Below are 206,161 nucleotides of genomic sequence, written 5' to 3'. Positions count from 1 at the left end.
GTTGTCAATTTCAGTGAATACAATTTCAATGGTGCTCCTTGTTCAAAAGCAGTCTAACAAAGCAGCAGAGAGTCGGGATTCTAAGAAAAGAAGCAATGAGCAGAGGTTGAAGCCACAACCCAAAGATGGGACCGTCCTCACGGTGGGAACTCTGTGGAAGGACAAGCAATACTTACAGGGCATGAACTAATCTTAAAAGGGAAATTGGCTCTCCTGCTTCCTTGGTTCTTCTAAGTGGCTCAGAGGAATGTGATTGTGTTGGAGGAGAAAAATACAATTCGCTCCAAGTTTCTACCACTTCCCAAAGTATGTCTGACATTCACTGATAACTCTGGAGCACTGGTTGGTGGGTTTTCAAGGCAGTCAGCGAAGGAAAGGGCCTGTTGAATGTCAGAGATGATGATGCAACTGTAAAGGCAAGGGTCACTTGATGGGGATAAAGTCGCATTCCACCAATTGAAATGTGGATATCAGACACCGTAAATGATGAGGAGGGGCGTTGACTGCCACAGCAACGGCCCTCAGCATACTGTAAGAAGACAAACAGGATGACTCACAGTTATGCTATTGTTAGGCTTGCATCTTTTACAGTTTGACATCATTTTTGTGGCTCAACTAATTTTCACTAAAAATTACTCCAGAGTTCAACAACATATACAGTGCCATCCTTCAGTGCTTCAACAATCAACAACAACATTTTGAAATCTGCTTTGTCAGCAAATCAATAAAGGAGTTCTAACATCTCTGACATTTTCTAACCAGTCAGTTGATCTTCCTACACACAGGATACATGTTTGGAAGTGTGGCTGTGCTGGTTTGCTAATTTTGTTGTGTTATTCCCAGGGGGAGTCGGGTGGAGGCTGACACTGCCTTTGAATTCAATAATATAAAGTGAAAGCTATTTGATTGATTTTTATTTTAGAATTGAAACCGTGGCACAACAAAACACTGTACAGTTGTGTTTGTATACCAATTACTTGACAACATTCTTTGTGATTCCTGGACCTTTTTTTTCCAGTATAGAAATGTTTTTGTATCGTATGGAAGTCAAATAGAGGAAGTGGTAAAGGATTTTGAGGGTGAACGTGTGGCAGGTCAGGGCATGTCAACATGATTCCTGGCCAAATAGCTGAACGATAGGGGAGATAGCTGTGTCTAAGTGAGTTTTTCTTATTTAAACATAAAAGAGTTAAGAATAGAAAATAGAAAATAAAGCATGTAAATAGCTGAAGCATCTGATAGGGCAGCACAGCAACGTGAAAAAAAACACAATGCTGGAAATGAGCCATCCACTGCCAGTGAAGCAAGCACTCTGGCCAAACAGAAACTACATTTCAGAGTGGACAAGAACTTAAAGAGCTTGTTGTTGGGTAAGTTATATCGTGGAGCAGCTGTTATTTAAACGTTTTTGAGTGTCACAACCACCCCATAATGACTTTGACTATGACTTTGCTGTCATAATTTGAGCCGTTTGGTCCAGTAAAATGTTGAAAAGTCTAGGAGAGTCGCACTGTTATTTTATCGCCATTCAAGTTAGCTAGGCATTAAACTAGTAGCTTGACAGCTTGGTTAGCGGAGGTCTCAAGTTTACCCATGGGCCTCACAAAACGGAATATCTGGGTGAAACTCAGCAGTTTTCATAGGAATGAACAGAACTCCACCTCCAATGCTGTGTGTAGATTTAATACAATGTCCTTGGGAGAGAGCCCTGGTATTAAAATGGCAAAATCTTAACAAATGAAAAAGGTAAGAGCTGCTAGCTGGATCATTCATACTCTTAGCAACCAGGTTTTCAGCAAACATTTTAAGTATGTAGGTTGTTGGCTATGTTGTTGTTGCTGTTTCCTGTAGGAGGGTTTTGAAAACAGAAATACAGAGACCATAGAAGGGAGGATAATGCTGCCTGAAATAACCCAATACTTGTTGCTTTCACAGCCTGCATAGCTGCCTCATTAGCTGCGAAATGCTCCTTTTTTCATAAACTGTGTGTGTCCGTAATTTGTTGATTAGCAGGAATGGTATAGTCAGATTTAGTTTTTCTTTTCTTCTGTTTGCTGCCATAGAAGACACATTGAGAGTTGTTAAAGTGTAAACGTTGGATTAAGCTAGGGCATGCTAACTTTGTGTGGTCTCATTTTTGTATATAGACTTGAGAGCCTCATAAATATCGTCATCCAACTTTTGGCAAATTAAACAAATGACAGTATTATACAAAGTGTCAAACTATCCCTTTAACCAAGACTGTAATCCTTCCTAACCAAGTGCTGTGAGTGCCTGAACATAACTTTAACAAATGTTCATTATTATTTCTCTTCTTTCTATTTTCTATGAGACACAAGAAGAAGAACCATTATTGTTAGAATACAATTGACTGTTTTGACACATGCAATCATTTCTTGCGTACACACAGGTCAATTATTGGGGAACATAATGACAGGAAAATAACTGTCTTCAGTTAAGAAACTAATCATCTCTGAAATGAGAAAAATAACTTAAATAGGAATAAGAAACCTCCTCTATAGTTTCTCTGACTGTTTTTTCATTTATCAAAGCTGAGTGGGCGTGTCATGTGGGCTCGGACACAGGTGGCTTTTAACTGTCCAAGTGATGAGATGAGATAAGAGGACATGAACTTGTTTCATCACAGGGAAAAACAGCAGTTGCAACATCAAAGATTCATACAGTAGAAATGCAGTGCGGCTTCAAGAGGGGTTTGTGAGTAGATTTAAAGCTCTGATAGACGGTTTGAAGGTTACAAGTCAGTCAGTTTCATGTGACACCTGCTAAGAGGGAGAAAAAAACGGTAGAGGATCCATCTACTGCTGCAAACCCTGATTCTTTGTTTCCAGAGACCCTCTGTAATTGTAGTTGTTCAGTAAGAAAGGCTCTGCACCACAGGCTGTTGTTTCACTTCCCCCAACTTCACGTTTTGTCTTTATCTCACAGAGCTGCATAACTGATACGTCACAACCGCACAGTTTCACCATAGGTATCGTTACAGTTTCAGTCATGGACAGTTATTTACATGGAAATAACTGGTGTACACACAACTTAGAACCACACATGCATCACATGCACACCACCCACACAGGCAGTGTCTCACACACATATACACAATCACAATCAATAGAACAACTCCAAAACAGGAAATGTTTAATGTGTGTGCTTGTGTGTGTGTGTGTGTGTGTGTGTACGTGTGTGGGTGGGTTGGTGGGTGTGTGTGTGTGATAAATGGTCTAAAGACAGATGCAGTAGCTTCAATATTGCAAGGCAGCTGCATGAGCAGTGAAGAAGAATAACTGCAAGAAACATTTTACATTCCATTTGTTTGGCTCTTGAGCATGCTCAGCTGTTTTTTATCCACTAACATGACTGATTTCTTTCATCCTGGATTGCACATGGAAAATAATAGCAGCAGTAGTCATTCACTTCCCAGTCTGTCCAGCCTACTCATCTGAGCTCCATTCATCTACATGAACACATCCCCCACAATGTGTGAATCAAAGAGTTCACAAAAATCAGTCAGGGACGCTCTCCAGAACCATTGGTAACATTTGCGCACACTTCATAGTGGAGCACACTCACGGCTGGGAAGTGGCTGACAACTCAATTACTGAAAAGAGTGGATTAGTTTTTTTTGCACTGTGGCCTTGACATCAAGCTTTTCATTCCTCCATCAGCTGGCAGTCATTTCTGGAAAGTCATACACATGGAGGATTATTGAATAGGCCTCAGACAAGGTGAGTTCATCTAAAACCATCTTCTAACTATTGAGTTCAGAGTTAACACTAAGATAGAAATAATGAAAAATGTGTTTTTCTGGCAGCAGAAAGAAGAAAAGAACAGGGCCATGTCATCATATCTGCGGCCATATGTCTTGGCCAGTTAACTGATCATCATCTGATGGTTCAATAAGTAATGATTAGCAGGGATAATTATAAATGAATAAAAAAATAAATAATAAGATCAACCACTAGGGTTCAAAGAGCCATGCCGCATGGCATGGACAAAGAAAGACTACAAAGAAAATGGTTGATCAATGGGGACTACGCTACGGCCGATGAGGGTTGGACTCAGATCCAAAATGGTGGATCACCAATTGTTTCTTTGATGGGGAGAAACAAAGAAACAATAGTGGTGCTCACACCATTAGTTGACTGATATCACATGTAGTTGGGTTGTGTCCAGGCTGATGATGTGTGGGAGTGACGTGATGCCAGGTTAGAGAAGATGGTTAGCTGCATGCAAAGACCGTGAGTCTGTGTGAAGCATAATTCAGCTAACATCAAATTTGTTGTGTAGCAAAGCAAAGTATCAATAACCTGACCTGAGATCACAAAAACACCCAAACATTGAACATACATATAGATTGAACGCAAGTGCATTAAATCAACCAGAGTGAAACAGTCCTGTACTTAATCGTGCTATGCTATGCTGTGTTCTAACTAGGCCCAGTTCAATGATACTAGTCTTCGTAGAAAAGGTGCTTGTGGTTCCTTAGCTGATGAGCTAAGCAGAAGAACGCTGTAATCCTATGTTGAACAGTGCTGTCCTCTATGTCTGATGAAATAAGGTGGATGAAGGAAACTGGTCTCTCCTTTCCTTTGCAGGGGTAACGAGCGGGAAAGGAGTGTTCCCCAGATTGTTGAGTTAGCGGCAAGCTTTGTGTCACAGCTGCTGGTTCTAACTGAGCTGTGGTACTAGCAGGACCTCACGTCATTGCTGCGGGGAACGGTTCTGTGGGCCTGCTGGAACTGCAGCTATGGGCAGATAGCAGATAGCCCCATGGGGAAAGAGAGTGAACAAAAGAAGGAGCTGGAGTTTTGACTGCATGGTTGTCACCATGACCAATAGTAACTCAAGGCTGTGTCTCTTGGCAGTCTTTGCACCTAGATGTGATGGGAATTCTGGAGTCCATTTTGAAATCCACAATGAACAACTTCATCTGTGGATCCCACCAGAGCTGTGGTCAGAAGGCCATTGTTGCCTGTCATAGCAGCAACCTAAAAAACAACAGGTGGACAAAGGGGCCGTCAAGTTGAATAATTAGACCTTTTGGGTTTGGTTGGCCTAGGGCTTACCTGAAGCAGTAGAGAGGTACATGGAGGTCAGAAGGGCTGCAGCCTCAGAGGTTGCTGAAGTTAAAACCGGGGTGTGGGAGGATTCTATGGAAATAGACTTTCAGTCTGCCTCAAGGAAGTTCTGAAGAAAACTTGTCCATATCCCTGGCAGAGGTTACTGTGCTCCTCAGCAGCAAGCTGCCAGGGTTGGATGAGCTTCACCCTTAGATGCTGAAGGTTCTGGACATTGTCAGGCTGTCTTGATGACACACATCTTTAGTGTCATGTGGGGGTCAGGGACAATACCTTTGTAGTGGCATACCAGGGTGGTAGTCCCCATCTTCAAGAAGGCCCAGTAGAGGGTATGCTCTAATTATCAGAGTATCACACTGCTCGGCCTTTCTAGGAAAGCTTATCTAAGTGTACTGGAAAGGAAATTGGATCGATAGACAGACCTTGGATTTGTAAGGAACAATGCAGATTCCAGTGTGGTTGTGAAACAGCAGACCAACTCTCCACTCTTGTGGGTTTGCTTTAGGTTCATGGGGATTTGCCCATCCAGTCTACATGTGTTTTGTGGACTTTAGAAGGCCGACCATTTCCCCCAGAGTACTGTGAGGGGGACGGTGGGAGAATGGTGAACTGGGCCCATGGCTACTGGCTTCCCCGTCCATATATAACCAAAGTGAGAGCTGTGTCTGTGTACTCAGCACTAAGTATGTTTCTGGTGGGTGTTTTACTCCACCAGAGTTGTCCATCCCAGTACAAGTTGTGATATTTATGGACAGGATCTCATGTCATGGTGAGGAGAGTGTCCAGTTTTAAAACCTCAGGATTAAGTCTCTGCTTTTTGCAGATAAAGTGGTTCTACTTGCTTCTTCAGTCTTCAGTCTTCTGCCTCTAGAGGCACTGGAGCAGTTTGCAGCAGAGTATTAGAGAAGTATCTTGGGGTTCTGCTCACAAGTGACATAAAGATAGATTTGACACAGACTAGCAATTTGGTGCAGTGTCAGCAATACTGCAGGCATTGTACTAGAGCACTGGTGTGAAGACGGAGCTGATCTGGAAGGCAAACTCTCAGTTTGCTAGTCCATCTACGATCCAACCATCACCTTTGGCCTGAAAAAATTAGATTGCAGATACAAGCAGCAAAAATTAATGTCCTCCATCGGGTGGCTGAGCTCAGCCATAGAGGTAATGTGAGGAGCTTGGATATCCGTGGAGAGCTACTGCTCCCTTGGGTCAAAAGGAGCCAGCTGAAGTATCTCATTAGGATGTCTCCTTGATTCCTTTGGAGGTTTTCCAGGCCCAACTGACTGGGAGGATACAGGCAGGCCCAGAAACCGCTGGATGGATTATACACAGATCTGCCACAACATTAAAATCACTGGCAAGTGATGTGAGTGACATTGATCTTCTCGTAGCAATGCATAGTTTAGCTGAGAAATCTTAGGGGGTGTACTTGGTCCGCAACAGTGTTTGGGTGGCATCAACATCGATGGACCTAACAGCAACAGAACTCTAACAAGGCTAACAACTTTAAAAGTCTTCATAGAAAGAAAAAAATAATCCCCTTTGTGAGGACATGAGGGTTGTTTAGTCAGTCAGTTTCTCTGTGTCCAGCTCATTTTGCTTTTTTCTGTGCCTTTTCTGGTGGTTGAACTGCCCTAATGTATGGAGCCAATCCAAATACAACACAGCCAGCCAGTAATGGGATTTATATTTGGAATATTGAGCAGCCTGGACTTCTCTAGGGAAGAGAGGCATTATCCCCTCTGAGTCCACATTATAATAACTGTTTTCTGATACATAGAGAAAGAAATCTATTTGATTGACAAAAAGCCAGTGTAATAATTATTCTATATTCTTAATGAAATAATTTGCCAATATTGCTCAGAAACACCCACAGCTGTGGATCTTGAAATAAAGTCAACATTAGAGGACATTTACATTCAGATAAAACATTTTTTTTAATTCATTCATTTATTAACAGGCTCTGTCAGAGCCAAATGACGGAGCAATCTGCTGCTCTAGTATCAAACGTTTTCCTCGCCTGTTGCGTACACACATACACAAGTTTGACACTTTGACAGAAAAGGGGAGAATGTGAATCACTTGAAGTCAATTTATTGATCGTCTTCACCTTATGTGGGACATGACATTTGCTAGCCTAATCTTAACATGACATATCACTTCCTGTCATCAGGCCGTCAATGCAGCAGCTTGCTGGCTGCTCTGGTTCACCTCTCATGAAGAAGACACGCTGTGTTGCAGAGTTGCTGCAAGATAGCTGGACTGACAGTGAGATATCAGGCTGGCAGTTGCAGACAGTGCTGATGTAAATACACCAGGATATCATGACAGTAAATCCTCACATTAGTATTTTGTTTGGTCTCAACATTTTTGCCCGTGTTTCTGCTTTGTAGACAGAAAATGCCACTGAAAAAGACTTAGCTAACTATCAACAGCCTAGCCTAGCTGCTAGGCTGTTGTTAGTTAGCTAACTACCCACACAATGCAAGCCTCCTAGCCTAACATTAACACCCATTCTACTATGGAAAAGTGTTATTAAGGTGTTGGTGTAGTGAACGTAGGCTAGTAGCTAACTGACTGTGGGTTCTGTAATGCTATCTGTGTCCCATCTAGTCATTCAACCAGTGTTAGCAATTACAAGGGTTAAACTAGTGAGTAACTGGCTAGTAACTATGAATCACTGCTAACAGGAAAAACAGCAGCATGAAGCTACAAATGTAGAGCAGGCTGATGATGAATCAGGACAGAGTTTCAGGTGAGGTGTTGACCATGTCGATTAGCAATTTTGTTTGGAATAAAGATGACATGAGCATTGCAGTTCTTTGTATTAGGATGCCTTGCAGTGGTGACCTATGAATCTCATCATCATGCTTGTTATTTTGAAAATAAATGTTGGATTTGCATAATTAAAGGTGTCAAGATGTTATTCTCCAAATGTTACTCAAATGCTCTTTCTTATAAGTTTGATATGTATAATGGATATAAAGATGACATTTTATTCATTGATGCATTATTTTGAAATGCATTTAGGAAACTCAGAATTCCAGTACAGATGTAGTGCAGGTTGAGGATGTCCCTACCAAAAGCTGAGAACAAATTTACACCATTGCAATCTACATACTGTATTCTTATCTAAATTTCATATTTATTCTAGATAAACTACTAAACAAGAATTATTCTTTAAAGCTGCCTTTAAATTAATCTGGTGAAAGCTTGCTACATTGATACATACTTAACAAATCAATAGAGCCGAAACCCAGTGCTGGTTACACGTAATCAATCTTAAAATATCACTTTTTCAACAGATAGGATCAATAGCTGTAGCAGTTACATTTGATAAATGTACTTAATTATTCACCAACCTCTTTACAGCCTTCTCCAGCCCCAAGGGCCTTCACATCATCCCTAACTCCTTCTCTTGATGGGAGGATAGTGTCACCATACGCGATTCTAAAACTGTATGGAAGAAAACCAATCCAACTGTAAGGTCAGCATCTGGCTGCTGTAGGCTGCTGATGGCTCAGCTGGTGAAAGCAGCCAAAATACAGATGACAGGAATTCAAAATAATCCTTAAAACTTCACTGCTTGTCACATCTTGCACTCTCCATCTCTGCTGTCCGTTTCAAGTCTGTTGATAAACAGCATCTTTAGATCAGCAATTCCAGAAAAAACATGATGAGGTAGTGTTGTACATTTTGTTATAAAGGCACAAAGTCTGCAGACAAAGGACATCAGGGTGGATGGGTCAACAAAATGCCTGACTTTAACACGGGAGTCCTGTGTTTGCCAGTGTTGCTCTCCTCTACCCATGACTACAGTTGATACCTACTGTAACCTTAAACAACTGCTTATCAATATAGGCCCTCTGATCTGAAAAAAGTAGTCATTTAAACCCAACAATGATATTTCTCTCTCTTTTAGCTGAGTTGTTTTTGTGCCTAAACCAACCTGAATTCTAATCCCAACAGATCTTAACATGCTTCTATGTTTCATTCCAGAGTGCGGATAACGTATGTCATTCAAGACTTGATGAGATCAACAAAGAAATTGTAAATGATTCCTCTATAATTTCTGATGCTTTCAGTCAGCATTGTCTCCTCTGTATGCAGCTCAAAAGCTTCTGATTTTCCTTGCTCTTGTATTACATTGAATAATTTTAAATATGGGAGCTCCTGCTCCTTTTGAAGAATCTGCCCACGGTTTTTATGTGGTTTAAGCTCTGATAGTGATGCTGGGAGCATGTATTAATGCATTTGTGTTGATTTGTTTAGTGTACTTTGTTTTATGAATATTTGTGTTTAGGAGCCCTCCTCATATATTTTTTCGACTGGGAACGAAATGGTAGTACATTTTCTAATGTATTCTACTGCTCTTACCCAGTCGGGAAAGAAAATCATTTTTATCTCTCCCTTATTTGACATGTCCATATTAATTTATTCAACGGCTCAGTTATAATAATTAAAGTTTTATCTGACAACATTTTTCACATTTGGTTGCTCTTAAAAATCTTCTGGTGGAAGAAATATAGATTTCCATTTCAGTATTGCCTAAAAATTGTGAACCTTTTCTATGATAAATCTAAAATTAATCCACCTTAAGAACTCAGTTGAAATATAGATGGAGGATGTAAACTCAGATCATTAAGCCAAACACATTCCCACAAACAGATCAAAGACATGACTGGTGTGTCTTGAGGCTTGCTTTAGAGATGCTAGATCTATACTGATGACTTTATGCTCTTTGATGGGACTGATTGGTTGGTGTTGATGAATTAATGCTAAAACTGATTACTCACATTTGGAAAAATGTTTGTATGCAAAACTGTTGAATGGTTTATCATTTGCCCTATTACAATACTTATACATGTAATATTTAAGACCTTATTTAAAAAAAACCTAAAGGCTTTATTCAATAATAAAAACAGGCCAAGTAAAAGAGAATGTATGTGGTTTATATACATGTGCAGGTGAAACAATTTAGTGACTCCCCATGCTCATTATGTCTTAATCTGGAGCACACAGTCTCTTGAAATCATCCCAGATGGCCGACTCATGTGGGTGGATGTGGGAGCTGGGATGCAGAGGAGGCGGTGAAGGACACTAATATCAAGGATGGCTTTGATCCTACGAGGTAAATCCCTCTCTGATGTCACTGAGCCACTCAACTTTGCACATGCTGACTGTTGATGAAAAAACAAAAGCCCCATTACACATGTCATGATGGAGTGAAGACAGAGCAGAGGTAGAAATTTTGTAATATATTCAAATCAAGAAACCATGCATATTAAGTGTACTGCAAGGAGCTTTAAACTGCTTATGAAACAGTCTCAGTTTAATACTGATCCCTCTGTATGACCTACATAAGCAAACAGGACCATCAGAGAGAAGATTGGCTATTCCTTTGTAGTTATTCTTAATGCTTGCCACTGAGTTGGATTCCAAAAATGAAAACTATGTTTTATGGTGAATTGAGTATATCTCATAGCCTAAAGACAGAAGCTGCTCTGTAGTCTCTGTATTGTCAGATGGCAGCAGAGCAGTTGACTATTAACATAACATTTTTTGTTTACCTTGCAACTGAGATATTGCTGTTGGCATATGATTATGAAGACATCACATTACTATAGTGTTGATAACATTCTCAACAAATGACTAGAAGAGAGCAAAACAATCTGTTAATGGTATTAATTGTAACAAAGGTAATCGAGGGCAGTACAAAGTTAAATTTGTTTCAGCATTGCATTATTAGAATTGTTAAAGCCACATTACAGTATGTTTACTATTCCCCCCTTAAATAACAGCTTTAAAAAAATTTGAATGTAATCTCTGTCTCAGACACTACGGCCTCCCTTTCACTCGTGTCTGCACAGTGTAACCTAAGTGAGAGGATAGGATCTCTGTGCTTTACAGCAGCACACACTGCACCAACTAGTATTGATATTTTACAGTTGGTCAAATGGATATGCATGTTGGTCATAACAAAAACCCACAAAAAGTTTTGTCACCTCAGTGTGCAGTTACACTCAGTACTAATGAACATTTCAACATCTTTCATCTCATTCTTTTGGTCAGCCACTTTTGTAGTTTTATGTACTCACATTGCTTTAAGCAGCATTGGTTTGAGACACAGCAGGCAGTTGTGTTCAGTGAAAAACCCTGTTAACCCGCTGTCCAGTACCTGACTTAGCAATAGCACACAGACACATTTTGAGACTAGCTGATGAACATAGCATCTAAAGAGCCACATATATTAAACATGCTTTATAGACTGGCTTTCCCATCATTGTTAGGCTTCATCTGTCTGATTGTGGATCTCTATTTGTGTTGTCTTTGTATGTTTGCTGGTTTTGCATGCACTTTGACTAAGTTTTGTATTGCATGACCCTGTGCTTAGTATGTACCTTTGTAATCTAGATTATTGTTGATGTAAAGTACTGTGTAATTTGTGTATAGAAAAGTGCTATACTGTTTAAATGAAGTTTTACTTACTTACTAAGTATACATATATTTCCCTCAGGAGTTAGTAGAAACTGAAATGAGTGAATATTGGACATACATCAGCCAACCAGAAATACAACTTCAAATGACAATACTGTTGCTCTGTGTATGCACGATGTGTAAATAAACAACTGTTTGTCTTCAGGTTTGCCATATCAACCCTGTACAGTTACTGTTAAAAATGCATGTAATGTTTAATTTTCCCAACACCCAACATGAAGGGGTTACTTGTGCAGCAACAAGGACATGATCCCTCACTGGCCTCCCATCCATAATTGGAATGCACAACCAAGCTGACATCACCAATACAATGAAATCGAATCCCAGGTTTCGCTATGGTGGGCTAACACTACCACCATCACGACCATCTGTGGGCCCATTCCTTTTCTGCTTTAGTTCACAATCTTTTTTACTCCTTTTTCATAAAAAGATAGCTGTTGAGTTTCCCGTGAGGGATAATCTCACTTGTGTTTGTTCAGCATGGTATGAAATTTGCACAACTCTTCACCTTACTGACGTAGTCTTATTCCGCCGACCTCAGCTTCCTATGCAACCTCTGAATTATTCAAAGGTTCACTTCAATTATTTAATCTTTAATTCAAAAGAAAATGCATAAATTGGATGTGAAATATTTAAATGCATTAGACCTCCAGAGATGCTGCTGCTTGAATGTGCAACACATACAGTAATGCCCCAGCTACTCTAAAGTTTGATACTATATTAATAAGCTGTTGTGATTTTTCTCTTTGATTTAAACACAACTTTTGAATGTATTAATTTATTAAAGCTTAACTTATCAATATTTCTATATTAAAAAAGAATTTGTTAATGAAACATGTAGTTCTTTTTTTATTAAACTTTGTATCATTTAAAAAACATTTCTCACACATTACTGAAATGCTGTTTTAAGGCCTTTCATAAGATTTGGAATAAATGATTGTGGTGAGCCTGACAATTCAGACAGATATGTTGGTCACTCCTGAGTGAACGGCAGCAGTATAGATTCAGTCACCTCAAATCACTACACCAAACTGAAGACCTGCTACCTGAGAGGTGTTTTTCATCAGTGTCTCAGCTGTAAAACTCACCTCTCCTCACCTCACCTCCTCAGAATGTGTGAGAGCAGAAGCTGCACGTTCTCTTTAATGTGAAAAGGGAGTGAGATGAGCAGATGCAAGCAATCAACAGCAGAGATTTGCTCTTCATCTGTGACATTAGCAGACTAACAACAGCAGCAGACTGCAGGGTGGCACAGAGGCCACTGCTCCCAAATGGAAATGTCACAAAGACATTTGTGCTCACAGAAATTTGACATTCAAATCAGTCATTTGCCATTTTTCCCAACAATGATCCCATGTGTACTGTACAGACACCCGCAATCACATAGGGATACACGCTATTATACTTAAACTGAACTTAAGCACAGTCTTAACTAGAATATGGTAAAGTATGGAGAGTATGGTTGAGCGAGACAGTGAGCAGAAAGTTAGCAGTGAGTTTACCAGTAAATGTGCAGTGTAGATTACAGTTGGTCAGTGAATACAGGCTGCAGCTATACACAACCATATATGTTGTTTCATAACTGCTATGATAAGTAAAGGCACATTGATTACAATCTTCCACTGTCCTGCTAGCTAATCATTTGTAATTTACCACGACATTATGGAGGATCAAAGAAAAGGAAAAGGGCATTTTATGGACACTGAAATAAGAATGCTAGTCCAGCTGTATACCCACAAGAAAACATTGTCAGCCAAGTGGTCCAGTGTAATAAGAGACTCCCTTAAAAAATAAATTACAGGAAACTTGATAAACTAAAACACTATCTATGACGAACTCTAATTATTTATCCCCTCTTGTAAATTTGCCAAATGTAATTAGGTAAGTCATTAGCTAAATCCTTTCTCTGTGTAATAACACATTGTGTCAGTTTGTCCCAGTGTGTTGCACTACCAGTGTGTCGGCTACTCTGTGACTAGACAGATTATATGCCTTTTTCACAGCTGATCAGCCGCACAGATGAGTTCACTGCACCGCCTAAATTTTGACTTTATACCTGCTCCTGACTGGGTATAAGATTATCATCCTGTCAGAGCGAGAAGAAGGCTTAATCTAAGGTGGAGCAACCAACGTAACTGTCAGGTCGGACTTATAACGCCAGGTTATGATCGACTTAGCTTGAGAGCAGACACAAGTCTTGTTGATGCAACTACAGCAATTACCAAATGGATTGCCATGAAATGTTGTACCAACCTTCCTGGTCCCCAGAGGATGTGGGGCAAAGTGGCAAATAGTGGACACAGGTCTACATATGACTTGTTTACTTTCTTAACGTTGAACGAAAAGTAATTCTTCATTGTAAGGTTGGATCAACATGTGTGTAATTATTGTTGAATTTTGCTACTTTGATATTTAAATTTTGAAGAGTATCTAAGATTTGATGATGAACTGAACATCTCTGATGCATTATTAATGCTATCTGTACCAACTCACATGTTTCTAGAGATACACCCGATAATAATGTTTATGTTTATGAGTTTATGAACATCATTTAAATTGAACAGTCTTTCTAAATGTTTTAGTAAGCTTGAAATTTCTAGAATTAAACCAATTCATTTAACCTATTATGTGTTACCAATTTGCCCTCCATTGGAGTTATTTCTCTACATTACTGTACATCTTTTACGATATCCAACTATTCAAAAATCATAATTATAGTCATGATCTTGCTGTGCCCTTTCTTTGACATCTCTTAGTTTAATCAAGATAGATCACATTTTCCAACATCAGAAATAAGAAATGAGACTGATGCCAACCCAAACATTACTGATACATCCCGTTCCTCATGTGAGAAGCAGACACACTAAGTCGTGAGAGGAAAAACAGAAGGCTGAAAGGGCAATTAGTGAATTAGTCAATCCCCAGCTGAATGGTCATCTGATTACTTTGGCCCTTAAGTCTTATGTGATCATCCTGGATCATTTTCCTTCATTTCCGCTGCTGGTCATGGATGTATTCCAGCTGCGGGGAGTAAACACACTGATGTACTGTTCTCCACCAGCCAAAAGCTGTGCTCCTAATGTGGTTAGCATGCTTTAGTGTACAAGCCCCACTGTGGAGGTCTAGCTGACCAATTACATGAGGGATGGCAACCATTACAGAAAAAACCTAAAACTGAAGTGTTGAGAAAAGAAATAAACAGAGACATTGAGGCTTTGTGTGTCATATTATAACTTACGCCATTGCTGATAGGTGCTGAAAGAGGACAAACTGCTAAATCTGCTGTTTATTTTACACTGATGATGCAACAAGCAGTGGTTCTTCCTGCTTCTTAGTGGAAACACTGCTCGCTTTCATTGAGAAATGCCTCTCTGCTACTCCTCTGCTGATGAGGCACATATAGTTCAATCAGAAAGATTTCAAGCAGGCCTGAAATTATTTCCTGAGGAACTTGAGTGATTTGAGTAATACAAATGATCAATTCCAATTATCTGCTTATGATTTAAAGCTTCATTTCGTCATGGATCTATTTTTGAGCAGATGAGTGAATGGACAATCTTCATGGTCGCACAATGAGCCTATGCTGGCCCTGCCTCCATAACTGCCTCCTGTGTATGTGTTATTGAAAACATATATACATGTCAAAGACTAACAAAGTGACCAGGCTTATTGTTTTAACTTCCTCTCAGTAAAACAATACATATTTTGAATACTTCCTCTTCTACTTACTTTGCATATTTTGGCTGCATTTTATATCTGATGATTTTTGATTTGCTTTAAAAGAGAGAGAGAGAGAAGGCACAGTCAGGTCTGTGACGCCTCAACCCATGAGCTGCACATTTTAGGGTATAGTCAATGCAATTTGAACAAATAAAACAATCAATAAATCAATGAATGAGCAACACAACCATGTTTCTTTCTATCTTTTATGTTCAGTATTCACAGACTTTTATTTCTCCTAATAAAAATAATAAAGAAAAATATTAGTGATATTTTTCCTTCTCTTTCTCATTCGGAGAAAAAATATTCCAACTAAGCTTTTTACATGGCAAATGAAAAACTAATATTCCACTCATTTTCCTCTTTTACTTGCAGCAGTGCAACCTCTGATTAACATAATTACACACATCCTGTTAAGGCACTATGGAGGAATTTACTTTTCCCTCCTCTACCATCCTTCCCGTATGATGTGTATGTAGCATCAGTGACAACATGGTTAGATATGGGGAATAAGTTACTACTGAGCACAAACTGTCACAAACTATGAATGTTGTATAAGATAAGATTAATGTTAGATGAAGTGAATACCTGTCTGGCTGAAGTATAATGTGAGTGGACCACAAGTGCATCAGTACAAGAGGGTGCAAATGCTGTTTGACGAAAAAAGGCAGCACTTTGTGAAACCATGTTACCCTGACGGAAGCATTCGGCCAGTAAAGTTCAAGGGCTCCTATTTCATCTGAGTGTTGGTTGCTCACACACATAGGCTACATACTGTTCTCAATATTATTAGTAATTCTTGATCAAAATAGACAGAACGAACTCAGACTCACGGTCATTTTGGCACTCTGTCTGTGGCCGACGTTGTTATTACACCACTGGTTGGGGATCTTTCCAAATTAGTAGGTGCTAACAGTCCTGACTTACATCCTGAGGAGGCTTTTAAGTTTTGTTATTGCGTTATACAATCCCTAAAAAGAAAGAAATATTTGGAACAACACATTTTTTTAATGGATCAATGATCTACTCCTGTCTTGGAATTATTCAACTACTAATTGGTCGACTGTTTTAAGTCCTTGAGGGCTATTAATAGTGTAGTTCATTATGTTACTCGCTTTTTCAGTATTTGTGGCATTCATGTTCTCGGTTGTATTGTAACTAGTGCAGTGCTGGTTCAGAACATGCTGTTGGGCACAGATTACCTGGCACTGTGATGGGTTTACAGATCCAGGCTTAAGCCTCCTGAGATGCTCACAGACTCATCAGGGCCGCCCTCATTACATCAAACATGTTTGATATGTTTACCATTTGAAATCTGGGTACGTTACTACATTCTGAGCCGGACCACAATAAGTGATGAGACAGGCATCCCAGAGCAGCTGACAGTGCTGCCAAGTCCCGGTAAACATTTAATCGTAAGCTAGCATGCTGCTGTTGACAGAAACTTAAAATCTCACCTTGCGTTCTTACCAATGAATAATAAACCTGTGTTGACCATGTCTTCCCACTGATCCAGACTCATTCAATCTTCTGCTTTTGTTTTCTTCCAACTGTGGGTTAAAGTAGTCAGAAAAAGCACAACACCAAAACCGATGCAAGCAACATCCTCAGGATCACACTGACCAATACATAGTGTAATCTATAGATTTCAACCTGGAAAAATAAAACCACTGTCAGCTGTGTAAAACAGTGTTAAGTTTAACAATGCTCTTAATTTCTTTTTACAAATACATCAACAGTAACTAACAGCAGAAACATTCTGGTGGAGCTTGAATTGATTACTAGAAGTTGAAAGTAGAAAATATGCATTTATTATTTTTCCAACTTTCCTCTAATCTTTGCCTTTTTTTTGTAAATTACCTGCTACTTTTACTGACACAAAATGAGTTTTAAATGATTGTTTTTTAAAAACTAGAAAACAAAACCACTCTAGTTGAAATGAAAACTGCTGAGGAGTTGCAAGTTGGCATTAGTTTAAAGGCGCCTCCGATACCTGCATATGAATGCAGAAACTGGAGGCAAGAGACAAGATTTTGATATTGGAAGCATTTGGTTTGCAGGTAAACAGTCTCTGTGGAGAGCAAAACAGGCTGATTGAACATGGCAAAAAGCAATCTTGGATCTGTCTATCTATTATTAGTTGTTTTGTTTTTTTTATTTTATTATTATTTTTTTTAGATCTGTTAATAAATATGGGCCAAAATGACATGGAAGAGTATGTCTACTAGCTGTCACCCCCAGAGGGTAATTTGTTATGGGACAGTAGCAGATGGGTTTTGAGATTGAGGTGTCACAAACCAAAAAGGTTGAAAATTATTGTCTTAAACCGTGACCAGTTCCAGCTCTTCCATCCACCTGATAATCAGCACAGAACCCATCGATCAGCCATGTCATTTACGAGACAAAGCTTTGAAAGTCTCATAAAGGATTGCACATTGTTCAATATATAAAAATGTTATTGTCCTGCACGTCGCAGTGACGTGAACACCTGCTGGAATCAGTCATATAATGATTTGAAAAGTGTCTGAAATAAACTCACAGGCGCAGCAGACAATGGGAGTGCTTGGAGAGAATTTGGGCTCCCTGTAAAGATAATAATTGGGTTCCTGTTATTGGTTTCCTCCAACTGAATCAGGCGCACCATAGTGTGCGGCCTACACACCATAGGAATGGGAAGACTTGTCAGCGGCTGCCAAGTCTTCTTCCAGGATCGCTGTGTCTCAGCAGTTTTTAATTAAAACGCTGCATTTGTGCCACCTACCCCAGCTGCCTGGGAGAGAAAATACAAGAGAATAAATTACTGCATCCATCCCTGCTGGCTAAGCTCTACCATTTCACAGCATTTCATTAGGACTGATAAGCCACTTCTGAAACATCTGGGGGCTTGTTTACTGTTATTGACTAAAAACCTTGATGAGATGCTAATTTAAAGAGAGGACAATGGATGCAAACAGTTCTAAATATAGAGGAGCTATTATTTTAACTGCTAGAAGAGGTTGGATCAAATGGAAATGTACCTCCTCAGACTGATCATTCAACCAGATAAAGAAAACCTATTTCTTCAAATAAATCTTTTCCTATTCTGTGACATGCACAACACATTCTCCATGATTCCTCCATCATATTTAGTTCTGAAACCATTTCTTGATGTCACACACATACAGTAACCACTTCTGGTGTTTAACGGTCCTAACACCAGTGCAGCTTGTGTTCACACGCAGACTGACAGGAAGTTCTGTCATTTGCTCAAGTACATGCAGTATGTTATATTCATCTGCCTGATAACAGAGTGAGATACTGAAACCTTTGGGTTTCTACCCACCGTGTTACTTACAGGCTGCCGTGAGGTAGCCTACGAGTAGCTCCAACTTAAATACATTTCATGATGTAGAGGTCGAAATTCAACACACTGACAGTATTTTCAAAGGGATGTCAAGAGTTACACGTCACCTATCACTTAACATGTTTTCTGACGCTGTTAACGCGTCATTCACTCAAGTAATGCCATAACCACAGGAGTGCAACATGTTCAAGTTCAATTAGGATTCTTTGAGAAACACACAACACGCACATTTTACATTTCTTTATTTTCATGAATATACTTCAAAACAAATCGACAAGGTAGCAGACACAAATGCTGGTCAACAGCCATGTTAAGCTCAGTGAGGTTCTACTGACGCACTGTGAGGCCTTAAAGTCCAGTCCATTTATTTATACAGCCCAATGTCACAGATCACAGAGGGCTATAACAATCTGTAACATATACAACCCTCTATACTTGATTCACACTTGATTCAGATGTGGAAAAACTTCCCTGTTAAACCTTAAACAGGGAGAAATGGTAGAAACACCATGTGAAGCAACAGAGGAGGGATCCCTCTCCCTGTGTACAGTGTTATAATACCAATGCACAGTTTTGAACAACAAACAACCATGTATCGTATTGTTATGTCCAGTATTGACAGACTTTTTCAAGCACATAAAGAATTTAGTAAATCATCAAGCCCTGGCTCCTCCCCACCTTCACAAATTTGGCCAATCACGGTCTGAAGTGGGTATGAATATCTGATAATCCTAGTGCTGGATGAGGGTTTAAGGAGCTGTGGGACTGTCTGATTGGTACTTTTGACTGTATACTGGCATCTTAACTTCTGGGGGGGTCAGGGATCCTCCATAAGGGCCTACAAGGAAATTTTGTGGGGTCTTGAACTGATTAACAGAAGTTGAAAGTAAAATATGTATATTTCTGTTGCACATATTTTGCCCTTTTCTTGTTAATTGCCACATTACTGACAGAAAGTATGCTTAAACTCTTCTGTTTCTCTCTACTTGACACCATTGTAAATGAGAGCCAGCCCTCAATGATTTTCAAGTTTAAATAAATGAATAAAACCAACTATTGAACTCTGTCAGACATTTTGAAATGTTTGAAATCATGGGGACGTTTCCTTCATGAATGCAGGAAGGAAAAGTTCAGTGCAGCATCAGCGAGATCACGGTAACCATTATACCATGGTTATCAGTCATACAGGTCACGGCTGAGGTGAATGGTAGCTCAAGAGAATACTTCTCTGGCTGACATACAATGAGAGTGGACCACAAGTACATCAGTACAAGAGGGTGCACAAGCTGTTTGAGGAATAAAGCAGCACTTTGTTAAATCATGTTATCTTGACAGAAGCATTTGACCAGTGAACTGCAGTGTGGACCACACAGGGGCTTCACAATCTGTGCAGTTTACTATTCTTAATTCACAGCAGATTCAGATAAGGACAGACTCCCCCAACAGACAGTCACAGACTGATATTTAACAATGTTTTACAATGTTGGGAAAGACCAACATTTTAAAATTGCAGTATGGACAAGTAGGATGAAAATCAGACATTGCAAAATTGGCTAAATCATTACTTCAGTGTGCTTACATGCTCTCAATGAACGGTCTAAAATACTGAAGTTTAGCAGGCATAATGTTTACCATACTCAGTATTTCAGTATAGCGTGGTAGTACATTATGCTAACATTTGCAAATTGGCACTAAATTTGATATGATGATGGCACTAGATGAACAGTCATGGAATTGCAATTCATCCTGAGGAAGACTAGATATCTGGACCAAGTTTAGAGGCAATTTAACTCTGCAATTTATTTCAGTCACTGGACTGACTGTGCCATGCCTAATGCCTCATCGCTAACAGCTGCTAACAGGGCTTCACACTAAGAGCACAAGTATGAAAGGGTAAAAGATGAAAGCCAGTATTCACAATGGAGAGAGCTATAGTAGTGTAATACAGCACACTGACCTCTGCGGGATTTAAGGATTGATTGGATGTTAAACAATTTGGCTGAAGAGAGTATGAAACTGTTCCATATGCTCCTGCTGAAGAGTTTAACAACAAGGTACTAAGATTAAAAAAAAAATAATATTGTGATTATTTCTCTTGAGATCAACAATAATAGCATGATATAACATCTTACCTAGCTGCTATGGAGGATTATGTGTTGCTCTTTATTCTGTGTCCAAAACTATGAGATTAAAAAGTCACCATTATCTCATCGTAATGTCTTTCCCTCTCATAATTAAGGTTTTTATCCCAATATGTTTTTATTAGCCCACAATTATGACTGTTATGTCATTTTTTATCTCAACTGGGGGGCACAGGCTTCCATAACTCGAAAGACAATACGGAGTTATATTATATTCATATTTGAATACAAATCTAAATTTGCTGCAGTCCATGTTATGATATTTTTTCCCCCTGCAATGGAAAATGGATATTATATAACATATTGTAAGGAAGTCAGAAATTCCAGTATGGTGACAACGCTACTGTAAAATAATTGGTATCTTGCAAAGCTAAGACAGCAGCTCTACTAGAATTAAAGGACACAAACTGTTGCAAAGAAACCATTGAAAAATAAAGTATTCTAAAATAAGATTTATTCAACAAATATCAAAAAGAAATTTGTTCAACATAATGTATCTCATTCTGTGTCTCTTATTCACATTCACGTTCACACATGCACACGAGTCACTGAATGTCATGGAAACAGAATGGTGACCAGGTCAGAGGCTATACAAGGCCTGCACATCTTTCTAATTTCCCCTTTATACTTGGATTCTGGCACGAGTTGACCTGTTGACCTGTGGCAAACCAACCTTTGGAAAGATAACTCTCTCTCGGAGAGCCGATCCCAGCTGACATGTGGTGACGGCAGCTTCATCACAGAAAATTTAGAGTAACCAATTAACCTGCAAGTTTTTCATTCTTTATTTAAATCATCCATCTCTTTTAAACCATTGAAAGCTTCATCAGTACAGAAATAAGCGTAACTTTATACATTTATCGGCAAATTGTAGGAAAATGGAAAATGACAGGGCTGAATTCCAGAAGATGATAAAAAGGTTTTCTACATGTGCACCAGGGAGACGATGGAACTGTCAGCTCTGAGCGACGTCAGGGCGCACAGGTGTACTGTTGACCCTGAGATAGTTTGATTTGACTGTTGAAGATTTAGTTATGGTATCAGGAAACATTCAGCCTTTCTAGCTTCAGAGTTTATCAAATTAAATGAGCTTATCCTATTCCTCAAACACACCATCAGATCAGTGTCATTAAGAAGGTGAGTGAAGGAGATGGAGTGAGCGATGTCTGTCTGTTACTGGACCTTCAGTCTGAACTGTTGTTTTCACTCATCACACAGCTTGCACTGGACATGTTGGTATTGTGGCAGCCTTTAAAAGAAGTAACTAGTAACGTTTTTTTTATTTATTGGGAGGTTGTAACTTGTAGAGCTATTTGTCCTGCAGGTGTATGGGACTGCGCACTGTGTCCAGCATGCCCCACCTCTCCCCTGCATTCAGCTCTACACTGAGGGAAAGTTATGATATTATAAACTAATAGTTTTGTGTGCACAGAGGTTAGTGTGGCTGGTCGTACACCCACATGGTTCACTGTGCGTAATGACACGTGTTGTGCAGTGCACGTCTGGAAGTTTTATGATGACATTGTTCCTGTGACGTTACCTTATTTCCTCTGTTGACCAGTTTTTTTCTTTTTTTTACATTATTATGTAAAATATGTGCTCTTGTTTTAATAGCATTATTTACACTAGTGGCCTTTTTATTTTAACCAGCACTGCAAGTTTTGATGTATTCTTTGATCCATTGATGTTTCTGTCAGTGTTGTTGGAGGTTTGTGTCCATCAGTTATGTGTGTAAATACACCTGTAAACCAGGCTTTTGTGACATTTTCAGTCATGTTTTGTTTCTAAATTTTTAACTCAATCTCTTCGGCTGTATCTGTGAGCACAGTTGGGTTTTTTTTTATAGTTAAAATTTCAACGATAATGATTAACCCTCTCCCAAGGTAAACAACTTAACAGATACAAGTTGTGCAACGGTTCATCGTTGCATAACCTGGTTCTCATTCTGTTCAGAATTACAGAGGGAAAACTGCACAATGTTTGACTATTTGACTACTATTATAAGAGTGTTTTGTGTGTTGGTGGCTTAGTGATATGCGTATAACAGTCTTAGTATGTGGCTAGATCATCTTTTTCATAACTTTGTACTTTAAATACTTAATGTTGTGAGAAATGTTTAAAATATGGTTAACTTTTTCACCCTCAGGAGGTGTAGACGGCATCTCTAAGATCGTCTGGATGGTTGCCAGCAATGAAGAAGATCTCTATATCTTTATCTCCTCTGATGAGGAAGAGGTAGGTGAGGTTGAGGTAGGTATCGTAAATGAAGGTGTAGTCATCTACCCACTCCCCCCGGATGTTAGGGATGAGTTTGATGATGCAATTGATCTAATGATGGTGTTAGACTACAAGAACGATACAGATGATGAGGATGTTGGGGAGTCACCGATGACTTTTCAGACTGGTCTTTGGACTGGTCTGATGAGGACAGCGAAGATTCTGGCTATGACTCCATGTCTGAGGATGAAGAGGACAGTGAAGACAGTGATGAGGTATGAATTGAACTGAATTGAACTGTATAACAATATTTATTTTTTCTTTAAGTGAATGAACAAGCTGTTCTCAGAGGAAAATAAGGTCCCCAGGACACTGTTTGAAGCTAGAAAGGTGGCAGGGTCCGCCACCTATAAACACAGTGAAAGAGTATGAAATTGTCGATGCTATATAAAGGCTATGTCGTAGGCAACTGGGCTTGGTTCCGAGAACCAACTCTTGGATTGGTAGGTGAAACATCTTTGTCCTTTGAGATCAGTTTGTTAATTCAGTTTGTTTAGGCAGAAAAAAAACAGTCATCAGTAGAGATCTTTCTCTACTGATTCAAATTTCTTCCCCAAATCTACAGAGTGCTCCTTTCAATGAAAGAATAGTTTAACGTTTTGGGGGTTGTGTTTCAATACCACTCTCACATCTGTCTGTTAAAGTCGACAACAGTTTTTGAAATTGAAATACAGGCAGCATTTACTCCCTGCAAGGACACACTATCAAAACACTTTTTTTGCTATTAACAGGCTCTTGTTGTCATTCGAGGTGACTAACATCCTAACATCTCTTCACACTGGACCAAAAACCCTCTAACAGCTACCAACATCTGTGCTTCCTCTGCTTCGGCTGTGATTGGACAATGACACCCTGGTGGACAGGCTAGTTTTGGTCATTTTGAGGCAGTCTCTGTTCAAGAAGAACTCAAACTCGATCTGTCACCGCTGAGTTTAAAAGATAGACTAGAGAAAACGATATAAAGAAGGAAACTCTAACATTATCACTGGGCTTCATGTCAGTGCTGATCATTGCCAGCTGTCTCTGTACGATCAGTACTGTGTATGTGCAACTTGCAAGAGAGGTGGGAAAGAAGCAGGATGTCTCAATCCTAAGCTACATTCATTATAGTGTGTAATACAAGAAAAAGACAACAGAAAAGCAAACTCATCTCCTGGAAATGTGAAATATACATGCTGATTTTTGTGTAAAAATGGTAAAACAGGGTCATTTGTCAGTCCACACCCCTCCATGAGAGCTTGTCCTCTGACATCCATCACTACATAGCATGGCCTTGTCTTTTTTTCCGCAGGCAGTCAAACAGAGCACACAGGAGCTGTGTTACCCTCTTGTTCCTTCTCCGTCAGATTAGAGAGAGCTTGCATTGACCTCCCCTTCTCCTCAGGAACCTGACAATAATGTGCTGTGTGTGTGTGTGTGTGTGTGTGTGTGTGTGTGTGAGAGAGAGAGAGAGAGAGAGAGAGAGAGAGAGAGAGAGAGAGATTATATAATTGTCTTGATATAGATATAGTTTAACAGCAGTGGCCCCATGTCTCTTGTCTAGAATCAAATTTAACTGATCCTCTCACCTTTGTTAGACCTACATTAACATTTTGTTGACAGAATCCAGTGAGTTCAGTGTATGAAAGTGTGTGAGCAACTGAACACTGTAAGACACCCCTCATTCATCTTCCTGTGGACATTATATAAACACAGCAGGCTCCTCTTTGGTTCATCTGACTCATTTGGCCTGACTGAGCACATCATTACACCCAGTAAATCAATTTCACATACATTCAAACATGAAGAGTGCACCAGATACATCTCAAAGACAAGGTGACAGAAAGCAGACCCCTTCTGCTCCAACCTTTCAGCTCAGTTGTGATGAGACTGTCTACATACTGAAGAACACTTATCTTGAAATACTGATGTTAGAAAATAGGATGGAAAGAAGAATAGTGAGCCAACAAAAAACTGAAAGAGATTCATTCATATTGTTGAGACAAAAAGATGGCGTCAAAACAAACGAACTAACAGCTGTAACCTGTTTACCTTTAGGATAACTGGGTTTAGAAAATGGAGGCATGCACAGATGGATGGATGTGATTTTCCAATATCTGCTCTCAAGCCAGCCAAACATAACTCCAAAAACTATTTTTAAAGTTACATTTTAAAGATTTTAGCAATAGAATGTTTAAAAATGGCAAGACCTTTGTTAAATATATTTTGAGGTTGTTTAATTCTATTATCAAAATAATACAAACAATGTTCAAACCCAGAGAAAACCAGTTTATTCAAGGTTACAGTGTGTTTCAGTTGCTTGCCTGTCACTATAACTTACAGGAATTCCAGGAATCGGAAAATTAGGAACATTTGTGCCTGAGTCATCAGCTACATATTCATCACCGGTGTTGGTTCTTATAACGGTGTGCTTAATGCCAGTAAAGCAACCTTTCTAGATTACTTTACCGTACATTGGCTGTAAGCTAGTGTGCAAAGGCAAGTGTGTGCGCATCAGGGTTTTTGACACATGTCCATCGCTGAACTCAGCACTCACCAGAGACTCTACTGTAGTTCTCGCTCTTCTCATCCCCCACATTACAGACCATAAACACACAGCAACAGAAAGTCACCACCACAGATCACTGCTGCAGCCAGGTTAATATATAGGAATGAAGATAAAACCACTTTTAATCTGAAGTGTAAGCATCTGTGAATCAGAGCAGATTGACTGCGGATGTTTATTCCTCCAGAGGGTCTGGTTCTGCACCCTCCTTTTCCTTCAGAGCTGGCCAGCCCTGAGCAGCTGAGCAAAAGCTCTGCCCGGCCCTGCTAACACAACACATGACAATGTCTTTTGTTTTGTTTTGACTGAGGGACACAGCAGAAAATACCTATGTGATCAGCTCTTAAAGGAAATATCTCACTCTTTAAACCTTTCAACTAAGTTGAGCAGCTAGTGTCTGTGTCAGCTTGCTGTTTGGTGCTGGGTAGGTAATGCACAGTGTGACTTTAGCTTTTTTCCTGAAAACCATTGCCTGCAACAGCTGAAAACATCAACATAAGAGTGAACTGAGAGTAAAAATTGTGGCAGAGCAGCTAAATAATCTGAAACTCACTGTGAAACAAGAAGCTGAATGAGTGTTGTAGATTGGGATAATGATTCTCTACAGATTCAGTTTGTTACCAGACAGCTCTTTCATAGTGTATTACAGCAGTGCTATACATACTATATGGAAAACATTGCTGTTTCTGACTGGATCTGTAGCTTTGGAGCTTTCCATGGAGATTTATGTTGTCAGCTCATGTCTCATTCATATTCTTCCTAGTAAAACACCAACAAAGCCACAGATTCCGCACTGAACCACAAATTGTGATCGTACATCCAGTTAGTCAGACTTACTTGTAACTGGCTTGAGGTGTAATCAGGAAGTATTAGTGTAATTGAAAACACATTTGTGGGTGTCCCTTTATTAGCAAAGTACGGGAACTAGTAGCGATAGCTATCAAATAAATTGTGGAATTAAAAAGTACCTTCTGAAATTTAGTGAGGTAAAAGTATGAAGTTCCATTACTTGGAATAAGTATAGTCACTATAGTCCCTAGAGATTTTTCAGGATCCATTTTCCTTTTGAATTATCAATTTTTCAGTGGAAGTTGTTCATCGGTTTAAGAATGACTCAAAGCATAATGGCACCAAAAGAACGAAGGTCAGTCTTGATATTTCTGAATTACCTGCCTTTGTGTACTAAAATCCATATTTAGAAGGACAGTGATGAACTGAGTGGCTGGAGCAAAACTAGAAAACACTGGTATTAACCTGTATTACAAGAGGCACATCTGCTGAACCCCTCAGGCATTGGTTAAGACGGAACCTAGCATAAAAAAAAACAGGACTTTTTCTCACAAGATAGAAAATCGCCGGCATGTATCAAAGACCTACTGCTTCTTTTCAGGTTTGACTGCAGTCCCAGGGTCTGATGTTTATCTGCCTCTTCAAGTGCCTCCTCAGCTCAAACACAGAGCGATCTCACTGAGATCTCAATTAATGTGACGCAACCCGGCTCTCTAAACAAACCGCACTGTGCTGCTTTGGAGCAAAATTTGGTTTATGTTTCCAAGAATAGATTTGGTAAAGACCATGTAATACAAATCTGGTGACGTTTAAGAGAAGGGCAGATGCCTGGGGGTGGGGGGAGATGAAAGGTTGAAGAAAGGAAAACACTCCAGTTTATCCCAGATATGTCCATTTTCCGTTCTGCGCAGGCTATCAATAGAATTCGCTTTGGGAACCTCTGATTCCATGATGGGCTTGTTTTACTGTTGTGTCTCCATGCCAATTTCCCTTCAAAGAGAATACTGCAGCAAGTTAATTTCTAAAAATAAACACACTGAACCAGAAGGACTGGCAGGGCAGCCAAGACTTTGCGGTTCAACCCTCATTTCCTGAGGATTGTCCCGTGTCGTGGCCCCAGAGTCTTCCAGTTGGATTCAGCTGTGGCCAGGATCAGAAATCAGTCTCTACTGCCACCATCTAGATATTTCTGTCTCACCACCCAAAAGCTCAATTACTGAAAATCAAGTATGGCATTTAATGTATTAATTTAACTTTTAGATTATACCAAGTTAAACCTTTTGTATTTTGACCATATAAATATAGTTTCAAAGACTTCTCTCAGCTGCCACATTACTCAATAAAAAAAAGCTAATTTAAACCTTATTAATATTTGTTCAATAAGCCATAAACACATCATTGACATGTTGTCATTATGTTTCTGAACAAGGTCACAATGTGATGATGTCATGTAGCTGGCCATGTGATGAATGTAACACTGTGTCCTAACCGCATGAGTTGCCAAAAAACTGGCCACGAGTGACGCCTGAGAAAAGTATCTAGCACTTTAGCTGCTAAACACTCTGCTACGTTTTGTCTTTTTGTTGTTCAGTGCTGAACAGGCAGGTATTGGAGTGGCTTTATCAGACCTTTTTCCACAGTAAATGAGACCGATGAGAGCAGTGAGAGTGAACTAAAACAATAAGCTGAAAGTCACTTCATAGAGGGGATTTAGAGCTGGGTGATACTTCTTTTTTATTCCTTTCACATTAAACAGAGTCAGCTGATCCATTGCTAATATAAAACTACAACACCAGAATCAGTGAAAGGACATTTGTTGTTCTTAATTGTAGCTACAGTCCAGAACATGTTGTTGCCCACATATAATGATGATGTTACCTTCCTGTCACTGTGGCATTTTCATTTCCTTGTACCATTCATACCAAGTGTTGAAGGGTTAGAGGGGGAGTAAGTTGGGGCTGGGGGTGTTATGCAATGCAAGACATGACAGGGTTAGATGATGAGTCTGTTATGGCAACCCAAGGAGGAAACAGTGGCAGTTCTGCAGCATACGACTGTTAACATTCCCATCCACCATTACTACTGTACAGGCTGAGGCTTGAGTTCACTGCTTGGTCAGGTCAAAAAAAACGCGTGCTTCAGCCTGTACCTCATGTAAATTTAAAATTTTCTCCACATAGCAGTTTTCACTTAATTTAATGGTGTGTCCATGTGGCTGAGTCTCATCCTGCAAACAGAAATCACACTGGATACATAAAAGACAGGTGAAAGCAGTTCATACTGCCTCGAATGTTTGTCTGAATGTTAAACCTGTCAGTTTTTCGACCGAGCTTTGGGAGCCTTCTCTCTGCGTGTGTGAAGCAAACAGAAGGTGTTTTACTGCCATCCGCTCGTCTCTTCATTAGAATGCAGCACCAGCCTGCAGCTGCATGCAGAGCCGAGAGAGAGGAATGATGAAACCAGAGCTAAAAATAGCTGCCTCCCAGGATCCCCCCTCATACGGCATTGTAAACACTCAGAAAGCCAGCGACAGGCAGCCTAGGCCTGTGTGTGTGTGTGTGTGTGTGTGCATACATGGTTTAGGAGCTAGTGTGTGTGTTGGACACATTGCAGTCCTTTTCTCCCTCCCCTCGTCAGTCATAAACCAGTGTTTGGTTTGGCAAGCATGCATCATCGAGCTGCTGTACAATTAAAGCCATCTGTGGGGTTTTTGCTTGAACTAGTCTGGGGAACGTTACTGCCTCACAGCTCTGCAGCAAACACTAAAAATGTGCCTTGATAAATCAAAGTCACTCCATATTCACAAGTGCAGATTGTCATAAGGGGGGGAAATCTGCATTATGCAAGTATGACAACAGGGAGCATGTTGTTCAGGGACCGTCACCTTTATCACAAGGTTTGTTATTTCATGACAGAGTGCCAACTTTTTACACACTAAAAGCAAACAGTGTCACAGTCTGTACACATATTCAGTAAGGTTAGTTTCCTGTTCATCTCAGAGTCGGGCAGCATCATAAAAATAAGATCTTATTAAACTGAATCAGATGCTCCAAACTGACTCTGTAGGAGATTTAATGATTTGATCCCATGGAAAAAAAAAGACATCAGCAGACAGAATCATGTCATCCAAGTTAAAGCCAACGAGCAATTAAGGTTCAATCCAGACACCAGGATTGCAAATTAAATCAGGAAAAATGCAAACAACCTTAAATCCCCACACAACAACAAATCCATGTGACTGAAGAGGACGACATGTGCTGCACAGGCTGGAGATGACAGAGAAGCGCCTGGGGACATGCACTGTATCTTTGGGCCAGATGAGCTTTAAACAACCTGAACCAAGAGTACTACAGAGCAGCTTCACTACGTTCAACTGACTGAATGAAAGGCTAGTTTGACTGCATGCTGATTTAGTGTATGAATACCTACCCCATCCCTACCCTTATAGCATGAAATGCTATGAGTGGTAGAGGCAAGGGGTGTATTGGCATTGGTCCGAAGACTATAGAATGATCCCATTTCAAAGGTCCAAGTCAAGATACAAGGTAATTTATTCATCATTGAACAACACAGGTTTGTAATATGGATGTTTAACTTCATTACACAAATTACAGAACATGTTTACTGTTTATACACAAATATACACATAGTGCCTCTTGATCAGCGTTGTAGTGAAAGTAGACAGCAGCAATAAGACTGTAATGATAATATGGTCAGATCAAAAGTCTGAAATCTGGGAAACACTCTATTAACCATAGTTAAGTGAGCACCAAGCATCAGCGTTATAAACACAGAGTCCAGCTCTCATTGTCCAGCTGTAGTCCCGTGCTCTGTCGGCTCAGACCGCCATCCGCCGTGTGCAACAGATTGATGTGAGACATAGAAAGGTCTCTGTAAAGATGTGGGCACAACAGCCTCTGATTTCCCATTGTTCCCATGTGTCCATTTCCCTTTCCTGCAGCTGGATATGAGACAGGAGCAGTGTTTAAACCAAGGTGGATTAGCATGGCTCTTATTCCAGCTCTCTTGCTCCCTGGGGTGGTCCAGTCAGGATGGTTGAAAGATGCTGTGGGCCATGATGGTCAAAAGATAGAGGTCAAAAAATACCAGATGTAGCATAATTTTGAGAAGCTACCGACTGCTGCACTTCACTTAATTTGCCTGATAACTAGATATCTAAGGTCTGTGTGGCTTTGTACAGACTGTTTGACTAATCTCACTGCAATGTGCAAGATGAACTAGATTACAGTTTTTGAACCTTTGAAACAAGATTTAGTAAGGTTATGATGTTGTTGGTCGATATACATTAATTTAATATATGGTATAATCAACTGATCAAATCAACTGTAAAAGCACAAAACAGTCCAGTCGGCAGGATACAATGTTGGCAGTTAACATTTATGCAAACTAATTTTATGTTCACTTTTGTATGTGTCATAGACTGCGGAGCCAGAGACATTGGGACGAATACCGTCTACGTCTGTGGCAACCAAAACAGGATCTTTTTCTAACCCTAACCAAAGGTTTTTTGTGCCTAGACCTCACCAGAAAATAAGCACAGTGTTTTCACAAAATAAAATTAAAATATGAAAAGAAGAAATGCAACATTTCAACAAATTTGTGGTTGGCAGACACTATTGCAAAAGCAACTCCTATAAACATTGCGTATGTCTTTAAGAACATGTGTCTCGTCCACTGTTAAACAGGCAATAAAAACTATTTATGTGGCAGTCTGTCATTAAAGATAAACATGAAGTCAGTAACAGAGCTACTGTCCAAAAACATATTAATATCACTTGCAGGCAGTCGTCCTCTCTACACTTACATAGTAACCTTAAACATGTGTCTCGCTTTCCAAAAAGATGCTTTCTTTTTGAGCAGCACTGCATGTCTGTGTGATAATACAGCCTTCATGTTCTCAGATCCAGGACGGATCAGAGATCATAGAGAAACTGAGGGAGATGGGTTTCCATGGCAATACGGTTTCTTTTTCCTTCTCCCCAGCTCAGCCTCCCCTATAAACCTTTAGCACAAAGGTGTGTATGCACAGACGAGTGCAGAAGAGTGAATGAATGCAGAAATGGGTTACAGCAAGTCTGCAAAGATCCATATTCACTGTGAATGTGGTGAATTAAGCATGAATCATCTATTGACTGTTGCGGCACTACCTGCTGGTTCTCCATACTGGCCTGCCTAATACTACTCTGTGTCTGACAATTATCTTGTGTCTTGTGTTTTATATATATTGCTACAACTAATTAAATTCCTTTAAGTTCCTATCTGCGATGGAATTCATTCAAACTTAAACAGGAGAATAATTTTTTACTCTCTTCTGATGTTTTACAGAATGATCTAGATTATCAGACAATACCGGAGACGTACAGACAGCTGCGTCTGACTGATGCTGCTCCAACAGTGATCTGCACATCAACCAGCTTGTTCAGTCTGTTTGGTTGTATAAAGCCTTATCCCAGTTTCAGACTCTGTGTACAATTCTGCCATCTTGTGGTTTCAAGTGAAACTTGTAAGTGTGAATCTCATGAGATACAGATGATTTTGAGGGCAAAACATCAGGCAACAGAACATTAACTTCACTCAAAAACCCTGTTAATATACTGTAATTATTGGGATATTTTGCCTTTATTATGGCCAGTGTACTAACTAGTAATTATAGTCATAGTATGTTTTCTGGTCCTTTGGAAGAGCTTTATATTTCTTGTGACAACAGGATAATATTACAAATGGTAATAAGTACTATAAAGTGTATATAGTAACATATCTAACAGTATACTGCACTCTTGTTATGACGTCTCAGATCTGGTTAATTTGTGTTCCAGCACAGTGGGTTGCTTTTCCTGCTGAGACCTTAGGTCCAAATTAAGGTCCCAGCAGGTCCGTATGTGTGCGAGGTGCTCGCTGTGAAGGGTGTGAGCTAAGGTGCCTGTGTCTGTCTGAGTGGCAGGTGTGTGAATATTGGCTAACTGAGGGTGTGATGGGCAGGGAGCCACATCACAGGGACACGACCTCTCTGCAAGGGGTCTCCTCAGAGGACAAGAGGGTGTCAAGAGACCGAAAGCAAATTTATCTTGTCCGGCTGTAGCAGTATGTCACTTTGGACCGGAGGCTTTAATGTTGACTTAGAGACTTCCTGGATCTGATGGTGCTGTTTTAGCTTCAACTTTTGGTGTGAGTTTTGCTTCTGTTTCAATATCTAACAGGCCACATTCACTGGAAACATTTTAAAATGTCAGTGGGAAAGCACAGGTCTAATTTTAGAAATTTTTGAAGGCTTCACCAGTCTGCAAACCATAAAATCAATAATGTATGTGAACTTTTTTCATGTGTATGCAAATGGCTTTGTTTCTGTTGGGCTCATATGGAACAACACAAAGGTTGCAGTACAGGTTTGTACTGTTAGTGATAAGTGTAGTGGCTGTTTAATCACACACTGTTCATACTAACAATGATGTCAAATTGAGTTTGTAAAGTGTGACATAGCATGTGAATGTGTATGTAAAAAAACATTTCCTGATATATACACCATTTGCATACATTTAGGATACACCGTCAGTTTACAGAAGAAACTCATCCACCCCTGAATGCATTGTTTTATCGTTGTTCTATCTACTGATGTTACCTATGAACTAAAAAAAAGGCTGACAGTTGGAGTTTTCTATATTTTCAGAACAGCAACTGATTTATTTTGATTAACTATGATGCAGGCCAGCTGATAAAATTGTGTACTTGAACTAGATGTTTGAAGTTGAAATGATTTTGACTAAATGATATACTGTTGGGCAGTTTTATCTACAGCAATGCCTCCATCATCATGGCTGTCCTGTCAGAACCAAGTATCTCTTTAAAGTAAACTCTTCATGGTGTCAGAATATCAGCCTGTTGTCAGCTCTGTGACCATGCATTTTCAAGAAAATCCTATATGGTTGTAAGGCAGGGGTCTGAAACTGCCGGCCCTTGGGCCTCTTAAGGAAAGAAAGATTTTCACAGTTAAAACCATATTTGCATGCAGATGTATACATATAGATATGTCAGAAGTGCTGCCAGGTGTCTGGCAATAATTAAAGTACAACTGTAACTCATTAGTTAGTTCAGTGTGAGGATTTAAGTTATTTAATGAGAGTATGGAGGAAAAAGGATTTGCACCAGCTGTTAAAAACTGATCATAATAGAATGTAAAAAAAACTGCTGTTTTCTGTATAATTATGTTAATAATGGAAACAAAAATGAAAATTTCAGGAATGTAGCACTTTATTGAACACAGTAGTGGCCATCCTATGAGATGACAAAAACAACAGTGGCCCCTTAGAAAATTTGCTATAAGGAACACTTCATCCTGCAGTTTATTACACACGTTCAACCTCATCACATCTGGAGATTCATTGTTTTCACTTGACAGGAAGGGTATGAAAAATTGTAATCTGAAAAGTATCTACAGGAGTAACTAAAGCTCTACAATGACTGTGGTGTTGTAAAAAGTACAATTTGTTACTGCCACAGCGGGCAGCAGCACCAACATGCATTTGGTACAAACTTCATAAGAAAACATACAGAGCCAGAGAAAATCCTCTTCCTCCGCCTCTTCATACTCACCTCCTCAGCTCAGCAGTATGCTGTACTGCTTCCTACTAAGATATACTGACAGTAGCTATTAGGATCGCACTGTCCATCTTTGATCTTAGCAGTTATTTCACCTGATTTTTGTATCCTTTTGTTTTCATTTGCTCTAAAATATTATGGGAAATATCAAGTTAATGGGGCACATAACGTTGATTTGACACAAGGAATGTATGGAGGTAATGTGATAGAAACAGTATGCAGCAAAGATGTATAACTTATGTATACCTCAGCTGGTAATGACATAAATGTCATCAGGCAGCATGTTGGTAGGCTGTGTGATCTCAGCACAGCCAGTCTGAGAGGAACTTACCATTTTCAGCATGTAGGCTGCTAGCTTGGAGGTTTCTTGTTGTTTTCCTGTAGGGACATGAATAAAAACAGTCGCACTCAGATAGCAGGCATCCAGTGGCAGGTTGATAACAACAGCCTGCATATGCTTGTAGAGGTCTGGTGGAGTATGCTGGCAGCTTAACCACAACTGAAGTTTGAACTGCTGATGTTTTATGATTTTACTCAAGAAATCTCTTCTCTGTGCCTCTCTTTGTAGAGACACACATGCAGAGACTACAACACTGTCAACAAACACTAATGTAAAAATTTTTTTTGTCTGCGAGGAGATGATCGAGGATGTTTTCAGAGCATCATTTGGCCACATTCAATAGATCCAAAGAGAAATAATATGTAATGTAAACACAGGCTGAGTTTTAGTGGATAATAGCTTTACAGCCTCAGGTGAGCTTCTCTGACCACATACAGAGTTCCTACATTCATATTAGCATGTCATTCTAGTGCAGATCAAAGACTTTTACATGCAGCTTTAGTGCTGCTCATGGTTGCTGTCATCCTGAATCAGCTTCAGGTAAAACTGTGTGCTTCAAACAGGCCCGGGTGTCATTTCGCAGCCTTTCATCGGCTGCTAGCGGTGGATCAGCAATCATCATTTATTGAGCAATCCATTACGAGTATTACTGGGAGACATTTTTCTTAGGAAATCATGTACATCATGATGGGTTTTACTCATCATAATAACACTGCAGGACTAAGCTGTTCCAGCAGCAATGTTTCTTCAGCTTTAGCTGTCTGAGTGGTTTTGTTCAAATTTAAAAATATTTATCTTAATCTATTTATAACTCTACAGAAAATGTTGTTCTTGTATTTGACTTTGTTCCTGCCCATCAGCCTTGTCACTATGTTCCTGTCTCTCCTCCCTCTCACTCTATTACATCCATCTCCCTTCTCCCATCCATCCATTGTTGCCATACAAGGTAACTTGGCCAGAAACTACATTCCTGGGATTAACATATTTCCTTTTCGGCTGCTCAGACAAATCATATCCACACAAGTTAAAAATAACTGAGCTGGAGAAATGTGGGACTCAGGGGAAGACGTCCTGCAGCCGAAATGTTTTAGGACTGCAACATTCAAAGAAGTTTTTGTCAGTGCAGATTATAAAGATTCATACATATCTGGACATGTCAGTGACACAGTTGGTACTATGGATTGAAAGGCAATACATTAGCTAATTCCTACCAGCATGCATTAAGAAATCTGGTTTTGGATTATAAAAATACTTTTAATGATTAGAAAACCTTAAAGGAATAGAATTGTAGTCTTTATCTTTCGTTTTGTAGTCCCCAAAACATTTCAGGTGCTTCACAGCAAAACGGAGTTGCAGCATTTTAGTTTCACATAATTTTGTGAACTCATTATTGAATTTCTGAAATGTTTTTCTCACAGACAGATTATTATTCAAATCAGGGTATTGTTTATGTCTTAAAAAACATGTCTGGAGTTTAGTTGAGTTTATTTCCAAGTGGACAACTTTGCAGCTTCATGTGATGGTTCAACATCTCCAAATAAGCACGAAGCTGCTGCCATAACTGCTGCACCTGTGAAAATGTCTCTCATGAACTTGCTGCAGGGTTATTCTCCTACTGAGACGTTAGAGTGATAGTTAGGTCCAACATTGATGTTGGATGATAGAGTCTAGCTTAAAGCAGTCGGTGGGGTTGATGCCAGAGTTCCTTGCAGGCCTCGAAATAAAGTATAGACCCTGCTTTGTGCATGAGGAGAAATGATGTTGCTAAAGTATAACTGCTTGCTGTTACTATAGATGATTTACATTAAGTGAACTTTTGGTCCAAATGATGGAAAAGCCCCAGACCGATGTACACAAACTATTTTGACTGCAGCTGCAAGCATCATCCACAGGAGGGCGCACACTGGCTCACAGTGAAAAGAGGCCCTTCTGACACCACCCCACTTTCTCTCTCCTGTCACCCAGCGACAACACCAGGGTTTGTGGTAAACAAAGAGGCTTTAGAAGTGAATAACTGCAGCTGGGAGAACGTTCTGGCTGGACTCCCTTTGTGTTGTTGGGGTCACAGCGTTTTTCCACTGAGCTGAGCATCAGCACTAACAGCAGCTGGCATGCTGCAGGCTCTTACTGGCAAATCCCACTGAGTCATCAGCAAGCTGCACCTCTTTGTCCGCAGGTTTAGCTGAGCTCTGTGACCTCTGCTGTGCACTCCTGTCAGCTCTGTGTCATAGGACCACCTATACCCACAGTCGGGCACAGTGGAGCAGGACACATTCAGAATGTAGACTGGGCAGAGGAGGGCCGACGAATGCACAGTATACAGTGTGTTCATGCACCTCAGAGTGATACCTCAGTATTCAAATCACAAAAGTATTCAACACATCATTACTCCAATGCAACTAATCTAATGCTGAGACCTTTTTATTTTGTGACCTTTTATAACTGTGTTTGCAGTCATAATCTGTTAAGAATGAACTTCTACACAGTCTTAACTTGATTAGTGCATGTTTTTCCAGATTAGTAAACTGTTATCATTCAGGAACCACAGAACTCTTACTCATTTTGGAACCAAAAAAGATATTACTTTTATTTTATTATGTAGATGGAATATTACATAATGGCATATTATTTTATTTATATATATATATATATTCCCAAAACATGTATTGTGCCGGTCAAATAAACTGGCTGCCATAAGTCATACTACCAGTCAGCTGACCCTGTCAGAGTATTATATTATATATTTTATCCAGTTGGAGAAACTTTATAAAATCTCTAATCCACTGAATATGTGACGGTGGTGATTCTTGCCTCCACATCTAATCAGACGTCAGCTACGAGACAAGTGAAAATCACTAAATTAACTTGTTTGAATAAAGATCATTCCCCACTGACAGCACCAACAAATGATGATTTGAGGTATTATTGTCATTGTATTTAATAAAGCTGAAGTGACGGACACTGTGCAGGATTTTTGCAACGAGCTTCATCTTCAGACAATTAGTCTCATATTCTCAAACGACAGCAAGCAGTATCAAACAGCATGAACATTACTGCTCAAGAATAATTGAGGTTGTATCAGGTCTTGAGCAGGTTTGAAGAAAAGAGTTGTGCTTTCCATGTTTTGTGTGTCAGAGTGGAGCTTGGTATGTCACTCCAATCAGTAAAATCAGCATCTCTGCAGGGACAGAAATGTGAGCTTGATGCATTCTTTTAATCAACGAATTGAATAGAAGAGCAATGTGCAGAAATGTTATTTTGTTACAGCCATGCCATTTTTATAGATATTAGTAATACTTATTACATAAAACTTATTCACAAGCTCAAGGTGTATAATCATGAAAACTGTATCTGAGGTCTGTGTCTGTGCTGGGGGTGAACAGTGCTTCAGTTGTGAATCAACATGTTTAATTGAGGTCACTAGTTCATAAGTCCAAAAACCGACATGTTCAGTTACCCTCTTAAAGGAGAACTTCGGTCGATTTAAACATGCAGCTTCATTGCTCAAGCTACCCTTGACTTGCCAGTACCGAAGACGCGAACAAATTTGGTCCAACCATTACAGAGCTCCGTGAACGGAGACTTAGCATTGAACGCTAACAGTATGGGGTCAGAACTTTGCACTGTGTTTTAAGCGTCTTAACATGCTCCACATCTCACACCAAAAGTTATGCAACATCAGCAGACACCTTACAACACAGCACTGTAGCGTGTATGACTCAAACTGAATAAAAAAATAGTTAAAATAGTGTGTTTGTGCAAGGAGCTACTTACCTGTTTGTTGACATCCGTGTGTTCCGGTAGCTAGACCAAACTAGCATATCCATCGAGTGTGCACTTAACAGGCTTAACAGGCTATTGTAAGGCTCATGGCTCATGACAGGCTGTAACATGGACATGTACATTATGAACATAAACACGAAAATGCTGGATTACATTTCCGTCTCCGCCAGTGAGGGAGTAAGTGCACGCTCGACGGATTGACTAGTTTGGTCTAGCTACCGGAAGACACGGATGTCAACAAACAGGTAAGTAGCTCCTTGCACAAACACACTGTTTTAACTACTTTTTTATTCAGTTTGAGTCTTACACGCTACAGTGCTGTGTGCTAAGGTGTCTGCTGATGTTGCATAACTTTTGGTGTGAGATGTGGAGCATGTTAAGACGCTTAAAACACAGTGTAAAGTTCTGACCCCGTTCACGGAGCTCTGTAATGGTTGGACCAAATTTGTTCGTGTCTTCGGTACTGGCAAGTCAAGGGTAGCTTGAGCAATGAAGCTACATGTTTAAATCGACCGAAGTTCTCCTTTAAAGGAATCTGTTACCGCTTTTATTGCATATTAGGGTAGTCTTAGTGTTGCTTTATTTCATTACTGACCAAGGCAAAATCATCTCTTCCTACATGAAAGCTGCTCTTTGTTTCACCAGAAAGCCTCTGGTTAATGCCGAGTTGAGAGCCTGATCTCTACAATGTGCTTTTACCTCTGCTTGTTGTCAGGTAAGTTTGTTTGGTGCCGTTCACTTTGTGCCACTGGGAGGGAGGAGGTCATGTGGCCCAGCTCAGTCACGCTCCGGATCTCACATTCTTCACATAAACGTTATTTTTGTATTCTTCTATGTAATATTTTGTCATATAATCTGTATGCTGTGTGAACACGTGTCATCATTACAGGTCTGTTTGTCCTGGGAGAGAGATGTCTCCACTGTGGCTCCATCTTTTTCCTTGATTCTGGTGTTTGTCGGGGACTTTTGCTGGGGTCTGAGTACAGAAGGTGTCATACAAAGTACACATTTTCAAAGGCCACCACGGCACATACTGCTGTTCACATCATGTTATAAGCATACAGTGTGACTTCAACTGACCATTTTTGACATGTTTCCTTTGAGGAACCTTTAAAAGCCTTTTGTCACACAGTAGTTTTAGAAGAAAAAGTAATTCCAATCTGAAGTGTAATTATTTTGAGGAATGTTCTTTATCATGCAGGCCATTGACCATTACTCTGGAACAAACAGACAGATATTCAAAAGTAGACAAGATATCATGGATGAAATCTCTAAACCTGTACCCAGAAAACAACAGATCTCAGTAAGCAACATAGCTGTGTCTGTGTCTGATTTTTGCAGTTTAGTGTGGTTTTACAAAAGTCAAAAGGCTTCAGCTTTGGATATGTGAATGTTCAGTCTATTGAAAGTTATCGAACTAGGAGAACTTCAGACTTTATGTTGAATAAATCAGAATTTCTTCAAATATACAAAACACAACATGGATGAGCACACTGAGCACAATCCTTTTTTATTAAATTTCCAAACAACAGTCAAACATGAACCGAAAGAGAGACAGTCTAATAGCTCGGGACGTGGCGGAAAGAGCCCACATTGGGGTTGACAGCTGCCCACTCTGTGAAGCGACGGTACTCTCCTCTTTCCAGCAGGTACTGGCGCCCGCGGTAGTTGGGGAGCTCATAGAAGACCCAGGCACCCTCAGGCACCTGGGCAGAGTGAACCTCTCGGAGACTCCAGCGGTCGGGCAGGTTGCTCAGATCTTCAGTGCACTCCAACATCTGACCGCCAAAGTCAGGACGCTCGAACACACGAACCCTGGACACACTAGAAGGCTACAAGACAGGGAGCAGGAGGTCTGTTAATCCCTGCACAAGGAGCGACCCTTCAGCTAAGACAACAAACATCTGAGAAAATATATAATATACTTTGTATATGTTTGGTAATTTGTGGATTTTTTTTTTTTTTTTTTCTGTTGCAACTGAAAACTTTATTTTGATTTAATATTACATTTTGAACCACCCCCCTCATATTGCATGTGGCGGGTGGTGGGGTAGGCAGTTGGACCCACAGTACAAAGAAAATACCATGTTCACATCATGGTGAACACAAGCACTCACATGATCTGACAATTGCATGAATGCAGAGTTGCACATGTGAGAGAGAAACAAATGTAACATCACATAATACTATATCTATTACGTTTGAGTTTATTTACTTTGAACTAGGCACTTTGGCTGGCATCCATGCTGAAGCTGAATATATCACAATTTCCAAAGATTGACCTGAATTTTGTTTGCCGGGGTTTACATCCTGAGTGTGGTTAAATCTAGCCAGCAGAAACACTTTGGTTCAGATAAAGGGAAGTCACCAGTTTCATTTAAATGTTAATAAAGTCACAGACATTCAATATTTTACCCAGAAAATAAGAAATTGTGTATGCATGTGTGGTTAAAAAGTACCTAGAAATAATTTTTTGAGTCAAATTTGAAATATTGAATTAAAATATGTCTTTGGTAAAAGTGAAAATCATCCATCTAAAATAGTTCTTGACTAGAGCTCCTAAAATACTGTCCTGAAGCAGCATGCAATCTGCAAATTAAGTACAACCTGAAGTTACCGAATAAATGTAGTTGAGTAAAAAGTACAATATTTACCTTCAAAAGTTTGTGAAATGGAATTTTTAAGCAGCAGAAAATGGAAATGATCAATTAAAGTACAAGTACCACAATACTTATATACAGTATTTTAGTAAATGTACTTAGTTACATTCCATCACTGTATTTACCTAACCTGAAGCAAGTGTTGCCTGAAGATAAACACAAAAACAAAAACTAAAAATGTTATTGTTGATAGGTGGATATTGTTAGAAAACACATATTACGTTCACAATCGGTGTTTTGTCACTTGTTAAATTCTTGAATTAACACAGTTTCCCGATTATATTAATACAAACTCAATCGGGTACACACTATGTTTCCAAACAAATGTATTTGCGGTTGCTAATTCGCAGCACATTATGTGAATTTCCATGAGACAGGCTTGAAATATCAATGTTAAACACACTGGTGAAGTTGGAAAGACCAATCTGAATCTGAAAATAGTCAGACACTGACAAAATGGATGCCAGAGTTATTTATAGTTAGATTCGCCAACATATTGTTTAATTCCAGTAAATCTTACATGCTATCATTTAAGGCTTCTCACATGTTTTCTGAAGGAACTCACGTTTCGTATGATCCTGCAGGACCTGATGCTGTCGTTGTAGCCCATCCAGCGCTGGTAATCAGGATACTCCCCCCGGGTCAATATGTACTGATAGCCCATGTAGTTGGGCCTCTCATACAGCACCCATGTCCCGCTCTCCACACGAATAGAGTTGCAGCGGCTGAAGTGGGTGTTGAGCTCGGGACAGTCACTTTGACACTCATAATAGCGACCTTGGAAGTTTTTGTCTTCATAGAACACGATCTGGAAGAGGACAGCGGGTGTTCAGTTGATGTCCTCAACTGATATAGTGTATTGTTTTTATCTACCACAGCTCTGAGCACAGACAAGAAAAGTATGGCATCCAAAATTCACCTTATTGCTGGGTAAAAATCGGCGAACGTACTTCCAAATTGCATCAAAATGCAACACAGCTAACATTAACATGCAAATTGGATTTAAAGTAGAGTGAAAATCAATTCTCCAGCACTTGTAGTAAAGAGAATAACTTTAAAGCTGCTCGGTTGAGGTAGAGGGTAAAGTTATCATTCCACTCCAAGTGTCGCTGAAGTTAAGACCTCTTCTAACAAACCAAATAATGAAGACATGTTGGTCACAAGCATGTGCCTACCTTTCCCACCTGGTCCATGTTTGGGCCTCACACTAACTTTTGATAACTGTTTGTTAATCCCAACTTTTTACATAGACAATATTGCCCTCAGGCCTGCTCCAGATTTATATAGGCAGTGTATGTGGGCACAGTGAAATGCACTGCCAGGGCCATCATTGTCATTTTAATTGCCTCAGCATTTATATATGCACAATAGCTGATGCTGCGATTGTTTTAAAAATGCTTGGCTTTATACAGTGTTTACTCACTATTGCGACGGCTGACCTTTGGATCTGTCAAAGCCTGATTCCAGAAGCAATTTATTGATCCTATTAAACTGTCTCCTCTGCAGCTGGTACTGAGGCTGATGTGGTGAAGTTGGCTTGTGGCCACATAGTGTTGAGGTACAGTCTGTGGTGCAGGCTACAGGTGTATTCAGACTGTCACGCTCCACCCTCTGGCCACATCCACACCAGAGCACACAGTCAGCTGACTGCTGTCAGACGAGCTCTGAAAGAACTGGTGGATAAAGGCTCATTCTATTCTGTTCATATCAAAGGCTAAACATATTTACAACCACCAAACTGCATGACTCATTACTGCAATGACTAGAAGCTGCCCTAGCCGACTGAAAGTTAAAGTAGAGATGAAATTGGAATGTGTTTTTTTTGTACTATGATTTTTGGTTCAGAGGATTAATCAATTAATTGAGAGAATAACTGTCAGACTTGTGAACAATAAAGATAATCCCAAATTGCAGCCCTATGCACAAGTCTCAGCAGTGCTCTGGCTGTGGCAGAAATCTTTTTCTCTTCGAGGAACAAAGCTGATACTTACTGATGGGCCAAGGGCCAAAAGCAAAAGACTCTTTTTTGGTTAAGATGCAAGCCAAGTTTGGCTCCACTTTGGCCAGCCGTATTTTATCTGTAATACTATAACAAATCTTTATTAAGCCTTTTATGAGCAATTGTTCCCATTTTAGGAGAACATGAATGAATGAGTTTAGCAAAGCAGTGATGTCGAGTGGTTTATTGTTTGTGTTGAGGCAGAAATCTTAAATCTTAAAATATTTGAAATGCTCCTCAGGATATGCATGCAGTTCAACAGTGTTACAAACACTGAAAGAGTTTCAACAAAAGTAAGTGTTAACAGTGCATACAGCAAGTATGATATACTGTACTCTACCTGTATTTTCAAAATAAATAATTCGTTACATTTTATCATTCATTTCTCTTCACATCATATGGTTCAATGGTTGAATTAGACTTCACACAGGCAGAATCAACATTGGCATTAAAGGAGTTTATTGTATTATAACACAATAAACGTCAGTCAGAGGAGTATTGGTAATCCCCTCTATCCAGCACATAGTAGTGCCCACTGTAGTTGGGTTCCTCGAAGAAAACCCAGGAGCCCCCGAGGATCTTGCAGGACATGACCTTCTGGCTGGGCCATTCCTCTTGGGTGGACATCATGACTTCTGTCAACTCCATAGACTTTCCTTGAAACCCTGCATAGGCAAACAACTTCAGCTTGTACGGTCCTTTGGTCTGAAACCAAACCAACATGTTCAGTTTGATGCATCAGGAATACAGTGTATGTGTTTTCTTGTATTTTTTTGATGGGTGACTTTTATATTAATAATAATAATAATAATACATTTTATTTATACAGCGCTTTTACAGCTCTCAAAGACGCTTTACATGAAAGACTTTGCAGGATTCGAATAGGAAATTGAAGCCTAACCAAAAGTCTTTGAACACGGATGGACCAAGAAGCGTCTAACGGACCGTATGGTTCTTAAACTCATACAGAACCCACAGGCCAAGTTCTACCTTGAAAGATTTGCATCCGCGTTGCAGGGCATCTGCCTGGCCAGTGCATTCGTATGACTTTCCCTGGAAGTCCTCTTCCTCGTAGAAGTAATCTGGAAAGAGTAATACTATAAAATAATAGCTAATTTGTGTTTTTTGTACCCAATGTGGAGACTTAGCTCTCCTATGAGGACATATTTATCCATTATCCATTTGTGGCCCTTAAAACACTAGACTCTTTAACCAGTGCAGTACTTTTTATACATGCAAAATGAATGGTAAGCCTGGTATTAAACTGTAATCACTGATTATTGTCACTGAATTGCCTTTACAAACACAGTGGTTGGTAAGTGGTTGGTTGTCAAGTATCTTATCCTCAGTCATTGACGTATACAAGTTTCTGTTGTGTGTGACTTCTTAAAGGTTTAAACGTGATTTTTGGTCTGAAATTACTATATTGTGAAGTCTTCCTACATTTCAAATCAGTTGTAGACATATGTGGCTCACTACCTGGCAATAACTTAGTGTTGAATGTTTATAGTTATCAGTTGCACTTGTCACGTTGTTTTGGGTTTTGTTATAGAAGACCAGTATCTGCTAATGCTTGGCAGGATTTCACACCAGTCGTTCTTGAGATGTAACATCTTGTTTTTAATGTATGCCTCTGTAAAGCACTTTAAATAGCCCTGTGTCTGAATGTTGTGAAATAAATAACCTTGACTTGCCTTGGAAAGACACTAGAGGACAAACTTGTAAGTCATTGAGGTGTCAGGTAACTCATTAAAAACAATACAGACAGCTCTGTTTTAATTAAGGAAGACCTTTATTCATTTGTGTGCAACACAGGGTTCTGGGGAGACAGACGTTCAAATGGAAAAAGCAGGTGAAGGATAAAGCCCTTCTCGAATCTTAACCTTCTGGAACTCTGAACTTCCTGAGGGGTTGAGGAACTACCTTAACATTCTGGATCTTCAGTGGCATTAAGACCCTGTAGCTCTGAACTTTTGAAATAATTTCAACTTGGTTCTGAAGACTGATTTTCTTTAGATTCAAGAACTTTGGTGACCTTAGCATTAAATGACTCTTTTAGAGAATGCACAACCCTGCATGGCCGCTGCTGTTCTAGAGCTCTTTGATCATGCGGAAAGACCCCACAGCAGGGGAGGTGGCGCCCCAGTCTGTATAGTTGGGGTACTCGCCACGTTCCAGGAAGTACTGGTGTCCTTGGTAGTTGGGCTGCTCGTAGAGGACCCATGCACCATCCATCACCACACAGGAGTGGAACTCCTGGAACTTGAGGGCGTCGTAAACCGATGGGCAATCCTCAAAACACTCTGCCACTTGTCCTCCGAAATCCTGCTTGTCGTAGAATCTGATCTTCCAGGACTTTCCATATACCTTGAAGGAGATTGAGATTAAAGTTGATGAAATTTATGACATTTTGCATTCAAGTTATTTTTGTGCCCTCATTTCTTTTGAGTTCACATCTACAAGTGGGTTTGTTGGCAGTTTTCCTAGCTTCCCTCAATAACTGATGTGCATCCTCCTGCCAAATCATGAGCCTTTTATCTCTCCTTTTTGTCTGTTGGCCTTTGACTGATTACTGCTTGGTTGGTGCACTCTGTGGTATTTCACAGGAGCTGGGCACTCTCCTGCAAAAATTAACCCACAAATATAAAACAAATAATGTTGTGCCCCAGATTAAAGCACTACCCATACGTTACATTACAACATTATGTATATGTTTGTCTTAATCTATAGCTTGATGTAGTAAGCTTATCCCAGTTTGATTGAAACTGGTGCAATCTCAATAGTATAATGAAGCAAATGAGACAACCTTTACTAAAGGATGACTTTAATACTTTATCTTTTGGTTATTCTAATAAGCATCGATTGAGCTTACATTTTTGATAGAGCGACATGACTTGATGCTATCATTGAATCCATTCCACTTTTGGTGATCAGGGTAGTCCCCGGGGCTCAGGATATACTGGTAGCCAGTGAAATTGGGACGCTCATACAGCACCCAGCAGCCACTTTCCACCTTAATGGAGTTGCAGCGGCTGAAGAAAGTGCGCAGGTCAGCGCAGTCAGCGCTGCACTCATAGCATTGGCCTTGGAAGTTCTTATCCTCGAAGAAAACAATCTGGATGGAAGAAAACAAGGGCACATCCTGGTAAAATATCTTCACTACTTTGTAACAAATACAAAAACAACATATTGTTGAGCCCTGTGGTCATTTAAATAACAACAAACTAGATAGAGACAGTTAACATGCACTAGATCCACTGCCCAAACAATCTTGTAACCCTTTGGAAAATGGCATTTGCTCCTTACCTTCCCCATTGTTACTGATATTGCTTGCCTCCCACCCAGCAGCAGCTGTGTTGAGGTTTATATCGAAATGCAGAATGTGCAGACGAGGGAAAGCTATTGTCATATAAATTAGCCTGATTTGCATATCAGCAAAATGGTTTGGTCAAGTTTGATTTCCCTTTGTCCACATGTGATGGCCTCATATCAAAGAATTGCCAAAACTGACATATGAAAAATATAAAAGCCAACAGCCATACTTATTGATAATCTTGTGTATTGTTTATACTGGGTTCAGACCAACTGAAGGATATTTGTTTGTTACTTCATCTCTATCAGCAACTATTTTTGAGGTAGAGGAAATTATATGGTGACTTGTCTTCATTTTGGTATTTTTCAAGATGAGATTAAAGAATATCCTCACGCTGGTGAGGGGCAACATGGCCAATGGTTGGAACCTTGGATCCTTGAACATTTAATACTCAAACATGTTGTTCTTGATACCAATGCACCATTGTTCTATGTTATGCGGTAGAACCTTTAGTCAAGATATTACAGACAGAACTTAAACAACAAAGTGTGTATGACTGAACTTAAATTGTCTTTTTAGCTCTTCCATCTCTCTTGGAAATTTTAAAGCTATGCCACATTGGGGAGGACACCCTAGGGTCTTAATGAAATAAGGAATTACATTGAACATAATGAAAATCTAAGCTGCAGTGCCACACCCTCAGAGATGCACTCCCAGAAGATAGGCGGGAAAGTACAGTTGGAACTAATAACTTTAATCATGACAGCCATAATTAATCTTATTACATAAAACTGTGTTTGTCATGTCTAAAAGTCTGCACTGAGAAAAGTCTGTTTGAGAAAAAATCCTAATTTACTCATGCTTATCTGAACCCAGGATGTTGTGGTTTAATGGTATGAATCCATAATCTTTTCTCAATGGTGCTACAACTGTATCTGTGTTCTTATTTAATTAGATCCAGTTAACTATGACTGGTTTGGGTCCAGTTATGTAACTATCTCAAAAGGAAGGTTTTACAGTAATGGCACTTGACAAAGAGTTTCGTTACAGCACAGTGATATTCTGTGTAAGTGTAATAATATAGCTTTTCATACAATACAAAGCTGATCTTCGTATTGTGCTATATAAAACAGCCCCATGGAGGTCTATATCAAGATGACAACACTGCTGGCGAGCAACACACAGCCCAACATCACTACTGCTTCAACCAAAGACTGATGCTGACCTTCCTGTCAGATCCTTCAAACTAGACATTTAAAATAAAAGCTAAAGCCTGTTTAAATGAACTCATACATAATGTGCAAAGAAATGAGTGCTCTTCACTGAAAACACTTTTACATGTCACAGTAAGAAGTTAATGATTCTGGGTCCTGGTATTGTTCATGCTGCCTCACTGTGGCACTTTCATGACTTACAGGGTCACTTGAATTGAAAGAGCCATTGTTTTTACTGTTAATTATAATGACTTTGACTTTCTTACTATGACAGTCAAAATGTCTGAGTTGAAAAAAGCCTGTTGTAACAATACTGATCAAAGTAAAAGACATATCAGCCCTACCACACCTTCAGTCAAAATGTATTTAGTCACACCAGTCTTTGGAAGCTGTTTCAAATTTTGTGAGCAAAAGATGCTCAATCACTCAAAATGTATAATTTGATCATTTAGATACACATAGTGACACTTTTTGCTTTTTAGATAATTGAGTGAGTGAAACAGATTTCCATTATCAAACCAGGGCACCATGGTGAATGTTGTAGACCTTAGTGTAACAGGTCATCTAGAACAACACTGATCTCTGTGGTTCATGCCCTAATGGCATTCAAATAAACAAATACATTTATCACTAAGATAAAACAATATGATTCTGGGCATCTAGATGATTTGAGAGTGTGAATGTCAGATAAATAAAGAATTGACTATGTGGAGTAAAAGTAACAAAATGGCAGAAAGACATTTTAAATATGTGATCCCAGTTCTTAAGAAATCCATGGTCTGAATACGTAACACATTCAAGCAAAGCATGACAAAACTCAGGACATTCAAATTGTGGTCAAATTCAGCTTTTTCTTGTTGCTCTCATTTTCCCCAGTCTGAGGAAAGTCAAAACTGCAGCTCAGTTCTTCTCCCTCCTCTCCTGCCTTGTGTCTTCCATCCATTTCCCCTGCCTTTGTTCTGGATCATGATGGCACAAATGAAATTAACAGCGATCGCAGAGCTGCTTATTCATCAGCTTCCAGATAATTTGAATAACAAAACCCTGTTACAGTGCGTATAAAGTATAAAAGCCGCCTGGCAGCCACAGGTTTTTGGACAGATTCCCACAAACACAGATCATCAAACATGGGCAAGGTATGTAGAGAGCAGGCCAGACAACACGTGCTTTCCTGTAGAGGAGAAACTCAGGACAAAATATAGAGGGAATCCAAGTTTATAAGGCTATTTTAAAATGAACAAATTGATGTGTGTTCTAAACGTACTGTGTTTACTTTTATGTCCTACAGATCATCTTCTACGAGGACAGGAACTTCCAGGGTCGCTCCTATGAGTGCATGAGCGACTGCTCTGACATGTCCTCCTACCTGAGCAGGTGTGCTTCCTGCAGGGTGGAGAGCGGCTGCTTCATGGTCTACGACCGTCCCAACTACATGGGAAACCAGTACTTCCTGAGAAGAGGAGAGTACTCTGACTACAATTCTTTCGGCATGAGTGACTCTATCCGATCCTGCCGTTTAATTCCCCCGGTATGCAAAGACTTTGAAAAGATGTAAATGATTATAAATAGGAACCTACATCTGTGTAACCTTTAATGTCTAATTAGTATGTCTAATATCGATTCAAAATAGTCAAATCTTATTCCTGTTTTACTTGACTAATTCTCTGCTGTGCTGTTTAAATGCGAGTTTGAAAGTGAGTATCTATTGAGAAAGGCTGTAAATACTTATATCAGCAGAATCGCACACTGTAATTTTTACAATATTAACAGCAGCAAAATTGCAATCTCAATTCTTTTGTGTCCTATGCTGACTTGTCTTTCTCTGTGCATTCACCAACAGCACAGAGGCTCCTACAGGATGAGGATGTTTGAGAGAGAGAACTTCCAGGGCCAGAGTCACGAGCTGATGGAGGACTGCGACAACATCCAGGACCGCTACCGTATGTCCGACTGCCAGTCCTGCAACGTGATGGACGGCCACTGGCTGATGTACGAGCAGCCCCACTTCAGAGGCAGGATGATGTACCTGAGGCCCGGAGAGTACAGGAGCATGAGAGATATGGGATACAGTGGCATGAGGCTCAGCTCTGCCAGGCGTATAGTGGATTCCTGTTGAAGCAGAGTAAAAGAAATGTGTTGTCAAATCAAATAAAAGAGGAATCAAACATCACATTGTTGTCATGTTATGTTATATCTAACAGAAGATGTCAACAGGTATGGATAGATAAATAAGGGAAAGGCACATGATGTAGTTATATACAGATAATGTAAAATGAGGTTGTACACACACCACATGTTGACATCCTATCACAGTTTCACTGGATGAAAATGTTTTTGCTGTGGATCTGCATCATCTTCCTCTGCAATCATAAAGCTAAAGGATTACCCTACACCCTTTGACAGGTGCAAGTTAGTTATTGTTATTATCCTCTGTAATAACTGTAAGAACATCATGTTGAGTCAGCTGTCAGCTGAAACAATCGAGTTTTATCAGACAAACACCAAGTACATTTTGCAGACTCAGCTGATTTCTATACTAAACTGTGGAGCCACACTTAAAGGGGACCTCCACCAATTTTAAATCATCAAGTTTACTACTGAGTCTGATCAAACAGGTGTGTGCTGTCTTCTGTGGCACAGACGACTGTTGTGACGTGCAAGAAAATTATCCCTAATGATGTCATCAGGACATCAAGGGTCAGGAGTCAAACTTCAGTGGTCAGGTCTTGTGTGACCCAGCCTTTTTGAAGATGGACCCATATTACGAAATAAAAGCCAGGACTACTCAGCCTCTGCTTCAACTTCTCTGTAACTCTTTATAACAGCCTTCATTTAAAAAAGGTACATTTATAGTTAATCAAGCACTAGCTAACAGTTATTTCACTGTTAACAATGAAACGATGAAATGCTTTAAAACCATTTATTCAACAATTGTAAAGGTTTAAAAATGTCAGCAGCAATTTTAAAAAGGCCATTCAAATAATGACCTACACAGTATTTACTAAACATGTACAAAGTGTTAACATCAGTTGCAGCTTTATATAAAACATTAATTAATTCATTGTTTTCACTGTTATCTACATATATATATATATACACATATATACATATATATATTTCCTTTGAGTCCCCCACCTTTAAAAAAAAAACACAATATTAATTTGCTGGACAACACCTCTGAAATGGGTTTTCAATATCTGCAATAACAATTTCACTCTATTCTAATGTTAACTTAAGTAACTTAAGTTGAGACTATTCCTATTTTTTTTTCATTTTGTGTTTAATAGATTTTGATAATATATGTATCATACAGCTGGACTGACGGACAGCCATACTATTTTAGAAAAGGAAGCTCAAGTCCAGCACTTACACTTAAGATTTAAACATTTCAATTGGAACATTCATAATACATGCTGATTCTTTGAGAATATTAGTTTCAATGGTGACAGATAAAACATAGTGTGTACTTAACAAAAGTCCATATTTTACTAATGTATCATTTAAAAAACAGTAACAGAACAGTGATCAAGAAAGTTTTCAGATCCTTTACATAAGAATGGTTTAAAAATGAAGTGATAATGATCAAGTATGATTAGAAAAAATGTAAAGTTACAAGGTGCTTCACAGCTGAAGAAAATACAGTGCTACATAAAATACAAAACTTGTCCTATTAGGTGTTACACTATTTCACATCATTATTGTGTGTCACGCTATCATACATAAGTATTGGATGATCAAAACCGATGCGTTAATAAGCAAGTATTATTTCACTGTTGTAGCTTCTCAAGGTGGAACCAATTTCAACTGTTTTGTCAACTGATTGACAATGCATTCTTCCAAAAAAGGGGTTAAAGTGTTAAACCAGGACTTTTGCTATTGTTAGTTTTATTATCGTCCAGCGTCTTATTTTATATTGAAAAGTATGAAACAAAATGAAATATTATTTTGTCAGTTACACTCTCTACAATGACATGAAGGCCACCTTAAGACATAAAAACATAACTGCATGTATTCAGATGGTGGACCAATGATGTGAGTGTAACAAAGTGCTTGTCATCACAGACATAACACTGACAGCACAAAGGGTCCCAGCTGATACGTATGATGCTGTCACCCACCTGTACCCCATAGGAGAGCACTTGGCACTGCACCAGATGCATACAGTCTGGAATAATAACCATTTACACACTGATTTAACAAACATTATAGCCCTGAATGCTATGCTGCTGAGTAAGATTTTTAAAACAATGGCTCCATAGATCATTTAGCTATCGTGATGGGTATAAAAGTGACAGAGTTTGGCTAGGCAACCATCAGTGCAATCAGGGACAGGACTGAACATCAAAATGGGCAGAGTAAGAGACCATTTTCATTTTGTATTTAGGTTGAAAAATACATATAAATGTATAAACATATATATCTAAACAGTATTTTGGATCATGTGCTATTTAATAAGAAAGATTTATTTCTTTGAAATGCTTTATTTCCTGTCAGATCATTTTCTACGAAGACAAGAACTTCCAGGGTCGCTCCTATGAGACCAGCAGCGACTGTGCTGAGCTGACCTCCTACCTGAGCCGCTGCAACTCCTGCAGGGTGGAGAGCGGCTGCTTCATGGTCTATGAACGTCCAAACTACATGGGTCACCAGATGCTGGCGAGGAGGGGAGAGTACCCTGACAACCAGCGCCTGATGGGAATGAGCATGAGTGACTGCATTCGTTCCTGTCGCATGATCCCCATGGTATGAAGTTTAGATTTGACTCATGATTGTAAGGTTGAAGATACAAACACATTCATTAATCATAAATTCTCATGCACAGCACAGAAGAAGCCAGTATTGATTATGTAATCTTCTGATTTTTCACATCATTTTACAGCACAGGGGTCCATTCAGGATGAGGATCTACGAAAAGGAGAACTTTGGAGGTCAGATGAATGAGCTGATGGATGACTGCGACAACGTTCAAGATCGCTATCGTATGTCTGACTGCCAGTCTGCTAACGTGATGGACGGCCACTGGCTGATGTACGAGCAGCCCCAATACAGAGGCAGGATGATGTACCTGAGGCCCGGAGAGTACAGGAGCATGAGAGACATGGGAATGGGTCCAATGGACATGAGGATTGGATCCATCCGTCGTATCATGGACTCCTGTTAGGCTCAAGACTTGAAAGTGTAATCAATTGAATATTAATAAAGAATTTATCAATTCATCATTCCTTTTGAGTTTCAGAACATCAATCAGTGAGCCAGGAGGAAACTTCTGTACAATGAATTATCAGCATCCAACTGTTTCAGTTTGTCAAAGGACATTTTGGACCGTAGTGAATGCTGCTATTTTGATGCCTGTGTCCCAAAGCCAGATCAAGACTTCCTCTACATATGAAATATGCCATGTCATATATGATGCACTTGACATTAAAATAAATGAAGCTGGATGAAACTGCTATCCCTGAGATTGTGCATGATTTTCCTGAAGCTTCCTGAAATTACAGCAATACTGCAAAACTGTCTCAAATAAGATATGCTAATGTAAGTATGAAAGTCTAAGTCCAGTAACAATTGTAGGCCCATTTCACAGGACACATTACTGATATATCAAAGCAGAAAAAGTGTAGATGGGAGTAACTATGATGATGCTAATGAAAGGCTACAAGGCTGACTTTAGTATTGTGCTTGTTATCTCACTGAGTCACTACAGTTAATAAAGAATGGGAGAGTGGTAATTTTGTACAGTTTATCACAAAGTATGTTCACTCTCTGAATGGCCAGTATGAACAGCTGACAGCAACAAGCAAAAATTGCTTCAACATACAAATGAGCATGTTAATATTTTTAAGCCATAGATAAACATGTGGACTAGTTATCCTATGCTGTGCTCTAATAGCCTCTTATGAGCATTCCACTTGACTCCTGCGATGCAAATCACAAAAAAATAACCAAAATAGGTTGAATGAACCAAACTGATATTAGTGAATTGGACTATTGTATAGATACATACTAAATAATATAATATAAAATGTCCTCTAAGTCTACAAAAACACGAGTGAGGAGGCAGTCTGTGCACTTTTTGGTACTGGGGTCTTTTTAACACATTCTCATACCAAAATGACTGAATAAGTCAATTTGCAAGTGACTTCTAAAATGTATCACGGTTCCGACCTTGACCCACAGTTCAGTTAGCTTTTTGGTTTAGGCACAAAAAGTACTTGGTTAGGTTAAGGAAAACATTGTGGTTTGACTTAAAATAACTTACTATGTACTTCTTATGTAACATATGCATATACTGACAATATGTACCAAGTTTTTTGTATGTATCTATATATATAGCCCAATTTACGAATGTCATTTTGGTTAATTTAACCTATTCTGGTAAAAAAAAAAAAAAAATGTGTGTTTTGCATCACAGGAGTCAAGTGGAATGTTCATAATAGAACAGTATAGGAAAACTAGTCCACATTTTTGTGAATGTCCTGAAAACGTATTAACATTCAACTAATTCAACTCATTTGTATGTTGAAACTGCTTTCTGTTGTTGTTTTCATTCACCCTTTTCAACCACAAACTTCAAACTACAGTAAAATACTGTTAAATATCAACAAAATCTTCCTTTATTTACTGTAATTTATCTACATTAGTTACTTAAAATAACCAAATGTTGATATTGCTTTCAGACAAACAGCGGCCTACTGGGAGAATGTCCTGTGCTTGTTTTAACCATCCGTCCAACCTTGACCTCCTCCCTGTGTAGACTTTAGTTCTTACACTACATAGTGTGACTTCGTCCTTTGCTGCCATAAAATTTGCCACTAGAGAACGCTATCTAACAAGAAAGGTAATTATGTTGTCAACCTATATTTTCACATTTTACGCATACTAGTGCTGAGGAGGTTAATTCACTTGATAAGACGATGCTGAGTTTTTTAAGAATTAAAAAAAAAAACTTCATAGCAGCAATCCGACTATATCAATAAGCTTTATTGTGACACTGAAGAAGGCACATTCAGGGCAGGCACTGCAATAAAGGGTTGTAAATAAAAGGTTGTGTAGTTATCGATAAGGATCCAAATATGACTACCATTGTGTTTTGGAGCATCATTTTGTAGGCAACATGAAAAGGAACTACCCATTTCAAAAGGGAGGAAAAGTTCAAGTTAAGTGAGATAATTTTCATTTGTGTCAAGACCTTTGTACACAATGACTAATGGCACATTCAATCCAAACATATAGAATTACTTTATTTCTATCCAATTTCCAAGTTCAAAACCCAGTCCAAGGCATGAGTGTCAAAAAACATCTCTCAGTAACTCCCCCAATATCAACATTTGACTTATAATTACAGCTCAAAGCTACAATGACAACATACATAACTGGAAAATGTGCCTAAATCTTTATTTGAAAGGAATAGCCAGCAGCTCATGTTAAAAAAAAAAAAACAACAGAGACAAAAAAAATTAACCAAGGGCAAGTTGTTCATACAAGCACCCATACATCATATCCAAGTTCTGTAGTCCCAACTGGTGGCCTAATTTGCTTTTGTTCAGGTGAATGAAGCTAACTGCACTGGTCAAGATGATTAATAATAACAATTATTATTATTATTATTATTATTATTATTATTATTATTATTATTATTATTATTATTATTATCACTATCATTATTATTATCGTTAACATTATAATTATTGTTGTTATTGTTGTTGTTATCATTACTATTACTATTATTATTATTATATTATTATTATTGTCAGGTTTGAAGTTGGTAAAACACAAAGACTAATTAAACTCACAAGCTAACAAATAAAAAAAAACGCTATATCCATATTCCCTTGTAAAATGACTAATATTACAATATTATAATATATTTTCACACCTATCATATATATCATATATAAATGATAAATAAAGAGCCACTGTGGCATGGCTGCATTCATCTTGGAATTTGCATGTATCCATGTATATTGTTAAAGTTACTTCATCATTAGCCAGAGGATGATGTAACATCCAACACTCAGCTGATTCCTTTCCTTATATTTTTATATAAATGGATGCTAATACTAAAATATTTCTAGCCATTTAGTAAGTGAAATGTCCATCACACTGTGGAAGATACAGAGGGCTATCATATTGGAAGCTTCTCTTTTTTTTCTTTATGTCGGACAACAATACTGCCTGTATACAGTACATGCATTTCAACTACAGTGGTATAGTGCTGGATAATAACCCTTTAGTGCCCTGACTGCTCAGTAGGCTTCTATGGCATGTTGCTGGGTCAGGGATTTGCACAATAGAAGCCCTACATACTTTTTTCACATTGAGCAAGTATAAAAGTAACGGTTACCACCGACAGAAACACACAGCAGCCACAGCTCAGTCCTGAGGAACAACCAAACAACCATGACCATGGGCAGGGTAGGTAGTAGGAATAATCCACCCAGAAACAAATCATATATAAATGAATAAATAGATAAACAAATAAATTGATAAATAGATAGATAAATAAATAAATAAATGAACAAATTAATCCAGTTCAACTTTAAATTTATAACAAATTAATTGGCATCAGATATTCATTAAAATGTGTCCTAGAGTTCACTGTAAATGATACTATGAGGCATTGTTGTGCTTTCAGATTATCTTCTACGAGGACAGGAACTTCCAGGGTCGCCACTATGAGACCAGCAGCGATTGCCCTGAGCTGACCTCCTACCTGAGCAGGTGCCACTCCTGCAGGGTGGAGAGCGGCTGCTTCATGGTCTACGACCGTTCCAACTACATGGGAAACCAGTATTTCATGAGGAGGGGCGAGTACGCTGACTACATGAGCATGATGGGAATGTCAGACTGCATCAGGTCTTGCCGTATGATCCCCATGGTACAGCAGGATATTCATTCTTTAGGCAAAGTTTCCTATAGATATCTTTGAACCATCATCTGATCCTTTTTGATGTTCTTATTTCTTTACAGCACAGGGGATCCTACAGGATGAAGATCTATGAGAGGGAGAACTTCGGTGGTCAGAGTCACGAGCTGATGGACGACTGCGACAACATCCAGGACCGCTACCGTATGTCTGACTGCATGTCCTGCAACGTGATGGACGGTCACTGGCTGATGTACGAGCAGCCCCAGTACAGAGGCAGGATGATGTACCTGAGGCCTGGAGAGTACAGGAGCTTCAGGGACATGGGCATGAGTGGCAGCAGGTTCATGAGCATGAAGCGTATCAGGGATTCCTGCAACTAAATCTTTCAATAAAATCCACTAATTAAAGAAACTCACTCTTCTATTTTGACTTTTTCTTGCACTGGTTGTTTTGAGGCCTGGACTGCACAGGAGCAGATGTCAACAGGGATGAGATGGGCAATGGAAATGACCATGAAGCACCTCCCTGTATGTAGTAGACTTCCATGCAGTGGAAGAAGAACTGCAAAATAGAAAATAAATATGGTAATATCTACAAAGGCAAACTTGGCAAATAATGTGATGGCATTTTAATGACTATATGGTATGATTTGGTTTTGGTAATGTTAGATTTGCAAACAAGTCAGCTCTCAAAGAAGAATGAGTTTGCATCCTTGATTTGCATACAAGAGTAAATCCAAAATCATGATTTTCATTTAGTAGTCAAATCTAGCAGCCCAGCTCAAAGGACACAGCCAGTAGTAACTGCTCTGCAGGATAGGCGACTCGGACCGAAAGCCTAAAAGGTACATTTGCGAAGGCTATATTGTAGGCTTAAGTTTATGTGATGGTCTCATTTAAAAGACTTGTTTTAAAAGCTTGTGAAACATTGAACTCTTTGCTCACACACATTTCACTTACATTCATGCTCATACAAGATAAACTACATTGCCTTAAAGAACCAGTCTTTTCATTATATGTGGTTAAACAATATAATTACCACACAGATTACAAATGTCTATGACGCACACACTATAGTGTACATTATTTCCAGAAACTGTGCAGACTGCAAATTGTAAATCATCGCATTTGTTGTTGCTTACAATCATTAAGTGTCTTGGTCAAATTCATTGGTTTACATATATGTGTGATTTGTAGAACACATGTACAGTTATTTCTTCTCATTTATCTAACTGCTTTATACTTGTTCCCCTTGACTCTTAACTTTTGGCCTCTGAAACAAAGGTAGGGATAAGTTTTGCTTAGAATAATGTGACCAGTAGTTTTGTATAAAGTTTAAGTTCATCATGTTTCAAATAATTAGAAAACAAACGTACAAGTAGCTTCATTAAAAACTCAGACTTCATGCCGCCAAAGCCCTCTTCTGGCCGACTAGAAGAAAGTGGTCTTTTATGAGGTGATCCTTAAAGAGACGGGAGCCTAAACAGTTTGTTTGGAGAGATGATAAAGGTCACCTTAAAGGGCCATTATAATGTATATGTATAATAATGTGTTATAATAAATATACTAAACCAATCTAGTTCAAGAATAAACTCATAAAAAAAAATGAACTGCAAACCTTGTGTTAATGTTTATGTTTAACTTGATGAAAGATGATTCAATAAATAAAAGGCAGAAAATAAGCCTAAAGTGAAAGATACACAAATCGCTCTACGATTAGTGTGAATATTGATTTCATAAACAATTAGCAATAGGAGGAAAATGGATTAGTTGGCTCGCTGTTCAGTTAAATTACCCCGTCTACAGTAGGGGTATAGAATTAGTCACTCGTCATGTGGCTATACTAATAATTTGAGTTCAGCTCTAATATCGTCACCAAAACTAAAGCTTTATTGTGCCTCTCTTAAGATATTCATAAACGTTTCTGTGGACCTATATACAGAGGGGGGTCCTATGGGAATGTGTAGGGTGTACACATCTACCAAATCTCATCTTCACATTGTGCAGGCGTGCACATTAAACAAACTGAGTGGAGTGTTCGACTGCTGTCAGGAAGCAGGTTTGACACAGAGTTGAAAAAAATATATACACATATCCCATACGGGCATTGCAAACTAGCTAAGGCCATGAAATAAATTAAAGAAATTGCCATGCTAAATATCTGACTGACTAACAAGCACAGTCGCCAATGTGCACCAGGGAGAAGAATAACTCCAGTTTGGATTGTTAAATAGACCATCTACTGCATTTATATGATATAGATAAAGGGTGCATTGGACATGGAGGGAGAATAGTGAGGATGTTGCATATGAATGAAGAAGCATAATTTCAGTTGTCTGGCTGAATTGCCTTAACATACACTCAAAAAGGGATGGGTGCTTCAGAGATGTTACTGTGACTAGACGCATACAAAATTAAAACATCCAATATTTCCATCTTGAAATCTGTTCATGATATTCTTTTAATGTCATGTGAGGGGCATAACATCTTAAACATTGTATCTTTACTTGCAAAAAAATCCTCTTAAACCCATTAGTATAACCATGACACTCCATATTAATAGTTTGTATTTGTTTTTTTGTTGATGATGTTTTTTTGTTTTTTAACAAATTTCCATCACTAACATCATCTCAAAGGCAGTGTGTATTATGAGTTGATAGTGGATATTACCACACTTCAGAAGTCACTTTTGCAATACCATTGTGGTCTTGTTTGAAAAGCCCTGTGTTCAATGAATATTTAGCTTTGCTCAAATGTAAGCTCACTGGCTGCTATTGTTTTAGGGAAATAACAAAGTAAGATCAAGATTTAATTGAAGTAATGTAACTGTGGCTTTTTACTAGCCTATTCATATAATTTATAGTTGTATATTGTGCAGCTTCCAGAAACCATTTTTTGACCATTCATAAAATTCTCATGGAATACCATGCCATTTTTGACTAACATAAAGGAAAATTCTGTTCAGAGGTTGTGACCCTATTGGTATATGGGTAAGCAACTAAAAACTGTATAGGCTTCTATAGTAGGTTGCTGGGTCAGGACTTTGAACAATAGAGGGCCACACAGGCTTTGTTTGATCAGGTATAAATGCACCTTGTTCAGACAAGCAGAGTATCAGTTCAAATCAGTTCTCTGAGAGTTCTGCGAAACCACCACATTCAACATGGGCAAGGTAGGACACAGTCAAAATGTTTGAATCATTAATTAGTTTAAAAATATGTAAGAGGATAGTGTAATTTCTTTAATTAAAATATTTTTTAATACTTTTTTCAGATCATCTTCTACGAAGACAGGAACTTCCAGGGTCGTTCCTATGAGTGCATGAGCGACTGCTCTGACATGTCCTCCTACCTGAGCAGGTGTCAGTCCTGCAGGGTGGAGAGCGGCTGCTTCATGGTCTACGACCGTTCCAACTACATGGGAAACCAGTATTTCATGAAGAGGGGCGAGTACGCTGACTATATGAACATGATGGGAATGAGTGGTATCAGGTCTTGCCGTATGATCCCCATGGTAAGTATAAAACACACCTAAAAAATCCAATTTGGGGAAGTAATACACTTTTTTAACTCTGGAAACACAAATTTTTTTTTCTTTTCTCTCTTATATAGCACAGAGGCCAGTTCAGGATGAGGATCTACGAGAGGGAGAACTTCAGTGGTCAGATGCATGAGCTGATGGAGGACTGCGACAACATCCAGGACCGCTATCGTATGTCTGACTGCCAGTCCTGCCAAGTTATGGACGGCCACTGGCTGATGTACGAGCAGCCCCACTTCAGAGGCAGGATGATGTACATGAGGCCCGGAGAGTACAGGAGCTTCAGGGAGATGGGCATGAGTGGCACCAGGTTCATGAGCATGAAGCGCATCATGGACATGTGCTAATTGTACAATTCAACTTCATTAAATAATATGAATTCCTAAATTCTGGCGTTGTTCTGTTTCTTTTGTTTTGTATAATCTGTTAGAAATGCAGATTCTAACACATTACATTAAAGTTTTAAAGATGCACTATGTAGTTTTTAGGGACAAATTTTAATCGAAGAGAAAGATCTTCATTGACTGATTTGTTTCTGCCTAAACAAACTAAATAAACAAAGTCTCTTTGTTTTGAAGACTGAGTAAACTGAATTAACAAACTAACCTTAAAGGGCAACACAGTTTATAATGTTTAACTTTGTTTATATGTGGCGGACCCCGCCACCTTTCTAGCTTCAAATAGTGCTCTGGGATCTTATTTTCCTCTGAGAACAGCTTCTTTATTCAGCTATGGAAACTAATATTACTACCTTGTTAAGATAATAAATATTGAAAGTCTTATTTTGAATTTCTTCTCCAAAACTACATAGTGCCCCTTCATTTGAAAGATAATAACTAGGGCTGTCAATCGTTTAAAATATTTAATCACAATTAATCGTATGATTGTGCCTAGTTAACTCACAATTAATAGCAAATTAATAGCACATTTTTAATCCATTCTAAATGTACCTTTACGGATATTTTTTAGGTTTTTAATAGTCTTACCAACATGGGAGTGGACAACTATGCCTGCTTTATGCAAATGTACACTATATTAATAATGATAATAATAATAACAATAATAATAATGCATTTTATTCGAGGCGCCTTTCAGAGCACTCAAGGACACCGCACATAACAACAACAGTACGACAAAAGCCAAAAATATTCACTCACCCACCCAAATAATTGAAATCAGGTGTTCCAATCGGTTCCATGGCCACAGGTGAATAAAAGCAAGCACAGAGGCATGCAGAATGTTTCTATAAACATTTGTGAAGGAATGGGTCTCTCTCAGGGGCTGAGTGAATTCCAGTGTGGTACTGTGATAGGATGTCACCTTTGAAACAAGTCCAGTTGTGAAATTTCTTCACTCCTAAATATTCCACAGTCAACTGTCAGTGGTATTATAACAAAGTGGAAGCGATTGGGAATGACAGCAACCCAGCCACGAAGTGGTAGGCCATGTAAATTGACGGCGCGGGGTCAGCAGATGCTGAGGCGCATAGTGCGCAGAGGTCGCCAACTTTCTGCAGAGTCAGTCGCTACAAACTTCATGTGGCCTTCAGATTAGCTCAAGAACAGTGCGTAGAAAGCTTCATGGAATGGGTTTCCATGGCCGAGCAACTGCATCAAAGACAAACATCAGCAAGTACAATGCAAAGCGTTGGTTGCAGTGGTGTAAAGCACGCTGCCACTGGACTCTAGAGCAGTGGAGACGCGTTCTCTGGAGTGATGAATCACGCTTCTCCATCTGGCAATCTGATGGACGAGTCTGGGTATGGCGGATGCCAGGGGGACAGTACTTGTCTGACTGCATTGTGCCAAGTGTGAAGTTTGGTGGAGGGGGATTATGGTGTAGGGTTGTTTTTCAGGAGCTGGGCTTGGCCCCTCATTTCCAGTGAAAGGAACTCTGAATGCTTCAGCATACTAAGAGATGTTGGACAATTGTTTGGACAAGTGTTTGCGAGATCTCCCCACCATCACAATTAGTGAAGTACATCTCTGCTCCAAGGAGTAAGCGCGAAAGGGCTTCAAGATCTATCTGTCCAGTTTTATCGACAACTATAAAGGTAAATCATAATCGCAAAAACAGTGACGCTAGCTAATTATTCTAGCTCACATGAGTTGTAGTTGCTTGCCACCTTTGACAACTTGACAGAATATCTAATCGACTGTACGATGTTCAATTGATGTACAATTACGTTTTACATATAATTTAATAATGTCCAATCCCACAGTTCCAACAAAGATCCAGCAGGGAGAGTGAGCGTCAGGGCTACCTCGTCGATGAGGAAACATGAAAAACCTCATGACCTCAGAGTAGGGAGGAAAAAGAGTTTAATGTTAATCTATCGGTTCAAGTCAGGTTGTTTCTGGGGGTTTTATGTGGCTAGAGTTGGTAACGTGAATTCAGAATTTATAAACGCTAAAGGGATACCCGTTAAGACAACCTACCAGTTGCTCAACAAATAACATGAACCTACAATTAGCTTTCATGGAAACCCCAGGAACTGTTCGTGACTGCTTTTGTTCTTTAGAGCATAAGGTTAGACATGGTACATTGGTCAGTAGTAGGTAAGTGCTGATATTGTACCTTGAATCTGTGTTAATAAATAACCTGTTCATATCGTTCACTGTTCACTGTTTTATGTTGTTACAATAAACAATTATTATTATAATTAAGTCAAAAACAATAATGAAGAGAGTAGAGAGACAGGCTTCAAGGTGTGTCAATTACAGTACCTAAAATAGAGCAGAACTAGATTTTAATTCTCTCTTCAGTTGATTACCTGACAGCTATTTTCATACCTATTTTTTGCCTGATTAGCCTGCTCTCATCTTTCTCGTTTTCATTGTTGTTGTAGTGACTTAAATAAGAAATTAAAGTTATTCTTTTCATGTGTAGATTGCCTTTGAGAATTACTCACCAGTGGAGATAGCAGAGGCAGTGTGTTCCTGTGTGGCTGGAACAGCGCTATTCAACCACAATGTTGCTTTGCTTTTCCAGTCAGCACACTACTCCACTCTCAAGCTGGCCGCGGTGCCCCCTGTCCTTCGCTGCACAGAGACAGAGCAGCGTTGGCACAAGCCAAGAACCATGGTAAGTATTTGTTTGGATCCAAAACACAAGCTAATGCTATTTCCATTGCTGGTAATCCATCAATGAAATTTTTATTCATTTAATAGTTCTTTTGTGTACTTAATAGGGTGTGAAACCAGGCAGAGTGGGTGATATGGTGTTCCTCTCCACAAAGCCCAAAGCCAGACAATACACTGTAGCTGACGGTGTAAGGTGATATCTGTTGTCCTATGTAATAGTATAGCCTTGCGTAATTCATAACTGTTCAGTGGTTTCTCTGTGTAATTTTTTCATCTTTCATTAGTGAAATATTAATTTCAAAGGAGAAACTGTTACAAGGCAGTGCGGGGGGACCTGCCAGATCCAAATGTCCTGAAAGTGGCGGAGGTCTACAAGGACTTCACGGCAGACGTTACTCCACTCTTCACAACCATTGCAATAAGTGGGGATGTGCCACTTGTGGACTCCTCTCTTTGAGTGGTACATGAAGGGAGTCCCATCTCGTACCAGCATGCATTGCCAGTGAGTGAGGTTGTAATGCACCACCCAGATGCCCCCCCTCCACCACTTCTGCCATTAGATGGCTACAGGCTGGATCCATCCACCTGCCAGTTTGTGTGTAGCCATCAGCAACAACTACATCTGCAATCAATAGCAACATCATTTGATATGGCGTGGAAAATAGAGGTGGCCACCAGAAAGCAGAGCGAAAGTGTGGAGTGGCACAGGGTCCGGAGCCTAAGGATCACTTCCTCCCGGTTCAAGGAAATATGCCACGTGAGAGGGCAGAGCTCAGCATAAAACCTGGCTGTAAGAATGAGGAGTTTCTCAGACGGCACTGATGTAGAGGGGATTGGCACTGGAACCAGTTGCCATTCAGGAGTACTGCAGGATGAAAAATGTCAACTGCTGGCCATGTTGGTTCGTGATCCACCCGGATGCCCCCTGGTTGGGGTCTTCTCCTGATGGCATAATTTTTGACCCAGCTGAGAGTCCACCGTTTGGACTCATTGAAGTTAATGTCCCAACGCCAAAAGCTATGTAGACTGTAGCTATCTAAAAATGCAGAGTGGCACATTAAAGTTAAAAATTAGCCATAGCTGCTATTGGCAGGTGGAGGGTCAGCTGTTGGTCACTGGGATGGAGTGGTGCGATTTTGTCGTCTTTGCAAATGATGACATTCTTGTGCAGGCAGCGCATTTACAGGGAGGCTGAGGTGGATGCAATTATTAGGGAGAAGGGAGATTTTTCATTTTTTCATTTTTACATGGGCTAATACCTCAGTAATCTTACTCTCAATCAGTTCAGTTTCTTAAAAAGTTCTTAAATTAGTTATGGTGTCGTTCTTGTTGTATTGTTCTTTTTTATAAATCTATACAAAACATGTGAATGTATTTCTCATCTCGATCTCTACGAGTGTAGAAGTTTTGTTCATTTTTACAAATCTCTACAAAACATGTTAATGTATTTCATCTCTGAGTGTAGAAGTTTTATTGTTCATTTTACAAATCTATACAAAACATGTGAATGTATTTCTCATCTAAATCTCTACGAGTGTAGAAGTTTTGTTCATTTTTACAAATCTATACAAAATGTAGATGTACATGTGATGCAACTGAGAGCCCACCGTGTTATTCTTGTTGTATTGTTAACTTTTACTAATCTATACAAAACATGTGAATGCATTTCTCATTAAAGGGAGAAAGAGAAAGTCAGCTGTTCTTCATGTGACATCGTGGAGATAAGCTTTCATTTATTTCATTTCTAATATTTATTATACATCTAGATGTACATTTGACACAACTGAGAGACCACCTTTTGGACTGATTGAAATGTGGAGTGCCTTAATTAAAAGCATAAAATGTGTGCCAGCCGTGTAACTTCAGTGCTCTGTCAGGCTACCATAGATGTAAAAGATTATTACTTTTGGCTTGTTAATAATTTTTCCACCTCAGGAGTTCAGCACAACACTGGAAATTATGTAATTAGATTATATTGTACATAATATACACTTATTAAATTGGATATTTTCATTTTATTTCTTTGGTGTGTTTTTCTCAATAAAAAATGATGGTATTGTGTACATGATGTTTGAAATGAACAAGACAACATATAGAATGATTTTGAAAAAGGAAAAATATTTAATTAATCGAGCCCGTGCCTTGTGTACCAGTGGTACAGATAGATTGTATAGATTCGTAAACATGAACAATAACAGTGAACAGTCAATATCAGTTCAAACTTTGTACATATTGTATGAACAATAACACATGAACCAATCATTCAAGAACTGATTGTAAACCGATTTAAAACTCCAGACCATGTAATTTTTGTGTTGCCCATGCCTTCACCAGTGGTCAGTTCTGGTAATTCACCAAGAGGCAAGCAACCGTGAACAGCTGGTCAATACTCATACCACATATGGACAGAGGTATAACCTTCTCAAACAGTTTGTTTTCCTTCACTCTTCTTATACACCTCTCAACATGGACTCTTAGGCGGGCAATGGACTGTGTGTGGTTGACATCCTCTTTGGCCATCTGGGTGTTCTTCACAAGGAAGGTAGGTCGGTAAACCTTTCCGGGAAAGAGGTTGTCCACAAGAAAGCCCTTGTCCACCATAATTGCCATCTGTGGTGTGAGGAATTTGGTGATTCGCGATCTCTTGAAAATCTTATTGTCACTCATTGACCCAGCTTACAATGATGAGACAAAGGTGATGGGACCGTGGGGTGCAATGCCAATCAAGGCTTTGAAGGTGGTGTGAGAATTGTACATTGAGAAGACTTCGCTCTGCAGAAGGAGAGAGAAAGGTGCCTACAAAAAAGCTCTGTGCAATCAAGCACCACTTGTGTGTCAGGAAATGAGGCGAATTCTGGTGGTAGGTTGGCTTTCACAACTTCTTGTGGAATCCACAGGCGGATGGAACTCAGCAGATGATACAAGAAGTGTGTCCATGAAGTAATTAATCTGCTGACTGTGGTGCGATAAATGAGAAACCGGTTGGCCAGGTCCCTCATAGGTAGGCCCACAGAGAGGTACATCAGGAACGGCAACAACTCATCTATGGGCGCAAGTTTTGCAGCTTTTATAGAAGTTGTGCTACTAGATGCAGCATTGGTAGAGGTGATCCGTACCATCTGTGTTGTCACAGCAGGCTCCACCAGTTGCCAAAAGGCCAGAAAGTGCACATATGATGAGAATCTGAAATGAAACAATAGGACATTCAGTAGTTAGAATATACATTGCTGACACGCAGTCACATAGGCTATGTCATTGTGTCATAATGGTAGGTTACATTCTTGAAGTGAGCACACACACCAGGACTAAACATTGTTTACATCACACACACACACATACACACACACACAGAAAGAAAGGCGAGAGGGTGAGAGAGGATACTATCCTGATCATACACCAACCTCGTGTAAAAATGAATATCATAATCGGATCCAGTGAGACGCTGAAGTCCAAACCCAGACTGCAGTTGCATTGTTTCAAGCTGATGTTGGAGCTCCTCTATCTTTCTTTTCAGTTCTGGGTTTTCGGTCACGAGTTCATGAGCCACAACTGCAGTTTGGGGTGTCGCACAGTAGTCGTGGTCGACTTGCATGTCGGGAACACAGTCCTCCTGATCAGACACCTGCAACATATACATATGCAAGTCAAGGCATTTGAGCGAATACTTTTGGCAATACAGTGTATGTTTATCATTTTTGCAACAGTCCAAAACAAGCCAAGTACTGTCCAGAATATTCTCCAGAACACATGGGCATACTGACCTAATTCTAACATTCCTTAGAAATACTAATACAAAAACAATGTATTTAATTTTGTAATGCTTTAAATTAAGATCCTTAATAAGGATAAGTTCTTAATAACACCCTTACAAGCCGCTATACAATACTTATATTGTGCTGGTACACAGGTAGAGGCAGGGGGGATTAGTAGCAGTTAATGACTAATTGTAATTGTTAAAATAACAATATAAAATATTAATATAAAATTCAAATTTGCCTGCCAAGCACTAAATAATCAGCTATAATTGCTTGAGACACTCAGGGATTTCATGGTGCATTCAGGTGCACATTTGAAACTCTGGTGCATATATGCATATATCTATATCTATTGCTCATCCAGAAAGGTAAAAGACAGTGGACCAGGTAAATCAGAGTTACATTTGAACTTCTGAATGTTCCCATTTAAAAACTGCTGCAGAGAAGATGCATTCCTCAGCATCACGTTAGGCGGGGGGAAAAATGTGAGGAAGAGTGGCATGGAGTGGCAGTTACACTCTGACATCATGGCTACTCCACCAAAACTCAGGTGAGTTCAGGCTCATCTCAGCCAATGGGAAATGAAAGTTTGAATTTGGGTAAATACCACAATTTACTGGACTGCTGGGGTTTGAGGACACTTTTTTTGTATACAGGCTTTTTGATGCATGGTGGCCACATAGTAGGCTTTTGGTTTTACATGCAGCCCGCTCTCTTGTTTGGCGCCTAAGCTACATCAGACCCGAGAAGATGAAGACTCCAGGGCTCTACTCTGCATGTGTGGAAATGCAATCTCACAAAATTGAAGCTTATTTTATAATTTTCTTTCACATGCGGAGCTACACTGTGCTGCAGTACAGCATGACACTCACACTAGCCCCATTGACACTGCCGTTTGCATGCGTAGATCCTGTGCTAATTCTCCGCACCCTCCTCTGTGTGAAAGTTTCAGATGCGGAGAAGGGGGAAATTTTGCTCCGGCGCTGATCCGCCTCTGGAGGTAGTATCAGGGCCACATTATTGGTGAGCCATCCCAGTGTGAACGGACAATCCGGAGGCGCGGAGCAGGGGCGCGGAGCAGGGTCGCGTCGCTCTGACTAGTCTGATAACTGCACAGGTCCTTCACTCAACTAAATACAGAGAAATGTCCCACAAAGCAACGTTACAGAACCGAACAAAAGTAACGTAGTAACTGTAACTGTCTTTGGCAACTTATATGAGGGAAAAAAATACCACAGCTGTATGTGGAGAAGCGTCCATCCTCCTGTCTGTCCTACTGACTCTTCCTCACATTTCTGCCCGAAAAACAGCGTTTGTCACCGGCAAAAACTTTAACTCACCAAGTGTTTGTGATGAAAATAAATCACCACGACCGTCTGCCCTCCCGACCGAGACTTCAGGGAATATTCCCCCAGAAAATGGCCTCCGTCCCCGCCAGTGAGGGAGTCAGACAGCATCCTGTTTGATGATAGTGATTATGTAATAATGTAATTTAGCGCAAAAACTTAACTTTGTCACTTTCCAGGATGTTTGGTGGGTCAGGATCTCAATTACACATTATAACAGCATCCATATGATTATAAACAGTCTGCGGGTTTAGATTAACAGGGGGGACACCTGGGAAACACCGACGTCATCAACATGACGTGTAACGTCACGCCTCTTTAGGAGCCGCAGCGCCGGCTTTCTGTATGAAACACGGCAGAACAGCGGAGATGCTTCGCTCTGTGTGAATCACCATCGGCGGAGAATTGGCGAACCACCGCTCCGGAGATAATGCAGAGACACTGTGTAAAAAGGGCTACTGATGTAGCCTGGGGTCATCACTCTTAGTTAACAGAGCTAGTAAGGTACATTCATCTGAGCATTTCAGAAGAAACTGGTTGGAGACACTGGTAGTACAGTCTGCACTGTACAATGTAAATGAGGAGAGAGTATCATTGGTGACATGATCACCAAACTGCCTTTAACCCTGTTGATTACTGCGGCTACGGACATTTGCAGTAGGGGTGTGAGGCACAGAAGAAGCACGTTCTCCCATTTCTCAATGGGCATCAGGTTCTGATGAGATGGGCATTACAACAATGGAGGCATATACATCAACCATCGGGGGGTTTGCATTCTCATCAGTTACATGCGCTGGCACGCAGACTGATACTGTGGAGCAGCAGGCGTCTTTTGTCTCTGACAAAGCACACAACACACACGTAGCTGATGCTTTGAAACTGGGGGTAGATCTGCAATCCAGGGGCGCACTGTTATACAGGGATTGGACTCTGCACCCAGCCATTGTAGGACAAATGTTGATGCCCTATGGCCGAGCTGTGGTAGACACAATCGCATCAAGAGAAAATGCACACTGATGCTGTTGTTCTCAATGCACGATCCAGACGCACCTCTCAACATGGGTGCGTTTCGCCACCCATCCTCCTGCACATATTTCCTCCCATGGCACCGCCACACACTGATCCTGACAGCTCTGCACAGGCCAGCAATGTACTGGCTGGCGGAGATTTATCAACTTTGGTGTGGAGAACTATGACAACTATGACACAGGGACATGCTGTCTGAAGGACAATGTTTCACCCACACCTGGAATTGCAGGATTTGATTGACAAACACCATGTATTCTGCACAGTTAAGGTGTACCTGGCTGCTATTGCTGCATGACAATGCCCCTGAAAAAGCCCCTGAAAAAATTTTAAGGTAAAATGGCTAGTTAGCTACACCTTTGTGCCATGTGTCTTACTTTGCACTCAGATTATCCACCATTCAACTAGCAAAAGGAAGTTGGACACACATCAAACACACTTGCACCATGCGCCTTACATTATGCTCCATAGATCATTTAAACAGGGCCAGCTGTGTTAGTCCATGGCTTGCCTATTTACATCGACACTGAGGAGTCTTGTAAAACTGACTAACTTTTTGTATCATGAGCTAATCCCCTAATGGGCAAGCCTATTATGAAGCAATGGTTCTCTCACTGGATTGCTCTGGCCTATACTGTACATGCCAGGGTTTGCAAGCACAGGTGGGCCTGCAAGTGCTTTCTGCTTGTGACCTGGCTACATCCTGGGCCAGATTTAAAGGGGTCTCCATCCAGGACATTTGTGCAGTTGCAAGCTGGTCTTCACCCCTTACGTGTAATGGGTTTGGTTTGGACCCAATAGCAGCACAAAGACAGGCAGGTATCGTTGGTAACAAACTTTATTAGCACATGTGCTGGACACAATGGCAGTAGGCCAAACAGTCTGATTTCTGGGTGCTGGCCTTTAACAGTCTCTGGTGGGGATTGGATATTAGGTTCAGCTGAACCAAACCAGGACACTGGTCACAGTCACACAATCACAGAACTGCAGGAAGTCACAGAGGAGACAGGAGTAACACTCACTCTGTAGAACTGAATCAGGTAATCACCGGATAGCCAAGGGAGCAGACAGGCAGAACCCAGAAAGGGACAGGTGAGGATCGTGGTCGGGGACGGAAGGCTGAAGTGATTTCCAGGAGATCAGGATAGTCAGAGGCAAGCGGGATTGGAACTGGGAGATCAGGCAGAGAAGCGCTGGAGAGTCTGGTGCAATCATTGAGAACAATCTGGCAATGAGTGAGTGTGGAGCTGGGGCTTAAATGCAGCCAGAGCAGAGCAGAGAGCACAGGTGAGTGGAGTTGACTTGATGAGTGTGGTGTGTCTGATGGGCAGATTGAAGCAGGCAGGTGCAGAGTGGTGAGGCAGAGATGAACTGTGACACTGGTTTTATAAAATGGACTTCTCTGCTCTGAGCATGACCCATTGGGTGGGAAAGAATACTTCCTTTTGAGTGATGGTGGTTGCTTGTAATAACCTTGTTTGTCAATAGTGGAGTCCCTATATCACATAGTGTGACACTGAAACAAATGGTATGAATTTGAACTTTATGTTACTTGCATGTGTCTTACCAGGCAGCCCTTCCTGAGAGGAACTTATTTTGAATGGTGCGCTGCATCATAGCACAAACTACTTATGAGTAGATGGATCTGTCTGACATGGACGTCATGATCACCCACCAGTCAGGATTGGTATAATGTAGAGCTGGTTTGGGAAAACATGTGATGGAGTAATTGTTGCGGGGTGTCGAAGCAGGAGGACCCAAAAGCGGAAGACTGAGTGAATGAACACAGGCGTTTTTTAACAAAAGGAGCAAAATGGTCAACAGAAGATGTCCGCAGCTGCAAAACGGCAGGCGGCAGGCGACAGGTGTAACTGAGGGAGTCCGCGGCGGGTGGCGGCTGGAGTCGAGCTGAAACAAAGGGTGTCCGCGTTGGCTGGCGGCTGGAGGCTGGAGGCGAGCTCGTGGCAGGCAGGGCAGCGAGGCACCAAGCTGACGAGGAGGACAAAAACAGGGTCAGGGCAAAATTCTCTTTAGATATGATATGTTACCAGGACGCAGAAAACGCTGGCGACAAGCTCTACCGATGAGACGGAATTATCTGGCACCGGAGTCGAGTCAGAGCTGGCTTCTTATGGAGCGGGTGATTAGGTGAAGATGGAAACCAGGTGTGCCTCGCTGCGCTTGCCTCAGTGGGTCAGCCCCGCCTCCTGCTGCTCTCCATACTGAAAATAAAACAAAGAAAAAAGGACGGTGCACACAATCATATGTCCCCGAATAAATCGGGGCAGCCCGAGCCATGACAGTAATACCAGTTTAATACACCATCAAAATATTAACTGATCTATGTTCAAATGCAAAGACGACAATTTAAGGATGTAAATTGCTGCCAACAAGTTTTGTTTTTTGTTTTTCAATTTGCACAGAACATAACAATCAAAGACACAATTATCACAAAAGTTGTGACTTGAGTTATATAATAACAATAATAATGAATGGAGGCACTGCCTTTCTTAGTTACTAAACACACGTACATGAGGAGCACCACTCTTCTGATTGTCGAGCATGACTTTCACACTTGGAAGATGGCATGAATTTGTAAAACCATTGACATGTGGTTAAACGTGGATCAGACCCAATCCCCAGCCTCTGCGATTTGCAGATCATATTGTTTAAAATTGTAATCTGAGGAATCAATCAGCCCTAGTGTAATGAGATAAATGCTTCTGAGGAAAACACAGGGATGCTCATTCCATAGTGAGACATCTCACTCATGCTACTCTGAGAACTGGAGGTGCTATAGTTAGGATACATACAATGATTATGTTCAGAAGAACAAACACTAATAAAAATTTTTACATATTTTCCGGATTAATAATCCTAGAGTAAGGCTTGCTGTATTGTAGTCTGTCCTGGTGTTTTTTTTTCTCTTCTAGACAAGGATAGTTCTGCCTTAATGAAGTTGTAAACACTGACACCTGCTTTGGTACAAGGGTGAAATTTGCAGGGTTTCAGACCAAGTTTTGTGTGTGTGTGTGTGAGAGTGAGTGAGTGAGAAAGAATGAACGAAAGAAAGAAAGAAACTTGAGCAGGACCAATTAGGCTTAGGCAAATTAGACTTTGGGAAACTCTCCACCTGGTTGAAAAGGCCCAACAATGACTATTCTTCCTCAACTGAAACTAGCCTCACTGCTAAGTGCACTACTGTGTGATATGACAGCTGCACAGACGGCAAGCAAAAAGACCTGCATGATGTGGTGAAGCCGGCCCAGAGCATCTTCAGGATGGAGCTCCCAAACCTGGACACTATCTATGACAGTCAATTGCAAAAGAAGACTAGTGAAATTATCAAGGACACACCTTGCTTGAACTGCTGCCATCTGACAAATGATTCGGAACATTAAGGTCCCACACCAGTAGATGGAACAGTGTCTTTCCTAAAGCTGTGGCCTCAAACCGCAAAACCTTTTAAAGGAACTGTAAGCCTTCTAGTGTGACTAGAAGATGTAGACTGGGCATAAAAATCCCGGCTCACCAGGACCTTAGGGAGGACCACCGGGAGGTGTCGGCCTGGGAGCTGACGGAGGACCCATGGGAGGTGTCAGCCTGTCTTCTTGGTTTAGACAGGAGGTTAGCTGACTGGCTATTACCAAGCCTGGCAAGAGGCTAATGGACAGGTGATTGCCAACAATAAGGTAGCCAATGCAATGCACTTCCGCACCTTCAGTTTCTTAGCCCCTGAAAAAAGTATTGCTATGTCCAATACCTACCCCAGCGCAGGTCAATTAACCAATTCTTTCTTGCGTTCAAGAAGGATCTGAAGATTCAGAAGATCTTTTTTTTTCCTCTTGCATTTTTATAGCGCTTTTCTGACCGCTCAAAGTGCTTTACAATACTTGCCACATTCACCCATTCATACACTGAGGCTGCCATGCTGCTCATCAGGAGCAATTTGGGGTTCAGCATCTTCGGATACTTCGACAAGCTGAAGGGAATCGCGATTCGAACCAGTGACCTTACATTTCCTAGGCGACCCGCTCTACCTACTGAGCTAGAGCCGCCCCTATCTTGTCCTGCTCAAAAGCAAAGACTGAGTCCACAACGCTTCGTAAAAACTCTACTGGGCCCATATTGTGGTCAGTTCGCTCTGTTACAGTTTTAAACCCAAAAGCAGACACACAGGAGGCAAGATAAGGGAGAACAAAAAGCAAGCTTTATTTTGCCAAAGCTGTGCGCCAATAAACATAAAATAAAAAAATCAGATATACCAAAATCAGAAAACCAAAATGGAGTCACCAGGACTAAAACAGAAACTAGGGCTAAAACAAAGTACAACAAAAAAGGCAACTTAAGGCAACTACTTAATCGATCATAAATGGCATTCGCTTGGACGAATATATACAAAAGGGCGGCTGTTTATATAACTTGGTGACCCGCCAAGTAAAGTCTAAGTGGGGTAATCAATGGCTAACCCTAACCCTAACCCTGTAAGAGAAGGACCAACAAAACAAAGCTGGAATGACAGGCCTTTGACTACAGTGATTGGAGTGTTTCAATGGCTACTGCTTTAGACCTGCATAAACTCACTGACACTGACTACTTACAACAACTTATGTGAGGATATTTGTGGCAACTAAATCCCTCTCTACAAACAACAACAATAACCCTTGTTTTACAGTTAAACTACCGTATTGACCCGAATATAGGACGACCCTGATTATAAGACGACCCCTCTTTTCAAGACTAATCTTCAGAAAAAGACTCTGATAACCAAAATTAGTTTCTCAATAACAAACTCACATACCCTCCTGTCAATCTCTTGGAAGCGGAACTTCCAAGAGATTAGAGGACCACGATAAGCTTTTCTCTTACTGTTAGCGTTTTCAGTCGATCTTTTTGAACCCGCCATCTTCAGACGTTACACTCCGTAACTCCATATTTCTTGGCTGGCTGACAGTTGTTTGGCGCCTCCGCTGCAATGATCACCATTATCTTAAAATTATCATCATAGCTCCGCCTCAGATGTCTGTTAACTTGCCCCACTTTTGATCCACTTTGCTCTGTAAAATCACAGCGTCTCTCCATTTTTCATCTCCTGTCACTTCTTCTCCGCTTTGATTGACAGATAACCCCAGCCACAGTGTCAGTGACGTCTCTACAATAAGCTGGCGCCCTCTGCTGTTGTGGTCGTTGTTGGGTTTAAATCTGTTAAGAAATGAGACACGGACACGGAGATTGTCTTTCTAGGCAAAGGGGAAGAGCAGAAGTCAGCACACAAAGTCTGGGCTTCCGAGTTCCCATGAGCTGCTCTCCCCAAGCATCTTTTATTCACCTACAATAGGGCGTAAGCGTATATGATTGGCTCTTTGACAGTACATATGAGTCATACAGTTGTTATGCATGATGGAGAAGTACACAAACACACTTTCGGACCTACGGCCTTCAGCATATATCCTTCACACAAACATTCTTATGATGTCCACCAAATGTTATTCACACAAGATGCCATTCGAGGCCTTGTGGTCCCGCCGGAGGGTGAGTGTGTTTCTTCGCAGTACTTTTCCAGGAGCTCGGTACACTTCCACAAACATATAAAGGAAGACAAGCAGGTTATATCAATGCAATGCAAGAAACTGATAATATAAGCATAATTTTTCCAACATTTCCCTCCTGTTTATCAGTTTTATTGCTCGTACTTTTAGTTCGTCAGGTTATTATCTCTTGTCGCCATTTTCGATAATACCTTCATTGGAAAAAGACGAGGCGTAAAACATTTTTACACTCGGGAATCAGCATAAGGTTGAGGATTAACAAACTCATACCTTTGGGATAATAATTGCATTTGCACAAAACTTTGTTGAACCATTTTCTCAAACATCGATCGTGTACAGGGTATCACACAAGAGATAAAACAGAGGAACAACAGCATGACTACGAACACGGGTACCAATGCCTTTAGGAGAACCTGCCACCAGGTGCTGTTAAAGAATCCAGTCATCCAGTCCGGGAGTGGGTCGGCACCGGGGGTTTGCTCCAGCACATAGCTTTGGAGATCGGTCAGGTTTTGCAGAGCTTGGTAGATATCTCCTCCATCCGTCATGCCGTCAGGGATGTAGGTACAACATGTTTGTCCAATAACTGCACACACTCCTCCTTGTGATCCTGTTAGCAAGTCCAGAACAATCCGATTCTGCATCACCTTGCTCTGTCATCCTAATAGGACAGGGATCAGTTGTTTTCTTCACTGGGGTTTGAGACGGCCCTGCCGCTGTATAGCAGAGCCCCCTTTGTAGCCCAGACTTCCCCACTATCCAGTTGAGACAGAGGTAGGCTGCAGTTTGCAGTGGCTGAGGTGGATCCAAGTTGTCCTTTCTGCAATCTTTACTGCTGTTGGTGTTGTTAGCAGGACCTGGTACGGACCCTCCAACCGTGGGCTGGACCAACATTTTTCTTTTGATGATTTTGAAGAATATGTAGTCCCCTGGCCTCACTTTCTGGCTGTCCTGTGGAGGGGGAAGAGAATCAGAGGGCAGTAAATTTGTTTTGGAAACATCTTTTTGGTCCAACAGTTTTCTCATGTGCTCTGCCAATGTTGTCTCTTCTTCAGATACCTCAAGGTCTTTTGAGAAAGCAGGGAGTCTAAATGCCCTACCATGAACTATCTCAAATGGGGTTAACCCTTTATCGATCGGAGTGATTCTCATGTACAATTTCACTAGATCTAAGCAGTCAGGCCATGGTCTCTTTGTTTCTTCCATGCATTTCTTTAACCGAGATTTGACAGTCCCATTTGTTCTGTCTACCAGACCTGCACTTTGAGGGTGGTAGGCACAATGATTTTTTAGATTTATTTGTAAGTGTTTTGCAACTTGACTTACAACTTCGTTTACAAAATGTGCACCATTATCACTGTACAATACTTCGGGGATCCCATACTGTGGCACAATTGTTTTGCACAATGCTTTTGCTACTGTCAGTGAGTCTGCAGCTTTTGAAGGTATTATTTCAACCCATTTTGAATATGCATCAACTAGTATTAAACAGTATTTGTATGGCCCGCTTCTGTTTAGTTCTATGAAATCCATGTGCATAGTTTGAAAAGGTTCAGTTGGTTCTGGGAATTTCCCTCGTTTTGGTCTTACATTGCCCTGTGGGTTGTGTTTTATGCAAATTACACATGATCTGCAAAAGTTTTTTGAGTAGGAATTCTGTCATCCCTCCTGTTGAGACATGGCAAGGCCCATGACTCAAAATGGCGGCAGCTTTGTACAAGTTTTTAGGGAGAATAGGTTTGTTAGCCTGTGTATACAGTCCTGTTTTGTCTGTTTCAGCGCCTTGTTTGACCCAATACTGTTTTTCATTATCAGGAGCAGAGGTCTGCATATCACGGAGGACATCGAGGGTGATAAGAGGGTGTATTGCCTCTGTTGAGTATGTGTCAGAATTGCCAAAACATCCCGAGGACAGGCTTCCCTGTTGAGGTTATCACCCCCCTTCGTTTCCACTGTGTGACAATCTGGGCTGTCATTGAGGAAAGCATCACAGTCTTCGTCATCATAGAAAAATGTGTTCGCTCCTTTTCCTCCCTTCCCTTTCTTATTCTTGGAGTCTAAGTGTTTGGTTGCATGGCGGACCCACTGCATAGTTGTAGGAACATCCGCGGTGTCAAATTCAATGAAATGTTTGCAGACCCAGCTTGCAACATCTGGGTGCAAACCATGCATAATAGCATGTTTGAGTTGTTGTTGGTATGTATCAGTTTTATTTTCATTGAATGCTATACCACTATTAGCACGAAACACAGTTTCCATTCGAGCCCTAAAATCCTCAGGATCCTCGTCTGTTTTCTGTTTTATGGCAGCTATGCGAGAGTAGTTCGCGGCGCGCGCAAAAGTGGCCTTCACTCTAGCTGCTATTGCATCGAGAGCGTCTTTATATTCTCCCGCCAGCATTCCATCGGCTGGATATGCAAACACTGTCCCTACACCATTTCTCCCTGTGTAATTACCCTTTACTCTCCCCCATTTCATTTTCAACAATGATTGCATAGCTTCCCCTGCTTCCTGTCCATTCAAGCGGTATGAGTCTATCAATTTGTCCTCTGGTGGAGGAATGCCGGCTACAGCATTCGCAGCCTCCGCGAGGGTCCAAGGACGAAAAACGTACAGGATTGGAGGCTGATCCTCACCCCCCGCCTGAGGATTGGCAACTTGGATCTGGGGAAACACTTCTTCGGCTATCACATTTGAAGATTTTTTCTCTGGTGGTTTACTTTTTTGATTTCTGACAGTCAGGCTGGAACTTCCAGCCGGGCTGTTCGTGGGGGTGTATCTGTTGGGTAAGTGGAGGAGGTCTGTTGGTCACAAAGTGTGACTAGGGCCCCCCCTATCGCTACTTTTTCCAGTTTTAGGAGATGGCACCTTTGGGTACAGAGGCGGACGGTTGGACAAATGGGAGGGCTTAGCTGCAGGTGCTGGTTTCGGCTCTGGAACTGGCTTTGGAACTGGCCCTGGAACTGGCTCTGGAATGTTTTGTTCGACAGGCGCATTAGCTAATGGCACGTATGGGGAGGGGAAGGTTCAGGTGCTTGCCTGCAGTTTGTCTCATTGTCTTCTTTGCACAAAAAAAGAATTTGGCTTTTCTTAGCTTCCTTTTTCACTTCTTTTTGCTTCTTAAGGTTATCCTGTTTGGCTTTAGACTGTGTTAACCATCCTTGCGCTATGCGGAGTTCGTCAGCTCTTTTGTCATGCTTTTTCCCTCGCTTGGTGATGAGACTAGTCTCCAAGCGGGATATTAAATCCTCTATTTCTCTTACTTTTAGGCGGCCTGTAAATCCATACTTCTTTTTCCATTTATCTAGATACTTGACACTTTGAGGATTCCATTGCTTCATATACTTTTTATCACCTGTACTGTCTTCATCTACAGTTTTACGAGTATTCTTCCCACCCATTGTATGCAAAGTTTCGTTTCAGTGATCATTATTTTTAATGCTTTTCCCTAGTCTGCATTGTGTTTTTTATGCGTTCTCTTCTACTTCAACAGGCCATAGATGTTCGTTAGCACTGATAAGGTTTCAGTCTATGCTGCTGCTTCAAAGAGAAATACTACTTAAACTGATTTTAATTTTGTTTCTATTTTACTTTACCTAGGAATTTGCAATATCCTGTTTCTAAATGTAGGGTGTTTTTACTCACAAGAGAAGGTGATATGATTTTTCCTCAGTTCTCCGGTCCCGTCTCCTTAGTTTCAAAGTCCGGATCCCGTCAATCCAACGCTGTTCAGTTGGAGGGGACGCCTCCTTCAGGCCACCTGTTGTGGTCCTGCCCGTCGACGGGCTTCGGTGTGTCGTCCTCCTTCTGGCAGAGCTGGGTATATTGGGATCCGGGTCACAGCAACAAGAAATGTTGGGTTTAAATCTGTTAAGAAATGAGACACGGACACGGAGATTGTCTTTCTAGGCAAAGGGGAAGAGCAGAAGTCAGCACACAAAGTCTGGGCTTCTGAGTTCCCATGAGCTGCTCTCCCCAAGCATCTTTTATTCACCTACAATAGGGCGTTAGCGTATATGATTGGCTCTTCACACTTTCGGACCTACGGCCTTCAGCATATATCCTTCACACAAACATTCTTATGATGTCCACCAAATGTTATTCACACAAGATGCCATTCGAGGCCTTGTGGTCCCGCCGGAGGGTGAGTGTGTTTCTTCGCAGTACTTTTCCAGGAGCTCGGTACACTTCCACAAACATATAAAGGAAGACAAGCAGGTTATATCAATGCAATGCAAGAAACTGATAATATAAGCATAATTTTTCCAACAGTCGTGTAGCAACCCAGACAACTATCAGCATGTGTCAACGGTTAGACCCCGATTATAAGACCACCCAACTTTTACACATAATTTTCATCGAAAAAAACCTTGTCCTATATTCGGGTCAATACGGTACTTACTGCAGGGCAAGTAAGACTCCCACAGGAGTAGAGAAATCATCTTGTACAACAAGGCTAGACACACACTGACAAAGGTGATCAGAGTCGCTACACTAAAAAGTAAAAGAAAACAGCTTACAACATGCCTCAGTGTGGAAGAGGCCTGCCAAACTAACCATTCCTTTATGCTTTGGAGCACATTCAACTCACCAACAACTTAAATGTATCCTGCTGTTTGATAAGCCCTCACCGGTTCCAACATCAAACAACCATTTGCCATCCCCTCACCTATGGAGAGAGCTATGTCTCTCAGAAATTTAACCAGCTTAATTATTCAGTGAGTTATCTTAAGAGAGAAGTGATTGCACTACACATTTTTGGTGAGTAAATGACAAATAGGCACTAAAAGGTTTGAGGTTTTGGCCCCGCAGATCACTTCAGCTAGCAGCCGCTATGTACCACCACTATGAGCACTTGCTCCTGCCAATGAAAACTTCAGGGTTTTATTCTGAGGAGCAAAACAGACAGTCTTTGTGAAAGACTTAGATTATTTATTTAACCAGAAAGAGCTGTTATATCTCTCTCTTTACAGCCACCAGACTAAGTTCATTCATTTAGCAAAGAACACAAGAGTTTGTGGTTTACCTCAGCCTCGAGCTGTTAATGTATTTGTGTCATTGTGTGACTTGGTTTAGATCTGACCTAAACCTTTAGACCATGAAAGATACTCGTAAAAAAAGGTGGGTTAAGTTGTTGTTATTTGGCAGATGGATGGTTACAGTAGTTTAATCCCTATTGGTACCTCTGTTATTAGACTAAGATTTGACTGAAAAAAAACAATATCTGTTTTTACAAATATTTAGAATGTGAAGTCTATGTTTTATCACAGAAACTAGTGGACACTGTGGCTCAGGCTCTATAGACTGCAATAGTAAGGCCAGCCGATACTTCTTCAAACCGCTTGAAACAGGCCATCACATGTCCCCAATCAAAAACGTATAAGAGTGAAGAATGCGATGATGGCATCTCAGCTGGCAAAATGAGCCTGCCCTCTAAAAGCAGGACAAATAGTCTTGTACTAATTCTATTGAGAGTGGCTTTGGCCTGGTGTAGGCTAATAAAAGTGAATGTGACAACTGTGAAAACATAGTTCTTTGCTAATGTTAACCTGTGTTATGTTGACATCTGATTTATGTCTTTAATAACAATTTATAACTTTTTATAACACCGTGAAAGTGTTTTATAAAGTGTTTCGAGTTATTCAGTTATCACGACTTAAAGTTCTCAAGCATCACACCTGACCTCATGCATAATTCAATTTTAAATTCATATAATATTAAACATTGTACACATTTCCTCCTGGACATCCTGACTTCCCCTTTTCTTTCTTTTTGCTGCACCGAGCTGGTGGGTCGGGCTGCCCAGCACACCACCTGGCACACTCGGGCATAAAGTTGAACCAGGTTGCTCTGAATCCCGTGACGAGCACAATAAAAACTACATTCTGTCTGAAAGGCCCAAAAGGTGGTAATAGGTGCGACTGACAGATTACAAAAAGTGGTTAAGAAACACATCAGAGCTAAAATCTTGGAATGAGACTTGGTTGTTTTTTCTCCAGAAAGTTACATAGTGTTGCTTCAAGCTTTCTGGGACCTACTGTCTGGCAGGAAACAAGGTGGATGTACAATTAATGAACATGTAAATACTCTAAATCATATAGTGACAATAACCCTCCTCTTCCACAATAGACTGTTTATATTGCACATGTCTTGAATATGTATCATCATGCACTGTTATTACCCTAATGTGAACAGATATGTACATAATCATCCACTCCATATACATATATTGATTTAATATCTTATCTTACCTAATAGACTTTTATTTATATTGTTGGCCATTAGCAGTTTTACAGTTTTTTTACATACTTGTATACTCTAACATTTTGTACTTTTATTTGTTCAGCTGTTATTGTGCTTCTGAGTAGTGTATCTATTCTTACATAACTACACTGAGAGCAATTTAAAAGGTGGAATCAGATTTTTGAGTTTTGAGTTTGACATTGTGTAAAGAGTGCCAGGTGACTGCTCTCAACAGAGACCAAGACAGATGGTCAACTATTTTCCACCATTCCTGACTGACCTGAGTCCTTGGTAGGACTGAACCATTCAATGTTTCCCAGAGGGGTGTGATTTGGCAGATATCCTGGTTGATTTGGCAAAAAAACAATGGACAAAAACAACATAATTTATTTTTGTAATTCCAAATGGTTAAATAGTATATTACTGGGCCATAAACATTTCCTCAGATAATTCATTCACCTTTCATATTTCCATGCAGAATTTTTGAGGGCCCCTGTGAGCCCAAACCCCTTGTAATCATCCTCACTCTCCCTCCCTTTATGGCGCCCCTGCAGATGTGCATTATATACTGGCATGTCAGACTGTCGTGGTCACACAAAAGGATGCTTATGTCTGTGATTGTTAGCTTACCAAGTAGGTTAAAAATCAATTGTTTTTTTAAATGTGTAGAAGAGACTATTGTTTGTTACTCTGTATTGTAAGTTCAAAGAATGCCCATTGTTTTGACTTACCTATAGAAATATCAATTCTAAAGTCTTCTAGGGGATCCCGTTACATGCAAATGTGACAAATGCCCCTCAGCACTCTATAGGCCTCTATACCATGTTGCTGGGTCAGGGGTTTAAACAATGGAAGTCACAGATTCTTTGGGTTTGGTCAGGTATAAAAGTAACAGTTAAAACAGGACCACCATCAGTTTACCAGCAACACAGTTCTCTGAAGAACTTACACAGCCACCATGACCATGGGCAAGGTAAAGACACTCATCTCACCAGCTGTTTTTGATTGATTTACAATTATATCAATATTTTTTTTTTTGCTTAAATCCATATTCCTTATATTGTGTCTTTTTTCAGATCATTTTCTACGAGGAGAGGAACTTCCAGGGTCGTTCCTATGAGTGCATGAGCGACTGCTCTGACATGTCCTCCTACCTGAACAGGTGCCACTCCTGCAGGGTGGAGAGCGGCTGCTTCATGGTCTACGACCGTCCCAACTACATGGGAAACCAGTATTTCATGAGGAGGGGCGAGTACGCTGACTATATGAGCATGATGGGAATGAGAGACTGCATCAGGTCTTGCCGTATGATCCCCATGGTAGGTATAAAAATGCCTCCATCAAACTATGGTCCTATTACAGATTACAACCCCCACAAAACCTGATATAAATGCATTAATTTGATTTGATTTTCTCCCCAAAAAATAGCACAGAGGCCAGTTCAGGATGAGAATCTACGAGAGGGAGAACTTCGGTGGTCAGATGCATGAGCTGATGGAGGACTGCGACAACATCATGGACCGCTATCGTATGTCTGACTGCATGTCCTGCAACGTGATGGACGGCCACTGGCTGATGTACGAGCAGCCCCATTTCAGAGGCAGGATGATGTACATGAGGCCCGGAGAGTACAGGAGCTTCAGGGAGATGGGCATGAGTGGCACCAGGTTCATGAGCATGAAGCGCATCATGGACATGTAAATACACTTGTGTAGAATGTCTAAATAAGCCAAAATAATAAACTTTTTTGACAAAATTTTGCTACCTGTTTATTACCATCATTAATGTAATTTAGTACAGAATTGGGAAGCCATTTACAGTGATTTATTTAGCACATCATCTATATACTTGGCATTTATTGATATATTTTCACATCTGACATTTTTTTTAGATATTAATTATTAAATAGATGATAGAGCATTTTAGCTTTGCAAATTACAAATACCTGAGTACAAGGTTAACAAAAGTAGTAACCATCCTTTGGACACGTTTTGGGTTTAGGTTAGTTAAGGTTTTAGGTGTTTGAAGTCTGACCCTACTTTTACTTTTAGAAGTACAATTTACATTAAATGAATTTTGAAGATGAAAGAATTTTCTGAATGGGGTCGTTTATCTTTTAATGACAGTAGGGGTAGAATTACATCACAAGCGATTTGCCAAAACCTTCAACACAAGCGCAATACTCAAGCTCAAGTGTGGCACAGCAAATGTTTTTAGTACATTTGGAATTTCTTTGATTTACTTAGGCAGTAAATTGACCTAACAAATTCATACAAAATTCAACCAATGGTATATTATTTTGTAGTGTAAGCTAGATTCAGAAAATCTTTAATAAACCATTTAAAACATGACTATGTGATATTACCACAGACTAAAGACCTTCCTAGTTATAGCCATGTTTTGTTCTTTTGCAAGATCATGGACAACTACTTGTCAGATTGCTAAGAGATTTAGTAGGAATACTCATGATCCCGAAAGGATGAGTCTAGGGACGTCAATAGTTAACGATGATCAGATAACTGCAGTGAATATTTTTGACTGATTATGCATGTCGGTTGATTTGCTAACAGACACGTGGTGAGAAACGGGGGATGAACCAACGCGCAGCCTAATGTAAGACTATTTAATTTGAGAATATTAGATCCGACAATGCCACTTAGAAGAATTTCACACATAGAAATTAAGTATTCAGCTTTACTACTTTTAGTACTGATCATATATTTTTAACATATCCTTAGAAACATAATATGTTTTCCATTAAACCAAAAAATGCAAAATACGCACACCACTAGCCCTTTTTAGATAGAAAAGGCAGCACATTTACTCCAAGGTATCGGCGGCAATGTGCCGGTCTGTCTTTTTAAAATGGAGGCGTAATATTCCTCCTTTTCCAAAAGCTGCCTCTTGGGTAGGCGTAAACATGTGACGTGACGTGAAGCATTATGTTGGACTGTGAACTGTGACAGCGAATTTGTCTTCAAAATGAGAGCTTTACATTGCACCCCATTGGAGTTTATAACTGGGTTCTTATGGGGGGGCTTTTAATTTGTAAGTAGCGACCGTTCGCCTGCCGCTACAGCAACAAGCAGACAACGAAGACAGCCACAGAGACCGGGGAGACGCTAGCATCACCTGGATCTCAGCGGCTCTCCAGTTGCTCATCTTAATGTCTGCAGATGAAGTGATGGACTGACTGCTGTGATCAGCTGTTTTCTGGTTTTAAAACTCCCCGGCTGTGGGTCGCACAACAGTGCAGGTCATTGACACCTCCACCCATCTCACACAGGGGCTGGCACATTGACGCCTCGGTTTTAGATAGCAGGCGAGGCTGAAATAAGTGTACCCTCCGAGGCGGCGAAATCGGCGGACCTAAACAGACCCCCAATTTCCCGGCCTCTGTCTAAAACCGCGGACCTAGCCACCAAAAGGACGGGCAAATTGGTGGCTTGCTGTCCTGTCTAAAAATGGCTACTGATATTGTTGCAGTATAACTGAAGCACGCAGTTTAAAAGATAACTAATGGATGTTTTAGTCTATAGAATTGTAGTGCATGCAACCAAGGGGCTCAATGAAACAAAGCCCACCAGGAGATTCACAGCAAAGACAAGACAGCAATCCACAGATGAAGTTGTTCATTGTGGATTTCAAATCAGACTCTGAGCTGAACACCAGAATTCTCCAGTCTTCACACCTAGGTGCAAAGACTGCCAATAGACCCAGCTTTGAACTACTAATGGTCAAGGTGAGAGACAGCCCACTTACCAGATAGTCAAAAGTCCTTCCTTTGTTCTGGTTATTGTTAGTTTGCTTTGCAACACAGCCAATTCGAGGTTAGTTGAATTATGCTTAACACAGACTCAGGGTCTTTACAAGCAACTAACCATCTTCTATAACCTGGCATCACATCGCACGCACACACACTCCTTCGGCCTGGACCATATCACACCTACGTTTGTTATAAGGGAGCAAATGGTATGAAAATCTTTGTATAGTATATGTTAGTTAGATTGTGTGTTTTCATCTTTGTGGTAAATAAAAGACTTTTGAACCTTCATGCTGTCGATTTAATATTGCACAAGAATGAATGTTGACAACCTCTGCCCTGTCAAGGACCCCCACGATTACAAGCTGTTATTGTAATTTTGGTTATAGTTGCCGATCTTATCCCTCCATACTTACCATCACAAGAGAATAGGGTTGAAAAGAAACACAACGTTTAAGCAACTGCTGAAACGCCGAGCAGTAGGCCATGCCAACACACGGAAGCCAGGCTCCTGGAAGAAGAAAGAAACGCACATCTGAGCAGCAGGTCCCAGCCCATATATAGGGCTGAGTAGTGTCGCCCAGTCATTAAGGTGAGCAGTGCTCCTACACCTAGCAATAGTTTAACAGGGGGAAAGCAGATTACTTAATCTGCCACACACACTATCTGCAAATGTCCTAGTTAGAGCAGTCAGAGGTAAAAAGGGAAGCACACTAAAATGAATTCAGTTTGGGAACATCTCTACAAAAAAGGCATCAAAGTAAAGTATGTAATAGTAAAAATGTAGTAATCTAGTAGTACTAGCAATATGTTTTGTCACATTAACACAAAGCATATTGCTAACTGCACACTAACTGGAGAAAAAGAGCAGGATATGCTAGTATGTTATGCCATTGAAACTGTGAAATGTATGCTAAACATACTATAAAGCACTTTGAGAAGAAGGATGAGCTAAAATGCAAGTTAAAGTGAAACTCTCGCCAAAATGCAACCTAGGCTTTTTTGTGGATTTATATGAGTCAAACCTTCGTGTAAAAGCATAATTACGACGAAAGAGGCACTTTTAAGATTTGCCGTATTTTCGTTTTCCGGTCAAACTCATTTTCAATTGAGTGCTGGAGCACTTTTTCGCTAGCATCAAAATCGATATTTTTAAAACACTAAGAAGGCTCGACACAACGTGAAATTTTGCTCGTAGTATCACCAGGGTCTCTACACATGAACACAAGCATTGTGAACATTGTTTGTGTACACAGAGTTTACTAAAAAGTTAGCAGATGCTAGCCGCCGTCCTGCCATCTGAGAAGTATCGATTTCCGAATGTGACTTAACATGGAGGAGAGTTAAGGTGCCACACCAAACTTAAAAATGGAGTGTGAGATGGCAATGCTTGTCCAGCCCACATTCTATTTTCCCCTTTACTCATGAACAAGATACTTCGACTCCTTCACTTGGGGCAGGAGCTCTCCTGTGAAAAATGCATAATATAATCATATCTAGAAAATCTGCCTGAATGTTTTAGAGGATTTTAAAGGATTGGAGAGTTTAACTCATAATAAAAAATACTCTCGGCCAATTGATCCTAATTAAGACTGGGATGATTGCGTGCGTTCACCACCTGAATCATGGATAACCCATTACAACTAGATGCTTTGGCAAACCAGGCCTGAGAAAAAGTGCGTTTGAAGAAACACATGAATGGCTGCTTCATTGTTATAGATTGCCACGAGCACTGCTTATGGATTTGTGTAATAACCTGAGGTCAAGTATTCAGGACACTAAGAGTTTTGGCAACAGGATAATCATAGAGAGCTAGGAGACAGTTCAGGCATTTTACAGTCCTCTTTGAGCCATGCGCTTTCAATTGTAAGGTACTGAAAGTGATAATATCATTCATGCTACAGTACATATTGTTCCTGTACACTGCCAACCAGCAGGTAGAGATTAAGAACACATTTTTAGCTGTAGCTAGATTGCTGAATATCATTGTTTCTGTAAGCTGCACGTACATATGGATCAAACCAGCCTCTCCAGATCCATTTCTATTCATCAACCGAAAGCTGTATCACTCTTTTAACATCCAAATCATATCAGATGCAAACTGCCATCTTCTGAATACTGTGGCCCATTGGGCAGGGGGAGCATATGACCGTGCTTCAGAATAGCTCCGTCGGGCATCTGGCACAAGGAGCTGGGTGGCTGATTGGTAAATGTTATATATTATTTATATATTATATATAGTATTCCAGAATGTCTACCTGTTCCTTTAACATCCAATTATCTTACTTCAGTGGTTCTCATACTAGGGGGTGGGCCTCACTGATGATTGTGGGACTTAAGAAGTAATAGATGAATAAATATGACCTATGGATAATGATGTCCCGATCAGGTTTTTTTTCCCGATCCCGATCTGAGTCCTTTAATATTTAGTAAATGCAGATACGGAGTCCCAATACGATACTTGGCCTTAACTATAATTTTCCTGGATAATACAGTTGCCTTAAGAAAAAAAGTACCTGCATCCTTACGTTGTCATGTAAAATGACGAGGACGCGTTGCTTGTCTATTTCACACACGTTCAGCATCTCCTCGATTGCCTGTTTTACATGCTCTGCTGTTTGAGACCCACAAAACTAGTGCACATACCGGCACGTAATCAAAAGTGGAGTCAATGTAATGTAATGCAGAAATGGCAGAAAACCCTGATCCTCTACCACAGAGATGAGCTGGTTATCCAGAGTGATTAATGTAATTACCTATAATAATATTTTATTGTACCAAATCTGTAGTATTAAATGCAGCTCTCTTGTTACCCCCTCGCAAAATGGTCATATTGCAGATGTTACATGTCGCTGCTGGACTGCTTTCGCTTTCTACTTTAAGTTATTTCCACACTGCAGACATTTTATCCACAGGTTTGCCAGAGTAACGTTACATGCGCGTCTGAGTTTTGCCACAAAGAGTTGTGCTCTGATGTAAGAAAAAAAAAAAAGAAAACGGCCTTGGGTCCACGTTCAAACAATTGCCAATCCCTGATCAGCGGGAAAATGCCCATATCAGCCCCGATCCCGATCCTGCAGATCAGAGGGGGACATCCCTACATAAAGAAGGAGAAAAGTTTTCTGATGATGATGCTATCATGGAGACAATTTCACCAAGAATTAATCTTGGATCTTTTAACTTTGAACAACTTCTTAAAGGGGGTATAACAGAAAGGTAAGAGAAAGGGTTATTTCCATTATGTGTTAGCATCGAACTAACTAACTAGGACTGAGTGCTTGCTGGCCATAGAAAGCATCAAAGAAAGCATGCTGTATTATATCCTTGTATGCAGTTCACATACTGTTGGTTTCATACCAAGGTTTCAGACGTCCAAATAAACATACTGTTTAGTAAACAAAAAGCAAGGTGTTAAGGAATTTCATGAGTGTTGGGGAGACTGATCGATTTAATGTGAGTCGCTGCTCAGTTGTACTGATGTGCCCTTAGAAGTATCGATTCCGGTACCCAACCCTAACCATTATGCAGTCATAAACTGTTTCAACAAGCTAGTTTCCTCTTGAAGACTAATCAGTATTTACAGTATTAATTCCAAAAGTTGTGATGAAATATTTGTTCTGCCTTTTAAAGTTTATTAATGTTTAATGTTGTATGTAACATTCATTACACCAAAGCTCAGATTAAATAACATCAAACTAGACATAGTAGTATACATGCTATAGACAGATTTATTGAAATCTTTATTTCTGACCATTTTTTTGTTTTTTTTAAAGACCAAAACACCAACAAAAGTATAGTGCATAACCATACAGGCCAGACACAGTTTTTAACAGTCACATGGTTCTATTCACATGTTTGAAACACTGTTGGGGATGCTTTCTATAATGAGAGAAAAGGCCTTTTTAAAAGACTGCGAGGTACCTAGTCCCTGAAAAAATTAGCATTACCTCTGCATTCTATAGGCTTCAATAGTAAGTTGCTGAATAAGGGTTCTCTGAGGGGGGGCCACTGATTCTTTATGTTTGGTCAGGTATAAAAGGAAAGGGTTAAACCCCAGGTATTCAGGCAGTTCAGGAGCAAGAGCAACAACCCATCTGCAGCCAACATGAGCAACACCAGCATGAACATGAGGGGCAAAGTACTTCTCTTTTTTTAATAAGCAAAAATTACTGTTTAGAAAATGAGATCAATACATTCACCTTGCTAATGTATTTCTAACCATTACAATTCCCTTTTTTCAGATCATCTTCTACGAGGAGAAGAACTTCCAGGGTCGTTCCTATGAGTGCATGAGCGACTGCTCTGACATGTCCTCCTACCTGAACAGGTGCCACTCCTGCAGGGTGGAGAGTGGCTGCTTCATGGTCTACGACCGTTCCAACTACATGGGAAACCAGTATTTCATGAGGAGGGGCGAGTACGCTGACTACATGAGCATGATGGGAATGAGAGAATGCATCAGGTCTTGCCGTATGATCCCCATGGTAGGTATAGAAATGCATACTATAGTTCTATCACAGGTGTCAAAAATTCATATTGAGACATTCCTTTGTTTTCGTCTTCATCAAAAAATAGCACAGAGGCCAGTTCAGGATGAGAATCTACGAGAGGGAGAACTTCGGTGGTCAGATGCATGAGCTGATGGAGGACTGCGACAACATCATGGACCGCTATCGTATGTCTGACTGCATGTCCTGCAACGTGATGGACGGCCACTGGCTGATGTACGAGCAGCCCCACTTCAGAGGCAGGATGATGTACATGAGGCCCGGAGAGTACAGGAGCTTCAGGGAGATGGGCATGAGCGGCACCAGGTTCATGAGCATGAGGCGCATCATGGACATGTGCTAGACTTCTTCAGTAAATACCACCAAATAAAGTGATTACTGCGCTACTTGTTGAGTTTTGTCAAATTTATTACACAGCTATCAGTCAAATATTATACTTTTTTGTAAAATATTTTATTATGCAGCAAGAACATTGTAAAATGTTTTTAAATCTGATGAGAAATTTGGCTCTACATTTTACACTCGAAACCAACAGACAAATCCCTTACAATTGATGTCCAAATAAGGACTCATATTCTCGGTATTTAACAATGTGTTAACATTATGGGGTACCAACAATTGAATTTTCAAAACTAAATTAAACTTTCAAGCCAAGATAAAACCTATATTTAGTGTTTCACATGTTTATATATACCAACAAGGACAATTCAAAACGTTCAAAACAGAGCTCGACGCACTGCAGCTTAAGAAAACCCATGCAAAGCAACACAAACAAATAAGAAAACCTCCTTATCAATTTGACAATACATGTACAGCAGGCCTATTCAACTAGTGGCCCCTTGATCCAGTCCTTCTATGGCCAGCAAGAAACACACTGACTTACTCACTCATAACAATGTTTGGTAGCTTAGCAAAGGAAACATTAGAGCCTGTTTCTGTGAACTCCACCAGGAGGTTGTGTCTTTCCTTCACACATACACAAACGGGCAACAAACTTCTTGAAGCGCATGTGCTTTTTGGACACTTGAAAGTCTATTGCTGATTTGGCTGAGAGGTTTGTGAAGAAACATAATGACAAAAAGTTGCTCTGTGCATTCATGAGCACAGCACCCAGGGAACACATAACACCTGTCATAACAGACTTCATGACAAAACTGACTGATAACTTCACTGAGAGATTTCCACTAAGGGACTGAAGTTTGCTCTCCATGAAACCTGAGGCATACTTCTGTGTAAAAACAAAAAAGGTTATGTCTTGGATTGATGAGAGCCTCTTTCAGATGAAAATGGTTGATGTGCAGTCTGCATTTGACAGAAGTCTGGTAAGTTTTCTGTAGTAGTAAGTAAGTAACTAAGTAAGTAAGGCCTCTTAGTGAGAATGCAAAGTCTACAGATCTGTTTTGTTATGCAGCAGGTTCACATTTTGTTTGTTTTAAGACTTTTGGAGTTTTTACCTTTAACAAACATGGACATGAACCTGCAATAAGCAGTCTGCTCAAGTCTGCTTGTTTTTAATAGTATCACGAGTAGGTCATTCATCTAGCTTTTTTCCTGTGTTAATCTTGCATTTGCATTTATTGATATGACGCACTTTATTTATGCTTGGACATGTTGAAGTCTGTTGTTGTTTAGTTTAGTATTTATATTCCCACCATGGAATTGTTTTTTATATTTCATTGTCATGATTCTGGTTTTTCATTTGTGGTTACCTGTTTTATTTTGAAATGTTGATCTCACGGTATGTGTGTTACTTTTCATTTCCTCCTATTGTGTGATTTTCCCTCCTGTTTTCTTGCTGTCCTCACCAGTTTGTTTTCCCTCCACACCTGCTCTGAATCTCCTTAGCCATACCCTTCTGTGTGAGTGGCCCTCAAATCCACAGTGATTTTTCATTTGACCCTGGATACTGAAGTTGAATAGCCCTGGTGTACAGCATTCAGAAAGCACAATGCAAATAAAGAGATGTGCTGCAAACACAGAAAACAAAGTATAATAGAAACACATTACATAGCACAGACAATAGAAAGCTATTCCCGGACGACGCTATGGAGTGATGGACACTGCTTGGACATGCTTGTTGTTGCCATTAATGATGTTGATGATTAATGTTGCTTGACATTTGTGTATGTTGTTAGTCTGCAGCTCTAAAAACAATTATACAACCACCACTGAATCCAAGTTGATCCCTCCCAAAATCCACAAAGAAGGGTAGGTGGATGTGCCCTTTTGCTAACTTATTGGCTGGTCAAATATTAGCTAGAAAGCTAACTCTACTTCTAAGCGCTGTATTGTTGGCAGCTGGGCATATTTCAGTTTCTTGAAGATGTTTCACCTCTCATCCAAGAGGCTTCTTCAGCTCTTACTTACTACAGGGGAGTTGCAGGCTTTTGAACTCTGTATGGGAGTTTCCTTACAGAGCCAACCAGTCTTCATGTGGGTTGCTAGGGCTAAGTGAGTCCCAGTTGTGAATGGTTGTTAAAGTGTCAAGAGAACTCAGTATTGCACTGTAGATGGGTGATGAGCAATATTGTAGGCCACCTCCTCTGTTCAAAGATGGTTGTTCCAGTTTGACATAAATGGATTATTTTACTCCTCTAGAAAGATTAAGCCTTAAGTTAACATTAAATTTAGGCTATGTAAGACTTGGCTTCAAATACATTATGCATTTAATTGACAGCAATACTCAAAAAACTTGAATTGCGAAGGAAGTCCACTATGATCACAGTCCACTGACTACAGCCAATAGGTCTGTCACTTGCTTTGATTTGATGTCCTCTACATTGATTTTACATACATTTGGCTTTAGTGGTGCACCTTAACTTGTAACGGTAGGCAAAAACGTGTAAAACAGTTTGAAGACATATTGTTCATATAAGAGACAGTTGAGACACTGATTCTGAGATATATAACAGGTTAAATGGTTGGAGGTGAAACTTTAGTGCAGCTGTGCCCTTCCCTTTGCTGTATGAAGTACCTCGTTACAAAACCATAAATTTGAATTGTGTGTATATTTCATTACTTTGCTGACTGTTTTTACAACTGTGCAACAATCCTATCCACTGGAGATCTACTAATGCTTATGCATCATGGTCATTGTCACATTAGAAACAATCCACTTCTACTGTTAGCTGCATTGAAACTAGTATCCCCACACTCCATTGTTGTTCATTTAGGAGGCTTGTCATTGAGCCCACTTACATGACCACAATAATCCGATATCTGGGAATACTCAGGTTATGTAAGAACATACAACATCAGTTAAACTGCAAATTGACCTTTTAGCTGATTACATAGAAAAATACTTAAACAAATACAGTGTGCTGCCTCAAAAACAATATAAATCAATTAACAGTGGAAAATGCTAAAATTGTCACAAACTTCTAAGTATCAATTATCCTCTTATATGTAGGCTATATGTGTAGCGTCAGCATAGGCGATACACATTCAGTGCCAGTACAGTAAGCAAACAGATCTACACATACATTGAAGCCACACAAAAAATTAAAAGCCAAATAAATTTGGTTTAGATTGTACCCCTATGCTTAGACTACTGCTCAAGTTGGCAAAATTGTCAGAAAAAAAAACTACCTCATTGTGAGTAATTAAAAACAACAGGATATCATTGCTCAAATTAATTATGCTCACATCGGCGTCGATTTAAGATACCAAACCACACTGAGCCCCATTCTGAGTTATACATCGCCCTAAAGGCCAGATTCCACCAGATACATATCGATCTGGTTCCGCTCCACCAAAGCTCCGCCGCGGCAGCGGAGCTGATAGGTATCATTCTAGTCTATGTGTTAACTTCCACTGGCTCCACAGCATTGTGTATCCACTCCGTTCAAGTTCCTCAGCAATTCAGCCGAATTCAGCACAGAGCAGACAGGAAGTCACACACTGAAATAACAACATAACATCTGGTTAATTTTTTTTAAATTAAACACTCTGTATTGAAGCCACCTCAAAAAAATCTATAAAAAGAGACATATACAAGCACTTCCTCTAATCCTGCAGTAGGGAACACTTATCGCTTGACCACCTCGATCTTGAGGAGCCGGTGGGGGTTGCCGGACGACGGAGGATGGAGCAATGTGCCAGAACCAGAATGCATCCAGTGGAATCTTAGAGTGAGTGACTCAAATGCAGGGCTGCAGTAACTTGTGTATTTACTTATGTAGTGATTTAAATATTGAAAGGTTTCAAACCCTGTATAAACCACTAACAAAACATGGAAGGGGCATCGGACAAGAAACCCAAACAGAGTTGCAATTCCTATCAACCCTTAATGACCAATGGTAGCCCCTTAAGGCTGTAAAGTTGAATATATTTCAACGTTCAAAAGCTGCTAAAAAAGATACGACCAGCAGCGTAGGAGAGGACTGGGCGCGACGTACCATAGTAAAAAACAGGGTTTTTGCTAGCGACAGGTTTCTAGTGCCACTTCTCTGTGTCATTGATCTCTAAGCAAGCACATTTTTGTTCTTGACGCCCAATGTCTGTTTTGCAAACATTCTGCCTTTTTTTATGCAGCCGCTCCAAGCAGTTCCAGTTGAAAAATCTCTCAACTTTTCAGAAAAGCACTGGTGTCTGGCCTAGGCGATAATATTCACCATATTTTTGTCTACTTCGGATCATCTCATGCACCCACGACCTCCTTGCTCTGCTATCCCGAGCAAATAAAAAACAAACAGCTGGTAAATCGCAAAGGGGCAGTGTCGCTGAATGGATGTGAACACAGGCCCTTATGCAACATCTCTTAAGGACGACTTGAAATCACTGAGCTTGAAACTCTGTTTCATGAACTGCTAAAAGCAAATGATAACTACAGATAATAAGTGACTTAAAACTGTTGAACCTGACATGCCAGATGGTTTGTTTTACATCTGATTAAAAGCAGAAGAGCTCCAGCTGTGCCAGTTGCTAAATCAAACTCTTACCAAAGCCAGTTAAGGGATGAGAACGAAAAAACAACCTTTCCATCAAGAAAAGCCTTCAGTGCTGTTCTTCGCTCTCCTTTTTTTATTCAAATTTTCATTATTTCATAATTTTATTTAAGGGGGTCCTAGTAAAAAAACATATACATACTTCAATTTTCAAAAAACACATTATTTTTATGCAGAGTAAGATTGTGTGATCACAAATAACACTGCTACAGCTGGTAACCATAGCTGCGGTACAGCCGTATATATTTTATATTATATATGAATATATATATTTAGATAACGCCTGTTACATAACATGCACATAAGTTACTGAAGCTTAACTCCAAACCAGGCAGTGCAGTAGCAGTGTTTCGTGTGGGAGAGAGTAACTCTCTTTGGCCTGGAGTTTGGGCTTGTTCTGTTGGCATACCTTTCAAATGCCCAAAAATGCGTCATAACACAATAAAGAAAAGGACACATATGTTCAATCAAGTCTATAGTTCGAAGCCTATCAAGTTCGATTTGCAAGATTACACAACTGTTCAGCTGCCTCACAAGGCAAACAACAGTTAACAGTTTAAACACATTCATTTCAATTCTGGTTTAAAGATTAATTCTGCAATTACATGCCAGTGTTTTGTTCCAGATGGCAATATTTAAGCATTGTCAACTTGCTTTTACTTTAGCTCTGTCTGCATCTGTTTTTTTTATGTTAATCTTTATCACATATTGTCTATACTGTATTTCCTTTGAGTTTAATATGCTGCTTTTTTGAGTTATTCCTTCCCTTATCATAAAATCTACTCAGATCAGTTTAAACTGTTTGTACGCCCGTGTGTTAATTAAAGGCAACCATGAAGTACAGACATTTTCATACTATTTTTTGTATTTTCTATTTCAAACGATGATCGGGGGGGGGGCTTTTTGCTTTTTGTTAACTGTTCAAAAGGGTTACATTTCTGAAGTCTTCGAGGGCCCAGTCATGTGACTATATGACGCTGTTACAGAGGCCTGCACAGTGCTCTATACCATGTTGCTGTGTCAGGGGTTTAAATGAGGCCCCACTGACTCTGTAGGGTTGGGTGGGGTATAAGAGCAAGGGTTAAACCTAACAGGACAGCAGTGCAGCAGTAGCATCAGCAGCAGCAGCAGCTCAATTACAAGTATGACCACCACTGATATGAGCATGGGCAAGGTAAACTTGTATTTTTACATACAAATTACAAATATTTTTACTGTTATTTACACAAAATATCAAGTTAAGTTATGTGCATGATTCCACTATCAATTTACCTATCCCTTGTTTTTCAGATCATCTTCTACGAGGACAGGAACTTCCAGGGTCGTTCCTATGAATGCATGAGCGACTGCTCTGACATGTCCTCCTACCTGAGCAGGTGCCACTCCTGCAGGGTGGAGAGCGGCTGCTTCATGGTCTATGATCGTCCCAACTATATGGGAAACCAGTATTTCATGAGGAGGGGCGAGTATGCTGACTACATGAGCATGATGGGAATGAGCAGTGGTATCAGATCTTGCCGTATGATCCCCATGGTAGGTATAAAAAAATATGTGTCATCCTATGGTTCTGTTGTGCTTGATTTCCCCCACAAAATCAGGTATTAAGATAATAATTTGCTTTAATTTTTTTCTGAAATATAGCACAGAGGCCAGTTCAGGATGAGAATCTATGAGAGGGAGAACTTTGGTGGTCAGATGCATGAGCTGATGGAGGACTGCGACAACATCATGGACCGCTATCGTATGTCTGACTGCATGTCCTGCAACGTGATGGACGGCCACTGGCTGATGTACGAGCAGCCCCACTTCAGAGGCAGGATGATGTACCTGAGGCCCGGAGAGTACAGGAGCTTCAGGGAGATGGGCATGAGTGGCAGCAGGTTCATGAGCATGAGGCGCATCATGGACATGTGCTAGACTTCTTCATTTTGAAATAAAAAATTTAAGATAAAAACTTACTCCTGTGACTATTTTTCCTGTATTTCAAGTTTACAAAAAATGACTTCATCTATACATTGAATAAACTTTGTGGACTAATGAGGGTCAAAATATAAAGAGGGTGAAATTGATGAGCATTAAGGACCGTTTGATCATATGTCTCATCAGAATGTTTAATTTCTGCAATGACATGGTTACCCACTGTCCTTGACCATTGGCAAGCTCCCTTTAGTAGACTCTCTGTGTCTGTATGTTCAGATAATGATGATCCTTGAAGAGATTCCAGACTTCCTTAATAATAACAATGACATAAGAGACAACATTGACCAAGAGTTAGACACACATTATCTGGTGCCCTCCTGTCAGATGACATGATTATATGAGAATCTCTATGACTTAAGTTTTATACTTACTGTATAAAACTGAGTGAATGTAAAGTTACTTTAAGCTTTTGGTGAGAATGTATCCGTGTATACAATCTTACTTGTGAGATTCTTAATGAGGTGCCACCATTTCTTGTGGATATTTATGACCTCATCTAAAGTAGCAGTTGTCAGACCTGAACCAGTTAGAGTGAGGCTGTATTTTTCAATACAATACTATACAAGATACAATTATACAATACAATAAACAATATTATTCAATATTCCCTATTACTTTTACTCCCTATTGTTACTTAATTGTTATGATATTATATTCATAAATCTGATTGTTACTGAAAACTCCAAGACAGCATCATAAAATACAACTAATGCAATAATAACAATGTTTACATGCTGTAAATAGCATGAATAATATCCAGTTAACCATTAACAAGTTTGAGCCCCCATTTGAAATTAAAACAATCATTTTAGATATACAGTTTACTATTTGCTGTATATGTTTTGTTGTTGTTGTTGTTCTGTCTAAATCTTGACTAAAAATTTGGAGTTAAAACAAATAATGATTAAAAAAAAATTATAAAACAAAAAAATTCTAAAACAAATAGTGAATGTTGTCACAAAGCAAATATTTTTCTTCACTATAGTATTCATTTACACCTTTAAACCAATACAAGCATAATTGTATGAGTGCTTGAAATCATTAACCTCCATTGTGACCTGTGGCACATCGTTGTTCAATAGAGATTGCAGTGTCAGTCCAGCGATATAAATTGAGATAACAGAAGAAATTTACTGAACTGTTGATTCACACTATGCCTTAAAAATGATTGACACATGTTCTTTCTATCTTATTTTTTATGGTATGTTACCTTTTGAGTTGAATCATCTTGATAATATTCAAAATAACTCAAAATGTGAATGATAGATAAAGAAGCCATTTGATCTAGAACGATACAGCTTGTGAGAGGATGCATAATAACCCTTTCCCATCAGCATTCATGAACAGAGGGACGAACATTGCATGCTCATGCTGACTCATGGCTTCCATACAACAGTTCCATCAATTGTTTGGATGTCATGTTAGGTATAAAAAAGGCCCAAGTCCAGGGCAGGATTGCTATAGCATCACTAAATCTATCAGCCACCATGCACGGCAAGGTAAGTTTATCACAGATACTTTGCTATACTTGTTCCCCAATGTTGCCTGCTTGCATTCAGCTCTTATCATTGCTTCATTATATTTTTATGTTGCATTGAGCAGAGAAAGCTTTCATGCATAATGATACACATAATGATATCTGTTTACTTGTTGGGATTAGTAACTATCTATGATGATACTAAACTTTGACTTTTCTGTTGGATTCTAGATCATCTTCTACGAGGACAGGAACTTCCAGGGTCGCTCCTATGAGACCAGCAGCGACTGTGCAGACATGTCCTCCCACCTGAGCAGGTGCCACTCCTGCAAGGTGGAGAGTGGCTGCTTCATGGTTTACGACCGTCCCAACTACATGGGTCAGCAATACCTCCTTAAGAGAGGGGAGTATTCTGACTATCAGCGCATGATGGGTTTCGGTGACTGCATCAGGTCCTGTCGCATGATCCCCATGGTATGAAATTCAGATTTCAAGAGATACAAAGTATTCAAGTTTTGATCAAAATGGCTAATCACATTATATTTAAATGGTCCGTTAACAGCACAAAGGGTCCTATAGAGTTAGGATCTACGAGAGGGAGAACTTCGGTGGTCAGATGCATGAGCTGATGGACGACTGTGACAACTTCCAGGACCGTTACCACATGTCTGATTGCCAGTCCTGCAACGTGATGGACGGCCACTGGCTGATGTACGAGCAGCCCCACTACAGAGGCAGGATGATGTACCTGAGGCCCGGAGAGTACAGGAGCTTCAGAGGCCTTGGATATGATGGAATGAGATACAGCTCTATCAGACGCATTACCGACTCCTGTTAACTTCACAAACAAATTTGTTCTTAAATAAAACTGGCCTCAAAAATAAAAGAAAGTTCATATCTTATATGGCATATTGGTAATCTATTTATTTGATTCATTATGTTTGTGTTTGTATAATTTGAATGCAAAATTGAATTTTTAAAAAATGAAAAGAGTATAGTGTTGTTGCTTCTTGATCGGTTCCATTATCCTCTGCATTGGTACTGAAAAAGAGAGACCTCAAATGTTGTCATTAACGACCTCATAATTTCGCTGGGGGGGACTCTTGGTTACCCATAAATATTCCCTCATAATATAGAATGGGGAAATGTCTGTAATCCTCATGAGGATTAAAGTAAACGTGTAGTTACAAAGAAATGCATTATGATAAAGGTTGTATTTGTCGATTAAAAGAAAAACATGTTGTAACAGTAGTAAAATAGGTAAGGCTGATGTGGTTGTTACAGGTTTTAAAAATAAATACAGATATTTTAAAGGTCAGCTTTGAGTATACAAGCAGTAAGTTGGAGGTATGGAATTATTTTTCACATAAAATATTGCATACGGTATAGGTATAAAGGTATAAATAATTCAACAACTGCAGGCTAAGCAAATCACATTTTTTAATTATCTAAAGCATTTTAACATTGGCTGGTTCAGTTGTTAAAGGCACAATCCATGAGTGGTGTGGAGCATACATTTCACCCCAACATTAGAGACCATATAGACATATGGACTCAGGTTTGTATGTAAACCATCTAGACTCCATTTAATAGGTGCCTTATATGGACTGGGCTTTAACATGATGGCAATATTCAAGAAGCCTAAACATTAAATGCAGTATTGTTCACAGCACTTGTGTTTAGATATTATCGTTACCATTAGCACATTTGAGACGTACCAAGAGAATTAAAACTGTATACTCTTCCAGAAAGAACTAATTGCTGTGGAGTGGAAAGAATTAACTTAAGGCTCATTCTTTATTGCAAAAAACATGAAAGAAAATGTTTAGTGAGTCAGATAAATAACCAGAGTTTACACCAAATGCATATAGTAAAGAATTATTGAATTGCCATTATTTGCCATTTTTTTTGATCAAGCGGTTTAAAGGTCCTATTTGTAAGAATATGTGATTTCTGAATCTCATTCCCAACTCATTAAATATTGATTGTTTGGGTTAGGGTAAGAGACTTAGAGATTTTAGGTCGGGTCGGCCACCATCCCAAAGCATCAGTTTTTGGTGAGTTGGAAATGAGATTCAAAAATCTAATTTCCTGACAAATGGGACCTTTAAGCGATACAAGAATAATTATCAATCAATCAATACCTTTATTTGTCCCCAGTGGGCACTTATTTTACCTTGTTGTATCTACACAATTTCTTCAATATGCCCAAAATGCATTCAATTCTAAAGAAGGACTTTATTTATTACACATGCACAAACAGGACCTATACTCATGCATTCGTGGAGAGGTATCAGCCAGGGGGCTTCCCCCATATGAGGCTCCATGTGCAATTAAGGGTTTGGTGCCTTGCTTAAGGGTATCTCAGCAGTAAACCTGGGTTGAACTGGCACCTCTCCAGCTATCAGTCCACTCTCTGTTTAAACTGGTCTTGAACCAGCAACCCTTTCATCCTCAAACTAAGTCTCAGAAGACAGAGGAGAAAAACCCGAAGTGGAAAGTGGGTATTGGTAACAGGCAACACTATTTGATTGCCTCTTGATCTTAATATAGGTTTAAAGCTGCTTTCAGTATTTTATGACACTAGGGGGCAGAAACAATTTCAAAGAAACATAGCCTGGATTACAACAAATCTGTCATACATCATCATGTCCATCTCAGTATGCAGCAACACTATATATTGTAGAACAACTTAGAAAGGGTTATATTAAATATTTGCCACATAACCATCTCAATTATGGTGTACCGATTCACACCTTAAAAACCCATAGAATTGAAGGTGCTACATTACTGTAGAGAAGGAAAAGTAACCTCCAACCGCCTCAAACACATTTTCAAATGCATTTGTGTCAGTTTTACTTTTGGTGATAAAAGGCTGTTCTGGCTTCACAGTTATTGAACTGCTTTACAATCAAATTCTACCAATTTCATCAAAAGTGAGCTGAAATCAGGTGGTTACTAATAAAGACTTGCTAATTAGATGCTCATAAAGGGTAAAATTCAGAAGTACATACCTATACATACTGTCTTTATTGGTACAGTTAGAAGTGTGAGTAAATACAGTTTATTAATAAAGTGTTTTTCAACTATAAAACAGAATGACTAATTGAATGAGATCAATTATATACCAGCTCTGAAAAGACTAATTAAAGATTTTTTTCTTGTTTTCTCCTCATGATGATATGCAGCTGCTTGTGTTTTTTGTTTTTGCCAATAAACATTATGTTCTGATATGTTTGTATGTTATGATATTTGTGCTGTTCTGACATGTTTTAGTAGTATGACGTATTATCATATCAATAAAGTACTCTATCCTTACATGTAGAAGTTTGTTTCTGCTTAAAATACAATTAGGTTTTGTTTTTTAAACTATTTGTATGAATAAAAGCATATTGCAAATTATTTAAAAATTGTTTTAAGATTAAATCATAGAAGACTTTAGAAACGAGGCCTTTGGTCTTGTACTGTACAGCACAGTATTCCAAACCATGAAATTCACTGTAAACAATGATGAGGCTGATTAAAACAGATACAAAAAAATGCTGAAATATACACATAAGACTTAACGTTTTACTAATTTAAACATCAGATTAGAGGTAACATATTTAATAAGCCGTTCAACATAAAGGTATGTTTGTGACACAGTCTCTATTATTCAGCAGCAAAGACAATACAAAGCGGGGCCTCTTCTCACAAATGCAACCACCGCAAATCATGTTCTGTTGAAGGTCACTTTGAATTGAACAGTACACGGGGGGCCTCTGCTCCATGTTGCGCTGTCAGGAATTTGAACAATAGGGTCATGTATCCTTTGGGTGCCAGGTCAGGTATAAAAGCAGCAGGGGTACATCAAGACACTTGTGCAGTCATTTTGAGCCAAAACCGTCTAAACTGTAGCCATGACCATGGGCAAGGTGTGTACAGCTGTAGCTTTTGATTCCATGCAGTCAAATATTGTCTAATTAATAATAGTTAGTCTAACATGAGAAAAAATATTATAAAATATGATATTATAATATTATAAAATATAAAATGAATTTGTACTTTATACAATCTATAGTACACTGTGGTGTCATCCTAATGGCTTCTTTTTTTTTTAGATCATCTTCTACGAGGACAGGAACTTCCAGGGTCGTTCCTATGAGACCAGCAACGACTGCGCTGACATGTCCTCCTACCTGAGCAGGTGCCACTCCTGCAGGGTGGAGAGCGGCTGCTTCATGGTCTATGACCGCACTAACTACATGGGAAACCAGTTCTTTGTCAGGAGGGGAGAGTACTCTGACTACCAGCGTATGGGCATGAGTGATTGCATCAGGTCCTGTCGCATGATCCCCATGGTACTATAACTCACTATTTCCTGTTCTTTTAAAATTACATTTTCTATGTATGAAAAATATTGAACCTGGTGGAATAACGGTATTTGAAAAAGGATTTCAATGGCTCATTTTCACTTATTTCAATTTACAGCACAGAGGCCAGTTCAGGATGAGAATCTATGAGAGGGAGAACTTTGGTGGTCAAATGCACGAGCTGATGGACGACTGTGACAACATGATGGACCGCTACCGTATGAACGAATGCCAGTCCTGCAACGTGATGGACGGCCACTGGCTGATGTACGAGCAGCCCCAATACAGAGGCAGGATGATGTACCTGAGGCCTGGAGAATACAGGAGCTTCAGGGAGATGGGCATGAGTGGCACCAGGTTCATGAGCATGAGGCGCATCATGGATTCCTGTTATTAAAGCACAAATGTATTAAGGCAAGATTTTAAATAAAACCTTGTGATTGTCTTTTAAATGAATTCCTCTGGTACTTATTACTAAATAGCCTTAAACACACAAAAAAATTCAACCTACTATCAAGGTAAAGAGGTTGCATAGATGGTAGATTTATGCACTAAAAAAGGTTATTAGGTTAAGCAACATGGATACAAACTGTTCTGTGTCATTACTTGCTCCAAATCTGAAAAGCCTACATACTGTTTATGTTTATCAATAACAGATACGGTATAAGTTTGATAACTGACTTCAAACTATACGTTGAAGAAGACTGACAACACGATTCTCCTTTGCACATGGTGGCCGCTTGAAATTAAATCAGTCAGGAGGTCAGTAAGTAACAAACATTTAAGGCACACTTTGTAATTACAATATAACATGTATGTTTGGAAGATAAAAGTATAGCATACATTTTTTATTAGGTTAACAAATTTAGCCTATTTTTTTATACAAGTGGTTCCAAACAAAGTGTAATATCCCAAGCAACAATGTTAGTCCTCTCACAAGGCACACAGCAAGCCTTACTGTACCATAGTAAGTCACATAAAGTGAGTGCAAAAATATTTATTTTGAATAACTGGAAAAAAAGAAAAAAATCATAGAGAATAACACCTGCTTACTTAAGCACGTCATATATCCTTATATTTATAAGCACTTGGTGTTGACTATATTATTATATATATGTAGTGTACAAAGTAATTCATAACATTGATTCACACTTGTTAAGAGGCTAAATATTTTCAGCATTGATTCTTGGTTTTTTACAACAAGATATTTAGTTTGTTACTCTGGCACGTAAAAACATATTAATCTTTTGTCATTTGGAACCAGTACTAGAACTTTAAAAAGGCTGATATTACAATGTTTGAATTCCAGTTGAGTGTGAAAGAGCCACGCACAGCCATCAGCCATGTTTGCATTGTGACTCATAATGGGAAAGGTACAGCAATTTGTTTTTGTAGTTCACCAGCATTTAGAAAATAAGATGGCAATTTTTGTGGAAATCACAAGACTTTTATGAACCATTAATTGACCATGAATCTGAATGAATAATTTAACATTCAACGTAAGGCCTAACCACAAATTAAAGTTATGTAACAATGAAAATTTAGGACAACAGGGAAAAAAATAATATTTAAACAGAATACAGTCCGACACCTAGACATAAATTCATCATGACGCATGAGACATGTAGATTATGATACAAAATTAGATAAATTAGTCATGACCAGTCAAACCAGGATGAATTTCATTGTTATGACATCAAGGAAATCGAAATATGATATTAAGTGATTTAAATACGTGCAATTTGAATTTTCGGAGCCCCTAGACTCCGCTTTACCAGCTGGACTGCTTGCTTCCCCTGCTCTAGTTCAGTTGCTACAGGGCATAGCCTACATCCCTAGTGTCAATGTTGGTTTCACCAATGTGTTGCTCTACTCCCGCACCATCGTAGGCACATTGGATGGGGTTAATGTTGTAAGCCTTCCCACAGGAGTGGTGTAGCCACTGTGGGGTCCCAAGTTTCTCATCAGTTTCTCATGCTATGCAGGATCAGACAGAGGCCATTGACCTGTCTCAATCTCCTGTTGAGGAGCAGGGTCAGGTGAGGTCCCTTCTTACTCAGTATACCCCAGTCTTTTCTGCTTATGATAGGGAAAGAAAGAATGATGGCAGTCTGCTCATGTGTGAAGACTGCCGGCAAATTAACAACAAAACACGGAAAGATGCATTTCCTCTGCCACATAACAAGCTTAGCAGATGACAATTGACTAAGTGGGTTGTTATCCATGTAGACCACACACCAAGACATGGAACAAGACACATATCAAGGACTCCCTGGGTGCACTGACAGGTGCATGCAGTTTTCCACGATGGACCTAGCCTATGGGTACAACTGCATTCTGCACTCCATTTGGGTTATTTGACTAGAACCACATGCCCTTTGGGCTTTGTAACGCCCCAAGCATCTTCTAGAAATTGATGCAACGAATATTCGGTGACCAACAATGTCACATCATTGCTTCTCAATGTTGATTACATTGTGGATTTCTCCTCCACAGTAGAACAACATCTTGAGAAGTTGGAGGTGGTGCTGGGTCGCTTTCGACAGGAAAGACCAAATTTGCATTTTTCAGGCGAGAGGTGTGCTACTTGGGCCATGTGATATCGGACAAGGGGGTTTCCACTGATCCAAGTAAGGTAGAAGTGGTAGCCAACTGGCAGCCTCCCACTACCATCTCCGAGCTGCGGTCTTTCCTGGAGTTCGCCAACAATTATCGTCAATTTGTAAAGGGCTTTGCCAAGTTGGCGGCCCCTCTACATAGGCTGGTGGCAGAGCTGGGAGGCACAGGTCCTAAAAGAGGGCAGTGTTGGGTGCCATTGGGAACTGGCGGAGGAGTTCCATAACAGTTTTTTAGGCACTGAAGACTGAGCTAACCACTGAACCAGCACTCGCTTGCGCTGACTTCTTACAACCCTTTGTTCTTGAGGTGGATGCAAGTTATGGTGGCCTTCGGGTGGTGCTTTCGCAGGTGTAAGGAGGTAAGGTCAGTCGAGGTCTGAGGCCCACAGAGTGCAATATGCAGAACTACAGTTTGATGAAGTTGAAGTTAGTGGGCACTCAAGTGGGCCATGACAGAGAAACGGAGACACTTTGACATGCAGCTAGGGGGAGCTGGGATTCGAACCACCAAACCTCCAATTATTAGACAACCCTCTCTACCTCCTGAGCTACAGCCACCCTGGAGATTTGACTGCCATGGTCCCCAACACTTCCCAAACCCTTACAGTAAGTCTTGCAGTTGTGTAGGGCTGAAGCAACCCAACCTACCATCACAGTCCTGCCTCATCATGCATCTTTCAACATGACTAATCTCCAACAGACTGATCCCGCTATCCAGGAAGTGTTGGTGTTTTGGAGTGGGAAGCGGCGTCCCAACCTGGAGGAGCGACACAAGTCTCTCGATCAGCATTGGCTTTACTCCAACAGTGGGACAGCCTGGTTGAGAGGAGTGGATTCCTCTATCGCCAGGTTTTTCGCCCTGATGGTGCTGAGCCAGTGCTCCAGCTGCTGTTGCCGGATGCCTTAAAGGAGGAGGTGCTGACTCAGGCTCGCCAGGAGCATGGCCATCAAAGTGGAGAGAGAACACTGGAGCTACTGCAGCCACGGTGTTACTGGCCAGGTTTGTCCTCTTAGGTGGCGCAGTGGTGCCAGGCCTGTGAGTGGTGCCAAGTGGCCAAGGATACCCAACCGGCTGCTCGTAGGTTAAGGGGACATTTGTTTGCTTCCTGACCTAATGAGATTACAACATTGATTACACCATGTTGGAACCTGCCAATACTGGACTGGCAATGTCCTGGTGATGATGGATGTCTTCACACTGGTTGTTCCCACACGCAATCAATGTGCCTCTACTGTGGCATAGGTTTTGGTGGTAGAGTGGTTTTACAGGTTTGGTGTTCCAGCTCGTATACACTCAGACCAGGGCTGCAATTTCAAGAGTGTTCTAATCCAGCAGCTTTGTGGCCTTGACGACATTGAGGCATATCGTACAACCCTGTACCATCCAGCAGGCAATGGCCAATGTGAACGCTTCAATAGGACCCCTCCAACTTGTTGCGCAACTTGAGTTCCTGCTTTCCACAGGTACTCTATTGTTTTAACACTACTACCCATTAGGCCACTGGTGAGTCACCCTTTTTCCTGACGTTCAGCCAGGAACCCCGGCGACCAGTTGATTTCCTGCTGGGTAGAGTTCAATAGCCTTTTGGCAGATGTTGACGAGTGGATTCAGGAGCACCAGACCCAACTATGGATTGCCTCTGGAGGGGCTAGGGAGCAGTTGAAAACTGAAAAGAAGAACCATGACAGCATGTTCACGATGCACCACTGAAGGAGCATAAGTTGGTATTGCTGCGTGATTTCCATGGCAGAGGACATCATAAAATCCAAGATCTCAGGAGCTCTGTGGCATTCCAAGTCCTGAATGCACCTCAGGAGGGTGGATAGGTATAGGTAATGCTAGGCAAGTCAGTCGTACCCTGTTAAAGGCCATGGTCAGAAAGGACTCCCCAGATGGTGCCTCCACCAATAATCCACTCCTCGTCAATGAGCCACCCTCAGAGAACGACTTGTTATGTGACGGTGATTTGTTGGTCCTCTGGCGCGATCAGCATTCAAATGTCTACCATCTTCTCAGGTCTGTGGGGGAAGTAGCACATGAGGCCACAAGCTCTCTTGGCCCTGTATATATTGCAGTTTCTGCCTGCTTTCGGTTTTGGAACTAGCCCAGGTACTCTATGTCTTGACTGGCTCATCAGGTCAACAATGCAAGATGGAGGAGTAGATTGTAGCTGAACGGAGCTGCAGTATATTTTGCTCCAGTTTACGTGGTCCCATATGTTTTGCTCTCAAATGCTCAGTGATCGACAGCCAATCAGTGTATGCAAGCATATTATTAATGCAGGTAGCGGTCCTCTTGGGGCACTTATGTGGGTCTTAAAGTGCACGCTAGCCACCTGCCTACTAGCCTAGCCTCACCGGCTGGCCTCGTGTCGGATCCAGGGCTTGCTAGTCACTAGCCTAGGACTGTTGACACCCTCGACAGTCCCAAGTGCCTCCCCCAAAAAAGCTATATCCCTGATCACATCCTGGCTCCTTGACATCCGCCTCCCTGGCCTGCTGTTCTTTGCTGCCCAAGGGCTCGTCTTCGCTGCTGCCCCGCACCCCAGAGCCTGCCTGCCCATCACCACAGCTCCAGCGGGCCCCCTCCTATGCTGCCGGCCTCCTGCTAGGCCTCCAGAGGGCCCCTGCCTTCACCTCCGACCTCCAGGTCCTCGCCTTTTCTCAAAATTGTGACAATAAAATGCAATATAAAAGATTCCTTGCATTGGAAAAACATTTGTTGAATATGTGTTTTACTATACCTATTGCTCCTGCTGCTGCTGCAGCTGATTCTGTTGACAATGCTAATGATAGGGTGGCAATAGTGGAAACAATAATTTGTGTTTCAGTCGCTGTCTTACACAGTTTTAACAAGGCACATCGTTTGAAATGAACAAAATGAGTATGAAAAACTGGTGTATTCAAAACATCTACAGAGCAAAGTAAGGTTTGAGCACATGCACAGTGTATCACTTTCTGGTGTCACTAAATTTGAGGATTCATTGAAGAAAAGATGATGCCTTTCCAACACACATCAACCGCAATATCACACAGTTTTACCAAACACTCAACAACCCCCAGCCCCAGACTGTCTGGTTATACCTGCCCAACTGGCGATATTATTTGATGGAAAATCAGACATGGTTCTGGGGGTACATATGTATGTCCTTCATTTTATGAAATGTTTGAGTCACCCCATAACATAATTGTAAACACAGATGCAAAGTCTGTTTTACAATCGAGTGTCTTACCCATCCAAGCGATACCATGGAAAGCAGTGCAGGTAAAGGCATATGCAAATCTCGATTTTGTTCTGATCAACACAAATTAAATAAGAAACAACATAATTTGATACCATGTGATACACTAGTACTTTGAGACATGTGGCAGATCCTATAGAAAATGGGAAAAGGGTGTTCAGTTGTTCTGTGCCCACACTGCGGTGAAGAGAGACGGGGAGGAGATGTGTTCGGTAGGAACACATAAGATGTGTTCAAAAAAGGAAGGTAATAAGCTGGAGGCAGATAAAAATGTGTACCAACAAGGCGGTGAGGAGCTGCAACAAGCTTCTTCTAAACTCATTGTGGGGTAGATTTAGCATTAGGAATAATGTTCAATGATCATTATGATGTGCAGTTTTGTTTCATCTCAGATGATGTGGCAATAGTGCAGTGGTGTCATGCTGACAGCAGCTCTCTAGTGAAAGATTTAAGCATCTTCATAGTAGCCATGACAACAGCGGACTCATGCTCTGTGATGTGATAAATTCCAACAATGTGTTACTTGGTTTTTACTGGAGATTACAGCATCCATTTAGTTTGCTGGTATTTTGTCAAGAGCATTCTGAAAAAATGCATGTTTAATAACATGTTTATATACCAAATATTTTTCATAGGCCTTTAATGATGCCACCAGCTCAGCCGACGGATATATTCGTATTGATTATAAAGCCAAGGCGCTGGATTACTTAAAGGGACATTCTGGTGTAAATTTAATCCATGGTCTAAATCACCGTGAAACTGTGTTAGACTCCCGTGGAGATCAGATGCCCCGGACTATGTGCTGAGACCCTATTTGTACTGTTGCTGAAGTTTGGTGCTGTTCTGAGCATTTTTTGTCGCTTTTTGGTGGCGGTTTATATTTGGACCCATTTACTGCAATGTATTCTTGTCGTGCGGTCGTTTCTGAGGTTGATAAAACTCCGTAAATTAGCGGTCTGCTAACTTGATCTCTCGAGAGGGAGTCTAACACAGTTTCACGGTGATTTAGACCATGGATTAAATTGACACCGGAATATCCCTTTAAGACTCAGAACCACTTCGCGATCAGATCATCTGGTTGTATACATTTCTAAAAAATAGAAGGTGTAACAATGTCACTGCATATGCAGAAGAGTCTGGTTCTGTTGGAGCTGTTATTTAAATTGAAGCCAAGTGTGCGAAGGGTTATTTTAGGCAACGCAAGGGCAGACTTTGTTTATGCGCTCTGTGAAATAGCTTTCAATGTAGTGCACGGCAACATCCCATTGTTCTTATGTTCTTTAATAGCTACAGAAGTCCAAATCATGAGCAAATTTTGGTGTAATTTAAAATGAGTATTTCTCTAAACCATTGAAAGATCTACAAATCATTATTTTCATATGATCAATGGGACAAAAGACTTTGTGTAATGTGAAGGTTTCTAATGACTTTGAGGTTGTTTGACCACAGCTAATCCATTAATTCCGTAGCGATTCATTGAAACACAATACCATTGTAATATTTACATGCACAGACTATTCCAATGCATTATATTATGCTTTTTATGTATTATTCAGTCATTTGCTAAGTTTTTACATAACCTATACATTAGGTCCTAAAGTATAGGTTTTTCTGAGATGTCTGCAACTTTTGGCCCGGAGGAAAACCTTCTTGTAGTCTTGAACACTAAGAATGACAACATATTTTTGGCACCAAGGTATGTCCTGTCTGATTTCCTGTCAGGATGTTGATTTTGATGGGTTGTGTAAATCTTAAAACTCTGTAATTTTTAAATTAGCCTTCTGTAAATTATATTACATTGACAGTATTTTCTGTTTTTCTTTCATTTCAGATTTACTCACTGGCCACCATCAAGGACCACAACACAATACATGTCACATGGAACAGCCTTGCCCATACGTAGACGTGAGGTGGGGAAGAGGATGAATTGGACGGGGATAAATGAGAAAAAATCTTTCAGCCAGATGGCATCAAAGACTCTGCTCTGTCCCAGTAATTCTAATAAAAACAATTTGAAGTCACACTGCGTTTTGTATAAGCCTTTTAGTGGCTTGCCCCCTAGTGGTCTGCAAATAGATTTGGTAAAATATCACATTTACAATTCAGTGTTTCTTAAACTGTCTGTGACTTTGAATGACTCCAAAGCCTCATAGTGAGTACAACAGATGTGTTGTTTTTAATGTTAAATGAACTCATATGTAAAATCAATCACTGGTTTTTAAATTGGCTGTTTTGTTGTGTTGTCAGACTTCATGTAGTCTTGCTGACCGTTTTGTGACTTTTTTAGCAACATGTGCTTGCATAACATATGTTCGTTGGTATTATGATTTGTTTCAGAAACAGTCAGCGCAGTGGGTTTTATGAGACTGAAATGTTCTGGTTTGGAACCAGACATTGCTTCACTGATGTCTCAGAAAATCACCCCAGTAATAACTTTCCCAGTAATATTTTCATGTCTGTAAACATCATTTAAAGTTAGGATCCCAGCATCTTGAAATGTGTACCTAAAGTTAGAATGAAAAAGAAAATAAATAGATTTTGATTATATTTAGGCTCCCATTTCATTTTTTCCAGTAATACATTTCAAAGTACTTGCATTTTTGTAATAACCTCTATTGAGTAAGTGAAAGTTTCATAGCTGACTGCTGTGTAGTTTTATTTAACATGAGCCTCACTGATAGGCTCCGCTAGAATGACAGGGTGGCTTAAAGGATAGGATAGGCTCTGATTTTTTCATGTGGTGACTGAATTGGGTCATTATAAATAAAGCCAGACTTATAATAAGTATTTTGGCATTTATAAAGAAAAGGAAATGTTTATTCTGTGATCATTTATTTCGGTTTCTGACAGGTGAGCCATTTTGAACAAGGGACCTGGAAAGGGACTAGACCAAATAAGCCACTTAATTAACAAACCCAAATCAAATTCAGGCCAGATCAGATCTGGCCTGATGGACGATTGTTGAGATGTTTTCTGAGCAGATACGAGTCGGGTGTGAGCTACAGCCAGTCTGGATCCATGATCCTTATCTGTTCCGGATCCGTCTTGTTGTGCAAGTGGACTCCGATCTGGATCCATTCTGAGCATCCATTCCTGACCATGAGCTATCTGGGCTGCATCACAGCAGCCAACTCCAAAGTGCTCCTAGCTGGCCTCCTTATGGACGTAATACAAAATTATTGCCTGTAAAGACCTCCTGATAACCTAATAGACAACAGTCTTTGCCAATTCATTTTTAAAAAGCAATGTCCAATGGGGAAACTCCCAACGCTCAGCCAGCAGCACCAATATGTAACTTTGTCACTCAGGCAGTAGGTAAGGCAGTTAGTCACTGACCACCACGGTTATAAAGCTGAACTTGCAGTCAAACCAACAAGTAATCATATAAGAAGACAACCTAGTTAAACTGCTGGCTGATTTCAACCTGCATGACTACCTGAACTGTGGATGCTGTTAGATCTCTGCAATAACTTTGGTGGGTACAAACTTATGATAACAGAGATAATGGCCAAACCTCCAAATACAAGAAACAAAAAAAATTAAGATCCCAGTTGCATTAAACTGCAGTTATATTTTTTAAGAATAAAGATATTTTTCATGTGAACAAGCCATGAATAGGATGAGAAATTATCATCACATTAAATTTAGTCATGTTTATATGGCCTGTTATTAAGTTCAGGTTTAATAGCAGCTATAAATCCTGACTTAGTGATGGAATTCAGTTAGATAGTTAGTTATGTGAACAAGTAGGGACAAACCATACAAAAGAAGCAAGAGCTGTAGAAATACGGTTATGAATTACACATCATTTTTATTCACTTAAGTCAGAAAGAGAAGTCTAGCACATATCAGTGATGCGCCTCATGCTCATGAACCTGGTGCCACTCATGCCCATCTCCCTGAAGCTCCTGTACTCTCCGGGCCTCAGGTACATCATCCTGCCTCTGTATTGGGGCTGCTCGTACATCAGCCAGTGGCCGTCCATCACGTTGCAGGACATGCAGTCGTTCATACGGTAGCGCTCCATGATGTTGTCGCAGTCGTCCATCAGCTCATTCATCTGACCGCCGAAGTTCTCCCTCTCATAGATCCTCATCCTGAACTGGCCTCTGTGCTGTAATAGAGAACAGGAAAAATGTAAGTATGGCCATTACCACATGTTCTAAAATTAAGACTTAAGCAAAAATCAAATCTCTTACGAAGGGGATCATTCTGCAGGATCTGATGTTGTCGAACATCATTCCCATGCTCATCATGCGCTGCATGTCATGGTACTCTCCCCTCCTCAAGAAGAACTGCATGCCCATGAAGTTGGGACGTTCATAGACCATGAAGCAGCCGCTCTCCACCCTGCAGGACTGGCACCTGCTCAGGTAGGAGGACATGTCGGAGCAGTCGCTCATGCACTCATAGGAGCGACCCTGGAAATTCCTCTCCTCGTAGAAGATGATCTGAAACAGAGAACAGAGGGAAGATCTGGGTGTAAGAATCAAGCTGTGATCATATCAGTGCCAAGAATAACACTGTGACTGAATTTGCAGTGTGAATTTTTTATTTATTTTTTTTCAATATGTGAAAATATAAGTAAACATCCCATTACCTTGCCCATGATGGTAGTTTAGGTTGTTCCCAGTGGATGGTTCAACTTGCTCTGCCTATTGCATCGCTCCAGCGCCTTTTTATACAAAATCCCAGGGACCACGATGTGTTGTTATTCAAATGTGCAAAGCTGATGAATTAGCAGTATGACTTTTGCTGAACGGGGCCTATAAATGCATGACAATGGTTCTCTATCCATACATTTCTGGCAGCGGTCATCTGCATTGTCTATTATAAGCATAAGCTTTGTGTGTTTCATTCCCAGTCAGAAGGTTCTCCACATATGGCCCGATCACCACTGATGGAAAGAAAATGACATCAGGCCACATCTCTTACAATTACATGAGAAACCCAGAAGTAGTAAAAATATTTAGTTGGCATAAAGAATTAAACATACTGACTTTGTGTTTTTGTATTTTCACAAGTTTCCCCCCACTGATAACAAATCCTGTTTTGTAAAGAAAAGAATGTAGTTTAATGTGATCTAATGTAAATGAAGTGCAATGTGTACATGTAATTATTTTACTTGTGTTGTTATGTAACCTACATTGGAAGTTATAATCTCTAAAGATTTGTGAGTAACACTAAGGCATGTTGCTAATTTAGAATAAGTTTAATATTTTATTTGTTGTTGTTTTTTCTAGTCCCTAATAAATAAATGAGCAAAACAGCAATGCTTTTGCATGGTAGGAGTTAAGCAACTAGGATGTGATGAAGCAGCTCAATTTTAATCTATTTAAATTATAGATTCAATGTCTTTCTTGCAAACAAAATGAATTAGGAATTTTAAAACATGGACCATCCAGGTTGTCCGTATGAGCAGAGGAATTTATTCAAATGATGAAAACTGATATTAACTTTATATTATATAGTATGGATGAATTGATTAAAAAACATGTCATTTTAATTTTTTAATGGTCAGTAATCATTTGATTGAGCACTGTTCAATGTGTCAAAAGTCAAACCTTAAAAAAAAGGTGTTATAGGCCGGGGTATCAACTTCAGAAGGCTCCAGTTGATACACAAGTGCATCTCTGCACCTTTGTTTTCTGTTTTTTGCACATTTTCAACTTGCAGAGTTCAAATAAGTGTAGAGTATGCCACTTAAATTGTATCAATAAAAATAAAATGTGCCAAAGTATAGTGGAGAAACAGAATAAATCATGACATACATGAAACAAACAAAAAAAATGCAGCAAACAGTCAGATCTGTGTGAAGTGAAAAGGAGACTGTAACTGTTCTCAAATGAATACATTCTCTCTCTATTACTTCATACAGTGGTGGTCTCGTGCTGTCTGCAGGGCAGGGGCAAAATTCATGGAAAGAGCTGCAAGGAGTGCAAAAATTCTGTGTTCATTTATATGTTGATATAGTTCCAGTAAAAATGTTTTAAGGTAGTTAAACACTGACAAATTATTGTTCTTGTACAGTTTTATTACCTGTATTATCATTCCTACAAAATATCCTTAAATAAATAATCTTATTTATATTATTGATCCTATCCTACCCTAAAAATGTCCTAAATAGATAAAATGATGCTGTCCTATCATGTACTAAACAAGTAGGACATGGACAATTTGTTGTTATTATCATTATTATTATTATTATTATTATTATTATTATTATTATTATTATATATTAAAAATAATAGGAATAATATTATTATTTTTCTTGAAATGTGTTTGAAATTAGCAGTAAATTTGGATTGAACCTTGGCTAGCAAATTTTATCTATCTTTTTTCCTATTTTTCACTACTAAACTCTGCCATTTTGACACTCAAAATTACACGTGTAACTGGAAGACCAACGTTTGTTGAGCAGGTTAGCAGAAAAAATTAAAACAGGAATGCAAATATTGAATGATCAACATTTGTTGTATCAATAATACTCCCTGTGGATCCCACCGCCTGCAAAGAAAAGCATTGGGGCAGGGTGCTTTGCTAGCTGGTTGGGAGCTTGGCATTCTGGCTCCTGGCATTACAGACCCGGCAAGGAAAAATGTCACCTTTCTTGCAGTGAAGGAGTTGGTGCAGGAGGTGGAGCGATACCAACTAGATATAATTGGTTGGGCTAAATGGTTGTCCATTGTTAAAAGCATCCAGTTGGTGTTGGGATACTCACAAGCCCCCAGCTGAGCGTTGAAAAACCTGGAAGGTTAGTGAGTGTGCTTTGTTACTGGACTGTGCATGTCATGGACTTGCCATGTCTTGGTACCAGAATACCAAAGATCAAAGATCAGACCTTGTAGTCAAATCATCAGACCATTGTCTGGAGCACAATTGTCAACGGGTGATGAAATGGATGAGATGTCATGGTAGGCTGTCGAACAAACATGGTAAACACAAATGTTAAGCGAAGGTGAACTGGGGGCTTCTGGCGAAGGCCATAGGTCTCTAACTCCCACATCTAGAGCAGTCATATGCATCCATGTGGCCCCCGAATCCAGGCATGGCAAGGTTCGCCAAGATCAGGGATCTGGGGCTGTGCTCTTCATTCTGCTCCTTGGTCTTGAACTTTCTGAGTGGCAGACCACAGGTGGTGAAGATCTAAAATCTTCCTGTGTCCTGCGTCCTGAGCCCCCTGCTCTACTCCCTGTACCACCATGATTTTACAGCCACACATAGCACCAACACCATTGTGAAATTCGCAGATGACACATCACTAAAGATCTACGGGACCCTGGTGGAGAAGGTGAGCAGCTATAGGTACCTCAGAGTTCATATCTATGAGGCCTTAACATGGACAACACAAATCAACTCACTGATGATGAAGGCTAGGCAGCGCCTGTATCACCTCAGACGTCTGAAGAAATTTAAGATCTCTACAGGGCTGCAGAAAACCTTCTTCTCTGCCAATATCCAGTCTGTCATCTCTGGAAGCTACTTGAACTGTTTGTTAAGCTGCCTTCTGGCAAGCACCTACGCAGTGCCATGGCCAGGGCTGGGCGTCTGAGGAGGAACTTCTTCCCTCTGGCCATTCGGACAATAAACTCTCAATAAACAACATAACACACACTCAGCACACACCATATATCACACATACACACCCTGCTACTTTGCACTCAGTCGTCTTCTTCTTTTTCTGTAAATACTTTTGTCATTGTCTCTTATTTATATCTAATTCTTGTTTAGAATTAAAAACTTTTTTTTTTGTCTGTAATTTTATTGTCTTTTTCAGTTCAATTTCTTTTTCTTTTGTTAGATATTTTTTAGGTGCAATAAGTGACGAATGTGAAGACACATATGTATAACATGGCACAAGACAAGACAGCCCAGCCCAGTCCCCAAGTCCCCACAGCCCCTCTGGGGCCAGAGAAAACCCACAGTATGAAAGTGTGGATGGTACAACAACAAAAACAAATAATAATAATAAGTAAATAGAATAAAAATAATAGTAATAATCAAGTAGAAAAAAAATAAGAAAAAAAATAATAATAATAATAAATAAAAAAGAAAAATAATAAGGATAATAACAGTGATAGTAATACATCAAAAGGGAAAGGAAGGTGGAAAAGAGAAAAGAGAAATGTATAATATAATTAAAAAATATATACACTACATACATGCAAACATACAAACACTCACATATACTGTGTACTAAGAAACTGTGTACTAAGAAATTTTTTTTTTAAGTAAGCAAAATGATAGAAAAAAAAGGAGCAGAGCAGTTATCATAGGGAGAATTATATAATATATAGCTGATAGTTGATTGATAGTAACAGAGATGGTAAAAAACAGATAATAACTAAAGTATCACATATATACAAACATACATATACCCTCCCAGCACACACTCACACAGACACAGAGACACACATCCCCTCCCCACTCACCCTTATTCGTTCTTATTTATATTTTATCTATTTATTTTGGTTTTAGACTTTATTTTATATCTATTGGTTATGCTGTTTATTGTTAATGAGCTTGTGGGGATGTGTGTGGGTTCCATTCCAGGGAGGGAAACAATTTCAGTTTTGGAAAGTGATAAAAGGATTCTGGTTTCGTTGAAGGCTGATATATTGTTCTTGTATGAGGCTGCCATTTTTTTCTATTCAGATGATTCATTGAGAAGGATTATGCAGTGGTTGATGTGAAGTGATTGCTTTGATTCCCAGTTTAGAAGGACTGTTTTCTCGGCGATAGTTAGAGATATGCGCAGCAGGTGTCTCTATTTGGTTGGGATGTCGGTTTGTGTGGTGTCTCCGAGCAGGTAGAGACGAAGGGGTTGAAGGGCTTCTGCAACCCAATATGCTAGAAAGTGTCATTGTGACTGTTGTCCAAAAGGAGTGAACTGGTTGGCATGTCCAGGTGGCGTGGAAGTAATCATCAGTGTAACCCAGCATGCACTCAGTTTATTTTCGTATCTAAATTTTACTTTTGGGTTGACTTATTTTTTTTGCACAGTTGACAGAGTGGTTGCAACTTCATTTAACTGCTGCTGTATTTGTATAATTGCATGTGATAAATAAACCTTTGAATCTTAAATTTTCAGTCTTCAATGCCTACACCGTAGAGGAGGCTGGTGGGAGCTGTGGTCAGAGGCTCTTAGCAGCAACTGGAAACCTGTTGATAGACACCAGCGGGGAAGGAGGCTACAAAGCTAAAGAAGGAGGCTTTCAGGCTTCATTGGACCAGGGGTCTCCTGAAGTAGCAGACAGTACGTGGGGCCAGAATGCAGAAAGGCTGCAGGTTTGTTAGCCACTAAAGTGAAAACCTAGGTGTTGGAGGAGTTCTGGGAGGCTATTGAGAATGACTTTTGTTTGGCCTCAAGGAAGTTCTTTCAAATCATTTGGTGATTCCTGAAAGAAAGCAGGGCTTGGCTCAAGCTATGTTTAGCCAAGGAGCCAGACCCAGAAGGGGTATATTGTTTAGCAGAAGAAAGAACACTTTGAGTAGGTCCTGAACCCAACCAACACATCCTCTGTGGAGGAAGGCAGGGGAGTTTTCATATTTTTGGAAGAGGTCATTGTGGTAGTTAAAAGCCACTGTGGACATCATGGTCTGTCTTGACTGACACACCTTTTTTAGTGTTGCTTGGAGGTTAGGAACAGTACCTGTGGAGTTGCAGACCATGGGGGAGATTTTTTTTTATATAAAGGGGTACTGGTTGCACTCAGCATTCCCAGGAAAAGGTTTTTTTCAGAAGGCTCAGATTGTCGGACCTCCAATTCAGGAGGGTCAATGCAAATTCTGTCCTGAATTTGCATCGACCCTCGATGCAAATTCAGTGAAACAAGTTTTTCAGTGGGTGTCGGACTCCCCCACACCCTCCAATCCTATTGGAAAATGTCCAAATGGTCAACCCCAAAACTGCATCTCTGTTTTTTTGGTATGCAAAGTGGTTCCTTTCGCTTCATTTTACAACTCTATCGTGTTGAATGTAAAGTGGCCTGGGATGGAAGTCAGCACCTCCAAGTCTAAGGCTATGGTTCTCTGCTCTAAAATGATGGAGTTTGAGTATCTTCGGATCTTATTCATCGGTGATTTTTAAACAGAGAATGAGATGGACAGGTGGACTGGTGCAGCATCGGTAGTAATGCAAGCATTGTATGGGACTGTTGAGATGAGGAGGAAGCTGAGCCAGCTTCACTAGTCAATATACATGCCATCCCTCATCTATACTCATACCTTTATCAACAGAAAGAAGGAGATTGTGGGTAAAAGAGGCAGAATTGAGTTTGTTCTCTGGGGTGGCTGAGCTAAGCCTGAGAGATGGCTTAGTCGTGCAGTGGGGGCTTACAAACACAGTCTTCTTACTGATATAGGAGTGAGCTCAGTTGGTTCAGTCATGAATAGGATGCCTCCTGGCACCTTCCCTTTTAGGTTTTTCAGGCTGGTTTTACAGGGATAACACCCATGGTAGATCCAGAACTTGCTGGTGGAATCATATATTTCATCTGGCCTGTGAAAACTTTGGGATCCCCCAGGAGCAGCTGAAATATGTTGCTCGGGAGAGGGACGTCTGTAATACTATGCTTAACCTGCTGTCTCTGGCATAATGGAAATAAACAGTTTTCCAGCACACACTTCGTGGTTCAGGTTTCAGGGCAATTGTCCACTGATCACAGGGTTGATGGTTTGATCCCCAGCTCCCTCTGTCCACATGTTGAAGTGTCTTTGGTCAAGAGGCTAATCCCCCCCAGTGTGTCAATGTGTGACTGTATGAATGTGAAGGGGAAACAAAACATTTAAAGCGCTTTAGATCAAAGCTCTATAAAAAATGCAATACATTTACCAATTTTTTTTTAGACATGATTTAAAATGTTTCACCTATTCAGCAAAGATATTTCATATATTTGGAGAATAGATTCACAGAAATACTGGGGACAGGAAGTTAATTTTGAGAGAATTTCTGAACATTTTTGAAAAGTTTTGATTTCTATTATTCAGTTCTATTTAACACAATTGTTATATACACTAGTTAAAGTATTAAGAATATATTGTGGCACTGTTACCAGTGCTCCCTTGAAATTAAAAGTTTCTCTTGATTTGGCAAAAAATAGATTAAGAATAGAGTTATGTGCCAACAACTCTAGATTGACCTGCATGAAGGAGATTAATCGAATCATTTCAAATAGACAGCCCAAGCTTAATGTTATAACTGTTCCGTGTGTGTGTGTGTGTGTTTGAGAGCAGAAGAGTTGTGGTAATGGTGAAATGTAGGTTTCTCTTGATTTGGCATATGACTTGTACTTTGAGGAAAAAACTAATTTTGAGGAATTTAATAAGTAGGCCAAAATCTGTTTAATTACTGTTAAATTGTGGCGTACATCATTTTAGCTATGGGAAAATGTGGTATTTTTATGTTAGGATTTATAGTTATATATATTGGATTATTACATGGTGATTATAAACAACAGTTAAAATAAGTGAGTTACAGAAATTAGAGATAAAGGAAAAGATTTAAAAGGTGTTGCCCACTTGATTGATAATATTTGCTGGATTGGCTGTAGTTCTGTTATGGCTACTTGCCCCTTGTGCTGACTACATGTAGAAAGTAAATACTATTAAAAAAAAGGTCATTTTTTTTCCTCTTGTTCACAGTAAGTAAGTACAAGATCTGCAAACCACACAGTTAAAGTGTTGGCAGCCCTTTATTGTCTTAATAATGCTCCTTTGCTCACATAGCTAGATGTCTTTCATATCCGATCTTAGACAAATCAATGAAAAAAACAAATTCACAAAGAAGGTTAAAAATTCAACATCTTTAATAAACAAAGTGTTTGATATTTACAGCAAGGTTTCGCTTAATGGCTAAAATTCGGTGACCCTCCTGAAGGACCCGACAATGGCGCAGGTGGCGCACCAGTCACGGTACCTTCTGTACTCCCCAGTTCTCAGGAAGTACTGTCTGCCTCGGTAGTTGGGGTACTCATAGAAGATCCAGTAGCCGTTCATAACATTACAGGAGTAGACATGGCGGTGATGGAAACGGTCAGACACACAGGGACAGTCATCCATGAACTCCATCATGTGGCCACTGAAGTCAGGCTTTTCATAGATGCGCAATCTGTAGGATCCTCGATACTGTTGGACCAAAAACAAAGTTTAATCACATAATATGTCTTCTCTAACCACAAGACTGTGACAAATAAAGCTTTCTAAATCCTTTATCTATATTGTATTACATTTTGAAATGAACAGACTTCAAAGAGCTTTCCTAAAATTTTGAACTTGCGATCTGTATTGGCTTTTCTATTTTTTACAAAAACATCCCACTTACCACTGGGATCATCCGGCACGAACGGATACAGCTACTAAAGCCCATCCACCTCTGGTAGTCAGGATACTCTCCCCTTCTCATGAAGTACTGGTGGCCCATGAAGTTGGGTCGTTCATAGATCATGAAGCAGCCACTCTCCACCCTGATGGAGTTGCAGCGGCTGAAGTACGAGTGAAGGTCTGTGCAGTCATTGCTGCACTCATAGCTCCGACCCTGGAAGTTTTTGTCCTCGTAAAAGATAATCTGGTGGAAAATAAAAGTACGAAATGACAAACTGTTGTGTAAACTTTGCCTAATGTTTCAGCAAAAAGAAAAGAAAAAGCATTCAGCCCTGTGTTCAACATTAAAATAGACAGAGCATTTTGGAAAACTTTGTAGCAATTCACATTTAATCTGGGGAGAGAGGAAAAACAGTACTTACCTTGCCCATGGTCTCCGTTGGAGAGATTCCCCATGTTTTCAGGGCTTTTTATACTACCTCTTGACAAACAAAGTATTGTTATTCAAATTCTCTCATAGTTATAATTGAAGGCTACTGGCACATGTTTACCTTTTTGTTGGAGCACAACATTGGGTCAGAAATATGGATTTGTATTTGAAAAAAAGGATAAATAATTAACTGGTTTGGTGTTTTGACTTGCATGGACAAAGGAAAAGACTAGTATGGTATCCACACATCCAGTGGACAAAGGCTGAAGAACAATATGGAACAGCCCTTTCGCATTAAATATGTTGCGTAACAGAGCAGTAGGCCATTCTCTCTCCCTAATGCTCTACCTGAGCAACCCCACTGTATGCAAATAAGTAAGTGTATACTGTGCCGTCGCTCTGTATGCTCCACTGGACATAAAGACTTTATTAGGAATTTGTACATCATTATTTGTACCCGCAGTTTGTTTTCTCAGCTGTATTTGTGTGGGATGCAACCTTTACTTCATTTACTAACTCCACATTTACTTTCAAGTTCGGGTGTGGTTCAGTATTGTGTTTAACCACTTGTCTCAACTTTATGGACTACAATTCCCTTGATGTATCACAGCTATGTTTGACTTTTTAGAGACTTTTATTTGTCTTCATTTTTGGTCCAACTACAGTTAATAATGACTATTACTGTAAGACTATTACTTTGTTCGTCACAGGTCGGGTGTATGTTTTCAGTTTAATTGCATAAAATGACCTGTCCTGTAAAGTACTTTCCATGGTATCATACTAACCAGTGATAGTTTTATTTGATTGTTGGGACTACAGAGGATATGTTGCAACCTTCCTTTCGCTTCATCCTCTCTATCAACATAACCTTAAATGTAGTGCTATTTTTATCTTAAAATGTAAACTTATATAAATGTCTAAATTTTATCGAGTAATAATGTTACTAATGGTCACATCAACATTTGATATAATTTAGTTATATGAAGTAATTGTAATTATAGTGATTTTGTAATGAATGCAGGATGCTTAAAATAAAATAAAAACTTAGATTTTTGTGGGAACCCTTTTTCAGCCCAAAGAATAATATAATTGGATCATTTTTCCCTCATATTTAATTTGCTAAATTTTAAGAGAGAATGTGTATGATTCTCATAATCAACAAAGTGTAATTTAAAACATATCAGTAGGGTGATAGGTTTATGTTAGTCATACAAATAAAATCTTGATTTTTTTATTTATTTTTGATTTGGTATTACTATTATTTTTACTTGGAGCTGAAACTGTTTTCCCACTGAGCATTTACAAATATGTGCTTATATTATTTGTAACATATTTGAGACAGTGCCTGTGTCCTGCTTTGATCAGTAGTAAAGGATCATCCTGATCTTTTACTTTTGATCTCATATTCTGTCATTTACTGTTGTGTCTGTCCAGAATCACTGCATTTGTGACATTCAGGTCACCTTTTCATGTTTCCTGTCCCACACAATCTGTGTTGCTGTACTCTCTATGCAGTGTTCTGTAATCATATAGATCAATTCTGCCAGCAGACACCAGTTAATCCGACTGGGGGCACATAGTGGGAAAGGGCATTTCTGGCATTGTTCAGTATGGTATGCCTGAACATAGAGGAGATTAAACCAGAGGGGACAAGCTAACCAGAAGCTGTGGTAGATACATTGAGTAGCCCACAGATGCTTGACAGTAGATGTTTTCCCTACTGTAACAACTGGAAGGATAAATTTGCGCTCATAAATTCTAGAAGTATTTCATAGTAGTTATTCTTTCTAGAGAACTGGGTGCCAATTGTGAGGTAAAAAAAACACACAGCTGGCAGATAAACAGAATAAAACAATGTTTTATTAAGCAGTAAAAGTTTATTTGGAAAACAGACAGTTAAACTCAAGGAAAGATGCATTTCATCAAAGCTTGACTTCAGTTGAAGTCAGTGATTCTTCTGAGGGAACCGACTCTCGGGCTGACGCCTCCCCAGTCGCTGTATCTCCTGTACTCTCCAGGCCTCAGATAGTACGCTCTGCCCTTGTAGTTGGGTTGGTCATACAGCAGCCAGTGGCCATCCACCACATTACAGGAGTTGAAGTCAGACATGTTGAGACGGTCCTGGACATTTGGACAGTCGTCCTCCAGCTCATGCATCTGGCCGGTCATGTCGGAGCGTTCGTAAAGCCTCACTCTATAGGAGCCTTGGTGCTGGAACAGGATGAAAAACTATGTTACTATGTCCAGTACAATAATACATCTCATTGATATACAAATATATCTCAGTTAACTTTTAAGCGTCACCACAGTCAAAAATTACTGACAAAAAACAATCATTTAGCACAACATAAAAATGCTACATTGGTCAATGTGGACCATTAAACAAAAGCTTAGTATTTACGACCTACCTGGGGGATCATACGGCAAGATCTAACACAGTCATTCATTCCAATCATACGTTGGTTATCAGAGTACTCTCCTCTTTTTAGGTAGTACTGGTTGCCCATGTAGTTTGGCCTTTCATAGATCATGAAGCAGCCACTCTCCACCTTGATGGAGTTACATCTGTTGAAGTAGGAGTGAAGGTCGGCACAGTCGCCACTGCACTCATGAAAGTGCCCTTGAAAGTTTCTGTCTTCGTAAAAAATGATCTGCAAAAGCAATGGTTAAACACACAAAAGGAAAGTTTCCATTTTTTACAGGGTTTTGGAGGTGTAGTAGAGCAGAGACAAAAAAAACTAATAAAAAAAAAATACAGGTGTTTAGAAAATGTGGGTAAATCCATAACATTAAATTTTCTTTACCTTTCCCATGGTTATGTTGGCATCAGACTGCATTACCGGTCAATACTGTCCCTGAGCCAAGCCACTGTGCTTTATAAAAAAAAAGAAAGAAAGGACTGCTGTGTGATTGCACAGCATAAAGTATTGTCATTCAAATATATCCCTCGCTGTGATGATGGATGAGGGGCGTGGGGGGATCTGTTTATGTAAAGATGACTCTTGGTGTGTGATGAGTTATTGTTCTTTCGTCCATGTTCATCACAATTTAGTACGAGAAAATGCCACTGTACAATAGACGATGGAGTGTTTACCGCACAGCATCAGCAAGATTAAATTGATATTTAATAGGGCTGACACATGATCATGTGTACAATCTATCAGGGAAAAATATATTGATTCCTTTTTTTATTTGGAGTTGAAATTGGCCAACATGATTTCTTGGCTAAAACAAGATTTTACTACTTACACACCTCTCACTCATCATGGATAAGACATAATCATTGAAATTTTACAATAGCTTACTTATATGATAAGTCCTACGGGGCTACAGTATTGACAATTCATGCTGTGTTTTCACATGTCTGAGGTCCTTGTCATAACTGAATGGACTATGAAGACTCCATTTTGCAATTGCTTTATTACGATGGAGAGTGTTTGATCAAGAACAGGTCCAAAAACGCTTTACTGTTGTTGTGTGTGTTCTTGATAGATGGTGAGTCCATTCTTCAGATCCCTCCTAACATCAGCGATTCAACCTGATATAATATATCCAAACTTTTGTGGTACACTAGGATTTTGTCTTCATCCTCAAAGTAAAATTTGTGAGGCTCAGTCTTTGTCACTGAGCCTCACAACAGTATTTTGTACTTTATATTGTCTGACATTGAAGACTTTCCAAAACCTCCACGCAGGATCCCTCAGAACAGATCAATCGTCCACAATGCGTCTGATGGAGCCGACCCTTGCGTTCCTGCCACCCCACTCACTGAACCTCTTGTACTCTCCCGGCCTTATCAGGTACATCCTGCCCCGGTAGTTTGGTTGCTCATAGAAGAGCCAGTTGCCATTGGTCACATTGCAGGAGAAGATGTCACTGATGTGGAAGCAGTCCATGACATTGGGGCAATCATCCACCAGTTCCATGACCTGACCTCCGAACTCGATACGCTCATACAGCCGCATGTTGAACAACCCAGGCTCCTGATTTTAAATGAGAGGGGAATCATTAGTAAAGCACAGAGAAACAGATCCATGGTTTATACATTTTTATGATAATACATTTTTCCTCTGTGGTAATTACAATGTGGCTGTAATGATTTCCTTTGCTATATTATATAAACTGTTTCATCAATGATAAATCATTGAAAGATATTTTGCATATTTTAGTCATTTATAAATAAGACTGCCTACAATACATACTGTCGCAATAATTTTATAATATGAAATGTATACACCCAAGTTTGAGCAATATAGTTTTTTAAAGCTGATACAATACAAGTTGGATGTCAGATGTAGGCTCACAACTTTTGTCCAAACTGAAACACCATTGGATGAATTATATATTGTACAGACATTCATAGTCCCCAGATGGTGAATCCAAGCTTCAGAGTAAGGAGATGCATTATAGAGACTGAGACCTTTGTATAAGGAGGAAGATGAAGATGGACGGTTGAGTTAAACAGGCACAGGACTTTCATTCAGGAGAGCGATGTTATTGTCCAGTAAGAAACCAGAAGTGACAAAGTTTTACAGGCTAGACCTAACCAAACTGCAACTGCATGATGAAAGTCATGTATCATTGATATGCTGTCATGTTGTTTTAGAAAATGATGAAATATGTTGTCATGTGAGACACTGACAATGTGTCCATCAAGTCAATTAGGTATGAGGATGTGTTGGTGTTAAAGAGCTGAATTGTTAATTTTAGCATGCTAACACACTAAATTAAGATGGTGCAACATCAGCATGTTAGCATTGTCACTGCACGCATATCAGAATGCTGACGTTAGCCTTCAGCTCAAATCACTGCTGTGCCTAAGCCATTACCATAGCTGTAGACTTTATAGTTGTTAGGCCAACGTTACAAAAGCAACACATAATAGATCTTGAAATTTGAAAATACTTTTTTATGTCAGTTTGTTTTTCCTTAATAATTATAGTCTTAACTTTAAAAAAAAAAAAACATTTAGACCAACATCAGACACTAAAACTCTAACCAGCTTCTTACAGTAAAATGATCATTAAATTTTTTTAAACTCAATCATGAAAAGGATGATTTGTTAAGGTCAGAGAAGGGAATCTCCATCAAATCAATGGTATCTGCATGCTAACCTACTAAATTAAGCTAACTAATTTAAAGCTCAAATCACTTTTGTGTCTAAGTACAGTTTCACATAACCATTAGCATAGCTGTAAACTTTGTAATTGTTAGACTGAAATTACAATCTTCAAATTTTACTTTTTTCATGCCAAATAACACGCTTTTAGTTTCCAATTTCAAACAATTTTATTCTTAAAAGTGCAGTATGTAAGAATTTACATTTAAAATAAATACAAATTATTGACAGAATGGGAAGACATAGCTGATTTGAAGTTATGTCAAAGACTTCTATTGGTGAATGATATATCCTACTGGGTGTTTCAGGTCTTGCAACATCATACACCCTCACCCAAGCGACCCAGCCAGGGTTTATCAGGGGCCAACTTGTGTCCAAGCAGCATTAGTCAACACACCACCCCTCAGCCCACACCCACAGCCACCTGCAGACCCTCTCTTCTACTTCTGTTGCAATCCTGATGACTTTTTTCTTTGTTTGCCTGCTCATGCCAATCCAGGTGTAGGCTCTGTAGAGAGAGCAGCCAGCAAAGCCTCTGCAGCCTACTTCTGTTGGGTGGTAGTATGCTCGTCAGCTCTGTTTCCAGCATTCTTTTAAGAGCCCATGGCAATTGGCATTCTTCCTTTCAAATGCCTCCTCCATTCAGTCTTCCCAGGGAATTGCCAGTTCTATTAGGGCAAGTTGTTTAGTGGCTTCTGAAAAAATTATGATGTCTGTTGGCAAAGATGTCACCGCGATGTGTGCCAGGAACTTCAGTTGCCTGGCCAGGTCAACTATGAACTGCCACTGCTATGGTAACTAGACTTTCAGAGAGTCTGCGTTTTGGTTTAAGTTGCTCTCCTTCCATGTGTTTTCTGGGGGGCAGTGGTGACTGTCACTTATTGTGTCTAAGGAGAGACTCTTAGTTACTGCCTTCAGCACCAGGTCATGTTGCCAACAGTAGTGATCATCCCCCAGAGCCTTCGTGCAGCTACACAGGATGTGCTCAAGTGCTCCTCTCCCAGAGCAGAGGGCAGGAAGGTGTCTTAGCTCCGCCCCAGACCTGGAGGTTTGCCAGGCTGTGAAGGGTGTCATACACAGCTTGGATCAGGAACTTTATACGCAGGGGTTCTGCAAAGCTTTCACTCCACCGCACTCTACCATCCCATTCCTGCCCCCGCGGTCTCATACCTGTCATTCTGCTTATTCGTTTTTCATCTACTGTTGCTCTCACTTCCTCCTAAACAAGTTGACTAATTTCCTTGCCCTGGGCCTTGTTGTACTGAAGTGATGGAGGGCTTCCAATGCCTACTCTTCCCTTCACCACTGCCCCCACCACTGCCTTGTGCCTCAGCTTTGCTTCTGCCATCCACAGCTCCTGAGTGGCACGCCATTTCCTGCCAGTACGGAGTCTTTTGGGTCTTTTGAGTCTGTGTACTGTAGTGCCTCTCCAGTCCAGAGGACCTTGAACCCTTGCATGGTGTTGAATGGAAGCTGTGGGATGTTACTCCTCCTTGTACAGAGCTGCGAAGCTTAGGCTGCGTGGTAAGCTGAACCACCTGTGAATGTGAAAGCTGATCTCCCTCTCCATTGCCTCTACCAAAGTGATAGGTACATCATAAACCAGCAGATGCCAGAGAATGTGGGGAAGGATGCCATGTTAGTAAACCCAGGACTTGAATTTTCCTGGCAGTCCCATCTTATCCACTCTGCTGATCCAGATCTCTAGCTCCTTGATGAATTTCTGGATGGCCTGTGAACTGTATTTGGTTGGCTTGAAACTCATTTGCGCCCACTTGATAAGCCGCTCCAGTCTTTGAAGTATGCACCTGCTGCCTGGTACAGAGGAAGTAGTAACAGTGAGGTCATCCATATAGGCTCTGATGGGGAGCAGCTATACGCCTCTGAACTCAGCCTCTTTTTCAACCATGTTCATGGCTGAAATATACTGCAATTTCCCAAATGAAGAATCGTTGTAAGGTTGAATTGTTAAGGTCAGAGAAGGGAATTTCTATCAAATAACCGTAGCGACATGCTAACACACTAATTTAAGATGGTGAACATAACTGTTACCATCAGCATATTAGCATTGTCAGTATGCTGACAGTAGCCTTTTGCTCAAATCAGTGTTGTGCCGAAATACACTCTAGAGCCATAAGCATGGCTCTAGACTTTGTAGTTGTAAGACTAAATTTACATAGCTACACAATACAGTGGTTTACTAATGAGTCCTTAAACCTGGAAATCAGCATTTTGGTCTTCCGGTTCTCTCGTTTCAAAGTCAATGGGTTTCTTGGAATTAATTGACTGAAAAAAAATCTGTGGTTCCTACAGGCTTAAGATATTTACACATTTTGTTCTTCAACATCAAATACATGATTAAATGTCCCAGAACAAAATTATAAAGCATTTATGTCTTGAAAATAACAGTTGCTAGCAAGTGGCTAAATTTGACAACAGAAGATATCACAGATGTTAAATGTCATCACAGCGAGCACAGAGACTCATCTACTCGCTAGTCCGTCTTTACAGGCCAACTTTAATTACAAACTATTCTAACTCTAACTTTATAACTTGTACATTGATCAGTTTACAGAAACGGTGCATAGTAATTGTGTGGTGAGCTGCTAAGTGATGGTGACATTTAAGTTATTTGTCCGCATTGAAGTCTGTTTAGCCTAACATTAGCTTTTTACTGATTGATATAATTTACACTTCCAATTTCATAAAAGTGGTGTTTATCTGTGAAGATTATCTTGCTGAACAAAATGCGTAAGTAGGCTATCACAAACTTATTTGCCACAGAGCTCATTTTTTCATCTGAAATCCAATTAAAGAATCCCATCCCATTTTTGACTAGGGGACCAGGGCAATGGCAAAAATACATCATTCCTATATCACTCAGTTGTGACATGATCATATCAACGTCCAAGAGGCTGTTTGCTAAAAAAATATAGGCCTATACCGCAGTCTGTAACTCAACTAATGTATCTGTATAGTCCTGTTTTGTGTACGGGTTCTTGGCTTTGCCCAGAAATAATAGCTCACCGTGGATATGAGGTGACAGGAGCTGACAGAGTCGTTGACCCCCATCCAGTAATGGTAGTCAGGATAGTCTCCTCTCTTCAGGTAGTACTGGTTGCCATTGAAGTAGGGTTTTTCATAGATCATGAAGCTGCCACTTTCCACCTGAATGGAGTGGCAGTGTTTGATGTGGCACATCAGGTCTGCACAGGAATCGCTGCTCTCAAAATGGCACCCAGAGAAGTTCTTGTCCTCGTAGAAAATGATCTAGATGTGGATATCATAATGATTTTGTTTCAAATTAGATTTTTCCTTTATATATATACATATATATATAATATATATATATGTATATATGTATATATACATATATATATATATATATATATATATATATATATATATATATATATATATACAGAGAAAGCGAGATCTGCTGCAAAACCTGATCAACACAAACAAATACATATGGTATATTTTTAATTTTTCTGCTTAATTAAACCTTATCTGGTTATTTTTGAGTTTTAATTTAATCAATCCAGAAAACAGTAATCACTGGAAAAGTTGATAAAGAATTCAAAAGAAAAACCTGGAGGCCCGTTTGCACATATCAGCATGATATGTGCCCCCTCCCCACCCCCCTGCCCTCCTGGGAGAGTGTGCTAGGAGCCATTATGTTTACCTTCCCCATGTTGGCCGCTTTGCCTGCTCCGTGCCTTGCCCTGTTTGATTCATCCAGCTCTTTGAAGACTCCCACCTGTCACATATATAGTGAATGTGAAATGCAGACTCTGCATGTGTCATTCATATTGTAATAGTCAGGAATCTTTGGCATTTTAGGCACTGTGTTATCCTGAAGAGATGTTTAGGAGTTATGTTTGTCAGGTGAGAGCTGACAGGTTGTATGGAGTTGGTGTGGTGTTGTGGCCAGAGGTTTTTGTATGATACAGTCCTGCACTCTTTGTCGTCACTGAATGGGTGGCGTTTGTGTTCTGCTCCTGAAATGAGGCGATGGTTTTTTATTTTCTGGATTATTCTTACGGATGATTTCTGGTGTCACTGGAGTTCTTGGTATGGATGTTTGGGTTTTTTCACCTCTTTAGCTTTGAGAATAGGCTAACATTGTTTATTTCTTTTCTAATTGTGACATTAAAACTGTTTCCAAGGTTTAGATTTACATTACAGTGTTAATGTCACATTACTACTTTGTTCCTTTTTGTCTGGTTTTAGAAATAATTTATTGTAAAGGGATATAATTCCAGATAAAAATGCTATAGCAAAATAAGTCTTTTAACAATGACTATCCCCTGTGTAGATATGATATTTTCAAATTTGAATTCTAATATTAATCTACTGTTCAGTACAGCTGGGTATAAATTAGTATTTCTGACTCCTTTTTCTCAGCATGTTAGTTTCACCTTGTATTATTTAGCATTAAAACTGTCTCCTGCTGACCTCTGGTGGAGGGGTTAATTTCAGTCCAAATAGATACTCATACATGATCACTACACACTGCTTGAATTGTGAAAAACGGTTTGCTTAAATCTCTAATTTTAGGAACAATGATTCTTACTGAAAGACACTCACAATTTATTATTTGTTAAAAATAATACTAAAACATATCTTAAGGTTGGTCATATCAATCATATCACATGGGGTCTATAGGCAGGTGGAGTGAAAATTCTATTTCAAAAATTTTCAGGAGACATTTAACGATTTCTCATCATCAAAATATATCTTGACGAAGATGGTGTGATCAAAAGCTCAGAAACGACTCCTACAGGAAACTGAAAGGTCTAAGGATATGCAGTTTATGTCAATGAAAAATACAATGAGAGAGAGGGACAGGCAGCTCTAAAATAGATAACGCTGAAGTCTCAGTGTAGTAACTGTCAGTGCTTGCAATATTTTATTCAAACCTCTCATGAGAGTGAGGACATCGGGCCATGACCCCATCACATCCTCATGGGGAAACATGCCCTCCAAACGCAGAGAGCAAGAACAAAAATGAATACACTTGAGCACTGACGCCATTTTATTCAGCGTGTGAAACAAGGCAAAGAACAGACATTTTACAAGAACCATTCTTCTGTCTTTAGAGATCCATGAGTCGCCTGATGGAGCCGACCCTGGAGTTGTTTCCCCTCCAATCACTGAAACTCTTGTACTGACCGGGCGTCAGATAGTAGTGACGTCCCCTGTAGTTGGGCTGCTCGTATAGGAGCCAGTGGCCGTCCATCACGTTGCAGGAGTTGAAGTTGGAGAGACGGAAACGTTCCATAAGGTTGGGGCAGTCATCTGTCAGCTCCATCATCTCACCTCCCATGTCGAAATGCTCATACAGCCTCAACCTGAAGCTGCCACTATGCTGCAGAGGGCAGGAAGATCAAAGGTCATATCTCATCAAAAGTCAAATTGTGTTAGACGATGAAGCCATCCCATTTTTCACATGTTGTTCATAATTATGAATTTAAATGTCAGAGAGAATTAATCCTTATTAAATGTCCAGGGTGGAGGATTTAGGATGATATATCTGCAGAAATGGGATATATTCATAGTTATGTTTTTGTCATAATTTCCATAGAATGAGCCTTTTATATATAACACCTCCTCTACGGAGTCTGCCATTTTGCACTGCCATGTTCAAACAATGTGCAACTTCACCACTAGATGACATAAATACTACAAACTGGTCCTTCAAAGCATTTTTTTTTTTTAAGCAATAGTTCGACATTTTGGAAAATATGCTTTTTTACTGTGTTTGGTTTAGAAGAATGATACAGCACATGTGTATTGTAAAGATAAAGCTGCCATGAGCAGCTAGTTAGCTTAGCTTAGCATAAAGACTAGAAACAGGGAAGAATAGCTAGCCTGGCTCCATCCAAAGGTAACAAAATCTCTCTTCAAGCACCTTTAACGTCTTCACTGCCTGCCTGCCAACTGGTCCCAACATTCGAAAAATCTGGCACATATTCCCTCATAAAAAGCAGAATTTTACTTTTGTTTTTACATTTGGGTTTGTTAACAAATTAGATACAAAAGACATAACGTGTTAATTAAGGATTGCTGAGCGATGATAAGCCAACCACCTGCTCGCAGTTGTTTTGTTTTTACAGAGCAAATATGATCACTAAACTACTAAATTGAATAAGTGTGTTTTCTAAGATATGAATCCTCTTTAAGGTCATTTCTTCAAATCTGAGAATACAAATTGCACTAAATTAAACTGCACTTAAAGCCAACTCTTGACACCTGGAAAGAAACTAAATCAGTAAAGACAAAGGTGTTTGGTTAAGGAGTAATGTTACAAAAAGAATGTTCCATTTTGGGGAGAGGCGGCTTAAATATTACATAAATGAAGTGGTGAATCCCTTTTATTATCGATACAAGAGCAGATGAGGAGAAGAAGCAACTAATACGACTTGACCTTTGTCTGTCACAAAGCTTGAAGGCAACACGCGACACAATTAAGAGGTTCACTAATGCGATGTGACATCATTTGAATCATTTGAAGAAAAACACAGGCAATCCAGTCACTCCAAATATAAATTAAGGTATCAAACAAGGAAGGAAATAACGAATAGCTTTTATTGTAGCGGCTAAATCATTAGAAGGCCAGTCAGAGATTATTGATATGATCATTATAATTATAGTTTATTAATAATTCGATGTGTTTCTTTTTAATATGTGATATCTATCTTTCCATCTCATATTTGAAATGCCTGAATTCCTCTGGACTGGACTCTTTTTCCTTTTTGAGCACCCAACACAATTTTTATCTGCACTGTGTTACATAGAGCAGGGGTTCCCAACCACTGGGACATGGACCGGTACCAGGTCTTGGGTCGTTCAGTGAAAACCCAGTAGAAACTAAGGGGGCTGATGAAACTGCCATTCATGTACTGCATTGTGTTTTGGTTATTTTCAGAGAAAAACACAACACATCAACAAGGCAAATCATTTTCACTTGACAATTAAATGTTTCGAGCAGATTTACTTCACACAGAACAGGCTTAGGGCTCACACTGATGGTGAGTTATGTTTTGATTTTTTGTGTATTGTACATTAGTTTGGACTGCATTTTGATTTTACTACGCACACGCACACACACACGCACGCACACAGACACACACACACACACACACCACTACAGAATAATTACTGCTCAAGTCTGGTTTGTGTTGTTGAAACTGCTGGGAACCCCCGTCTCCTTTTTCATTATTTGGATCATGCTGACAAAGATATAAATGAGTATATTACCTTACAGAGGGCCTTACCATGGGGATCATGCGGCAGGACCTGACACAGTCATTCAGGCCAGTCATGCCTATGTAGTCAGAGTAGTCCCCCCTCTTCATGAAGTATTGGTTTCCCATGAAGCCGGGACGGTCGTAGATCATAAACATGCCACTCTCCACCCGGATGGAGCGGCAGCGATCAAACATGGAGTGCAGGTCGGCACAGTCACTCATGCACTCATAGTGACGGCCTCCAAAGTTTCTGTCCTCGTAGAAGATAATCTGATGGAGAGGGATAAATCAGCATGTCACATTCCTCTTATTTCACTTGTTTGGCCACCATGTTTTACATACAGCCTGTGCTGCCTGTTCTTCATTTGTATGTAAAACTGGACACAAACCTTTCCCATGATGGCTGCTGTTTTTAATCAAACAACTTCCTGTTTTTGACCATCAAAGGATAAACCCATCTTTATATACATTACCCAGTGGGAGTAGATGCTGCCATGTGTGTTGTTATTCAAATGAGGCCTGGTGTCAGCACAAACTCTACAGGAGTCTTCCCACTCCTGTTTGTCATGTCCTCTGTTAGAGTTAACTGTCACTGCACAGCTTCTAGCAAGAGCCACAGTATGGACAGGCGCTGGAACAGTCAATGCTGAGCTCTTTTACCCATCTTCTGTTTGTTTTGAATGGGAATGATTCAGTGCATTCATACACTATGTAAGAAACTGAAAATATTTTGTAAACATGGCAGGTAAGTATATGAATAAATAACCATGAACATCAGCTTCTAAATATGTTCTATAATTTAGTTAGTAACAGATGAATGATATGTTAAGCTACCCCATTATCACTCTCTCCTCTCAACCTGCAGGAGTGGGACTAACAGACTAAAATACTCCTGCTGCTGTAACAGACAAAAATACTGTAAAGTTCTACTTAAAATGACTTATTTGAATGTCCCAGAATGTGAATCTGATAAACTAGAAACGTTTTCTTTAAGAAAGTGAATAAATACATTCTGAGATTCTGAAGATCTTATTCATAATCAGGTTTAAAGATTTAAAATGAATCAGTGGGGGAAACAGTGGCTGTGGTTATATTAACACTGCTTTGTACAGAGATGGATTTTTAATTTTATTTTTTTTTGGCCCCAAATGTTTGCCAAGATATGTAGTCAAAAGCACAGAGAAAAAAGTTGAGAATAAATTCATTTATTTAGTTATTTAAAACAATATCATATTGATATGCCAGGTCAATCCCTTTGTCATGGCCGAATGAAACATCCCACTTCCTATTGTACCATAAGAAACATTACTTTATCAACATTACCAGTTTCCAAGAATACATGTTTTTTAGAGGAGGAAGATAAAGAAGTTATGAAGATGAAACTGAAATGCAAATAAAATCAACAGAACTGAGTGAGATTCCTGATTAAAAATCTGTGATTCTGCGGAAGGACCCGGTGGTGGCGCAGGTGGCTCCCCAGTCGCTGAACTTGCGGTACTCTCCAGGCCTCATGAAGTACTGGCGGCCACGGTAGTTGGAGTGCTCGTAGAGGGTCCAGTAGCCCTCCATGACGTTGCAGGAGTAGATGTCACGGCTGCGGAAATGATCCTGCACCGAATCACAGTCGTCACTAAACTCCATCATCTGACCCTGGAAGTTGGGGCGCTCGTAGATGCGTATGCGGTAGGGGCCCTCGCTGGTCTGAAGAGAGACGGCCAAGGGAAATACAAAATTAGAACAGGAAATGCATGGAGCTCCTCTACTCCATTTGTGACAGGTGTTTCTATAATGAGGATGCTCATATCATACGATATTATCCTCCATTCTTTTGCCCAACATTTATTTTTAAATGTGGAATTTCAAGTTTGCTGAACCCCCTAACCATCAATCATATTTTTAATAGCTTTATTATCATCAACAAATAAAAAGCAATTCAACAATTCTTATCTTCAGTTAAATCCATCTAGTTCAGTATCTTATGGCTGTTTATGTTTGTATGATAAGTGAAAAAGAAACTTTTTCAAATACAATACAGTCATATGTTCATCATTGTTAGCCTTTTGTACACAAAAATACAAAAAAGGGCAACAACATAAAAATATGGAACAAGTTGCCTCTCAGTCAGAATGGCATTGGTAAAGTCTCATAGAACATATCTTTGACATCATCATATAACTTGGACATTGTAACTGTCTAAAGAGCTTGTACAAAACATGGTCCAAAACAAGTCCAAACTCCGGTACAAAGCAAAGAATTTAGTCAAATATTAACTCACATAAGAGAAAGTACGACAGGAGCGGATGGTGTCGTTGTAGCCCATCCAGCGCTGGTAGTCTGGGTACTCCCCTCTGGTTAGAACGTACTGGTAGCCGGTGTAGTTGGGCTTCTCATACAGCACCCAGCAGCCACTCTCCACCTTGATGGAGTTGCAGCGGCTGAAGTGGGGATGCATGTCAGGGCAGTCGGTGTCGCACTCATAGGAGCGACCCTGGAAGTTTCTGTCCTCGTAAAATGTGATCTGATGTAGAGGGGAAGACAGAAGCAGGGAAGAATCAGAGCTCAGTTAGAGCTTCCTGTACATGAGATTTCTATGCTGGAGCCATAAAGCCATTTAAAGAAGTCAGAGATTGTTTTAACTGTTGGTGAGTCACTACCAGTTACAATGACTTGTTAATGCTGCTGCCTTTTCCAAAGATTTGAATGTTTTTGAGAACATTTTAACCACAAGAATGTCATGCATTGCACTTTTAGTATACAAACTTTTGCCCATACTTGCTACCAGGTTCAAGACCATTCTTGACATAAAACACAATGACGCCGCCTTACCTTACTACTCATCCTGCAAAGAGTGCTGGAGCCAGTTACCTACGAAAAACTGGAGGTCTCACAAGGCCGGATGAGAGCCACGCTATATAAACCTCAATCAAAGGGTTAGCAGATCCTACTTTAGCTGTTTTTTCAATGAGCAGGGATTTAACGCTCTGGCATCGCTGCCAAGAGTCTTGATCCTGGGCATAGAGCGAAAATCCCTGAATCATCAATGCAAAAGTCCTACCAGGCAAATTACTGACCCACTGTGCCCTCTTTATTGATATGGACATCAGAGAGTTGTTTGATCCACTAATCCATCATGAAGTGGATTAATCTTTTCATGCAGAATGTCAGAGGTCATCACAAATCAACACGGCCTTTAACCATTTGCAGAATCTGAAACAGTAGAAATTACCAAATCCTGAACAAATAATACTGGTGTTTACTCAGTGATGTATCATTATTATTAATGATCTAGAATGGGCTGCACCAGCCTATCATTAAAATCATTAAAGTGTTTGAACAGAGACAACTTCCTAAGTTTTAACTAACAACTAGTTGGTTCACGCTATTCAAAGAAATGTGTTGGCTCCTAAATACTTTGGTCATGTGTAAATCGGTTGCTAGGAAACTGTTAACTGTATCTGTCCAATGAGGAGCAGTTAACTTTGTAAACAGGAATCACTGCATCACAGGCTTGTTTTAGAGGTTTAAATGTAGATATGTCTCTTGTAATTTTAAGTTTTGTTTTATTTATGTCTGAATACACAGATTAAATACATTTTCGAGTCAATCAGTAGAGTTTATTTAGGTAAGAAGAAGAGGGAAATATGTAATTAAGCTAATCTGACAAGTTGTTTGCAAAACATTTTAATAATTTGGGTATGGTGTTATATTCTTTTGAAATGCATTTTAAATCTTGTAGAATAGCTAAATTATGTATTGCATATGTATTGCAGTGCAAGCAATGCACAATCATTTGATTGGCAGACGAGAGGTGGTGCAGAAAATGATGTCATTGTCCAGAAACATGAAAAAAAGATTCCCGCATACTACATCTCAGATTTGTATAAAATGCATATTTTTAAATGTTACCCCTTCATAATCACCAATGTTTTGATTAATAAGTTCATTTTAATTACATATTGTTTTCGCAGTCACTGGAACAGATCACAATTACATTTGTTTTGGAATTTAACAACATGTAGCGAATCACATTTAACTCCACTAATCACTCCCTAATGCTGATAGTTATTAAAGAGTAAGGTTATAACACAGTTCTCAAGCTTCAGATCAATTGTGTTACCCATACTGTGTATTAGGTATATAGATATAGATATAGATATACAGTATATAAAAATACTGTAGAGACATCATAAGGACAAAACTACACTGCAGGAAGCTTGACTGGAGGGTGCCCTCAGTCCTGCACAGACTCTTGTGAACCCTCGTAGTGCTCAGTTCTTCCCTCAGGGCCATCATTGCTGTCCTGGGAGAAGAGAAAAAGATGATGTCTGTTCAGATCCACATGGTGGCAGTAGAGGTCTTTCATGAATGTTTTAAAACCAGTTGTAAAAATGTCCTCTTCTTCAAACCTAAGACAAGGTGAAGACGTATTTTTTCTAGCTCTGGTGTCCCATCACTTTGGGATTTCTGTCCCTCTGAAATTTTCTGGATTTAAATATTGAAGACAAATCACGCAGAGGTTCGGATGCTGTGGCTACTCACACTCAGGAAGGAGTGAGACGAGGAGGACGATGATGATGATTGCACAGAGACTCGTCCAGGCGGGGCACGAGCCTTCACCCTCTCAGACAGCCATCTTTTCAACTTTAAACCTGTTGGTTATTTTTAAGGATTTTAAATTGATTAAAATGTCTCCCGATCAACAATTTATTCAAATACCTACACATTTCAGAGTAGGGCTGGGTTAAATGACCTAAAATTAACATTGGGAAATTTTAGGCTATCCCACAATACAAGTTACATGTCTTGATATTTCAAATCTCCTCAAAAGCACTTAATAATTTCTAGGACTGGACAAAAAAATCAAATACTATATTGTGTTTTTAAATATACTGAATTAGTATATTACATAGGACCAATCATAAAAAAAGCAATAATAACATACACAGGATTGTCAAATTCTGAAAAGTGTGTTAATTTATGCATTCAATACTTTGTCAGGGCTTGTTTTGCACGCATCACTGCAGCAATGAAGCGTGGCATGGTGGCAATCAGCCTGAAGCACTGCTGAGGTGTTTTGGAAGCCACTTGGTCAGCAAACTGGTTTGCATGGTATGACTTTGTTTTGCTTGGCCAGCCAACTCGCCTGACCTGAACCCCAGAGAGAATCTATGGGGTATTGTCAAGAGGAAGATGAGTGACACCAGACTCAACAATACAGACGAGCTGAAGGCCACTATCAAAGAAACATGGGCTTCCATAACACCTCAGCAGTGCCACAGGATGATCGCCTCCATGCCACGCCGCACTGATGCAGTGATTACCAGTCTTTGGTAGAGGAATGCACCCTGAGAAAGAGTAGGCACTGATTGACTATTAAGGGTCACAGCCCGGTCAAAGAATGTGGCAACCACTGTGTTAGATAATACCAGATAACTGTTTTTAATATCTATACACACTTACTGTGCTTTTTGGAATGGTACACAGCCCTGTAAGAGCCGAGCATGGCAAACGGATGGTAGGAGAGAGTGAAGGGATAGACGATTGTGCCCTGGGGTTAAAAACAATAGAATTATTGTTATTAAGTGAACAATGAGGACGATGGAAAACCAATGGCAGCAACCTCTACAAAAATATGTAAAATAAGTAGACACATCAGCTCACTCACCAGAATAAAATATTGGCAGTGACTTTTCTGCAAACCCGGGCATATGTTGAGATTTGTAAGTGTCATACGAGAATATTAAGATTTCTACAGTACCCGTCATCTTCACATTACATATGTATTTTACTTTTATATCATAGAAAAAAAAATAGCTTCTAAACCAGTGCCTGCAATTCAGGATATGTTTAATCACTGGTAAGTCTGAAACCATTGGGTATTTTTTGGGTAAGTCTTGATACAGCACTACTGATATTTTTATACCAAAACAAGATCTTTCCCTAACCAGGTGGTTTTTGTGACTAATGGCTGAAACACGCTCCACATCTTTTAAAGTCGGCAGATTTTCACACTACATGTGGGGTCACACACCACAAGATCACACATGCACGAAGAGACATGGAAATGACACAGTGCAAACAGTCAAAGTTGTTTGTGCACTGATTTTGTGTGAGGGCCCGCTCTTACCATGGTTCAGTAGGATTCACAATTACATGTACTATAACGCTTGTACTCAAATAAAAATATAGGTTAAAAAAATCTATAAGCTATTATTGCACCCACTCCAGAACCCAACAAGCTGTCTCTGAGTTCCGACAATAAGGTTTTTGAACAGGTCACACTGCCGTACACAATAGTGTGCACCGACCTGCCTCTGGGGTAGAGCCAGCATCTTGTTATCAGATGGTCGCTGGTTCAATTCCCCTGGTCTGCATGTTGAAGTGTCCTTGGGCAAGATACTGAACCCCAAACTGCTCCTGATGTGCTGATCAACACCTTGCATGGCAGCACAAAAGCATCTGCTAAATGCCCTGAATGTAGATGATCTGGGGCTTTTTGTAGGCCAGCTCCTAAGACCATCGGGGACAGCAGGATCAGGGCTAAAATCTTATAGTGTGACCTTTGCATTAACCTTACAAACATTTGAACTTCGAAAAATGTAAAGTTGCAACAAAGATACATTTTAATTTCAACATACCCACTAGTTGCAGAAATACACTGTGAACATCTTTACTGGTGACTGGTTTGGATAAACTGTATATTTTTCTTCTAAATAGAAGTGTAAAATATCAGCCGGACACTGGATACTGGTACCTTGGATTGTTGGTTGGGGTATGAAGCTGCCGGTTTACACCTGTACAGTGCCAAGATTTCCTCCACAGGGAGGCTATTCTAAAACAGGAAAATTTGGCAAAGGTTAATAAATCAGCGATTTAGCAAATCAGAAAACAACACTTCATAGTAGTTTCGCCATTAAAGACATGATTCTACTTGTGTGAGGGACCAATTAAGAGATTTCAAGTGAGGCAGGAGAGCGAAGCATGACTCTTCCAGAGATGACCAAATTTGAATTTTAACCTCTCTGGAAGATCAAGATGTAATAAAAGATGCATGTATGTATAAGGACACTCACCATAATGATCCCAGCAAAGGACGACAGGATCATAGCCTCCCGTTCTAAGCGGTTAGGGTACTGGGCACTTCCTGAGCTGCATGTTGCTCCACTGTGATAAAAAGGAAAGTGGAAAAAAAGTTTCATACGGTAGCTTTCAGAAATCAGTAAACTGAAAGTTTCAAGGCTAGTATCTCATTTCAGTTATCACAGGTCGTCTCTTTCAGGGCAGCTCTTTAACCTTTAAAAGGTTCTTGGCAAGAACCTCGCTCTTGGGCTTTGCTTCACAAACCACACATCACTTTTTGCCTTCACAAAATCAACAGGAAAGTACAGACACAACTGTAAAGCGGAATGGCTCATTATTATACTTTTTAGACCAAACAAAGGCCTATGATCCGTGTCATTCTGGCCCAGTCTCAGCTGCTCCCTTGTGCCAAATGTGTTGTGATGTTTCTGATCATGTTTCACACAATTCCAAAAAGGATATAATTAATTGCCTGAAAGTGTGAATACTAAATACATGTCTCTACTGTGGTGTCAAGAAGCCAGAGGGTGGACAGCGCTCACAAGTATAAGTGTACCATTAGAACTATGTAGACAGGAGTTTTAGAGCTATTTACATGTCTGCCGTTTGTTTCACAAGAAGATTACATGTCCCAGTCCAGAAAGCTGCTCAAGGAAACTCTTGACCAATTCACTGACCATTGATTTAGCTCTTTATATTCCCAAAGCACAAATCCAAATTAAGTCGGATCAAGTACTCTTGCTTGAGGGAGTGCAAATGAACCATGCACACATTATGTTTGTATTGCCCACAGAAGTGGGACAATTAACATCAATGATACTGGGCTTTAGTCTTGATGCTTAATTTTGTTTGTATCTTAGAGTTATTCCTCATGGTTTGTGTAGAATCTCTCTACATCTGGGTAAACTTCAGAATATTTATATTATTGACAACTCTTAGCAAATGCTGGCTTCAGAGAAACCCCCTCCACGTGGATATTTTTGTCAGATTGTCAATTATCTGAGCTCCATGAAAAAGAAAGACGAGTGAAAACACTGGATGAAAATGGACACTGCTTCTGGTACAGTCAAGGATTTCTACCTAGGCAAGGGGCCCCCAGGAGAGGAAGCTGCATCTACATGGACCCTAATTTTCCATAAATAATCAGAATAAAAATGCCTTGCATAAGCACAACAATTGGAAGGGACTGGTCCCATCTGGCCCACTCTGAATGAATTTTATAATCTTGAAAAATTGTATAAACTGGCTTTGAGCAGGCAGAGCAAGCCTGGACATTTTATTACCTCTGTCAAGGAGGTTCTTTTCACCCATCTCTTGTAGTATGTTGGTTGGTTGGTTGGTTTGTCAGCATGAAACCTTAATGGAGGGTGGTTCTCGTCCAAGAATAGACTGCATTAACTTTCGGTGATGATACTGATAAAGAGAGGGATCTACACATTTTACGTCAATTTCTTTATTGTTATGAGATGGGAGGTGTTTTGAAATTTTCCATAATTTCTCAGTGAATAACACATGGCTTTGATGGGAAAAATTAAGAAAATTAAGGTGGCGGGTCTGTACGATTGAGCACAATTTAATGCAGATCCTAGGTCTGGTGAGCTTTTAGCTGTAGTCAGCAGTGTGCCACTTTAGCTAACTTCCTGTCTGTTTTGTAGTTAGCAATCCCCTCCCTCCTCTCTACATCATCACATAAATGTGCAATAGTTATCAACAGACAAATCAGCAAACAGGAGGACCCTGCTCTCTGTGCGTTCATGGACAGACAGAACAACCTCTTTATGGAGGTCTCTATCCTGATTGGACAGAGTGGGCAGGGATACCTCTTTTACTAAGTGGCAGGTAGAGAGACATGGGTTAGTGACCAAAACACTATTTAACACTTATTTAAGTTTAAGAATACGGTTAAGCAGTTATGAGAAATTGAGAGTGATACAGTGCTATCAAATTTGATATTGGATTAGACTTGACTGAATTAAAGGGGACTGCTGGCAGAGGTATGCACATTACTTTTATTAGATTATTGGTCAAGTTATAACACTAGTTTTATTATCTATTCCAACCGAGATGAATGCATATTTTATTGTATTTAAGTGTGTTATTACCTTTTGAGGTGTTAAGGAAATTATTAGTTCCAAATCCTTCAAGGTGTCTGAATTAAGCATATTTATTGCACGCTTTAACCTATTTCACTGTATTTTTTCATTTCTACTGGTTTGTCACACCGTATAACAAATTCTGCTTGTTCCAGCGAAAGTACCAAAATAAAACATAAACATCAAATTCAGTCTTTAGTCTCCAAAAACACAAGCAGCTTACATGATGTCTCTGTCAAGTACATCCCGTCCCTCTTCTTTGTCCAACCACCAAAGCGCAACGCTAATGGCAAGGTCATAATGAGCCTGCACACAGATAAAACATTACATACCAAAACCACTCTGAAATACTTGCTGCAACAAGCTGACAATTCTTTTAAAATATGTTAAATGTACAGCCCTGCCCCTTAAGTGTGTGTCCTCTAACGGCTGATGACGTGCAGTCACACTGACCAGCTCTGCTTCAGATCAATTCTCATGTTTTTACCAGGTCATCCAGCATTGTGGAGGTCCCTTTCCCCTTTGGATCAAAAGAATTCTCCCTGAGTTTCTGCCCAATGTAATCACCACTGTTCAGATTAGAATAAAGAAAATCAGTTGCCATTTTAAAATGTGCTTTAAAATGTGCTTTTAAAAGAACCTCTGGGCTGTTAGCATCAACTTACATAAGTGCCTGAACATCTCTTTTCAGTTGCCTTGCCTCCATTTTCTGAATGAATTCCTTTCATGGACGACTCCTGCAAAAACACCAGGAAACCATTGCAATATTTACATACTTGATATCTCATTACCATAATGGTGACTAGAAGTGGAATGTAATAAGGTGTTGATTTACTGCTGAGGATGCACAGCGGCACAGTCAGGAATTGAATCTGACACTGTGAGGCCCACGCGGAGGGCTACCAACAAAAGCAATAAGGTGGCAGTACAGTAATTCCAGGCCATCTTAAAAATACACTCTGTAACTAACAGTAAAACAGCTGAGTTTAACAAATCCAAAAGTGAATCCATTACTTCTGTGCAATAACATTTTAATGGGCAAACAAAAAACAATCAATGGAACATCTCAAGCAAATTCAACATGAAAACATCTGTACTCACCACACAAATCTATATGACTGTTAGATGTTGATGAGCAAAAACAGCTTACAGATCTTCAGTTTACATGATGATACAAAAACATGGTAGGCTGCAGTCATGCTACACTGAATCTGGTTACCTTTCACAGCAGTGCAGAGTAGTGTTCTCAGGTGAACAGCCTGGACTGAATAATTTATGACCCGTCCTCCTGTCAATCTCTAAGACCAGTACCAACCACACATTACTGGGAAATAAGTGGAACTCCAGATATAAAGACCATTCAGATTGGAAAATTCAGAGAAAAAAAAAAAAATCAGAAAAATGCAAATACTGCAGGGGTGGTTTGTTTCCTCTAGTTTATACAATGTGCTTGTCAATAAACATGTTTGACGTTTTACCGTAAAGCCATAAAAAAAAGAAATCACATTAACAGCACATTAAAAAATGCAGGTGAAAAAAAATAAAATAAAAAATCAGTCCACCAAAATGGATCTTGCCAACTAAGGGCTGGTTACATTCTTCTGCCGCTTCTTCTTGTTGTCCTTAAACACTGGAGAGCGCAGAAACGAGCTGTCTGTGAATTTATCACCACGTCTCATTTTGCTGTTGCAAAAGAAAATAAATACAATTTAGTTACCCACTTTACACTTGATATAGGGTTGTATCCAAAGATAAAAAGCAATTCTAGTATTTCTAAAATATGTAAATATGAGGCCCACTTTTAGGAATACCGGAATCCTCCTTTTAAAAAGGTCTAGTGTGTAGCATTTAGGGGGATTTAGAGGCGAAAAGCATTCTATTTTCATGGTTTTGTCTTCATAAGGGTATAATAACCTGAAACTAAAATCCACTGCATTTCCGTCATCTTAAAATTAGGCTTTTGTATCTGTATAGTCAGTTGGTTCTCTTTTAATGAGTCCATCATGCTGCACCAGCATGTTTCTACAGTAGCCCTGAATGGACAAACCAAATACTGACTCAAGAGATGGACTTAAGTGGCCACAGTACAGGTAGGCGAACGGACTGGTGCTCAACAGGTTGCAATCTGCAATCTCACCACTAGATGACACTAAATCCTACACACTGGACCATTAACAGACAAGATGTCCTCACCTCCTGAGGGTTGGCTCCTTATAACTGACCACACCTTTTCGTCTCCTGGTTCTTCCTCCGTTTTCATTGTCTGGGGTTGCAATGATGTTGGTCAGTGATGTTAAGACCCCTGCTGTAACACAAATTCAATTAGAGTTAAGTCTCTTTTAAAGCCTTATTTTTATTCATATCATCTTACTTCAGAAAGTAAGGCCTAATTCAGAGCAAATCAGGTTTGGATTACACTCAGTTTCCAGCTCCCAGCCCAGAAGTAACAACCCTTACAATTTCATCTCTATCTGAAACAACTTGGCAGCACAATGCTGTTTAAGGCATCCTAACATAATAGGGCAGCCCTCTGAATGTTTGTGCATGTGTCTTTATTGGCCTATAAGGAAGCGCCTGTTACACACTGACACCGAAAAAATAATGTCAACTAGCACTTATAAGAAAACTTGAAAAGCTTCCATTATAAGTAGTGTTTCCGACAGAATGACTGACCCATGCAACCAACTCAACACATCAGTATCTGACAAACTTTGAATGAGACAAAAAAAAAAGCACTGGCTCTCCTCACCCATTTCTACCTCTCTCCCTGTATGTGTCTGCCCTGTTGATTTTCCTTGTCGGCAGTCTGGACATGGGTTAGTGACCAAAACATTATTTAACACTTGTTTTAGTTTTAAAAAATATATCACTTTCAGCAGCTTTAAAAATATGGTTAAGCAGTAAGTGTATACTTCCTTGTCGGCAGTCTGTTTTATAAAGTCGGCCTAAAAAAACACAACTCCAGTCTGGAGGAAGTTTATCGTTAATTATGAAGCCTATCGAAACCAATGTGGTACCGAATGACGATGCAACAACAAGGAGCACTTAAAGCTTGTACAAAACTACTGCATGCATTAAATAAAGAGGTTGCATCACAATCAGTGCATTAAGAGGAGGGATGTAATACCACAGAACATGTGTGTCTGTCTCGGTTTCTCTGTACAGAATGTGTGAATGTCAAAGGACAAGCGGGATAGAGCGAGGGCAGATTGTCAAATGTATTGTGGACAGTGTAGTTCTCTCAATTTTATCCATGTAGACCATTGTTTGAAATAATACCACAGAAAATGAGTTATCATGGCATAAAACCAATTATCCTAGACTAAAAACGGCATAGCCAACTGTGCTGAAAATTGTATACATTTGGAATAAACACATTTCCGTTTTAAATTTTCACCGCTGGGTTGCTCCGTTTTCCCAAGCAACCCCTGCACCACCACAGCCTGAACAAACCACCCACACCCAAATGAATAAGAGGACTGGTGCTTTTGCCACAATCCTCGATTTTGCCTGAATGAGGCCCAAAAGCTTATATGCTCAAGCTATCTTGCTGGACAATGGCAGAGTCACTGCAGACTAACAACACTCAAGAGAAAAACTTAAATTAATGTGAAATGGCTGCAAAAGTTTGTATGTGTATGAAGGCAGTCACTTCTGGATACTACACCTGGAGAAGCTTCAGATGTGACAGCTGAAGAATCCTCAATCACTGCCGTCCTGCGCGAGGTCTCCCTCCTGGGAGTAGTGAGAAATGAGCCATCAGTGTCGGCAGTGCTGACATCTATGGCTTGCCATGGTGGAATCTCATCCGCCAGCAGGTCTCCAAGATCCTGATGATGTGCATCATCACTATTGTCCATCATGTGACTGTAGCTGTGTGACACTTCAGATGTCCTTGTGTGGTTTAACGAAACTTTGTCTCGAGTTTTCCGCCTATAGACAACAAACATCTCCCTTGGATTTCTGGTTTCTACAGATGTATGCAGTTTGGATGCATTTCTACACCACTTTGGATCCCACTCAATCTTGGACTCTGACTTGTTAGTTTGTGAATCAGATATATGTTCAAAGATGTCATCCTTTTCACTGATGTCAGAACGTGACTCCACCACTTCCAAATCATTGAATTGTGCTTTATTTCCATCAGGTACATCAATGTGCTCCCCAAGATTACACGCTTCATCTTCAGATCTAAATCCTTTGTTGCTGCGGCTACTTTCTTTCTTTGTCTTGTCTTTTAAATGGTCAACACACTCCTCCCTCTGCATGAGTTTCTTCTTAATAGATCGAATCTTTTCCTCTCTTCTGGCTTTTTTTGGTTTCTGAAACTCTTGTCCTGAAGTGCAGCCTCGGTCCAGCAGTTCATCATCATTATCAATGCTACCCAAATCACCTTGAGGGGTTCCTAAATCCTGAGTGGCCAGCCAAGAACGCTTGGTGGAGCTTTGTGTTGTATTGACAAAGAGCCCATTACTGTGCCCTTGAGGATTGGATTCCGAATGTTGCTGAATGACACTTACAGTTGACAGTTCTTCTTCCTCACAGTTGGAGGGTCCTGTAGAAGGCACCGAGTTGTGCTCAACGGCACCCACTTCTGGTGATGCACTGTTTGATGAGGTGCAATTGCTGGTCACTGAGATAACAAAAGTCTTCCTGCATTTAGATTTCTGACTCCCCCCAGATATTGCTGCAGTCTTCATTTTTTTCTGTAGATTTGTGTCCACATCTTCTTCTTCCATTTCATTGCAGACCTGTTCCAACTGGGACTGACTGCTCTCACTTTCATGCAGTGGTAAAGGCAAAAAGTCTAATGTTTTCCTGGTAACTGAGGACACCCTCCTTCCTCTAGTCCTGGACCTCCTGCAGGTGATTTTGGACCTTGCTTCTTCTGCAGTGTCTTTTTGTAGTAGTAATTTTACACTTTCCAGGGCATTTGAGAAATTATTTTGAGGATCCTTGAAATAATCGTCCTTTTCTGATGAGACAATGTCACAGGAATCTGTTTTTGACGTGGTCAGATCACAGGATTTAAATCTGTTCTTATTCCTTTTCTGATGATGGCCTGCTTCAGACTTCAATTTGGGAATGCGAGAGGTAAGGACACTCCTACACATTTTTTCAGGTGACTGAAGCTCAGTAACCTCTTGGTCTCTAATATCCTCTAATGCATGGTCATCTGTCTGCCACAAAGTGCCAGCGGGAGCAATCTGAACGCCACTCAACCTAGAATCTGCAGGGTTCACTTGAGGATTTTCTGCCTCACTTGACCCACATGGTTGTTCCTTATTCTTCTTGCCTTTTCGCTTGGCAGAGTGGCCTGTTTTTTTGGCCTTGGTTTCCACAGTGACTATTTCAGTAGCATTTGGTAGAGTCATCTCCATTGTTGTATTCAGAAGCAAAGTCTTCTCTCGTTTGTTACCACATTCTGGTTCAGTTTCTGAAGCTGAGCTACATGGAGGGTGAGCCTCATTAGAAAGAGATGGCCCGGGGTTCTCACATGTGCTTTCAACTGAGGGGGTCTGACTGCTCTGGAGACAGAGGACTGGCTTCATATCAAACCCAGGCAATATCATTGACAGCCTCTCTACTTCATCCCTAAGGCTGCTGGACGGACGGGATGTTCCTGACTGGAGAGATTGTATACAATGACTTAAACGCTTCGCCTCAGCATCTCTGTTTCCTGTGGAAGAAAAACAAAACCAATTATTATTTCCAGGGAACTGTACATCAGTATTTCAGGGCAGGTAACAGCAAATAATGATGATAAACAACACCACTTCTAAAGCTCTCTACCTTTGCAATTATCAGTGGAGTTTCTGGGTGTATTCTGGGTATTGATGACATTTGCAGAGATGTTTACTTTTGGCAAGTCTGTTGTTACTTTTTGGAGGGGGAACAACAAAGCCCCTGAGATGTCTGGCTGAGGAGGTAACTCATCTGGAAGCCTAACAATGGGAGGGGATAGGAAAAGGGCAAGACAGGGAGAAGTAGAAGATGTCATTCACAGCTGCCTAAACCAAAATAATCATTCTCAGTTCAAGATCAATCTGAATACAGTGTGTGCTCACCTTCCTGCTACAATATTTTCTTTGTTGATGTCACCAGATACAGTCTTGTCTAACTCGCACAGTTTTGGAAGATCCTGTGGGGGATAAAAAGGTTGCAATCACAAATAATGTCAAGTATAATTTGATAATGCTAAGCATTATCAACTGCCATCGTTCACTCTACTATCTGTGAATTTGGTAACCATTGACAAAATGACTTTCTTCCTGATCCTGATCTCACATACTGCTCATTCTAATTGAAAAACAACATAATGCAGTTGAAAATTTTTCATTTAGGTGATAAATATTACACTCATCAATGTATAACATATGAAAAAGCAGACTGGTCATTGCTAGCAAGAAGCAGACTTGACACATAAGCCTGTTTATAAAAGGTCTCCTGCTGAAGCCACCACAGTACATCACTTCTTTTCAACAACTACAGGCTGGTGACCTGGACTACAAAGCCACTTCAACATACCCAGGATATGTTGTAGTTATGTGACTTCACTAACCCCAACAATCACAATCACGCAGTCACATAAAGGTGGTTATCAATGTGACACGTCCGCCCAGGTTTTCCACATCTGAATTACAAAAGACTTAAAAGTCCCATCCCACTGAATGAATCTGAACTTTTAATTTTGGACCTTTTCAAAAAGGTACCTGTGTCTGTTCTTAAATGGCTGTTTATTGTGTCTGTAATCATTTCAGATGCTGTTCTGATGTTTCAAGATCTTACAACAATGTTGAACCTGTTAATATAAAACATTTGATACACTTTCGCAGCCTGAGACATCACAGGAGGGATGGGATCTTCTTTCTATATGATACTTTTTGTCAAAATTATGTCAAAAAAGTTGTGGCTCATAGTTCTAATTTCTCATTGAGACAAACATACGGAATTCTCAATATTTCAGCAAATGTCGTAAAATATCTATCTAATCTGTAGACTGTCATACTGAAGATAAATTATAAAAAACGAGTAAGTGAAAGATACTTACGCTGTCAGAGAAAAGGTCAACCACCATGTCCAAGTGCTGCACAGTGTTGCTATGAAGGTTTTGTAAGATGAGGAGCTGGGGGAGAAAACAGATTAACAACAGTCAATACATCATGAAACCAAACAGAACAGGTTCATCCAATTCATGTGTGGTCAGGTTGCCTTCTGCCAAACAGGCCTTGATATTAACCACTGCAAGTCTACATTAATCGAAGCAAACAACAAACTTACCAGTTTCCTGTGCTTGTATTTCTTGGTGGCCAGCTCAAAGCATAGAGCCTCTACTTGTTTCTGAAGGTAGACAACCTCCTTCTCCAGCTGCGAGCTCCTCTCCTTCTGGGCTTGCAGAGCGAGAGCTAAGTCCTTGTTGTTGGTCTTCAAAGAGACCTTGAAGAAGGAGGAGGTGTCTGGCATGGACAAGAAGAGGCATCACGGTATTAAGTTCAGTGGGAGAATGATTCAAGATTTCTCTTTCATCAGAAAATGTCTGAGAACAACAAAACGTCCAGTACAATGCAGTTGTACAGAGTAAGACACAAAGAACTGTTTTGTGAATGTGATCAATGAATGGACGACAGACTCACTGAGAATCTTATTTTTGATCTTTGATGCTGCAGCTGTGGTCTGCTTGGAAGCCTTCACAGGTTTCATGACCCTCACAGGCAACATGGTCAGATAGGCACCAAGGACTGCGTGAGAGACGAGATCGATAACCTGAAAGAAAATAAACGTGTTAGGAGTTTGTACAAAAATGACCTAACACACCCACGGCATATAAAACAGTTGGCCAGTGTTAGTTTCGATATATGCGTGTCCGTTTGGGTCACCTACATTAAGGTTAACTAGCTAGCGATAATACACATGCTGTAACTTATAAATTAACATTATTAATCTGGGACTATGACTGATGGACGCTAAACGTATATACAAATAAAGCTAGCACCTGCAGTTTTGCTATCCGCCCAGCACTTTCAGCTGACAAACTCAGTAAGTATTTTTCATCTTGTCGTCCAAACGTTAGTTAGCCGGCGTTAGCATTAACTAACGTTGACTTATTTGAGCGATGTGTCCGCTGTAACATTAACAACTGGTGTGACCACACGTTCCTCTGGAAACGTGGACAAACTTACCTTTAACAACCATTAATCAGCGGAACACTTTCCCTCTCGCGAAAATGATATCCTTGATATCGTCCGTGAATTTGGTCAAGCAAGGCTCATGATGGCCTCACTGGACGTATCTTGGAGATGCCGCTGATCCCGTTTCAAACATAAACAAAAAGTGCGCCGTGATGTCGTAGGGATCCTTGAGGGCGTGTCCTACTTCTTCTACTCCCTTGATTGTATGACGGTTGCAACAAGACTTTTAAGCTGCATGCGCCACCTGCGGTAGGGACGGATCCTACAAGCACAGGTCATTTTCTTTTTCCGTTTTTTGATATAGACTGTGTCAACCATAGGTGTCATTTTTGAAGAATGAAAACAACTTGTGGTTTCACATCCCAGATTACATTTTTAATGATCTAGGAGGTGTTAACTTCCTTCTGAGATGTGATTTCGACCTAAATAAGCTTCCTATCAAATTGTCTGCCTTCCATCAACAGGTTTTACATTACTGCAAAATGATCTACAAGCACAATTTTAGTCCCCACAACACCCCATTATGGAATTGCAGATACATTTTATCGAGAAATAAATCTTTTTTTTTTTAATCAAAATTGGCTAGAGAAATGTGATGCACCTCTTGGATAATCCCGGAAAAATTGTACCCTTTGAGTTTCTCTGCTCTAAATATATCCTGAATGACAGAAGACAGTATAATAATCTTGTCAAAGCAATCCCTCAATCTATTGTTGTGATGTCTTATGATTTGTGTGAAAGTAATGTGAACCCAACACTTGCTTCGCTTTTGGTAAATGGTCAAAATATCACTGATCTTAAACTACCTAATATCACATTCCGACATACCTTGGTTAAAGAACTGTATCCATTCTCATCAAACAGAATATCAATTCTACAATTCTTCTCTAAAAAAGAAGTTGAAAGTTTGAGATCCAAATTCTTTAAGTTTCCCATTGCTCCAAAAGCGAAAGGAAGTTGACTTTAAAATTCTTAATGAATATACTCCTCTTCTGAATTTCTGAGGAATCATTTTAATTTTGACCACAACAACTGCTCAATTTGTGATGATGACATTGAAACAACTGAACATTTATTTTATGACTGTAAATTTGTTAATACCTTCTGGGAAGATTTGTACGACTGGTTATTCCCTAAAATGCCCAATTTCTCTATTCTAACAAAAGAAAATGTTTTATATGGTATAGAGGCGTCCCATGACCTGGCTATTAACACCTTCATCATTCTTGGTACATTTTTTATTCATAAAAAAAAGATGCATGAAATCAAAACTAATTTCTCTGTTTTTCATAAAGAACTATGTCATTATTTTTCATCTTTGAAATGTATGGAGCACAAAAATGCATTGAAACTTTGTAGATTAGTGGAGGAGCTTAACCTTACTAATTGATTAGTTAATTGTCTTGCCACGACTTTATTCACAAGTTAGTTAGAAGCCTATAATAATCATTAAGTTATAATGTTAACATTTCATGGATTTAGCTTCAATATCAACGTTATGAAAACAAATGTGAATATTATGCTTGTGTGGTGTTGGTAGGGGGCTTCACTCACACACACACACACAAAATAGGACTGAAGAATAACTAAGATTAAATAAACTGAATTCTCAAATTGAATAGAGAATTAATAAAATGGTCACAACAAATGTCATACAATCACATTAGTATATGATAAATATGCATCTTTTATTTTTTTTATTAATTAATGTTTCATCAATTTACAATTAATATTGATTGTAAATATTTATATTACGGTTATTAAACGTGAATACAATGTGTGTATGTGTGTGTGTGTGTGTAAGGAGTGTAAGGACTATTGCCCAGATATTATACAGGATCTTGTTTGCAGGTAGCTGGCATGCTCTCCCTGTCTTTCCTTAATATGGCCCAGCCTGCCCACCAGAGGATGCCTTCATTAAACACAGTACAGACTACCCACACATTGTTTGCTCAAAAGCATATAATAGTAGAGAGGCTTAGCTAAAAGACATCAGTCCTGCTGGTTGTTTCCTCACCTACCAGGGATCTTCAGGGATGACAGGGGCATCATAAGCAACACAGTGGTCCCAGACAAGTGTGATGCAACAGAACGGGGAGTTCCTGGGTCTGGAGATGTGTTCATTTTCATGTGCAACTATAAAATGACTGTAATAATTAGACTTTCCCATTGTCAGGTTGTTAGTATTGTATTAATTCAATTTTATTTCTGGAATACAGTTAAACACAACATTACACTATCATGCTGGCAACATTAATAACTTGACTTGGACTTTTTTGTGACAAACATGTTATTGTATTCCAACGCCAAATATTCCAAAGTAGAAAAACAAACATCAATCTCACATCTCGTCACATGTTGCTGTCCCCACGTCTTACGCTGCACATGCACTGGAACACTGAATCCTCTAGAAATTTTTCTGACGGCATAGAGGCCGTTACTTTGGTCAACGGATGTACTTTGTAAGTGAGATTGCGATGTTGTGGCTTTTACTTGGCCATGTTTTCTTTGGATATGTAAAAACAAATTCCTCTTGTATAAAACCACTGGGCAGTGCGGGCACCTCACATGGGTTGGTGGCACATCCCCAGTTACTTCTTCCTTTGGAGCAATGGGATCCTCTGAGGTTGGAGCTGGGGTTGACTGAGATAGATCTGGGGTCTTCGGGGATGCTGTTTGTGTGTAGGAATGGTCAATTTTGACGACTGACACAGAAGGTGGGAGTGTGTATGAATGTTCCACCCTCATTGATGATAAAACAGTAGGGTGGGTCTCTGGTGAGGGCGGTTGAGAAGGTGGAGCCGAGGTGAGTTGGACCATATCACATTTATTTTCGCACTGTATAAGATGGGGCATAATGGTGTCTTTCCGGATTATTGTAGTTCCACAAAATAGACAGTGAAAATGGCCTCCATCTCTGCAGGGCAGATTGCATCTGCAGATGATCTTTTCTGAAAAGGGAGAGTAATCATACAGTACCTGAGAGACAAATATTTACTTAACACCTATACAGTATATACAAATGTATTTTTCCTTACTTTAAACAATTATCTGTAAAGTGAAACAATTCCACTGACAGCTACAAGTAGGGATCACTTGAAAGTAACTTGCTTTCTGTGCTAAAACTTATCCACAGACCTCAAAGGAGTGCAACCCAGCAACCCAACACTGGTTACAATATGATCTTAGACATTCAAAAACACAAGTATCATTCAAAATTACATGTAAAGGCATATGATCTCAAAAAGAAACTTGATGAACATACCCTTGAAATGCACTGCATTTGCCACATGATTCAGCAAGTGTCTCTGGATGACACTTTCACTTCTGGTTGTGAATTTGGGGCAGACAGGACAAGCAAACACAGATGGCGACATGGTCGTGCACTTCAGCTTGTTGCCTTCTTCAATTATAGAAGGGTGCATCTGGAAGAAAAGGATATATATCTATATCTATATCTATATATACACACACACACACACACACACACACACACCTACCACTGTTTTTAATGTAAATGACAAAAATGTACACAAATTAAATAGAAATTACCTTAAATTTATTGAGGTGACAAACACATTTCCTCAATACTGTACCATACAGTACATTAAAGAGCATCAAAAACATTTTGACTTCATCATGTCTTCATACAGTAATATATTTTGTGTTTTTATGGGTTTCATTTGGGTTTCATTTAATAAAAACATGGGCAGCTCTCAGGTTGATCCAGTAAATGTTTGCATACCAAAATTGTTCTGAAATTTTAAGTTGTGAATATTTTTTTTAAAAATTAGCAAAGATGAGATAATATACTCGTGACTTTATGTCAAGTAAGCCTACTAACCAGCTAGCAGTGAAAACACCAACCCTCCCCCTGTCCTCTGAGCTCCCAGCTCAGGCAGAGCCAGCCAAGAGGGCTGTGGCTAACGGGGCTAACTAGCTAACAGCAGCTACTGTAAGCAGCAGTTAGCAGTCACTCTGGTATTACATGCCGATAATATGAATCGGACTGGTGGCTAACTCTCACGCATTACACCTTTAATTATGATTTATCAGGTCTGCTTCTTTGCAACGCAACAGTTCACCTAACACATACAAGTCGTTCGGGAACTGCTTGGTGCTCTAGTGTGCAAATATGTTTTGGTACTCTTGTACGACTTTGCCCAATCAAATCATCAGCGTACTTTCTTTGGCTAAGCTAATGTTGGCCCGGGCCATCGAGTCAAGCGGATAAACAGCCTTCACGACACATGACACTCCATACCACACTCGTGGGATGACAATTAAAAACTATTTATCTTACCGTTCCCTCGCTCTCTGTTCATAATCGGTATGGACGCCGAATAAGCACGAAGAAGAAATTTCCGCTTGGGACTTCCGGTATGGATTGGATATATGGCGGCGCCGTTGTCGGCCATCTTGACTGCAGATGGGTGTCTCATATGGGTGCCTCTCCATAGTGTGGATACGACCAAAAAATGTTCGGGTTTATCACTCTGATGAGTGAAATTATGGGACAGTTTTGATGTGTAGCTAAAGCAATGTCCACACATAAAGCAGTTTTTTAAGGTATGATGGCATAATTTTCACGAGGTACAAGAAAGAAGAGGGGGTTTGACAATCACTAGGTTACTTAATATCTATTCTTTTTTTCTCTTGTTCTTATATCTATTCTATTCTATGTGTAATTATGTACTATTAATTGTGTTACATACGCATAATCAGATAGTGCTTATTAAATAAAGTATGTTATATCACATATGTAATGTACTGTATATTGTATATGTAATACACCCACATACAAAAAGATAACTGGTCAATATGACTAGGATAAATATGGTTGATAATAATATATAAATGATTAATTTATATTTTTGCTTAGGACATTATATCAGTAATTAATTAAAAGTTTCAGAGAAAAAAAAACAAAAAGATAATCAATATTATATTTAAACAAGAGTACACGTTTGGATCAACCAAGGAAGCTGGTTAATTATTATTAAGTGATTTAAGGAGAATGGGTGGGATTAAATATGTTTATACATCTTCTCACTCCTTTTTGAATACATAGACAAAGTCATCAAATGTTTGACAATTTTTTATATTCCATATATATATATATATATGTATGTTTGTCTTTCTGCTATGCTTTTTATTTATTCCTTGTTATTTGTTTTTGAACTGTTATTCTTGTCCTTGTTTCTTGTTCTTTATATATTTGAAATACACATTTCAATCAATCAACATTTCAATCAATCAAAAGAGTCATGTGACTCTTTTGTAATTAATATTGTTTCTATTATTGACAGCTGTATTGTTACAAATATCATGTTATTTTGTAAGCACCCACTGATTGTAACACAAATTTGAACTCTCAACTGTATAGAACTAATCTTTTAATTGTATAGGCTAAGTTTCAGATTAATGAATGCAAGTTTACAAGACTTTTTGGTTTTCACAAAGGAAGTCAAACAGAAAATTGACTTCATCCACTTTTCTGTAAAAATCTAAAGGCTCTTTAAACTATTGATGGCCTTCTTTTTGTTTGAAATCTTTATTTAAATAGTACGTCCTACCTGCTAAAAATTGTTGTATTATATAATGAAGAAATAAATAAAGTGAAAACCTGGCTAAAAATAATAACTTTTTTATATATACAATATAGAAATATAAACAACATTCAGCGCTGGCCCCCTCCACGAAGGTGTGCCCTCGCCACTGCTCTTCTCCCTTCACACAAATGACTGCACCTTGGGGGAACCATGAGACAAAGGTCATCTGCCTGATCCAGGGCAGTGATGAGTCCCTGTACAGATGACAGTCCCTATATATATTGTAAGATCCCGAGCTCTACCCCTGTCCAGGAGGTACTCGACCAGCTCTCCGTTATAAAGGGTTAGATCCCTATAACCTATAAAAGGTTACTAAAAAGTGGGAATTTTAAATAGGGATGTTTAAGCTGGTAACGAGGAGACTCGCCTAGCTTCTAACTGCCTGAATCCGAACGTCTACCCTGCTTCCTCTGGTACGGCACCTGACATGAATAGCCCTTGAGTCAGATACAGCCACCAGCCACGCCCGTTAATGGCAGCTCTCCTCTAAATGATCTGGGCTCTTGGTATGGTGCTAGGTTTGATTTTAAGGGCTTTTGGTAAACCCTAAGGCAAAAATGGTTAATCCGTTGTGCTCTTAATTCCTTGGTCTGTTTCTGCTGAAGATTTCTTGAAGTCCTTTCTGCGATGTTTAGGCTGCTCACATTCTCCGTCTCAGGTGTTTCTTCAAGGCTTGAGCGATTGGAAGAACGAACTTTAGTCCGTGCTCCTCAGGTTATATACACTCTTGCTTCGGACACTGGCTTGGTTTTGTGTCCTTATTAGGACATGTTTTCAGCATCTCTCCATTCACTGGTTGATAACCCCTTGATTAAGATTTCATAACGCTTCTCTCTTGCTTTGGACAGTGGTACGGATTTATGTTCTTATTACGACATTTTCCCACCATCTCTCCGTTCAATGACTAATAGTCCCTTGATGACGGCTGACGATTTCATAATGATCCAACATGCCTAGGTCACGGTCTGTGCCCGTGCCCAAAGCGTGATCAGATTTCGACACATCCTTTTGGCCTCACGTTGACCTGACCAGTTCTTTAACACTTTCTCATGACCTCAGCTCAACACTGTTTCTTTACTGATTTTCATTAGATCTCTAAACTTCAATACATCATGGTTACACCTTACACCTCCTTTAACTTTGCAAAGTTAATACTAAGTCAAAAATGATCATCAGAGACAGAATGACAGACAGAGCCTTGAGTGTAACACTTCCTCTTTTTCACAGACACCCCGTGTTGCCCTTTCCTCTTCACTTCCTATTTCAACACACCTTTAATGTAATGGTTTAAGACTTTCCAATTAATTTATGGCAAACACAATGCAGCAAGCAAAGTTTTGATATATTGCAGAATCATTTCAGGACAGAGTATAATGTCCCTTTCTTGTATTTGTGGCTGACAGGAGTGTATGACTCTCAACTTTCTTGACACTGTCTCCGTGTGTGTGTACATACTGGTATTTACATTAGACAGGAGTAAATGGATCTCAACTATTTTGACACCCCCTTCTTGAGATCAGGCACTGCTGTCGTCTCCAGTGCTTCCTACATGAGCACAACGCAACCATCTGCCTCACCTGCTAAGGTGAACGGTGAGCCTGCTGCCGGTATTGGTGACAGACCCAGGGCATCGATGATGATGATGGGCTCACCCGCTGAAGCCGGCTCTGGCTCAGCGCCGTCTTTCCCGTCGCAGCTTGGTCAAGTTGGGACGATATAGCTGTATCCGTCCCGCCGACTTGATGCTCTGTAGCAGCTCCCTCAACTCCTGAGTTGACAGGTGAGTCTGCTGATGGCGTTGGTGACCGAGTCGTCCCTGCAGGGCGTGTTCTCCGCTGAAGATGGTCTCGGCCTGGTGCTGTCAGTTTCCATCGCCGTTTGGTCAAGTTGAGATGCTATGGCTGTTGACTCTCCTTCGCCGCCCTCCCAGAGCTCGGAGATGAGGGTCCCTCCACGACAGCGTTGCTTCTCCCCAACACCAGCTCACCCAGTCCAGTTGGGTAGCTGAGTCGGCAGTAGACTTCTTCGGAGCAGGCAAGAGGAGGCCCTCAGCGCTGGCAGCTTGCTCCGGGTTGGCTCCGTGGTGGATACAGCTTGCTCCATCCAGCAAGGTGTTACAACACAAAGTCTGATTATAGATCGATATTGTGCAAAGCATAAGCGTGCCTGTAGAGACCTGTACTTTCCAAGTCTCTATCTAGAAATTTCCTCAGGAGTGCCTCTGCCAAAGAGGTCAGCCAGGGGGATCTTAGCATAACTGGGGGAGTCCCCCCTGAGCCGGCTGCAGTCTCTCTGAAGGGGAAGAAGGCAGCATAAATCATAAACAAGATGACTATGTGCTGAGCTTGATTAGCCAACAGCTTCTTCTTCTTTCTTGCAATGCCTTCTTCCACTTTCTTGCAGGAAGCAGCTTGCAAGAAGTGTGGATATGTGGATGGCCACACATATCCAAACACATTCATGATGATGTCACTTGTCACTCGGCATAATCCACAGATTTAGGCATTCGTGACTTTTACAGGCTTGTAGTCCATACCTTTGAACTCTCCTCTGGCCCTGTTGGGCCTTGCAGGTTTTTCATGACCTGGTCCTTTCCATCGGACCGTTAATGTAGTAGGCTTCATGCATATTACACAACAGTTCTTTACTTCTCTACACTCCAATAACTCCTTCTCTTCTGACAGGAATCTCTTTGGCATAATCCAATTTCTTCAGGGCTCTGCCTGTCCAGAGCCCCGAGGTAGTTCTTTCTCATGGTGACCACCCCATATACAGTGGCCAGTCTGATGTAGGGTGGCAGGTGCTGTGTGCTGCTGGCCATTTCTGGTACCTGGTCTTCTTCTAGCTAGGAATCAGCTCAAGCTGCTCCACTCCCTGGATCCCTTTTTTCTACAAAGATACTGTATTACCATCCAGTATCTCCTCTACTAGCACCAGGAGGTATTTCTCACCTTTCTTCCCTGTCAATCCCCGGTGACCAGCCACATCCATGCAGACTGATCCCCAGGGGATGGTGCTCTTCATGGTTAAGCCATCCACCCGTTGTCCTCGGCGCCCTGTGATGTACTTCCCACATACTTTTAGAACATGGCGAACTTGGCTCCCCGAAATCCACAGCTGCTGCTTTTCCAACTCCTTCCGTGTTGGTAGGGTGCACATGTAGCCTGAGCACCCTCACCCCTCCTCACAGCGGGGCGCTGTGTCTCTCTGGTGCACTGATTGATGGGCGGTCACTCCTCCATATAGCAGGTGGTTTCACCTGGCGCACCCTCTCCTTTTGCCGTTCTGCTCGTCCTCAGTGGTGGCGGAGTGGATGTCAGCATGGCGGAGCTCAGGTGGTGTGGCTCTGCTGGCATTGGAGCGTCCTTGGCATCTTCACCACAGATGCACGTTATCTCTGCAGATGCACGTTATCTCTGCAGACGCATGTTATCTCTGCAGCGCACGGGTAAGGCGCAGTAAAGCGCACCGCTGCCTCTTCTCCCCACTCACTTGTCGATTGTGTAAATGTGACACAGTTGTCTCCGCTGCAGTGTGGCAGACTGCTGGTGCCGTGGGGCTGGGTCGTCCCACTGGAAGCCCATCTGGGTGTCGTTGTGTTCTCCACGTGGTAAGTCGGCGTTGTCCGCTCCTCGCTTTCCATTCTGTTGTTCCGCCTCCAGCTGATTGCTATTTTGTGTGTTGCCTTAGAATATTTATTCTGACTCTCCACGACGCTGTGCCGGTGAGGTCCAAAAACACCGAAGCCATCACCTCCTGGACCTACTGCTGTTTTGGTTATACTGCAACTGTGTTTTGTGTCTCCTCGGCTCTTCGGAGCTGCGTCGGAGGTCAATTGACCTCAGAGGCTTGTAGCGGAGCTGGCACCGGGGCTTAGATTGCTGCCCCTGGGAACTTCATTAATTGATTAATATAATTAAGATTTGTATTGTGTTTTGGGAATGAGACTCCTCTCTATTAATTTAGTTAACATGGTTTAATAACCTTTTTCTTGATTTGGGTCTTTGTTTATTTCCATGTTATTCAATTAATGTATTGTTATTCAATTAATGTATTGTGTGTGTGTGTGTGTGTGTGTGTGTGTGTGTGTGTGTTAGTGTGTGTGTTAAAGTGGCTGTGCTAGGACTGTGAGGCTTGGTTATATTCTTTTTGTTTGTGGACAGGTGCTGTGGGCCCCTGACGGTGACCTAATCCCTGGTGGTGGACCCTTTTCTTCACGAATGTGTGTGTGCAGTGTCACGGGTGCTTTTGTTAATTCTCCCTCCCTTGATTTGATTTCGGGCACCAAGGTAACCTCAGCCCTGTTCACCCCTTCATTTGGCCACAGCCTAGCAGCAAGTGAGTCAGCCAATGATGTCTGTCTTATTAATTAACTGTTAAATAAAACTGTTTAGATTTTTCTAAAAACGTCTCTCGCCTGTGGTAATTTCGGACTGTGCGACCTGTAATAAAGGTAATCAATTATTCCTTTTCCACAATTAACTTTTCCTGGAGCGAAACTCCCCAGGTGGCGTTGTCGGTGACACCTTATTACCCTCCACTTGCCACAATTTGGCGTTGTCGGCAGGGTTACCACATTTTAAAGGGGCAGAGACGTTTTTTTTTGTTATAGGTATTTATCTTTTTGTTTTGTTTTTCCCATTGATGTCGGTATTTGTACAGTGGTATAGCCAAAACAGCAGTGTTCAGTCCAGTGTTCCATGTTTCATATTATCTTGTAGTGTTTTCCAGGCAACATGGATGAGGAGGTACAACAGCTTAAGGAGCTGGTGTTGCAGCTCAGGGCGGACAACGAGCGACTCCACCAGGAGCGTGCTGCTTCCCCAGGGGGCCCTGCTGGGGCAGCTTCAACCTCTGCTGGTCCGGCTGGTCATGCCCCCGCTGTCGGTGTCTCGGCTGCTCTTGCAGAGTGGTTGGTTGTGATCCCACGAGATCGTAAGTGTCCCATGTTTAATGGTAAATCGGGTATAGGCATTGTTGAGTGGGTAGAAGAGTTTCAGGCATGTGCGCGTGCTCGGCACCTTCCTGCTGCAGAGCAGGCATTGTTTATCTTTGACCACTTGGAGGGAGAGGCGAAGGAAGAGATCAGGTTTCGCTCTGCCGCAGAGCAGAGAGATCCAGCCCAGATTCTTGCCATCTTAAAGGAGCTGTATGGTTGTAGCCAGGCATATGTCACCTTACAGCAGGCTTTCTTTTCTCGCCACCAACAGGAAGGGGAGACACTGCAGGAATTCTCACTAGCTCTTATGGCTTTAATGGCCCAGGTTGAGCGGCAGGCGCCTGATGGAATGCCCAATGCTGACGTTCTTCTTAGGGATCAGTTCATAGAGCATGTCCTTGACAGCTCCCTTCGTCGTGAGCTTAAGCAGCTAGTTCGTCGCCAGCCCACCATCACCCTGTTGGGGCTGCGTAGTGAGGCTATTAGATGGGAGAGAGAGGGTCTTCCAGGGGGCTCTAGGGGTCGCAGCTCTTCATTACCAACATCTTATGGTCTCCAATATGGAGTGCAGGGCCGTTTCCATCAAGTCCCTCAAGTTGCTCCCCAAGAGCCAGGATTGGGAGCAGTAATGGAACTCTTGAAGCGTCAGCAGGAGCAGCTGAACCAGCTAGCCCAGACAGTAGCTGCTTTGCAGGCCCCTCCTCCATCGGGTCCGGGGTCCCGTTCTGGCCCTGTTATTTGCAGGAGGTGCCAACAGCCTGGCCATTTTGCCCGTGAGTGTGACGATGAGCGAGTTCTTCCCCGCCGGCGTGCTAACTCTGTCACTGGTTTCAATCCACATACTGTCATGTCTTCTCGTTCTTCCCAGCAGTCGGGAAACTGAAGCTGCCGAGCCACAGCTCAGTTGGGGAGTCCCTAGGCTCACAGCCAGGTGCAGCAGCAGAGCTGATTGCTTCCTGTCCAAATATTAACGTGTCCATTGGGGGAATTAGTGTCAAATGTCTGGTGGATACTGGTTCCATGGTTTCCACCATTACTGAAAGCTTCTTTTTGGCCCAGTTTGAACCTTGGGGCCATGATCGCCTTCGTTCTTGTCAGTGGCTACAGCTGCGTGCGGCTACTGGCTTAGCCATCCCGTACATTGGTTATTTGGAGCTCAACGTGGAACTGTGTGGCAACGTGGTGCCCTGCTGTGGCATCCTTGTTGTGAAAGACCCCCCTGGTGCTTCATCTTTTGTTCCCGGAATCCTGGGAATGAACGTAATTCGCAGATGTTATCAAGAGCTCTTTGGTGTGCTTGGGTCTTCGCTGTTTGAATCACCCTTTGTGTCAGGGTCGCCTGGCCCAGTCGTGGCCGCCCTCCAGAAGTGCCACCAGTCTTCAACCCAGGTCATCTCGAGCCTCACTGGTGCCGTCAGGGTCCGAGGCAAGCGGGTGGTGCGGATACCCGGTGGCATGATGAAGCTGGTCACTGGTACCTGTTCAGAGCAGTTTGCTAATCAGAGTGTTTTATTCGAGCCTCCCGAGTCCGGGTTACCAGCAGGGTTGTTGGCTTCCCCATGCCTGTTAAAGGTTGTTCATGGTACTGTGTGTGTTCCAGTCGTCAACGTTGGAGAAGCGGAAGTCCTCCTTTACCCCCGGACTAGCCTTGGTGTCTTGAATGCTGCTCAGGTTGTTAGCTTGCCTGCAGGGGTGACTGAGTTGGGGTCAGCCGTGGCGACGGTGTCCTCCCAGGTAGCCACCCCTACAGTCCTCGATAGAATAGGATTATTAGATTCATCTGCCTTAACTGAGCAGGAACAGACCAGTGTGAGGTCTTTGCTGGAGAAGTATGGCTCTGTCTTTGCGGTTAATGATGGGGATTTAGGGTGCACCGATCTTATCTCGCACGATATACGTCTGCTCGATGACGTCCCTGTACGGCAGAGGTATCGCCGCATCCCTCCCTCAGAGTACGAGGTCGTAAAGACCCACATTAACCAGCTTCTTGAGTCACAAGTCATCCGTGAGAGCAGTAGTCCTTATGCGTCCCCTATTGTTTTGGTGAGGAAGAAGGACGGTGGCTTGCGGCTGTGTGTGGACTATCGGTTACACAACAGCAAGACCAGAAAGGATGCTTTCCCACTGCCTCGCATTGAGGAAAGTTTGGACGCCCTTTCGGGGGCCCGCTGGTTTTCCACCATCGACCTGGCCAGCGGGTACAATCAGGTGCCGGTGGCTGAGCAGGACCGTTCCAAGACTGCCTTTTGTACCCCCTTTGGTCTTTTTGAATTTAACCGGATGCCTTTTGGCCTCTGCAACGCCCCGAGCACCTTCCAGCGGCTGATGCAGCGGATGTTCGGAGATCAGCAGGGTCAATCCCTGCTGCTGTACCTGGATGATATAATCATCTACTCATCTTCTGTTGAGCAACATCTGCAGCGGCTGGAGATGGTGCTCGGTCGGCTTCAGAGAGAAGGCCTCAAAGCCAAACCTGAAAAGTGTGCATTTTTCCAGCAGCAGGTGTTGTACTTGGGGCATGTCATTTCGAGTCAGGGAGTTTCTACAGATCCCAAGAAAGTTGAGGCTGTGGCTAATTGGCAGCGCCCCCGTCACATCTCAGAGCTGCGCTCCTTTTTGGGTTTTGCTAGTTACTATCGGCGCTTTGTTGATGGTTTCGCAAAGCTGGCCAAGCCTTTGCATCAGTTGGTGGCTGATCTCGCTGGAACTAAGTCGAGAAAGTGGTCAGGTCAGGCACTGGGGGCGGCTTGGACGCCTCAGTGTGAGGGGAGCTTTAATGCTCTGAAGTCCAAGCTGGTCTCCGCCCCAGTGCTGGCCTACGCGGACTTTTCATGCCCCTTTATTCTTGAGACTGATGCCAGCCATAGTGGGCTTGGAGCTGTGCTTTCACAGGAGACAGATAGTGGTGTGAGACCAGTGGCTTATGCTAGTAGGGGTCTTCGGCCCACTGAGCGCAATATGTCCAACTACAGCTCTATGAAACTGTAATTTCTTGCGCTCAAGTGGGCCGTTACAGAGAAGTTCCGGGAGTATTTGTTGGGACATAAATGTGTTGTGTACACAGATAATAACCCGTTGAGTCACCTTCAGTCTGCTAAACTTGGAGCTGTAGAACATAGGTGGGCTGCTGAGCTTGCTGTTTTTGATCTGGAAATTAAATATCGTTCTGGGCGCAGCAACAGGAATGCCGACGCACTGTCACGACAGTACGTACCTGTCCCTTGTTTGGCCCCCCCACTTTTGCCTGGCACTTTGGTCCCCAACAGCATTCAGTCAAATCCACATCTGGGTCCTGTTGTGTCTGCCACTCAGTCTTTGGTCTCCATTCTTCCATCCCACTCTGCATCTGACCTCCGTGGCATGCAGGGGGATGACCCCCTACTGAAGGAGGTTTTGTTTTTTTGGCATCGTGGGTCGCTTCCCACCTCAGCTGAGAGGCGGCAGCTTTCCCATCCAGCAACTGCACTTTTGCGTCAATGGGACCGTCTGGTTGAAGAAGATGGGGTGCTCTTCCGCCGGGTCTTTCTTTCTGACGGCGGGGAAGAGTTCCTTCAATTGGTCTTGCCTGCTGTGCTCAAGCAGGAAACACTGCATCAGCTCCATCAGGAGCATGGTCACCAGGGCATAGAGAGGACTATTGAGTTAGTCCGGCAACGTGGCTATTGGCCAGGGATGGCATCAGATATTAAGAACTGGGTCCAACAGTGCGAGCGCTGTCAAATAGCCAAGGACTCAGGATGGGTCCCACATAGTTATATGGGCCACCTGCTTGCATCCCGGCCAAACGAGATTGTGGCCATTGATTTTACATTGCTTGAACCCTCTCGCAATGGGCTGGAAAACGTTTTGGTTTTAACGGATGTGTTTAGTAAGTTTACAGTGGCTGTCCCTACCCGGGACCAACGGGCTTCAACGGTGGCCCAGGTTGTGGTCTCCGAATGGTTCTACAAGTTTGGTGTTCCTAGTCGCCTGCACTCGGACCAGGGCAGGAGTTTTGAGAGTTCCTTGATCCATCAGCTCTGCGCTCTGTACAGTGTTGCCAAGTCCCGTACAACCCCCTACCATCCAGCGGGTAATGGCCAATGCGAAAGGTTTAATCGAACCCTCCATAACCTTTTGCGTACCTTGCCAGCTTCCCGGAAACGGGACTGGGCTTCTTGTCTGCCACAGGTGCTCTTTTGCTACAACACCACACCACATCAGAGCACCGGTGAGTCACCGTTTTACCTAATGTTTGGGCAGGAGCCTCGTCTTCCTGTGGACTTCCTGCTTGGTCGTGTTCAGGATCCAGTGCCTGGTGAGGTACAGGACTGGGTTGCTGAACATCGAGCCAGACTTCAAGTTGCTTTTGAGGGTGCTCATGGGCGATTGTTGGCTGCAGCTGGCAGACGCAAAGAGAGACATGATCAACGTGTCCGGGATGCACCTCTACCGGTGGGACAGTTGGTGTACTTGAGGGACCATGGTGTGAGAGGCCGACATAAGATCCAAGACCTCTGGAACTCTATGGTCCACCAGGTTGTGAGGGCTCCTGCTGGTGAGGGAGCAGTTTATACAGTGGCCCCCGTGGATGACCTGGATAGGACTCGGAAGGTGCACCGAGATATGCTGAAGGCTGTGGTCCACCCTGAGGCAGTAGCTTTTCCACCCCCGGCGCCGTCTTCACCAGTTTTGCTTCCTCTGGCAGCTTCTGTTGATGACTCCCCCAGCAGTGACCTTTGGTTTTTAGTACCTGAGACACCTGTGCTACCAACTGCTGTGCTGCCGCTTGCAGCAAGTCGTGATGCTTCTTCTGCTCCCATTGTGATGCTCCAGGCCGTGTCCAGATCAGCGACACCTTTGGACCATGGGGATTCATCACAGCCAGCTCCCACTTTGTCCCCGGCTGACCAGCCTAGTACCAGTCAGCAGTCCCTGCGTCGAACCAATCGTCCTACTGCTGGCAGTCATCCAAATGTCCACCATCTTCCTCGGCCAGCTGGCCCTCAGGGCCATGCGGCCAACCGACCCCCTGACCCTGCGTCTAATTCTCAAGTGGCTGTTTTCAGACCTTGGTGTTGACTGTGGTTTCTGTCCATGGTCGGGTCGACGATGCAAAAGGGGGGGGCAGATGTAGCCTGAGCACCCTCACCCCTCCTCACAGCGGAGCGCTGTGTCTCTCTGGTGCACTGATTGATGGGCGGTCACTCCTCCATATAGCAGGTGGTTTCACCTGGCGCACCCTCTCCTTTTGCCGTTCTGCTCGTCCTCAGTGGTGGCGGAGTGGATGTCAGCATGGCGGAGCTCAGGTGGTGTGGCTCTGCTGGCATTGGAGCGTCCTTGGCATCTTCACCACAGATGCACGTTATCTCTGCAGATGCACGTTATCTCTGCAGACGCATGTTATCTCTGCAGCGCACCACTGCCTCTTCTCCCCACTCACTTGTCGATTGTGTAAATGTGACACAGTTGTCTCCGCTGCAGTGTGGCAGACTGCTGGTGCCGTGGGGCTGGGTCGTCCCACTGGAAGCCCATCTGGGTGTCGTTGTGTTCTCCACGTGGTAAGTCGGCGTTGTCCGCTCCTCGCTTTCCATTCTGTTGTTCCGCCTCCAGCTGATTGCTATTTTGTGTGTTGCCTTAGAATATTTATTCTGACTCTCCACGACGCTGTGCCGGTGAGGTCCAAAAACACCGAAGCCATCACCTCCTGGACCTACTGCTGTTTTGGTTATACTGCAACTGTGTTTTGTGTCTCCTCGGCTCTTCGGAGCTGCGTCGGAGGTCAATTGACCTCAGAGGCTTGTAGCGGAGCTGGCACCGGGGCTTAGATTGCTGCCCCTGGGAACTTCATTAATTGATTAATATAATTAAGATTTGTATTGTGTTTTGGGAATGAGACTCCTCTCTATTAATTTAGTTAACATGGTTTAATAACCTTTTTCTTGATTTGGGTCTTTGTTTATTTCCCTGTTATTCAATTAATGTATTGTTATTCAATTAATGTATTGTGTGTGTGTGTGTGTGTGTGTGTGTGTGTGTGTGTGTTAGTGTGTGTGTTAAAGTGGCTGTGCTAGGACTGTGAGGCTTGGTTATATTCTTTTTGTTTGTGGACAGGTGCTGTGGGCCCCTGACGGTGACCTAATCCCTGGTGGTGGACCCTTTTCTTCACGAATGTGTGTGTGCAGTGTCACGGGTGCTTTTGTTAATTCTCCCTCCCTTGATTTGATTTCGGGCACCAAGGTAACCTCAGCCCTGTTCACCCCTTCATTTGGCCACAGCCTAGCAGCAAGTGAGTCAGCCAATGATGTCTGTCTTATTAATTAACTGTTAAATAAAACTGTTTATTTTTCTAAAAACGTCTCTCGCCTGTGGTAATTTCGGACTGTGCGACCTGTAATAAAGGTAATCAATTATTCCTTTTCCACAATTAACTATTTCCTGGGGCGAAACTCCCCAGGTGGCGTTGTCGGTGACACCTTATTACCCTCCACTTGCCACACACACATGGCCTAACGTTGCATGCACGGCTTGCACCACTCCCTCCACGGACACTTCTGGGACCACCCTTCCTCTGGGTAACTCGTCCCACTCCTCGAACACAACAAAAAGATTTTCCTCCGCTGAAAAATCTCCCAGGTGCTCACCTCCCCTCAGGATTACGCTGCAGGGGAGCCTGTGGGCTGCTCCTGTTGCTCCGGCTCCCTCGACCCCCTTCTCGACCGAGTCCTGGGTCCCCGGGTCCGGCATCTCACTTGGCTGCTTTGTCTCAGCCATGTCGTGTCTTTGTCGTCTCGAGTCGTCTGCCTCCCAAAGCCTCTCTTTGCGCACTGAGTCAGGGATGATCGGCAGACTGCTGGGCTATTCTGCGCCGTCGACCGGACCTGGCTCTGTGTCCTTCGACCTGCGTCAGCTACCACGCCCGCTTCCTGCAGGCTTTTGTTGGTCTGGTGACTCAGCTCACTCTGGCTGGTTGCCTGGAAATCCCCCTTGCCTTGGCGGATCCCTCTGTCACCGGCGTTCGGCAGAAACTTTCTGCGTTGCACACCTGTCTCGGGGCGTCTCTCAGAGCAGCGGCTGTCTCTCCGCTGGAGTTCTTTATTCACGTTCGGCGCCACCTGTAAGATGGCGTCCCACAGAGCAGCGGCTGGCTCTCCGCTGGAGTTCTTTATTCACGTTGGGCGCCACCTGTAAGATCCCGAGCTCTACCCCTGTCCAGGAGGTACTCGACCAGCTCTCTGTTATAAAGGGTTAGATCCCTATAACCTATAAAAGGTTACTAAAAAGTGGGAATTTTAAATAGGGATGTTTAAGCTGGTAACGAGGAGACTCGCCTAGCTTCTATCTGCCTGAATCCGAACGTCTACCCTGCTTCCTCTGGTACGGCACCTGACATGAATAGCCCTTGAGTCAGATACAGCCACCAGCCACGCCCGTTAATGGCAGCTCTCCTCTAAATGATCTGGGCTCTTGGTATGGTGCTAGGTTTGATTTTAAGGGCTTTTGGTAAACCCTAAGGGCCTGTTTCAATTTAGTAGGCTAGAGTAACCTTTAAGAACCTTTAAGATATTATGCACACTTAACACCTGACTTTTACTTCCACTCAAAGAGACATAAAATCAATGTCCACAACTTTAACTTTAACTATATTATGTAGGTTTTATTGCATAGATTTTAGCAAGGGCAAAGCATACAGCGCAATACTTGTTTCAATTACTATCAGTCATTATCAAAAATCCTTATTGATAAATCACAATACTTCAAATAACAAATTAACCTAGAAGAGCTGAGGCCTGGTTAGAAACACTTAAATTTAGGTGAGATGGAGAGGGTCAGGTCTTTCCATGGCTTGCCTTTCCCTTCCTGCTGAAAGTCCAAGTCCTTGAGGCAAATCACAACCCTGGCCAAGGTCTCGTAACTTCCTCAAAGTCCAAACTTCACGCCAGCAGCGTGAACAAAAGTACTCCAATATCCAAATCGTAATCCACAGCATGTTGGCAAAAATGGTTAATCCGTTGTGCTCTTAATTCCTTGGTCTGTTTCTGCTGAAGATTTCTTGAAGTCCTTTCTGCGATGTTTAGGCTGCTCACATTCTCCGTCTCAGGTGTTTCTTCAAGGCTTGAGCGATTGGAAGAACGAAATTTAGTCCGTGCTCCTCAGGTTATATACACTCTTGCTTCGGACACTGGCTTGGTTTTGTGTCCTTATTAGGACATGTTTTCAGCATCTCTCCATTCACTGGTTGATAACCCCTTGATTAAGATTTCATAACGCTTCTCTCTTGCTTTGGACAGTGGCACGGATTTATGTTCTTATTAGGACATTTTCCCACCATCTCTCCGTTCAATGACTAATAGTCCCTTGATGACGGCTGACGATTTCATAATGATCCAACATGCCTAGGTCACGGTCTGTGCCCGTGCCCAAAGCGTGATCAGATTTCGACACATCCTTTTGGCCTCACGTTGACCTGACCAGTTCTTTAACACTTTCTCATGACCTCAGCTCAACACTGTTTCTTTACTGATTTTCATTAGATCTCTAAACTTCAATACATCATGGTTACACCTTACACCTCCTTTAACTTTGCAAAGTTAATACTAAGTCAAAAATGATCATCAGAGACAGAATGACAGACAGAGCCTTGAGTGTAACACTTCCTCTTTTTCACAGACACCCCGTGTTGCCCTTTCCTCTTCACTTCCTATTTCAACACACCTTTAATGTAATGGTTTAACACTTTCCAATTAATTTATGGCAAACACAATGCAGCAAGCAAAGTTTTGATATATTGCAGAATCATTTCAGGACAAAGTATAATGTCCCTTTCTTGTATTTGTGGCTGACAGGAGTGTATGACTCTCAACTTTCTTGACACTGTCTCCGTGTGTGTGTACATACTGGTATTTACATTAGACAGGAGTAAATGGATCTCAACTATTTTGACAATATATATATATATATATATATATATAGTATATGGATATATGGTATATGTATAGATATACATATAGATATATATATATATATATATATATATAGATATAGATATATATAGATATATATATATATGTATATATATACATATACATATATATATATATATATATATATATATATATATATATATATATATATATATATATATAAATATATATATATATATATATATATATATATATATATATATATATATATATGTACACACACACACACACATACATACATACACATGTGAAGTCACAGAGAAGTGTGAGGCCCTATCACAACATAAACAGTGGTCTACTGCTGGACTATAGGTTTCCCAGCAGTGTATGTGTATTAAATCCATAATGAACGATGTTTTTAATGACCGATAAGTAGTGCCCACCATTTTAAAGGCATCCTATCTTGAGAACAGAACCATTCAATCGATATTTCTGAGTGTGATCTTTGTTGCCTTTTCTCCTGATCAAAACAGTTGAGTTGGATTGAGTGCGGGTTTCGATTCGTCAGGGCTGCTTGTGTACGGGAGTCGGCTTTATTCTGTTGTTTTACAGATGACTTCGAAGTCGGAGTGCTTCATACATTGATGTCAGATTCATATACTGAACGGGTAATTCACATTTTTTGCTGTCATGGCATTTTAGTCACATTATATGACTCAAATATTCCAGGAATAAGGGTGTTGAAGCCTTCCGGCTAGCAAGCATAGGAGGCTACCATTAGCTAGATAGCTTGGCTACATACAGCTGTTCTACTGTACATGTCGCTAAGCTAGTTGGCTAACCCTATGTTGGTTATTTTGTGTTACAAGAAGTTGCCTGTAATAAAACATTTGATAATATGCACAACATTTACATTATATTGCAAATACAATGACGGAACGTTATAAATGTAATTATAAAAAGTGCAATTAAATGATCTAGCCAGTTGAAGAACCATACAGATGATAGCTAGCTCACAAGCCAGTTGCTCGCCGATTTAGGCACATCCACTGGTTGAACTATTGAAAGTCTATAGGGTCATCTGTCTGCAGACTATCAACGCATGCAAGTAATAGTAAACATGATATATGCCGTGTATATTAGCCATGTAAAACACTGTGTTACAGTGTGGAGTGCATAGTGCTTAGCTGTCAAATGGTCAGGAGACAGCAGTCATGCTACGGCCTGTTATGATCACATGATGGGGTGGAGAATTTTGATGCTGCTACTTCTGCTATTTCCTTCACACATGATCGAAAATGGCATGCATTGCAAACTCGAAGTCTGTAGCCTTCATCAAAGGGTAAGTGTAGAGGAGATGTGAAGGGGTATCCTTGTTTATACATAGTTTTTTAAATGAAGCAGAACTGAAGTTCAGAGTATCGACTATATAGCGTTATCAGCCAACTGATCTGTCGGACAGTCCTGTGATAGGTCCGGTGTCATATGGTTATTTGTATGTTGTAGCAGTACTGTGTGGATTAAGAACATGTCATATTGGCTGCTGGCTAACTACGATCTATATCCGGATTAGGGGAAACATACATTTCAGAATCACGGAAAAATATAGTTTTTTTCCTTTCTGATAGTAAGGGTTAGGAGCCAGAATCAGACCAATCTCTTGTAAAGCCATCCTATGGTTATAATAATGTTGTAGAAAAGCTGTTAATTGAAACATATAAGGTTATGTAACATGCTGCGGTGAAATTTTCTGGTTTTTATCATAATGTTATCACTGTTCATTGCTAATAGTTCAGTATGTACAGGGCCACAAGTGTCATAATTTACATGCAATCCTAATTCCGGTAAAACAATTGTGTTGGTTATTGATTAAGCTTACCGCACCTGCATTTCCTATTTGGTCATTCCCATGCTTTGCAACAGATTTTTCAACCACTAACAGTCGATTTTCACATTGGGTGTAGTGACTTCCTGTGTGCAGTTTTGTAGACACAGTTTTAATGACAGAAATTTGGGCCGGGCATTATATTGCTTTAATATAGATATCGTGATATAAAACTAAATTATGGTCTTAGATTTTGGATATCGTTATATGGTTATGTTGTTTAAGTGTTGTCTTTTTCTGGTTCTGAAGCTGCACTTACAGTGAAGTGATGTGATTTTCTGAACTTACCAGACTGTTCTACTTGTTCTAATACTTGCCTTTACCTACTTAGAAATTATCTCCCTATTACTGATGAATATTTATCACAAATTTCATGTGAATATTTTGTCGCAGTATTGATAGTAGTGGTAGTAATAGTAGTAGTAGTAGTAGTAAGCAGTAGTCAACCCTTCAGTATTGTCACAATATTGACGTCAAGGTATTTGGTTAGAAATATTGAGAGATAAGATTTTGATGCCCAGTCTTAACTGTCCACTATGTAGTTTTGTGGGCAGATTTTTTTAAAATTCCAAACAGACTAAATAAACAAAATCTCTTCATTTTAGTCACTGAATAATAGTAATAATAATAATAGGAAGAAGAAGAAGAAGAAGAAGAAGAGTAATAATAATACAAACTGACCTTAAAGGACAACAAAATGTATACTGTTTTACTTTTTATATGTGGTGGACACTGCCACCTTATTTCCCTCTGAGACTTGCGTGTTCATTCAGTTATTGAAGTGGAATCACAGAATTTTTTTTGTTACCTCACTAATATTGTAAAAATCTAAATTCTGAATTTGATGATGATATTAAATTCAGCGTATGAAAGCACTGTAGTGGTTCACGGTGCCAAAACTGATTTATGGCAGACCTAGCCATCTGTTCCAGGACTGGACCACTGACTGATGTGAGTCTACCTGAAAAGATGTCACAAATTGATTAAGCATCCTTTTACCGTGTAAGGAAGGTTCATCAGTTACACATTCCTAAGATATTTTTCCCCTCTGTCGCAGGACCAGCAGTGACATGGCTGCTGATGACAAGTCCTCGTCGTCATCCTCGACAGACTGGAGCACAGAGCCACCGGTCATCTCGCCCTCAAGCCCCTCCCACCTGACACATTTCAAACCACTGACACCGGAGCAGGACGAGCCTCCACTCCGGTCCGCATACAGCTCGTTTGTCAGCCTGTTTCGCTTCAACAACAAAGGTCAGGAACCCACACAAGCACGTAGATGTAGTCATATTATTAAACACTAAATACCAATGTTTTGTTCTATCTGTGTGAAGGTGTTGTGTTGCTGATGTACTGTTTAGTCCAGGGATCTTCCAAGGCTGACACTCTTGGGACCCCATCAGACAAGCAGTTTCTATAATGTGGCGGCTCAGGGGGATATAAACTTAAAGTTTTATGTTGCCATGGAGTTAGTGAGTTGTTGTTGGTTGGTTGGTTGGTTGGTTGGTTAGTTGGTCAGCACAAATTTGGATGGAGGATGGGTCTCGGTCCAGAATAGACCCCATTATCTAACGTGCAGATCTGGATGAAGGGATGGATCCAGGAATGTTTTTCTTTAACACTGCGCGATTGACATTTTTCAGGGTGAGTGTAGAGGAGATGTGAATGGATGGATCTTGATTAAAATAAAATTTTGTGTATTTCGGTGACCAGTATCTATAACTGACACAAAAGGGGACTGCGTCACAGTATGCACTTTACTGAGTGCCTTTTTAGTTTACACTGTAAAGGGCAATACAGCACAATGGTTTTGTCTCATTCAAACAGTAATTTATTGATGATCCCAAAGTGAAACCTCTGCAGTAAAGAGCAAGGGCTCCTACGTAAGCAACACTCCTCACCACAGTAGCCTAGAGTTCAATTTCGACCCATGGCCTATTTGCTTCATGTCATCCCCTCCCTCTCACCTTTGTCCTATCAAGGTAAAGACCATACAATAAATAAATAAAAAAATGAACTCTACCGCACTTAATTTTTAGTTTCTAGTTTCAACTGGTTGTGGTTCCTAAAAGAAGTGCATAATTAATATATTTGCATTGAGGGGCGCACAAAAAGAGAAAAAAAGCATTTTCAAGTTCATCCCATCTTCACATAGACTAACATACACAGCTGAAGTGTGAATGTGTTTTTGTACACAACAAGGACTAGGGATTGGTCCCCCAACAAAACAAGAAATGTGCACTTATCCTTTAATCAAAAGTAACCTTTGGAGGCTCACTATTGGCTGATTCAGTGCTTAAAGCTTGGGATTTTGCATAAACATGACTGTAGTCCTTGTCTTACAGCATACTGTATATGATTCATGCAGTTTAAGAATCACACACAAATGCTAACTAATACTAATGCTTTCTTCCTAGATATAAAGTTTTGTACCATATTAGAAGTAATAGACCAACTGCCCCTATGGGTCAGACATTTAAGGCGTGTTAAATCTAGTAAAATGAACATAGATGAGGTAATTTATCTTAAACTTCACAAACTAAAAAACTCCTTTAGGTATTAGATTCTGATGTTTGAAGAAAAGTAAAAAGTGACCATGAATGTCCTTTAGAGTGAATTTAAAGTATGTGCAGTTAAGTTATGTGCAGTGCTATAATTGTTAATCTTGTTATGAGACAGTTTACTGATTTATTAACTGTTCACAAAGGTCAAGGCCTTATTTAGTAGAACATCAAATTATTTTACTCACTGATATAAAAAATTAAAGCATAAAAAATGTATAAAGCAAAAAACACATGGAACACTACAGTATGTTAACACCTATCCTGACCAGTGTTCTGTAGCAGTTTACAGACGTCAGGGCATTTAACTACCGTCTTGTGCAGTCATGTGATAGAGATGGCCTGCCTGGACCGTGTCGGGAACTAGTGAGCCACATGACTCACGTGTTTTTAGTCCAGCCTCTGAAGTCCTGCACTCTGAACAACACTCCTCCCCTCACTGTGGCAGCAGTGACCTCACGCTGACATTACAGATTAGATTACAAGAAGAATGCTTTATAGAATATTTTAATTGTGTTAGAAAAGATAGAAACAAAAAAGGTTTGAACAAAAAAGGTTTTAAAAAGTTTCATCAATTTTAAAATTGAGTTTATTTTATCAAAATGCTTGATATCTACATTACAGAGCAGAGATGCAAATAATTCTCTACGTTTTAAAAGCCATAACAGGCACGTTTGTATTGATATGAATTGATTCTAGATACATTTGCATAAAAGGCAACTATTTCATGCATTATGAATTTATGAATTTAGCAGTTAAGTTATGATTCCCCTAGAAGTGACCATTATGAACTACAATCACTCCTTGTTAGACTTTTGTCACAATATGATTATTTGCAGAGCTGATAAACAATATAATGTCATGTAAGTGCACTGACTCTACCGAACTGTCACTCACTTAGAGAACTTGATTACTACAGAAGTGTGTAAGTTTAGCTTTTTTGCTGTCTCTGCTTTGATGTGACCGCTGACGGTGAAAAGTGCTGACGAGATGCTGAGAGGAGACAAGGTTCATTTTCTGATGTGGTTCTTCCGCCTCCTCTCTTGGCCACACAAAAACATCCTTGATAAATGTATTGAAACTTTGCAGTAGCAAGTAGGGAGGTAAAAGTTCTCAGCTCATGGATCAAGATTCAAAAAGGAATATAATTTGGAGAACCAATAAAAGATGAACCACTGAACCAAATATTGATTGTGACACTGTAATGCTACAACTAGGGATGCATGATACTGATATTGAGAATATTACGTTACTGGCCCATTATAAGTATTGGTGAATTTTATAGCTGATAAATGAAGCAAATAGTATTTTCAATTTGTGATGCAGGTTCCACAAGGGTTCAGAGAGCAGTGAGAAAGACTCAAATGTTTCCTCACTAGGTCTTCGTCAACTCAAAATAGAAATTTGAAAAATCCAAGGGTGATTGATTTAATAAATAAGAGGTACAACATTAAACCACAAGGAGTGTATAGAGAAGATGCAGGACTTTGTTTTAGGAATGTGAAAATGCAAAACTTTGGGCATGATGTTTTGGTGGAGTTAGAGGTGATATTAGGTTATGAATTACCAAAGTCCTGTGTTCTGCAATATTAAGATAGTCTAATAGGAGAAAATATAAAACTTGAGGACCAGTGTCTTAGTAAAGTTCTCTTAGTGGTAACCAAAAAGGCAATCACAAGGAAATGGTGCAAGAAGGACGCCACCACCTGCACACTCTGAGACACTGACTAGACGTTGTTGAAGAGATGTACAATATGTAAAGACTCTCTGAGAATTCAACAGTTGGATTTGAAAAAATGAAAAAGTCAGCTGCTTATTAAACCCACCACAAAGTTGACACGTTTTTAATAAATGCTGATGTGTTTTAAGTTGCATCAGTATAAATATACTGTACCTCATTGACACAAAAAAGTGTGGCTGTAGCTTAGGAGGTAGAGAGGGTCATCCAGTAATCGGAAAGTCGCTGGTTCGAATCCCTGGTTCTCCATGCTGCATGTCGAAGTATCCTTGAGCAAGATACTGAACCCCAGATTGCTCCTGATGACACGTGTGTGTGTGTGTGTGTGTGTGTGTGTGTGTGTGTAGAAGAGGGACGTCCTCCCTCAACTGTTTCAGAGAAGCCAGATGTGCCATCCCCTTCTCCTCAATCAGACAGGAGGAGCTGGTCCTCCAGTCCTTCCCACTCACTCTACGGTTCGAGGACGCACCGGAAACAGCACCCAGACCTCCTTCGACGTACCTCCACTGTCTCTGGTAAAGCACACACACAGAGTACAGATGTTGCTTTTTGAGGCTTGTGTGTGTTTAAACAGATAGAAAAGTAGGAGGAAACAGGCTTGTGGTGGATATACCTTCCAAGAAACTCTTATTGCATTTTTGTGTGGGATTACACAACGTTTCCAGCTATTGGGGTAAGGTATTCTCTAAAAGTAGCACTTTGTCAGTCTTGCTGAATGTTTGCAGCTTGTAAAGTAGGCTTATATGTTTCTTGTTATGTATACATTTATTATAAAACTCTCAGTGTCTTGATTGTGATAAAATGACCTAAGGCTTATATTCAGGATATATACAGTGGATATATACAGTTTCATTTTTTTATTTTATTCCATCTGGCTCTCTTTCGCTACACACATTTGTTGATTGCATGATCTGTCATTTTAAACACTGTCAGTGTTTTTAAAACCTCTGTGTTGTAGTGAATGAACCAATCAAAGGGTCACTGATAACACAATAGACCCTGTCTCCCACTGACCTCCAGTTCCCTGATTTGATCTTGAAGCTCTTGAATTCAGCTTTGTCATCAACACACACTGAAACTGCGAAAAAATATGTTGCTTACACACTTTCTGTCACTGGATTCTACACGTTCGACCAGCTGTAGAAGTGAAGTGACTTTTGGCACTTCATCCTAATATCTCTTACAGAGAAAAAACTATGAACAGATATTGTTGAACTATCCACACGTTAGTCCTGTTCTTGTGTTTTCATTTGTCACTGTGAACATTAATTTTTCATATAAAGATCAATATGGCATTCTTTGCAGGGGCAAGATGTTATTTGACATTTCAAAATCAAATGGAACACCGAAACCCTCTCTTAAGTGAAGTTTGGGTGCTTTGGGTTTTGTTATTATTTAGATAAAAGAGGAGTGTAATACCTAATGGGGAATTTTTTGCATGATCAAGGTTTCATCGTATTTTATTTCCTAGATGTGAATCCATTGGTTTGTTTTGAAAGTTGTTGATAAATTAAAGAGAAATAAACAGATAGGAGATGTTTGTTCTGTTTGTTCACATTTCTTACTTCATCAGCGGAAACAAAGTAGCAGACCTGAAAACAAGTTAATTATTGTGTTAAAAAATATGAATTGATGAAAAACATCAGAAAGATGAATACACGTACAGGCTGTAATATCCATTCTCATGTCTTTTCTGATTACAGTGGATTGGCCAGGTGAGGGGTCTTCTGCACTGCGTGGTTTTACTAAAGATGCTTTTAGCTTGACTGTAACAACTCGGTCTGAAAGAATGGCCTTACACAAACTGTTCCGTGTGTCTGAGTGCATGCGGGTGTGTGCGTGTGTTTGATATTTGCATTTTTAATGAAGCGCTTTCTATTAGTCTTTGGTTTGCCCTAATGTTTGCCACTCAGTCACTAATAAGTGGAATGATCTTTGTCGTGAATGGTTTGAAAGCTAACATCTACCTGATATTAAACCTGTTTTTGTTCCCTGACCAGTTTTTTTACTGATCGCATCATGTGTTATTTTATACACATTTGCAACTTTTAAGGGAGTTATTCATAACGTGTTGAAGTGCATTGTCAAATGTTTTGTCACTAAACTACCATGTTTAAATCCACTGTAATGAAGAGGAATTGATATATTATCACCTGATGCACAATATATTTAAAAAAAAATATTTGACAATGTAGTAGGATGCATTTTAAAGAACAAGTGGACTTTTTATGTTGCTTTGTTCAGTGGTTCTTTGTTTGTGTGTGTGTTTCCGTCCACATGTGTGATTTTTAGATGGCAGCAGGAAATCAGATACCCCTTTGAGCAATCATGACCCTCGCACAGCTGTACAACTTCGCACTGCACTGAAGAGGCTGAAGGAGATAATGGAGGGAAAGAGCCAGGTATTCACATCCAGTCTAACATTAACACTTTGTCCTAAACCTTACCATCACTTACCTTGCTTCATTTTTTCATCATCTTGACATGTCTTGACTGTATGTTTAACTAAAACAGCTAACTGCCTCTCACAAAAACAAATCTAATTTAATATTATATTCAGTTGGAGTGTTGCATGCACTCTATTCTTGGACTTGAGAAAAGCATCTGATATCTTAAATCATAATGTTCTCCTCTCGAAACTGTACAGTTTTTAATTATTGTGGATATTATTGAATATTACTAAGTCTTAAGTCTTATTTGTGTGAGAAGATGATGCATCAGGGGTGGGCAGGAAACAAGACTTCTGCTTAGTTAATACTCTGTTGGTGTCCTGCAAGGCTCAATTCTAGGACCTCATACTTGTATGTTTTCAGTTGTAATTTAAATAGAAATGTATGTGGATGACACTCATTTTTGCACATGTTAAAGACAGACATGAAGTAGCTGTCAACTTAACGTCAAAAGTGGCCAACATTTCATATTGGCATACTTACCTGACACTTAATGTGAGTTAAACACATGAAGCAGATGTGTAACACTGAACAATTCAATCTAAGGAACTTCAATTTAGTAACCAGCTACTCTTAGATGCAGCAAAATTGTACATGATCTTTAACATGTTTTCAAACATCTCTCACTGTATGCCAAGCTGGGAACAAGCTAGAAAAAACTCTGTGACACATAAAATCACGGTACATAAAGTGATCAGCTGATAGCGTTGTATGTCTTGCTGACTTTAGTGTACGAAGTGATCAATGATCAAATAGAGTTCATATAACTGCACTCAGATAACAGAAGGACAACTAGGATGACCATCAGAGGTGTGTGAATCAGCACAACAGATGAACAGAGAGACTGAAGGACTTTTACTTTTACTCTTATTTTTACAATAACCATGCGCAATAACACAACCTTAACAGATACTGTGTATCTATGTACAGTTTATATTATATGCACAGACGTATATATTTATTTCTATTCCTACAGTGTTTTTTAGATGTATTTACTTATATGTATATCTATTTTACTGTATATGTGTGTAACATAGCTGTGTGTGTGACCTGAAGTCTTAAGTGTTTTTTGCAAGTTATTGTATATCACAGAGTGCTACAGTGTCACTGTTTCATTTCAAGATGAAATCATGGCTAAAATCAACCCAGTCATGCACCCATCAGGCATAAATGCCATCCCTTTATGTGTCTAAATGAAGTGTTATTTCTGTGCTGATGTTGTTGTGTAGTGAATATGTACTGTTTTGTATTAGCATCTTTATACTATAGTGTTTATATTGTAAACAGTGATGTTATCCCCTGTTTCCTGCCCAGGGATGACAGATGTAAATTAGCTTGAAGTTAACTTTGATACAGCCAAGAAACTGTGCATGGTTCCTGACACACAAAGTAATAAACAAACAAACAAATTGATGTTGACGCAGCAGTGAACACACCGTTGCTGTGGATGTTTTGATCATAAATGTTTGAGTCATGGCGTTTTGAAAGACTTGCCATAAGCTCCAACTCATACTCATCACGAGTCAGAGTCATCACGAGGTTTTCTGGTCAATGTTCCCCATTTAGGACAGTGATCTGAAACAGTACTGGATGCCAGATAGCCAGTGTAAGGAGTGTTACGACTGCAATGAGAAGTTCACAACCTTCCGCCGCCGGCATCACTGCAGACTGTGTGGCCAGATCTTCTGCAGCCGCTGCTGCAACCAGGAGATCCCTGGAAAGTTCATGGGCTACACAGGTAAGTGACATACTCAATATTAGTTAGTTAGTTTAATGTGCAGTAAAAATCATGAAATAAATCAACTTTAACGGTCCTCTTTGTATTAAAGATTTTTGCGTCTCATTCCCAACTTGTTGAATACTGATGCTTTGGGATGGTGACCAACCCGACCTTCAATTCCAAAGCATTAGTATTTGATGAGTTGGGAATTAGAATCAAGATTTTTTTTTAAATTCCTTTTCCTGTTTTTCTTTATCCTCTCTTGGACTTCTCTCTGTACTTTAGGAGACCTGCGGGCCTGTACGTACTGCCGTAAGCTAGCACTAAGCTACGCACACTCAGCTGACTCTGGCTCCATCGGAGAGGACCTGAGCGCCTTGTCTGACTCTCCCTGCTCTGTATGTGTGTTGGAGCCCAGTGAGCCTCGGACACCTGTGGGTGGGCGTAAGGCCAGCAGGAACATCTTCCTTGAAGAAGACCTGACCTGGCAGAGGTGAACACACACATACAGATATTGGGCCAAATTAAGCTGGGGGAATCTGATTATTATCTTTTATCTTTATCTACCCAGAAACAAACAAGTTCATATTTTAATTTAGTCAGACAGAGTTTGACTATGAATCAAGATGTGTTTGTTGAATTTGATGAATTTGTTCCAACTTTGCATTTTACATCATGTTTTCTATTGTATAGGATGTGTTATGTGCTCCCAGCACATGCAGTGGCTTTGTCATGTTATGATTTTGTTCATGATGGAAAAAAAACAACCCAATCTTTTCTCCAGCCGCCTTCATCTGTGCTTGCTATTTTTCTGTCTTGATTTTCTGCTGTTAAAAGCATTCGTGTGTGCCTTGTATGTACTGTACGCCATGCACTTATCAAACATAATCATATTATGGCATGTTAAATATGCCAGTAAGCCCTGACTAGAGCCTGAATCTTTATGACCTTTATCGTAAAGCGGAGTTAACTGTATGCCTGCAACCACCATGAAGCAGGACTTTATTAAGTCAGATGTAAAGAAACACCTCACTGGATCAGCTTTGCGGCACGTGATCTGACAGGCCAGTAATGCAGTGTGGAAAAACTGGCTCTAACTAATGAATATCTCGAAGGAAGAACAAAGTGAGCATATATTTTAGGAAGAACAGTTTGAGCATGACTTTTTGAGCACGAGGACTGGTCTAAGCTTCCTCTTTGAATTACTTTTTCACTATTTCTGATGGAGTGTCTTTTTAAAGAATTTATTAACCATGCACACAACAGGCAAAATTATTAACTGGATGTTCAAGGAAATCTTGGTTTAGAGGACTGTCCAACACTGCATGCACTTCATAACCCCAACTTGCTGCTGTTGTTTGGAATTGGTGTGCTCCTTGCTTATTTTCTCTACCTGCCTCAAAGAACATCTGTTTCCTCTCTCTCTCTCCTGGCATAGAAAAACTCCTATTGGGATAAGAAAGAAGTGAGTCTTGCTGTTTGTTTTATTCATTTTTCACATCTGTCTAAGCTTTAACTGTGTCTAAGTAAAAGCCAATGCTTTCTAGCGCTATAAAAATAGTCTTCTGCATGCTCAAATTCACAGATCATAAATTAGACTAGCTAGCATAGAGAAAGTGTAAAGATAACCACAGAAGGAATCTAAATCAAAGTGGTTCTGTGTGTGTGTTCACTAGTATGATACACCAGGAACCTCAGAACACTTCCAGACTGACAACGCTACAAGAAGACATAGGCAAATCTCCTGCTAGGAAGAGGTCAGTCACTGCTTTGGGTTTGCTTCTACGATACAGTGGTTTCTAGCTTTATTCAACACAGTTGAGTCATGCCAGTAGTGTGAACAGTCCCTGTTTGTCTCTACCACAGGTCTGCCAGTGTGACCAACCTGTCACTGGACCGCTCTGGATCCTCCATGGTGCCTTCCTACGACAGCTCAGTCAGCCCGCCAACCAACCGAGCCATGTCAGGCACCAAGAGCGGCACCAAATTGGACCACAGTGAGGAGGAGAGGAAGATCCTACTGGTGGCTGCTATATTCTTTCCTTTTTTACTGTTTCTCACCACTGATAAAAGTTGCTTGATATTTTTAACATACCAAGGTATTATATGATGATGTAAAAACAATGTGAACTTTTATTGATGAATTAGAGAATTGTCACCAAAATCTGCAGCATCTTAGGGAGAATTATATTCATATTGCATTGTTTTGCACAGCTGTACTGTTCTGGTCTTAGCCCTCTCATTGCAACAATCTGTACACTACCTGCTCAGCATCAAACATCAGATGGACACAGTTAGAAACAAGTGAGTGAGCATAGTGAAGCATCTTAGCAACTATGGAGTCAGATAATTCCCTCAGAATTGGGTAGAGACCAAAAACAGAGCTAAATGAGAACGAGTATTGGACTGACATCAATCAGGTAAAAGAAACATAACGCTGAACTACAAGTACTACTAGGAACATTTAACAAATTATGAAACAGTCTCAATTCAATCTTAGTGCCTCCATATGACCCACGGCCATCAGCGAGACAATTAGCTATTTCTTCTTTTGTTTTTTGATACTTCATTATAAAAGTAAAGCAAATATGAACAAATAATAGACACAAGTACAGAATACAGATATATTCTGACATATGAGAATAGATATTAAGAGTCTTTGGGTTTGGTGCAATCCCATTTTTCCCAGTATTCATCTCTTTTGTCCTTTTGAAGCCACAGCCTAAAGGTAATTTTCTCCATTCTGCAGTTAGAGTTTATAACGTTTATACAACTGGCTACTTCTATATAGTTTTTCTTCATGCCAGCCACTGGGTCAGATTTAAAATTAAAAATTAAAAATTAAAACTTCCTTTTATGTTGGAGTGCTGATTGAGGAGTTGCCTTATTATTGTGAAAGCATAACATAACAAGAGAATGTTGACAACTTTAGACTGAGCTCAAAATAATTGCTATAATCAAGCTGCCTAATCTTTTAGCTGTAGGAGTACACATAACCTAAGTGTATGAATGGTGACATTACTGAAGCAAAGTTTACTTTAGTCCTCTAACACTTACTGTATCTTACAGGTACAATACCTCAGTGCTTTGCACCTGCAGATTGATGTGTTTAAATAAGAACAATAGTATTACATTTTTATTAAACTTTATTTCACTTGCTTCTCAAACAGATGCAAATGTTAGCTCGATTAGGAGCTCTATGACAGGAGATGTTGGTGCTCATGCCACTTTTGTCCACACGGGCTGCAAGAATTAAGAAAAAATTTCAAGTTCCTTTTAACTACTTTAAAATGTGATGATACTATCTGTCAGTGTTCACACTGCCCCTAAGTGCCATGGAAATCAATGATTGTAGATTGAATTCCCTTTGACTATTTTGTTATTCCCACACTGATCGTTTGATGCTGACTCTTTGGTATAATACAATAATGGTGTAATACAAAGGGACAAACATAATGATTTACCGATCATTACATACTGACATACCATACATCCTGCAGGACTCCTCCCAACTGAAGGACTTGTGGAAGAAAATCTGTCACAACAGCACAGGGATGGAGTTCCAGGACCACAGATATTGGCTTAGGACCTACCCCAACTGCATTGTGGGAAAAGAGCTTGTCAACTGGCTGTTGAGGAATGGCACCATCTCCACCAGGTAGCACCTGACTGAACAAACGCTCTTTTCTATATTATGTTGATGTCTTCAAAGGAATACTTAAAAGAGCAGTTTCATGTTCATTATGCATTAGTACATTTGTTTCTGTGATAAAGAAGATCTTCTGTTTGGCTCCTTGTCCTTGACAGCTTTTTTGCAATCTTGATCTTGATGTTCCTGTGTTGCAGGGCCCAGGCTATCGCTATTGGTCAGGCATTAGTGGACGGTCGCTGGCTAGACTGTGTCACTCACCATGACCAGGTGTTCAGAGATGAGTATGCTCTCTACCGCCCCCTCCAGGTAACAGCCCCTTTCTGATGAGTAAACAATGCATGCACTGGAAAAGAGAGAAAGCAAGTCACTTAGGATGCACTTCAAATTGTTTTACACTGTTTACACACCAAGAGCTGATATTGATTGAGTTAGCAGGTTCTTCTGATAACACTAGAGGACATATCGAGCAGCTTCAACAGATAATTCCAGGTGAAGTGAAATGTGCTGATGATGACGTCTCTCTGTCTGGTCTGTAGAGTACAGAGTTCTCTGAAACACCGTCTCCAGACAGTGATAGTGTCAACTCCCTGGAGGGACATTCAGAGCCATCCTGGTTCAAGGACATCAAGTTTGATGACAGCGACACAGAACAGCTCGCCGATGAGGCAGAGTACACCGTTCCCAGTATGTATCGCATGTCTAATGTTTTAATAAAACCTTTTTCTTACCCTTGCCGCCATACCTTCTTGGCTTGGATCATTGTTCTTTGCACAAGCTGCCTCCATGTGGCTTTGGTTTTGTATCTGTGAATACAAATCCCAGCTGCAGCGCCCTGATCTGTCTCTCTGTTCAGACTCTGCCGGGCACAGCAAGAGGACATCCGTCAGCAGTTTTCAGTCAGTAGTAGACAGTGACTCAGCTGCCTCGATCAACCTCAACATGGAGCAAAACAATGTGAATTTCCACATCAAGAAACAGTCCAAGTATCCACATGTGCCTCCTACTGCTGAGCAGAAATGTAAATATTTCCACACTGCAATGGCCAATAGATATGTCAGTCCAGCTCTAAACATTTTTTTTTTCAGTCAGTTGGTTAAGTGATTCTGTGTGTTGGTTACCGTGCCTTTAAAGAGTGTGACCCCACATGGATTGTTGTCATTTTTGACAAAGATTGGAATTGTTTTAAAGGAAAACTACACTTAACTACAACTGGGTTTTATTTCTGTAGCTTCAACCATTGGTTCAATCAGTAATGTTAACATTAATTGCTGAGACCGTTGAAGCAGGCAAAATATTTTTTTTAAAAAGGTCCAACGAGGCAACAGTCAAGTTAGTTGTATACAAATCAGGTTAGTCAGGTTTATTTAGAAGAGAAAAACAAAGGTGAACAATACAATTCTTATCCAAATGTTTTGTTATAAACATTAATTTAAGTTCACAGACAATTGATTCAACTTTGACATGCAATACTATATATTTTACTGAAGGCATTGCAATCTGCAGTCCAAAGTTATCCATACTGATAGAAAAAATAGACATGCTGTTCTCTCTCTCTTTCTCTCTCTCTCTCCACTTTTAGCTGAATTTCTTGTTTCTGAGGATGGAGGACAGAACATTGTCATAAGTGATGCCTTCATCAAGGGTAGGTGCAGAACATCCTTTATGATTTAATCAGATAAAATACTAAAATCCCTAACCTGTGGCTAAGCAAATCTGCTTGCTCTTCCTCATTTGACATCGTTCCTGTAGAGTCTCTGTTCAACCGTCGTGTGGAGGAGAAGGCTAAAGAGATGCTGTTTACTCCATTGGGTTGGCATCACAGCTCTCTGGACCAGCTCAGGGAGGAGAACGGAGAGAAGAAGGCCATGGAGAGGCTGCTGTGAGTGCTGTTTGTGTCCAGTGTAATTTCAGAGTAGAAGCAGTCTATTACAGTTGATGATCTCCTCATTTGAGAAGCTTGAAACATAAAAACTATGTTTTCTTTACTTGATATATAATTAAAACAATTAATTAATTGTCAAAAGTTGTTTATACATTTTCTCTCACTCTTCCTTCCCGTTCAGCTCAGCCAACCACAGCCACATGATGGCGCTGCTGCAGCAGCTGCTCTACAGTGAGTCTCTGTCGCTGTCCTGGCGGGATATCATTGTCCCTGTGGTTCGACAGGTGGTCCAGACAGTACGGCCCGATGTCCGCAACTGCGATGATGACATGGACATCCGCCAGCTGGTCCACATCAAGAAGGTCAGACACCATCTCATCAAATCAGTCAAACTCTTTAGAAATAACACACATTCGTGTAACTGTGCATCGGAATATAGAATTATCTGATTAGACTGTCAGCTTCAGGTGGTTTAAGAAGTATAACTGAATGTCTGTGTTTCAGATTCCTGGAGGAAGAAAGTTTGATTCAACAGTGGTAAATGGTTTTGTCTGCACCAAGAGCATCGCCCACAAGAAGGTAGAGCTACGTTCTTCCATCCGGCAAAGATCTAGCATTTTATGTTTTCTTCTGTGTCCTGTTCATTCATGGTGTTTCAAAAGGGAATGCTTAATTAAGCTGGACTTCACTTGATGGTTTTATTGTATGAAAATGTATTTCAAATCCATATCACATTCTCTGTCTTTAAAAACCAGCAATAATGTCCAGATTTTGTTAAACAAACAAAATCAGGGATAAAGTATAAAAATGGCTTAAGCACAGCTTGTGTGTGATGTTCAGCTGAAAACCTGATTTTTTTCTGACCTTTAATCAGATGAACCCATACATCAAAAACCCCAAAATTCTGCTGCTGAAGTGCTCCATAGAATATCTGTACAGAGAGGAGACCAAGTTTACCTGCATCGACCCGATTGTGCTTCAGGTCAGTAAATCACACTGACTGCAATTACCAATAGATTGTAGAGGAAACACATCTTATATCCTGCTTAGCAGTTGTGCTTGCCCTCATTTTCTATGACTAAAAAAAGATTTGTCCTTCCCTCAGGAACGAGAGTTTTTGAAGAACTATGTGCAGCGCATTGTTGACGTCCGTCCAAACCTGGTGTTGGTGGAGAAGACCGTGTCTCGTATTGCTCAGGATATGCTGCTAGAGCACGGCATCACACTGGTCATCAACGTCAAACCGGTCAGTACAGTATGAGTGTTATTTAACTCGTGCATTAGCCTCTGGATTAGCCAGTTTTTGTATATAACACTACTACTGACATTTGGAGAACCTTGAACCTTAGAACCTTTCTGTATCATTACCTCAACGTGGTTTGGTTGTGATGTGTCATTAAACAACCCACATATAACACACAGATTTCATCCTAAAAACAGTTCAAAAGGGCCTTTCTGTAGTGGTTCTGACTATGTTTGAGTGACCTTTTTTTAGAGCCTGAGCAATACTCAATTTTTGGACCAGTTCTGATACAGATATGACGGATGGAAAAACTGAAATATCTGTGTCGATATAGACCAAATCACATGACAACCACACTTTTTACATTTTACTGTTAACCACTAAAGATTGTCTTAAATGACATCAGTGTACTGAAACAATAAAGATCAGTTGGAATGAATAATTATAAAGTACCTCAAGAATCTTTTCCTGCATTGTTATCTCTAACAAAAAGTTTTCATATCTGCACATTTTGACATATACTTCCATACAGATACATCCTTAATAGGCCGATATCAGCTAATGATAGCACTTAACTGTTAAATGAGACAGGCTCTAAAATGTTCTTCTTTGTCACTTTAGCAAGTCTTGGACAGGGTGAGCCGTATGACGCAAGGAGACCTGGTAATGTCCATGGACCAGCTCCTCACCAAACCTCGTCTGGGAACTTGCCACAAGTTCTACATGCAGCCCTTCACCTTGGCCAACAGTAAGAATTCACTCCTCTTCTCTCCTCTGCTACTCTCAATGAATGCTGCCGTGACATCACCACAGCCTGCGGCCAAAAAACCCTGATTTGTTTTCTGTCCTTCCAGATGAAGTGAAGACGCTGATGTTCTTTGAGGGCTGTCTTCCTCATCTCGGATGCTCCATTAAGCTGCGTGGTGCTTCAGAGTACGAGCTGGCCAGGGTGAAGGAGATTATTATGCTGATGATGTGCGTGGCCTACCACTCCCAGTTGGAGATCTCTTTCCTCATGGACGAGTTTGCCATGCCACCCAGCTTGCCCCAGAGCACCTCGTTCCCTTGCTTGCTGGAGGGCACTTCTGTAGAGGAGGAGGCAGATGGAGAGAAGAGAGGGAAAGACATGAATGGAGAGGGCCAGGAGAAATATGTAGAGGTCGAAGACTCTGGACTGGGTGGACAACCCGAGGAAGAAGGTCTTCCCTCTGAGTTTTCATCCAAAAATGGAGAAGTACACACTCTCCAAGACAAACAGACCCCCAAATCATCTTCCTCTGTGGAGGAGGAGGCTGCTAACACAGAGACAATGACCTCACCGTTTCGCAGTCCCCCCGCACCACCTCTGTCTGTCCCCCCTCCGTTCCTACTGGAAGAAGACCAGGAGATGGATTCAGACACTCTCATCAGAGTATCTGATGGGGAGACTGGGGAAGAGGGAACCCTAGTGAAGGACGAGTCACTTGATATAGAAGATGGGGAAGGTTCAGAGACACCTACTCCTAGGTTGTTCTGTGACCCTCTACAGGATGATACGGGCATGTTTGTGGCTGAGCAGGTGACTTCATCTGATGACCATCTGAAGTCCATCTCAGCTGTGTTCAAGCAGGAACTGAAGGACATCATCCTGTGCATTTCCCCCTTCATTACCTTTAAGAAACCATTCCTTCTCACGCCTGCTGGCATGCACTGCCCCAGCAGGGATTACTTCCCAGAACAGGTACCAAGCTTTGTTGTTGTTTTGTTTGTTTGTTTTTTTTGTACATCTCCTTAATTTACATTTACTGAGCAAGAGCTGCAACTAACAGTACACTTCAATAATACACTTCATGAAACAGTTAATTTTTTACTCTATACATGAAAGAATATGGTCAGAGTGATCCATCCCAGTTTACACAGGACCAGGGTGGTGTCTGAAATTGCATTGTTTTGTAGTCCAAAAAACATTAATGTAACAACAATATTAAACAGAGGAAAGTAGAATACTTTTAATTTTTACAGGCTGAAAACAAAAACTGTTTTATTTTGAGTTTCAAGCTGTTACAAGGAATTTGAATTTTTTTGTTGATTCTAGCATCCACTGTTGACAAAAGCAAAACAGAGTAAACTTTTGGTGTCGGGATCCACTCTGCCCTAAAATATAGTTTTTGCTGGTCTCATGTACTTATGTAGGTGACTGTTTCATAACTACAAAGGTCCTTGTAGTATGTTAAAAAATGACTTCATCAATTAATTGATAGCAGATGGTCGCCAGTTATTTTTCTAACAATCAGCTAATTGATGTATTGACTTATCGCTGAAGCTCTAGACTGTCTTATAGTTTTACAGGAAGCGTTTCTTCTTCTTATTATTATTATTATTATTTGTACTGGGCTCATCTATGTTTTTCCTATCCCATAGGTTTACCTATCTCCTCTCCTCAACAAGGACTTTAAGGAATTGGATGGGCGCAGAAAGCGACAGCTCCTCAAAGACTCTGCCCCCTCCTCCCTGGTGAGTGGACAGACCAATGGCGTCCCACAGCCAAAGCCCATTGATGTCCTGCCCTCCCACAGCCTTACCAGCACCCGCATTGTGGAGCAGCTGAGCGGCAGCCAGGACTTAGCAAAGATGCTGGCAGACTACAGAGCAAAGGGAGGTCGTATTCGGCAGAGGGAAGCCACCGACCCTTTCAACGCGGCCAGCTCTGCGGCTCCTGTCAGTGGCCAGAGCAGAGCGGGGGAAACTACAGTCAAGCTACCAGTGAAGTCTGACAGTGAAGAGGAGAAGCCGAGCAAACCGAACGAAATGAGCTGGGCCCCAAAGGTGAGCAGTGTGGACACAATTATTCATTAAATGTGTCCTGTAGACATTTTGAACAAACAAATAGTTTAGAAGTCAAACAAACATGTGCATTTGCAATTCCTTCCTCTTAAAGTGTTTGAAAAGATTATTATTTTTTTCACATTGTAAAACCTGTATTGTGAACGCTATTTTTACCTGAAGACAGTCTTCTTCTTGCCACTCCTGTTACTATCCTGTGCCTCTTACATTATCACCTCCTGTAGAACAGTGGCATAATGTGAAACCATAAGCGAGAATTTGTATTATTTGACCTGTAACGGTGGTAGAATTCACACTCCAGTTGGAAGAAAATATTTCCCTTGTGTTCGCTCCTCTTTTTAAGCCCGGACCTGTTATTTGTGAGTGAAAGTGTGGGTCTTTTAATTTTGACCCACTGTGTTTGTTGTTGTCCTCAGCTGGACTGTCTAAACCCTGTCAACCATCAGAGGCTGTGTGTGCTCTTCAGCAGTTCTTCAGCTCAGTCCAACAATGCACCCAACCCCTGCGTCAGCCCATGGTAACATTTCATATGAGTGGATTCATTGAAAAAAACTTGTTTTCAATGAATTTATAGTCATTTCCTTTGTCGTCAACAGGATTGTCACAATGGAGTTCTATGGCAAGAATGACCTCTGTCTGGGTGTTTTCTTGGAGCGATATTGTTTCAGGTAAAAAAAAATAATATTCCATTCAAAATCTACCTTTATGAAACTACAAAGCCTCTCTAAGAAATTATTCATCATTATGTGTGTGTGTGTGTGTGTGTGTGTGTGTCCAGGCCATCTTACCAGTGCCCCAGCATGTACTGTGAGACTCCCATGGTGCACCACATACGTCGGTTTGTGCACGGCAGCGGCTGTGTGCAGATTGTATTAAAGGAGCTGGACTCCCCCGTGCCTGGTTATCAGCACACAATCCTCAACTACTCCTGGTGCCGCATCTGCAAACAGGTTAGAAATAATTTGCATGATAAATAAAATACACACATTATATTGACCATTTCTTCCTGATACGTGATTGTGTAAGGGAGCTTTCACACATAACATATTTTTGTTTTCTCCATGAAAGCAAATGGACCAACCACAATATTTTGTGATTGTAGATATGTGACTTAATGTAAATTCAGAAGACAGACTATGTGCAGCTGCTGATTGTGAACTGTTGGGGGCAGTAATCTTATAATAAGCAATCTGTATGAGTGTTTTATGTCCTTTTGTATTCTTGATAGGCACATAAATGAGAACAGATATTTTCTCTGATAAGTCAGTGAGAAGGAGTTAATTTCTGTTATGCTTGTATCACCCTCTGTGTACTTCATTCAATTCAATAAGTCATTGAAACTGTGTGTGACATTGCAATCCTACAGTTGTCTTCCACACTGTTGCTGTATAAGATCCTCTCTTTCATCCTGTCTCTGCCTGTCATTATACATACACATGAAGTGGAGTTGAAGTCTAATAACAGTACTGATGCTCATAATCACTTATTCTTCTTGAGCTTGTTCTTACTCCAAAGAATTATGAATGATGTTGCAGGATGACAAGTTAACTGACTGAACCTAACCACAGGGCCCACTAATGCTCATTACAACATAGCAGAAAATTGTTAACGTTAATTCGAACCGCATGACATTTGTTATTACAATTCCACTTTGTATGAATGAAGTGAAACAGAGTGGTATTCATTCTGATTATAAAACTAGACTTCCCTTTGTTATACTCAGTATCTGCCTCTTTTTTGAATTTCACATGTATTTCACTTGAATTTCCTCTCTGGATCAATGAAGGATTATCTTATCTTCTTTAAGGTGACACCAGTGGTGCCTCTGTCCAATGACTCGTGGTCCATGTCTTTTGCCAAGTACCTGGAGCTTCGTTTCTATGGACACCAGTACACTAGGAGAGCTAATGCAGAGCCTTGTGGACACTCCATCCACAAAGACTACCACCAATACTTCTCATACAACCAGATGGTGGCTTCCTTCAGGTTGGTCAGCTGTTTCTGTGTTGACTGTTCATTCACTACTGAATTACACAAATTACATAGTCAGAATGACAGAAAAGCAATAAATGGACAATCATCCATTTTAAGCATCAATATTGAGAAGATCTTTATTTAGATATAGTTGTGCTGGTTTGTGTCCAAACCTATTTATTCAACATGTGTACAGAGAATTTATTCATCCTGTACATTGGATTTATTCTGCGCGAGATAAGGGTTGAAATAGAGTTTTGCATCTCTCTCATTCTCAGCTACACTTCTGTAAGGCTGTTGGAGATTTGTCTTCCTCGTCCCAAGATCTTCATCAGAAACCTGGGGCCTTCAAAAGCCAACCTGCAGCAGGACCTGAAGGACTTCTCTCAAAAGTAAAGGAATACCACTGCTCATCAGTCTGCAATCACTTATGCATGCCCACCAGAAGGAAGTAAACCAGAGTACTTTGTACTCATGTACTTTGATCAGTAGAAAAAAACTTCATAATTGAAAATCTTCAGGGATATTTCTTGGATTTCTGCCCTTTAGATTATTTTCAAAATATGTTTTGGCCCAGGGTATGGCACAAAAATAAAGCTTATTTAGTTTCTAGCATTTTAAAATGACTTCTGTATGGCTGGAAAATTTGATCTGAGTGAGGCGAGCAGGGGTCATCATTGAGACCATATTTATCCACAGCAAGTTTATTGAACCCTTAAAGACCTGCAACAAATTTTAGGGCTTTTGACCTATCATCATCAAGTGCAAAACATCATTCGATTCAGGAGAACTTTAAGTTTAAGTCCCAATTTTACAGTTGCTTTTAATGAGATTGAATGAAATTACCAGAATGCTTAAGAAACACCATTAGAAATGTGATGTTGATGTTTGTTTTAAAAAGATGTACTTGGATGTATTAGACTTCCATATGATGATATAAAACAGAGAAAAACAGAAAATCACATCTCATCACATTTGAGAAAATGACACCGGATAAGAATTGGATTAATAGACCAAATTAATTGAATTTGTGATTTTGGGCTGCATAGATAATCTTGACTTAACTTGAACTGGTCTTGCTCCATACTTGAATGTTAGATGATCAGATGGACTGTTTACAGATGCATAACCTTTGCACTTGCAGGCTAAGAATAAATAGATTATAGAGATTAGTAATTGAGATTCAGGAAAAAGAAAGGGAGAAATATGACAAGTAAATATAACAATTAAAACACAGCGGGAAAAACTGCAGGAGAAGTCAGTAGGTTTAGATGTTCTCCAGTCTAAAAATAGTTGTGAGCGTTTTCTGTTTTTTTGTTGTCCCTTAGTCCACAGGAAGTTGATCCTGGTTCTAAGTCAGAAGAGAAAGTACTGTATTAATAGTATCATAACAGCAGCTTCATTTACTGTTCTGTCTAAGTCCACTAATCCACTGTATCCCTCTGCTCTCTCCTTAGAGTGATTCAGGTGTACTTGGCCATAGACGACCGCCTCACCTCCCTTAAGACAGACACGTTCAGTAAGACCAGAGAGGAAAAGATGGAGGACCTGTTCGCTCAGAAAGACGTAGGTTTTCCCTTTTACGTCAGTCTTATCTCTTGTGTGGTAGTTTTGGGCTCATTGTCAGGTTTCTGTGTGTTTAGATGGAAGAGGCAGAGCTGCGGAGCTGGATAGAAAAACTTCAGGCACGACTGCTGGCCTGCGGTCTGGATTCTCCTCAGCAGCTGCAGTCTGTCCTGGAGTCACTGGTGATGAAGAAACAGAGTCTGTGTGAGATGTTACAGTACTGGAATGGAAGGTCAGAATCACTACAGACTTCTTCAAATGTGTCTTTTTTGGGCAGGGGGTATCAGGATATAAAAGTGAAACTGGTCGTTTGTTACAGTCTGTAGATTGTTGAATCACTGACCTCATCTGTTTCTCTTCTTTTTATACATAATTGAAGGGAGAACCAGGCTGTTACTCTTTGCTGTATACTTACTGTGACACTCTTTCCCCTTCCAGGCTGCAGGACTTGTTCCAGCAGGAGAAAGGCAGGAAGCGTCTGTCTGTCCCACCCAGCCCAGGCAGGCACAGACAGACCGCCAGTGATGACAACAAGGTCAGTAATATTATTCATTGTGTTTACCTGCACTTCAACAGTGTCAGTGTAACAGTGTCATTTTTAAGCATTTTGACAGTAACCTAATTTCTTCAAAACCCATATAATCAAAAAACATAGTGTCTGTAATTTTGTATTCTTTATTGAGTGTTTTAGAAATGAGTCATTCTCAGCTGGGTTTGCCATTTAGACTCCTAACCAAGTTTCTAATCTGTTAACATGTGTGCGAGACAGACCTAGGAAGTACTGATATGACAGGAGATCATCTGGATTTAAGAAGAGACAATTACTCCTGAAATTTTAAATTGTTAAATTCAAAGTTTGACTAAAACTAAACCGGACAGGGTATCCCAGTGGTGCAGTGGTTAATACTGCATTTAGCTGCAATGTCCTGGGGGGGATTCAAGCTTAAGTCGCATTTCCACCGTGGGAACTTCACACAGGGACTACGAACCTTTGGAGGAACTCTTATGTATTTCATGTGTAGATACCAGGGTCAAAATTAAGTGCCAGGGACATTGTTTACCCTCACTTGGGGTGTTGTCACCCATGGTTCCAAAATAAGGTCAGGGTATGTTAGAAATCTAATCTATTGCATGTGGATCCATGTTTGTGGATTTTATGCTCACCATGTGAAACTGCAAAGATTGATCAAATGAATCAATTAATTGTCCGTTTTCAAGTCTCCAGGCTCTCTAATGGGAGAATTCTCTGCTTTTCATGGTCTTTTTTACACATTAGCAAATTGAAAATGATGGACTTCAAGCTGTACGATACTGTGATGGATATTTTTCACTGTTTAATGTTTTGTAGACAATAAAGAGAAAGATGGAAAGAAAATAATCAGCATATTAACGGATAACTTACTTAGATCATATTCAGCTTGTAAAAGACCTGTTCCCCCACGGAGATCATTCAGGTATAATTTGGTGCATTAAACCTGCTTATTTTTATGTGTTCATTTATTCATTTACTTTACAGAGTGCCTTGGATTCCTCCCCCCGTAACCCTTCACCTATAGTTCAGAATGGTGAGAAAGGTGAGTTGGCTGTCCCCAGACTCTATCCTCTCTTGTTTGTTAAAATAATATGATTTTGATCCCGACTGTGAATGTTTTTTCTTTGACAGAGGACCGCCACCTCAACACGCTTCCCTCAGCCTCCTCCTCCATGTTGCCGTCACCAGCAGATCCTGGAGCTGAACCAATCACCCCTGGTCCCTCCCTCCCTGAGCAGGACCTCCAAGAAGGTACACACACTCACACGTACACACACTCACAATTAACTCTGTCTTGTAGCTTACTTGTCCCTAATGTCCGCTGTATATATTCTGTGTTTGCTTGTTGTCAGATGTATTTGACGGACACTTGCTGGGCTCCACTGACAGCCAGGTGAAGGAGAAATCTACCATGAAAGCCATCCTCGCCAACTTCCTGCCAGGCAACAGCTTTAACCCCATCCCCTTCCCGTTGTAAGTAATGCCCTCACTGTGGATGAGGCCAGGTTCCGTTCCGTTCCGTTCCGTTTTCTTTTCCGCTTATCCGTGAGGGTCGCGGGATGTTGCCGCTTTTTCCCCCTAAGGGGTTTCGGGGCTTACTGGGGCCAAATCCAGTTTCACTCTATGGGCGAGGCCAGGTGCGGTTTTATTTCTGAGTGATGACCAAATTGTGAAGGTTAGACTGAAAAATGATGAAGGAAATATTGCGCTGAATGCTCAAAAGCTTGTTCACTTATTCTCTGACAAGGTATTGGCTGATTTAAACACAAAAAGGTTTTTGTTCCACATGGTATTTATACTCATATAAATGTACCCATATACTTATACCTATACTCATATACTTTTTTTATATCAGTACTTGAACTCAGGAATGGAGTGTTAGAATTTATATAAAATGATTATAGAATAAAATAACATATAACTCACATTTTGTCCTGTGTTGTTGGTATTTTCTACTCTGAAGAAAGGGAAAACGGATCTGTCTCTGTGACTGCAGCACCAACAATAATAACACTTAGAAACGCAAGAGGGTTAAATTGTCTGTTTCCCCTTGAAGTGAAGTGTTGTCTAATGCACTCCCAGCAGACAGATGCTATACTTTGGTAAAAGACTGAATAAACTGAATGCTAACAATGTTCCAGAATGCAACACTTTCTATTGCATAATATCTCACCAAATAAGAAGTATGAACATGTTTTCCTGAATATACAAAAGCCTGATTTAAGAAAAAGCATGCAAGATACAGCTTTGACCTGACATCCAATGCCATTTTTCACTACTTGGCCAAGATGTAGTTGTTGTTGTAAGCATTAACTTTACACACAATTACCAGGCTTTAATGGTTTGTCTGTGACTGTCATGTGATCTGTGTACAGTGACCCTGACAAGCACTACCTGATGGACGAACATGAGCGGGTGCCCATCGCAGTGTGTGAGAGAGAGCCAAGCTCCATCATAGCCTTCGCTCTCAGGTAAAAAGTGCCTCCTCTCGCTGTGTCAGTACTTCTGTGCAAAAGTGAAATGGCCTCAGAGTGTAGCTTTATGAATGTCTTACTGTTCAATGATATTATTGTGTCATTTTCTTCCAGCTGCAAGAAGTATAAAACAGCGCTGGATGATTTGGCGAAGGCATCAAACACAGGCGGTGATGAGAATTCACAGGGCGTCAGGTACGAAGGGTTCCCGTTAAAATCTGACATTGAAAATTAGAGACAGTGTTAAAGCTCCTGGGAAATAGGTCATTTAAATCAGCTGCATCAGAACAGATTATATTTAAGTTGTTTTACGTTAAGTTTAAAGCTTTTTACTTTTTACTTACTTAGATTTGGGGTTTTTTAATTAGGAAAAACATGTTTTATGACATTTTAACTTTGTTATACAAAAGTCTGGGCTCCATTGGGAACTCTGAGTCCAGCTGTCCTATTTATAGGAACTTTTGACTGGTCAACTGGTCAATTAGAGAAAACTCATGTGATATATAATTGTATTAAAAGCTGACAAAACGTGCCTTTTCTCCTTCAGCAGTGGTGAGAGTCGGGCGAAGAGCAGCCCTGCCAGGCCCAGTGAGTCGGCCTCATCCCAGCAGAGCCGCAGCAGTATGGACACTGATCCCCTCAGTAAGTCTTCAAGTCAAACAACAATTTAATTCACAGAAGATTGAAAACATTTAGATAATATCCTTGAGATGAAATGTTTGACTTTTTTGTACTTCTGTGGTGCAGAGGATGCAGACTTGACGGATAAACAGAAGAAACAGACCCTCAATCCACATATTGAGCTGCGTGAGTATTTCTTCCTATTACATTCCTGTAGCCTTAAGCAGGCCTTCAAACTGTTAAAGTTCTAACAGTAGTGATTAAAGTGTCAAAGGCATATTAACATTAACCTCATTTGTTACCCGTTTTGCAGAATTCTCTGATGCCAACGCCAAGTTTTACTGTCGAATCTACTACGCCGAGGAGTTTCATAAAATGCGTGAGGTGATCATGGAGAGCCCTGAGGAGGATTTCGTCCGATCACTGTCCCACTGCGTCAACTGGCAGGCTCGTGGTGGAAAATCTGGAGCAGTGTTCTATGCAACAGAAGGTTAGATCTAATATCTCACACTGATAAATGTCGCCACTGCTACTGCAAACAACACCAAAGTCACAGTGAAACAGCGTGAGAGTTTCTTTAGTTGAGGTAATGTGTCATAGATCTGAGTTATAGTATATAGAGTATAGGAGTTTCTTCCTCATTGTTGAGAAACAGGTTGGTGATTGTTGTTGTAATACTCCGTTGTTGTGGGTCCCACTGCTTTTCTTGCTAAGGCCCATGATTTGTTGGCATATTTAGTTGGACCGGTTTGGTTTAAGCATGAGGCGTCAGATTGGTTAGGGTTAGGGTAAGAAGATCAGGGTCAGCCAATCTGAGGCAGAGCAGGTCGGGTCTTGCAAAGAAAAGCACTGGGATGTTAATGTAGTGCCCTTCAAACTTATGTGGGCAAGATGACATCAAATCACCTGCAAACCTGATTTGCTTGGAGAGAAATGATTTTTTTTTTTCACCTCACGTAATTATGTGAATAATGTGTTGGTCATCTCTAAAATGTTTTGAAACTATTTCCCATCAGATGACCGGTTCATCCTGAAGCAGATGCCCAGACTGGAGGTCCAGTCCTTCCTGGACTTTGCACCTCACTACTTTACCTACATCACCGGAGCCGTGCAGCAGAAGGTATGCATCGTTACGTTTTCATACAACAGTTTCTGTTGATGATTGACTGGGTGAATTTAAGTAAATAACAACCATTTGCTTGTACCACAGCGGCCGACTGCACTTGCCAAGATCCTGGGTGTTTTCAGGATCGGCTACAAGAATTCCCAGAACAACACGGAGAAGAAACTGGACCTGCTTGTGATGGAAAATCTTTTCTATGGACGCAAGATGGCTCAGGTCAGACTCACAGGCAGTGAAACACAGCAGACTGGCTCTGTCCTCATAACACTGAGCAGACTTGTTTTGATTTGATAGAGAGACCCCTAACGCCATACAATACATATTGTACATTCAAAAGTCTAAAACTGCAAATGTGTAACTTTGATCAGAGGCTGCTTATGTTGATGTGCGACACATTTGCATGGACACATTTTTGGTGAAACTGGGTACTGGGATTTAAGATCCAGCCTTAACTGGACAGTGAGCGCGCTGTGACTGTACTGTCGCTCTCGGCGATTAAAAGTAACACCTTCAAATGTAGAAAAGATTGTCACGAGTAACTGGAAATGATTTCAAAGATATTTGGGAGGAATGAAAAGTTCCGTTCTTTAGTCTTAAATCTAGGTCTGTATTTAAAATTCCTCTTAAGACTTAAACCCAGACCCAGACCGATTTTGATACGTTTAAGCAGCGTTAGGATCTTATTTGTATTACAGCTTTGAAGTTAGTCTCCTCTGATTCTTTAAAGTTGATTCTCTGATACCCTTTCGTGCCAAAGGTGGTTCTGGTGCTGGAAAACAGGTTCCAGAGTGGTACCAACACTGCTGGTCTAGAACAAAGAACCGCTTACATCAGGGACTGGGAGCAGTGGTTATCAGGACCAATTACCAACTGTTTATGACCGCCATTTTTAACACCCATAGCTAGTGTAGCGTGTTCAGACTTATCAGTGGGAGAATAAACAAAAGATTTCAACTATTCTCACTAATCGAAGCAACAGTGGTTTGCGGAACGGTCATGTTTGGATGTCAGTGTAGGCATGCAAAGCAAACACTTGTAAAGAGTCAAGATAGTCATGTGTGCTGTGTTCCACAGTTCAACAGGCCAGAATCACCTCTTGGTTCATTTTGATCAAAAAGGAGCATTCTTAGTCAATAAAATCTGCAGATTCCTGTGGTGTCATTAGCTGTGACATGTCCTCTGTAGGTGTTTGACCTCAAAGGCTCCCTGAGAAACCGTAACGTCAAGACAGACTCTGGGAAGGAGAGCTGTGAGGTGGTTCTGCTGGATGAGAACCTCCTGAAGTTGATCCACGACAACCCGCTGTACATCCGCTCCCACTGTAAGGCCATCCTGCGAGCTGCCATACACAGCGACGCCTACTTCCTCTCCAGCCACCTCATCATCGATTACTCCCTGCTGGTGGGGCGTGATGATGCCACCGATCAGCTGGTAGTCGGGATTATAGGTGAGAAGACGTCAGAAGTGAGGGATCATGAGTGTCATATGTTGGTGACTTCTTTTTTCTCATGTTGGTGATGAGATCCTGCAGCCCCCCTGCTGCTTATGTTTCATGATCAGACTCAGTGGGAATACTCACCTTCTAAACGCTGAGTATGTAGAGAGAAAACTTCATCTGTGATCTGATATTCGTCCTGCGCCTGATTGCTTTTCACTCTCCCTTTTTCTGCAGATTACATTAGGACATTTACCTGGGACAAGAGACTAGAGATGGTTGTCAAATCCACTGGAATCCTGGGAGGTCAAGGTAAGTCTTCATCTGTTCCCCACATCCAATGAACACGGCTTCCCATGATCCCATTTTTATCAATCTACTTGTGAAATTTGGGTACACAAACACCCTGTTGAAAATACATAATAGAGCCTAACAAATGCAATATTGTTAAGACAGATATCAGTATTTTATATGGAGTGATGACCATCTCATTGATTCATTTGGTTATGAAAGTGATGATAGGTGTACTAAACCAGACTTTCTGGGCTATTTTGTTGCACAGTAAACTGTTTTATCAAGGATGACACCTGTGGATATGATGAAGATAAATTCACTTCAGAAAACTTCCCTGGAAATGAAGTCATTATGAATAATAAAACATGAATGGAACAGAAATATTAACTTGGAATAAGAGAATAAACCCAAATAATTCCAGACTGATACATTGGCTGGCCACTATTATCAGCCTTAATGAGTTAATCTCTAATGATAAATCAGTATCAGTGTTCATTTCAGGTGATCAGTTATACAAAATACAGTATGGAATGGATTTTTTAAAATTATTATATTTATTATGTGAGCACAATGAAAATGCCGCATATAATGGAGGTAGAATGTGGAAGTTCAGTTTAACGTTGGAAACAGTTCCTCACCAGAGATCCACTGAACAGTTTAATCTGAAGCTTGATCAGCTTCTCACAGTGTGTCGGTTGTCATGGACTGAAGCAGTGCTGGTTCGGAGCCAACTGCTTGGTGCTGCTCGGCTCGCTTGGAGCTGTTTTTTGGCTTTACATGCTTTGCAAAAGTTGTAGATCGTAGCTGGAACCTAGTGCACTATTTGGTTGAGGTTCCAGGTGAGCTGAGCTGATACTAAAAAAACACTGATTGGTTCCAATTCTTTCTCTGTTTCCGGCTTCAACTTTGCCCTTAATAAGTGGGTATGTGCTGATGTCTGGCTCTGGCTCTCAAAGGTTTACCTGAGGATGATGACAGCTCTGCGTAGGTTATCTTACTCTATTGCTCTGAAGTCTGCTGTTTCCTGTCCCCTAATGTTGTGGTGTGGTTGTGTATTTGTTGTGTTGTGTTGTGTCATGTCTTTCAGGGAAGATGCCCACTGTGGTCTCTCCGGAGCTGTACAGAGCTCGTTTCTGTGAAGCCATGGACAAATACTTCCTGATGGTACCTGACCACTGGACGGGCCTGGGCATCAACTGCTGAGCGTTGCACGCATGTCCGAGTGCAGTAATACAGAAACAAAGAGGCGCACCTTCTCAGACTTTCTATGCACAAACATCAGTTTCCTGGACCGAGGCCTCAGGATGGAGGAGCTGCTCAACCGACCTGAGACCCACAAGCACACTGGACGTTGTAAATGTTTGAACATGGTGCAGACTGAAGCCTGACCAGTGTAACAGCACAGTATCATTCCACAGGAGCAGCGCAGCTCTGTGACTGCACCGTTATTAAGACATCTGTTTTTATCACTGGGGACTCATTGCAGCATTATCAGAGCATAACTGATCCCTCTCTGGACTTGTTTCACAGAGGGTTTGTTATTTTATTAGTGCCATGAGTCCAACTGTTTCAAGAGGACCGCTGAAAACTTTCATTCTTGTGCTTTTAGTTTGGCAAACAAACTAATGTGTAATTTAAAGTTTGTAAATGTACAGAGATTATGTAACTATTAAAAGATTATTAACACTGATTTGTTAAAGCTATCCCCTGTTATTTAGGGATGGGGGGGGTTATTGAGACAGAAACAACCAACGGATATGACTCAAAGAATCTTAAACTAAATATCACATTTTAGGACCACATGAGAAGAGGCAGAAATTTAACTGATAACAATTCAGAGGTTGAATAATAATTTTAGTCATTTATTGAGCAAAAATCCTCAAATATTCGCTAAACTACCTTCACAGATGTGTGAGGATTTTCTTATTTTTTATGATAAGTCTAAATTGAATATCTGGGTTTTTGAATGCTTGTTGGACAATACATACAATTTGGGGTTGTCACCTTGGTGTCTGAGAGTTTGTGATTGCCATTTTTCTTTTTTTTCTGACTTTTAATATACTACACAATTGAGTAATGGCAAGCAAACTTAATGGATCAGTGATGAAATCAAAATAATTTGAAGCCTTGCTCAGTGTCATCAATTGATGACAGATTTACTTCTCACCATCCCCTTTGGAAGTCTAGTGCTGCTATAATCACGATTTTCTTTATTAAACGTGCACTATGTAGTTTTTGGGAAGACATTTTAATTGGAAGAGAAAGATCTTCATTGACTGATTTCCATTCAAGCAAAAACACAATGAAATTGTAAAAATCGTCCTCGTCAGCTTCAGCAGCAAAGAAATCATCTCTGTCTTTCAAGCATGTCATGTTGCTGCTGCGGAGAACGAAATGACCTGCCAACATGTCTTACACTTCAGTTGAAAGAAAAGGAAAAAAAAAAAGAGCACAACAGTAACTTCAAACAGATTTTTATAATTGTACAATTTATAGAAAACAAAGGGTAGCTGACAAACAGCCCTCAGCATGTCGTACTGCATCAGGAACTGGTATGAAACTCAGACACATGACGATAGCGATTGTCAGGACTGTGAAGATCATTATCTGGTAGAATAATAATAATACTGGCAGACAGATTCAGTCTCTCAGCAGACCTTCAGCTCAGGGACAGAAAGACTGTGCTTGTTAACGACGTGTGCTTATCAGCCAACAGAGTCGTCTCCGCTGTAATAAACTGCAGCTAACAGTTCTCAAGTTCAAATAAATTCATTAATATACACAACTTTTTAGTCCTTTCTGCAAAGATTCTCAAATAAAACATTTGTACTCTTGATCAGCCGTTTGGGATGGAGATGTCGCTCTGTGCTCAAGTCCTCTGTGATGGAGATCTTTTTTTCATACAAAGCTTTACATCATCATTATATACAAAAGGAGTTCAATTTCATATCAGTACCTAAGCTAACACACTCTCGCACACACAACCAAATTAAAGGAGAAGTCTGGAGATAGTCTCTAATTTGTCCGGCTGAAAAGCCAATGAAGAGACCAAAAGCAACAGTGAACTGATCCTACTGAACAGTGTTACACTCCTGACAGTCCTCTGTGTAACATTTGTTGAAAACTACAATACACAGCTCTCATAGGAAACCATTCAACGCTGCTGTAAGTGATGTATTTTCTATTAAATTGGAGCTATTTAACAAAATAAGTGTTGGAATAGCCAACAGTAATCACTCTTATAGTGTCTGGTCGATATCTCGTGTCTGTCCTCCCCCCTGCCCGAGCAGGAAGAGAAAATAAAATAAATGTTTTGGTATCCCTGACCACTTTATCCAATCAGGACAGAGCTCTCCATAAAGAGGCGGTCCTGAGCAGGATCTATCATGTTGTGCCCGGTGATTACAGCTGCACCTTGTGGTGACGTAGAGAGGAGGGAGGGGTTCGCTAACTGCCAGGACCAGCACGGGAAGAGTGGGCTCGGGGCTGAGTGCTACAGACAGGACGGGAAGTCAGAAGGTAACCAGGCGGACTGAGTCAGTGTTAGTTTTGGTCTTCTCGAGGGATTTGTAGGCAACAAGAAAAGTGGAAAGTATCAGCAGCCTTCAGGGACAAAAAACTGTGGAATGAGACATCATTTCAATAGAAAACGTTCGCATAACAGAGCCAAAGTCCTCTCAAACGTCGTCATTCAATGTAACATAATCATCCACATTACACTTGACATGTTAAAGGAACAGTTCAGCCACACTGCAAGAAAGCATTTGGTATGTTGTGGCATCTGGTCTTGCAAAACAGTTTGTTTGTCCAGGTTTTGATATCCGGCACTAAGACTTCTGCCTCCCTGCCGACACAGTGGAGTGAGAGGAGTATTGTTTGTGGTCCCGATTACACTGAACACTCCACAGACGCCACTAACCATGGGCAGATTTCACCACCACTATTAATGAAAATAAATCGTCTAAAAGAAATCAGACAATCATTATTTTCATTGTCCATTTATCTACTAATTACTCCATTAAGAAACGTATTAAATAGCACAAATACTGTCCATTCATATTTAGTTTAATATCTCAGAGGACTACTGGAAGTTAACCAGCAGTCACGGCTGAGAGGCAGGAACCAGTGACTTTTATCACTTTTGCTTAAGTGAAAACTCCTTCAACAGTGAATCTCTCATGAAAGCAGTTGCTGATTGTTTTTTTGTTAATCAGCTAATCGAGAGATCGACCGATCATTTCAGCTGCAGTACAACAGTAGAAACAAATGCATAAATAAACCACAAGAATCACTCTGAGAAACCTGTCGACAGAGAGCTCTGTGGATTATCATGAAGAACTGCGACACTGGCAAAACAATGTCACTGTGAGGTCCATTCAGCAGCTTTCAACCACTTGACACGATCTACTCAAACAGAGGGAGTTTTCACTACTGTCATAAAATTGGGGATGTTTAAACTCATTAATGTTAGCAAGTAACACATTTGGAACTAACCCTCACATTCCCACAATAATTAACTCAAAATGTGGTGAAATTTTAAAGGGGCACTATGTAGTTTTGAAGAAGAAATTCAACACTATATTGTAACAATTTTAATGAGGTAATAATACAAACTCAGTAATATTTATTTTTTTCCATTAGTGAATAAACCAGCTGTTTTAAGTGGAAAATAAGGTCCCAGAACACTGTTTGATGCTAGAGAGGTGGCAGGGTCCGCCACATATAAACAAAGTAGAACAGTCCTTTAAGGTCAGTTTGTCTACTCCCTTTATTCAGTTAATAAAACAAAGAGAGTTTGTTTATTTAGGCAGAAAGAAATCTGTCACAGAAATATTCTTCCCCAAAACTACGCAGTGCACCTTTAACCCAACACTCGCCGCTGCCCAGCTTCTAGGTCAGTAAATTGAAGTACTTTGTTTTCGAGTTTGTTTCTAGCAGAAGTCTGAGGCAGATATCTCAAAACCTGAACAGCTCTATACAACACACGGGGCTTCAGTGACCAAACAATTATTTTGTCATTTTGGTGCACTGATCCTTAAACTAGAAGACTATTAGAATCTACTGACAGAAGATTTGTTATAAAAGGAAACAAAAATGAATCAACATCAAGGCACTGGACACGTTTGAGACAATGGCACATAGCTGGTAGGTGGACAGACAGAGGGGAAGGAGAGAAGAGTGGTCAAGGCCCTGTGTTACTTTACATTTAAGTGCTGGCAGTATTTGTACCATTATGTCAGAGAAAATAAATAGCACAATCAGCTGAGGAGACCGGAAAGAGCTGTTCATCACTTCAGAGATGTGGAGAATCGGGGCTTGCATGATTGGACATTTGGAGCTGCCCTGGTGGGACAGAGGTTCCGTTGGTCTACAGAGTGTGCGACCATGCACTACAGCTAGGAATGAACATGGAGTCAAAACAGTGCAGGAGGCCATTTAAGGCCAGAGGATAAAATGCATAAATCTAAGTCATAACCTCAGCCTTCACTCACATCTGCACAAACCCTGTTTATCACTGTGTACATCCCAATTCCCTGATTGGATTTGTTCCTCGCTCCTCCATTAGGTGTAATAGAGCCCGCATGATCATCAGTGGACAGTGTGTTTGGTCAAAGAGGTGCCAAAGTGGGGACTCACCCCACATCAATTTAACAACCTCCTATTAAAACTCCTAGTTTTACTTGAATGTATATCTGTATAGTATTTATACTGGGGTCAATCTCTTGTGCCGTACAGGAGGCTACAGCTGTTAGCCTACTGTACTCGTGTGGGATACACAAAGCTGCTCAGCCAGCCAGAAGGTGATCGGACATCTTTTAGTTGGAGTATCCGTAGCCTTCAGTTACATCTCAGTGTTGAGATATAGTCAGATCTTATCAAGTATTGATTATGGATGTGAATTTAACAAACTGCTGTAAAACCCAATCATGAGTCCTGTGTTTGCCTCCAAACTACCATTGTGTTAAAAATGGTTAAATGGTCAGACCATAACAAAGGAACCATAGACAACTTTCATCATTCATCACAAACACTTCTCTTTCCATCATCTCCAACAGCTCTAAAACATTTCAATTATCTATCAGTGACATTTTCATTCAGACACATGTCAAACTATATTCAATTTGTAACAGTTTTCACTTTACCCCCGAGACAGTAAGAATAATCAATAATGTCTACAAAATGTCATTTCATTTACATAATCAAACTTTTGTTATTCGTTATTTCACTGTTAACAAACAATGACAAATGTATAAACTATTTATCAATTTACTGTAAAGGTTTGTAAACATCAGTTACAACTTTATATAAAATTTCATGGTTTCTTAACAGTAAAATAACAAAAAATATTAACTACAGATTTACCATTAATTGATGAAATAAATTCAGCCCTTCAGCCCCTGAGCAGCTGCACAAGAGAGCATTTTAAGCTGAATGGCATCTAATCCAGATGTGCTCTTGTCATCAGAGACCCGATGATCACTTTTTTCTAAATACGTCGAAGGTGAAAGAAACATGGATCCAACTGAGGGAATTGAGATGTACCCAGCGTGTCATATCCTCGTTTCTGTGGAATAATTTAACTACTAACATGTTGAAAGCTGCACACTTCAGTCGCAGTTCATC

General features: G+C 40.5%; 21 protein-coding genes and 1 long non-coding RNA gene across 54 annotated transcripts in view; 10 read left to right on the top strand and 12 right to left on the bottom strand.

The window, feature by feature from the left end:
• LOC115588043 (uncharacterized) overlaps nt 1-7,494 on the top strand; it is a 12,669-nt gene extending 5,175 nt beyond the window's left edge. The window contains exons 2-3 of the long non-coding RNA XR_003985270.1: nt 3,681-3,740; nt 7,267-7,494. This is a non-coding gene — a long non-coding RNA (uncharacterized LOC115588043). The remainder of the gene's footprint in view (nt 1-3,680; nt 3,741-7,266) is intronic.
• Nucleotides 7,495-39,636: 32,142 nt separating this feature from the next.
• On the bottom strand, nt 39,637-42,070 carry LOC115587740 (gamma-crystallin M2-like). Its single transcript, XM_030427705.1, has 3 exons — nt 41,979-42,070; nt 41,369-41,611; nt 39,637-39,975 (listed from the first exon to the last, which is right to left on the bottom strand). The coding sequence occupies exons 1-3, from the start codon at nt 41,994-41,996 to the stop codon at nt 39,703-39,705; spliced, it is 534 nt and encodes a 177-aa protein (XP_030283565.1). The 5' UTR covers nt 41,997-42,070; the 3' UTR covers nt 39,637-39,702.
• On the top strand, nt 42,070-56,619 carry LOC115587739 (gamma-crystallin M3-like). 2 transcript variants are annotated; one of them, XM_030427704.1, is made up of 4 exons: nt 42,070-42,074; nt 55,700-55,744; nt 55,965-56,207; nt 56,300-56,602. In XM_030427704.1, exons 2-4 carry the CDS (start codon nt 55,730-55,732, stop codon nt 56,576-56,578), a joined length of 537 nt encoding a protein of 178 aa, XP_030283564.1. In that variant the 5' UTR covers nt 42,070-42,074; nt 55,700-55,729; the 3' UTR covers nt 56,579-56,602. The 2 variants fall into 2 exon arrangements, with proteins under 2 accessions (XP_030283564.1, XP_030283563.1); XM_030427703.1 differs by lacking the exon at nt 42,070-42,074 and having other exon boundaries at nt 55,685-55,744; nt 56,300-56,619.
• LOC115588124 (gamma-crystallin-3-like) lies at nt 43,286-44,752 on the bottom strand. The gene is made up of 3 exons (XM_030428509.1): nt 44,686-44,752; nt 43,748-43,884; nt 43,286-43,507 (listed from the first exon to the last, which is right to left on the bottom strand). The coding sequence occupies exons 1-3, from the start codon at nt 44,750-44,752 to the stop codon at nt 43,286-43,288; spliced, it is 426 nt and encodes a 141-aa protein (XP_030284369.1).
• On the bottom strand, nt 44,894-46,117 carry LOC115587745 (gamma-crystallin M2-like). 2 transcript variants are annotated; one of them, XM_030427710.1, is made up of 3 exons: nt 46,109-46,117; nt 45,660-45,917; nt 44,894-45,148 (listed from the first exon to the last, which is right to left on the bottom strand). In XM_030427710.1, exons 1-3 carry the CDS (start codon nt 46,115-46,117, stop codon nt 44,894-44,896), a joined length of 522 nt encoding a protein of 173 aa, XP_030283570.1. The 2 variants fall into 2 exon arrangements, with proteins under 2 accessions (XP_030283570.1, XP_030283569.1); XM_030427709.1 differs by having other exon boundaries at nt 44,894-45,169; nt 45,675-45,917.
• Nucleotides 48,446-49,446, top strand: LOC115587744 (gamma-crystallin M3-like). Its single transcript, XM_030427708.1, has 3 exons — nt 48,446-48,465; nt 48,618-48,857; nt 49,170-49,446. Exons 1-3 carry the CDS (start codon nt 48,457-48,459, stop codon nt 49,443-49,445), a joined length of 525 nt encoding a protein of 174 aa, XP_030283568.1. The 5' UTR covers nt 48,446-48,456; the 3' UTR covers nt 49,446.
• On the top strand, nt 51,649-52,548 carry LOC115587738 (gamma-crystallin M3-like). Its single transcript, XM_030427702.1, has 3 exons — nt 51,649-51,684; nt 51,824-52,072; nt 52,209-52,548. Exons 1-3 carry the CDS (start codon nt 51,676-51,678, stop codon nt 52,488-52,490), a joined length of 540 nt encoding a protein of 179 aa, XP_030283562.1. The 5' UTR covers nt 51,649-51,675; the 3' UTR covers nt 52,491-52,548.
• Nucleotides 56,620-59,283: 2,664 nt separating the features above from the next.
• Nucleotides 59,284-60,084, top strand: LOC115587742 (gamma-crystallin M3-like). The gene is made up of 3 exons (XM_030427707.1): nt 59,284-59,369; nt 59,471-59,710; nt 59,809-60,084. The coding sequence occupies exons 1-3, from the start codon at nt 59,361-59,363 to the stop codon at nt 60,082-60,084; spliced, it is 525 nt and encodes a 174-aa protein (XP_030283567.1). The 5' UTR covers nt 59,284-59,360.
• A 21,532-nt stretch (nt 60,085-81,616) lies between these two features.
• Nucleotides 81,617-82,499, top strand: LOC115587741 (gamma-crystallin M3-like). Its single transcript, XM_030427706.1, has 3 exons — nt 81,617-81,712; nt 81,816-82,058; nt 82,168-82,499. Exons 1-3 carry the CDS (start codon nt 81,698-81,700, stop codon nt 82,438-82,440), a joined length of 531 nt encoding a protein of 176 aa, XP_030283566.1. The 5' UTR covers nt 81,617-81,697; the 3' UTR covers nt 82,441-82,499.
• Nucleotides 82,500-88,564: 6,065 nt separating this feature from the next.
• Nucleotides 88,565-89,396, top strand: LOC115587735 (gamma-crystallin M3-like). The gene is made up of 3 exons (XM_030427697.1): nt 88,565-88,640; nt 88,744-88,986; nt 89,078-89,396. The coding sequence occupies exons 1-3, from the start codon at nt 88,608-88,610 to the stop codon at nt 89,351-89,353; spliced, it is 552 nt and encodes a 183-aa protein (XP_030283557.1). The 5' UTR covers nt 88,565-88,607; the 3' UTR covers nt 89,354-89,396.
• A 5,646-nt stretch (nt 89,397-95,042) lies between these two features.
• On the top strand, nt 95,043-111,547 carry LOC115587736 (gamma-crystallin M3-like). 4 transcript variants are annotated; one of them, XM_030427701.1, is made up of 4 exons: nt 95,043-95,130; nt 95,247-95,489; nt 95,598-95,775; nt 111,524-111,547. In XM_030427701.1, the coding sequence occupies exons 1-4, from the start codon at nt 95,101-95,103 to the stop codon at nt 111,526-111,528; spliced, it is 456 nt and encodes a 151-aa protein (XP_030283561.1). In that variant the 5' UTR covers nt 95,043-95,100; the 3' UTR covers nt 111,529-111,547. The 4 variants fall into 4 exon arrangements, with proteins under 4 accessions (XP_030283561.1, XP_030283559.1, XP_030283560.1 ...); XM_030427699.1 differs by having other exon boundaries at nt 111,515-111,538; XM_030427700.1 differs by lacking the exon at nt 111,524-111,547 and adding an exon at nt 111,485-111,508.
• On the bottom strand, nt 95,846-112,284 carry LOC115587730 (gamma-crystallin M1-like). Of its 15 annotated transcripts, XM_030427681.1 has the most exons (5): nt 112,226-112,284; nt 111,825-112,076; nt 111,478-111,739; nt 102,090-102,118; nt 98,090-98,181 (listed from the first exon to the last, which is right to left on the bottom strand). In XM_030427681.1, exons 1-5 carry the CDS (start codon nt 112,232-112,234, stop codon nt 98,140-98,142), a joined length of 594 nt encoding a protein of 197 aa, XP_030283541.1. In that variant the 5' UTR covers nt 112,235-112,284; the 3' UTR covers nt 98,090-98,139. The 15 variants fall into 15 exon arrangements, with proteins under 15 accessions (XP_030283552.1, XP_030283545.1, XP_030283548.1 ...); XM_030427692.1 differs by lacking the exons at nt 98,090-98,181; nt 102,090-102,118 and adding an exon at nt 95,846-95,869 and having other exon boundaries at nt 111,534-111,739; XM_030427685.1 differs by lacking the exons at nt 98,090-98,181; nt 102,090-102,118 and adding an exon at nt 95,850-95,874 and having other exon boundaries at nt 111,505-111,739.
• LOC115587734 (gamma-crystallin M3-like) lies at nt 97,362-98,315 on the top strand. Its single transcript, XM_030427696.1, has 3 exons — nt 97,362-97,435; nt 97,645-97,887; nt 97,976-98,315. The coding sequence occupies exons 1-3, from the start codon at nt 97,424-97,426 to the stop codon at nt 98,249-98,251; spliced, it is 531 nt and encodes a 176-aa protein (XP_030283556.1). The 5' UTR covers nt 97,362-97,423; the 3' UTR covers nt 98,252-98,315.
• A 7,130-nt stretch (nt 112,285-119,414) lies between the features above and the next one.
• Nucleotides 119,415-120,425, bottom strand: LOC115587579 (gamma-crystallin M2). Its single transcript, XM_030427483.1, has 3 exons — nt 120,369-120,425; nt 119,948-120,190; nt 119,415-119,751 (listed from the first exon to the last, which is right to left on the bottom strand). The coding sequence occupies exons 1-3, from the start codon at nt 120,375-120,377 to the stop codon at nt 119,479-119,481; spliced, it is 525 nt and encodes a 174-aa protein (XP_030283343.1). The 5' UTR covers nt 120,378-120,425; the 3' UTR covers nt 119,415-119,478.
• A 1,789-nt stretch (nt 120,426-122,214) lies between these two features.
• LOC115587517 (gamma-crystallin B-like) lies at nt 122,215-124,209 on the bottom strand. Of its 2 annotated transcripts, none has more exons than XM_030427386.1 (4): nt 124,146-124,209; nt 123,181-123,249; nt 122,785-123,027; nt 122,215-122,587 (listed from the first exon to the last, which is right to left on the bottom strand). In XM_030427386.1, the coding sequence occupies exons 2-4, from the start codon at nt 123,211-123,213 to the stop codon at nt 122,312-122,314; spliced, it is 552 nt and encodes a 183-aa protein (XP_030283246.1). In that variant the 5' UTR covers nt 123,214-123,249; nt 124,146-124,209; the 3' UTR covers nt 122,215-122,311. The 2 variants fall into 2 exon arrangements, with proteins under 2 accessions (XP_030283246.1, XP_030283245.1); XM_030427385.1 differs by lacking the exon at nt 124,146-124,209 and adding an exon at nt 123,845-123,893.
• Nucleotides 123,778-129,219, bottom strand: LOC115587519 (gamma-crystallin M2-like). The gene is made up of 3 exons (XM_030427387.1): nt 129,181-129,219; nt 128,523-128,765; nt 123,778-124,359 (listed from the first exon to the last, which is right to left on the bottom strand). Exons 1-3 carry the CDS (start codon nt 129,187-129,189, stop codon nt 124,087-124,089), a joined length of 525 nt encoding a protein of 174 aa, XP_030283247.1. The 5' UTR covers nt 129,190-129,219; the 3' UTR covers nt 123,778-124,086.
• A 1,291-nt stretch (nt 129,220-130,510) lies between these two features.
• Nucleotides 130,511-133,202, bottom strand: LOC115587559 (gamma-crystallin S-1-like). Its single transcript, XM_030427457.1, has 3 exons — nt 133,138-133,202; nt 132,776-133,018; nt 130,511-130,866 (listed from the first exon to the last, which is right to left on the bottom strand). Exons 1-3 carry the CDS (start codon nt 133,144-133,146, stop codon nt 130,594-130,596), a joined length of 525 nt encoding a protein of 174 aa, XP_030283317.1. The 5' UTR covers nt 133,147-133,202; the 3' UTR covers nt 130,511-130,593.
• A 624-nt stretch (nt 133,203-133,826) lies between these two features.
• On the bottom strand, nt 133,827-136,724 carry LOC115588666 (gamma-crystallin M2-like). The gene is made up of 3 exons (XM_030429399.1): nt 135,575-136,724; nt 135,024-135,266; nt 133,827-134,449 (listed from the first exon to the last, which is right to left on the bottom strand). The coding sequence occupies exons 1-3, from the start codon at nt 135,584-135,586 to the stop codon at nt 134,174-134,176; spliced, it is 531 nt and encodes a 176-aa protein (XP_030285259.1). The 5' UTR covers nt 135,587-136,724; the 3' UTR covers nt 133,827-134,173.
• A 128-nt stretch (nt 136,725-136,852) lies between these two features.
• On the bottom strand, nt 136,853-142,851 carry c9h2orf80 (chromosome 9 C2orf80 homolog). Of its 2 annotated transcripts, XM_030429397.1 has the most exons (8): nt 142,587-142,851; nt 142,409-142,490; nt 142,145-142,227; nt 139,822-139,912; nt 139,503-139,580; nt 138,209-138,296; nt 137,288-137,397; nt 136,853-137,048 (listed from the first exon to the last, which is right to left on the bottom strand). In XM_030429397.1, exons 1-8 carry the CDS (start codon nt 142,625-142,627, stop codon nt 136,980-136,982), a joined length of 642 nt encoding a protein of 213 aa, XP_030285257.1. In that variant the 5' UTR covers nt 142,628-142,851; the 3' UTR covers nt 136,853-136,979. The 2 variants fall into 2 exon arrangements, with proteins under 2 accessions (XP_030285257.1, XP_030285258.1); XM_030429398.1 differs by lacking the exon at nt 142,145-142,227 and having other exon boundaries at nt 142,587-142,640.
• An 84-nt stretch (nt 142,852-142,935) lies between these two features.
• Nucleotides 142,936-150,273, bottom strand: sgo2 (shugoshin 2). Of its 2 annotated transcripts, none has more exons than XM_030429395.1 (9): nt 150,102-150,273; nt 149,556-149,685; nt 149,203-149,378; nt 148,973-149,047; nt 147,990-148,063; nt 147,715-147,866; nt 145,589-147,601; nt 144,115-144,223; nt 142,936-143,604 (listed from the first exon to the last, which is right to left on the bottom strand). In XM_030429395.1, the coding sequence occupies exons 2-9, from the start codon at nt 149,638-149,640 to the stop codon at nt 143,502-143,504; spliced, it is 2,787 nt and encodes a 928-aa protein (XP_030285255.1). In that variant the 5' UTR covers nt 149,641-149,685; nt 150,102-150,273; the 3' UTR covers nt 142,936-143,501. The 2 variants fall into 2 exon arrangements, with proteins under 2 accessions (XP_030285255.1, XP_030285254.1); XM_030429394.1 differs by having other exon boundaries at nt 144,115-144,226; nt 150,102-150,271.
• Nucleotides 150,274-152,287: 2,014 nt separating this feature from the next.
• On the bottom strand, nt 152,288-154,873 carry LOC115587550 (uncharacterized). Of its 2 annotated transcripts, XR_003985073.1 has the most exons (3): nt 154,414-154,691; nt 153,376-153,535; nt 152,288-153,061 (listed from the first exon to the last, which is right to left on the bottom strand). XR_003985073.1 is itself a non-coding variant. In XM_030427441.1 (2 exons), exons 1-2 carry the CDS (start codon nt 154,661-154,663, stop codon nt 152,364-152,366), a joined length of 948 nt encoding a protein of 315 aa, XP_030283301.1. In that variant the 5' UTR covers nt 154,664-154,873; the 3' UTR covers nt 152,288-152,363. The 2 variants fall into 2 exon arrangements, 1 of the variants encoding a protein (XP_030283301.1); XM_030427441.1 differs by lacking the exon at nt 153,376-153,535 and having other exon boundaries at nt 154,414-154,873.
• A 15,216-nt stretch (nt 154,874-170,089) lies between these two features.
• pikfyve (phosphoinositide kinase, FYVE finger containing) lies at nt 170,090-201,227 on the top strand. 10 transcript variants are annotated; one of them, XM_030429211.1, is made up of 44 exons: nt 170,090-170,232; nt 172,507-172,703; nt 176,096-176,263; nt 177,452-177,463; nt 178,041-178,150; nt 179,765-179,936; nt 180,204-180,411; nt 181,357-181,383; nt 181,595-181,675; nt 181,785-181,941; nt 183,419-183,576; nt 183,765-183,876; nt 184,107-184,254; nt 184,424-184,588; nt 185,150-185,212; nt 185,320-185,449; nt 185,634-185,814; nt 185,957-186,031; nt 186,327-186,434; nt 186,558-186,698; nt 187,317-187,443; nt 187,550-188,415; nt 189,096-189,500; nt 189,935-190,035; nt 190,115-190,186; nt 190,297-190,468; nt 191,326-191,504; nt 191,771-191,884; nt 192,950-193,058; nt 193,136-193,290; nt 193,497-193,593; nt 194,575-194,632; nt 194,722-194,841; nt 194,943-195,063; nt 195,966-196,061; nt 196,179-196,259; nt 196,612-196,706; nt 196,812-196,871; nt 196,999-197,175; nt 197,702-197,805; nt 197,896-198,024; nt 198,994-199,255; nt 199,481-199,555; nt 200,625-201,227. In XM_030429211.1, the coding sequence occupies exons 2-44, from the start codon at nt 172,520-172,522 to the stop codon at nt 200,738-200,740; spliced, it is 6,291 nt and encodes a 2,096-aa protein (XP_030285071.1). In that variant the 5' UTR covers nt 170,090-170,232; nt 172,507-172,519; the 3' UTR covers nt 200,741-201,227. The 10 variants fall into 10 exon arrangements, with proteins under 10 accessions (XP_030285071.1, XP_030285072.1, XP_030285075.1 ...); XM_030429206.1 differs by lacking the exon at nt 170,090-170,232 and adding an exon at nt 170,803-170,906 and having other exon boundaries at nt 196,615-196,706; XM_030429205.1 differs by lacking the exon at nt 170,090-170,232 and adding an exon at nt 170,804-170,906.
• The last annotated feature ends 4,934 nt before the right edge of the window (nt 201,228-206,161 follow it).

The sequence above is a fragment of the Sparus aurata genome, chromosome 9, assembly GCF_900880675.1.
Source record: "Sparus aurata chromosome 9, fSpaAur1.1, whole genome shotgun sequence".
NCBI classification, from domain to species: Eukaryota; Metazoa; Chordata; class Actinopteri; order Spariformes; family Sparidae; genus Sparus; species Sparus aurata.
This window is presented reverse-complemented; position numbering and strand designations above follow the sequence as displayed.

Excerpts from the sequence above, each read along its gene's own strand:
- LOC115587740 (XM_030427705.1), bottom strand. Across the intron at positions 39,976-41,368 it reads CCTGCAGGATCATACGAAAC|CCTTCTAGTGTGTCCAGGGT; the intron begins GTGAGTTCCTTC and ends CCTGTCTTGTAG.
- LOC115588124 (XM_030428509.1), bottom strand. The coding sequence starts at position 44,752 with ATGCCACTGAAGATCCAGAATGTTAAGGTAGTTCCTCAACCCCTCAGG. Across the intron at positions 43,885-44,685 it reads GAAGTTCAGAGTTCCAGAAG|ATTACTTCTACGAGGAAGAG; the intron begins GTTAAGATTCGA and ends TACTCTTTCCAG. Across the intron at positions 43,508-43,747 it reads ATGAGTTTAAGAACCATACG|ACCAAAGGACCGTACAAGCT; the intron begins GTCCGTTAGACG and ends GTTTGGTTTCAG.
- LOC115587745 (XM_030427709.1), bottom strand. Across the intron at positions 45,170-45,674 it reads CATGTCGCTCTATCAAAAAT|GTATATGGAAAGTCCTGGAA; the intron begins GTAAGCTCAATC and ends ATCTCCTTCAAG.
- LOC115587744 (XM_030427708.1), top strand. Across the intron at positions 48,858-49,169 it reads CCTGCCGTTTAATTCCCCCG|CACAGAGGCTCCTACAGGAT; the intron begins GTATGCAAAGAC and ends ATTCACCAACAG.
- LOC115587738 (XM_030427702.1), top strand. Across the intron at positions 52,073-52,208 it reads CCTGTCGCATGATCCCCATG|CACAGGGGTCCATTCAGGAT; the intron begins GTATGAAGTTTA and ends ATCATTTTACAG.
- LOC115587739 (XM_030427703.1), top strand. Across the intron at positions 56,208-56,299 it reads CTTGCCGTATGATCCCCATG|CACAGGGGATCCTACAGGAT; the intron begins GTACAGCAGGAT and ends ATTTCTTTACAG.
- LOC115587742 (XM_030427707.1), top strand. Across the intron at positions 59,711-59,808 it reads CTTGCCGTATGATCCCCATG|CACAGAGGCCAGTTCAGGAT; the intron begins GTAAGTATAAAA and ends TCTCTTATATAG.
- LOC115587741 (XM_030427706.1), top strand. Across the intron at positions 82,059-82,167 it reads CTTGCCGTATGATCCCCATG|CACAGAGGCCAGTTCAGGAT; the intron begins GTAGGTATAAAA and ends CCCAAAAAATAG.
- LOC115587735 (XM_030427697.1), top strand. The coding sequence starts at position 88,608 with ATGAGCAACACCAGCATGAACATGAGGGGCAAA. Across the intron at positions 88,641-88,743 it reads GCATGAACATGAGGGGCAAA|ATCATCTTCTACGAGGAGAA; the intron begins GTACTTCTCTTT and ends CCCTTTTTTCAG. Across the intron at positions 88,987-89,077 it reads CTTGCCGTATGATCCCCATG|CACAGAGGCCAGTTCAGGAT; the intron begins GTAGGTATAGAA and ends ATCAAAAAATAG.
- LOC115587736 (XM_030427698.1), top strand. The coding sequence starts at position 95,101 with ATGACCACCACTGATATGAGCATGGGCAAG. Across the intron at positions 95,131-95,246 it reads CTGATATGAGCATGGGCAAG|ATCATCTTCTACGAGGACAG; the intron begins GTAAACTTGTAT and ends CTTGTTTTTCAG. Across the intron at positions 95,490-95,597 it reads CTTGCCGTATGATCCCCATG|CACAGAGGCCAGTTCAGGAT; the intron begins GTAGGTATAAAA and ends TCTGAAATATAG.
- LOC115587734 (XM_030427696.1), top strand. Across the intron at positions 97,888-97,975 it reads CCTGTCGCATGATCCCCATG|CACAAAGGGTCCTATAGAGT; the intron begins GTATGAAATTCA and ends GTCCGTTAACAG.
- LOC115587730 (XM_030427681.1), bottom strand. Across the intron at positions 102,119-111,477 it reads CATGAGCATGAGGCGCATCA|TGCCACTCATGCCCATCTCC; the intron begins CTGATATGTGCT and ends TCATGAACCTGG. Across the intron at positions 98,182-102,089 it reads TGCCCATCTCCCTGAAGCTC|CTGTACTCTCCGGGCCTCAG; the intron begins CTGTATTCTCCA and ends CCTCTGAAGCTC.
- LOC115587579 (XM_030427483.1), bottom strand. Across the intron at positions 119,752-119,947 it reads CGTGCCGGATGATCCCAGTG|TATCGAGGATCCTACAGATT; the intron begins GTAAGTGGGATG and ends TTGGTCCAACAG.
- LOC115587517 (XM_030427386.1), bottom strand. The coding sequence starts at position 123,213 with ATGCAGTCTGATGCCAACATAACCATGGGAAAG. Across the intron at positions 123,028-123,180 it reads CCAACATAACCATGGGAAAG|ATCATTTTTTACGAAGACAG; the intron begins GTAAAGAAAATT and ends TTGCTTTTGCAG. Across the intron at positions 122,588-122,784 it reads CTTGCCGTATGATCCCCCAG|CACCAAGGCTCCTATAGAGT; the intron begins GTAGGTCGTAAA and ends ATCCTGTTCCAG.
- LOC115587519 (XM_030427387.1), bottom strand. Across the intron at positions 124,360-128,522 it reads CCTGTCACCTCATATCCACG|GAGCCTGGGTTGTTCAACAT; the intron begins GTGAGCTATTAT and ends ATTTAAAATCAG.
- LOC115587559 (XM_030427457.1), bottom strand. Across the intron at positions 130,867-132,775 it reads CCTGCCGCATGATCCCCATG|CATAGTGGCAGCTTCAGGTT; the intron begins GTAAGGCCCTCT and ends TGCCCTCTGCAG.
- LOC115588666 (XM_030429399.1), bottom strand. Across the intron at positions 134,450-135,023 it reads CCTGTCGTACTTTCTCTTAT|ACCAGCGAGGGCCCCTACCG; the intron begins GTGAGTTAATAT and ends GTCTCTCTTCAG.
- c9h2orf80 (XM_030429397.1), bottom strand. The coding sequence starts at position 142,627 with ATGGAGGCAAGGCAACTGAAAAGAGATGTTCAGGCACTTAT. Across the intron at positions 142,228-142,408 it reads CCACAATGCTGGATGACCTG|GCTCATTATGACCTTGCCAT; the intron begins GTAAAAACATGA and ends ATCTGTGTGCAG. Across the intron at positions 139,913-142,144 it reads GTACTTGACAGAGACATCAT|TGGAGCAACATGCAGCTCAG; the intron begins GTAAGCTGCTTG and ends TTTTTATCACAG.
- sgo2 (XM_030429394.1), bottom strand. The coding sequence starts at position 149,640 with ATGTTGCCTGTGAGGGTCATGAAACCTGTGAAGGCTTCCAAGCAGACC. Across the intron at positions 148,064-148,972 it reads TTGACCTTTTCTCTGACAGC|GATCTTCCAAAACTGTGCGA; the intron begins GTAAGTATCTTT and ends TATCCCCCACAG. Across the intron at positions 147,602-147,714 it reads CTCCACTGATAATTGCAAAG|GAAACAGAGATGCTGAGGCG; the intron begins GTAGAGAGCTTT and ends TTTCTTCCACAG.
- LOC115587550 (XM_030427441.1), bottom strand. The coding sequence starts at position 154,663 with ATGTGTGGACATTGCTTTAGCTACACATCAAAACTGTCCCATAATTTC. Across the intron at positions 153,062-154,413 it reads GAACAGAGAGCGAGGGAACG|AAAAGATCATCTGCAGATGC; the intron begins GTAAGATAAATA and ends CTCCCTTTTCAG.
- pikfyve (XM_030429205.1), top strand. The coding sequence starts at position 170,863 with ATGGCATGCATTGCAAACTCGAAGTCTGTAGCCTTCATCAAAGG. Across the intron at positions 190,187-190,296 it reads TTGGAGCGATATTGTTTCAG|GCCATCTTACCAGTGCCCCA; the intron begins GTAAAAAAAAAT and ends GTGTGTGTCCAG. Across the intron at positions 196,260-196,611 it reads GAGAATTCACAGGGCGTCAG|CAGTGGTGAGAGTCGGGCGA; the intron begins GTACGAAGGGTT and ends TTTCTCCTTCAG.